The sequence below is a fragment of the Carcharhinus amblyrhynchos genome, chromosome 5 (genome assembly GCF_965287045.1).
Source record: "Carcharhinus amblyrhynchos chromosome 5, sCarAmb.v2.hapA, whole genome shotgun sequence".
NCBI classification, from domain to species: Eukaryota; Metazoa; Chordata; class Chondrichthyes; order Carcharhiniformes; family Carcharhinidae; genus Carcharhinus; species Carcharhinus amblyrhynchos.
The window spans coordinates 56,751,177-57,011,656 of NC_137328.1; the positions used below are offsets into that span (position 1 = coordinate 56,751,177).

Below are 260,480 nucleotides of genomic sequence, written 5' to 3' on the forward strand. Positions count from 1 at the left end.
CACAGGCCCCGGCACTGTGAGGTAGCAGTGCTAACCTGAATAACAGTAGATCCTGAACGATATTGACAACATGGACTTGGAAAGCATGTTTTCTCTTGTGGGTGAGTCCAGACTAGTGGCCTTTGTTTTAAAATTGGAGATTGCCCTTAGAGATAAGGAGAATCCTTTTCAGTTGGAGGGTTGTGCGACTTTGGAATTCTACTTTACAAGGTGGCAGGAGTAGAGTCATTGAACATTTTTATGGCGTAGGTACATAGATTCTTCTTAGGCAAATTCGTCAAAGGTTATCAAGATATGTTGTTACGCTGTTGCTGATATTGCTGGATTATTATACTGTTGCTGAAGTTCATAGAAATCATAGAAACCCTACAACTCAGAAGGAGGCCATTCTTCCCATCAAGTTTGCACTGGCAACAGTCACATCCAGGCCCTATGCCCACAACCCGCCACATTTACCCCGCTAATCCCTCTAATCTACACATTTAGCATGGTCAATGCACCAAACCCGCATATGTTAGGACTGTGGGAGGAAACCGGAACACCCGGAGGAAACCCATGCAGATACAGGGAGAATGTGCAAACTCCACACAGACAATGACCCAGGCAGGGAATTGAACCCAGGTCCCTGGAGTTGTGAGGCAGCAGCACTAACCATTGTACCTCCGTGCAGCCCATGCTGATATTGCTGGATTGTGCAACCTTCTGGACATCTCATTATAGAAAGAATAATTAAATCATGGTAGGGTGCACCAAGATTCATTAGGACATTACAAGAGATTGGAGGGTTATGGGTATGAGGAGATTCCCTGATCGAGTAGGATTGCCAATCCTCCAACCTTGATCTGGTGTCTCAGGAATTGAAGATCAATCTCCACCACACTGCAGTGTGTGGGCCTGGGGAATAATCATTGTGACCTTAAGGAGCTTTTTTTTGTCACTTCCTTTGAACTTTTCTCTTTACCAGATATAATAGTATTGAAGCTGAGGGGGAAATAGCTGTTTAGTTGACAGTTAAGCATCATCCAGGGGGGTAATGAGTCTCTTTGTTTTGTATTTGGCGTAGGAAGGCAGTGTGTCACAATGACAGATGTGTTGGCCAACTAATGACTGAAGCCTGGAGTCAAGTCATGCAATAAAATCTCCAGGAACACATTTAATCACAGTTGGCAAACCTCTGGTCAAGTAAAGCACTTAGACTGTTCAGAGAGGATATGGAGTAGGCAGACAGCAGAATGTACTGCACACTGGCTATGAGTGTAGACCAATCTGGCTTGGCTAGGCTGCAGTGATCCAGTTATGGCCTTCTGCCATTGGCTTTGTCAGACAGCCTCCCAGCAAATCTGGCTGGTGATTGGGTGGAAAACAGAGTAAAAGAAACGTGGCGGCAATTCATTTCAATGTTTGCCTTTTTTTGAAAATTATTACAATCATGGTACTTTTGCTTCATTTCAGATCTGGACAATTAGGGCATGGAGCTGCAATATTAGTTCCCCTCCTCCATGCTTAAAGATTTCAGTGGAGATTCTGTCACCATCTGTTGCTCTATTCTTCTTCATTTGTGTGATGGCTTTCATCACCTCCGCAGGTGTGGTTGGCCTTCCATGCTGATATCTAATGGGTGTTTTGGGATGGAGTTGAATACACTTTTGGTAACAATTGATTCTTGATTGAAAAGGTCTTCAAAATGTTACTTCCACGGGTGTTGAAGCTTCCCTTTTCTTGATCAGATCACCCCAAGGAGCTGGTCCTTAAGTAAATGGGCCATAAGTGGTCCATATGGAATAAGTACACCTACAATGCTGCTAGCAAGGAGGTTCCAGGGTGTTGGTCCAGCAACTGTGAAGGAACGGCGATATAGTTCCAAATCAAGAACTTGTAGGTGGTGATGTTACCATGCTGCTTTTGTCCTACTAGATAATAAAGAACATGAGTTTGGAAAATGCTGTGGAAGATGCCTTGAAGAGTTGCTACAATGCATCTTCCATAGGATACACACTGCTGACATTGTGCTTTGTTGGTGAAGGAATAAATACTCAATAAGATAGATGAGGTGCCAGTCAAGCAACTGCTTTGTCCTGGATGATGTCAAGCTTCTAAGTGTTGTTGGAGCTGCACTCATCAGCAGAGTATTCCATCACAGTCCTGACTTGTGCTTTATCGATGGCGGGCAGGCTTTGGGGAGTCAGGGGGTGAATTATACACCACAGACTTCCCAGCCTGTGCCGTGTTCTTGTAGCCACAGTTTTTATATGGCTTGTCCAGTTCAATTTCTGGTCAATGTTAACTCCCAGAACGTTGATGGTTCAAATGTAATGCCAAGAGGAGACGTCATGAGGAGATAGTTCAATTCTCTCTTGATGGAGATGGTTTCTTCCTGGCACTTCTGTGGCATGAATGTTGCTCACCATTCATCAGCCCTAGATAGAGCTTTATCCAAGTCTTGCTGCGTATGGACACGGGATGCCTTGATATCGGAGAATTTGCTGATGGCATTGAACACTGTGCAATCATCAGTGAACAGTCCCATTTCTGATTTTATAATAGAGGGAAGTTCAATAATGAAGCAGCTGAAGATGGTTGGGTCTCGAACATTACCCTGAGGCCTCCAGTAATGACAAAAAAATTCATTTGTGCTAGGTATGACCCCAACTGCTGGAGACTTTTCTCCCTGACTCCTACTGAATCCAGTTTTGCTTGTGTTACTTTTGATCAAATGTTGTTTTCACCTCACCCTTTTGTCTATGTTCGGACTAGGGTTGTAATGAGGTCAAGAGTTGAGCAGCGCTGGTGGAACCCAAAATGAGCAAGAGTGAGCAGGTTATTGCTGTAAGTGTCACTTGATAGCACTGTTGATAGCACTTTCCATCACTTAACTGAGCATGAGATGGACTGATGATGCAATAATTGATCGTTGCAATCCCTCACCATTCCCTTGCATTCTCTTGAGTTTTCTCCTGTTTCCCCTTGCCATGTCCTCCAATTCTCACAGTTAGGACCTTAAGACAATAAGACACAGGAGTAGACTTAGGCCGCTTGGCCCATTGAGTCTTCTCTGCCATTCAATCATGGCGGTTATTTTTCTCACCCCCGTTCTCCTGCCTTTTCCCCATATCCCCCGATAGCCTTATTATTCAAGAACCTATCTATCTCTGTCTTAAAGACACTCAATGAGCTGGCCTTCACAGCCTTCTGCGGCAAAGAGTTCCACAGATTCACCACTCTCTGGCTAAAGGAAACCCTTCTCATCTCTGTTTTAAAGGATCGTCCCTTTAGCCTGAGGTTGTGCCCTCTGGTTCTAGCTTTTCCTTCTAGTGAAAACATCCTCTCCATGTTCACTCTATCCAGGCCTCATAATATCTTGTAAGTTTCAATAAGATCCCCCCTCATTCTTCTAAACTCCAACGAGTACAGATCCAGTGTCCTCAACTGTTCCTCATACAAAAAGCTCTTTCCAAGGATCAAGGATCATTCCTGTGAACCTCCTCTGGGCCCTATCCAAGGCCAGCACATCATTCCTTAGATACAAAGCCCAAAACTTCTCACACTACCCCAAATGGAAGTTTCTCTGTGGTCATTCCCTGCTCCCTCCATTGCTGCATTCTGGCCATTTGCTGTTCCCTTTGTGGGTATGGGTGGGGGTGGGGTGGGGGGAATGGTGCTCACTTCCTCCCACTTCCCTCTCTTTGCCAATTATCCCACCATTCCCTTCCACAGCTCTCCCCTCACTGTTCCTTTTGGTTCTCCCATCCACTCAACATTGTCCCTTGTGGGGATGCGAGGAAGCAAAAAGAGAATACATGGTAATGGTAAGGGAATGTGAGGGAGAGGAAGAGAGGCAAGAGGGCTGATGAGAGGTTGTGGGGGTGTATGAGGAGAAGCAAGGAGCCATGAAAGGGAACTGGAACAATGCTGAGGGTTTTTTTGTCTTTGTCCATTTTAATGCAGAATGTCACAGACACTAACGCTGCAGCTGCATATGTATAGGAAGTGCTCACTCTAAATGCAGTCTTAAAGCAAACTATAACAAGCCACATAAATGGGATATTTGTCAGATGACCAAAACCTACCACCACGACCAAGTTTTAAGGACAGCCTTAACGGAGGAAAGTGATGTAGAGAGACAGAGAGGCATAGAGGAGATATTCCAATCCGAGACCTCTGGCCTGGACGACTGAAGGCATAGCCACCAACAGGGTGATTAAAATTGGGGATGCTGTAAAGGACAGAATTAAAGGAGGAGGTTATTCAGAAATGGAGGGCCAAAGCCAAGAAGCGACTTGAAAACAAGAATGAGAATTTTTAATTTATGATGTTGCCTGGCCAATGTAAGCCAGTGAACACAAGGGTGAACAGGACTCACTGCAAGTTAAGACATGAGCAGTGGGATATTAGATGATCTTAAATGTATGGAGGGTAGGACTAACAAGGAGCATGTTGGAAGTATCACATTTAGAGGTAACAAAGGCATAAGTAAGGTTTTTGGGAACAGATGAGCTACGACAAGTACAACATCTGACACTGTTATGGAGGTGGAACTAGGGATAAGGTTGATAGAGCTGGAGCTGGGTATAAAGGCCACAACGGAGATAGGAAAGAAACTAAAGAAAAATACATGTTCACTGTTAAGGATGAGGAAGTTTGGTTAAAAGTGGTTGATCAGGTGGTCTCCACCTTCGTGATAAAGAAATCCACAAGTTGCTCACATCTGTTGGAGGGTGAGGGGAAATTTTAGAAGACAGCTTATAGTAGAAAAGAAACCAGGAATATCTTTGCAGTGAACAATTTGAACACACAAGAGCAGGACCTGATTAATATGGATCAGCCAGACTTGACAGTTGATGTCTACCCCAGTTTTCCATCAGATTCTTTCACATCTCTGTCCCTTGGATTTATGGAAGTGGAGATGAGAGCTGTACCAGGGAACAGCCAGGGTGAAAGGAAGTAATGGCTTCATTCAAACATTTTGGATGGGATTTTCTGGCCTTGTTCACCCCAAAATCAGAAAATCCCATCCAAGGTTAATGGGCTTTTCTACCTGCTCCAATTTCCCATGGTGGGTGGGGCAGTAAAATTTAGTCCCCAACGTTTTTATTTCTTAAACCATTGCATTGTCCTGTCAGTATTGTTAACTATTTTTCAAGTCTTTTTAACTATGTTTCTTTTTAACCATTGACTGTTGCCCTGAAGAATATATTTGTATTGAAACAGTAGCAAAAGAACTTGAACAAATAAACTGGGCTGGAGGGTGCAGTGAAAACTGAAACAAAACTCTGAAGATGACGTTAGCCCCAACTCCCCCTTCATTTGAATTAAAATATTCGGTATCTGTATGAAATGCCAGTTTTATGGATCTGCTAATCTGGTAAAAAAAATGCTTTATTCTGAATAACAATGGAAAATGCTTGGAATTAATTGGAGCCTCATTTTTGGTCTAGTTTTTTTTATCATTAATTGGGAAAGTGAAGATGCACTGGACGATTCTGTTGTGATTTTAGGTAGCTAATTCATGTTCTTACAAATGCAAAATACTTCACTTAATTGTGTTCATTTAATCATTGGAATAAAGTGATCACATTGCTTCCCACACTGCAGCATTTTCTGATTAGAAATGAAGGAAAATAACACGTTATCAATGGCGATCAGCAAGCTAGCTTACAAAACATACAATACACACACCTGGTTTCAGGAAACCCTGGGCATTAAAGAGAGCAAGTTTCAGCTAACCCTATGTGACAGCCAACTGTCCTTGTCTGATGTTGCAATCTGATTGAATTTTCATCCTATGTTCCTTTGCAGTGCTGCTCTGTTACATTCATATTTTGCTCAGTTGAAAAAGTCTATTTGCTCATCATGTACTGTAGTGGTGTCTTCACAACTGTATCTACTGATCCAGCCACACACACTGATGGCCATGACATGATTTGCTTCCACATCTGGAGTCTGGGTCTTCCCTACCCTCAAGCCCTCTGCTGGTCAAGGGTTGCCCCCTTTGACCAGCAAAGTTTCTAATGGGCCCTTAAGTAAATTTATTTAATTCCATCATGCAGCCAGTTCTAGATAAGCAGTGATCCTCATTTGCTTCCAATTTGGGCAGTTATTAGCTTCTGCTTCTCCATTGCTGGTGCACCCTCAGAAGTCAGACTCTTTGGCTGCCTTGGACTGAGTATTGGTGATTGACACCTATGCCCTACCTCCATTACAAAGATGTAATGCCTCCCTCTGTCCCCTGGCAAATTTGCAATTTTGTTTTTCTGCTCATTCTGGTACCTTTAGATATTATTTACTTCTTTAGTTTTTATCTTTAGCCATTTAGTTCAGCTGCTTAAAACACCTTGCAATAGCTTCTATTGTGCACGTTGTTGAGGCTCCATAACTTTGGCCACACAGATTGAGTATCTAGGTCTGGGCAAAAAGGTGAAAGTGAAGACGAATTAGCTGTCAAAATGACAATTCAGCAAGGAAACCTGGTAATACTGGCCTGAATTCAAAATGTCTTCTCATGAGTGCCACAGCTGTAAATTTGTCAAGGCTGATCCATAACGGCAAATAAATCATTCCCAAATCATCTATAGTTTTCTGGATAGTTTCTCAGATCTTATGCATTCTTATGTCTTGATAATCTCCTCCCCAATTTAAACCAGTTCTATTAAAATACCTAATATCCAAACCAAATCAGAGTATTTGTTTCATTAATGTGTGATGGTGCTTGAATCTCTTACATGGGCCAGAAAAAGCTCTTCTGTTGAATACAGGCAAACTGTTTTGTACATATCTTATCTGCCACAGTTTAATCTTCACTGGTGCTTCATTATTTTCTTGTTTTTTGTCAATAACAGTGTACTTTACCTCCACAGGACTGTGTTCATTCGGAAAGAAACTGGCATCCAATCCAAGCACTCCAAGAAGTTCAGAACCCAAATTTGATGAAGTGGCTGCACCCAACATTAACCGATCACTTTTACTTGTTAACAATTCTGCATGTTTTCAGCATTTTTTAAATTTGAAACTTTAATGTGTCAATACACTTGGCCTTCATACACTGTGATATCAAAACTTACATTGGTTTCAACAATCATATCTGTGATTTGAGTGCAAGGACTTAAATATGCAAAAGAAAAGACAACCAATGATGGAAAACTTCATGATGCATTAGGTAAAAGAATAAGCATTAATCAAAAGAATAAAGCGCTGCAGAAAGTAACAAAATAAATTCAGTTATCATATAGATCTAGGATTGTTACCTTCTTTTTAATTGTGTTATGTTACATACAGGATCAGGGGGAAAATTGAACTACTTTATTTTCTTGTCCATAAACAGAGGGGATTTTAATTTTTGAATAGGCTGAGGCATACTTCCACAAACCCTCCCTTTATGAGGTAATTTTTTTCAAGTGACTTGCAGCAAACTCTCTTTTGGGTTAAATCAGAAATAAAATTTATTTGCACATTCAAACCTGGGGAATACTCACAACTTCATACGCCAATATAGAAGCACATAAGAAGAAGAAAGAGGCGTTTGTACAACTATGAATTACTTAAAAGAAAAACCACCACAGACATGGATATCAGTTCATGCCAGAGTCCAGTGAGGGTTCATTCACAGAGCAGCTACAGTTTCGCTAGCTGAAGTAGGAATTGCAACATTCCTTTACATGGTGGCGCAGAGAGATGAGGTTTGTATACAAAGATTTGGGGTGGAATTTTCCCATCCCGCCCTCTCCCGGAATCGTAAGAGGCAGGGGCGGATCATGCCAAAGTCCATTGACCTTGGGTGGGAATTTTTTTAGGGTGAGCCAGAAAATCCCGTCCTTGGTCTGCTTAGCAGCTGATGGCAGGAATCTTTCAATGAAACAGGGTTCGAGGAGATTTAGACTTGATACAGGCTGCTGGTGAGACTGTAGTTCTGCTTTTTTTTTGCAGGCTATTGTTTGAACATCAGTCTGAATTGTGAGTCTGGAAATGTAACATTAAAACTTTACAAATCCAGAAGCTTTGATCATATGATATTGCCCATTAATGAGTCAGTGCAGGATAACAAGCATTTTCTACGGCTTTCGTCAAAATCGAAATGGTAACTTTTGGTGCCTCTGCAGGTATAATTTTGAATTTTGTTGGCTTCCTCTTTACTATAGAATCAGGCTGGAGAGGCGGATCATCTGCCGGTCCCTGGTTTTATTAATTGTAATCTGTCCTCACAGTGAGAGATGTGAGATTTCGCAAGGATGAGGATTGAGCTTCTGTCCTGTATTTGCTGTTGGTAATTTCTGTAAGCTGTCACCAACTTGTGAACCATCTGATGCACAGCAACCATCCTTTAGTCCATCAAAATTCATTTTAAAAATAAGCAAAAAAGTAAGGTTTCATTTAACGGTTTATGATCTCTTTCACATCTAAAGGATATTACAGTTAATTAATTTTAAGGCCCATAGGAGCAGGGTACATTCCCTGTGCCAGAATAATGAGGCCAGAGGTTCACACCACCCAAGTACTAGATCATCTCTAATAAGAGGGAGTCTAACAACCTTCATTTGACGTTCATTGATAATAACATCACCAAATCCACCAGCATCATTGTCCTCTGGGTCACCAGAAATATAACTAGATCAGCCACATTAACTGTCAGGTCAGGGCTTTCTGCATGGTCTGATTTCCCAATGTCTTTTCCCCATCTACAAGGCACAAGTCAGGATTGTAATAGATTACTCTCCCCTTGCCTGGAAAAGTGCAGATCCAATAGCACTCGAGAAGCTCAGGTAAAGCAATCCACTTGATCAGTACCCCATCCAGCACCTTAAGCATTCACTACCTCCATCATCAACACAACATGGTTGCAATATGTATCATTACAAAATGGACTTGTGATAATACTGTGCCTTTAAGAAATGCATTTTAATCATGTTTCTCTGCAGTTTTTTCAAACAGGCCTTGATACTTTACTGTTGCCATAATGTCTGAGCCGAAGCAATATAATGGGCATCTTATTTATTTTTAATCTGGATTAATGCAATGTCCTGGAGTTTTATGACACTTTGGAATTGTTGGGTAGAGCATGATTGACAGATCAAGTGCAGCCTTTGGACAGTACTTTTTCGCTGCAGGAAAGATCTAAGATTTTAGTTTCATTTTGCTCAGAAGCTGTTTTGATTTGAGACAGAAGACAGTGTTTCCTGTCTCTCTCTCTCTAGAGGAAACATTCTGTTATCTGTGAGTAGCTAGCTAGAAGCTAGATGCAAACAGTGTCTCTATATCTCTCTCTAGAGGTGTGCCAAAAGTTCCAGGACTGGGAAGTCTCAGTTGTAATCCAACATTTCATGGGACAAATTCACAGCAGGTATTACAAAGCTGCAAAATCAGCATCACATGAGCATACTTGTTTTTTTGAACCAAGCGTAAAAGGGGGTGTGAGTTTAAAGGATGTCATTTAGCTTGGAACATCATAGTTAGATGTTAAAGTTTACACAATATCATGGATTTTTTTTTGTAAGTGGTAAAAGTTATGCTGACTTTTCTTATTATAGTTTGACTATGTTCTTAAATAAACTTTGTTTGATGACAGCTTCCTAGTGGGTCACTTGAATCATACCTGGAGTAAAACATTTTATGTTCACCCATGCCAAATTCAAAGTGTAAAACTTAGGATCTAGGCTGACTTCATAAGAAACCTTGGAGTTTCTGGCCTGAATCATAACACATTGAAGCAACTTGACACCACATCCCAAACTCATGCACTCGATCTCCAGGAGATCAAGGACAGCAGGTGTGTCGGATCACCACCACCACCAAATTCTTCCCCAAATTGCACACCATCCACTGAGAAATATAACGCCATTTCTTCTTCACAGCTGATATCATCACAGAACTCCTGCCCTAGCAGCACTGTGAGTTGCTTTGCCATAAGAACTACAAAAGTTCAAGGAAGTATATATATAAGAACATAAGAACATAAGAAATAGGAGCAGGAGTAGGCCATCTAGCCCTTCGAGCCTGCCCCGCCATTCAATAAGATCATGGCTGATCTGTCGTGGCTCAGTTCCACATTCCCGCCCTCTCCCCATAACCCTTAATCCCCTCTCTTATCAAAAACCCATCAACACACGTCTTAAAAATATTTAGCGAGGTAGCCTCCACCACTTCAACAGGCAGAGAATTCCAGAGATTCACCACCCTTTGAGTAAAGAAGTTCCTCCTCAACTCCGTTCTAAACCACCCCCCCCCTTTATCTTGAGGCTGTGCCCCCTAGTCCTATTATCCTTTCTGAGCGGGAAGAGTCTCTCCACCTCTATCCTATCCATCCCATTCATCATCTTATACGTCTCAATGAGATCTCCCCTCATTCTTCTAAACTCTAACAAGTACAAGCCTAGTTTATTCAGCCTCTCCTCATAGCTCAATCCCCTCAACTCCGGCATCAGCCTAGTAAACCTCCTCTGCACTCCCTCCAAGGCCAAAATATCCTTGCGTAAGTACGGCGCCCAAGACCACACACAGTACTCCAGCTGCGGCCTCACCAATGCCCTATACAGCCACAGCAAGACCTCCTTACTTTTATATTCAATCCCCCTCGCTATGAAGGCCAGCATCCCATTCGCCTTCCTGACCACCTGCTGCACCTGCAAGCTGGGTTTTTGCGACTCATGCACAAGGACCCCGAGGTCCCTCTGCACCGTTGCCTGCTGCAGTTTTTCGCCACGTAAGTAATAATCCTTCCTACCATTATTCCTACCAAAGTGGACCACCTCGCACTTGCCAACATTAAATTCCATTTGCCAGTTCCTGGCCCATTTGCCCAGCCTACCTAGATCCTTCTGTAGACTCTCCACACCCTCCGCACAATTTGCCGTTCCACCAATCTTGGTGTCATCAGCAAATTTCGACACCCTACACTCGGTTCCCTCCTCCAGATCATCTATATAAATGGTAAATAGCTGAGGCCCCAGCACCGACCCCTGAGGCACTCCACTAGTCACCATCCGCCAATCCGAATAGCACCCATTGACCCCCACTCTCTGTTTCCTATTTGACAACCAATCTATCCACGCTAACACCCTACCCCCAACTCCATGTCCCCTGACCTTCTGCAATAACCTCTTGTGAGGTACCTTGTCAAACGCCTTCTGAAAATCCAGAAAGACCACATCCACCGGCTCTCCTCTATCCACCGCCCTAGACACACCCTCATAGAACTCCAGTAAATTTGTCAGACACGACTTCCCTTTAACGAAACCGTGCTGCGTCTGCTCTATCAAGCAATTCCCCTCAAGATGCCTCGCTATTTCCTCCTTGATGACAGATTCTAACATTTTACCTACAACAGACGTTAAACTAACCGGCCTATAATTCCCTGCCTTTTGCCTGGCACCCTTCTTAAACAACGGCGTAACATTAGCCGTTTTCCAATCTTCCGGCACTTCCCCGGAATCCAGCGACGTCTGGAAAATAACCACCAAGGCATCCACTATCACCTCCACCATTTCTTTCAGAACCCTCGGATGCATTCCATCCAGTCCTGGGGACTTGTCCACAATCAGCCCCTCCAGTCTGTCGAGCACCGCCTCTCTAGTAACAGTAATGTCATTAAGACCCTCCAGTCCTACCACCTTTCCATCTCTTACACCCTGCAAATTATTCACGTCCTCCTCCGTGAAGACAGAAGCAAAAAAGTTATTCAAGACCTCAGCCATATCCCCATCCTCTACCACTAAGTCCCCCTTCTCACCCTCTAAGGGACCAACGTTCACCCTAGCCAGCCTCTTCCTTTTTATATATTTATAAAAACTCTTGCTATCCTTTTTTATATTAAGCGCTAGCCCAGCTTCATAGTTTCTCCTACCCTTCTTTATCAACTTCTTTGTCAATCTTTGTTGACATTTAAACCTCTCCCAATCCTCTTCTCGCCCACTACTCTTAGCTACTCTAAACGCCTCCGCTTTTAATTTAACACTTTCCTTCACCTCCTTTGTTATCCACGGCTTATTACCTCTCCTCCTACTGTCATTTTTAACCATCGGAATAAATTTCTGCTGAGCACCAAGAAAGATCTCCTTAAAGATCCTCCACTGCTCCTCAGCAGACCTACCTGGGCCTGAAGCCTCATTATGGTTGGCAGGGAAGAACAGTGAACGATGCTAGCAACCCTCAGGTAGCTCAGTGCAGGGGTGGGTGGGTCTGGATCGAGAAGGCAGGGAACTGGAGCCATGATCCCGTGAATCAGAGTCCAAGATGGAGCTGAGGGAATGTGGGACTGGAGATTAGGAATGTAGGGAATCACTGGGAGCTGGTGATCAGGAAACTCAGGAATTGGGCATTGGGGCATGGGGTTGGAATTAGGATCAGAATTGTTCAGGTATCACAAGGATTGGGGAGGGACTTGGATTGTGAGTAGAGGGGAGATCAGAGCCAAAGACTGGGCTAAGGACAGTGACAATGAGCAATCAGAAGGGATGATAAGGGAGGGACTGAGAAGATGATCATGCTCTTTGATGTGGGGTCAGGAAGATCTGGAACAGATTACAAAGCTAAGGAGGGTCAAACACCATGGAGAGATTTGAAAACAAGGATGAGAATTTTCAAATGAAGATATTTCACTGTGAACCAGTGTAGGTCAGAGAGCACAGGGTTGATCATGAATTGGGATTTGCTGAAAGCTCGGATGCAAGCAAAAGCATTTTGGACGATCTCAAGTTTAAGGAGGGTAGAATGTGGGGGGCCAGCCAGAAGTGTGTTGAATAGTCAAGTCTAGAATTAAGAAGACATGGATGATAGTTTCAGCAGCAAATGAACCCAGACTGGGGGAAAGTCAGGTGATGTTATAGAGCTAGGATAGGCGGTCTTAGTGATGGCATAAACGAGGTCAGAGACTTATCTCAAGATCAGGTGTGCCACAAAGGTTGTGAACAGTTGGAGTGATTACAGTCACCCATGAGAGAGATAAAGTAAACAGCCATGGAACGGAATGTGGATTGAAAGCAATGGCTTCACTCTTCCCAATATTTACAGTTATTGGAGAAAATTTCTGCTCATCCAGAACTGGATAGTGGTGAGGCAGAGCTCCCACACACATGCACTTTCCAGCAGGAATACAGAACATCAGGAGCAATGGCTGATTTTTCACTCCTTAATTCAGATGCGCTCAGGTCAAAGATTGGACTCCATACTACTTGGCCACATCAGGAGAGAAACCCCTGCCCCCACCATACAAGATCATAAGACATATGAACAGAAGTAGGCCATTCAGCCAATCAAGTCTACTTGGCCATTCAATGAGATCATGACTACTCTAACTTCATAATCCTCAACTCTGCTTTCCTGCCTTAACCTCATAACCCTTGATTCCCTCACAGATTAAAGTATCTGTCTACTTAAGTCTGCAGAGAGGCCATCAGGTTCAAAGGGGGGGGTCTTCACAGTCCGCAGAGGGTACTAGCCTCAACAATCCTTCCTACTCCCACCCCCAACACTAGTAGAAAGCCAGGGGCAACAAGAAAAGCCATTGAACTCTTAATTATTTAATTGGTCACTTGTGGGCCTCAAAAAGCCTCAGGGCAGGCAAGCCTCCCTGCCTTGGAGGAAATTGCACAACATCAGGAATGCAACAGGCGCTTCACTCCAGCCTTCCTTCTGATAATGTGCCTCGCAATCCTCTCACAGGAGCCACATTAAATACCACCTGTGACAACAATTGGAGAAGAGCTAACCAAATGCTGGTATGGGCATGAAGCCTAGCATCTGTGAAGAATGGTGATATATCAGCCAAGCCAATATTATAATTTGTCAAAGAAGAGGACATGACAAACATTTGCAAAAATGTCACCATATAGACATCTTTTATATGATAAAACCAGATGATGCTGCTTTGTGCCTTTCATAAAGTGGCATATGTTGATGTAGATTTAAAATTGTGGCCTACTGCACAGCACCTTATTTTAAGCCATTGAACAAAATAATTGGCTCATTATATTTAAATTGCATTATAATATGTGTGCTTATTGCTGATACAAAATAATGCTCCTGGCACTCCCCTTATGTTGGGACATTGGCCAATTTTTAGTTGTGGGACGGAAGTCAAAAGGAGATTTCAATTTGAAAGAAAGTGTTGCTTTAAATTTATACAGATAAATCTTATACAAGGTACACTGCAAAACCAATGTTGCTTTCTGAAAGTTAGAACTTCCTGTTTGAGTTATAATATCAGCAAATCATTCTGGAAGACATTTTGTACGTGTAACATTTTGTTATATTATTAAGTTGGTTGTAGTCAACATGCTGAAGGCACATAATATTGAGGGTATATGTTTAGTTACAATATCCACGGTTGCCATTAAATTGTGACTCTAAATAATGACACAAGTACCAGTGTGAAAGGATAAAGAAAATTGTGAATTAATGGATCTTATTGCAACGGAAGAAAATTTCAATAGTGTTGTCTTGCATTCAGTTAGCACAATCATTTTGAAAATGTAATTTAAATCTAAAAAACCGATTTTGAAAATAATTTTAAAAACAAGGAATTCTTTTTCACAGGATGTAGGTGTCATTGGCAAGGCCAGCATTTACAGCCCCTCCTTAATTGGATTTGAGAATAATGTGGAGATGCTGGCATTGGATTGGGGTGGGCACAGTAAGAAGGTTCATAACACCAGGTTAAAGTCCAACAGGTTTATTTGGTAGCACAAGCTTTTGGAGCACTGCTCCTTCATCAGGTGACTCGCCTGATGAAGGAGCAGTGCTCTGAAAGTTCGTTCTACCACATAAACATGTTGTGTTGTGAGACTTCTTACTGTGTATTTGAGAAGGTAGTAGTGAGCCACATTGTTGAATCACTGAAGTCCATGTGGTGTAGGTGCACCCACTGTGCTGTTAGGAAGGGAGTTCCAGGATTTAGAGCCAACAACAATGAAGAATATAATTTCAGGTTTGTACAGTGTGTGGCTTGGAGGGGTAATTGCAGGTCGATGGTTTTTCCATGCATCTGCTGCCCTTCTGGTTCTAGATGGTAGAGGACATGGGTTTAGAATGTGGTATTAAAGGAACTGTGTTGAGTTACTCCAGTGTATCCTGTAAATGGTACCCACTGCTGCCACTGTGCATCAATAGTGGAAAGAATAAATGTTGAAGGTATTGAGCTTCCTGGAGCGTTGTTGAAGCTGCACTCATTCCAGGAAAGTATTCTTTCATAATTCTATCATTCACCACAAACCGCAACCGTGCCCCCCCCCTCCCCCCCACCCCACCCTGCACTGGGTGCCTGTTGATACAGAGCTTGAGGCTGAAGTGCAAACAAAACTGCAACAAAAGATTTTTTAAATAACTGAAGTATGGGTGCAACCTAAAGCAACCTATGTAAACACGCTCTACGGACTCCACAACACCGTCGTATTTAACAAGATTGCTGCCATTTTACACTTAATTGACTGTTGATTGGCAGTAAGTAGGACTTCCATCTGGCCTTGGACAGATGTCCTGCCTTGGACAGCTGTCAGCCAATTGAATTGGCTGACACCCTCCAGCCCTACCAGTGGTCAGAAGAGGTACTGCAGCACCGTGCCCAAACCTAAACCCTGGAACTGCAGTTCAGAAAACTATCAGGGTCACGGGGCTGGGTGGAATAGGGGGTGTGGTTGGGGTTGGGTGGATTTTCCAGATCCCCAACAGGGGGATACGCTAAATGTGAAGGGACCCTCAATTTGAGGCACCCCACCCTTCCCATCTTCCTGCTCGAGATAGAGAAAATTCACTTTTTCTACTCGGCATCCTGATCCAACCAGCACCCACCAGCCTAAAATTTGTTCAGTATTCCAGGTGTGACTTCAAAGCAAGATTTCCCATGGTCCTTTTTTCTCTGATGTAGATTATGTTGGCTCTGTTGTATCTTGGCCTAAGTGGCCAATTATATTGTTAGTGAAAGAAAGTTAAAGGACTCTTGCTGTGTATTGTTTATGCTCATGTTGGAGTTACAGAGTACTATAGATATTAAACTGTTTGTGTTTTGGCTTCAGCTGATATTTCTGCCCAGGGTGATCTTTCATTTTTATATGCTTATGCACCTCATTGCTAACATTAAAAGTGCAGCTTTTTTTTTAAGAATCTAAGTTGGCTTATGAGTACCCTGCTCAGAATATTCAACCACTTAATTCCAATTTCATTGTGATTAAAACATGGTAACATCTGCTAGTGATCCTGACACCAAACCAGCAAAAAGGATGGTTCCTTAACGCTTTGCATATATACTGGCAGATGTAATGTAAAAATCAGGCAAAGAGAAAGTATTACTAACAGTGTCTGGCTAACAGCATTTAGAGCACAGGTGGTTTACAGAAGGTGTCACCCTATTAACTCTAAATTTGGAATTGTTTATGATTTTAAATATTTGTTTACATAATATATATAAAAAGTAACAGCTTTTTAAAAGAAAATCTTGCACTTAATATCTGCAAATACAAGCAATCTGGCATGTATATTCCTCTAACTACTAAGCAAATACATGTCAAGGGACAGTAAACTTCCTCAAAGGAGGATTGCCTCTTAAAAGCAAACAGCTGCAGATGTTAGAAATCTAAAATAAAAACAGAATACTGAGTGCGACAGCTTGATCTTGGGGTTGGACATAGCTTGGCACAACATTGAGGGCTGAAGGGCCTATACTGTGCTGTAATGTTCTATGTTCTAGAAAATGTTGGAAATATTCAGCGGGTCTGATAGCATTTGTGGAGACAGAGAAACATATGAAGATATATATGAACAAACAAATTAGGAGCAGGAGTAGGCCACTCAGCCTGTCAAGTCTGTTCCACCATTCCATAAGATCAAAATTGATTGGATTGCAACTCAACCCCACATTCTTGCCTATCTCCAATAACCTTTCACCCTCTTATTCATCGAGAATCTATTTGGCTCAGCTTTTAAAATATTCAAAGACTCTGCTTCCATGGCCTTTTCAGGAAGAGTTGTCCAAAGACTGAGCGAGAGAAATTCTCTTAATCAGTCTTAAATGAGCAAGCCCTTATTTTTAAACAGTGACCCCTCGATCTAGATTCTGACAAGAGGAAACATCCTTCCCATATCCACCCTGTTAAGACCCCACTGAATTTTAAAGGTTTTTATCAAGTCACCTCTTATCTTTCTCAATTCTATTGGATACAAATCTAATCTACCCAACTTTTCCTCAAAAGACAACCATCTGTTCCTGGTATTGGTCTAGTATACCTTCTCTGAACTGCTTTTAACGCAATTATGTTTTTCCTTAAATAAGGATTATATACAATATATTACATACAATACTTTATTGTAAACAGCGTTAACATATCAAATTAATGGGGGAGGAGCGATTTTGTAGTGCAGCAGGCCAGGAGACTTGCGCAGAGGCCAATTTGCAGGATCCCCGCTGGGCACCACAGCCTCTGCGTGTCTCCGGCAGCTGGATTTCTGGCACTGTCAGTGCCACACCAGAAATCAGCGTGAAGCTGCACAACTTATTATAATATACATTTGAACCTAATTTAAGTAACATTAGTGGGTCCGGGACCGTTATCTCTGGGCTTGCTAGCATCCCCTCCTCTTCCCCCAGCCACCGGCAGGAATGATTCACTCCAGTGGGGTTTAGTATAGCTCCCCACTTGCAGGGAGCTGGCTGGCAGCCCAACCCTGCTCTGGAGTGAAGGGGGACAAAATCAAGGCCCTCCAGATGGTCAGGTGCTGGGGGTGACCCCTGGGCATTGCCATCTTGGCAGTTCAGTCTGGGCCTCCTGGCACTGCCCAAGGTGTAAAGTGCCAATGCTCAGGCAACACCTTGGTACTGTCCACCAGGCATCTGCCAGTCCCAAGGGGGCAGAGCCTAATGGGGGTGATTAGTGGAAGTCCCGCTGCCATTCTGCATTTGGGCTGAGTGACAAAAGGAGGGAGGCCAGCAATCGGGGCTGGCCATCGGGATGGGGGGGGGATAAACAAAAAGGGTCATGGGGGACAGGGACATGAGGCAGGCTGTGGGAGGGTGGTGGTCAAGTCTGGTCCGGGCACGTTTGGGAATCCAGCAATGTAGGGTCACAGGACTGGCCAGCGGCCGGATGGCCAGCAATGCGGGGCTACTGCGCATGCACTGATCTTGGTACTGACAGATTGGCACATGCACAGTGGCCCACTCAGCGCTATGTTGCCAGCCTCTCCAGTGGGAATAGGCCCTGATCCCTGATTTTCAGCATGATTCATGGTGAGGCACTCTGCAGGGCACAGAGTGTGAGAGATTCATTCTGAAACTCTCTCTGGAAAAACAAGCGGAACTTACTCATTTTTACACAAATTTGAACTTTTTTTTTGGAAGAATCACCCCCATGGTCTTTCATCAGAATTGGGAAAAGTTAGAGATGTAACAAAATTCAAGCAAGTACAGTGAGAGGGAAAGGGTGAAGGAACAAAAGGGAAGGTGTTAAGAAAATATGATGGAAAACAGGGGTGGGGGGGAGTTTTGGGGTTGGATTTCAATCTGTCGGTGTGAGTGGATGTCTGTGACTGTGGGAGGTTAAAGAAGTAAACAATACAGGCATGTGCAAAAGCCAGAATTGACTTCCATATTTAACTGGTGCCTGCAATGTTAGTGACTATAAACCCTGTGGAACTGGCAGGTCTCTGATTAACATATGTTAAAAGGCAATTCATGGCACCTTCTACCTTTGAATCGTGTTTTCACTGCCAAGCACAGGTTTCCCGGGATGCCTGAAGCTTGCCAAGTTGAACAAGGCGAGAGCACAGCAGTGATTAACATGATTAAGCAATTGACAAGCTAGAAAGTCTTTACATACAGAGATAAAACAGTTATTTATTTACCCAGGCGAAAGGTTTCTGTTCACAGGACTTGTTTTGAATGTTTTTTCACAGTTTCGGGGTGATTTCTAATACTTTGGCGGTTGTCTGCTGTCTTGATTATTTTGGTTTTAACCTGCACCTACCAGTTGGCCCTCTCCTCTGCAGCATGGGAGCCACTTATGCAACTCAACTTCTACCTCTGAGGAGGAACAGGAAAAGCAGCACCAACAGAAGCAACATCAGCAGGAGCAGCAGCTGCATCTTCCTTCAGCCATCTGCCACTCCACAGGATGGAAGGGATGAATCGAAGCTCCAGCTTGCAGGACACTGCTCTCAACAACAGGCTACACAGGCAGAAGACGAGCTTTCTATACATGAATGAACATTGAGACTTTTGGGACTAGAAACTGCTAGAATTCAAAGTGCATGAGCAAAATGGTTTCTTTATTAAAAGAACTTCATCAGATGCTCACTTCCGCTTGCAGACTGCCTCTGCTGGTACAATTCTGTATGGTAACATCAAGTGAAAAGTGTACAACATTGCACTTTGCAAGACACTAATACATTACAAGCAACAGTTCCTCAGAAGGCTCAGACTTACATAGAAAATATTTGCTGACATTTACAATCTCATGGAATAAGTTTCCTTCCAAACAGACCAGGTGCTATCAGTGGTGGTGAAAGTTACTGGAGCCTTGCATTTCTTCATCTCTGGCTACTTCCAAGTAAATGCTGGTGACAGCTGCAGGATTTCACAAACAGCTGCCCACAAGTCCCTGGTGAGAGATGTTATGTTTGCTAGGGCTACACTCCTGTCCAGTTTGCTGATGATGAGTCCAGTCAGAATGAGAGGAGCCTTGGATTTTCTGCTCTGGCTGGATTTCCACTTGCCCAGCGAGCCTCAGCTGCACATATATGGGAAAGTACCCTCAGGCCAACCAGCAGTATTTACCAACTGAGAGGATTCCCCTCCATTATGGTAAGACTGTAACTATCTAAAGATGATCATGCATGTCTGTGCAAGATAACCAGGAAGCTACCATGATGCCTTGATCCTGCACCAATTAAGTCTTCCACAGATCTTCACATTCAAAGCAGGGTTAGAAAGTAGCTTCTTGGACACAAAGCTATCTGCGAAGAATGTGGCTGTTGATAGCTTTGGAGAGCCCCATCACTGACCAGTCGTGCTCATGTAGCTTCAGTTGTACCTTTCTGTCCAAGAGTTGCCACTCAGCAAGCCATTGGGATGTTAAAATGATGCCAGTCAGGTGCATCAACAGATCTGGGATTGCCTTTCAGTTTGTACTAGCAACGGTACCCTGAATGGCCTGCATCCTAGCTCCTTAAAAGAAGTGGCTGTACAGATAGTGGATGCATAGGGCGCCCAAAACTGCACACAGTACTCCAGCTGCGGCCTCACCAATGCCCTATACAGCTGCAGCAAGATCTCCCTACTTTTATATTCAATCCCCCTCGCTATGAAGGCCAGCATCCCATTCGCCTTCCTGACCACCTGCTGCACCTGCAAGCTGGGTTTTTGCGACTCATGCACAAGGACCCCGAGGTCCCTCTGCACCGAAAAACTGCAGCAGGCGACGGTGCAGAGGGACCTCAGCCTAGTAAACCTCCTCTGCACTCCCTCCAAGGCCAAAATATCTTTGCGCAGGTGCAGCGCCCAAAACTGCACACAGTACTCCAGCTGCGGCCTCACCAATGCCCTATACAGCTGCAGCAAGACCTCCCTACTTTTATATTCAATCCCCCTCGCTATAGGTTTACTAGGCTGATACCGGAGTTGACGGGGTTGAGCTATGAGGAGAGGCTGAATAAACTAGGCTTGTACTCGTTAGAGTTAGAAGAATGAGGGGAGATCTCATTGAGACGTATAAGATGATGAATGGGATGGATAGGATAGAGGTGGAGAGACTCTTCCCGCTCAAAAAAGACAGTAGGACTAGGGGGCACAGCCTCAAGACAAAGGGGGGGGCGGTTTAGCACGGAGTTGAGGAGGAACTTCTTTACTCAAAGGGTGGTGAATCTCTGGAATTCTCTGTCCGTTTAAGTGGTGGAGGCTGCCTCGCTAAATATTTTTAAGACGCGGGTTGATGGGTTTTTGATAAGAGAGGGGATTAAGGGTTATGGGGAGAGGGCGGGAAAGTGGAACTGAGCCACGACAGATCAGCCATGATCTTATTGAATGGCGGGGCAGGCTCGAAGGGCTAGATGGCCTACTCCTGCTCCTATTTCTTATGTTCTTATGTTCTTATGTTAATCTTCCAACATTCCTTAGATTCTGAAAAGGTCCCAGTGGGTTGGAAAACAAATGTAAGGTCACAAAGATCACTATTCAGGAAATGAGCAAGACAGAGAGGAGGAGTCTCTAGACCAGTTAATCTAACATCTGTCTTTGGAAAAATTATAAAATCCATTTTTAAGCAGGTGGTACAGGCCATTTAGAAAGTCATAATATCATCAAGTAGAATCAATTTGGTTTTATGAAAGAAAAATTGTGTTTAATGAATTTATTAGAGTTATTTGAAGATAAAATCATCAGATTAAAGGAAACCAGTAGATGTACTGTATCTAGATTTCCAAAAGGCATTCAAGAAGGTGATACATGATGAGAGCACATGGTGTTTGGGGTGACACATTAGCACGGATAAAGGATTGACTAACCAACAGAAAACAGTTAGGGTAAATGAATCTTTTTCAGGTTGGAAAATTGTAACTAGTAGAGTGCCACAGAGATCAGCATTGGAGCCTCAACTATTTACATCTATATGAATTAGATAAAGGAAAAAACTGCATTATAACCAAATTTGCTGCTGATACACAAGATAGGTAGGAAGGCAAGCTGCAAGACACATACAAATTATCTACAAAGTGACACAGAAGGTTAAGTGAATGAGTAAAAAAATTGGCAGTTGGAGGGTTGGATTTAATAGAGATGATAGGAGTGTCAAGTCATCACTTGAGAACTGGCAGGAACCCCACGTCACCGGTCAAATTAAGTGCCACACAGGCACTTGACAGTCCTGAGGCCAGCACTTCCCCTGGGATCAAGAATCCTGGGTTAGAAGTTCTGCTCACTGAGAACTATTCAATCAAAGGCCATCCGCTGTTTGGTACTCACAGTGCCATCACAGTGGCCACCCAAGGCTTTGGATATAGGAGGGACCTAGAGTAAGTGATGCCTGGAGGAGGGAACCTGCAGCAGTGGGATGTGCCCCGGGGGGGGGGGGGGGCGGGGTGGTGGAATACAAAATCAGGAGGGAGAACAGGGGTGGAGTGCCCATCATCATTGCATTGTGCCGGTGATGGGGGAAGATGGAGGATGGCCTTTCCACCCAGAGGCCAACCATACTACCTCAGTGCCCCAGTTAAAGGCCTCTTTGTATGCTTCTGACATCCCTTGGCTGGGTGCACTTCCAGCAGAAGCCATAGCTGCTAGTGGCATTGCTGGCACTGAAGGACATCCAGCCCTCCAAGTGGCTGGCAGCTCTTGGAAGCAGGCTCTTGTCCCTTAAGATATGGAAGGCCCATCAGCAGCTCATGAGCTACACAATGGGCTTAAAATCTTATCAGACTTCTCTAAATGGCGACAGTAAGATTGCTCTAGCTTTCTAGCCTATCATTGCCGCCCCAACAAAATTCACTCCATTGTGTGCAAAAACAAAAGCAAATCACAAAGGAAATGTAAATATCCCCCCTTTCTAGGTATACCAATGCCCATCACCTGTTTAACAATGTAAGTGCCATAAAACATTTGAAGTGTAATGGTCATTTAACAAAGTGATTGGAGCTTAATAATCTAATTAATCTAAACCAAAACCAATTAATAAAACAATGACTCCACACCAAGGTCTCAAAGATCACAGACACCAGTCTTTAATCAATTCAATTCACACCATGTGATCTGAAGAAATGGCTGATGGTACTGGATCCTGCAAAGAGCTCTAGCAACATTCTGGCAATAGTATTGAAAACCTGTGCTCCAGAGTTAGCTGTTCCCCCAGTTAACACTGGTAGCTACCTGCCAATTTGGAAAGTTGCCCAGATATACTCTGTCCACAAAAATCAGAACAAATCCAACCAGTCCAATTACCACCCCACCATTCTATCCTGATCATCAATTAAATGATGACAGGAGTCAGTGATGGTGCTAATAAGCGACAATTGTGTCGCGCTGATGTTTGAGTGACCAGGGCCTAGTTATTGTTCCATTGCTGCCATTGTGGGGTGCAGCCAGCTTGCCACGATGCTGCTGGTTACACGCCAGAGGAGAAGGTCTTTCTAGCCGCAGGTGAAGCTGCCCTACCGGTGACTGAAAGACCAGGAGCTGAGCCCACGTGAACTGTCCTTCCAGCCAAAGCAAGGGGTCTATGACTCTGTTCTAGGAAGGATTCCTACAGCCGCAGGGTCTCTAGAGAATTTCTATCTGTAAGACTTTCCATACAGACTGGTGCACTCGGTTGCTGATTTCTATCTGGCTTGTCCATTACTATGAGAAATACCATGTTTAAGCTAAACCATATAATATAGTGAGTGTGAAGCCAAATATTTCCCCAGGTGACACACTATCAGAGATGGGAGAAGTTATTACACCAATGAACAGATTGGGTATCAATAATCAGAGGATATTGCGCATGTCTCACATCAAAGGATAAGGCCAGGGTGGGATTGTTGTTGGTGAAGGCTCGATGAGCCAAATGGTTCCTTCTGTACTGTAGTGATTCTATGATTAAATACATATAATGTACCCAACTCCCACCAACGTGCATGTATCTGCACTGGTGCTGGATGCTGAGTACTGGCATGCCACATGTGCATCCCCTTGATATCTTGGGTGTCAAGAGGGGTTATCTTCCCGCTTGTTTTCTGATGGACAGCTCATCTAAGGGATGAAAACAAAGGGCAAGTATCACTAGTCTTATCACACAGGTTGATATCTCAATCCCTGCTTCGTTGCATTTAGACTCCTCAGTGCTGGGCATAAATGAAGTTGTGCTGATGGAGCAGAATCTCCTTCATTACCTTCACCCTCAGTGTCTCATGTTTCAACCCAACTTTCTTCAGAGATGCCAGCCTTTGTGATCTAATGACCTTCCTCCTCACTGATAACATTCAGATAGGTAGGACAGTAAGCTGTCAAGAGGACATAAAGAGTTAGCAGAAGGATGTAGATAGGTTGAATGGGCAAGAATTTGGCAGATGGAATATAATGTGAGAAAATATGAACATGTCCATTTTGATAGGAAAAATAGAAAAGTAGTATGTTATTTAAAAGGAGAGAAAGTGTGGAACTTTATGGTACAGAGGGGTCTGGGTATCCTAGTTTGCAGCTGCAGTAAGTGATTAGGTAGGCAGATGCAATATTTGTATTTAGTGCAAGCGGAATCAAGTATAACGGTAGGGAATTTATGCTACATAAATGGGAGGAAACCAGAGCATCTGGAGGAAACCCATGCAGATACATGGAGAACGTGCAGACTCCACACAGCCAGTGACCCAAGCCAGGAATCAAATCTGAGTCCCTGGTGCTGTGAGGCAGCAGTGTTAACCACTGTGCAAGAAGGCTGATTTAGGCTGATTTTTGATCAGCAAGAGCCAAAGGTTATGGGGAGCAGACAGGAAAGTGGAGTTGAGGCCATGATTAAATCAGACATGATCTTACTGAATGGCAGAGCAGACTTGAGCAGCCAAGGCTTATTCCTGCTCCTAATTAGCCTGTTCTTATGTTCTTGTGTAAACTCAAAATGCAGATTTCATAAAAATTCCATGGCTGTCAGTTTCAACTAAGTATATGGTAATTACCCTGTGAATAGACAGTGACATCATTGAGCTAAATTGAATAAGAAATTCTTTCTCCACCACACACACACACACACACACACACACACACACACAGAACAGCGGCCAACCCCATTCACACCATCGACCTTTCAAGTATGCTGAGAATTTAAAGATGGAAGAAGTCATTCTTCAGACTTCCCTCCTTTGTTTTCTCTCTTCAGACGTGCTTGGTGATAACAAGTGACAATCAGCTATGATGAATATGAGAATTTAACAGTTCTTACCGTTCAGGCGTTTAACTCCAGCCTACATTTCAATAGCCAACCCTTTGTTATGGGAAATAGTGTGAAATTATTTATCTCAGCTGAGCCTGCAACCTCACAATACTGGTTAAACTATACTTAATCATTTCTATAAGCCGGTTTTTATTGAAGCCATGTTGTTTCTATATGAAATGCAGGTAGTATTTCCTACTTAGGTGTTGTGCATTATTTGTTCCTGTGTTTCTAGAAAATGCATCTTTTACACACAAATGCATAAAATTAATTTGTTTTGTAATTTTAATATGCTTTTTTATGATAACGTACTGCATCAAATTCTTTCTTTACTCTTTGTTTTGCTCACCTGCCCCCGCTAAAAGCGCTAATTCCTGCAGAGGTACAATTTAAATACAAATCTCACCCAAATCTACTATTAAATACCTGAACATAAACTTCAGAAGCATACAGTGAAAATTCTGGCCAAGTTCTGCCCTCACTAGTCCACTGGGCCTAAGGCTATCCTGATTAAATCACAGACCAGGATTATAACTTAAACCTTCCTGACCTGTATGAGTCTGTATGGGTGATTTTACCATTTCCTTAGATTCAGGGACCGAATAACATATTTGGCACAATCCCACACTAAATCCATCACCTTTATTAAGAATTTTAAATAATACAGTTTCAACTAAATCACAGCTAACCCTCAGTAATCAATCTGAGATGACTTTAGGTCATTAGGAGTAATGTCAGATCTTCCTGCTTGGTTCACCAGGACTCTTTCCTTCAACACTTATCTTTTGTCTCTTTTCTGGAGTGCTCCATGTTGATACAATTCTTCTGTTTTATTTCTACAGCCTCTCCCCAGCACCATTTTTTCCCAAGGGCTCAGAGTCAGGACACAGTTTTTGAAAAACTCATGCACAATTATGACTGGTTAGTCGGATGCAAGATTAGCTGTTGGTTGGTTTGCATATATAGTTAGCTTCTATCGGTTTAGCCATATAAAGATTTCTTCCCATTCCACTGTGATTACCTTCTGGCTTCAGCCAGCTTGCTGTGATTATTACAATGCAAGTTGTCCCATTCTTTTCATCAATGTCACTGCCATTAACAAGTATTGATGTAATTAGCAAATATCGCACCATCAGATTTTTGTTAGTTTGCTACAGTGAGCTATGCTATTTCAATGTAAATGAGTCCATTCCATTCAGTAGTATCACTCCCATTAACAGGTATTGATATAATTCATAATTATTGCATCCATCTAGTTTCCACTGCTCTGAATTCAGCGTCATTAACCCTTTCTTTACATCTGTTTTACATTGGGCAGTTCTTCACAAGCTGAACCTGTTTCTCATATTACTGGAATCTGAAACAAAAAGAGAAAATGTTGGAAAAACTCAGCAGGTCTGACAGCATCCATGGAGAGAGAATAGAGTCAAAGTTTCGAGACTGGATGACGGCTTAATGACATTACTGTTACTAGAGAGGTGGTGCTCGACAGACTGGAGGGGCTGATTGTGGACAAGTCCCCAGGACCGGATGGAATGCATCCGAGGGTTCTGAAAGAAATGGCGGAGGTGATAGTGGATGCCTTGGTGGTTATTTTCCAGACGTCGCTGGATTCCGGGGAAGTGCCGGAAGATTGGAAAACGGCTAATGTTACGCCGTTGTTTAAGAAGGGTGCCAGGCAAAAGGCAGGGAATTATAGGCTGGTTAGTTTAACGTCTGTGGTAGGTAAAATGTTAGAATCCGTCATTAAGGAGGAAATTGCGAGGCATCTTGAAGGGAATTGCTTGATAGGGCAGACGCAACACGGTTTCATTAAAGGGAAGTCGTGTCTGACAAATTTACTGGAGTTCTATGAGGATGTGTCTAGGGCAGTGGATAGAGGAGAGCCGGTGGATGTGGTCTTTCTGGATTTTCAGAAGGCGTTTGACAAGGTACCTCACAAGAGGTTATTGCAGAAGGTCAGGGGACATGGAGTTGGGGGTAGGGTGTTAGCATGGATAGAGGATTGGTTGTCAAATAGGAAACAGAGAGTGGGGGTCAATGGGTGCTATTCGGATTGGCGGTTGGTGACTAGTGGGGTGCCCCAGGGGTCGGTGCTGGGGCCTCAGCTATTTACCATTTATATAGATGATCTGGAGGAGGGAACCGAGTGTAGGGTGTCGAAATTTGCTGATGACACCAAGATTGGGGGAAAGGCAAATTGTGCGGAGGGTGTGGAGAGTCTGCAGAAGGATCTAGATAGGCTGGGCGAATGGGCCAGGAAATGGCAAATGGAATTTAATGTTGGCAAGTGCGAGGTGGTCCACTTTGGTAGGAATAATGGTAGGAAGGACTATTACTTACGTGGCGAAAAACTGCAGCAGGCGGCGGTGCAGAGGGACCTCGGGGTCCTTGTGCATGAGTTGCAAAAACCCAGCTTGCAGGTGCAGCAGGTGGTCAGGAAGGTGAATGGGATGCTGGCCTTCATAGCGAGGGGGATTGAATATAAAAGTAGGGAGGTCTTGCTGCAGCTGTATAGGGCATTGGTGAGGCCGCAGCTGGAGTACTGTGTGCAGTTTTGGGCGCCGCACCTGCGCAAGGATATTTTGGCCTTGGAGGGAGTGCAGAGGAGGTTTACTAGGCTGATACCGGAGTTGAGGGGGTTGAGCTATGAGGAGAGGCTGAATAAACTAGGCTTGTACTCGTTAGAGTTAGAAGAATGAGGGGAGATCTCATTGAGACGTATAAGATGATGAATGGGATGGATAGGATAGAGGTGGAGAGACTCTTCCCGCTCAAAAAAGACAGTAGGACTAGGGGGCACAGCCTCAAGATAAAGGGGAGGCGGTTTAGAACGGAGTTGAGGAGGAACTTCTTCACTCAAAGGGTGGTGAATCTCTGGAATTCTCTGCCTGTTGAAGTGGTGGAGGCTGCCTCGCTAAATATTTTTAAGAAGCGGGTTGATGGGTTCTTGATAAGAGAGGGGATTAAGGGTTATGGGGAGAGGGCGGGAAAGTGGAACTGAGCCACGACAGATCATCCATGATCTTATTGAATGGCGGGGCAGGCTCGAAGGGCTAGATGGCCTACTCCTGCTCCTATTTCTTATTTTCTTATGTTCATCAGAGTTGGACAAAGGCTCATCCAGACTCGAAACATTGGCTCTATTCTTTTTCCACAGATGCTGTCAGACCTGTGGAATTTTTCCAGCATTTTCTGTTTCTGCTTCTGGATTTCTCAACTTTTTTCTCCTAGTAACAGAATAATTTTGAGAAGAGTAAATCGGGGCGGGAACATTATAAATAGCAAAAGCATAACGAAAAGTATTAAATAATCTCACAAACAACATTATGAAAGGTTAACATTATTTAAAGTTTATAGTTTACTTATTGTCACAAGTAGGCTTACATCAACACTGCAATGAAATTACTGTGAAAATCCCCCGGTCGTCATGCTCTGGTACCTGTACAGGTACACTTTGGGGCAGTCCAGTGGCACAGTGGTTAGCACTGCTGCCTCACAGCTTGAGTCACTGTCTGTGCCTGCGTAGATTTCCTCCAGGTGCTCCGCTTTCATCCCACAGTCCAAAGATGTGTTGGTTAGGTTGATTGGCCTTGCTAAATTGCCTTCTAGTATCCCGGGATGTGTAGGTGAATGGAATTAATGGGGTAAATATGTGGGGTTTAGGGAATAAATCCTAGATGGGTTTGTTGTTGGTGCAGACCTCGATGAGCTGAATGGCCTCCATTACTCTGCAGGAATTCCAGAATTCTATGATTGCGGGAGAATTTCACATGGCTAATCCACCTAACCAGCACGGCTTTCAGACTGTAGGAGGAAACCAGAGGAAACCCACACAGATACGGAGGGAGCGTGCAAACTCCAGACAGACAGTGACCGAAGCCAGGAATCGAACTCAGGCTCCTGGCACTGTGAGGCAGCAGTGCTAACCACTGTGCCACCCACATTTTCTTCTCTTTTGCTTCAGAAGTGTTATCATGAAATTAATGAAGGTTACTAACATTAGAAAAGATGACCATGGTAATAAATATGAAATCCTGAAATTTTCCCACCAAATTTTAGTGTTTTGCCCATTTCTCCCCTTCTTCTTTCTTGAAGATATTCACCATTTGCAGGATGCAATCCCATGGGTACAGGTTATCCTGCAATACTTTGCCCAAACAACTGTCATTCTACTGTGAACCTTGACAGCAAGGTTAATCAACCACACAGCCTTCACTGTTAAGTAGAATCCTGTCTTTTCCATTAGTTCCATACTTATGCATTGCCAGAAAGGATTGGTATCCAGCAATCAAACAGGAGTCTGAGCTGATATTTTTCTTCCCTAACAACTGAGGTAACTGGTGACACTCACTTCTATCCTAATCTGTGGTGACACTCATTTCTATTCTAATCTATCCATATCAATGTAGGCCCAAACCAATGATAGCAACAAAAACAATGCTGCTGGAAAATCAATGCTCAGGCATTCAACAATATTAACAACTGAGTCTTAGTCAGCCAGAGCCAATGTGATAATGCAGAGTGTCCACAGTGCCTGGTCTTCCATAATCAGCACCTGTGAAGAGATGCTTGGTCATTCGATCAGGAAACACCAAGACTGGTTTGATGAGAATGACCGGGAGGTCCAGGAGCTGATAAGCTGCAAGTGAAAATAATTTCTGAATCTGAAGCAGTAATCCAACTCGAGAGCAGAAAGCAGCTCCACAGATGACTGAACACTGAGGTCCAGTAAATAACCCATGACCTAAACAACAGATGTTGGGTGGAAGAAGTGCAGAAATCCAGTAATTAGCCAACAACCATGAACCATTCGTTAGTGCATTCAAGACCACCTACAGCCCAAGCACCCAAGGCTCCACCCCACTGCTGGCCAAGAATGGAGACATCTTCATCAAGAACAGTGAGGCAGTCAGCTTTCACTGGAAGGAAAACTTAGAAGATGTCCTTAACAGAGTCAATCTTCAACATGAGTTTCCTTGACTCCATCCTGCAGCATGCTACCTCCCACCATCTGAGCACGACCCCAACCCAGCACAAGGTAGAAAAGGCCATTTGACAACTAAAGAACAACAGAAAAAGCAGATGGAATTACTGCTGAAGTACTAAAACATGGTGGAGTAGCACTATTGGCACAAATACACGACCTTATGTGGAAGAATAAGAACATGCCGGGAGCTGCAATTGTGACCATCTTCAAAAAAGTCCAACTGCAGTAACTACAGAGAAATTTCCTTACCACTGGCCACAGGAAATGTCATCACAGAAGGCCTCCTTAATCACCTTCTCCCTGTGGCTGAAGAGCTCCTCCCAGAGTTGCAATGTGAATTCTGCCCACTAAGGGACATGATCTTCACTACGCAAAAACCACAAGGGAAATAAAGGGAACGGCACCAACCTTTGTACATGGCCATCTTTGACCTCACAAAGGCCTTCAAAACTGCCCAAAGTAGAGAAAAAGCATCCATGAAGGAGCTGAACGCCTTGAGTTTCAACGACGAGCACAAGCATTGACAACAAAAAGAACATATGGCAACCTTGCCCACCTGTGACAGAGACTGCAGGTCACAAATTGGACTCCTGAGTTACCTGAGAACTCATTTATAGTGTGGAAGCAAGTCATCCTCGAACCTGAGGGACTGTCAAAGAAGAAGACCCTAACCTCTGTTGAAATCAGCTATCTCAGAATTCAGATACTTTAATCTGTGCTAAAATTAAGTTCTAAGCTCCCTCAAGACATTAGTGTGTAAACAATAATGTATGATCTTTGTCACATATACAAAACCAGAAGGTTCAAGCTTCAGTTCCTGGATTGTGCTACACGGGCTGATCTGAACCACAGCAGCTTTATTGATATGTGGACCTTATTCCACCTTGTTTCACCAGGTACCGTAGTTGGAGGCATATCCAAACATAAAAAAACTGCAGCTCTTTTAAAAGTACCATCGTGTATTAAGTTTCCCTTGGTTAATTGGACATGCGGACCAAACCTGTGAACCTCTCCTGCTCTAAGAAAACTCAGGTCTTCCCCAAGGTGTTCTCTCAGGTGAAATTCTACCAGTCTCTCCTGTAAACAGACCAATGTCTCTTATGATAAGAAGTTTACCTTAAAATCAAGAAGTAAAATGGCATGCTCATAGTATGAAGCCCACTTGCTGTGTGGGCTGGATACCATAATCATCTTATATGAACTTCGTTAGTCTGTAAGTGAATGTTCTGGTTAACAGTTACAGAAAGTTGCAACATTCATCAACATAACAAAGATGATAAATCATGTCATGCTGTCCCTGTAACAAGCCGAGTAACATTTTTTTTTGGTCAACCATCTCACAAAATAATACCAAAAACTCTCTTCTGAAGGAGACCCCTTACCTGTCTCAGCAGGACTTATGAATTGGCCTTCAACAGCTGTCTCCCAGCTTGTTTGTATTCTCCTTAGACAGGAAGTTGAGGGCTTGACATCTGATTCCTTAACTATCCATGGGTTGGCTAGTAAAGTGGTCGATCAACCTATCCATGACCCATCCAATTTGAAAGCGTCCTGCACTCCTGCAGTTACTTAAAATTAATAAAATTAATGCAGATCAATCTGTCTGGATGGTTCACGTAGATTTAAACATCCTTACTGTCTGGTTTGAATAAACATCCATCGGCACCGTACACCCTTCTACAAGATCAAATTAAAAATGACATCAATATACACGACACATATCTTTGTTAAAATGACTGAATATTTTGAAATATAACATCTATATTTATATTTTGTTTAAATTGAGCACCTTTAGTCAACATAAAACAACAACTTTAAAATTACATGCTGTAATAATCAAACTGGAATTTGAAGAATGGGATTCTCTGCCTGATTTCCCAGCATTCATTTGTGCTTTCATATGCTGAATACTTAAAACTGCTGGCCTGAAAAGTTTTCTTTACATGCCGCTGCCAATTTTATATCGATCACTCTGATACCCTGTTTATCTTTAAGGCGAGTTTGCACTTACAGCCGACCTTTTATTGAAATTAATGATTATTCTACTAAACAAAATTGGGCTTAAGAAAACTTAATTAGAAATTCATTGAAATGTATAGCATAGAAGGAGGTGATTTGCCTTATTTGGCCTGGTTTGGCTCTTTGCACAAGATATTTAACTGGTTCCATTTGTCTGCTGTTTCCTGTACACCTGCAAATTCCACTTTTTATTTGCTTGTTTATTGATCTAAAGTAGTTTTAGGAAGTTTATTTCCTTAAAACTTTGCGATAAACAATTACAATTGCTATAATTTAGTGGGAGAGTAAAACTGAGGAAGCACCTGCTGACAAAGCCTGTTTCCATGCTATTATGGTTACTCTGTAAAAGATCTTCAGGGTCCATTGTTGTGTTCATGAAGAAGATGACTGAACCAGGGGAGGTCTGCTTTTGCAACTGATATTTTGCACGTGATGCCAACTCAAAATGAAAGAATTCCGTAACTTGATGCTCATCTGAACATCAGATTAAGTTTCCTCAAATAGGAATAGAGTTGAAATTAAAATTCTTAAAACGAGCTGAATGGACTTCATGATTACCAGTAATTAAAGGATTATGTAGATTTCTTGCTTCATTTATACTCTGGATAGTTGAAACTACATGCAACAAGTGACTTATTGGAAAGTCTGTTTTAAGATAGGCTAGTTGTGTTCAGAGGTCAGACTTTCTGTCATTACTTTCTTGATTTTCTTCCGCCCTGCAGTAGTATATATTAAGCTGATCTTTCTCTTCACTCTATCTGTAACTGCAACACTATATTTTGCATCCTCTCCTTTTCCTTTCCCCTGTGCTTTCTATGAACAGTATATTTTGTCTGTACTGCTTGCAAGAAGCAATACTTTTCACTACATCCCAATACAAGTGACAATAATAAATCAAATCACTTGAGAAAAAGATTTGAAGTGGGATGGCTGAATGAATGAGTTAGAGGGCATACATGTTCTCCAATATAGCACTGGAAATCCTGGTAGGAGTTGGGCGTTGGAGGAGTGCAAAAGTTGGGGTGGCAAAGGAGTTCACGGATCTCTCATGTTCCTCTCTTCCACAGCAACTAAGTGTTCATCATCTGATTTCATTTCCTCCCATTCCACCTACAGACCAAGGAGGGCACCAGCCAGAATACTGATGACCAATCACTCCTTTTCTCTTGGTGACTCCAGTAGGGTCTTCATTAAGATATGCTAGTACAGCACTCACTCATTTTAGACAATTTTCAGAATAAATAATAAAAATGCTGGTGAAGTCTTGACAAAGTGCCCCACAAAGTGTCCCATTCTGTTTCATAAGTCCACTTCAAACCTCTAGCAGCAAATGAACAGTAAGAAGTGATATAACATGAAGTAGCACTCAAAATCCTCTACAATAACATTTACTTTCAATTAACTGGTCACCGTTAGAAGAGGCCATCCTGTCAAGTGCTATCCAACAAAATACTGTGCAGCCTCCATAATAGCGCTAGCAGGCAATTTAGGTAGCAATCAGTACCTTGACAATCCTCGTGGTGACCGTTTCTAGTGCAAACTTTAATTCCTTCAATAGATTGTGTCTTATGCTAAACGCAAGTTCAAACCCCAATTTAAGCACCCAGCAGGCTTTTCAACACCTAAATTTTCCACGGAAAGATATCCCTAGTAAGTTTATTTTCTTTTGGACATTCTTAAATATTTCAAACTACCTTCCCTCCTTGTGAGCTACTTTTGTGTGTGTGTGTTTTAAAGTTTATTTATTAGTCACAAGGAGGCTTACATTAACAGTGCAATGAAGTTACCACGAAATTCCCTGAGTAGCTACACTCCGGCATCTGTTCAGGTCAATGCACCTAACCTGCACGTATTTCAGACTCTGGGAGGAATCTGGAGCAACCAGAAGAAACCCACACAGACACAGGGAAAATGTGCAAACTCCACACAGACAGTGACCCAAGACAGGAATTGAACCTGGGATGTTGGTACCGTGAGGCAGCAGTGCTAGCCACTGTGCCACCATGCCATGTGTTTTCGTTTGTCTGTCTGTCATGGGCGAATGTGAAGTTTATGTTTTTATGTTTTTTTTACTAATTCGGTATTAAGAACAATAAACACATTTCTTTTTCTTTTAAAACTACAAGAAAGCCTGTCTGTTTGTGTCTTTATGTGCAGATGCCGACGTTGGACTGGGGTAAACGCAGTAAGAGGTCTCACAACACCAGGTTAAAATCCAACAGTTTTATTTGGTAGCAAAAGCCACTAGCTGTCAGAGCGCTGCTCCTTCATCAGGTAAGTGGGATTTCCGTTCACAAACAGGGCATATAAAGTCACAAACTCAATTTACAAAGTAATGATTGGAATGCGAGTCTTTACAGATAATCAAGTCTTAAAGGTACAGGCAATGTGAATGGAGAGAGCATTAAGCACAGGTTAAAGCGATGTGCATTGTCTCCAGACAGGACAGTTAATGAGATTTTGGAAGTCCAGGCAAGTCATGGGGGTTACAGATGGTGTGACATGAACCCAAGATCCCAGTTGAGGCTGTTATCATGTGTGCAGAACTTGGCTATCAGTTTCTGTTCAGTGACTCTGCATTGTCATGTGTCGTGAAGGCCGTCTTGGAGAACACTTACCCGAAGATCAGAGGCCGAATGCCCGTGACCGCTGAAGTGTTCCCCAACAGGGAGAGAACACACTGCCTGGTGATCGTCGAGCAATGTTCATTCATCCATTGTTGTAGCGTCTGCATGGTCTCCCTAATGTACCATGCTTCGGGATATCCTTTCCTGCAGCGTATCAGGTAGACAATGTTGACCTAGTTGCCTGAGTATGTACCATGTACCTGGTGGATGGCGTTCTCACATGAGATGATGGCACCCATATCGATGATCCAGCAGGTCTTGCAGAGGTTGCTGTGGCAGGGTTGTGTGGTGTCACGGTCACTGTTCTCCTGAACGTTGGGTAGTTTGCGGTTGCTTGAAGGCAAGAAGTGGGGGTGTGGGGATGGCCTTGGCAAGATGTTCATCTTCATCAATGACATGTTGAAGGCTACGGAGGAGATGTAATTTCTCCGCTCCGAGGAAGTACTCTGTCTGCCGTGTCCAGTGTTTGTCTCAAAGAACAAAGAACAACACAGCACGGGAAACAGGCCCTTCGGCCCAACGAGCCCGCGCCACCAGCTTAACAATGTATTTTTCCTACACCACCGTTGACCCGTGTCCATGATTATGGTACCCTGATTGGAAACCAGATTAAGAGGAGAATAATTTAGGGACAACTTGTTACACCAATCAGCCTAATAGCACATCTTTGGGGTGCGGGAGGAAACCGGAGCACCCGGAGGAAACCCACACAACCACAGGGAGAATGCGCAAACTCCCACAGACACTGGCCCAAATCCATGTATCTGCACAGCTAGCAGTGATAGTCACTGAGCTGTTGTGGTGCCCATCTGCTGGTCCAGTTTGAAGCATACACAAACGACGTGAAGTACTAGGCCACTCTCGAAACATCCAAGAGCAGCCCACACACGACCCAACGTATGCATGCCCCTTGGTAGACAACAAGGTGAACCGACACACCTGTCTCCTAAGGAAGTAAAAAGAAGATAGAAAGAATTTGCCTTTATATAAGCCATTCACAGCTTCAGCATGATGTTATGTTGTCAATGGATTGTGTTTGGACTTAGTGACTTGTCATATTAAAAAAATGGCAGTAATTCGTACATAGCAAGACCCTGAACAAAATCGTGTGTTATGGCCAGGTGAGATGTGGCGCATCGAAATACTCGATTGATACGTCAAGTGCCATATCCTTTTCTTATGAGGCATCCTTCAGCGTCTGGAGATGTCTGTTGTGATCCTCCTCATCTGAGCAGATCCTGTGTATATGGAGGGCTTGTCCATAGGGGATGGCTTCTTTAACGTGTTTAGGATGGAAGGTGGAGAAGTGGAACATCCTGAGGTTATCCATGGGCTTGTGTGTCTTTTATAGGTACAAGACTTAAATAATTAAACACTCAGTAAATCGGTAAGAAAGTCATTTGTAAAAAACTTGTTGCAGTCAATCAAGAGCTGCAGAGGGCAGCCATTCTAACACTTTTCCAGTGGCGGATTAACTACCACTCAGACCCCTAGACTGAGCTTTAGTAAGGCCCCCTGACCTTGCCCCTGCCCCACCCTTTGTTGAATAGAATAAAGTGACGTTAAGTGACATTAGATAACTTACATCATTGTACTATGTATATTGTACTACACGTATAATATCATAAAGTTATATGAATCAATTACAGCCCTTTTATTCATTTATTTTTCAGTTTCTTTACATTTGTAATTTAAAAAGCTTCCGTGATTTTTGGTTTACAAAAGTGTCGATAACAGCATATAAATCAACAGATCGAAGCATGTCTGATTCAATGTGCATCATAAGTATGTATACATGTTATAGGATGACAATAAACTCTTTGTTGCATTTATTTTGTATTTATTTGCTTGTAGTACAAGTCTGGGGGTAAAGCTCCTCCATTTATAGGTATTTGTTATATTAATTCACCCACGGGGTATAGTTATGAAAAATTATTCACCCTTAAAAGAGTTAAACCAATTTTTTTTTGCTCTCAGGCACCCCCTCCCTTCCGGGCCCCTAGGCTTAAGCCTACTCAGCCTAATGGTTAAACCGCCACTATACTTCTCACCTGGTCGTAACACATGATTTTGTTCAGGGTCCTGCTGTGTACGAAGTTACTGCCATTTTTTTAATATAACAAGTGACTAAGTCCAAACACAATCCATTGACTACATAACATCATGCTGAAGCTGTGAATGGCTTATATAAAGGCAAATTCTTTCTATCTTCTTTTTACTTCAGAGTTCACATGCATAATAATAGAAAGGACTATGAATGAGAAAGGATTCATGGCAGCAGTGCCAAACAAAATCCTCAATAATCCAATGAATATAGTTTCCACTTAAGTCAGCATATAGGAATATATTTCATAATTTTACTGAACAAATGTATGGTATAAACAGAACACTCATTATCTAACAGGATATTTCACCTGTGTATTGACCGTAATTCACAAAGCTTTTTTCCTTGGATGATCCCAGGATGTATGTGAATTGGGACTACTCTTCAAGACTGATGGTATTAAGTTGTGCTGAATAGATGTTTATTATCTTTTAGCATTGCAACAACCAACGGATGTAGAATTAATTAATCTGTACCTATTGTTCAACGGTACAGAGGGCATTCAACAACATTTAATGATTTAGAGAGGATTTTGAAAGATCATCTTACACTGAGGTGGTACAATGGCACAATGGTTGGCACTGCTGCCTCACAGCACCAGGGATCTGTGTTCAATTCCTGGCTTGGTTCACTGTCTGTGTAGAGTTTACACATTTTCCATCTGCCTGCATGGGCTTCCTCTGGGTGCTCTGGTTTCCTCCCACAGTCCAAAGATGTGCAGGTCAGGTGGATTGGCCATGATAAATTTCCCTTAGTATCAAGGGATTAATGGGGTAAATGCATGGGGTTACGGAGATGGGGCCTGGGTGGGATTGTAGTTGGTGCAGACTCAATGGGCCAAATGACCTCCTTCTGCACTGTAGGGATTTTACACATCTAATTTTCCAAAGAATAATTGCTGATAGAAGTCTGTGACTGTAAAGTGCCTCATTTTTGTCATGTCATGCTGGCTGTTGCTATTTGCAGCTGCTCGTACCAGGAGATCTACTGCTATGGAACATCATATGCATTTGTCTTGCATCTTCCCTCACACGTCCACTGTAGATAGTCTGCAACTGCTTTGTGAAGTACATCCAAAGATGTACAGGTTAGGTGAATTGGCCATGCTAAATTGCCCCTAAGTTATGCGTATAAGGCAAGGGGTGGGCCTGTCAGAGAGTTGATGCAGACTCGATGAGCCAATGGCCTCCTTCTGCACTGTAGGGAATCTATCTATGATCATCCAACAACACCAAAGTCAATCCCTATTTCTGCTGTCTTCCACTTTTCCTGTGGAGGAGATCTCTTTCAATTTTCAACTCTGATCAAATGGCTGAAATAATGACATTTTATTTTCTGGATGTCACTTTTTAAGTGGGGAGGACTTTTTTAAGAGTCCTTTACATTCTTACAATTTCAAGCCCTTCTTTCTGGGTCCCACAGTCTGTATATGGAATTTTTAGCATACTTCCTAGCATTGACATTTCAAAAGCTTTCACAGATCTTTATTTATTGTCCAGGCTTCCAGGACACAGTGGATAGAATGTAGCATCGTATGAGTTAATTCCTTCTTAAAGCTTGGGTTTTCTTATTGTAAACACAGCCTTCATCTTCATAAAATTAATTCTGGCTATCTCAATCCTTCTTCTAATTTTGGCATTGCATCCGCCACCTCCTGTTATCCCTAGTCCTAAGAAGGCAAATTCCTCTACTTGTTCCAGTGTTACACCATTCACTTCAATTTTCACACGAGTTTCTTCTAATTTATTCTTTTTTTTTGTTTTGTCCTTTTCATGTTCATGCTTCGTCTCCATTCTAAACTTCTAGATTTTACTTGTTCTGCAATATTTTATAGGACCTCTTGTGATTCTGCAAGTAGCACTGTGTCACCAAAATGTTTGTTAGTATCTTGCCTCCAATTTTTAGCCTTGGATGTCCATCTAATTCTCTGAATATTTGTTCTGCGTACAGACTGAATAATTTTATTAACAGTATATAGCCATGCGGTATTCCTCTCTTCACTTGAAAATTGCATTGTCCTATAAGGCTGAAAGTCATAATTCATATTCAGTGTGTAAATTTGGGAAATAAAATTGAATGATACTATCCAATTCTTTATTGGTTCTCAGTGGAATAAATATTTCTTTGCATACAGCTGTTAAAATGTCAGACCCTGAAGCATGCATATTAAAGCGGGCAGATTAGACATTGGTGGTAGGAATGAATGTGGCAGATAGAACAGATAAATCCAAACACTAATTATATTGTGCTACCTGCAAATTGGTCAGAAAGCTGTGCCCAAATAGAGATTACCCAATATAAAGATGGTACTAACTCAGAATACAATGGCAGTGGATTGCATTTCAGGACCAAGATGACACCAAATTGGCATTATGGTTAGGATGTTGTTTAAAAGGACAGACAACAGAGAATGGACCCAAAACAAAATACTCCAAAACCTAGAAATCTGTAACAAAAACAAAAAATGCTACAAACAATCAGTTGGTCAGGCAGAAACTGTGGAAACAAGAGGCAAGTTAATATGTTGGATGTAGTTCCTTTTGGTAAAACTGGGAGAAAAAGCACTGACTAATGTGGCTGTGATATTTTTTCAGATAGATGGATGTAAACAGTGGCTCTCGGGGGGTCAGTGTTAGAACCATTGCACTGTTCAAATATGCATAAATGATCAAAATCAAATATATCAAAATTTGCACACAACACGAAAAGGGATGTGTACACATCTGCAAAACATCAACTGATCAGTGGAGTTGACAGGCAGCTATCAACTGAAATGTAATCACAGAAATGTCTATAATAACAGTAGTACACAGTTTTTGCCTGTCTGGAGTGCTTGTTGTTGGTGGGTGATGCCAAATGGCATTTTGATTTGATTTATGCATTAGCATACAGTGAAAAATATTGTTTCTTGCGTGCCACACAAAGCATACCCTATGTAGGAAAGGAAAGGAGAGAGTGCAGAGTGTAGCATTACAGTCATAGTTAGGGTGTAAAGAAAGATCAACTTAATTTGAGATCAATCCATTCAGAAATCTGATGGCAGCAGGGAAGAAGCTTTTCTTGAGTCGGTTGGTGCGCGTTCTCAAGATTTTTGTATCTTTTTCCCAATGGGAGGCAGAGACGTATGTTGACAATTGGATATTTTAATGCTTTATTCAACATTTAGATGCACAGAGAACCAAGCATAACAATTTTTTGCTCTTCTTTTTTAAGTGAAGGCTGGAGCAAGGAAGTTGTGCACATCTATACTTGTCTCATGAACAACACGGTGACTAGTCTATTTTGACACAATAATTCATGTTTGAAGGAAGATTTCTGGGATAGTTTGGGGTAAGTAAAATCTAGAGGATTGGATTGGAAGTTTCAATTGAAATGCTGGAGCATTATTTTTCTGAAGGATAAAGTTTTGCTAATTTTCTATTTGGTGAAAGTATTGATGCATTTAGTACCACTTATAACTCAAAAACAATTCCTGCACTAAGAATGAAGATTCATTGGATTTGAATGAAAAGGTCTTAGAAGGAACATCAAGTAAACTCAAAGAATATATCAGTGTCAACTCTATAAGTGAAGAAGAACACGGTCTGTATCTTCTCATCGGCCTGTAATGTTAATTCTGTTTCTCTCTATAGAAACACATGCACAGACAGGCGTTTCTGTAGCTGCAATTGAGAGTTCAGGATGGTGTGTTGCCTCCCTGGTGCCAGGGTCAAGGACATCTCTAAGCAATTGCACGACATTCTTAAGGGGGAGGGTGAGCAGCCAGAGGTTATTGTACATATTGGTACCAACAACATAGGTAAAAAAGGGATGAGGTTCCGAAGTGTGAACATAGAGTTAGGCAGAAGGCTAAAGTGCAGGACCTGAATGTAGTAGCTTCTGGACAACTACCGGTGCCACGTGCTAGTGAGAATAGGAATTGGAAAATTAGGCAGATGAACGTGTGGCTTGAGAGTTGGTGCAAGGGGCAGGGATTTAGATTTTTGGGTCACTGGGATCTTTTCTGGGGAAGGGGTGACCTGTTCAAGAAGGATGGGTTATGTCTGAACTGGAGAGGGACTAACATCCTGGTGAGGAGATTTGTTAGAACAACTCAGGAGGATGTAAACTAGTTTAGCAGGAGGGTGTGATCCAAGGAAGTAGGGAGACAGAAGAGAAAGTTGAGGGCAACACAGAAGTTAAAGAGAGCACGTTAAGTAGTAAAGGCAGCGTCAGTAATCCTAGTACCAGACAGATCAGGCAAAAGCAAAACAGAGAGCAAGGGAAGTCCAGATAAAACCGCATTTATTTCAATGCCAGAGCAAGGCTGATGAACCTTAGGCGTGGATGTGTACGTGGTACTGGGATATTATAGCAATTACCGAAACACGGCTAAGGGAGGGACAGGACTGGCAGCTCAATGTTCCATGGTACAGATATTATAGGAAAGATAGAACAGGATGTGAAAGAGGAGGGGGAGTTGTACTTTTGATTAGGGAAAACATCACAGCAGTACTGAGAGTGCCTATATCCAAGGATTCAGCCACTGAGTTTATATGGGTAGAAATGAGAAATAAAAAGGGAGAAATCACATTGATAGGGTTGTATTATAGGCCCCCAAATAGTTGGCAGGAAACTGAGGATCAAATATGTAAGGAGATTACAGATAGCTCCAAGAAAAATAAGATGGTCATAGTGGTGGGTTTTAACTTTCCCAACACTGACTGGGACAGCCATTGTATTAGAGATTTGGATGGAGAGAAATTTGTTGAGTGTGTTCAGGAGGAATTTCTCATTCAGTATGTGGATGGCTCGACTAGACAGGGGGCAAAACTTGATGTCCTCTTGGGAAATAAGGAAGAGCAGGTGACAGAAGTGTTAGTGAGGGATCATTTTGGGACCAGTGACCATAATTCCATTAGTTTTAAGACAACTATGGAGAATGATAGGTCTGGCCCAAAAGTTTAAATTCTAAATTAGGGCAAGGCCAATTTTGATGGTATCAGGCAGGAACTTTCACAAGTTAATTGGGGGAGTCTGTGGGAAGGCAAAGGGAATCTGGTAAGTGGGAGGCTTTCAAAAGTGTATTAACTCAGGGTTCAGGGTAAGCACATTCCTCTTAAAGTGAAAGGCAAGTCTGGCAGAAGTAGGGAACCCTAGATGACTCGAGATATTGAGGACCTACTCAAGAAGAAGGATGCACATGGCATGCATAGACAGCTGGGATCCAAGTGAATCCCTTGAAAAGTATAGCGGGTGTAGTAGTAGAGTTAAGAGAGAAATCAGGAGGGCAAAAAGGGGACACGAGATTGTTTTGGCAGATAAGGCAAAGGAGAATCCAAAGAGCTTCTACAAATACATAAAGAGCAAAAGAGTAACAAGGGAGATAGTAGGGCCTCTTAAGGATCAACAAGGTCATCTATGTGCAGATCCACAAGAGATGGGTGAGATCCTAATGAATATTCATCATCAGTATTTACTGTTGAGAAAAGCATGGATCTTAGGGAACTTGGGGAAATAAATAGTGATGTCTTGAGGAGTGTACATATTACAGAGGAGGTGGTGCTGGAAGTCTTAAAGCCCATCAAGGTAGTTAAATCCCCAGGACCTGATGAAGTGTATCCCAGGACATTGTGGGAGGCTAGGAACAAAATTGTGGGTCCCCTTGCAGAGATATTTGAATCATCGATAGTCATGGGTGAGGTGCCTGAAGATTGGAGGGTGGCAAATGTTGTGCCTTTGTTTCAAAAGGGCTGCAGGGAAAACTCTGGGAACTACAGGTCAGTGAGCCTCACATCTGTGGTGGGTAAGTTGTTGGAAGGTATTTTGAGAGACCTTATTAAGGGAGTTAAAGATTATGGGGAGCAGGCGGGAAAGTGGAACTGATCCACTTCAGATCAGCCATGATCTTATTGAATAGCGGGGCAGGCTTGAAGGGCTAGATGGGCTACTCCTACTCCTATTTCTTACGTTCTTATGAGACAGGGTCTACAGGCATTTAGAGACGAAAGGAATGATTAGGGACAGTTAACGTGGCTTTGTGAGTGGAAAATCATGTCTCACAAATTTGATTGAGTTTTTTTGAAGAGGTAACCTAGAAGATAGATGAAGGCAGTGCAGTTGATATTGTCTACATGGATTTTAGCAAGGCCTTTGACAAGGTGCCACATGGTTGGTTGTTGCATAAGATTAAATCTCATGGGATCTAGGGTATCTAAATGGATACAAAATTGGTGATTTCGTGGTTATAGAGGGTTGTTTTTCAAACTGGAGGCCTATGTCCTGCGGTGTGCGTCAGGGATCAGTGTCCACTGTTATTTATCATTTATATTAATGATTTGGATGAGAATTTAGAAGGCATGGTTAGTATGTTTGCAGATGACACCAAGATCAGTGGCGTAGTGGATGGTGAAGAAAGTTATCTTGGACTGCAACGGGATCTTGATCAATTGGGCCAATGAGCTGACGAATGGCAGATGGAGTTTAATTTAGATAAATGTGAGATGATGCATTTTGGTATATTGAACCAAGGCAGGACTTACTCAGTTAACAGAACATAGAATATTATAGCGCAGTACAGGCCCTTCGTCCTCGATGTTGCGCCGACCTGTGAAACCAATCTAAAGCCCATCTAACATACACTATTTATATGCCTATCCAATGACCATTTAAATGCCCTTAATGTTGGCGATTCCACTACTGTTGCAGGCAGGGCATTCCATGCCCTTACTACTCTGAGTAAAGAACCTACCTCTGATATTTGTCCTATATCTATCACCCCTCAATTTAAACTATGTCCCCACATGCTAGCCATCTCCATCCGAGGAAAAAGCTTTCACTGTCCACTCTTATCTAATCCTCTGATCATCTTATATGCCTCTATTAAGTCATCTCTTAACTTTCTTCTAACGAAAACAGCCTCAAGTCCCTCAGTCTTCCTTCACAAGACCTTTCCACCATACCAGGCATCATCCTGGTAAATCTCCTCTGCTTCCACATCCTTCCTAAAATGCGGTGACCAGGACCGTACGCAATACTCCAAATGCGGCTGCACCAGAATTTTGTACAAAACTGCAACATGACCTCATGGTTCCGAAACTCAAAGCCTCTAGCAATAAAGGCTAATACATGATACGCCTTCTTAACAACCCTATCAATATGGGTGCCAATTTTCAGGGATCTATGCCTATGGACACCAAGATCTCTCTGCTCATCCATACTACCAAGTATCTTACCATTAGCCCAGTACTCTGTATTCCTGTTACACCTTCCAAAGTAAATCACTTCACACTTTTCTGCATTAAGCTCCATTTGCCACTTCTCAGCCCAGCTCTGCAGCTTATCTATGTCCCTCTGTAACCTGCAACAACCTTCCACACTGTCCACAACTCCACCGACTTTATAGTGTCATCTGCAAATTTACTAACCCATGCTTCTACGCCCTCATCCAGGTCATTTATAAAAAAGACAAACAGTGATCCCAAAACAGATCCTTGTGGTACACCACTAGTAACTGAACTCCAGGATGAACATTTCCCATCAACCACCATCCTCTGTCTTCTTACACTAGCCAATTTCTGATCCAACTGCTAAATCACCCTCAATCCCATGCCTCCGTATCTTCTGCAATAGCTTACTGTGGGGAACATTATCAAACACTTTACTGAAATCCACATACACCACATCAACTGATTTATCCTCATCCACCTCTTTGGTCACCTTCTCAAAGAACTCAGTAAGGTTTGTGAGGCATGCCTACCCTTCACAAAACCATGTTGACTATCCCTAATCAAATTATTCCTTTCCAGATGATTATAAATCCAACTCTTCTAATCCTTTCCAAAACTTTGCCCACAACAGAAGTAAGGCTCACTGGTCTTCAAGAAGGGTGTCTCCCCTTCTTGAACAAGGTGACAACATTTACTATCCTCCAGTCCTCTGGCACTATTCCTGTAGTCATGATGTGGGTATGCCGGCGTTGGACTGGCGTAAACACAGTAAAAAGTCTGACAACACCAGGTTTTAGTCCAACCTATTTATTTGATAATATACTCACAAGCTTTCGGGTTTAGCCCCTTCGTCAGGTGAATGGAGAGTTCTGGCCTCAGACAGAGCATATAAAGCACAGACAGTTCAGAGATTACTGATTAGAATGCGAATCCTTACACCTAACCTGAAGTTCAAGACCTGAAGTGGCTGATAATGTGAGTGGAAGGAGCACTGATCACAGGTTAAAGAGATGTGTATTGTCTCCAGACAGTACAGTAAGTGAGGTTTTGCAAACCCAGGCAAGTCACGGGGGGTTACAGATAGTGCGACATGAACCCAAGATCCCTGTTGAGACCGTCCTCATGTGTGCGGAACTTGGCTATCAGTCTCTGTTCAGCGACTCTGCGCTGTCGTGTGTCATGAAGGCCACCTTGGAGAATGCTTACCCGAAGGTCAGAGGCTGAATGCCCGTGACCACTGAAGTGTTCGCCAACAGGAAGGGAACAGTCTTGCCTGGTGACTGTCAAGCGATGTTCATTCATCCGTTGTCGTAGCGTCTGCATGGTCTCCCCAGTGTACCATGCTTCGGGACATCCTTTCTTGCAACGTATCAGGTAGACAATGTTGGCCGAGTTGCAAGAGTATTTACCATGTACCTGGTGGATGGTATTCTCACGTGTGAACATAAGAACATAAGAAATAGGAGCAGGAGTAGGCCATCTAGCCCTTCGAGCCTGCCCCGCCATTCAATAAGATCATGGCTGATCTGTCGTGGCTCAGTTCCACTTTCCCGCCCTCTCCCCATAACCCTTAATCCCCTCTCTTATCAAAAACCCATCAACCCGCTTCTTAAAAATATTTAGCGAGGCAGCCTCCACCACTTCAACGGGCAGAGAATTCCAGAGATTCACCACCCTTTGAGTGAAGAAGTTCCTCCTCAACTCCGTTCTAAACCGCCTCCCCTTTATCTTGAGGCTGTGCCCCCTAGTCCTACTGTCTTTTTTGAGCGGGAAGAGTCTCTCCGCCTCTATCCTATCCATCCCATTCATCATCTTATACGTCTCAATGAGATCTCCCCTCATTCTTCTAAACTCTAACGAGTACAAGCCTAGTTTATTCAGCCTCTCCTCATAGCTCAATCCCCTCAACTCCGGTATCAGTCTAGTAAACCTCCTCTGCACTCCCTCCAGGGCCAAAATATCCTTGCGCAGGTGCGGCGCCCAAAACTGCACACAGTACTCCAGCTGCGGCCTCACCAATGCCCTATACAGCTGCAGCAAGACCTCCCTACTTTTATATTCAATCCCCCTCGCTATGAAGGCCAGCATCCCATTCGCCTTCCTGACCACCTGCAAGCTGGGTTTTTGCGACTCATGCACAAGGACCCCGAGGTCCCTCTGCACCGTCGCCTGCTGCAGTTTTTCGCCACGTAAGTAATAGTCCTTCCTACCAAAGTGGACCACCTCACACTTGCCAACATTAAATTCCATTTGCCATTTCCTGGCCCATTCGCCCAGCCTATCTAGATCCTTCTGCAGACTCTCCACACCCTCCGCACAATTTGGTGATGATGGTATCCATGTTGATGATCCGGCATGTCTTGCTGAGGTTGCTGTGGCAGGGTTGTGTGGTATTGTGGTCACTGTTCTCCTGAAGGCTGGGTAGTTTGCTGCGAACAATGGTCTGTTTGAGGTTGTGTGGTTGTCTGAAAGCAAGAAGTGGGGGTGTGGGGATAGCCCTGGCGAGATGTTCGTCTTCATCAATGATATGTTGAAGACTCCGGAGAAGATGTCGTAGCTTCTCCGCTCCGGGGAAGTACTGGACGACGAAGGGGCTAACCCCAAAAGCTTGTGAGTATATTATCAAATAAATAGGTTGGACTAAAACCTGGTGTTGTCAGACTTTTTACTATTCCTGTAGACAATGATGACCTAAAGATCAAAACCAAAGGCTGTCTTTTTCCTGTATGAATACTGATGAAAAATACTCATTTAGTGCCTCTCCTATCTCTTCGAACTCCACGCACAACTTCCCATACTGTCTTTGACTGGCCCTAATCTTACCCTAGCCATTCTTTTATTCCTGACATACCTATTGAAAGCTTTAGTGTTTTCCTTGATCCTACCTGCAAAAGACTTCTCATGTCCCCTCCCGGCTCTTCGTAGCTCTCTTTTTTAGGTCCTTCCTGGCTAACTTGTAACTCTTAAGCATCTTAACGGAGCCTTCACGTCTCATCTTAACATAAGTCTCCTCTTCCTCTTCACAAGCGATTCAACTTCTTTAGTAAACCACAGTTCCCTCCTTGACCACTTCCTCCCTGCCTGACAGGTACATATTTATCAAGGACACGCAGTACCCGTTCCTTGAACAAGCTCCACATTTCAATTGTGCCCATCCCTCGCAGTTTCCTTCCACATCCTATGCATCCTAAATCTCACCTAATTGCATCATAATTTCCTTTCCCCCAACTATAACTCTTGCCCTGCAGTATATACTTATCCCTTTCCACCGCTAATGTAAACATAACCGAACTGTGGTCACTATCAACAAAATGTTCACCTACCTCCAAATCTAACACCTGGCCTGGTTCATTACCCAGTACCGAATCCAAGGTGGCCTTGCTTCTTGTTGGCCTATCTACATATTGTGTCAGGAAACCCTCGTACACATTGGACAAAAACTGACCCATCTAAAGTACTCAAACTATAGCTTTTCTAGTCAATATTTGTAAAGTTAATGACCCCATAACAATTATCCTGTTACTTTCACTCCGATCCAGAATCATCTTTGCAATCCATTCCTCTACACCTCTGAAACTTTTCGGAGGCCTAAAGAAAACTCCCAACAGGTGACTTCTCCTTTCCTGTTTCTAACTTCAGCCCACACTACCTTAGTAAACAAGTCCTCGCCAAATGTCCTTTCTGCCACCATAATTCTGTCCCTGACTAACAATGCCACACCTTCCCCTTTTTTACCACTTTCCCTGATCTTACTGAAACATATAAACCTCGGAACCTGCAACAACCATTCCTGTCCCTGCTCTATCCATGTCTCCGAAACGGCCACAACATCGAAGTCCCAGGTATCAAGTTCACCCACCTTATTCCTGATGCTCCTGGCATTGCAGTAGACACACTTCAAACCACCTTCCTGCCTGCCGGTACACTCCTGCGACCTTAAAACCTTATTCATGATTTCACTGCTCTCAACCTCCTGTACACTGTAGCTACAATTCAGGTTCCCATCCCCCTGCTGAATTATTTTAAACCCTCCCGAAGAGCATTAGCAAATTTCCCCCCAGGATATTAGTTCAGGTGTAGACCATCCCATTTGTAGAGATCCCACCTACCCCAAAATGACCCCCAATTATCCAGGTATCTGAATCCCTCCCTCCTGCACCATCCCTGTAGCCAGGTGTTCAACTGCTCTCTCTCCCTATTCCTTTCCTCGCTAGTACGTGGCACGGGTAACAAACCAGAGATAACAACTCTGTTTGTTCTAGCTCTAAGCTTCCACCCTAACTCGCTGAATTTCTGCCTTACATCCCCATTCCTTTTCCTACCTATGTCTTTGGTGCCTATGTGGACCACAACTTGGGCTGGTTCCCCTCCCCCTTAAGGATCCCGAAAACACGATCTGAGACATCACGGATCCTAGCCCCTGGGAAACAACATACCAATCACGATTCTCTCTCATTCCCACAGAATCTCCTATCTGTCCCCCAAACTATGGAGTCCCCAATGACTAATGCTCTCCCCCCTTCCCTTCTGAGCAACAGGAGCACATTCTGTGCCAGAGACCTGTACCCCATTGCTTACCCCAGTAAGTCGTTCCCCCCCAACAATTTGCAAAACAGTATACTTGTTATACAGAGAAATGGCCACAAGGGATCACTGCACTGATTGCTTCTTACCCATTCTAACAGTCACCCAAGTATTCTCATTTCTAGGAGTAACTAGCTCCCTGTAGCTTTTTTCTATAACTGCCTTCCAAATGATCCAGAATTCATCCAGTTCCCTAACACGGGTTTCAAGGAGCTGGAATTGGGTGCACTTCCTGCAGGTGTACTCAGCTGGAGACACAAATGGTAGGGTGTTGGGGAGAGTTACATAACAAAGAGATCTAGGGTTACATGTTCATAGCTCCATGAAAGTGGAGTTACAGGTGGACAGAGTGGTGAAGAAGGCATTCAGCATGCTTGGTTTCATTGGTCAGAGCATTGAATACAGGAATTGAGATGTCTTGTTGAAGTTGTACAAGACATTGGTAAGGCCATGCTTGGAGTACTGTGTACAGTTCTGGTCACCCCATTATAGAAACGATATTATTAAACGAGAAAAAAAAAGAGTGCAGGAACAATTTACAAGGATGTTACTGGGACTTGATGATGAGTTATAAGAGAGGCTGGATAGACTGGGACTTTTTCCTCTGGAATGTAGAAGGCTGTGGGGTGATCTTATGGAAGTCTATAAAATAATGAGGGGCATAGATCAGCTAGATAGTCAATATCTTTTCCCAAAGGTAGGAGAGTCTAAAACTAGAGGGCATAGGTTTAAAGTGAGAGGGGAGGAATACAAAAGTGTCCAGAAGGGCATTTTTTTCCACGCAGAGGGTGGTGAGTGTCTGGGACAAGCTGCCAGAGATAGTAGTAGAGGCAGATACAATTTTTCTTTCAAAAAGCATGTAGACAGTTACATGGGTAAGATGGATATAGAGGGATATGGTCCAGATGCAAGCAATTGGGATTAGCTTAGGGGTTTAAAAGGGTGGCATGAACAAGTTGCGCCAAAGGGCCTATGTCCATGCTGTAAACCTCAATGACTCTATAGGTGCTGCCTGAGCTGCTGAGTATGTTCAGCATTTTTATTTCAATATTTTGTGCACCTCTGCCAAATCTCCGCTTAGTTTTCTCTGTTGTGAGCACAACTTCTGCTTAACCAGTCTCTCCATGTGACGAAAGCCCTTCTTCCCTGATACCACTTTAGCATATTTCTTTTGCACCCACTTGGAAAATTTGACATCCTTTTTAAAATATGATGTCTACAATTCAACACAATACTAACAGAGCTTTATAAAAGTTTAGCCTTACTTCTTTGCTTTTATTTTTAAAAAATGTTGGAAATATATTTTCCAGGTAGCATCTTGGAGAGAGCAAGAGTTAATATTTCAGGTTGCTCAACAGAGCTATTAGAAATATTATTTGTTTAAGTAAATGGGGTTGGGTGAACGGTGGAAAATTAACAGGGTGTTAAGGTAGAAAACAAGAGAGGTTAAATGACAAAAAGGTTGGTATCTGCAAGTCCAAATGGAGTGATAATAGGACAAGTAAAGAAACAAAAAAATGTGTCTAGAGGTGATGTGAATGGCAGAATGATGAACAGTTGCCATCCAAAAGCAAAACCAAGGGAAAAATAAAACCAAAACTTGCAAGGAAAAAGGATAATAAGTGAGGGCAGAGATCAGTCTGAAATTGTTGAACTCAACGTTGAAGTTAGAATGCTGTAGAACAGTGGTGCCCAAGACATTGATTACAGTCGACTGATGGATTGCAAACTAGATTTAAGTAGATTAAAATGAATAACAATGTTGCTATGTCCCATCCACAAGTAGTACTGCAGCTTTGCGTGATCTGGCTGTAGGTGGCAGCAGTGAGCATGTGGCAGAAACTGTAAGTGATACCAATTGTGCCTGGGGGAAGAAATCTCATGAAACCTGGCCCCAGTGGCTACCATGTTGTAATCTGCTCTAGCCTTAGAGATCAGGGCAGGGGAGGGAGATGGGGGGGCAGTAGACCTTGGAGGGTAAACAGACTTGACTGGAGGAGAGGGGAGACAGGGGTGGCAACCTGAGGCAGATCAAGCTACCCAGGAGATGGGGAGTTAGCAGACAGTGCCTGTCAACCTGCCTGATGTGTGGAATGAGAAATTGGAAATGCAGCAAGTGGAGAGAAGGGGTTTGTCTCAAAAGGAGAGGGGGCCAACACTTCTAATAGTAACACTTCAATGTTTCACTCCCCATTCACCCACAGTACCCCTCAACACTACCCAACCTTCTCCACCCTCTCACAGCACCCAAGCTGCAGCTGCTCAAGTTTGATAGCTACGCTGTACATTTTTAAAAACTGTTGATACCATAGCAACCGTCTGCAGTCTTTGTCAAAGGCAGCAATTCAACTTAAGCGAGAGGCTGCATTTATCCAGACACAGCAGTTGTCACAATTAAAATTATCGGATTTACTTTACCCAACTTGTTTTTTATTTCAGGGTTAGGATCTTAGATCCAAGTACCAAGACGCCTAAAATTTGCCATTTTCATAATCATATGCTCAAGTATTCTTAGTGCATTTTTGTTCTTTTTATCCACAGGCAGGCAGTATTTCGTATACAACAAAAAAGCAGAAAATTCTGGAAAATAACAGCAAACTGACAGCATCTGGAGAGAGAGAACAGAGCTAACATTGATTCAGGATGACCTTTCACCAGGCAAGATTTATACTAGTGAAGGGTTGGGGGGGGGGGGGGGGGGGGAACAGGTGGAGGAGGCTGTAATTGATAGGAATGACAAAAGGCAAAAAGACAAAAGGAATGTGAACGGTGATAAAGGCTGAGAATGGTGCTAAGAATGATCCTTAAGAGATCGGAATGTGTAAATGGCAGAACAAAAGTGCAGTGTAGGGATGTGGCAGAGGGTTGGAGGAGAAAAAGATGGAAATTGAGATGTTAGAAGTGGAAAAATAACAATAAGAATATAAAGTAATAAGAATGGATGATTAAGGTGAAAATAAGGAATGAAATAAAATAAATGGAGATGGTGCGAAAGTGGAGGAGAGAGTTCATGCTCTGAAGTTGTTGAACTCGATGTTCAGTCCAGAAGGCTGTAATCAGAAGGACCAATTGGAAGATGAGGTGCTATTGTTCCAGTTTATATTGGGTTTTGCTGTAATATTGCAAAAGGCCAAGGATGGACTTGTGGGCAGGAGAACAGGGTGGTATGTTGAAATGACAAGCAACAGGAAGGTCTGGGTCTATATTTGCAACATGTTTGAATGTCTCCGTGAGGGAGTGGGTAAACCACACTGGTGGATAATGTTAGGATGACTATCAAAGATCTCAAGTCACTAAAGTCTGCACACCCCTGCTGTAGCGTGCCTAATTGAAAGAGAAGATGCTGTTCCACAAAAACTTACATTGACCTTCAGTAGAATTGCAGGAGGCCATTGACAGAGGTCAGCATAAGAGCAGATGGTGAGAATTATAATTATAGGCAACCAAAAGTTCAGGTTCATGTCTGAAGACAAAACGCAAACGTTCTGCAAATTAGTCACCCGTTCCGCATTTCTTCTCAGTGTAGAGCAAACCATGTGGTGAGCAAAGAAGAGTATACAAAACTGAAAGAAGGGCACATAAATTGCTGCTTCACCTGGAAGGATCTTTTTGGGCCTAATATGGTGAGGAGACAGTGGCTAAAATGGTAGCTGTTGTATGTCCAATGGTTGTGTGGAAAATACAGTGGGAAAGAGGAGTGGACCAGGGTGGTTTGCAGGAATGGTTCCTCTGGAATGTTGGAAGGGGAAGGAATTGTAATGTAACACACCAGAGGCGGCAGAAATAATCCATTCAGAACAGAGATTGATTGGGTGGGTGGATAAAGAGAATCCTATTTGGTTCTCAAAGGTAGAGTAAGGGATGAAAGCAGAAGTGCTGGAAATGGGACAGATGTGGTAAAGGGTCCCGTCAACTAGGGTGAGGGTGGAGAATCCTCGGTCGTGGAAGAAGGAAGAAGTATATGAAGTGCTAGTGGTGTGAAATGTTGCTTCATAACAGATGAGATGGAGAAACTGGCAGAATTGAATCCTTACTGAAAGCAAAATGTAAGGAAGTGCCTTCATTGCTTTTGTACTTTGTTTCTCAATTAATGTAGCCAAGGACCCTACGTTTCAACAGGTGTGCTGTCAGGGTGAGATGTCTGGTAGAGGTAAAGATGGGAAAGGTCTTGGCAAACAGTGCCAAACAGCACCAGAAAGTTTTCCATAATAACATTTAGGGAATAACTAAACCTGCTATCCATCGGCTCGCTTGGCGTTAAGCACATTTCAGACCTTATCTACGAAGAAACCTGTGGTGTCCTGAAGATTTTTTTGAAGAACATCATTTGGGACTTGGTCACATACATCGAACACGCCAAACGCAAGACTGTTACTGCTATGGATGTTGTGTGCCTGAAACGCCAAGGACAAACCCTCTATGGTTTTGGTGATTGAAAACTTAAGGGAAAATATTTCAACAGGCTTCTCAACTTTCCCTGCCAACTTCATATGTGCCCATGCAACCTAACTCTCTTCCTACACCCCTTTAAAACCCAAGTTCATATGGCCTCATTATTCTTACTAAATAAAGTGTTTCACACTTCTGAGCTAATTTCATCTGCCTTATGTCTCCCCATTTTGCCTGTCTATATTCTCCTGTAGTCTGTCACTACGATCCTCATTATTTCAGAATTTTCTAACATCTGCAAACTCTGAAATTATACCCAAGTCCAAGTCATTTATATTAAAAATGGCAGGGCTTCACTGGGTACACAGTATTCTGTGTACTTCCCTCCAGTCTGATAAACTATGGTTCATCACTATTACAAAAGCAAAACACTGCAGATGCTGGAAATCTATAATAAAAACAGATAACACTGAAATACTCAGCAGGTAAAGCATCATGCATTTCAGTCTCGGGAAAAGGTGGTGGCGAGCCACCTTTTAAGTTGCTGTAGTCTGTGTGGTGTACCTACACCACAGTATTATTACAAAAGTGCCATGATTTTGATCCAGCAACAGTGAAGGAACAGTGATATAGTTCTCATTCAGGGTGCTTGCAGGTGATGTTCCGATGCATCTGCTGTCCTTGTCCTTATATGTGGCAGAGGTCATGGCTGTCAAAAGAGTCTTGGAGAACTGCTCAGTGCATCTTGCCAATGGTACACATTGTTGTCACTGTGTGTTGGTGTTTGTGGTGGAGGAGGAGGGAGTGACAGGGTGCCAATCAAGCAGGCTAGTTTTTCATGCATGTTGTCACATTCCTTCCTGACTTGCTTTGCAGATGGCAAACAGGTTTTGGGAAGTCAGATAAGCTACTTGTGGCAGAATTCCTAGCCTGTAACCTGCTCTTTTAGCCACATAAATGAATCAGAATCCTAAAGTGCAGAAGGAGCCTATTCAGCCCACCAAGTCAGCACCAGCCACAATCCAACCCAGGCCCTATTTCCATAACCCCCATGCATTTGCCCTAGCTAGTTCCCCGACACTAAGAGGCAGTTTAACATGGCCAATCTATCTAACCCACACGTCTTTGGACTATGGGAAACCCACACAGACACGGGGAGAATGTGCAAACTCCACACAGAGTGACCTGAGCCCAGAATCGAACCAGGTCCCTGGTGCTGTGAGGCAGCAGTGCTAACCACTGTGGCTGGTCCAGTTCAGTCTCTGGTCAATGGTAACCCTCATGATGTTGATAAAAGGGAAATTCAGTAAGGTTAATGGCCAGGGGAGATGATCATTGTCTGGCACTTGGGTTGCACATGTTACTTGCCAGTTACCAACTCAAGTCTGAATATGGAAATGGACTTCAATTTCTGAGGAGCCACAATGACATTTGTGCAATCATCAGTGAACTTCCTCACCTCTGACTTTATGATGGAGGAATGGACACTGATGAAGCAAGTTGAAGATGGTTGGCCTAGGACATTATCCCGAGGAATTTTTTTCAGCAATGTCCTTGGACTGAGATGATTGACCTCCAATAACCACAACCTTTTTTCTTTGTGCTAGATACAACTCTAATCAGTGCTGCCTTAATGTTAAGGGTAATCATTCTCACCTCATCTTGAGTTCTGATTTTTTTGTCAATGCTGTACCAAGGCTGCAGTAAGGTCAGCAAAGTGGCCTTGAAAGAACTTAATTGAGCATTAGTGAGCAGGTTATTGCTGTGTAAATGTCGCTCGATAGCACTGTTGACAATATCTTTCATCACTTGGCTGATGATAGAAGACAGACTGATGAACTGGTAATTGGCTGGTTTGTTTTCATCCTACTTTTTTGTGTTCAGGATATCCTTGGGCAGTCTTCCACATTGTCAGGTAGATGCCAATGTTGTAACTTCGCACCCTTGATCTTTGGAGCACAAACCAAGCCTTTACAGATCCCAGTTCTGCCTGTCCTCTGCTTCACATTTTATGCCACATAGCCATCCCAGGCATAAACTAAATTACAATACACAAGGGCAGGTACATCATGAAATACATCAACAATTACTGCCTGTCATGTTTGAAACTGAAAGAAAGGTGGAAAATTGAATTCAACATGTCTATTTTGGAATTTGTAATTGTGAAATTATCAATTGCATTATAAAGACTTAATTAATATGAAACCGGCAATCAGCCAATACCACTCACTCTGCAACAGGACAGCAAACAGTTCCACGCCATTCAGTAACTAATACAGACATCTCAGCAGTATTGCAAATAGCCCCTGCATCTTCCTGAAATATTTAAATGCACTAAATCCAGCAAATGGGTTAGGGATACAGGTAGGAAGCAAATGGAAATCTACTCACCTCCCCTTTCAATTAGGCAGATTTGCTGCAACTGCAGCAGTATGGACAATTTTGGATACCCTTCCCTTTGAGAAGGCTGGTTATGAAAAGGGGACAAAACAGATATGGTAAGAAAATACCAGTGTGGAGAGGCTAGAAAAATCAGATGCTTCCAATTAAAAAAAATGTTAAGGAAGATTTGATTGAGTGGACCAAATAAAGAGAATAAATCCATTCTATTGGTTAGTGAATGGCTAACTGAAGAGCACAAATTTAAGTTCACCAAAAGAATAAAAAGAAAGATCGGGAGAATTTTGTTTTATAGAGGAAGTGCCCAAAATTAAAGCTTTAAAGAGGTTAATAATAGATAAGTTATTGCTAAAGAAATAGAAGGGGATATGTTAAGGGCAAGGGCACTCTATGTAGGTACAAAAAGCAAAATGCTAAATTAGATGATGATAGTGTCCTCATGTTTGCTGAAGCATTAAAGATTCCTAACAAACGACAGAACGAATTCTAGTCTAGTTGAAATTTAAGTGAAAAAAATAAAAGCATTAAAATATATTTTAATTTTTCAGAGATCAATTTCACAAGTTAAACACAAGCATGTATTTTTTAATGTTTTAAAATTGTCCAAATCTGTGCTGCAAGAGCACATGGCAAAAAAATGTCTCAAACACCACATGCCTAATTATTTAAACAGTTTTTTTTCCCCCCACATACACGACGTTCTAAGTGTTGCAGATCTGCTAGACTTACTTCACGGACAGCCAGAATTCTAGCAGTAGTTACAGTTGGGTTAAATTCAATGGTCATTAGACAACAGAGGTCTACCAGCTCCTGTTGGCATTTTTGCAATCCTACAGTTACCTTTTGCTGTTGGTTGGGACATTTTATTGAGTCTCTCATTTCAGCCACTGAGAAGCCAATTAAGCTTCTCAAAATATCATTACCAAGTTCTACATCCATATAGGCAGTACCATCTGATATTCTCGCTTTAATACTCCATCGACCACCATTACTTGAAAGTTTATTTAGTAAAGTAACAATGAAGCCTTTGATTTGTATCACAGTTATTACTTCAAGTTTCTTATCTAAGAGAATATTTAAGTATGTAAATGGTGGAGAGTTCAATTCTACAGATCTACCACTGAACTTTATTCTATTTATACTGCTTTTTCTGACACAGTCCAGTTGAAAACTGCCTTCATTGCTGGAGGGACCTGAAATTGCTGCAGACATGGTACACTGGTTTTCAGATTTAGTATCATGCTTTGGTCTATTGTCAAAGGACTGGTACGGTGCTAAAGATTTACACTGTTCATATTCCAGTTCCATAGTGAAAATATTTGTATTTCTTCTTTCCACAGGATTAATGCTTGTTTTTTTCAGGGAATCATGAGATTTTTGAGCATTTGAGTTACTTAGCATGGAACGTGGCCCTGCATTTTCACCACTTCCAAGATGTTTAACTTGACTTTTTAAGCTACAGCCAGAAGAATTATCAGCAGTATTTACATTTTGCTCCTTGCTTGGACTGGATCTGCTGCTTGTTGATTCTGCAACATGGTGTGTATCACTTGTCTGAGGTTCCTCTATTAAGGATTTGAGAGATTTTGAGGACTGGATCATTGCTCCATCAGTCTCAATTTCTGCCGTCATTTCATCCTGCAGGAATAAATCATCATCCAGTTCATCCAAGGGAAACTCGTCAAAATCCTCATCGTTAAAATCTAATAATTCTCTATTTTCACTTGGAAATTCTCTAGACATTTCTGGAGTCTGGGACTCTATACTTTGCCACCTGCTATTTAAAGCACTGGTTTGAGCTGGTGTGCAATTTGGAATACTGAGTGAAGTATCAGTTTTACTACAATACCCACTTTCAGAATCCATTCTGGATTCTAAAACTAGATCATCTTCATCAAAACCAGCCAATAGCTCATCATCTGAAGGTCCCAAAAGCTGAGGTATCTCATTAATCATGTCAGCTCTATTGTGATCATTATTATTCATTCTAGTTACAACAGTGTCACATGGTTCCCCAATTAACCTCGCAAGTATTCTCACTTGGGAGTTTTCTTCAACAAGAGATTCTACTTCACCTCCTAGCACCCTCACATTTTCAGGTTTAAGCAGCAGAACTCCTAATCGGCAGGTGATATTGCCCTGCAACAACACTTTTATGCCTGGTGAAAGGTCACTATTGAGAGCAGGAATCGGCTGGTACTCCATACCTTGGAGCTCCTGGACACCATCTGTTAATTGCAGCATCAACATTCGGGTTGGTTTTATTTCCCAAGATCTTTGGGATATTTGTGTTGACGTTACGTGTTCGTTAGTGGTGTCCTTTCCCCTGATTTTTTGCAGTTGGCTGTATGCAGCTTGACTGACATCAACTAAAGAATCAATCTGTAAGCAGTAAAATCCACTAAGCTCACATTTTTGAGTTTCCGAGATTCCAAGTGGCAAAACTGGGTGCTCCAGATCTCGGAGATCAGTAAGAAGCCATTGCTCAAAAACCTGCTTGTTGATTTGGGCCTGTGTTAAAGCAGCACCTTGGTTCTCCTGTTGAATCCACTCTACACACGCTTGAAGCCAATGTGAAGGAACTTTGAGGTGCCACGTTGCTTCCAGCCAAGTTTCAATTCTTGCAGAAATCATTTTGATTCTCTAAATTTCATTTAGTGGTCTTAAATTCAATAATAAAACCTAAAAAAAACCACAAAACAAGGTATTTGCATTGTTTTAAATATTAATTGCTACATTTCAATATCCTATTTACAGCTACTTGGTCTTTAGTCTAGCATCCAACAACATCTTCCAAACCCATGACCTCTACTCCCCCAGAAGAGTAAGGGCAGCAGGCTAAGGATATAAGGTAAAGCAACTTAGGGTTAACCTAATCCACAAAAACTGTAATGATTCAAGAGTCATCAGCTCACCACCAGCTTCTCAAGGGCAATTAGGGACATTCAATAAATATGATCATAAGAGCATAAGAAATAGGAGGAATAGGCCATCTAGCCCCTCAAGCCTGCCCCACCATTCAATAAGATCATGGCTGATTTGATAATGGTTCAGTTCCACTTACCCGCCTGCTCCCCATAACCCTTAATTCCCTTGCACGTCAAAAATCTACCTGTGACTTAAACACATTTAACGAGGTCGCCTCCACTGCTTCAATGGGCAGAGAATTCCAAAGATTCACTACCCTCTGGGAGAAGAAGTTCCTCCTCAACTCTGTTCTAAATTGACCCCCCCTTATTTTGAGGCTGTGCTGTCTAGTTCTTGTTTCCATTCCAAGTGGAAATAATCTCTCTGCTTCTCCCCTGTCTAGCCCCTTCATTATCTTAAATGTCTCTATAAGATCTCTCCTCAGCCTTCTAAACTCCAATGAGAACAGGCCCAGTCTACTCGATCCCTCTTCATAAGCTAAGCCTCTCATCTCCGAAAATCAACCTGGTGAACTTTCTCTGCAAATCATGCCAGCAGCATCATCCACTTCCCAAGAACTAATAAAGAAAAACACTGCTTATATTCACCTATACAGCTGCATACCTTGCAAAAACATATAATTGGCAACAAGAAATAGAAACATGCTCAAAATTCAGCAGTCTGTACCCTGCTAAATATTACACTAATAATTGGCTATTAAGGACTTTGGGCTTCAAAAGAACAAGAGGTACTATATAAAAATACTTTTTTCCTTATGTTCCATTTGCATCATCCTTGCTTAACTATTATGGTCATATGTTCCCACGACATTGAGTTTAAGTTCTTTGGCTCCACTCAAATCATTCCTGGATAAAGTGGACATGGGGATAATGATTCCATTAGTAAGTGAAACTAGTATCCAAGGGCACAGCCTCAGAATAAATCCCTTTAGAACTGAGACAAGGAGAAATTTCTTCAGTCAGAGGATGGTGAATTTATGGAAGGCTGTGACAGCCAGGTTATTGAATATATTTAAGACAGAGATAGATAGGTTCTTAATTGGCAAGGGGATCAAAGGTTATGGGGAAAAGGCAGGAAAATGGGATTGAGAAACTTATCAGCCATGATAGAATGGTGGAGCAGACTCGATGGAACAAATAGCCCAATTCTGCTCCTCTATCTTATGGTCTTATTCCAATTTCACACATAATTTCCCCATTTAAAAATCTCGTCCTTTTAAAATAAGTTTTCAGACACCTTACCCTCCATGGAACAGTGTCTGCCCATTTTGTATTTTGGCATTTTGTTTTCTACTGATTTTCTTGTAAGGTACCTTCAGACATTTTCCATAGATGATGTTATTAGTGTCCCAATTACAAACTTTGGCCAACTTGACATCAAAACAATATTTTACAACGCAACATTCCCAACTTTAATATATCTCATGTTGTGGTTAACCACTACAGAATACTTCTGCTGTACATATTTTGCCCCACTCCCCCATTGAGTACCATTCACCCACTACTCTTGCCTATTGAGACACTTTCCCTTTTGTTAACTCATTGAGCATTAAGCATTGCCTGGATAGAAAAGAAAATCTCAAGGGTGATGACAGGAACACACATCCCTTTCTGAACTTATACAAAACAAGCAAAAACAAATATTACCAAACTACAATTCCCCTAGCATGAATTTCCCCTTCAGCTTTCTTCATATGGATGGCGTGGTGGCATAGTGGTTAGCAATGCTGCCTCACAGCAGCAGGGGCCCCAGGTCAATTCTTGGCTAGGGTCACTGTGCAGAGTCTGCTTGTTCTCCCTGTCTCTGTGTGGATTTCCTCCGGTTTCCTCCAAAAGATGTGCTGATTAGGTGCATTGGCCATTCAAAATTCTCCCTTCATATACTTGAACGAGCCCTGGAGCATGTCAACTAGGATTTTCACAGTAACTTCATTGCATGTTAATGCAAGTCTATTTGTGACACTAATAAATAAACTTTAAACACAAGCAATACTTGCTTTCAGGTAGTAAAGGTGAACTTTAACCCATGGCACCTCAGAAGTTCTTTGTTGCACTCAATTGAAAATTCTTACACTCCAGTCTAAGACCTCCCATGATCTTGTCCCACACCTGATATTACAAATTTTTCCTCGATTGGTAGCACCACCAACTGTGACCAGTGGCATTTAAAAACAGACCATTACTTGCAAAAGTTCAGATCCTGAGTACTTTTTTTGAAAGTTGATTAACTATTTCACATAGTACAAAAATATTATTTTTAAATATTTCTAAAACAGGCAGGCCTTAGCAACAAACATTATACAAAGTATTGTTAGAAAGGAATAAAAACGAAATACAGGCGTGCTAGAAATCTGAAACGTAAACAGAAAATGCTGGAATTATTGAACAGGTCGGGCAGCATCTGTGGAGAGAGAAACAAAGTTTTCAGTCTGAAACTTTCTTCTTTACAGATGTCTGACTTGTTAACTTATTCCAACATGTTCTGTTTTCACCTCTGAAAGCTTGGTTCAAACAGAATTAAGAAAATCCACTTTTTAAAAAAAAAGCGATGGTTGTTGACAACTGTATAATAAGGTGAGCATGTGAGTTATGTTTAGAACCACTGGTACCATTAATGTGTTGAAACCCATAATGTGAGCTAATCGACTAGAACTCGAATGCATTAAAGGCCCACTGAGTACAGCTTCAAGAGTTCCCAACCAACAGACACCCCTTTGCGAATTCCATCCCTCACCCAGGAACAAAGAACAATCTTCCACAAACCTTGAACGCCAAGCCCGCTAAGGGTTCACTGAAGGAAAATCTGTTGAATTTTGTTAAATGAATGTGACTATGGACTGCACTCGCTGCACCTGGTGGAAAACTAGAGGAAATTCTGATTGAAGAGTGGACCAAAAGCAGGTAGTACAGTATTTTACTCCCCTGCTTTAATGACTAAGCAGACACTAAGATGCCGCCAGTCTGTGTGAGAGAACACGATATTTTATATGACACCATCCCCGGCCGAGGAAACCGCCAGCCCGCGCGCCCTGCGCACCGCCCACACGGACAGATATCGCGATATCTCGCAGTTCTTCACCGTTTGGTCGTCGTTTAATGGTTTATTCGCCACAAATAAATTGACATAAAACAAAATCCGCTAGGAGACTACATTATCGAGGACCGGTCTCAATAATAAGCAGTTTTAAAGAATAATTGTTCAAAGAGTCCCAGCAGAAACTGTGTACATCGCATATTTTATATGATTTTTAATAAAAAAGGCGACGAGGGCGGCCGATGACGTATTTGATTGACGGGCGCCCTGACCAGTCGCCGCAGGACGTGTCTCGGGTTACGTCACCAGTCCGCGGGACGTAGCCGGCTCTGCGCCAATCAGTGACGGGTCCGGGGGAGTTGGGCGGGCCTTGCGCTCGCTGGTGTTTGTGGGTAAAGCAGTCGCTGCCACACCAGAGCGATCCATTTTGCTTTGCTTCTGTGGAAAGCTGAGCTCGGATTCTGTTCGCAGCCGTTAGCTTCGGTAAGGAAGCGGGCAGCTCGCCTATTACCGCGCTTCAATTCCCCTCCTCCTCCCCGAAAAATGATATATGTTGCGCGCTGTAGTAAGGAGGGGAAAAAAGATTAGTTTTTTAAAATAAATGGCAAGTTATTGAGAGCAGCACATTTTGTCGTTGGTGTGGAAGCTGTGGGATGGGGGGGAGGGAGGTGTGGAAGACATTTTTCTCCACTGTCCGCTAGTTTTCTCGGATATTTGGAAGGTGGCCCGATAGTGAAAGTCAGTTTTATTTTAAAAAAACAAAACGAGTTTGCCTCCTGTCCGGCCAGCGCACACAGGCGCCCGGCAGTGCGGGCCTACTTGGAGTCGCCCTGCGTGATTGTGGCCTTGTAAAACGCTGCTGCCGTTTGCCGGCTCTAGATTCTTTGTCGAGTCACGGGATAAATGGCGGCGGTTTCTATCCGCCCTGCTTCCCCTCCCCCTCAGAAAAGGAAGAGGCAATCGATCGCGAGTCTCCTGGCGTGCCGACCTCGCCGCCGCCATTTTAGGGATGGTTTGTTGTTCCGAATGGCGGCTGCGTTCCAGAAGCGCTTCGGTTCCTTACTTCTCTAGTGACGGGAGGAAGGATGGGAGAGCAACGGGGCAGCCAGGGGATGGCATGGTGGCTCGAGCCGCAGCCTTTATTAATCCCCTTATTGGGCGCATTTCGCTGTCTCATCACATCGGCCATTTTAAGGCGCTGTGTTGCAGTTTTGACGGCAGCGGGGTTACTCGGCGCATGTTCGCAGCAACATTCACCCACCCCTCCGACACAGGGCCCGGGATGATGGGAGGCGCAGTAACTCCCTGTGGCATTTTCTCGCCAGCCTCGTATTTGTTCAAGTGCCAGACTGGATGGGGCCATTAATCTGCCACTGTTGTTAACAATTGCCATCCTTGTATGTTACAGGTTCTGAGGTGTTCCCGCTCCATTTGCTTCATGGTGGCGCTCGAGTGGCCGGATTTCATCCGACACGCGCTTTTTGTTTCGCCCACGTGTTGCTTTGTATTTAACCGGGTTAAAATTCACCCCATCTCCTCTTTACTATTCGCTGTGATCAATAAATCTGATGTTTTAGAGATGTTGAAATGAAGCGCACGCTATCCAAAGAGCGGACCATAATCTTAGTAGTACCCTCTGCTAGTTGATAAAACTTAACTGAGCTCAGCATGTTGCGTATATCGTACCTTAGTGTCCAGATGATTTTGAGGTGATTTGGATGTTATGTCGAAAGAGGAATATGAGGAAAAGGATTTGTAGGCTGGTGAAGTGAGCGGGGTAGTGCAGTGGATTAGTGTGGTTTCGAGTTGAGGTTTAGCCTGCAGATCTAATTTCAAACAAAATCTAATTTCTAAATATGAAAGTAATATATATTGTCCTGCAGCTAAGGGAGTGACATTACAAGGACACGGTGGTGTCAATAGAGTGACTAACCTGTTTAATGTTTAAATAAATACCCTCAATGGAAGCAGTAAATGACGCACAAAAATGCTATTCAGTTTCCAGTTGTGATCTATCGAAACAAAAGCATCTACCATCCATTAAAAGCTGCATGCCTGTTGGAAAGTGGCTGTGCTTCCAACTTTTTTTTACAATGTTCTGGGGGTGATTTAAGATTATACAGAATATTCTATGCTCATTTCATTGCCCATAGGTAAATGTGTATGTAGTAATAGTAGTAGAAGTACTACTGCCTGCCTGCCTCCCTGAGAGGGAGCACCTGGACCCCACCCTCCCTCGTTCCCTTTCTGTCTGTCCCCCAGTAGTCAGGGTGGAAACACCATCTCCCCCCCCCCCCCCCTGCCGTGCCAAACCATAAAGGCCAGAGAGGCCCCTTGGGCAACACTCCCTACACCACCTCTCCACCGAAAAACAAGACCAGTGCAAACCTTCACTTTTGGGACGGTTGGGACAGATTTTAAATAATGACAGAAGAGTGGAGAAAAATCTATGGAAGTCTCTCCCACTACGTGACATTGCCACCTAATTTTTCAACTCTTGCAGTCATCTCATTTCTGTAGTTTAATGCCAGTTAGTGATTGGAGCTATATCCATCCTCTGAACTTGTTCTTCCACTGAGTAATTTCAGATTTTCTCACTTAATCCAAAGAAAAGCTACCACCCTGGGTAACCGCGTGGAATACTCATTCTATTCCTGCAGCAACTCGTGACCATAACAATGTTATTTCCTTCTGTCATTCTCAATTCAAACTTTATCTCATGTTTCTGAATGGATTTCCGTTTTCTCCACTTCTATCTTGATGCAACTCGCCTCAATGATGTTTGTTTTCCTTCACTGTCATTGATAAAGCCCTTTGTTGTGTACAACCCATCTCCTGCATATCTCTGGCATTCAAAGGAATTGTCCTTGGTATCAACGAATCTCCATAGTGTAGCGGTGGCCATTTGGCCCATCGAGTCTGCACCAACAATATCACCCAGGCCCTATGCCCATAATCCCATGTATTTATTCAGCTAATCCCACTGATGCTGAGGGGCAATTTAGCATGGCCATTCAATCTAACTGGTACATCTTTGGACTAGATGGAAACCCACACAGATATGGAGAACATGCAGACTCTGCATAGGCAGTTGCAAGCTGGGAATCAAACACAGGCCCGTGGCGTTGATGCAGCAGTGTTAACCACTGCCACTGTCGTGCTTGTTTTCTAAAAAGACCATTCTGCCATAACATCCTAATCTGCTTCTCGGACCTCACTGACACCGTGTCCCCTTGCTGTATCATGACAAAGTGTAACATATGACCTTGTATCCCTTCGTCCCTCCCTCAGTCTGTTTAATAGAGCATATTTGCTGCTTGCAGTGCTGTCTTCTACATGTCCACTCACATAACACCTTTGCTCAGTCCACTTGAGCTTGCCATTTTAGTTCACCTTGTTCTCAGGTTCACATTTCTCTCCTTGGCCTGCCATGTTTTAGCTCCATCCTCTGTTGCGGAACGGAACTTATCTTCCAGTTAGGCTTCTTGCAGTCTTCTAGCCTCTTCTGTTTAACAATTCTGGGTCATGAACCTTGTTTCTCCCTTTGTTTTCCCATGCGTTGGTTTAAATCTCAATTTCTACCCTATCCAAGATGTATCTTCCCTCTTTTCACATTTCTACCCTCCTTCAGTCCTGAAGAATGAATTGGACTCTAAATCTTTCTTCATACTAAATGTTTCCTGTGTTTTTTGTTTCATCTTGTCCTTCTGGACTGGTTTTAAAGTTGAACTTGAGTGAATGATGTTGGATTTGAGAATCTTCAGTGTTATCCTTTATCAGATGTTCTAACAAATGTACAGTGGCAAATTCATTTAGGCTGCTGGGGGGGTTAGTGGAGATGGTGAACCTTTAGTTTATTCATCCCATCGGTCTCAACTGTTTTTGTTTTAAAGCGGTCTAAAATTGATGCTTGGAGATTAGGTTATGCAGCTTTGAGAACATAAATGTTTTGAAGTGTTTGAGTTAATATTTTCACCATTCCCTTGTAAAAGGCTAGTCCAAAGTGAGTCTCTTCGTACTGACGTGGAGTTCAGTTTTTTTAGCAGTAGTTGATTACTGAATTGTATGAGATTATTGAATGCAATCTTATAAAATTGTCAAATTTAGTGATTATATTAGGAGGATTGACTTGGGTTTATTTAGCAAATGGGTATTTACTAATTTTGAAAATAATTTTGTCTTACAGACTAGCTGCATAAGTTTTGCATATTGTTTGCCATTCTTGACATCTAAAATGGAGACTGATCAGCAAGACATCAAATATAACAGCCCAGAGACCAACGGTAGTAGTCTTAGCCCTGGTTCTTGTATGTTTTGCTTTTTTTTGCATTTCTTGTATTATATAGTTGTCACAAGAATATTAGTATTTAGTTCTGTGCTTTGTTTCCTTAGATTATAATGTCATGAACTGTGATTTTTCCCGATGTATTTTTAATTGTTCTTTTCCTTCAGAAACAGTATTTTACAGAGCAGTCTTGAATGAAAATACTTAACTGGTTTGTCAACAAAGACTGGGAATATTATCTCCATGTTTATAGGAAAGAAAATTGGGTTGTGCAGAGCTATTTAATGGATTGGCTAGAGACCAGAGCATGGTAACAAACATTTTCCTCATTATACTCATGAGGCCATTTCATCTTCCTTTTTGGATTTGGTTTCTTACTTCATGCCATTGCTCCTGTCCGCAAGGTGTGCAAATGTATATTTCCCAGATCCATAGCCTTCCATACTGCAAATCTTCTTGTATCCTCTTAAGTTACTGCTCTGCTCCTCTAACAGGAGCAACAGAAACTGCAAGCAGCTTTTTGAGGGCCATTATCCATCAAGGTTGACTTTCCTGTACTCCAGTCCATCCTCAATCCCCATCTGCATGAATTGATTTGGCTTGTTTACTAGCTATCATTTTCAGAAATAAGTCATCCTGTATTTACATTGGTATAGGCTCATGGTCTAATATCTCTGGCATCAGCTCCATTTACTAAAGTGGTCTTGCATGTCTTTTAAATTCCAAACTTGCTGCTGGCCTTGTATCCTCCAGAACTTTCATTGTCCAAGTAGTGTTCTTGGCATCAAATCGTCCTTGGATCGCTGATCCTTCTGAAATGTAATTTTTAGCTAGATTGCCTTTGGCTAATCACCCTTTCAAAGTTTAAACATGTCTAGCCAGTGGGATGTAGCTTTGGATAAAATTCTGCAGATGTGGGTCAATGGGGTGCAACTTTGACCCATGTCTGCAGAATTTTACCCAATCACTCCCAGTTAAGACACTATCTCAATTAATTGCTTGTATATAAGAGTATGCCTTGAAGATGTAACTTGTTTTCTCTCCACAGTCAAATAACTAGTTTCTATTGTCTTTTCATTTTACACAAGTTTGAATTTTTCTGATAGCTAGAATTACATGTAAAGTATACATCGGTATTTAGTTTTTAAAGTAATCTTACCTAGTTTTAGGGAATAATTCAGTAACAGCTGTAATCAGTGAGAACAAATTGCATTTGGTTTTGGTTCTGGATATGCATTCTCCAGGTTGGATTATTGAACATTGTGATGCACAGAAGGTAAGTGGGAAAGTGAAGAATTCCATGATGCATTGCTGTAGATTTTTGTCCTAAGTTGCTTTTAACTAAATGTTACCAGATTGTGCCAACCAGGGTGCGACTGAAGGACTGAATTGCCAACTGTTATTCTAGGGAGATTATTCTGAAGCTAAGATTTAGTGTGCCAACAATATTTATAAAGCTTGATATTTTTAAAAAAAACACGCAAAACTTTCAGGCAAACGTCCTGCTGAGGACCATGATGGAGAACAAGCCTTTAAGCGGTCTCGGAATAACGACCAGTGTGTGGAACTACGGCTTCTGTTGCAGAGTAAGGTGAGAATATTTTTCTGGTTTCTATTAATGGGTAACTAGAATCAGACTTAAAATATTCTTCTTAAAATCTGAATGTCACTTTAGAATGTGCTTAAGCGTTTAATGAAGATTGCTTAGAGCTTGACTTTGATTTGTTTTTAAGAATGCTGGTGCAGTAATTGGGAAAGGTGGCAAAAACATCAAGTCATTGCGTACAGACGTGAGTATACATCTATAGTGTAGGTTAAAATTTATTTAGATCTAGCACTTTGTTTAAGTTGATAATTGTCATGCTAACTAAGTACAATTAGAGCAATGTTCTGAATGTATTGCTAGACAGTCACTGAAACTATGGACATATTTTAAGATTAGTTAATTATACTGTTCTGGGAGGACAGCCATTTGTAATGTGTAATCTTATTTCTCTACAATTATGACTGGGTTAGATTTGAGGAGATGTCAATCACTTTTTAAATTAGGATTCCGTTTTAAATTTATCATAGTTGAGTGTCTTTAAGGTGTCCATAACTGTAACAATCCTTAATTTCAGCATATCCTATTTTGTGAACTACGATATTAAATGGAGAAACATTGCAGGTGGCTAGTGTAATCCAGAGTTTCCCAGAGTAGAACTTAAATTTTTTTTAAAGATGTCCATCTGTTCTTACTTCAACAGCTATACAGATGTACGTGAAGGACAAAGACTGCTTTATGTAAAGAAGAATGCTTGATATGAAATTGGGTATAGAACAGTGTTAACTATGTTTCCATAGATGGGAGGCAATGTTTTGAGAAAATAAAGTTGAACAGAATTGTAATTTTTATATTAGCCAGCATAAATAGATGCCCTGTAGCAGTTCAGGTTAATGTTAATTTCATTCAGAAGTGATTATTTGTAGTTATTTCCCTTAAGCTGAAATATTATTTAAATTAACTACTGTTGTTTGTTCTAAAAATGTAGTTATGAAGTGCCTCCATTGTTGTATAGAGTCTTCAGAAGTCTTTACAGAGGATATATAGAGTGATGAGAATAGATTTTATAATATCATTCAATTAAAATTTACTCCTTTTCCCCCCTCTTCCCTCTCCTTGTTTTTTTGGCCATTTATCTCCGTTGCCCTTGTACTGGATCGACATGTTCCCTGCGTTGCCCATCATGACGTTGACCCATCTGCCCCTTGAACGCCCATCTGAATACCCTGGTTGGCTATGCCCATAATGTGCTCAAATGCCAATGGGCACCAATACCTGAACTTCACTGAATGCCCTTGCCCAATGCCAACAACCACGAACGCCTTTGTGACCAATGCAGTACAATGCCAGTGTATCAGTCCCAGACAGCAGTGGCCCCGAGCGGTATGTCCCAACAGTTTATGACTCACTGCCTGATTAGAACGAGGAATTGTATCTATATAACCTGAATTTGTTGTTATTAATTAGTAGTCCCTTATAGAAAGTGTACTGTTTTCAAGTTATTTTCTGTCTATTTTCCCCATTAAGTCTTTTGTGGCTGGTCTTTATTACGTGAGTTGCCCACCCAGAGCAATCCACTAATTCATTTTAATGGAAGGAGCACAGCTTCAAGTGTTGCATATTTGCTGCATTTTAAATCATTTGTTAAATCTGTCTTTCTTGCACTATCCTTGTGGCCCACCTTGCTCCCCACATTTGCCTATCATAGTCTTACAAGCTAACTTTTCGTCACCCTTCACTTTTTCATTTGTTCTGTCTCATTGTTCTTTTCCTTTTTTATTATTTTGTATTTGGTTTCCTGCAGGGGCATAGTAGTGCTGTTTCCACAACTAGTTTCTTAACCTTTCTCCAAATTTGTCAAACACCTTTTTTAATACTGTTCTCCATGATACTCACATACTTCTGCTTTTGCCTATGAGAAGGTGTGCCAAAATTGCTAATATTTCCAGGGGTTTCTCAAATTGCTGGTGGTGGGGACGAATGATTTTTTTCCACTTTTCTGCTCAGCTGTACGTCGTTTTTTCTTGCCCACTTAATCTGAGCCCTTCCAGTTACCCATTTTTCCAAAGCTGTCTTAATTTGAAATGTTAATTCGTTAAATTGCATGTTTACTAGTAAATATTTAATGGGGGTTTACTAAATACTTGCGTAAAATTTATTTTTAAATGTTATGTACTTAATGCTTTGTTTCAGAACGCTATGAATGGCTTACTCACTGATTTTTGTTTCCTTTCTCCTTAAATTGTCAATGGTTTTAAAAAAAATTTGGCAGCATATTGAGTATAAATGCGGATATTGAAACGATTGGTGATATATTATCGAAGATCATTCCAACTTTGGAAGAGGTGAGTTGTGTTCTTTTTTTAATTGGTTACGATCTACATGAAATGTGGCCTTGCTAACAATTGAGCTATGTGGTCAGCCCACAACTCAAGTTTAAATTGGATGAGATTGTTGTATAGGGAATAAGTAACGCAGTTCAAGAATTTTATGCTTCTGTTGTTCAACTTTTGACCTTACAGTATCAACACTATAAAGGAAAGGACTTTGATTGTGAACTAAGAATGTTGGTTCATCAGAGCCAGGCTGGAAGCATCATTGGTGTCAAGGGAGTAAAGATTAAGGAGCTGAGAGAGGTAAGCCCATCTTGCATTAAAATTTGGTTCTGATTGCTTAGTGAATATTTTGTAAATGGCCAGATCCATGTTTACCTGAACCTGTTGTTGTTTCCAGCATTAAATTCCTGCAAGCCCTCTGGATTCACTGAAATGCATGTTAATTCTAAAGCTGCCTGGTAAGGCAGTTAAGATTAAGGTGTTAGTCTTTTTTTTGTCTTTATCTAGCGCAACTTTTTGAGTAGACTAGAATTAACCAACCGAGCTGTATCCCTCCATACTCCAATTGTCCAACTGTCTAAATCTGTTTTTGAAGAGTAATTTTGGTATTGACATAACTATTTCCTTTTTGATGCCAGAGCACGCAGACAACTATTAAACTGTTTCAGGAATGTTGTCCTCATTCAACTGATCGAGTGGTTCTGCTTGGAGGTAAACCTGACCGAGTGGTTGAGTGCATCAAGATCATCCTGGGATTGTTGGCAGAGGTTGGTACTTATTTTCTGTCTTTGTGCATCTTGAGATTGTAATGATGGAAGATTTTGCATCCCTCAGCTAATTTCTGATATGTTAAGGCTTTATTGGCCTTACATAGATTGGTAATTGCTCATGTTTTAAGTTGAATAAAACGTTAACATCAGTGGATATCTTGAGCTATACTAGCAGGATGAGTAACATCTTTTCTTTTTGTCTCAAGTCTCCTGTCAAGGGACGTGCACAGCCATATGATCCGAATTTCTATGATGAAACCTATGATTATGGTGGATTTACAATGATGTTTGATGACAGAGGAAGGCGTCCTGTTCCCTTTCAAATGCGTGGCAGAGGTGGCCCTCATCCTCCTTCACCTGGATATGAGCGCAGGGGTCCTATGGGAATTTCAGGCAGAGGCCGTCCCATGCCCCCACCCAGAAGAGATGCTTATGATGACATGAGCCCACCAACCCGTAGGGGTCCACCACCTCTGCCTCGTGCTGGAAGAGGTGGCAGGGGCCGTATCCTGCCTCCCCCACCTCCACCTAGAGGGTGAGTTTGAAGTGTTGCCACCAAATCTGAAAAGCAACTCTTCGAGATTGTGAGCCATGTGTTTTCTTCCAGTGGTGTAAGATGTTCTATCAATTGATGGTTATTAAATGTACAACTGCCTTTGTATGACTCATTTGGGTGTATTTAGGATGCTGTTTTTAAATTGACAATTCTAGACAAATGTAGAATTGCAATCAACAAAATTGCTTCGAGTGGATTAATTTCATCAGTTGAGTGTCACCTGGACTTGTTTACTTGCACAGAACAAAAGTGGCTGAGGGCATAATTTAGATGGAATTGCTTGTCATGTTGTACTTGCAACAAATATTCAGTAAGGATAATTGGCTGGAAGTAATTTTAAATTGCTCTATTTCAGAAGTAAAATTAGTCCATAGTCTTTGCTATATTGGACAACAGGCTGTACCATCCTGACTTGCCAAAGTAGTCTGGATTTGGGGCAGTTGCTGTGTTTACAAATAGCTCCTATTTCATTGTAGTGACCGTACTCTCTATGGCAGGAACAGAATGAACGATCGCTATGATGGAATGGTAAGTTGACTATAATTTTGTTTTAAATTTTACTAACATCCCCATAATGGGGAAGGTTAGAATCTTTAATGCTAATGCAGTTATATGCAAATGGCTGTAAAATCGGTTGTTAAATTTGGGATGAGTGAAATGCCACTGAATTACTTGCACTTTTTTCCTACCTACTTCTCAAATGTTACTTTGCCTGACCGCACTTAAATAGGCTAATGCATGTGCTGCTTACACTAACCATACAATATTGTGGGGCCAATCCATCTTGGGTTTTATTTTCTTGTACCTTACAATCTGCAAGGCTTGATACTCTTTATTCATAATTATGGTTAGATTTGGAGATAATCATAATCTGATGATTCAAGATTTTCATTCCAACATATTAAGATCTGTTTTCTTGTCCTTTCCTCATCCTTGTGAGCAGGGTGCTTCTGGATATGGTAAGTTTGCTGTGTTCAACTATTGAAGTAATTACATACACAAATTTGACTAGATTCACTTAATTCATGAGTAATGCGTGTTTTTGGTTTTCAGGTAACCGTGGTGGATATGGAGATTTGGGAGGCCCAATCATTACTACACAAGTCACAATCCCCAAAGATGTAAGATTATTTTAGATTTGTTTATAAATTCTTAAATTCTGAGTATTTGGTGCAATCATTTTTAACCTGTCAACCTTGCTCAGAATTGTCTTTCGTACTCCCAGAAATGAGGATTCTGGTTGTAGATCCCCTTTTTTGCTGGGGAGTTTTTTGCATCTCCTAGGAGCTCCACAAGTTCAAAGACACAGTTGTCATGAGAATGCATTTAAGTTGGATAAAGATTTCTTCTCTGTATTTGATCTTTGGCTTGCATCATTTATCCATGTTGTTACACTAAATCCAAAATTGCAAGTCATGGCTGTGGCACTCCTTTTTAATTGGACCATTTAGTGCTGATTCAGAAATAAGTACTTGCACATTAACTACAAGCTTCAATTTCTTTTTCTTTTTTAACAGCTGGCTGGTTCTATAATTGGTAAAGGAGGTCAGAGAATTAAGCAAATCCGTCATGAATCTGGAGCATCCATCAAGATTGATGAACCCCTTGAAGGCTCTGAGGATCGTATAATCACAATTACAGGCACACAGGACCAGATCCAGAATGCACAGTATCTGCTGCAGAACAGGCAAGTAGTAATAATGGGTGTTTTAAACTGTTTCATATAGCAGCTAAATTGGCTTCCTCTTGTCTTTCCATCTGCTGGGCTGTGATTATTAAGCATCCTTGATTAAGTTTTAAATGTTCTGAAATTGATCTTTAAAAAATATTTAAACTTGTTTCACTGGCAACTAATTCCACAAATGGTATCTGCTGTTTTTAAGTGTTTGTTTAAAAATTTGCAGTTTATGAATAGTAACTGATTCTACTTGTGGAAAAACTTCTAATTCTAATGTTATTGAGAAGTATAGAAGATCAGTCAACTTGGATTGTGGTCTGGTTCTGTGTGGAAGACTAGTGATTTTGTTGTTTTTGACACTTGGATTGACAACAAATCACAGTCTGCCATATAGCGCGGATCATATCTCTCCTGAAAGTTCTATTCAATCTTTACTTTCAGTAAATTTTTTAGTTCTGCAACAGCAAACTACCATTTTCTGTTATCTTTAAGTTGAAACAATTCTGTGCTGTTTGTTGTGTGTACAAGCTTTGATTAAAATTTTAGTGCTGGGTCGAATTGATCTGCACTTGCACCTGAACATTCATTGAAAAAAATTGTTTGGTCAAATTAGTTTATTTTTTTTTACCTGGTTTCTCCCCAGTGCAGCTACAGCAGCCGCTTTGCGCTCTTAAGCTGACCCGTGCGTTCAGATACCGCAGCTCCACACGAGAAAAGGTCAGTTTGGTAGTGGGAACGTTTTTGTTTTGGTGGTGGAAAGGGTCATTTTGGGGAATTGAATTTATACACAATTGGGTGTGCAATATTGCTGATAACCTCTGAAGGCAAAGATTTCCTTTAGAAGTTCAAAATATCAAACTTTCGACCCAGCACTAGTGAATTGCTCAAATTGCATGTCTTGAAAGCACAGTATTTTATATAGATATATTAAATGGTGTTGGAAAATGTTCTGACCAAATCTTAATGACCAGAACTAATTTTGCAAACCTGTTGTAGTAAATTGAGTTTAAAATGTAAACATGCGGGTTGGAGGCTTGATTTTTTTGGGGGGGCGGGGGGGGTGGTTTACACTTAACTAGGAAGTGGTTTGGGTCAAAGTAAGTGGAGGGATTTATTGTCTTTAACTAACTTGTACTATCTATGTTTTTATAAAATTGAAACGTTTTCAAAATATTCTGTGCTTTCCCTTCACAGTGTGAGGCAGTACTCTGGGCACTTCTTGTAAAACAAAAAAGCGGAGAAGATTGAAGGAATACATCAATGCTTTTTTGTCACTGCTTTTGTTTGAAGAGCCAACATTCCTCTGCTTACATAGATCACACTGGGAGCATAGATCATATTCTGCTTTTCTTCATTTGTCATGTTTTAATTAGTAAACCTTAGCACAGCTTAGACAGTTTAAAAATTTCTGACAGTGACAGTGGATTCTGGGTTTTATGTTTTGTTCTAAATGTTTCAGTGGTTTATTGTATTTCCTGTAATATGGTAACATTAAGATGTACACTGTTTATGGACAATAGTACTGGTAGTTTAAATGTGCCAGATCCATTCAGTAAATGTGCAGAATGCAATCTTGTTTTGTAAGGAACATTTTATGGTTTTTAAAATAAACTAGGTAAACTAAACTTGTGTATTTGCTTGAGGATGACTTCTTCCTCACACTTTTGCTAGCTGAGAAGAAAAGCAGTGAGCAAAAGTTGACTCGGCAATGCAACTGGATGGATCCCTATCCCTGCTTAGCCATTTTTATTTGGAATGATAGCTAGAATTGCTTCTACTCACAAGAATTGTCTTCCACTGATGCTCTAATATTAAATGTTATCCTAGTTTGCTCAGAACTATTAAAATGTCTCCACTGAGATCCTTTAAGCATTTCACTGTAACCTATGCAAATTGCTACCACTGTATCAGATGTCTGGAGTAACTGAATAGCTGAGCCTTCAAGTGAACTAGTCCAGTGTTGTAATTGATTAAAACTGCCAGAGGTACAAAGTGGGATTTGTAACTTCTTAACTAGCTTGCAGAGAGATTGTAACAGTTACGATTAAAAGTCATTGTATGAGGGTTGCAGTTGTCCCAAGGAGCTGCCTGGATTGGATAAATGTTTTCATTTTGTTGACATGATCAGAATTGCAACCAACAATTACCATAAACAGTTGTAGTAGCCACCACACACAGCTGTCATCAAGTCGTGTTCAATAATTGACGATACTCAGCTCACCAAATGTTTCTGGTCTGCTATAAAACACAAAATAGGAGCAAGAGTAGGCCATCTAGCCCTTCGAGCCTGCCCTGCCATTCAGCAGGATCATGGCTGATCTGAAGTGGATCAGTTCCACTTTCCTGCTTTCTCCCCATAACCCTTAATTCCCTTGTCTATCAGAAACCTATCTACCCATGACTTAAATATATTCAGTGAGGTAGCCTCCACCAGTTCAATGGGCAGAGACTCACCACCGTTTGAGTGAAGAAGTTCCTCCTCAACTCCGATCTTAACCTCCCCCCCACCCCCTCCCTGAGTTTGTGCCCTTTAGTTCTGCTAGCAAGGTCTTGTGCTGAAATGGAGTGTTTATAGTGTTTGAAATGATCTGGGTTAGTTTGTTACCAAGTGCTGTCATCAGTAAGAACAATGCAGCAGCTCCATACTTATAGCTGCATTGGGATGGTATTTTCTGGTTAGTTAAAGGAAGAGAACAAGTAGTCATGATCTATTCCTAGTCGGAATTGATTCCATAAGTTTGAAATTGAAATTAGAAATTCCATGTTCTTATAACTTGAGATTACAATATAATTCACCAAACGACCAGACAGTTGGATCATTGTACCTGTGTCAGCTCTTGGGTGAAACTGATCATCTACCAATCCTGTATATTTTTCAATTCAAATCCTTTCTGTGCACTGAATTTATACCACTTGATGTATTTCAATCCATTCAACTACTGCAGTTTCCTGCCTTTGTTGAAAGGTGCTAATGATTAAATAGAAATTCACAGTTCAATGGTGGGCCACTCAGGCAGATAATCATCCACTGCGGGATTCTATCATAGTTTGAATTGTGTTTTGCTGCTACAGAATACCTGAGGCTCTGCATGTGTAAGTATTGACCAGTAATACCAGTACCAGGAAGTCTCATCACTGCATGGGTAATGTTTTGCTGGATGGTTAAACCCTTGATTTACTTGAAAGTCTAAGCCTGGATGTTACTAATTGGGGGTAACAACGTGGTTCACATTGTTCCCTCAGCATCAGGAATCCAGGTTTGATTCCCAGCTTGGGTCACTGTGTGGAGTCTGCACATTGTTGTCTGTGGGTTTCCTCAGTCTGAAAGATGTGGCTGAGTGCATTGGCAATACTAAATTCTTCTTCAGTGTACCTAAGCAGGCACTGGAGTGTGGCAACTAGAGTATTTTAACAGTATTGCAGTGTTAATGTAAGTCTATTTGTGACGAGCTTAAAGCTAATTATATATTAACTAATACTGATTTTTAACTGGCATTTGAAGTTGAACATTGGTCATCAACACATTGCAATTGAATGACTGCAGTTGAAAAAGAGCAGCATTGCTGAACAGTGTTTTGGCTCCCAACTACAGCATCTTCCCTTGTATCTAGGAACAGGTGATCTTGAGGTAATCAATATTCCTTAATATGGAAGGGAATGTTGCCTCAACTTGGTTTTTCAGAGGCTAATGGATGTTTTGTGGCCTACTTAAAAAATGCTCATCAGAAGTTTGGAATAACCAAAGTGCAAGGTGAAACAGATGTTTTTGTGTACACCATCATGAGATAAAGTCAAACAGGCTTGCATCCTCATCACTTATTTTTCATGCAACTGCAGGAGCCTCATGCTAGACTTCATAAGAGTGGAGGAACAGTGAGATCTCACACAAAACTGACTCCAATCTGGAAGATTTTCATCTGGGCTCAGGAAAATTCTACAGCTTCTGAAGTTCATACTTGAGATTTTTGTTTTCATGGGGTTTGGGTTTTTAATGCTAATCAGTGTTCGTAGCTGGTTAAAAGACATGCATCAGCTCTCCAATGCAATACTCCAGTTTCCTAAGCCCTGAGAGTTCCTGCTTTCATCACAAACTAGAGCAGTGTATTCCAGACACGCACCACCCTCTGCATAAAAGTTGTTTTCCCTCATGTCCCTTCTAATCCTGCCATTTAGCTTGAATCTATGAGCCCTGGATTTTGAAGTATCTCACAGGAAACCTGTTCCTCTTGTCTACTATCAATCACTCAATCTCATATGTCACCCATTGTTTTCCTTGGGACAAGGGAAAGTCAATGTATTCTCTCACATCTCTCTTCAGCTACAATTCTCCATCTGTGGCAACACTTAAATCTCTGCATTCCTTCCAGAGCAATTGTGTCCATGAAGGAGAACATTCCATATGCTTCATTATCTGTACTATCATGTTTAGGGACTTATGCACTTGCATGTCAAGATATCACTTAATCTACTCCTTTTGGTATATTTCCTTTTATTGTGTGTTCCTTTTTACTGTTTTGGCTTCTCTAAATGTATTATCTTACATTTGCTATTTACCTACTCATTCCAACCCAAATACTAAAATTTTAGAGCTTACTGCTATCCTCAGCTATTACACAACCAACTTTTTTTGTGATCTGCACATTTCCCCGATTTTGCCCTTCCAAGTTAATATAAACAAAGTGGGAATCTCAGCACAGAGCCTTGTAGAATACTATTTGAAACAGCTTGCTATTCACAAGGACAGCCATGAACAATTAGGCTCTTTCCTGTTACTAGGCCAACTTTGGATTCAATTTGTGACGTTACCCTGTATGCCATAAAGGATCTTGACAAATTCCTTGTAGACAGCATCCAGTACACAACCCTCATCAATTCACCTCATTTGTAAAGCAAGACTTTGCCGTAACTAGTCCTTGACTAGTTCATGCCTTTTAATTACTTTATCTGATTTCTTGGGATTTTAACAATTTTCCACCATTGAAATAAGACTAACTGGCCTATAATTGGCATTTCCTTTATCCTTTTTAAACAATGGAACCATGTTTGCATTCCTCCAGCATCTGCCCTGTGTCTAGTGAAGATTGGAAAATAATCCCTAGGTATCTGCTATTTCCTCCCTGACATCGGTCAACATTCTAGGGAACAATCCATCTGGCCCTGGTGACTCGTTCAAGATTATTAAGGATTGCAAGTTCTGTTACTGCTTCTCATTGAGAATATTATCCAATATTTCACATGGCTGTTGGATTTCTATATCTGCATAATTCATCTGTGCATATGGAGACAAAATAAAACTTTTACCATATTTTTGGCATTTCTGATAGGTCTGACTTTTTTCTAAATATCTTTTTAACATTTTTTTGAGTTTCTTAATGTTTGCTAATATTTTTGCATACCTTTGATTTCATTTTCTTTTTCCTTTTATTTCAGGCTATCTGCAGTATTGCACTTTTAACTGTCATAAGCTTTTTCTGTTTAGCCTTCCCCTATATTTTTAGAGATGACCATGGAGGTCTAGATTTGGAGGGGACATGTCTTTTTTTTGTATCTGAAGGATCTCAGTACTTCCCACTGGTTTACCATTGATTTAACTTTTAGCAGTCTTGTCCAGTCCCCCTCAACCAAATCACTTTTCAATTTTGGAGAAGTTTCTCTAGTTTAAAACTTTTACAACTGGTTTATCTGTCCTTTTCCATAATACTAAATCTAACTAAATTATGGTCATTATCTGTAATATACTTACCCACTAAATTTACTCACCTGCCCATCTTTATTTCCCTAGACTGAATCCAAAATTGTGTCTCGTTGGGTTTATTATGTATTGTTTTAAAATAAATTCCTGAGCACAGTACATGAATTCCTTAATGGATGAAATGTTTTTGTTTGGAATAATGTTGATTTGTTAGTCTTCTGACCCTTAATTACTGCTGGCTGAATAATGGTCTGCAATAAGAAACAAAGTATACTGCATCGATCACTGCTTCATATTCCTCAATGTCCCTTATATTGATTGAAACCAAGTTGCTATTGGAATAGTTAAAGTCTCCTACTATTGCTTTCTTATTCCTTCAGGCAGAAATTTGTCTACATATGTTTGGGAGTCTGTAGTGTACTCCTAGTGTGACTGCCCCTCCTTTTTTGCTAACTCATCCCATAAAGCCTAATTTGTTAACCCTTCTCACAACTGTAATTGGCCATTTAACCAATAGTACTACCCATTTCATCATCCACTCCATCCTGCTTGAAGACTATATCCAGGGAATACTGAGCTGCCAATTTTGTCCCTCCTTTAGCCAGGTTTCTGTTACAGCAATGACATTCTGCTGCAATGTGTCCACCTGGGCCCTTAGGTGTTCTGCCTTGTTCGTAATGCTCCTTGCATTGAAATAATAAGCAGCTGAACCCCATCAATTTCCTTTGGACACTTTTTAGCCCTTTTTTTTTGTCTTTGAGTCACTGACGATATCACTAACTAATGTTCTTCCTCATATTTTCTGATCCAAATTCAACACATCTGAGCATACTGTTTGATTCCTATCTCTCTGCCGTACTAATTTTAAAATCTCCCCAGTGGAATGAGGAAAAGCCCCCACGAAGAAAATGATAAAGGGGACTGAAGGTAGTAGGTGCCCTAGAGAAGGTGCAGGGGCTACTTAAAAAGGAATTAGGAGAGTGAAAAAGGGACACAAAAAGCACTGGTGGCAAAATAAAGGAAAATCCCAAGTGGTTTATAAGTTAGGGGACAGGGAGTTGGGGGTAGGGTGTTAGCGTGGATAGAGGATTGGTTGTCAAATAGGAAACAGAGAGTGGGGGTCAATGGGTGCTATTCGGATTGGCGGATGGTGACTAGTGGAGTGCCTCGGGTCGGTGCTGGGGCCTCAGCTATTTACCATTTATATAGATGATCTGGAGGAGGGAACCGAGTGTAGGGTGTCGAAATTTGCTGATGACACCAAGATTGGAGGAAAGGCAAATTGTGCGGAGGGTGTGGAGAGTCTACAGAAGGATCTAGATAGGCTGGGTGAATGGGCCAGGAAATGGCAAATGGAATTTAATGTTGGCAAGTGCGAGGTGGTCCACTTTGGTAGGAATAATGGTAGGAAGGATTGTCACTTACGTGGCAAAAAACTGCAGCAGGCGACAGTGCAGAGGGACCTCGGGGTCCTTGTGCATGAGTCGCAAAAACCCAGCTTGCAGGTGCAGCAGGTGGTCAGGAAGGCGAATGGGATGCTGGCCTTCATAGCGAGGGGGATTGAATATAAAAGTAGGGAGGTCTTGCTGCGGCTGTATAGGGCATTGGTGAGGCCGCAGCTGGAGTACTGTGTGCAGTTTTGGGCACCGTACTTACGCAAGGATATTTTGGCCTTGGAGGGAGTGCAGAGGAGGTTTACTAGGCTGATGCCGGAGTTGAGGGGGTTGAGCTATGAGGAGAGGCTGAATAAACTAGGCTTGTACTCGTTAGAGTTTAGAAGAATGAGGGGAGATCTCATTGAGACGTATAAGATGATGAATGGGATGGATAGGATAGAGGTGGAGAGACTCTTCCCGCTCAGAAAGGATAGTAGGACTAGGGGGCACAGCCTCAAGATAAAGGGGGGGGGGCGCGGTTTAGAACGGAGTTGAGGAGGAACTTCTTCACTCAAAGGGTGGTGAATCTCTGGAATTACCTCGCTAAATATTTTTAAGACGCGGGTTGATGGGTTTTTGATAAGAGAGGGGATTAAGGGTTATGGGGAGAGGGCGGGAATGTGGAACTGAGCCACAACAGATCAGCCATGATCTTATTGAATGGCGGGGCAGGCTCGAAGGGCTAGATGGCCTACTCCTGCCCCTATTTCTTACGTTCTTATGTTAAGAGTAAGAGGATAACCAGAAAAAAGTAGGGACCAAAGTGGCAACCTGCATCTGGAGCTGAAAGACCAATGGGTGAGGTATTAAATGAATATTTTGTATCTGAATTCACTATGGAAAAGGACAAATCAGATCTAGAAAGCAGAAAGAGGGACTGTGATATAATTAAACAGATTAACATTGAAAGGGAAGAGGTGTTAGTAGCTTCAGCAGAATTAAAAGTGGACAAATCCTCAGGCCCAGCTGAGATGTATCCAAGACTGCTATATGAACAAGGGAGGAGATTGCAGGGACCCCTATGCTAATTTTCAAATTCTCTCTGGCACAGGAGAGGTGCCAGAGGACTGGAGGACAGCTAATGTGGTTCCATTATTCAAGAAGGGAAGTAAAGAGAAAACAGGTAATTATAGACCAGTGAGCTTAACATCAGTGGTAGGGAAATTTTTGGAAAATTTCTGAGGAACAGAATTAATCACCACTTAGAGAAGTAAAGATTAATCAAGTATAGTCTGCATGGCTTTGTCAAGGAGAGATCATGTCTAACAAATTTGACTGAACGTTTCCAGAAGGTGACTAAGTGTAGATGAGGGCAGTGTAGTTAATGTAGTTAATGTAGTCAACATGGAGTTCAGTAAGGCTTTTGTCAAGGTCCTGCATAGGAGCTTGATCAAGAAGGTAAGAGTCCATGGAATCCACAGCAATTTGGCCGATTGGATCCAAAATTGGCTTAGTGGCAGGAGGCAGAGGTTGTTTTTGTGGCCGAAAACCTGTGTCCAGTGGTGTACCGCACGGATTAGTGCTGAGTCCCTTGCTGTTTGTACTGCACATTAATGATCTTGATGGGAATGTGGGAGATATGATCAGTAAGTTCACAAGTGAAACAAAAATTTCAATTAAATATTAATTAGAAATTGGCAAATAGCGAGGTGGAAAGCCTTGGATTACAGATTGATAGACAGACTGGTAAGATGGACAGAACAGCAGCAAATAGAATTTAATCCTGAAAAGCATGAGGTGATGCATTTTGGGAGAACTAACAAGACAAGGGAATACACAATGCATCATAGGATGCTAGGAAGTACAGAGGACTAAGGGTGCATTTCCATAGATCCTTGAAGGCAATGGGTCAGGTAGATAAGGTGGTTAAGAAGGCATATGGAATACTTGCCTTTATTAGATGATGCATAGTATGTAATAGCAGTGAGATAATGATGGAACTTTATAAAACACTCGTTAAGCCACAGCTAGCATACTGTATACAGTTCTGGTCGCCACACAATAAGAAAGATGTGACTGCACTAGAAAGGGTGCAGGGGAGATTCAACAGGACATTGCCTGGTCTGGCCTTGCAGCAGCACTGATAGCTGAAGCTCCAGCTCCAGCCTCAGTGGAGGCTTGTAATGGTGTTTGTCTGTGGCTGCACGAGTGCCATTTTAAATGGCCTTGAGAAGAAGAAGAAAAAAATTCCAACTGTCATGATGAGTGGTATGGTGGTGTCATTGTGCCAGGGAGCTGGGTTCAGTTCCTGACTTGGGTCACTGTCTGTGTGGAGTTTGCACATTCTCCCCGTGTCTGCCTAGTTTCCTTCAGGTGCTGCAGTTTCCTCCCACAGTCCAAAGACGTGCGAATTAGGTTGATTGGCTATGCTAAATTGACCCTATTGTCAGGGGGATAGGCAGGGTAAATGTGTGGGGTTGTGGGAATAGGGCTTTGATGGGATCATGGTCGATACAGCCTCAATGGGCCAAATGGCCTCCTTCTGTACTGAAAGGATTCTATGATTCACAGTTTGGGAACAGCAGCTCCAAACTCTGTAGTCTGTTTGTCTGACACTGGATCCAATTACACATTGCAGTGACAAACACACCAGAGCAGACCTGGTCAATAATATACTCCAGACAAACCAATGTGCCTTTTCTTCCAAGGGAGTCAGTCATAAATTTGGTCTAATCCATTTACATTGCAAATAAATGTGACCTAACACAGTTAATGTAACATAAATAGTGATGTCCCTTTAAGAAGCTCAACATGCAGATGAACCAGGTACTTCATGTTGTCATGTGACCAGAAGCCATACTCTCTCTGCATTTTAGTACCATGGACAACAGGATGTGTTCAGAGATTGATCTATTGCTGTACTGATTTAGGTAAAAAATAAACTCCAGCAGAGTTCCTCAAACAAATGGAATCCATATACCTTATTTGTGTTACATATTGATAGCAGAAGAATCTCACTACATGGTGTACAGGGACGATTATTCTCTTTGGCAGGGCAAAGAATGCAAGCTTGAAGACCAAGGGTAGAAACAAGGTTAAAAAGCACTCCAGAAATTCTCAAGCTACACAAAACGGTTGTAAACAAGCACAGAAAACAGAAGAAACAAACTGTTGTTACCTTTGGCTTGAGCAAGTTTGAACAAGCAAAAAGCTGCATTGTGCTACTGAAAATAAAGGCCAGTTGGAAAGGAGTTGAGGGTGCAGAGTTAAATACAGAATGAAAAATAGAAATGGCACATCAAATGCAGTGCTAAAGGCATGCAAGGAGTACATAAAATAAATTACGAAGCAAGAGAAAAAAAGAGTTCACAGCAGCCTCAACGGGCCAAATGGCCCCATTCTGCACTGTATGGATCACTGCTGGAGGCACATCGAATATTTTTATATATCAATAGTGTCTGAAAAAAACAGCTGAAGAAAGGATACTAAACCCCCCGACATGAACTGGAAGGCCACCGATGTCCTAACTTTTTAAACAAAGATTGCAGTTATGCTTTGTAGACTGAGCAGTTGCAGAACCAAACAAGCAAGCCATAAAAGTACTGATAACAATTGATAATAAGGGGTTACACAGAGTCAATACATCTGATTTATCTGAAGAGCACCTGAAAGCTCCCACAAAGATATGGAAAGTGAGAGAGGATCAACTTCGGGTCCAAGTGAATTTTGGAATTCATGCCTAGCGTTGATGTTCTGCAAGCAACAGCTGCTGGAATCAATAGACCAATTCATCAGTAGATGCCACAGCAAGGGCAATGAATGTATCTCCTCAGAGACCTAATTGTCAGAGCAAATAATGGAGTTGATAATAACTCAACACCTATCGAAGCATTCCAAAAAACCTTTTGGAAAAGAAGGAAGGTCACAGATTGATGCACTGCGAGAAGATGTCAGGAATAATGAAGCCATCGTAGCCAGGCAACAACATCTGCAAGCACTAAGTGCAGTTCACAGTATCGGCACAATAAACAGGTCACAAAAAGCAGGCAAGCTGTGTGGTCAGTCTGACTTCTCGCACCCACTGCAAAGTTGCTGTGCATTCCAAGATCTGTACAAGGCGTGTGGTACAGTGTGGACACTGGGCCCACTTATGCAAGAAATCTGGCTTCCAGAGATGCACCCTGAGGGCACAATAGGACACAAACAAACAGAAACCAAGAGCAACAGCATGGCATCAGGAGCAAGGAGAGCACCAGAGACCCATGCAAATGCAAATCCATAAACAAAGTTCATAGCAGGACAAGTCGAGAGGCAGAGTGGAACAGCCTTTGACCAGAGGACTTTCCACATTGTGAATGTGACACATTGGGCAGAATTTTCTGATTTCTTTCACATCTTTTAAATTTATTATTGTCACAAGTAGGCTTACATTAGCACTCCAATGAAGTCAATGTGAAAATCCTCTAGTCGCTGCACTTCAGTGCCTGTTTGGGTATACTGAGGGGGAATTTAGCATGGCTAATGCACCTAACCAGCACATCTTTCAGACTGTGGGAGCAAACCGGAGCACTCAGAGAAAACCCACAGCAACATGGGGAGAACATGCAAACTCCACACTGATTTGCCCAATCAGCTGAGTGCATTAATTCATGGGGAGCTCTGTCTAAATGCTTCACCAGCACTTGTCCCAAGCCCAATAAAGAGAATGGCCGTAAGGGAGGCTGCTCCACGAAATTCCGAAGGAGCCTTGACTCGAATGCTTGATGCCATGGAAGAGAGATGCCACATCCTGTACCCTCAGGAGGGAGAAAACTCTTCAGCAAAGCCACCAACCCCGCATGGGAGGCGGTGGAAGGCTTAATAAGCACCAGTTCTCTGCACAAGAGGGTGGGTGTCCAGTGCACAAAGAGGATGAAGGGCCTCCACCGTTCAGCCAGGCTAAGTCACTCTTCTCATCTGTCACCTCTCATCCACTCACACATCCACTGGGAGTCCATTCACTGCCACTTCAAGGGACATTACCCATTTTGAGGCAGGTTCAGGGCTTCAGGCCAATGAGAAATTCCATCTTAGAAGGGTGCGCTCACCACACAACTGCATCTCCTCATGTCCACGAGTGACATCAGCTCTGAACACGGCTGTTTTGAGATGCATGGCATCGGCTGCAAGCTGGACATCCACTACTGTGTGATGTGCTGACTTGTGGGTAGAGCTGCACATTCCTGAGCAGCAGCTCCCTGACGACAGCCGTTATTCCAGATGGGGGAGAGTTGGGCTGCGAGGTGACTATGTTCCAGACTCAGAGCATTTCCCACATACTTCCTCATCTCCCCTGCAGCTCCTTGTCTCATCACATCCCTGCTCCCACCACCAATTGCATATGCCAGGCAACCTTGCCATCTGACCTGGCAGACAGCCTACTTATACTGTCGCTCTCTGTTCTCTTGCAGAATAAGCTGACTCACAATAAAAAATAGAAATCACAAATAGGCAGAGGAATGGCTGAGTTAAAAATCCTCTCTCACATTGAGGAGAGAGCCATCCAGCTAGCCGGTTCTCCTGTGCTGAAGGGGAAGTGGACGCAAAAAACAACTGAGGACCCACATCACCATCATCCATCTTGCCAACCTCACAAGTATTTATCTCATATCTTTATGCTCCTGATACGCGCTCGTGCCATCTTCCTTCTCTTACAGACACCTCAGAGGTCCAGGCCATGCCTCCACCAGTCAGGCACAAGAGACCAACACAGATAGCACTCAAATGAATTCTCCGACATGGAGATTGAAGAGGCACCACAGCTTTGACCTGCACCCTCCACCAACTCAGAGGCACACAGCTGAGAGTCTTTGAGGTCACCATCTGCTGAGAACCTCACTTTTTCTGATCCACAGCAGGCAGATACAGGGATGTCCCAGGAATCCCACAGTTGGATGACTGCTGGAAGCGAGCACTTTGATGAGCCCCAGTCAGATGACATTCCTCTGGACTCGGTCATCCCTCAGTTGCTGGAGTGGTGAACATCAGGGACGGATGCCATCATCAATCCTTGGATTATAAGGAGGCGTCCCAATACCTTCTGTCTGTGAAGATGGCAGCCCTGTCAACACTGTATGATGGCTACAGTGGAGACCTTAGTACAGGGTGCGCACTCCATAGCATTCCATATGAACATAGGAATTTGGGACAGAAGTAGGCAAATCAGCCTTTTGAGTCTGTTCCTTCATTCAATCAGATTATGGCTGATCTCTCCCTGGTCTCAAATTTACCTCCTTATCTGTTCCCCACATCCCAATTTTTAAATCAGAAATATACCTATCTCCTTCTTGAAACCATTCCATGACATAGTATGATCATCCCATGGCATGGGACATGCATTCCATGGTTCAGGGCTTTTTGAGAGTCCATCAAGAGATTCAACCCACGGTTGTATGGGACAGTTGCATGGGCATATAATACCTTCCACCCTAGTGTGGGTAATTGCGGGCATTGAGAAATGCTAGCAGTAGGGGTTGGCGAGGCTTTTCAATCCCTACTGCTGCCCTCTATCCCAAGATGAAAGCCAGTGTCCATTGGACAGCCATAGGGAGGAGGAGAAGCTACTGCATAGCCAGTCAAGATAATCACAAACAACAGGAAGTAGCAAACAGCAGCCTGCCTCTACCTCTCCTGTGCATCCTGGGCAGACACCAAGGGCTTTCCAGTGTTGGTTCCTTTAAACGTTGGGGTTCTGGGTTGGAGGGTATTGTATGCCCTTATAACTGTCCCATGCAACCGTGGGTTGAATCACTTGACAGACTCTCAAAAAGCCTGTTCTTTTTGTGGCCTTGTGAAATCAATGGACCATGTTTCTAAAGCTTGTGGTAGACTGCATACCCTTTCCACTTTCTTAAAAAGCCTTTCATTACAGTTTGTTTGCACTTCAGTCCTATCTATGCTCCTGATCTATGGGTACCCAACATGGAGATAGGTGGGGAAGGAGGAGAACCTCTTCGTGAACCTCCTCCTGGGCTTGGCTAAGCTTGCAAACAACAAATCCAGACAGTGGGTAACCTGGAGCATCATCTGATCTGAGTGTCTGCCCCTCTACTGCAGCTACATTTGCAGCCAGGTGTCCCTGGAGTCCATCGACACCATCAAGGCCTCCCATTTTTGATAGGCACCGATGAATACTGGGGTATTTTATCGACTCCCTTAATTACATTTTGATTTGATGTTTCATGTTTCATTTGTGATTTGCTTCTTGGTTCAGATGGTACCCTTTAATTTGTCCCTCAGATGCACAGATCCAACACTACAACCATTACTTTGCCAAAGCCTTATTGCCTGATTCTCATTCAAACATTCACTGAAGATGTGATTCTGCATATCAAGGTTATCATGTTCGATAATGCAGTTTAAATAATTATACTCGTTGTTATGGAAATCACAGATCATTCATTAGCTTGACTGAAAGAACAGCCAATGATGATCTATGCCTTTCTCTGTAAACAGTTCTGATGTAAGGTCATCAACCTGAGATATTTGACTCTGTTTCTCTCCTCACAGATGCTGCCTGATCTGTTGAGAAGTTCCAGCATTTTCTGCTGTTAAGAATTCCAATATCCACCGGATTTTGCTTTTCCTAATAGACCAGTTCTTCATTTCACAAAACAAAATGTGACTATAGTGACACTGTGTGGCTCCAAAATAGCATCACATCTGAACAGATGTCAAAATGGCAACTAAATAAATTGAAATGGTTAAAATGGATCAGTTTTTAAAAAGATAGATTAGATTCATGCTCCACAATTGTTCAGTTGATGTAGACCAGACTTTCCATTTTGGCATTAATTGTCTTGAGTTTTCAAACACTATTTGATTTCACAATTTGATATTTTACAGTTTTCGAATTGTTACCGTTTTGGTTCAGGTTTTCTGGGAACCACATGTATTGGAATTAGAATCACTTTTTTAATTCACATCATAGAAGCTTACTCTTCCATTTGTGGGATTGTCATGAGGTGGAGATCCAAAGCTGTTCCATTTGGTGGTTTATATAAATATTGTACCTCATTCTGGATTATAGCATGCAGAAAGGGTGTGTGAATGTACATATCAATTCTATTTCAATCAACTAGGGCGGCACAGTAGCACAGTGGTTAGCTCCAGGGACTTGGGTTCAATTCTCAGCTTGGGTCACTATCTGTGGAGTTTGCACATTCTCCCCATGTCTGCTTGGGTTTCCTCCAGGTGCTCCAGTTTCCTCCCACTGTACAAAGATGTGCAGTTTAGGTTGATTTGGCCATGGTAAATTGACTGTTACTGTCAGGGGACTGGCAGGGTAAATACGTGGGTTTAGGGCCTGGGTGGGATTGTTGTTGATGAAGGCTTGATGGGCCAAATGGCCTCCTTCTGTACTATAGGGATTCTATGATTTAATTCCTATCCGTGGGACTGCAAGAGGTGGACAAGAGAAAATGGCAGATCATAAAATCATAGAATCCCTACAGTACAGAAAGAGGCCATTTGGCCCATCGAGCCTGCACTGACAGCAATCCCACCCAGGCCCTTTTCCTGTAATCCCATATATTTACTATGCCAATCCCCCTAAAACTAGGGTCAATTTAGCATGGTCAATCAACCTAACCTACATTTCTTTGGACTGTGGGAGTTCACCAGAGCACCCAGAGGAAACCCATGCAGACACGGGGAGAATGTGCAAATTCCACACAGACATTGACCCAAGCTGGGAATCGAACTTGGGTCCTTGGTGCAGTGAGGCAGCAGTTACTGTGTCACCATAATGCCAACATGAATATTTCAGCATTCATGTTTGCTGTAACTACTATTAGTTGGATGCTGTGCAATTTCTATGAAGCAAGAGCACAGCGCTTTTGCTTTTCAGAAAGAGATGCAATGCTGTCTTACACTAAATCCATGCATATAAAAAATTGTGTCTTATATGTACTTTAACTTTGGGCTTCAAAAGTTATCAGAGGCAGACGGAGTCTGCAGTTAAGGCCACAGTCAGATTAGCCATGACCTTATTAAATGGCCGAGCAGGCTCGAGGGGCTGAATGACCTACTCCTGCTCCTAATTTGTCTGTTTGTATATTCAAATTAAATATAAATATCATTTACTAAATTCACCAGAAACTAATTGGCAAAACTAATAAAACTGCCTCTTCCACCTCTGATGTGGAGATGCTGGCATTGGACTATGTCTTCCACCTCTACCAATGCTCTTGTACATTTTGAGATTTTATTTCAAATAGGTTAAATAGTAATTGCAAACAAAGTTTGAATTTTACATGAAAGCAAAATGACTTCTGACCATTTTATTATTCAGATTTGCTAAAAGGGCATTATTTTTAAATGAAAATGATCAAAACCTCAAAGAAGTTTCAAGAGTGGTTGATGTCAATTATTGACATTAGAATTTTGGACTTATTGTCAGTAATTGTAAGACTAAAGTTCAGTTGTGCTCTTGTGGACAAATCCAAACTCAACTGAGCTGAATGTTATTGTTAGAACCTGATGTTACTGATAGAACACTTTGATCTTTGCTGCTTTTAGAGTACACATTGGTGGTTGGTATGGCTTATTAGCACTGACAGTGTCAGAGTTCACAGTGCTGTTTAGTTCTGTGCAGTGTTAGCAACTCCTGGGACTGTGGTTTCACTTAGTGTCTGCTGTTCAGAGAGTTGTTAACTCTGCACTGTAGGAGAGTTTTTTATTTCAAAAATATACTTTATTCATACGTAATATGAAAAAACATTCCAGAAACATTTCAAATCATTACAAAAAACTAACTTATTTATTTTCCTTAACATCAAAATTTTCAGTCTTCAATCCAAAAACGTTTCATATGTTACAATGCAATCCAATTCTTTTCATAATAGTGTACACTGCACATTGCACTTCATAGTGCTTTAACAGTTATACACAGTTGTACAGTCTGAAGGCTTTTCCCAGTTACTAACCCCTCGGTGAAAGACCTTTCACAGTGGCCTTTCCTATTGTGCCTTGGTGGCAGATGCCCCAAGCTTGAGTGTGTCCCTCAGCAAATAGTCCTGGCCCTTGGAATGTGCTAGTCTGCAACATTCGGCGGAGAACAATTCTTTGCACTGGAAGATCAACAGGTTTTCGGCAGACTAAAGAGTGTCTTTCACTGAGTTGATGCCCTCCAGCAGCAGTTCATATTTGTCTCGATGTGCGTCCCTGGGAACAGCCTGTATAGCCCAGAGTCCTGATTCATGGAGCTGCTCAGGATGAAGCTTGGCAAATACCGTTGCATCTCTCTCAGTTAGCACTGTGTAGTGTTATACTCTGCACATTGTGGTCAGTAGTTCTGTGCGTTTGCAGCTGTCAGTAGTTTTCAGTGGTACTTTACAGTGACAGTTGCTTTTAAGACTGATGTGTGTTCATGACCTCAGCTATTTTGCAAGTGTGCGTTGTTAACAATCAGTCCCCGATACTTACAGTTGGGTGTGGACAAATTGCAGCTTCTCGGAACAATAAAAGTCTTGTTGTATCACAGTGCACCATCTTCAACAATGTGTTTTCTTGATAGCTTGTGGCACTTAAAACACAAATGCAGTTAGAAACAAATCAATTAGTTTCCAGTTGCGATAAACTACCAACTTTTCTACAAATTGCACAGAATCTACAGTACAGGCAGGACATTCAACCTGACAAAGAACAAAGAAAATTACAGCATAGGAACAGGCCCTTTAGCCCATCAAGGCTGCACCGACCATGCTGCCCAAATGAACTAAAACTCCCTACCCTTTCGGGGACCATATTTCTCTATTTCCATTCTATTCATGTATTTGTCAAGATGTCCCTTAAAATTCACTATCGTATCTGCTTCCACCACCGCCCATGGCAGCAAGTTTCAGGCACCCACCACCCTCTGTATAAAAAACTTGCCTCATACATCTCCCTTAAACCTTGCTCCTCATACCTTAAATCTATGCCCCCTGATAATTGACGATCCACTCTGTCCGTGCCCCTCATAATCTTGCAGTCTTCTAACAGGTCACCCCTCAACCTCCATCGTTCTAGTGAAAACAAACCAAGTTTCTCCAACCTCTCCTCATAACTAATGCCCTCCATACCAGATAACATCCTGCTAAATGTTTTCTGTACCCTCTCCAAAGCCTCCTCATCTTTCTGGTAATGTGACGACCAGAATTGAACATTATTTTCCAAGTGTGGCCTCGCCAAAGTTCTATAAAGCTGCAACATGACTTGCCAATTTTTAAATTCAGTGCCCTGGCCAATGAAGATAAGCATGCTGTATGCTTTCTTGACTACCTTCTCCATCTGCGTTGCCACTTTCAGTGACCTGTGTACCTAGACACGCAGATCCTTCTGCCTATATTTTTAAGGGTTCTGCCATTTACTGTATATTTCCTATCTGTATTAGACCTTCCAAAATGCATTACCTCACATTTGTTTGGATCAAACTCCATCTGCCATCTCTTCACCCAAGTCTCCAACTGATCTATATCCTGCTGTATCCTCTGATGGTCCTCATCGCTTTCCACAAATCCACCAACATGTGTCGTCCGCAAATTTACTAATCAAAACAGTTATATTTTCCTCCAAATCATTTATATATATATTACGAACAGTAATGTTTGATTGATCTAACCCTATGTTTATACTTTATACGAGCTTTCTCCCACTATAATTAGGTCATATTTCACCATCCTTCTTGATTTTTTTTTAAGTAGTAACAGCACGAGTAGGCAGTAAGTTACCATATAATAGATGCATGATTCAGGTCAAAACACCAGAACACAAATCTAAACTTGGGCAAGATTTTACAGCCTCATCCGTCCCAAAACTGTTAAATCCCACCTGAGGTCAACAGCCCTTCCAGTTGTCCACCCCTTGCCTGCTCCGATTCCCGCGGCAAGTGGGGCAGTAAAATTCTGGCATAGGTGTCAGGGGACAAAATTGGCAGAATGGATCACAAGCTGGTTAGAACCATAGAATCTACTGCACAGAGATAGGCCCTTTGTCCCAAACTGGTCCATGCTAACCAAAATGCCCAACTATGCTAACCCCATTTGCCTGCATTTGGCCCACGTCCCTCTAAACCTTTCCTAACCATGTAAATGTCCAAATGCCTTTTAAATGTTGTCAATGTCCCTGACTCAACCCTTCCTCTGGCAGCTCATTCCACACATGTGCCACCCTCTGTGTAATAAAGTTGCTCTTCGGGTTCTCATTAATTCTTTCCCCTCTTAACTTAGGGTTTTGAAATGGAAAAATATTTTAAGGTTGGAATTATGCTCTACATAGGTCACTACTGAGATTACTGTTGTTCACAATTTACATTAATGATTTTTAAAATGTATTCTTCCACAGACATTGGCTAGACTGCATTTATTGCCCATCCTTACTTGGCCTTGAGAAGGTGGTGGTAAGCCATCTTCCTGAACTGGTGTAAGTACATCCACAGTGCTGTTACGAAGGAAGTTTCAGGATTTTGACCCAGTGACAGTGAAGGAACAGCAATATATTTCCAAATCAGGATGGTGTATGGAACTTGATGGTGCTCCCATGCAATTGCTGCCCTTGTTCTTCTAGGCGGTAGTGAATGTGTCAAAGGAGCCTTGGTGAGTTGCTTTAATGCATTTTGTTGATGGCAAATGCTGCTGCCACTGGTGGTGGGGGGGGGGAATGAATGTTTAAGGTGGTGGATGGGGTGCCAATCAAGCAGGATACTTTGTCCTGGATTGTGTTGAGCTTCTTGAGTGTTGTCAGAGCAGCATTCATCCTATAAGATTATTCTATCACATTCCTGACTTGTAGATAGTGGTCAGGCTTTGTAGAGTCAGGAGTTGCGTCACTCTGCTTAGAATGTCCAATCTCTGACCTGCTTTTCGAAGCATTGCATTTGTATGACTCATCCAGTTCAGTTCCTGCTAAATGGTAAACCCTACGATGATTTTTAAATTCATTTGTGGGATGTATGCGCCACTGGCTAGGCCATCATTTCTTACCCATCCCTAATTGCCCTTGAGAAGTTCGTAGTGAGCTCCTTCTTGAATCACTGCAGTCCAATTGGTGTAGGTACTCCCACAGTGCTATTAGGGAGGAATGTTAATAGTGTGGGACTTAGTGATGATAATACCATTGAATGTCAAGAGGAAATGGTTAGATTCTCTCTTGTTGGAGATGGTCATTGCCTAGCATTTGTGTGGTGTGAATTCTACTTAGAATCTGGGGATCAGAGGTATAATTTCATCATTTGCTGTAGCTACACCATATTGAGAGGTGTATTTAATGCAAAGGAATAATGCAACAAATACAGGAAGATATTAATAAATTTGCAGAATGGTAATATATTTGAGTTTCAATGTAACATATAAATAGACTTAGCATATAAGACCACCCCATTTTTCTAGTTGCAAAATACATGCTTAGCTGCATAAGTCAAACATCTATTTTTCAGCTTATAAGTGCATGGTTTTACCTCATGTTTAGAGATATACACAACTTATAAATTGGTGCACGGAATCAAGCAGGCGATTTAAGCCATGTTGCCAAGAAGATACATGGGAGTTTAAGACACACCCACACAGAGCAGACCATGTGTCTGACAAACAAATGTGGGTCCTCCAGCTAAAAGAGTGAAGTACATAGCTGATTTCAAGCTAAAAATCGTACAATTTGTTAACCTATCAGATAACTAAGCTGCCATAAAGAAATTCAGTGTCAGTTAAAAACCAATGTGAGAAAGAAAGAAGAAGGAATCTGACCTGAAGATACTGAAGACCGAACACACCATTGAACAGGGACCAACCACTGGTCTAAACTTGAGAAACATGTATGGGCAAGGGTCCTCAAAAATCATCAGACTGGTGACTCTATCACCAAAAATGCAATGTGTTTATACACAGTTAAGTAAGCCAAATCAAATCCTGAGCCCAAAAAAGATTTCAGAGTAACAGCTGGTTGGTGTAACTGCTTTACAGAGCAGTGGGAGATCAAAATCACTGACAGACTACCAGAAGACCTCAGTTCCAGTTTCCAGCCATTCATTATCAAACAGTGGCAAAAATGTGAATACCAATTATGTCACACCAGCAACATGGATGAAATGCCCATGAACTTGATATGCCCAGCAACTGAACTGTGGAGTGGGTAGGTTAGAAAACAATTTTAGTGGAAAGCACAGAACATGAGAAGATAAGATTCCCAGTGATACTAGTCTATATGGTCAATGGAAGGAAATTAAAGCCCATGGTAATTTAGGAACTTCAAACCATGCCGAACATTGAGTTCCCTGCAGAGGATTTTAGGGCATTTTCATAACAATGGTTTGAAGCTGTGGATTGATAATGGATGGGATAGATGTTCTAGTGGCAAACAGCACAATTTACTAGTTAAGTACAGTGGGCGGCAGCTCAGCGGTTAGCAATGCTGCCTCACAGCTTCATGGACTGGAGTTCGATTCCAGCCTTGGGTGACTGTGTGGAGTTTGCATATTCTCCCTGTGAGGGGTTTCATACGTAGCTTCAGCCATTTTAAGCTCTTTGTTGTTCTTAACATTTTAGAAATTAGCTGTGAGAAAATCTATATATATTTTAAAATAAGCTGGTGTGAGTCCCCTGTCCATATGTGTATCAGGAAAGGCTGAACGTGCTAGGGCTCAAACTCTAGAAAAGAAAGGGCTGAGGATCACCCTCGAAATATAGAACTGTGGAATGTCATAGTATAGAGACAGGCCATTCAGTCTGTTGTGTCAGTTCCAGCTGCAAGAGAAGCTCAGCTAATCCCACTCCCCATGTCCTTGCCCTATGGCGCTGCAATATTTTTCTCTTAGGTGCTTAACCCTTTTGAAAGCCACTGCTGAATCTGCCTTCCCCAGAATCTCAGGTAATACATTCCAGATTCCAAAACTAATCTCTACTGGTTCTTTTGCCAGTCACCTTAAATTAGCATCCTATGGTACTTGATCTTCTGCAAACAGAAGCATTTTCTCTGAACCGTGATTTTGAACAGTTCTATCAGAAGTCCACTTATTCTTCCTTGGGGTGACAAAGAATGGATAAAGGTTTCAGTTGAAGAAATGATGCACAAATGGAAATAGGTGGTGTTGCTGATGGTTCAGTAAGTAGTCTCATAACACCAGGTTAAAGTCCAATAAGTTTATTTGGTAGTACGAGATTTTGGAGCACTGCCCCATCATCAGGTGAGTGATGAGTTTGATTTACAAACAGGGCACGTATAGACACAAACTCAATTACGAGATAATGTTTGGAATGCGAGTCTTAACAGGTAATCAAGCCTTTACAGGTGCTGGCAATGTGAGTAGAGAGAGGATTAAAGAGGTGAGAATTGTCTCCAGCCAGGACAGTTAGTGAGATTTTCAAGGCCAGACAAGTTGTGAAGGTTACAGATAGTGTGACATGAACTCAAGATCCTGGTTAAGGCTATTGTCACGTGTGTAGAACTTGGCTATGAGTTTCCGCTCAGTGATTCTGAGTTGACGTATTGTGAAGGCTGCCTTAGACTGCTTACCCGAAGATCAGAGGCTGAATGCTCATACTACCAAATAAACCTGTTGGACTTTAACCTGGTATTGTGAGACTACTTACTGTGCCTACCCCAGTCCAATGCCGGCAACTCCACATCATTGCGATGGTTATTATATATGAGGTTTAAAATTCAGCTCAGTATCAAAACGAATGCCACAGATTCAGAGTTTGGCAGGTATAGGTACAGCTTACCCAAATGCAGAGTGCACAAAAATATGTCGTCATACTTTCATGTCCGATTTATTGAGCTACTTATGACTCAAGGTACCACATTTCACTCCAAATGTTATATACCTGTGTTCACACAATCTCATGCATCACATTAATGATATGTAAAACTATTGAGGCATTACTGAAGTTGGTTATGTGTTCTAATGTATTTTGTATTTTATCTGAGGGAGTGATTAGAAGGCAGTTGTGGGCCAACAGCTTTAATTATCAACTGGCCACACGGTGAAGCCTTCCATTGTTTGCTGGAGCAGACGAGTGAAGGAGCAGAGAGAGAGCTAAGATTTTACCTGTTAAAAACCTGTTTAAAATAAGTTTAAAGCACTTTGTTCTTTGTAGAACTGTTTAAAGCATTTATTTATTGTATTTACTGCTTTAAGAATTCTGAGGGAGTGGTTAGAAGGCAGTTGTGGGCCAACAGGTTTAAATCAGTGCCAGGTTTAAAAGGAGGCCTGGTGTAGACAGCAGGCAGCGGAGTGAGGGGGAAGCAGAATGAGTTATTAGGGCTTAATATCAAAAAGGGCTTGAGGAAAAAAGGCCAGGTGAGTTCATTTGAAAAAACAAGGAAAAAAATTTTTTCAAGACTACTACAGTGAATAATGGAGGGGCATGTGATGTGTGGTTTCTGTATGATGTGGGAACTGGTGGACTCCAGGGTCCATCCCAGTGACCATGTCTGTAGTAAGTGCAGGTTGCTGGAGGAGCTCCGGCTCAAGGTGGATGAGCTGGCCTCTGAGCTACAGTCACTGAGGCTCATCAAGGGGAGAGAGGGTGCCATTGTCAATGGGGTGCAAGTGACATCCACCCCCCCTAGACTGGCTAACTCTAAGGGTCAGGGACAAGAGGGGGCTGCTGGGAGGAGGAAGGGGGGTGAGGAGCGGAGGCCTCAGCCTCTTAATCTGCATAACAGGTTTGAGGTTCTTGCTTCCAGTCTGGAAGAGGACGAGGCAGGTGAGGTTGGTGAGCAAACTGCACACGGTACAGTGATGCAGCACGACATAGGCAAAGAGAGGGGGAAAAGGAACGTAGTAGTGATTGGAGATAGTGGGGTGAAGAGTATTGACACTGTCCTTTGTCACAATGACAAAGTGCACAGAAGGGTGTGTTGTCTGCCTGGTGCTCGGGTACGGGATGTCGCAGCTGGGCTGCAGAGGAACCTGGAGTGGGAGGGTGAGAATCCGGTCGTTGTGGTTCATGTGGGTGCCGGCGACGTTAGCAAAATGCAGACTGAGGATCTGGGGAGGGAGTATGAAAAGCTTGGAATGGAATTAAAAAGTAGAACCGACAAGGTGGTCATCTCTGGGCTACTGCCTGAACCGAGTGCAGACGGGCATAAGGTTGACAGGATTAAGGAAGTGAATGGGTGGCTCAGGGATTGGTGTGGGAGGAATGGGTTTGAATTTATGGGGCATTGGCACCAGTATTGGGGTAGGTGGGACCTGTTCGGGCGGGATGGGGTTGGTCTGAACCGTGCTGGGACCAGAGTGCTGGCGAATCGAGTAAAGAGGACTGTAGACAGGGCTTTAAACTAATTGGGGGGGGGGAGGGTGCGAGGGTAGGTGATGTTACGAGGTCTAAAGCTAAGGAGAGGGTACAGGTAAGGGAAGAGGCCGAGGATGTCCCAATAATAGAGGGAGTAGGGGGCGTGAGTATGGTTGGTGGCGTTACGGCAAATAGGGTCCAGGTGAAGGCTGGGATGAAAGCACTTTATCTGAATGCATGAAGCATTCGGAGTAAAGCGGATGAGCTGGTGGCGCAGATCGACACAAATGGATATGATCTGGTGGCCATTACAGAGATGTGGCTGCAGGGTGACAGGGACTGGGAGCTGAATGTACAGGGCTATCAAGTGTTTAGGAAGGATAGGCAGGAGGGAAAAGGGGGGGGCGTAGCTCTGCTGATTAAGGATAGCATCAGGGTGGTAGCAAGGGATGATATTGGAGCCAAGGAGCAGAGGGTGGAATCGTTGTGGGTGGAGATTAGGAACAGCAAAGGGAGGAAGACGCTGGTGGGTGTTGTCTATAGGCCCCCGAATAATGATCTGGAGGTGGGGCGGGCTGTTAACGCGCAAATAAGTGCGGCATGCAAGAATGGGACGGCCGTAGTTATGGGGGATTTCAATCTGCATATTGATTGGTTGACCCATGTCGGACACGGAGGGCTCGAGGAGGAGTTCTTGGAATGCTGCCGGGATAGTTTCCTCGAACAGTGTGTGTTGGAGCCGCCGAGGGAGCGAGCTATCTTGGATCTGGTGCTATGTAATGAGGCGGGTAGAATTAGGGACCTTGCGGTGAAGGATCCTCTTGGGGAGAGTGATCATTGTATGGTGGAGTTTCTGGTGCAGATGGAGGAGGAGAAAGTGGGTTCCCGGACACGCGTACTTTGTTTGAATAGAGGGGAGTACGGTAGGATGAGAGAAGAATTGGCGAATGTGGACTGGGGGAGTGCGTTGGAGGGAGGGTCTGCTGAGGAGCAGTGGAGGATCTTTAAGGAGATCTTTCTTGGTGCTCAGCGGAAATTTATTCCGATGGTCAAAAAGGACCGTAGGAGGAGAGGTAATAAGCCGTGGATAACGAAGGAGGTGAAGGAAAGTGTTAAATTAAAAGCGGAGGCGGTTAGAGTAGCTAAGAGTAGTGGGCGAGAAGAGGATTGGGAGAGGTTTAAATGTCAACAAAGATTGACAAAGAAGTTGATAAAGAAGGGTAGGAGAAACTATGAAGCTGGGCTAGCGCTTAATATAAAAAAGGATAGCAAGAGTTTTTATAAATATATAAAAAGGAAGAGGCTGGCTAGGGTGAACGTTGGTTCTTTAGAGGATGAGAAAGGGGACCTAGTGGTAGGGGATGGGGATATGGCTAAGGTCTTGAATAACTTTTTTGTTTCTGTCTTCACAGAGGAGGACGTGAATAATTTGCCGGGTGTTAGCGATGGAAAGGTGGTAGGACTGGAGGGTCTTAATGACATTACTGTTACTAGAGAGGCGGTGCTCGACAGACTGGAGGGGCTGATTGTGGACAAGTCCCCAGGACCGGATGGAATGCATCCGAGGGTTCTGAAAGAAATGGCGGAGGTGAGAGTGGATGCCTTGGTGGTTATTTTCCAGACGTCGCTGGATTCCGGGGAAGTGTCGGATGATTGGAAAACGGCTAATGTTACGCCGTTGTTTAAGAAGGGTGCCAGGCAAAAGGCGGGGAATTATAGGCCGGTTAGTTTAACGTCTGTGGTAGATAAAATGTTAGAATCTGTCATTAAGGAGGAAATTGCAAGGCATCTTGAAGGGAATTGCTTGATAGAGCAGATGCAGCACGGTTTCATTAAAGGAAAGTCGTGTCTGACAAATTTACTGGAGTTCTATGAGGATGTGTCTAGGGCGGTGGATAGAGGAGAGCCGGTGGATGTGGTCTTTCTAGATTTTCAGAAGGCGTTTGACAAAGTACCTCACAAGAGGTTATTGCAGAAGGTCGAGGGACATGGAGTTGGGGGTAGGGTGTTAGCGTGGATAGAGGATTGGTTGTCAAATAGGAGGCAGAGAGTGGGGGTCAACGGGTGCTATTCGGATTGGCGGATGGTGACTAGTGGAGTGCCCCAGGGGTCGGTGCTGGGGCCTCAGCTTTTTACCATTTATATAGATGATCTGGAGGAGGGAACCGAGTGTAGGGTGTCGAAATTTGCTGATGACACCAAGATTGGGGGAACGGCAAATTGTGCGGAGGGTGGGGAGAGTCTGCAGAAGGATCTAGATAGGCTGGGCGAATGGGCCAGGAAATGGCAAATGGAATTTAATGTTGGCAAGTGTGAGGTGGTCCACTTTGGTAGGAAGAATGGTAGGAAGAACTATTACTTACGGGGCGAAAAACTGCAGCAGGCGACGGTGCAGAGGGACCTCGGGGTCCTTGTGCATGAGTCGCAAAAACCCAGCTTGCAGGTGCAGCAGGTGGTCAGGAAGGCGAATGGGATGCTGGCCTTCATAGCGAGGGGGATTGAATATAAAAGTAGGGAGGTCTTGCTGCAGCTGTATAGGGCATTGGTGAGGCCGCAGCTGGAGTACTGTGTGCAGTTTTGGGCGCCGCACCTGCGCAAAGATATTTTGGCCTTGGAGGGAGTGCAGAGGAGGTTTACCAGGCTGAGACCGGAGTTGAGGGGGTTGAGCTATGAGGAGAGGCTGAATAAACTAGGCTTGTACTCGTTAGAGTTTAGAAGAATGAGGGGAGATCTCATTGAGACGTATAAGATGATGAATGGGATGGATAGGATAGAGGTGGAGAGACTCTTCCCGCTCAAAAAAGACAGTAGGACTAGGGGGCACAGCCTCAAGATAAAGGGGGGGGGGGGGCGGTTTAGAACGGCGTTGAGGAGGAACTTCTTCAAAGGGTGGTGAATCTCTGGAATTCTCTGCCCGTTGAAGTGGTGGAGGCTGCCTCGCTAAATATTTTTAAGACGCGGGTTGATGGGTTTTTGATAAGAGAGGGGATTAAGGGTTATGGGGAGAGGGCGGGAAGGTGGAACTGAGCCGCGACAGATCAGCCATGATCTTATTGAATGGCGGGGCAGGCTCGAAGGGCTAGATGGCCTACTCCTGCTCCTATTTCTTATGTTCTTATGTTTTTACACAATATTTGAACGTTGAAGAATTAAAACATTAAACTGTCTGCTAGTCGATCTATAAGTGGGTATGCAGTAAGTTAATGTCGGAAACCCTTGTGATAGGAAATTAATGCATTTACCCAAAGCACAATAAAAATATAAAACATGGTACCATAACCATAGCTGACATGCATTTGCAGGGAAATTAAGGTAGTACATGAGGGAGAAAGAAACTAAAGGATATGTTGGTACAGTGTTAAATAAAGTAGGGTGACCAGAGAATCACGTGAAACTAAACATCAGAGATCAGTTGGACCAAATGGCCTGTTTCTATACTGCAACAGCATACATGTACACATGTAAATAAGTTGTAAAATGGGGGAGTATTTTAAATACCACAGTAATAAATATTAAACATGTCACCCCTCCCCCATTGTACACATTGTAAGAGGTTGTTCAGTGTACTTAGTGAGAATAATTAATTATAGACTTTAAACCTCTTAGGAACCACTTCATTTTGTGTCTATAAGTGGTGTACACAAGGTTTTCTCACAGTGGACCTCTCAACTGATTTTGAACATCGCAAAAATGCACTTTTGCAGACCAGAAGAAAATTAATGTGTTTTTCTCTGAGTGAAGACTTTAATCAATATTACTTAGATCAGACTGAATAGTTGCAATTTAAATTTCAAAGATTTCATGATTCTATCATCATCCTTACAAATTTCTTAAACCCAGGATTATGCCTTTACAATGATTTACAGGATATAGTAAAAACTCCTGCAAACTAAATTTCAAACCAATTTGCCTCACCAGCAGCATTATAAATCAGTCATGTTGCAAAAACCCAAGATATAAAGTTTGAAGTTTATTTATTTGTGCAAAATGTAGGCTTACATTAACACTACAATGAAGTTACTGTGAAAATCCCCTAGTCATCACACTCCAGTGTCTGTTCGGGTACAGAGGAAGAACTTAGCATGGCCAATGCAGTTAACCAGTTAATCTTTGGGACTGTGGGAGGAAACTAGAGCATCAGAGGAAACCCACACAGACACAGGTAGAATGTGTGGATTCCACACAGACAGTGACCCAAGCTAGGAATACGAACCCAGGTCCCTGGCGCTATTAGACAGCAGTGTTAATCACTGTGCCACCATAATATTTAGTAATGATTCTAATACAGCAATTCAGTTCAATAGACTGCAACAGGGTTACGGTGAAACTCGATACATAACTTCCATGCTTTTCCATGGGATCAAAATGAAATTTGAATGTGTGCAATTAATAACCTAGATTTTAAAATCCTGAAGCTAGAATTAATAGGATGTCTCTAATATTCATGTAGATTTTGACCAGGCACTTTAAACACTAATGCTGACCTTTTACATACATCAGTAATGATTTTTATCTCTGTTGAATTTGGACTGTTTGCCAACAGCACAATTGAACTTCAGTCACTTGATTGCTGTTTATGAAATTCAAAATCTAATACTAAAAATTCACAGAAACAGCAAGCAAAACAGGATTATAAAATGTCTGCAGGGCTCACAATTTTAATAAAAACAAAATGCTGTATAAACTCAGCAGGTCTGACAGCATGTGTGTGTGGACAGTGGAACAGAGTTAATGATTCGAGTCCAAATAATTTCTTCAGTATTGAAAAGGGGTAGAAGTGTAATGGATCAGACAGTTGGAGGAAGGCATGGAGGTGGTTGGGCAGAATACAAGGACAGGGATAGGTCAGAGCTGAGGAAAGATCAAGCTGTAATGGACACAAGACAAAGGGAACGTTAATGGTACTATTAAGGACGAAAGAAATGCTTGTAGTGGCATAAAGATAACAGAATGTGTAAATAGGAAAACAAAGGTCAGTGCTCAGTAAGAGGCGAAAAAAAAATCGAAGGTCAAGTAACAGATGGCCCTTTGGGGGAAGAGGGGTGTTTTCATTAGGAAAAACCAATGAAACAAATATCAAATATCAGATGAGGAAGGGGCACATGGTGGGGGGGGCGAGTTCAATTTAAAGTTGTTGAACCCAATGTTGAGTTCAGAAGGCTGTAACATGCCTAACAGAAGATGTGTTCTTCTAGTTAATGTTGTGCTTCGCAGGAACATTGCAACATGCCAAGAAAGTATATTTGGGCATGAGAACAAAATGCTGAGTTGAAATGGCAGGTGACAGGCAGGTTGGGGTTATGCTCGTGGGCTGAGCAAAGGTGTTCTGCAAAGCAGTCACCCAGTTTGTGTTTAGTCTCCCCAGTGTTCAGGGGACTGCATTGGAAACAGTGAATAGTAGATTCAAAGAGTTGCAAGTAAAATGCTGCTTCACCTTAAAAAGTGTTTAAGCCCATGGTGGGGAGGGATGAGGTAAAGGACAGGTGTTGTAGTGTGATTGCACGGGAAGGTGCTATGGGAAGGGAATGAAGAGTTGGGAGCGATGGAATAATAAAAGGGGTCACAGAGGGAATAGTCCATGCAAAATTTTAATATTCTTGTATCAATAAATTTAAAAGGTCTGCTCATTTTTGATCTAACATATAAAACTAAGCTGCTGTTTGCAATTCCCATACAAGGTAAGTGAAATTTTAAAAAACTGGAAACATACAGGCATTATGTCAGCAGCAATTTTATTATTTGCCACAGGCTTGCTCAAATTTAACATGTGAAATTCACATTTCCAGTACAAAATTAAAATGAAAAATTTTATCTTCAAAGCAATCATGAGAGTATCCATCATCTTCCCCAATTTCCATTTTGGTCTGTCCACTAAACACATAGTGCAAAGAAGTAAGGTCCAAATGGGGCAACCTCCCCATCAAGACTAGTTGCGAATCAAGCAATGAGGTTTTAGGACCAGCCCCGCAGCAACTTCCATTCAAAAACATACTAAGAGTGCATTTTTAATTGCTGATTTACAAAAAAAGACTGGGTATGTAACTGAGCATTTATAAAACTATGGGTTAGTGAATAACTAGAGTATTGCTTTCAGTTCTGGCCATCACACTTCAGGAAGGATGGGAGAGAAAATCCTTAAAATGGTAAAGAATTTAAATGGTACAATGTTACTAGAATGGAGGAGGATTTCAGTTACAAGGTGAGGTTGGGAATGTTGGAGATGTTCTTGAAGCAAGGGAGATTTGATAGAGGTGTACAAAGTTATAACAAGTTTGGAAAAGGCAGACAAAGAAAACCTCTATTAGCTGATGGTACATGGACTGGAAGGATGCAGAATTAAGGTTTGGGAAAGAGATATGGTGAGAACGTGAGGAAGTTTTTTTTAAAACACTGAGTGGTAAGGATCTGGAACCTAATGCCTACGAGGATGGTGGAAGCAGAGAAGATTGTTGATTTCTAGATGAAGTTGGATGGACACCTGAAGGAAATAAACTTGCTGGGTTATGGGTTAGAATGGGGGAAAAGGGACTGATTAAATTGCTCTGCAGAGATCTAGCATGGACTTTATTGGGCTTAATAGCCTCCTTCTGAGCTCAAATAACTATCTGCAATTGTGAAATGGTTTACTATGTAGATTTCAAATGCACCCCTCATTTTGAAGGTACAGAAGGAAGCTACCTTGGATGTGTAACCTACCCCCAGGTGGAAGCCAGTGTTGCTCTATTTAGCTACAAGCAAAATTACTAGACACTGAAGACATCCATCCGTTTCCTTTGGCTTCATTCTGATGGAAAATAACTGGATCTTAATTCTGCACTTGTCAATATGGAGCTGCTATTAGGACCTCAGAATGGATAGAATTAATTTGAATCTCTAAGTGCATTTGCTCACTACAATATTTTGTAAAAGGCTACTATTTTAATTTGCCATTTCAGAGGTGTGAACCATGATAGGGGCCTGCAATTTAGTACAAGTGAGCTCCGTAATCGTATTCCTGAAATAAGTTGTGTGCCTTTGCTTTATAGAAACCACAAAAAATATTTAACTAGTAGTAGATGCAGCGAACACGATGGATGGGAATATCTGCCATGTCCTTTCGATGATCTTTTGCATAATCCCACAGGTAGTAATCAATCAAAACAGAATTGATGTGTGTATTTGTGCATCCTTTCTGTGCCTCAAGTTCCAGAATGTGTTGCAATATTAACTCAACGCACCAAATTGAGCAACCTCGAATCTCCACTTCCTCACAACTCCCTGACTGGAAGAGGATACCTAGGATAGGAATTAACAAGGCAACTTTAACCGCAATAAAAATGGTAACAAATTCATAACTGTAAAATATCAGATTGTGAAACTCACTTTAATTTTTTTGGACAAGTGTTTAGCAAACAGAACAGTTAATAGTAAAATGGAATGTTCTAGTTATCAACTGAAATGAACAATTGTAGGTCATGGATCAATCTTTTGCAAAACTGTCTTATATTTTAATCAACTCAATTGTTATTTGCTATTTCGCAGTTATATGGGGCATAATTTTCTAGATATAGAATATTTTCAGCTGTTAAGACCACTGTTGATCGATAAACCAGCCATGATAGCCCCAATGTATTCTCTATAACTGTATCGAATAATATCTATATTTATTTAATGTATGATATTAATATGTCCTGTCTACCCAACACCTTCTGGTCACTAAAAGGCAGAATGTTGGCAGTGATTGCATAAAGGGTAGAAACTGATTTTTCACCTTTGGAATTTGTTTAACTTAGAATGATGGGATGAAAATATCTTCTCTCTGCTGGTAATGAGTCTTTTGCAATAGGAGTTTTGGCAACCTCTTCATTAATATGCAGGGACCTCCAGCACAGAACTGTCCAGGCTCAATCTTACCTCATGAGCCTGAAGAAGCCACATATAGGAAATGAATTCAATCCAAAAGTAGATGACGTTTGGGCTGAGATAAGTTCTTGGGGCAGAGCTTTATTCAAAAGGAGGGCACAGTGATAGGGATATGAGAAAAGACAGAGGAAGCCATTTAATCAGCTAATTATGCAACCCTGAGGATGATCGGAGAACAGTTTCCAGGAGCTGCACTTACAATGGCAAACCTCTGCCAAGGGGATGTCCTTGCCATTTGTACCATCAGATGGCATTTTGTTCATGTCATTAAAACTATCTACTGCATAGCCACGTTCCCAAAGTAGCTGAGGTTCTGATAGCTTGAGTCCCAAGCTGTATCAAAACTAGACTGCCAACTGCCCTTTGACAAGGTAAATTGGCTTCCCACCGCTGCCCAACATGTTGCTGTCACTTCACAGAACATTAAAAAGAGCTGAACCTACAAAACTGGAATGTGGCCCTTGCATCTGCTTAGTTAAAATATTATTCTTCTAGAGCAGCCAGTGATTTGTGCCTTGGTAATCTAATTTCTTTTTCTGCAGGATTACATCCTCAGTGAAGATTAGAATCAATGTGATTGAAGAGGGAGCAGGAAAATAATAATGCTTTGGAAGCATAACAGTTGTGATGTTGAACAGTATTTCTCTTTTTATTCTTTCATGGGATATGGATGTCACTGGCTAGGCCAGCATTTGTTGCCTGGCCTTAACGCCAGAGAAGGTGGTGATAAGCTACTTCTTCAGATTGCTGCAGTCCATGTGATGTAGATACACCCACAGTCAAAGAAATGTGATCCAGGATTTTGATCTAGCAACAGTGAAGGAACGGGAATATAGTTTTAAGTAAGCTGGTGTGTAGCTTGAAGGGAACTTACTGGTGGTAATGTTTCCATGTATTGAAAAACTCTGCTGCCAGGTGGAAGTCACAAGTTTGGAAGGTAATACAGAAGGAGTCTTGGTAGTTGCTGCAGTGTATCTTGTAGGACATATTGCTGCTGCTGTACAACAGTGGTGGAGGGAGTGAAGGTTTAGGTTGGTTGATAAAGTGTCAATTAAACAGCTGCTTTGTCCTGAATGGTGTCAGGCTTCTCAAGTTTTGTCGGAGATGCACTCTTCCACTACATTTCTGACTAGTCCTTGAAATTGAGACTAGCATTGTGGAATCAGGTCATGAGTTACTTACCTCAGAATTCCAGTCTATTGACTTGCTCTTGCATTTATCTGGCTAGTCCAGTTTGGTTTCTGGTCAATGGTGACCCGTAGGACACTGATAGTGGGGATTTCAGCAACGGTAATGCTACTGATTTCAAGGAGAGATTGTCATTGCTTGGCACATGTTTTATGAATGTCACTTGTCATTTATCAGCCCAAGCCTGAGTATTGTCCTGGTCTTGTTGCATTTGGACTGCCTTAGTATTTGCTGAGTTGTAAATGGAAGCAAACAGCTGCAAATATTCCCACTTCTGATCTTATGATAAAGGGAAGGTCAGTGAAACAGCTGGGCTGTGGACATTATGCTGAGGAATTCCTGGTACTGTGTCCTGGGACTAAGATGATTGTCTAGGTACCAATTGAACCAGTGGAGAGTTTTCTGCTGGATACCCCATTGACCTCACTTTAACCAGGGATCCTTAATGCCACACATGGCATTTATGTCTCCCTTTATGTCAAGGGAAGCCACTCTCGTCTCCCCTCTGAAATTCAGTTCCTTTGCCCATATTTGACCCAAGGAGCTGAGCAACCCTGGCAGATCGTTGCTGAGTAAATGGTACCTAACAGCACTGTCATTACCTTCCATCACTTTGCTGATGTTGAGAGGCGATTAATCAAACAGTCAATAGCTAGATAGGATTTGTCCTGCTTCTTGTGCACAGGACATACTTCCATATGTATGCTTAAATATTTATTACCTGTGTGGAAATTAGAACTGACCAAGTTAATTAAGGAATTTGGTGCAGTTAAGTTGATGTAAGCTTTTTTTTAAAAAAACTCTACCCCCATACATAGAGCTTCCATTTAACTTAAATCTCTCCTTTGCCATGAGTGACAGGAGAATACTAAAGGATCTCTGGTGCCGATCTCCTACAGCCTTGAGTAAGTTATCTTTATAGCTATGCTGCCACTGCTGCTTTCCTGTTCCTTAGCAATAATGACCTAGTTCAATATTTACAAGTCAGTGGAAACAATATTTTTTATTGTAAACTAATACATGCGACAATAATAAATCAAATCAAACCAAGCTGCCTTCAATCCACCATCATACTAACTCAACTTCTCCAGAGAAAAGAAGATATAAATACAACACAGGGATGGAAAGTTCTTTCAAGATGCACTTACATAAACCACTAGTACTGAATCAAATTGATACTGCAGTCAAGATTTCATTTTTTCTTACATCTTAACTGACAAGTAATCTACAGCTTCTCTCTCTTGCTCAAATCTGCGGAATTGCATTCCTCTATTCCAATCAGCAGCTTCTAGCCTCCAATGAAATGCTTCTTCAATCACCTGTGCCAAATGCATTTTGACTGTAGCTAGAGACAGATATGTGACAGTAACTCTCTGCTGTGTCGGTACGAAACTGATTACAAACCTTGTTGAAGTTTTTCCATGAGTTTTTCTGAGTATTTCATGGCTCCAAGATAGACAAGGGCCTGAGGGATTCTGTAGTCGGCAAACATAGTGAGACTGGTCATGTCATGAAAGACACCATCCCCTTTTCCTTCCAATAGGCCCCAGATATCCGCTATAAGGATTTGTGCCCTTTTGTAAAAAGCAACTTTCTTGCCCTAAATAAGAAAAAGAAATAATTGTGAAGATTTTAAATGTCCAATATTTATAGTGATATTTCAAGTCCATCATATATGAACTGGAGAAATTTGAAAATTCTGTTCTTTATAATTGGTGACAGCATATGCTATAATACTATTCTACTTTCTATCCCATCACAATGGAAAAAATGCATCTACACTGAACTATAAAACTCTTAATTCTGTGCTGTGACTAGAGGCTAACATGACCATAGGACAGTTTACTAATGACAAGACAATCACAGCATCAAGTTGTGACAAAAAAGTAAGAAAGATAAAATGTGATGTTGTTTTGGAGGAGAGGGAATGTGAGTGAGGTGTACTGTCATGTATTTTAAGTTCTGAACAAAGACACTGTAGTCTCTAATTAACAAGCTCTGAAATATAAAGGAATCAAACTGAAAAAAATTGGTGTGGAATGTTTTATATTCTGTTACCTCAGTGAAAATTGAGGAAGATCGTCAATAAAAGAAAAGCATTTGTAAAAGTAAAAAGGAAGCAATATTCTTATCCCTTAGATGGTCATATGCAACATCTACAAAAGTCATCTTGATGAACCATTGGGCTACACTTGTGCTGAAACCAATCTGACATTTAGTACGACAAAGCTTTGCTTTTATCTTTAGGTATCGGTACCAATAATTAAACACCATTCTATGGGCTCAATGGGAATAAAAAGTCATCTAGTTTAGAAAAATCAGAAATCAATGCTCTTAGAAGTTAGGCAGGCCGACTTCCAGATTGGTTATGTGGAAATCTAAACACAGCAAGAAAATCTTCAAATGCTTGTTTTTTGGTGAATGGGAAGCAAAATAAATGATGCAGCAATAAAGATATAATGCACTTAAAATGCATTTTTAAAGGATTGGTTTTTAGTACTAAACAAGAAGTTACTTTGGAAACTGGGCATTTTTATTACTGTTAATTTCAGTATTGAGCATAGTCAGTATAGGTCAACTAGAGGACTTTTTCGCCCCCACACTGCAATTTGTTATGATTTGGAATGCATGGACGAGTGATAGAAGCATTTTCAATACTTTCAAAAAGAAAACAGAAGAAAAAAAGAATGCGCTAGGCTAAAGGGGAAGAGGGGGAAAATGGGACTAGTTAACCTGACCAAAGAGCCAGCACCGCCTGATGAGCTGACTGGCCTCTTGTGCTGTAAAATTGTGATTCTGTGTCAAAGAACAAACAAAGCAAATTTCCAGGCGCCACCTGTTCCTAGATAAGGCTTTCAGTAAGCTACTTTCCTGCTCTGTGTAACAATCTGCTCAGGACTAGAAGGCTAGAAAGTGGTGGACTGCAGACACCAGGCAGACAAGTCACAAATACAAGTTGACAGCAGATGGCTTCCGGCAGAGGAGAAGCTATTGGCTGCATCCCAGGTGAGAGAGAGCCTGAGATTCCTTGGTCTCACTTGCCATGCCCAGCTGGCATTCCGCTGCTAGAACTAGCTAAGAAGCTGAAAGGGATTTGGGAGCTACGAAATTAGGATGTCTGGTCACCATGGAGTGGAAATGAATATTTAATTTACAAGAACTGATTGAGTTACATGTGGTGCTGCTATATAAAACTGGTCTCTCCAGCCAAAACCTCAAATAGTGCGAAGAAATCTGCATACTGGGAAAGAACAAGGGGACAGAGTTGTGCCCAGAGTGGATCCTTTGGTACAGAAAGCATAAGCTTTGAAGGGAGGTAAATGCAAGGGACCTTAAAAATGCATAACACTCTGAGGAGCAAAGTTAAATTCAAATTTTTGTATCAAAACATGGTTAAACAGACAAAACACTAGTTGACTACTTATGCCAGGAAGCATCACTTTGCCAATACCAATGGTCTTCTAGTAGGATAATGGGAGAGAAAAAATTGAGATTATTCAACAGTGATTGTTTGCAGGGCATATCAGTTCTTCTGTCAATGTCTGCTTTAATTACAGTAATATTTTGTGAATTCAGAGAAGTTTCATAGTAACCCCAATAGTAATTGTAACTCCAAGTAATAACTCCAACCCCCACACACACATCCTGTGCATTCAACAGCTATTGACCTTAAATCCTTACGAGCTTCCTATTAAAGTAGCATCATGTGAGATCTGGAGGCTTTTGTGTATTTGCACTACTTGTGTTCTCATTTGCTATTACAAAGAACATTTCTGCTTTAAAACTGCAACCTTGACTCTGATCCCTTTATTCTGAATTAAAGAAATGTTGCCACTTCCAAAAGGGGAAAACAAAACCCCAAGGTGACTAACCACTAATTAGGATATCAAGTATGGTGGTTATTTTCCAGATGTCGCTGGATTCCGGGAAAGTGCCGGAAGATTGGAAAGCGGCTAATGTTACGCTGTTGTTTAAGAAGGGTGCCAGGCAAAAGGCAGGGAATTATAGGCCGGTTAGTTTAACATCTGTTGTAGGTAAAATGTTAGAATCCATCATCAAGGAGGAAATAGCAAGGCATCTTGAGAGGAATTGCTTGATAGAGCAGACGCATAAGAACATAAGAAATAGGAGCAGGAGTAGGCCAACTAGCCCTTCAAGCCTGCCCCGCCATTCAATAAGATCATGGCTGATCTGTCGCGGCTCAGTTCCACATTCCCGCCCTCTCCCCATAACCCTTAATCCCCTCTCTTATCAAAAACCCATCAACCCGCATCTCAAAAATATTTAGCGAGGTAGCCTCCACCACTTCAACAGGCAGAGAATTCCAGAGATTCACCACCCTTTGAGTGAAGAAGTTCCTCCTCAACTCCGTTCTAAACCGCCCCCCCCTTTATCTTGAGGCTGTGCCCCCTAGTCCTACTATCCTTTCTGAGCAGGAAGAGTCTCTCCACCTCTATCCCATCCATCCCATTCATCATCTTATACATCTCAATGAGATCTCCCCTCATTCTTCTAAACTCTAACGAGTACAAGCCTAGTTTATTCAGCCTCTCCTCATAGCTCAACCCCCTCAACTTCGGCATCAGCCTAGTAAACCTCCTCTGCACTCCCTCCAAGGCCAAAATATCCTTGCGTAAGTACGGCGCCCAAAACTGCACACAGTACTCCAGCTGCGGCCTCACCAATGCCCTATACAGCCGCAGCAAGACCTCCCTACTTTTATATTCAATCCCCCTCGCTATGAAGGCCAGCATCCCATTCGCCTTCCTGACCACCTGCTGCACCTGCAAGCTGGGTTTTTGCGACTCATGCACAAGGACCCCAAGGTCCCTCTGCACCGTCGCCTGCTGCAGTTTTTCTCCACGTAAGTAATAATCCTTCCTACCATTATTAAGTCGTGTCTGACAAATTTACTGGAGTTCTATGAGGATGTGTCTAGGGTGGTGGATAGAGGAGAGTCGGTGGATGTGGTCTTTCTGGATTTTCAGAAGGCGTTTGACAAGGTACCTCACAGGAGGTTATTGCAGAAGGTCAGGGGACAGGGAGTTGGGGGTAGGGTGTTAGCGTGGATAGAGGATTGGTTGTCAAATAGGAGGCAGAGAGTGGGGGTCAATGGGTGCTATTTGGATTGGCGGATGGTGACTAGTGGAGTGCCTCAGGGGTCAGTGCTGGGGCCTCAGCTATTTACCATTTATATAGATGATCTGGAGGAGGGAACTGAGTGTAGGGTGTCGAAATTTGCTGATGACACCAAGATTGGAGGAAAGGCAAATTGTGCGGAGGGTGTGGAGAGTCTACAGAAAGATCTAGATAGGCTGGGTGAATGGGCCAGGAAATGGCAAATGGAATTTAATGTTGGCAAGTGTGAGGTGGTCCACTTTGGTAGGAATAATGGTAGGAAGGATTATCACTTACGTGGCAAAAAACTGCAGCAGGCGACGGTGCAGAGGGACCTTGGGGTCCTTGTGCATGAGTCGCAAAAACCCAGCTTGCAGGTGATCAGGAAGGCGAATGGGATGCTGGCCTTCATAGCGAGGGGGATTGAATATAAAAGTAGGGAGGTCTTGCTGCGGCTGTATAGGGCATTGGTGAGGCCGCAGCTGGAGTACTGTGTGCAGTTTTGGGTGCCGTACTTACGCAAGGATATTTTGGCCTTGGAGGGAGTGCAGAGGAGGTTTACTAGGCTGATGCCGGAGTTGAGGGGGTTGAGCTATGAGGAGAGGCTGAATAAACTAGGCTTGTACTCACTGGAGTTTAGAAGAATGAGGGGAGATCTCATTGAGATGTATAAGATGATGAATGGGATGGATAGGATAGAGGTGGAGAGACTCTTCCCGCTCAAAGGATAATAGGACTAGGGGGCACAGCCTCAAGATAAAGGGGGGGGCGGTTTAGAACAGAGTTGAGGAGGAACTTCTTCACTCAAAGGGTGGTGAATCTCTGGAATTCTCTGCCCGTTGAAGTGGTGGAGGCTGCCTCGCTAAATATTTTTAAGACGCGGGTTGATGGGTTTTTGATAAGAGAGGGGATTAAGGGTTATGGGGAGAGGGCGGAACTGTGGAACTGAGCCACGACAGATCAGCCACGATCTTATTGAATGGCGGGGCAGGCTCGAAGGGCTAGATGGCCTACTCCTGCTCCTATTTCTTATGTTATTTCATTTTACCTGTTAAGGACAAATATAACTGCAGAACATCAGAAGAGGCAATCTTCAAGTTAACTACAGCTCTACTTTATGCATGCTACAATCTCACCATTCGCAGGTGATTTGCACCTTTTTCAGCCATAGCGTACAATCAATGGAACACAAATCTAGCCCATCTAACTGACAGTGTGGATCAAATCACTTATTGTGTGAAAATCAAGTTACTTCACAGCAAAAAACGTTGCTATGTCTTGTCCTCTGGCCCAATCCACTTGTGTTGCAAATGGACACTACCAACATGCACCAGGTTTCTGCAAATGGAATTGGTCTTCCCGCAAACTGCTGAGAGATTTATTTTTAATTCCTTGTGCTCAGCAATAAAGAACAGAACTGCAGGAAATAATTTATGGAAGCATAGTGGAAAGTTTCCTACATTTAAAATTTCACAATTCCAAACATAGCAAATGTTCTCATATACTTATAATGCCAAAACTATATAGTAACCAGAAAAAAAATAAGTGCATCTCCAACTCATATCGATCAAAAAAGGGTCTTGACCACAGCAGAGTTACCTGAAATGTAGTTTCATCCCTATATGAAGGAAAATTTTCCACGACAAGCTGTAGCAGTTTCTGAGCACTATTTTCACTTTTTTTGATGCAATTAAGGAACGAACCATCAAACTTCTCTAGCAATATGTTTCCAGCCTCTTTAAGTACTCTGAGACGTTCTTCAATCAGAGGCATTGGAACATCTGTGTCAGAACGTAGCACATATTTCAGCTGATCCAAGGTTATATTAGCAAAATATGATGCAGTGGTAATGGGAATACCTTAACAGGAAGAAAGAAAGAATATCAGCAATATTAACATAATCACTCCTCCTAGTAGGAAAACTTGAGATCTGAACAAGGCAGATCAACAGGGAACTGCATTGTTTTGTACAATTATCAAAGTCACACATGACATTCAACGTGTTAAAGATAAGTGATCTCTCCTCATCCTTCTTAATGCGTCTGTAGTCTCTAACATTGTGGACTACATCACCCTCCTCCACTGTCATACAGCAGAGTTGCGCTGCTCCATTCTCACCAATGTATCACCTGCAGTGTTTTTTCTCTTCTGATATTACTACCTCTGATCTATTGCCAGTTTGCTATTCTGATCTACATGTTTGTCCTTGGTGGTGGAGACAGGTTCAGACAAGGCTTTCAAAAAATAAATCAGATAGGCATTTGAAGGGAAAAAGGTGCAGGGTTACAGGGAAAGGGCAGGGAGTGGAACTAGCACAAGCCTGATGAACCAAATGGTCTCCCTCTATGACTGGAGGCAGTGAAAATCAGCCAGTGTTATGGTGGAAAATATGTCTGTGTGGTCACAAGTAAAAACTTAGGTTTAACAAAGACGTTTTCTCTATTTTCTTTAGGTGTCCCCATTCCCACCCCTGGATAAAACAGACCACAGACACTCAACAACTCTGCCCATACATGAAGACAACATTTGGATCAGGAATCAGAGATGCTGGTACTCGTGAAAACACATTTTAGATAAGGTGCAATCAAGTGGCAATTACTTAGCAATAACGTGCTCAGTGACACTAAGTTTGGGTTCCACTAGGACCACTCAGCTCCTGACCTCATTATAGAGAGTCTAACGATCTCCCCTTCACATTCAATGACAATATCATTGCTGAATTCTCAACTATCAACATCCTGGGGTTGACCAGAAACTGAACTGGACCAGTCATATAAATACTGTGGCTACAAGAGCAGGTCAAAGGCTAGGAATCCTGCGTAAGTAACTCATATCTTGACTCCCCAAAGCCTGTCTATCATCTACAAGGCACAAATCAGGAGTGTGATAGAATTATTTCCAATTGTCTGGACGAATACAGTCAAGAAGCTCAACACCATCTAGGACAACATAAGAACATAAGAAATAGGAGCAGGAGTAGGTCATCTAGCCCTTCGAGCCTGCCCCGCCATTCAAGAAGATCATGGCTGATCTGTCGTGGCTCAGTTCCACATTCCCGCCCTCTCCCCATAACCCTTAATCCCCTCGCTTATCAAAAACACACACAGACTCACACTTCATCCACAAAAATTCACTCCCTCCACCACCAATACACAGTGCAAGCAGTGGATACTGTTGATAATAGGCATTAAAGGAACTCAACAAGGCTGTTTAGATAGCACCTTCCAACTCACGGCCTCTATCTGGAAGGACAAGGGCAACAGATGCATGGGAACACCACTACAAGTTTCCCTTCAAACCACACACTTGACTTGGGAATATATTGCCACACTGGGTCAAATTCCTGCAACTCTTTCTCTAACAGCTGTGGACATACCAACACCACATGGTCTCTAGCAGTTCAAGAAGGCAGCTCACCATCACCTTCTCGAGGATAATTAGGGATGAGCAATGTCCACATCCCTTGAATTAATACAAAAGTAATCATATTTGAGTGGAAAAAGAAGTTCAATTTCTTATTCCTGTTAAAGATAATCAAGTCACCATCACATTGTTTATGGAATGTTGCTGTGTACAAATTAGCTGTTCTGACTTCTGCAATGCAATGTGCTTACCCTTCATTCGTATTTTAATGACTGTGAAGAGTTTTGAGATGCACTCACATTGTGAAAAATCATAGAATCATATAGTGAAGAAGGCGGCCATTCAGCCCATCAAATCTACATTGACCATAATCTCAACCAGGCCCTTTCTCCTTTACCCCACGTATTTATCCTGCTATTCCCCCTGACACTATGGGGCAATTTACCATGGCCAATCATCCTAACCCACACACTTTTGGATTGCGGGAGGAAGCCAGAGCACCTGAAAGAAACCCACACAGACACAAGAAGAAAGTGCAAACTCCACACAGTCAGCTGAGGCTGTAACTGAACCCAAGTCCTGGCACTGTGAGGCAGCAGAGCTAACCACCGTGCCACCATTCCGCCCAAAGATCTATGCACATTCATTTCTTTACAGGAAAATGAACTACTAACTGCTTGTACATATTTAATTTCTCCAACTTGACTCGGGTCAATTTCTTTAACATCACATCTGAAAAATAATGGTCTCCGAACTTAGCACAAATGGAATTTAAGACCTGCCACAAAGATAAAAGAATAAAATCCAACTGGGAACTAACCTTCATCCAGTGCTCTGTTAATAGCAGCACAAAGTGACCAAAAGCCACTATGCAGTTTGCCTTTGTACTTCACCAAACACTTGTGATCTTCATTTTCAGACCAAAAGGAAAAGTTGAGGGTATCTGTAACAAATACCCAGTTGATAGAGGCTTCATTCATTGTTTGGGGGTTCAAGTCATGGAGCAATTTCCATCCTGTTGCATCAAGTTCCTTTGAATTTCTTTTTTCAAACAACATTTCAGCAACCTTTTGAACTCCTTCTTTTAAAATAGAGACATCTTTGCTGTTCTCAGATATAAATTTGCCAGCTTCCTTCGGCAGCAATGGTGCATCCATATTTTTTTCCTTCTATTAAATCTTGAGGGGGGGGGTTAAAAGAATAAATTGAAAATATCTTTACTGTATCCCAAAATAAATACGGCAGCAGATTGAGGATTCCTTATAGATCATACCTACACACTTAAATAGATGGTGCAGCAATTTATTTCTAAGTAATATTTTGACATTTAAATTGAGTTTTATCATATTAAGTAAGCAGCTCATTACTGAGTGCAGCTAATCACAGTGTGAATTTTGGAATTTGGTTCGTGAGGGAATTCTATTCAATAAGCAAAGAGGGAAACAGGTAAATGATTGAGAGTAAAACTCACCAACCAATCTTTCAAAACTCGTAATTTATTAGTAATTGTAATGTTTCATTATTAGTAAGGTTTATTGGAAATAGTAAAGTTCTTGGATTAGTAGTATATATTAATTATAAAATCATAAAATATTGACATAATAAAGATGGCAGGGCAGGTGATGTATTGCAATTGTAGAATGTGGGCATTCCTGGAACCAGTGTGATCTAGGGCTAACACACTTGTAACATGATTATTTTAAAATTTTGTCACAGGAATCGGGCTTCAGTAGCTAAGCCAGCATTTTTATTGCCTATCCTTAGTTGCCCTAGAGAAAGCGCTGGTGAACTGCCTTTTTGAAACATCTGTAGTCCATCAGAGTAGGTTCACCCAAGTACTATTAGTACATGCACAGTGAGTTTAAGGAGATCCAGGATCTTGGCCTAGCAACATTGAAGGAACAGTAATTTAGTCCCATGTCATGATGTTGTGTGGTTTGAAGGGTAACTTGCAGGTGTGGATGTCCCCATGTGTCAATTGCCTTGTTCTTTGTAGGTGACAGAAATTGCAGGTTTGAAAGACGTGGTTTAGAGAATCTTGATGAGTTCTTGTTGGGCATTTTGTAGATAATACACACTACTGCCATTGTACTCTGATGGTGGAGTGAGTGAATGTTTGTGGTTGGAGTGCCAATCCAGTGGGCTGTTTTGGCCGAGATGGTATAAATTTTTTTTGAGTGTTAATGAATCTGCACTTATTCAGGCAAGTGGAGAGCATGCCATCAACTCTTTACTTGTGCCGTGTAGATGATGGACAGGTTTTGGGGAGTCAGGGTGTGAATTTTTATCTGCAGAATTCCCAGCCTTAGCCAAACTGCTCTAATAGCCACAGAATGCATGTGAATGGTTCAGTTCAGTTTATGGTCAATGGTAACCTCCCAGGATATCGATAGTGGGGGATTCAACTATGTTAATACCATTGAGTGTCAAGGAGAGATTGTTGGATTTTCACATGTTAGAGATGGTCATTGTTGGTACTTGTGCAGCTTCAATGTTAGTTGCCAGAAGATATCATCCAGATCTTGCTGCATTAGGACAAGGACTGCTTCAATATCTGAGAGTCATGAATTGTGCAATTATCAGTGAACATCCCCACTTCTGACATTATGATGGAAAGAGCTGACGAAGCAGCTGAATGTTGTGCTGAGGATTAGCACACAGAATGCCTGCAGTATGTGCTGGAATGGAGATGATTGATCTCCAACAACCACAACCATCTTCCTTCGTGCTAAATATGACTCCAATTAGAGGAGAGTTTTCCCACTGATTCCCATCATAGAGAATGGGAATGCTTGTGGAGCTTCTTCCTCCAGTGAGTTGTTTAATTGTCCACTACCATTTATGGATGTGGTAGGATTGTGGACCTTAGATCCGATCTGTGGCATCACTTAGCTCTATCACTCGCTGCTTCCACAGTTCGGAATGCAAGTAGTCCCGAGTTGGAGCTTTACCTGGCTGGGACCTCATTTTTTGGATATGTCAGCTGCTGATACTGTGATGCCCTCCTGCGCTTTTCATTGAACTAGGGTCGAACCTCTGACTTGATGGTAATGGTAGAGTGGGGGATAAACTGAGGTTACATATTGTGGTTGAGTTCAATCTGCTGCTGCTGATTGCACACAACACCTCACAGATGCCCAGATTGACCAGATCTAGCAACTCAATATCTATTTCATTTAGCAGGGCAATAGTGTCACATTACACAATGGAGGGTACCCTCAATGTGAAGATGGAACTTCATCTCCACAAGAACTGTGCAGTGATCACTCATACTAATACTGTCATGGACAGATGCAACTGTGAAAGGTAGAATGGCGAGGATGAGGTCAAGTAGCTTTTTCTCTCATCATTTACACAGGCCCAAACTAGCAGCTATGTTCTATAGAACTCAGCCAGCTTTATTGGTTACAGTGTCACTGCGCCATTGTTGAAGTCCCTCACCCAGAGTACATTCTGCACCCTTCCACCCTCAGTGCTTCCTTCAAATAGTGTTCAATGTGGAGCAATACTGATTCATTAGTGGTGGTGGCCATTTTCATGTGATCAGCTATTATCTCAGGTGTGGTAATTGATGTCTGGGGCCTACTGTCACACTTGCAATCAGCCTTGAAGTGGAGCTTTGGGCATCCTACAGGTTTCTTGCTTCAGCTACACGACCATACAAAAAACCTTGGGTATGCAACCATCTTTCATCCTGCCAACGTGCACAAGCCAACAAAGGTCACTTCTGTTTGAGGAGTGCTAACACTCTTGGGAACTCTGCCTTTGTAAGGACTGCCTAATTTCCAATTTAAGCCTGCCAAAATGCAGCGTAGGCAGTGATGGTGATAATTTTGCTGTAAATGATATCAATATAGCAAATTGCTCCAAATGAAATTCTTTAAAATGAGAATCTATTACATTGAATGGTACTGCAATTGTGTTTTGGAAATTGTTAAAACTTTTACATTATTTCACTGATTTAAAAGGAGAAGGAAAGGCCTTTGACGACATTAGTCATTAAGTATTCCCCCATTCCACTTAAGTACACATTAAGCATAGGATTGACTTAGGAAACTAAAATATATTATACAAACTCACTCAAAAGGTTTCCATGCTAGAAAAAGTGCTGTGCGTGCCTACTAGGCCATTATTATTAACAGGGGGCATTCTGGAGCTTACGCAAATTAATTATCTTAATAATAATACAAACAGTAAATGCTGGATGAACTCAGCAGGGTCTGGCTGCATCTGTGGACAGAGAAGCACAGTTAATGTTTCAAGTCCATTGACCCTTCTACAGAATTACCATAATGACATTCAAAAAAGTGTCTTGGCATGCTAGTTGAAGAGACATGTAGCCTACAAAGCACAAGATTTGACTGAAAAGTCAATAAATTCATCATAAGTATTAAGGTTCAAATCAAGATTGTTTGAGAGTTGTCGTAGATAGAAGTGTGACTTCAGTTTATTTAAACTGATGGTAAAACTATGAAATAACAAAAGGCACAATTTAAAATTAGTGAAACATAATTCTTAAAGCACGTTACCCTTTAAACAAGTATTAACTTACATGGAAAATCAAAGTTCAAGAAGTGATAGAACCTCAAACTCTCCGACAGCAGCAAGATACCAAGAATGAAACTAGGATCTGGAAGCACACAAGCCAGAGTCTTCCATCACAAAAAGAAACCCTTAGCTCTCTGCATTAGCCATCAAGCATCTATCAATTCTAATCTCATTTGCCAGCACTAAATTCAAGGCCCTGTATGCTATGGTATTTCAAGCGTCCATTTAAGTGTTTCCTAAATGTTGTGAGGGTTCCTATGGGCTTCTTACTCGCTAGTTATTTGCCTAATTGCTCCACACTAACTGCAACACTATATTTTGCACCCTCTCCTCCACTATGTATTCTATGAATGATATGCTTTGTATATCACAAGAAACAATATTTTTCACTGCATCTCAATACATGCGACAACAATTAATCAAATCACATGGCCCCTTTGTGCTCAGGTACAAATCCAATCCCAGTACACACCACACTACAGCCTCTCTCCTCTTCCTATAAGGGGAGTCCAGCTTCGCCCACAGGCTAAACTAAAGCTGCCAGCCAGCCAACTTACTTATGGATGGCTCAGACCGAAAGTCGCTGGATTTAACAGGCCTCTGTCTCCTTTACAACCGCCAAACACTTGGGTCACCAACCCGACACGACAAAAGGATTCGCTACGTTGGCGTTAGCAGACGAAAAAACGCGCATTTGGCACCAATCCAAAGCGATAGAGCGAAGGAAACTTACGCGCATGCCGAAAAACAGCAGTCCCACAATCCGCCGCGGTATGCGCATGCGCAACGGTCCATCCCGATCTCTCCCTGTCCCACCGGTGCCTCCATCTTTGTGAGGTCCAGACCAGCCGGAAATGATGTTGCTAGGACACAGTTATAAACATAGAGTAACTGCGAGTTGCCGACTTGGCAACCGAACGGACCCCCCATCTGCATTAAATATGTAGACATCGCCTTAGATAAAAGGAACCAAGAGGGAGGCAGGTATAAGAAAGGTAGGAGGTACGGAGCATACTTGTATTGGAGGCAGTTACAGCACACGTTCACTAGATTGGTGTCTGGGATGAGAGGGTTGTCCCATGATGGGAAACTGAATTCATTGGGTTTATGTTCTCTGGAATGGCAAAGAACGAGATGTGACCTCACTGAAACGTTCAAGATTTTGAAGAGGCGCGACAGGATTGTTGACCTTTAGTCACCAGAGATGCGTAGGTTAGGTGGATTGGCCATGGTAAATGGCGTTACAGGGATAGTGCAGAGGCTAGGCCTGGATAAAGATGCTCTTTGGGAGAATTGATGCAGATTCAGTGGGCCGAATGGCCTCCTGCTGCATTGCAGGGATTCCATGATTGGGATCCTTGGCTGGGGAAGATATTACAGGGAGGTTGGGGGCACACTTTCAGCAAAGGAAGTGGATCATTTAGGATGGAGATGAGAAATTACTTCAAAGGGTTCTGCTCTTCAGAGTTCTGTACCCAGAGAGTTGTAGATGACCCATTGTTGAATCTATTTGAAGCAGAGATGGACTGATTTTTGTTATCTCGGAATCAAGGAATATGGGGATTGGGTGGAAAAATGGAGTGAAACCATTTTGATCATGACGAGTGGAGTAGACTTGATAGGCCACATGGTATGCTCCTTCTCCTATTTTTTAAAATTCCGCTGTTCTTAATGATGCAACAGCAGAGGGAAAATAAGTGAAAGAAGAGGAGAGGCCACTAAAATGGCGCAGACACTGAGGCAAAGAGCTGCCAAAGCTTAGCCAGTAAAGCAGTGTTTCAGTTTGGCAGTATGTGATGAACAGGGCAGCAGAAGCTGCAATCTGAGTGACTGCAACCCTTAGGCTAGAACTCAGGGTCAGTGTTAAAAGAAAACACATCTCATTGTCTCTAGTTTATCAATTGAATTTGCTGCTTGAAACTTCCTATTTCTCTGCTCTTGTACTTATTGCATCTGCTTGAACCAGCTCCCTACCCTTAGCTCTTGCAAGTTTATTTTTCAACACAGTTAAATCTTTTGGCTTGTAACTGTGGAAACCAAAGAGCAGCTGAATTATGCAGTTTCTGTATAATTTACAGAAGCGACACTGCTCAGTTTCAGTTAAAAAGCAGCCTGCCCCTTCCCTTTATCCTATTCTAAGGGAACCTTCTCTATGTCTCCCGGCAACTGCAGCATCTGGCCAGCCAGTGAATCAGACTCTAAACTTTCCAGTTAAGAATGTTTCATGATATTGACAGACAGAATTGTTACCAGGAATTCTTTTGCACTCTTAAACCATTTCTTGTAGTGGGATTGGTAATAATCTCTTGTGTTCATAGCCACGTTTTCCGTTTTGTTTCCAGCTGCTGTAAGGGTTTGAGTTCAGATAGTTTAGTAGATTGCAAGGCACAGTCTCTTCTATATTTCTCTTGTGACTGTGGTGTCTTAACTGTACATGGGCTTAGTAGCTCCAACCTCTACATAAAAACTCAGACATGTACAAACATGCAAAGTGGTAGCAGAAATATGCCATTTGGCCACTTGAGAGCCTGCTCTGACATTCAGTAAGATCATGGCTGATCTGTTTGTGTTTTGAGTTCTATATTCCCATCTACCCTGATAACCTTTGATTTCCTTACTGAACAACAGTCTGCCTAACTCTGCCTTAAAAATATTCAGTGACCCCCTTCCATTGCCTTCTGAAGCAGAGTTCCAAGGTCTCACAGCCCTCTGAGAAAAGAATTCTCCTCATCTCTGTCCTCTTAAGAGCAACCCCTAATTTTAAAAGTGTCCCCTTGTTCTGGAGTCACCCACAAGAGGAAACATCCTTTCCACATCAAACTTATCAAGACCATTCAAAATCTTGTACACTTCAATCAAGTCACCCCTCACTCTCATAAACTCCAGTTGAAACAAGCCCAGCCTGTCTAAACTATCTTTATAAGACAACCCACTCATTCCAGGTATCAATCTAGTGAACCGCCTCCGAGATATTTACCTCCTTCCTTAAATAAGGAGACCAAAACTGCATATAGTATTCAAGATGTGGGCTTATTAATACCCTGTATAACTGAAACATACAATCCTTCCTTTTATGTTAAATTCCTCTCATAATAAGGATAACATTCCATTAGCCTTCTTGATTACATGCTGTATCTGCATACTAATCTTGTGACTAATACACTGGAACACCTAGATCCCTCTGTAACTTGGATTTGTGCAATTGCTCTTTGTTTAAGTAACACTCTGCTTTTTTAATTCCTCCTGTCAAAGTAAACAACTTCACATTTTCTTGCATTATACTTCAGATTTTTGTCCTCTCGCTCAGCCTATTTGTATCTATCTGCAAACTCCTTGTGTCTCTTCGCAAGGTACTCTCTTACCTTTGTGTCATCTGCAAATTTAGCTACCATGCCTTCTCCTTATTAACCTTTAAGTTATTCTCTACTGTTCTTATTACTCTAACCAATCATCCGACCTGCCGATGACATTTGTGCAGCTACATGCTTTTCCCTTAAGTTTGATGGTTTCCTTAACTTCTTTAGTTAACCACAGATGGTGGGTCATCCCTTTAGAATTTTTTCTTTTCATAGAATATACCTATTCTGAGTATTCTGGAATATCCCCTAGCCCAGTCATGGGCAGTCTAGACTAGTGAGTGGCCCTCCTTCATATCAGTAGGCCGTAAGATTGAAATGTCTTGTGGGCCACACTCAGAACTCTGATAGAGCATGTTGCCCACCACTGCCCCAGTTACTTCAGTTAGCTCAGCTTTCATGTCCAGATAGTTGCTCTTATTTGAGTCTAAAATACTAATCTTAGACCCACTCCCTTTCATTCCTGTTGTAAAATTCAATCATATTGTGGTTGCTGCTTTCTATGGGTACCTTTACCTTGAGACCATTAATAAATCCTGTCATATTACACAATATCATGTCTAATATAACCTGCTCTCTCATTGGTTCCAGGAAGTGCTACTCTAAGAAACTATCTTGAAAGCTTTCTATGAACTCCTCATCCAGGCTGCAACTGCCAATCTGACTTTTCTAGTTTATATGTCACCCGTGATTATTGCTGTCCTTTTATTGCAAGCATCTGATTTTTATATTGTATACTTTATATGGTTACTGATGGGGGCCTGTAGACCATCCCTACTAATGACTTCTTACCCTATTCCTCATCTACACTCAAATCGATTTTACATTCTGACCTCCTAAACTAAGGTAATCTCTAATTATTGCACAAATGCCATCCTTTATTACCATTGCTACCTCTCTGTCTTTACCAAGCTTCCTAGTTTGCTTGAATATATACCCTTAAATATTTAGAATCCAAACCTTGTCATCCTGCAGTGATGTTTCTCAATGGCTATCAGCTCATATTTATTTATTTCAATGTGTGCTATCAATTCATTTGTTATGAATAAGAACATAAAAACGAGGAGTAGGGGAAGGTGATTTAGCCCCTCAAACTTGCTGCGTCATTCAATACAATCATAGCTGATCTTGTCTTGGCCTTGACTCCACTTTTCTGCTCGTTCTCCATTATCCTTCAACCTATTACTAATTAAAAATCTGAATATCGCCCAATTTAGTCCATGTCCAGGCATCACCATTACACTCTAGAGGTAGAGTCAACATAGGGCAGCATGGTAGCACAGTGATTAGCACTGCTGCTTCACAGCACCAGGGACCCAGGTTCGATTCCTGGCTTGGGTCACTGTGTGGAGTTTGCATGTTCTCCCCATGTCCACGTGGGTTTCCTCCAGGTGCTCTGGTTTCCTTCCACATTCTGAAAGATGTGCTGGTTAGGTGCATTGATCTGAACAGGCGCCAGACTGTGGCGACTAGAGGAATTTCACAGCAATTTCATTGCAGTGTTAATGTAAGCCTTACTTGTGACTAATAAATAAACTTTAGTGAATTCCACAGATTCACCACCCTTTGCAAGAAGTCATTTCTCCTCACCTCTGTTTTAAATCTGCTACTCATCTAAAACGATGGCCTCTTTCCGTGCTGTAAAACTCTATGACTGCATGACCTTATCAAATGCCTTCTGGAAGTCCAGATATATTAGATCTGCAGGATTCCCATTATCCACTTTGCTTGTTATATCTTTGAAGAGCTCGAGCAACAGGTTGACTGTAATGGATTGCATTTTGACTTTCCAAATTTCTGTTGTTACTTCATTAATAATAGATTCTAACAATGTCTCAACAACAGATGCTAAGCTAACTAGTCTATAGTTTCCTGCTTTCTGCCTCACTCTCTTTTTGTATAAGGATGTTAGATTAGCATTCTTCCAATCCACTAGAAGCTTTCCCACATCTAGGAAATTTTGGAATATTATAACCAGTGGACCCAGTATCTCCAGTGCCACTTCCCTTAACACCCAAGGATGAAGGCCATCACAGCCTGGAGACTTGCCTGCCTTTAGTCCCAAAAGTTTGCTCAGCACTTATTCCCTATTGATGACAATTGTTCAAAGTTCTTCTCTTTCTATGACTTCTACATTACCTGTTACTATTGGGATGGTACTGGTGTCCTCTGCGGTGAAAACTGAGGAAAAATACTGATTTAGTGTCTCTACCATTTCTGTGTTCCCCACTATTAACTCCCCAATCTTATCAAGATTCAAAATTCACTTTAGCTACTCTCTTCCCTTTTATATACTTACAGAAAATTTTGCTTTTTTTGTATACTTGTGTTAATTTTCTTTCATAATTTATCTTTTCTCTTTTAATAATTCTTTTAATAACCCTTTGTCGATCTTTAAAAGTTGCCCAATTTTCCAGCCCACCTGAGGGTTGGAGTATCTGGGAGCAGGAAAAAGCTTGCTTGAAATTGACACAAACATGCACATGCACGCACTCAAACATGCACGTGCATGCACACACGCAAATGCGCACGCTGCACGCACAAACTCGAGCATGCACACAGACTTGCACACACACATATACAATCTCACACAAGCACACACACAAACTCATACACTGATGGCGAGGCTGGGAGAATCCTAAAGTGGGTTATTGCTGCTGCTAAACGTGCTAGTCCCCTCCCCCACAATTTTCCAACCTTGCATACCCCATCATGATCTGTGCCTCTGTGCCTGGGGAGTGGGGGGAATCAGAAAATTGCCCACATTATCTTTAATTTCAACTTCCAGTTTCCTCCTTCCCAACCATTTTTATTCCCATTTGTTTCCCCTCTCCTAGTTCCGTACTGCTCATGTACATCAAATTCACTGTATTTCCCATCTCATCCACCAGATATAACGACCCCTTGAGGAGTTTTAGGTTTTTAAAATGCAACCTTTGTTTTCCTTCATAGGGGAATTAACAGTTTATCACAAATTCATCAAGTTGAAATTCTAACTATTTTTCTTTCAAGTGTACGCACAATGGAACACGGAAAAAAGATGATCTCCAAAAATGGCTGTACAACAGTTAAAGATTAGTTTTATGCACTGAACATTTTAATGTTTTTAAATATGGAAGAGATTGCAGTCAAAGTCGCTGTACGGATTCGACCTCTGCTTCCAAAAGAAATCCTCCATAACCATCAAGTTTGTGTTCGAGTTGTTCCCAACGCTCAGCAAGTTGTAATTGGGAAAGATCGTGCTTTTACATTTGATTTTGTATTTGGACAAAAATCATCCCAAGGAGATGTGTATTCTGCCTGTGTAAAGCCATTAGTGATATCAGCAATTGAAGGTTATAATGCCACTGTCTTTGCTTATGGACAAACAGGATCGGGAAAAACATATACAATTGGTGGAGGACATGTAGGTAAGGCTTTTTTTAAAGGCCTTTTTTAAGGTTTTCTTAATCTCCTCTGCTTTGAAACTGTTACTGTACATTGATTTTAAATCACATTCATGTGAAATAGCTATAACTATTGAGACAATACATTAATACAACACCACTTTGATGTTAACGCTCCCTTGAGTGAGAATGATCATTGCAATAACAGTGTAATATGTCTGAATGCCAAATATGCCAAGTTTCCAACATTTTCTGTGCAGCCTTTACCAGTCATCTATCATGAGATCCCCTTAGGGGCTGGGAGAGTCACCATGAACTGCTCTGTATACAAATGGAATAGGTTTACCCTATCTCCACTGGTATACAGATCTAGAATTAGGAGGTATAGCCTAAAATTACAGCCAGGGCTTTCAGGAATTAATAAAATAAAAACAAAATACTGTGGATGTTGGAATCTGAAGCAAAACAGAAAATGCTGGAAAATCTCAGCAGCTCTGGCAGTATCTATGGAGTGGGTATGCCGGCGTTGGACTGGTGTAAACACAGTAAAAAGTCTGACAACACCAGGTTTTAGTCCAACCTATTTATTTGATAATTGCTTGCGAGTATATTATCAAATAAATAGGTTGGACTACAACCTGGTGTTGTCAGACTTTTTACAGTATCTATGGAGACAGACTTGAACCAACGTTTCAAGTTTGGATTACTCTTCATCAAGAATGAAATCAGGAAATAGAATGAAGGGGAAATTGTTTTTTTTCCTAATATATTGGAGTTTTTTGGGGGAAAATATCAAACAAGTTGGAAAGAAGGGACACTGTTAATGTGTATTTGGATTCTCAAAAAAAAAACAAGGTGCTCCATCAAAGGATAATGCACAAAATAAGAACTTATGGTGTGGGGGTGATATATTAGCATGGATAGAGGTTTGGTTAACTAATTGGAATGAGAGAGTAGAGATAAATGGGTAATTTTGAGATTGGCAAGCTTAACTTGTGAAGTGACACAGAGATAAGTGCCAGGGCTTCAACTATTTATATTCTATGTCAAGCATAGGATGAAGGGATCAAATATATGTTAACTAAAATTGACGGTGACAGCAGGATAGATAGGAAAAGCATTATCAAGAGCCTACTAAAGGATATAGATAGGTTAAGTGCGTGAGCAAAAAATTGGCAGATGAAGTGGGAAAATGTGAATTTTTCAATTTTTGGCAGGAAGAATGAAAAGGCAAGATACTACTTAAATGGAGAGAGGATACAGAATTTAGTGCTACAGAGGGACATGGATGTCCTGGTACATGAATCACAAAATGTTAATATACAGGTACAGAAAGTGATTAGGAAGGCAAATGGAATGTTGATATTGATGAATGATGAATGTTGATGAATATACAGGTAGGGAAATTTTATTGCAGCTATACAGGACTTGGTGAGACCTCAGGAATGATTCTCCAGCCCCATGTGCTTATGCATAGGTTGCGGGGGGGAGGGCCAGACATTCATGGGAGAGGGGCCACATTATGTTCAATGCCAGGGAGAATCCCCTTTAGGAATTTTCCCACTCCCATGTCCTCATTTAAAATGGGGCAGGACTCTCCAATCTTGTTTATATACCTGCCCCACTCCCAGCGAGAATGGAGAATTTGGCACTCAACCAAACTCCATTCACTGCAGCAACACTAGAGAATCCCAACAAGGATGAGGTTCGAGGTTTTCGGTTCTGGTTTGAAACCAGATTTTCCTTCCTCCAGGGATTCTTTAACCATTGGAGGCAGTGGGAACCCAGTGCCAATCACTACTGGTTTCTAAAAATGGAAACCAATCGTGATGTCCTGGCACCAATTCACTAGCTGCTTCTGTCAAGACACTAGGATAAAGTCTATCTGGATCTGGGAATCAATTATCCCACAACCCACCCACTTAACCTATCTACATCGATACCCTAGTGATTTAATTTCCTGACTTACAGCTATTTCTGGGATGTTACTTGTGTCCACTATAGTGAAGACTTCAGTTGGTTTGGGTCTTGGACCCACAGTGTTGACATTATCCAGCACCATGTTCTAACTGGACCTACGTGGCATCCACCATTCCAGCTAATCTGGAACCAAATTTAACAGTGATGTTCATAACTTGAGTCCTGATTTTGATTCTTTGATGGAAAATTTTTGAAAACCTCAAGTCTTCAAAAGTATTACCAGTTAATACAATACAAACTACAAAAGTAAATGGGGTAAAATTATTAAGAGTTCGATCATGGTATCTGATTTTGATTGAATCCAATGATAGTTTTGTAATTGGCATTTGCAGGGATTATGGTTTAGAAAATTTCAGACACACAAGTTATGATTTTCCAGTGTGGCAAATCACAAGCTGCACACACACAATTTCCCATGATGTCCAGCTGCAAACATCATGGAATCCTTTCTATAATTTATATTTTTGTAACAGTGACTTCAAGGTAAATGTCCATTTGTTCCATGAATGTATTGCATCAACCTGTTAGCCCTCACCCATATAGCCCTAGATTTTCTAAATTTATTTATTAGTGTCACAATTAGACTTGCATTAACACTAATGAAGTTATTATGAAAATCCCCTAGTTGCCACACTTTGGCACCTGTTCCGGTACGTTGAGGGAGAATTTAGCATGGCCAGTATACCTAACCTGAACATCTTTCAGACTGTGGGAGGAAACTGGAACACCTGGAGTAAACCCTTGCAGACACTGGGATAACATACAGAGTGACCCAAGATGGGAATTGAACCTGGGTCCCTGGCATTGTGAAGCAGCAGTGCCAACTGTTGTGCCACTATGCTGTCCTCACCTACATAAACTCTAGTTGCTGCACTATAAAAGCTTTGTATAGTTCAGAGAAACAGATTTGGACAGGAAATGCGGTTTGCTGATTAATTAGATTTATTATCCTAGAAATACAAAAGATTTATAAGAATATTTTTATGATCTAAAGCTTCATTTTCTGATGAGTTGAAAGGCATCATTCCACGTGCCATTCACGAGATCTTCCGAAGTATCAATGAACATCGCAATATAGACTTTCATGTGAAAGTATCCTACATTGAAGTGTATAAAGAAGAACTGAGGGACCTTTTGGAGTTACAGAGCACCAGCAAAGACATTCATATCAGAGAAGATGAAAAAGGAAACACAGGTAATCCTGTCACTTGGTTAAAATAAACCTAATAAATTGAGTCATTTTATCAATGTACTTCTTTCTCGTTTTATTTATAAATTATTTTCCCTCACTCACTGCTTGCACAATAAGTATTCTAAGTTGATTTCATAATGTTTAAGATTCATTTGAGGTTGCTTGTTTAATATTAAGTTTGTTGCTTCTTTAACAGATATGTCACTTTTATACTAATTTATTTCCTGAGTTAGTGATTTTTATCTTTTTATGTTGGCCCATCAGTGTTCATTGTGATCTAATTGGGGCTAGTTGGCCTCTATGGTTAATGCAATACTGCACATCTATCTCTGTGTTTGCCCCTTCTACTTGCATATGATTTAAACTGTGATTTCTATTCAGCAGCTGCCACTTTCTAAGCAAGCAGGACTTTTAGACCCTGTATTGTGCATAGATTTTGTGCACTAGTCCTTCATTTTGATGAGGATTTGGAAGAAGAAATGGAACGATTAATCAAAATAACTTGTAATGTGGAGACTCGTTCAGTTGGTAAATCAGTATGCCTGATTCCTGTGATTTGCTGCACATAGTTGGAAAATCAAGAGCACAGCTAGTCAGATAAACTTACTTCCATGTTAATATACTTTGTGTTCTTGATGCTAAGGATAAAATCTTGTAAGTTTCAGTTATGATGCTATGAGTAAATATTGGATTAAAAAATGATTTAAACAATCATAATTACAAAATTGTTGAATCAAAAACGCAACTTCTAAGTTTGCAAACGATGCCAAATTTGGGGATGGGTGGGGCATTGAGGGGGACTGCAACATATTACAAGAGGACCTGAATACTTTTGTAGAATGGGCCAATAATTGGCAAATAAAGTTCACCACAGATAAATGTGAGTTAGTACATTTTAGTAGGAAGAGGCCATATTACATGGAAGGCGCAGTTCTGTGTGGGTTAGAAGAATAAAGGCCTGTGCAAATACACCAATCATTCAAAGTTATACCACAGGTTAGCAAGGCCATAACAAAAACAATTCAGGCCTTGGGTTTTCTAGGAAGACAGAATTAAAATATGGGGACATTATGCTAAACTTGTTTTGAGCCTTGGTTAAAATAAGCATACTGGTCACTATATTATAAAAATGTTATAGAAACACTGGAGAGGGTGTAGAGAAAATTTACGTAGGTGATGATAAAAATGCATGGGTATACTTATCAGGGAAGCATTACCGGGCTAGATCTCTTCCCTTTTGGGGGAAAAAAAGACTAGGAGGTGAACAAATTGGAGCTTCAAAATTATAAAAGGTTCTGATAGATTCAATACAGAGAGATTATCTCCCCTTGTGGAAAGAACATAACTCGAGGCCATCAATATAAGATGGTCACCAAGAAATGCAACAGTGAATTCAAAATAAATTTATCTAAAGGGTAAGAATGTGGAACTCTATATCACAGAGAATAGTTTAAGTGACTAGTATAAAAGCATTTAACGGGTAACTAGATAAGCATATCATAGAATCCCTACAGTGCAGAAACAGGCCATTCAGCCTATCAAGCCTGCACCGACAACAATCACACCCAGGCCCTATCCCCATAAACCCACATATTTACCCTGCTAAACACCCTCTAACACAAAGGGGCAATTTAACATGGCCAATAAACCTAACCTAACACCCATCTTTGGACCATATAAGGGAGAAGGAACTAAATAATTATGGTAGATTTTGATGAAAAAAGGTGGGAGAGGCTCAAGTCAAGATAAACACTGGCATGGAATGATTGGGCCTGTTTTTGTGCTGTAAACATCCTATGATGTTCTTATTTGATGCAAAGCAGAAATTAAACTCGGGAGCTTCTTGTTAAATGCTTTGCCATCAAGTGCATTAACTCAATGGTCCACTGGGTGGCTCCGTATAAACTGCAGCAGTTCAAGGAAGCAGCTCACCACCACTTTCTCAAGGACAACTGAAGATGGGCAGTAAATGCTGCCATAGCCACTAAACCCACATCCCATGAAAGAAAAAAGTATAAAGTAATATTCAGCTAATTGTACCATCCTTCTCATCACATTGTACTATTTATCAAAAGATTAGTTAACATAACAAAAATCTCTTTTCCTTGTTTGTTTTAGTGATTGTTGGGGCCAAGGAGTGTGAAATTGAGACACCAGATGAAATGTTGAGTCTCTTGGAAGCTGGCAATGCGGCCCGTCACACAGGTACCACACAGATGAATGAGCATTCCAGCCGATCACATGCCATTTTCACAATGTACCTCAATCAAAAGCAACCTAAAAATGGACAGCCATCAAATGCTGATGAGGAGCACATTATAAAAGAATCAGAGAGGTCATTTCAACTGATTTCTTCCAAATTTTGCTTTGTTGATCTAGCTGGCTCAGAAAGGGTTACCAAAACAGGGAACACAGGTGAACGATTTAAGGAATCCATTCAAATAAACAGTGGTCTCCTGGCACTTGGGAATGTGATCAGTGCTCTTGGAGACCCAAAGAGAAAAAGTATACACATCCCCTACAGGGATACCAAGATAACTCGTTTGTTGAAGGATTCTCTTGGAGGGAATGCAAAAACTGTAATGATTGCATGCATTAGCCCTTCATCATCGAATTTTGATGAATCACTCAACACTCTGAAATATGCCAATAGAGCCAGGGACATAAGAAACAAACCAATTGTAAATTATGACCCAGACTGGGATCGGATAGATGAAATGGAATTACAAATCAAAACACTTCGGGAGGCACTGCAGAATCAACAATCAAGCCTACTGACCCGTGCCAGTCAGGTTTCACAAGAATCATTGTGTCAGGACAAAAAACGAATTCATTCTCTGGAAGAGCAGGTCGCCCATCTACAAATGGAAAGCTATCACTATAAACACTGCATAGATGAAGCCTTACACTTCTTCTTGGAATTTAGAGATGCAAACAGTTTGAAGGAAGGCCAGTGGCAAAAGATGAAGGAATGGTTCAACATGGTAGAGGAACTACAAAATGAATTGCCTGACCTGTTTGGCACTGAGAATGGATTTGGAGGTGGAGGACAAGATTCCCATCACATTACAATATTTCAATTGAAAAGGGAGTTGAAGAAATGCCAGGTACAATGCAACATACTTAATGGTTATTAAAAAGTATCCCATAATGAAGGCTGAAGTCTTATAATTGTTACAGTGCGATAACCAGGCCAAAACAGATGGTACTTGCTCCACAGTGCTAAGAAAAATTAGGGAGGATATTTTCAAGCATGGAAATTATTTTAAGCAAGTCACATGATACTAGATAGATGCTAGTAGATTGCCTAGACCAATATGGCTCAAATAAGGTGACTAAATTGGCAACTTCACACACATTGATCTAACTTCAACCCTGTGTAAATAGTGGACTAATCAGACTAAAATTGAGTATTGGTTGTAACATAACCTAGTAAACAATAGTCAACGTAAATTCAGAATGAGAATGTCCTGCCTGAGTAACTTCCTTGGTCTCTTGAGGAGGCAACATTCCCAATGGATTTTGGCAAACCTTATAATATGTTGTACCTAGGGCTCCAAAGTCAAATTTGACAAAGTTCTGAATGAAAGGTCAAGCTTAAAGCGTGCATTTTCAGGGAAATTATTGACACAGATACAACATTTGCTGAAGTTCATATATTATTGAGATACATAAGAGACATTCATAAATTCAAGGTTGTGTAGAAAAGGTTGAAGTTGAGGCCTACTGTCAGAAATATAGCCATGAGGAAAGAATGTGCCTTTCAAGGGGAATTCAAGAGGTGATTTCATAGAAGTAAATGATAGTTGATGGTATGGAGAAAATAAATTGTGAGAAGAGGGCAAGAAAATCACAAGATCAGATAGCAGAAGTCAAACTCAAAACTGATGTCAGGAAGTTGGTCTTCACCGTCTTATGATTTATGTAGAGTGATCACTTTAAACAAGAATATGAATTCCCACTGGTCAGAATTACATAATAAGATTTCAAGTATTATTACTTTTACTGTAACAAACCAACTAAAAACAACATTGACTAATTGTTACCTATAAAGGAACTAGTACTCTAAACTATAGAAAAGTTAACTCTAAATGCTTTAAAGCAACATATATTTCAAACTGCATGCAGAGACATTATAACATAATCCCCACAGAATTAAGATCTTTATATAAAATAGTCTACAGCTATTTCTAGCTTCCAGTAGGTTCAGGTCTCCCTGTTTCACTGAGTTGTAACATTGATTTTACATTGAAAGGCACTGCTTAACTCTTTGGAGAATTTAAAAACCAATTAGCAGCGGGTAAGGCCCACTCCAGTGATTTTGCCTCCCGGGTTGCCAAGGCAAATCTTTCAGAGTCTTTAGATTGCCATAGGATGCATCCCTTCAACAGGGATGTCAACTATGATTAAATGTATCAAAGTTTCATCACATGCTCCCGCCACTTGTCCGCCAACACATCCATCATTCCTGTAACACACAGCCTTCTACACCAAATGGAAAGCAAAAAGACTCATTACCCACTGAGTGATGCTTCACTGTCAGCCAAACAGTCCCCTGCCCCATATTTTTATTTCGGTAAAGGAAAATATTCAAAGAAAACTTTCAAATAACAATATTTCTCTATTCCTGAAGACTCCAGCCCAATCCTGGAGGATTGGCAAACTTACTTTTCAACGAGAAGCTTTACTTCCTCATGAACTTTCCTTAGCTAGTACTTGGCAAACAACTCACAGCCCCCTTCTCTCTGACCACATCTGCTGTTCCTTTTGCCTCTCTTGTGAGACCTCCCTCACTCTCCCTTTCTGGCCAAAAAAAATCTCAAGAGACAGAATGTATGTCCACAGTTAGTCCAACTGCTCTTGCCTTTGTTCTCAGGTGTAAAATGCAACATGTACATTTCAGTTGTCCTGGGACCATCCCTGCCCCCATGATAATTAAACCATACTGGCTTCTTGTCTTGCAGAAATCGCAGCAGATCATGTGACTCTTTTCATTCCTCCACTGTGCATTGAATTAAAGAGACAGTCCCAAAACATAATCATTTTATAAAACCCTGTATTTATAAGAACAGTGATAAACATTAGTAATGCTTAATTACTGGAGCTTAAAACCTTGAAATGGTATAATAGCAAATTGGTTGCTGTACTAAAGGGTTGGGTCAACAACGCAATGCAGGAATATCTGAAGTACACACATTTGTAGGCATTATAAATCAAAGTTATTTTTTCAAAGTCTTTTCAACTGGTAGGAAAAAAAAATTTTAATTGTCTTCCTCAGGGGCTAGCTGATGCAAAATTTAAATTGGTATTTTCAAGCTTGAGTGTGCAACCGAATGCATAATTTGCTGCTCATGAATTTCAAAATGGCTGATGGTCACAGGTTGATATCTAGCGCATAAAAGATGCTGTTCCCGTCCTGTTCTACAGGAACACCCAGCAACAGATTCTGTCAAACAACAGCTGAACAACTCTACAATGCCTACAACCACTGTGCCCACTTTTTATCCCCATGGCTGCATGCTACATTTCTCACAGTTTGTTCTCACAAGTTACATTATTCACCATCATTTACTCTTTTACTGTGCTGTAACTTCTTACCTGACTGCTTTCCCCTTCCACGGTCATTCCCTGCCCCAGGACACCTGATGTCTCCTGTAGCCAAATTCCCTAATGGCTTTTAGTAATGACTGAAAAGTGAACTCTTGGGAGGAATACAAGATGGTGGCCAGTATCCTTTAACTGTATCCAGCAAGGAGACAAAATAGGGTAAAATATTACTGATGAATAAATGTAAGGATATAGGGGAGAATTTAACTCCTGGCATATATTGGCTAGAAAGCATAAGTAATTTAATAGGCAGTCCCTTCCTTCTATTCCCTAAAAGGCTATCCCTGTGCAGTACATTTGCTGGAGTAAGTCAGCCAGCTTTTGAATACCAAGTTGGCTGCAAATCAGAAGGCCAATGGTTGGAAGAACCTAGGTAGCATAAAATGTTGGTAGAACTTGGATGAACTGTTACAAAACAAATGTAATGGCGGTAAAAAGAAACTAAGGTTCTGTCTCAATGATTATATAGCAGCTTCTGAACGCAACTTGAAGAGAAAAAGAAAGAAACAAGCTAGCAAAAAAACCCCCAAAAACACATAGAACAAGATGAAGATAGTGGTTATGATCTGCAGTTGTTGAACTCAATATTGAATCCAGAAGGTTGAGTGCTGAGACGAAAGGTGAGGTGATGCTCCTTGAGCTTGTGTTGAATTTCATTAGAATACTGTAGCAGGCCATGGACAGGAAGTTTTTTTCCCTCATAAAAGCAAAATATTGCACATGTTGCAAGTCTGAAATAAAAGCTAAAGATGTTGGAAATACTCAGTAGGTCATTCTAAGCTGATCTTTCGTCAGAACAGAGCTTTTTAAATTTATTTTCCCAATGATCTTAAATCTGCCCCCTGGATCTCGATCCTTCCACTGATGGGGACATTTTCTTTCTATCTATTTTGTTCAGTCCCCTCATGATTTTGAATACCTCTATCAAATGTCTTCCCAAACATATCCTTTCCAAGGAGAACCGCCACAGCTGCTCAACATGGATATATGAAAGGGAAATCATGTTTGATAAAGTTATTGGAGTTTTTGAGCACATAACTAGCTGCATTGATAAGGGTGAACTGGGGATGTGATGTATTTGGATGTTTAGAAAGCTATTAATAAACTCCCACATAAGAGGTTAGAGTGCAAAGTGGAATTGGGAGTAATATATTTGCACAGATTAAGAATTGGTTAGCAGACAGGAAACAGTAGGAATAAACTGGTCTTTTTTGAACAGACAGGCAGTGACAACTGCAGGGATCAGTGCTTGGGGCTCCAGCTATTCAAAATATATATTAATGGTTTAGATGAGGGAATCAAATGAAATATTTCCAAGTTTGATGATGACACAAAACTTGGTGAGATTTTGAATGGTAGAGCATGTTAGGCTTCAAGGCGATTTAGAAAGGTTAAGAGAGTGGGCAAATACATGGCAGATGCAGTCTAAGGTGGATAATTCTGAAGTTATCCTCTTCAGTTGAAAAAACAGAATGGGAATGTATTAGATAAACAGTGATAGATTGGGAAATGTTGATTTAAGTAGCAACCTTGGTGACCTTTGTATACCAATCTCTGAAAGCAAGCATGCAGGTGCAATAAGCAGTTAGGAAGGCAAATGGTATTCTGGCCTTTATTGCAGGAGGATTTGAATATAGGAGCAAGGATATCTTGCTGTGCAGTGCCTTGGTGAGACCACACCTGGAGTATTGTGTGCTGTTTTGGTCTCCTTGCCTAAGATAGGATATACTTGCCATAGAGGGAATGCACTGAAGGTTCACCAGACTGATTCCTGGGATGGCAGGATTGTTGTATGAGGAGAGATTGGGTTGACTAGGCCTGTATTCACTGGAGTTTAAAAGAATGAGAAGGGATCTCACTGAAATGTACAGAAATCTGACAATGCTGGACAGACTGGATGTAAGGATGATGTTTATATGGCTTGGGGACCTAAACAAGGGGTCACAGTCTTAAGATATGGGATTGACCATTTAGAACTGAGATGAGGAGAAACTTCTTCACTCAGGAGGGTGGTGAACCTATGGAGTCCTCTAACACAGAAGGCTGCGGAGGCCTAGTCACTAAATATTTTTAAGAAGGAAATAGATTGATTTCTAGACTTTAAATGTCTCAAGGGGCATGGGGAGAGCACAGAAGTATGGTGTTGAGGATCAGCGGTGTCATATTGAATGTGGAACTGGCTCAAAGGGCTGAATGACTTACTGTTGCTCCTACTTTCTATGTTCCAATCTATCCATTAAACTTAAGTTCCTCATCTTTGGAGCCACTCTCATGAATCTTTCCTGCACTCCCTCTAATGACTCCATATTGTTCCTGAAGTGTGGTGCCCAGAATTGGAAGGATGTGCCAGTTAAGCTTTAATCACTGTTTTATAAAGGTTCATCATATCTTCCTTGCTGTTGTACCCTATCCCTTTTTTGATGAACCCAAGATCCTATATTCTTAATCTCCCACTATTAAGCTGCCTCTTGGGTACCAGATGCTGACACAGCAGGGGACCTGGATGGCACCAGTAAAATTGCTGTTTGATGTGAACATTAATAATTAATCGCTCAATAATCTTGGTTGACACCCTGCTGCTGATGCATGGGTTGCCAATATCAGACACAGCATGTCCTTGGGAAATGCTGGTGCTTGGTCCTCATCGATGGGGAGCATGAATGATTCTTGTTGGCGAGACCTCTCACCAACAAGGGGGGAAGCTTCCATGTGGAATGTGTTAATGTCATGGTAATCATGACATTAATATTTAAATAGGCTTCATGCCCAGAAACAGGGCCAGGAAGATAGCATTTTGGCCACTTCCTGGCTCGTTACGTTGATCAACTGGCAAAGGTGTGTGTGTGTGTGTGTGTGTGTGTGTGTGTGTGTGTGTGTGTGTGTGTGTGTGTGTGTGTGTGTGTGTGTGTGTGTGTGTGTGTGTGTGTGTGTGTGTGATGGTGTCATGTCAATGGTTAACATGTCAATGTGTGGTGTCAGAATGATAAGATGAAGGGCTCCCATTATATAGTTTAACCAAGTAGTTTTATTAGTGGCCACTTGTTTCCCATCTTTCTCATCTAACTTCCTGTTTGCAATGAAGTAGTACTTTGGGTGGAATTGACCCCTCCCCAACCGGTTGCAGGATTCATGGTGACAGCATGGAAGATATGGTAAGATGAAAATATCAGTTTCCCAATATCAGGAAGATCTTCGTCTCCCAAATTTCACGATGAGTCAACTTTCCCACTGAAAATTGTTGGAGCCCTATTTTGCATTTCATGCACCTGGTTGCATCCGGTGAGGAATTCTTGAGATTTACTGGCCAGTCAACACTGCCATCACCACTTCACAGGACCACAGGAAATGATGTGTGCAAATCATAAGTGAGTGATGATGTGTGTATGCAGTGAGTAAAAAACTAAATTACCCTAGCAGACCAAATGAGATCATTTATCCATTTCCTTTACTGCAGGCTACAACTCCTTTTGGGAGTACATCCCAGGCGGCTGTGTTCAAACAAGGGGTCCTCCTGCTGCCATCACTTAAAGAGTTCATCTTGCCTTTCCTTGATGGCCTTGAGGAGATTCTGCAATGGGGGTGCTGCTGAAGCATGGGGGCAGATTTTACTGCCTCCTCATAGACATTTTCTGCCTTCTAGAGTCCTGGCATGAAGAATGATGGTTGTCTGGGTGCCTTTTAAATATGGTGCCTGGGCATGATGGTGGGGCACTCGACTGCTCGCTCTGCCATGAGACTTGGCAGGAACCTTGCAGCTACATAATTAATGATCAGAGCAGCACATGACACTCCTGCTTCGCTCACTCCAACCTCCTATCCTCACTGCAGAACTTAGTCCCAAAGTGGAAAATTCCAGCCATTTTAATGAGTTATTTACTTCATCTGTCATTTAAGTGATACTTTCCTTGCAACCTCAAAAGTTAAATTAATTTCATAAATAAGTCACTGATTGTCAACTGAAAAATAACGTTGATTAAGTATTTTTGTCACAGTTTGGTCCATACAAAATAGAAAAAAATGTTAATTAATAAGGCTTTTCCACACATGTAAGAGATGGAAATTGTTTTCATAATTTTTTTTGCTTTCATGTAATTTTTCACATCAATTTTCCATTTGCCAAATAATAATTGGTGTCTATTAGCATCACTGTGCATCTTTCATTGTGCTATGGGTGAAATTTGCAGTGAATTATTTTTACTGATTATTTATCTTCCTCAGGATGCCCTGGCCACAGATGAGGAATTATTCAGTCAAAAAGCAGCTGAGCTGAAGGATGCAGTAGAGCAAATACAAGCACTGGAACAAGAAAAGGAAGAGTATTTGTCAGATTTAACAGAATTTCAGGAAAGATGTCACATTCAAGTAAGTTTTATTTTGTTATATGGAAGCACAATTTTGCAAATACTGGAAATCAGGAATAAAATCTTAAACATGAAAACGCTGATCTGGCAGCATTTGTTGAAAAAGAAACCAAATTCACATTTCAGGTTGAAAGATCTTTCTGTTCTGATGAAAGGTCTTTGACTTGAAATGTTAACTTCATTTCCCCTTTCCACAATTACTACCAGACATACTGAGTTTTCTGAGTTTAATGCTGTACTGCTTTATGAAACTATTACATCAATTAATCAATTATTTTCAGCATGCCTAAATAATTTCTACTTTAGGCAAAATAACGGTTGGTGCATTAAACAGTTTGATAAGTCAAAAGTTTGATCGTTGGACCTTAAATCAGAAGGCCAATTGATTTTTACTTTGGCTTCACCTGGAAAACAAGTTAGCCAGCATCTACAAAGTTGTGAGACAACAAACCAAAATTGGACTGGGGAAGGAATGTCCCCTGATTAAGTATGTCAACCACATGTAGATTTGACAGCAATGGTGAATTTATTAAATAGACAAAGTTATTGATTAATAAAACATGTGATTTCCCTTGGCCTTGTGTTCCTTCTCTTTTCAAATACTTTATAACTCTAGCAATAAAACTTTCCCTCAAAGTCTAAATACCAGTTGAATGTGGGCTTTCAACTTTGATTTATCAGTTTAACTCCAAAACTAAAATGTTGAATTCTATCAGCTACCATCTGATTCATTCTACCTCCCCATTTGTGATGGTGTCATTTAACTTCATGCAAGAATTTAATGATGTAAACACACCCTGAACTGGGGAACATAAAAACCAATATGAAGTTCCATTTGTCACGATCTTAGATGATAACATTGGATAAGTCAGATCCCAAAGTGAATTCTGGCTTGATAAATCTAACTTTTATTTTAAGAAACTATGGAGGTAGATTACTGAATAAATTCACAGAAGTCTGCTGATGAACTTTTAACACAAAGAATAAGACATTTATTAAACAGGAAAAATGAATTCTATTACACCAGAGAAATAGTTGAAAGATTGCAATACAAACATACAAAAATGATTCAAATGTTCACTATTCCTTCACCCCAGCTATATCTTTACAGAAGCATACTTTACCAAATATGTCTTATACTCTAATATTCACAGTTAGTATCCAGTTCAAGCAAACAATGGTCAGACACAACATATTCCAAAGTAAGTGATAGGTGCAACCAAAGCAGACTCTATGGATTTCTGAACAACCCACCCAGAAACTTGTCACACTGTGAGTCACTGTGAAACTCTGCCTTATTCACAATGGTTTCTCTGTGTTTGAATAACTCATCTTGGAAATTTCTCCAAATATTGCTCATACTCAGATGGTTTAACCAGGATCTGACTCCAGGATTTCAATCTCGCCTTCTGAAATTCCTTTCCCTTGGATCTCCAAGTACACTTGCACTTTGCCGTCCAAGCACATTTTCAGATCTTTAGCCGTGCCAAGCAAAACACTGCTGCTCCAGATGGTACCTGTGCCTTTACAGCCTGCACCATGAAGTCACCAACCTTCAGTTGTCCTCCTGCATCTTTACAGTTTGCCTTGAGCTACCTTTCCTTCAAATCCACTTCCCACAGTTCTCTCTCTTTACTTTGGAGTGAATATCTCTGCTTCTTTTTCTCAGCAGATAGATTTTTAGATTCTAAAAATGTCAAAAAACACAGGGAGAGGTCTGGAGTGTGATGTTGAGATAGAGGATCAGCCATGATCCAGAGCAGGCTCGAAGAGCTGAATGGCCTATTCTCTTTCCTATTTTCTATGTTTCTGCATAATTTTGTTTAACAGGATTGATTTCTAATTTCTGTCCTTGTCTTCTAGGATCTGTTTCTGTCCCAGTACCTCATTTGGCACTTTCTTCTTGATTTGGAACAACATCACCTGACCCCCAGTTTTGTGCTGTTTCACTTTTTTTTTCTCTGTGGATGTGTGCAAAACTAATTCCTGGCTGAAGAGCATAAAAACTACACATGTGCAGCCCTTTCCCAGTCAGTGCATGTATAAAATCAACAAATTGCATGTGCGACTCTCTTCCAGAGACAGGAACTTGGAAAAAGACTCGGGGAGAGGGGAGGGCAGCAACCTTACCGGCTTGTCAGGCTGGTCGATGAAGAGATGAACTGGTAAGATCACACAAGAGGCAAAACATTGGGTTGATGCCTAGTTTCTTGCCTCTCATGATCTTATCGGCTCTGGATTTCCAGTATAATTAACCTCATATGCAGGAAGGGCACAAGGCTGATTATAATATTTAAATCAATTTAAATACTGATTTAGAAATTATTATCCCAGGATGCAATTGTCTGTACTTAATTGCCTTAAGGGCCTCACAAGCGAAGATCATGTATGGTTTCTATCAATGGAGACTTGACTAGGTTCATAGCTTCTTGAAAGGGGAGTCACAGGCGGACAGAGTGGTGAAGAAGGCATTCGGCATGCTTGGTTTCATTGGTCAGAACATTAAATACAGAAGTTGGGATGTCTTGTTGAAGTTATACAAGACATTGGTAAGGCCACACTTGGAGTGCTGTGTACAGTTCTGGTCACCCTATTTTAGAAAGGATATTATTAAACTAGAAAGAGTGCAGAAAAGGTTCACTAAGATGTTACCAGGAATTGATTGTTTGAGTTATAAGGGGAGGCTGGATAGATTGGGACATTTTTCTCTGGAGTGTAGGAGGCTTAGAGGTGATCTTATATAGGTCTATAAAATAATGAGGGGTATAGATCAGCTAGATAGTCAGTATCTTTTCCCAAGAGAAGGGAATCTAAAACTTGAGGACATAGGTTTAAGGGGAGAGGGGAGAAATATAAAAGAGTCCAGAGGGAATTGAGTGTCTGGAACAAGCTACCAGAGGTAGTAATAGAGACGGATTTAATGTTGTCTTTTAAAAAACATTTTGACAGTTACACAGGTAAGATGGGGATAGAGGGATTTGGGCCAAACGAGGGCAATTGGGACTAGTTTGGGAATGAAACAAAGAGGTGGCATGGAGAAGTTGGGCCGAAGAGCCTTCTTCCATGCTGTAAACCTCTATGATTCTATGACTCCAACAAATCTACTCCCTGCCTATCCATTGAAATGAATATTCCACGTTTTTTAAATGATCTGATGACATTTGGTGCATTAATAGCATCCCATGATTTGATACCCACACAAAACATCAAACAGTGCAGCATGCATATTTCCATTCAAGATTAACATGATTCCTGGTAACGCACACATCCAAAGGCTGAACTGAAGACATCAGACCCCATGCTATAACTGCAATGTGGGTTTTATTTCTGTGCAGGGACATCTTGGTTTCACTAGTTATAGAATCATAAAATCATAAAAACCCTACAGTGCAGAAAGAGGCCATCTGGCCCATCAAGTCTGCACTGACCACAATCCCACCCAGGCCCTACCCCCATATCCCTACACATTTATCTGCTAATCCCTCTAACCTACGCATCTCAGAACACTAAGGGGCAATTTTAACATGGCCAATCAATCAATCAGCACATTTTTGGCTATCTGAGGTTTGAACACATCCTACAATAATGTGCTGCATTTTTTACGAAGGGCACTGGGATGCCTATTCCAGACATTATCAGTTGATAATTTCACTCCATTTTCATCCATCCGATCATTGTCATGAACATACAAAAAAACTCTTGCAGGTAATTCAATGCTTAGCATGGTTTTATGTTTGAAAATTTACTATGGGCTTTAATTGTGTTCTGTGGGTCATGCAGGCGAATACCGTTGTGAATCGTGGCCAGGATTCTCTCAAAAGAATTCTGAGTTCTCAACGTGTGGGAAAACAGGAATAATTCTCGCCGTTTTTTTAGTCTATTTATCAGTGATTCTCTGACATTCTGTGCATCACAGAGTGGCCTAGCATAATTCTCTCAGAAAGCTAGTGAGCAGATGCTGTTCCCACCTGAAAGGCCAGCAGCATAGCACTAAGCAGGCCAATGTGCATGCACCGAACTGTCAGCACGGAGATTAACACGTGCAGTGACCCTCCAGGTCATTGGCCAGCCCTGCGTTCGCCCGCCGTTGGCCTTCTGACCTCCTCCATCCCATGTTTACTGGCTTTCCAGACAGACCTCTGTTGGTCAGCCCCAATTGCCCTTGCTCCCTCCATCGCCCAGTGATCGCAATAGCAGAGTGCGTCTCCTTCCCTCTCTGGCTCTGGCCCCTTGGCACTGTCTGGTGGGAAGTGCCAAGGTGCCTGTGGGCAGTGCCAGTTTGCCCTTTGCCAGTCTGGCACTGCCCAAGGGGCACCCTCCCTTTGTCCCCGACCTCCTGGGGAAGACTCAATGGCCTCTCTTCCCTCCAACGGGGTTTACAGCTGTTCCCTGATAGTGGGGAACAGTTGTAAAACCCGCTGGAGGGAGCCACTCCTTGTAGGGGGGGAAGGGCAGTGGTGAGTAGAGATGCTAGCAGGCCCAGAGAATTCTGTCCTAGGCCTGCTAATCACATGGCAATGTCACTTTCCACGACATTTCCACATGATAATCAGCTCCGCATCAATTTCCTACTTAAGTAGTGCAGCAGGCTGGGAGAATTGTCCTCTTTGTCTTTTTGTGTCCTGTTTTCATTAGAACTGGTTTTGAAATCTTTTCACTCTAGAACTTGACTGCTGGGCATATCAAAGTTCATGTGAATACTTATGTTCTTTTCTCTGTCTGATGATGAATTGCTTGATCTAGTAATTTTGGCATTGAGGTCTTTTGGTAGTCCTTGAGAGATCTTAGTATTCTGCCACAACAGTAGAATGTTTCATTCCATATAACAGCCACACCAACTAGTTGTTTGCCTGAAATATTTGGTGATAATGTACTCATCCCAATGCTATTTGAAAGATCAATTCAATGCATGCTTCTCCAAGTCAGGCCACTGACTGACTCCTGTTCCAACGGTATTTTTGGCCTTGGGCATCTTCTTCAGATTCTTTCTTCTTCCATTTTCATACCAGTTTTTTGCTGCAGTAATAGTTATTTGACAAATTTTAGCTTGAAAGCAGCTTCATACTTCATTCAAACACAGAAAATACTGGAAAATCTCAGTCAAGACACGTTGGCTGTATTCTCTCCAGCAGAAGCTGTCAGATCCACTGAGAATTTCCAGCATTTTCTGTTTTTGTTTCAGATTTCAGCATCCGCAGTATTTTGTTTTTATCATACTTCATTCATTTTGCCGGAGGACCCATTTCTGTTCGTCACTCAGCGTGACGTGTGGTCTGCTCTATCTGGCATGTTTTACACTCCTGTGCATCTTCTTCTCAGCACAGCCCTTTATTGCTTGCTTGATCCCCAGGCACCAAATTACATACAAGGTAAATGTAGCTAAAAAAGATTCATACAGTAAGTATATTTGTCTTGTAGATTTATATCCACAATCCACAGTACTTCAACCTAATAACTATGTCAGTCACGCAGATTTTCCAATTCATATTTGCCACTCGTCATAACCGTAATTTTTTCCTGAAATGATCATCTGTCTAGCATTGTATTTCCAAGTTAAGCATTGAGAAGCGTATTGGGACAGGTAAATCCTAAGAAAGATAACAAATGCTAAGTAATTGTACAATGTAATGGACATTATAACTACATAATTGTAATTATACAATGCAACATTTATAACGGACTTAGCTGGTGGAATAAAAACAGAAAATGTTGGAAATAGTCAGTTTCTGTGGAGAGAGAAACAGAGTTAGCGGGCTAGATATTCCTGCCAACTTTGGGACCTGGTTAGCTCAGTTGGCAAGACAATGGATCAGATTGGTGCGAACAGCATGGGGTTCAATCCCCATTCCAGCTGGGATGGATTTTGAACCTACATCCTTGCCTTGCCATGATGGAGGTTGTGGCAGAGTGACTTGGACTTGAGGAGAAATAATCATTTAGTGGATTAAATATTTTTTTCATCTTGACACCTGTTCTTACCTGCACCTTACATTGACATATTTTGGCTCGAATTTTCTAGCTGTTCACACACGCCACTGCTGCAAATGAACAAAAGAACATAAGAACATAAGAAATAGGAGCAGGAGTAGGCCAACTAGCCCTTCGAGCCTGCCCCGCCATTCAATAAGATCATGGCTGATCTGTCTTGGCTCAGTTCCACATTCCCGCCCTCTCCCCATAACCCTTAATCCCCTCTCTTATCAAAAATGAGGATGGAGAATTTGACGCTCAGACTAACGCCATTCTGTGAAGCGGGACCAGAGAATCCTGCTGACATGAACGGCTGGAAAATTCTAGTCTTTAATTCTGAGTTTGGGAAAATAGTTCCTGTGAGTTGGCCACTGGTGATTTTGCAGCTGAATCTTGCATCCTTGTCTCTGATGATTGAACTTTAAATAGTTTCTCACGAGAAAAGGAAAGGAAGAAATGCATCGCATTTATATAGCAGTTTTCTCACCAACTGTACATTTGAAAACACTTCACAGTCAATTAATTGGCAAATGGAAATCAGGTCATTGATTCATACAATGAGAGAAATAAAACTTAGAAATAAGGAAAATCAATGAAAATAATGAGAAAACGTGCAACTTGTGATATCTGAATCTCCTGGTCAATAATCAGATTCAGGCCTGTTGACGATGGCTCTTGCAATTTATGGTCTGTGTCCCACATCATTTGATCTGGAAGCTGAGAGAAATAAGAATATAGAATATAGAACATAGATAAACTACAGCACAAACAGGCCTTTCGGCCCACAAGTTGTGCTGATGATATCCATACCTACTAGGCTTACTTATAACCCTCAATTCTATAAAGTTCCATGTACTCATCCAGAAGTCTCTTGAAAAACCCTATCAAATTTGCCTCCACCACCACCGACGGCAGCCGATTCCACTCACCCACCACCCCCTGAGTGAAAAACTTACCCATGATATCTCCTCTGTTCCTACTCCCCAGCACCTTAAACCTGTGTCCTCTCATAGCAACCATTCCAGCCCTTGGAAAAAGCCTCTGAGAATCCACCCGATCTATACCTCTCAACATCTTATACACTTCTATCAGGTCACTTCTCATCCTTCGTCTCTGTAAGGAGAAAAGACTGAGCTCCCTCAACCTATCCTCATAAGGCATGCCACCCAATCCAGGCAACATCCTTGTAAATCTCCTCTGCACCCTTTCAATAGCTTCCACATCCTTCCTGTAATGAGGCGACCAGATTTGAGTCAAATTCAGTGATTTGAGAAAATCTTTTTTCTAAAATCTAGGAGAAAATAATTAGAAAATTTGGATTAATTTTGGTTTTTATTGTTTTAGTTTTAATTCTGCATTTTACAGAATGACAAATTGGTTGAACAGCAACTTCTTATGGATCAACTCCAGGAAGAATTACAGCTCCTTAAAACTGACAAGGCTTCAAATCATAGCAGAGGTTCGGAGGGAATAGATTTGGATGTGACCACAGCAAGAAGACCTCACAGTGTGCCATTATCCAATATCCATCTTAAGTCTTTCAATGTAATACAATCCAGCCAAACTACTCCCAGTGCCGACTCCAGAAAGGTATGTGTTTATAAACAGAAAATGATAAATCTTACATATGATCTGATTATATTTAGGCAAAATAAAGATAGAAAGAGTCTGCATAATTTTCTACTCTTGCTGCGAAAAATTAATTCACGACCACCAGTCGCCCATTATATGTCATGTCCAACTTTCCTTTCCATTCACTTCATTGGAGCAAAGAATTGGGTAGTTTGTCTCGCTGTATCTCACTTGTGCCAGTTAGCACAATATTTAAATGGGGAATGGGCGAAAATGGGTTGGCAGCTACCCACATTTTTCTTGTGGAACATGCAGGAGCACTCTAGCTCCTGATGGTTCCACAAAAATTAGTTTAAATTTGTCCTTTTCTGTTGTACTGCATAGTAAAGTGGGGTGACCCATTGTGACACACATTTCACCCTGCTCACATCAAAATTTGCATTAGGAGTTATATGACAATCAGGACTCCAATTTGCATATTAATAGGGCCAATTTATCTTCCTGCACGTGGACAGTCTCTAGGTCATCCAATATCCTCCTGGTCTTTTTGAGGAATGCAGCTTTGAACACTGATGTAAACAAAGTGATCGACCATTTTTAGGCCTCTGTCACCCTGCTTCCTTCAGGCAACCCAAATTAAAATATACCTTGATTTTAGCATTTGTAAGTGTTTTTCAATCTTTTTTTCCAAATGTGCTGGGCGTAATTTTCCTAGCCCACTGTGCTGCTCAGGCCGGGAAATGTCAGTGGGAGGGAAAAGACTGGACCTTCTGCATCCATTTTTTTTGGACGTAATTAGCCTGATGCCGGGGAACAGTGCGAGGCTGAATACAATATTCAACTGCCAATTTCAATCTATTTAGCGAGCCTGGGACAATATTATCCAGACTCGCTTAAGTTTCTGATCCTGCTGGGGCTGATGTATGAACCCCATCAAGGTATAATGGCCTCACTAGTGAAACCAGAGGCCAGGGAGCAGTGGGACGCACCCTTTGGGCACATGCGTACTAGTCCCTTATGCAGTCTGATGCCTGCCCCCCACTACCGGCATAAATTCCCTAATGGCTTCTGTGGTGCAGAGTGCAGGAAATTCATTCAACTAAGCTTGCCCAAAAACAGGTGAGGAAAATTCCTGTTTTCCCACCTGTTGGGCACTGAGTTTTACTTTGGGAAAATCGCATCCTGCTAAGTCTTCAATAGTTCTTTGCACTTTTTCTGTCTCTGTATGTAGTTTATTTTTGTTTTAATAGGAGAGGAGTCCTCACAGTGCATCCGGTTTAGACAAGTGATTTGTCTGACATTAGAAGGGATTGAAATAAGCATTGCTTTGTAAAATTTATTGTACTGCAGTGAGTGCTTCAAAAGTCTCATGATTTCCACTTCTGGCCAATTCAGGTTCCTCCTCACAGGTGCATCTGTGTCTTTTTTAGATCAGTTCTTCTGACGTTCTCAGCACTTCTTGCCTAAAAATTATAACTTTGTAGTGGATAATACTAATAATATCTACTACAGTGGATACACTACTACTAAAAGTACTGTAGTAAATATGAAAAGTAAGATATCAAGGAAAAGACCAAGTATCTCACTGAACCCAGCAAATAAAATGTTAGAGTGCATAACGAATGGAATGCACAATTCCAACACATACCTGAACAAGGATATTTGAGACCAATAGAATATTAGCTGTCTCACTTGGTTGCAAGCAAGTCCTAAGTGGGTTGAAGAGGAAGGGAGGTGGTTTGATTGCAATGATGTTAAGATTGCAGGCCAGTGATAGTAGTACGTTGAAATCAGGAGAAGAGCTTCTTCTTCCCTGGTTCTACATAATAAAAGATTAATTTTCTTCTAAATCTGCAGTTTTTTTTTCACAACCTGTAACTATCAGTTGTAGAACTGCTGATTAGGCTGCCCTTGAATACTAAAAATTACTATGAGCCTTTTCAAGCACATGATGAAACCAGTCTTAACAAATTTGACAAACAGTTCTTGTAATGGGTTCTGGAACCTTATATGACTATGCCACTTTAAGAAGACCCTGGTGAATTTAGCAGTTGTCTAATTGTTATGTCTAATCATGAATATTACAATGTTGAAATTATCCCCCAGAATCCAAGTCTGCTGGACTGATACAGGTACTTTTACAAGCTTTAGTGAGAAAATACTGTTGTTCCGTACAATCAGTATGCGTTTTGCCAGCTTAAATTTTTAAGCTTCTGTGAATTTATTAGATAAAACTCCTAAAACTAACTTTCATTAAGATATATGGCCTTTTTTAGTATAGTATTGTCTGTTCATTAACATCAACCTATGCACCAATTGTGCAATAATAAGCTTTCTATTAAGGACCTATCACATAGATAACTCTAAAGGCACCTTGGGCAGTAGCATCTGCTATATATGAGACATCAGAACCTGTGAAGATATGTAACTGAGGACACTTGCTATTGCTGGACAGGTGCATACAAGCCCCCCTTCATACGCTCTTGATAGGGTGGTGGCAAGTTTTCGGACACGCAGTCAGATGTTAGTGGGATATCTTGAAGAGCATGATGAGGTTCTTCGTCATAAATTAACTGATGATAGTGATGATGATGAAGAAGAAGAAAGAAAGAAAGAAATCACAAAGGCACAGGTTTCCAGGTAAGAAAAGTATGAGTTAGTAACTACTCAGTTAAGAAATTCCAACTTTTTTTTTGTACATGGTTTTAGTTTGACTAAGAATCTGGTTTTAGCTCCAGAAAAATCTAGAGAGTGTGACCACATGCTCCCCCTTAAAGCTATTTGTTAGAAAACATATCTTTTGGTGTTCACAAATACCAAATTGTGTTCTATTTTGACAGGTGGATTCGTTTCAGTCTTGGAAACTATGATGGCTATTACCTTTTGACAAAATTTACGTTAAGTTGTGTGTTTAAATTTCTGGTGCAAAAAGTAAATCTAGAGCACAGTGACAAGAAGCTGAATGGCATTCTTGAATGTAACAGTTGATCTACTTTTAGTTTGGTAAGAGAAATGGTAATTAATGACAAGGAAATGAGAAAAAGATCAACAGGTTTAGTGAAAACCTCAGAATAAACAGGGGGAAATATCAAATCAGATGTAAATCAAAAAGAACATTCCTTACTGTCTCTCTTTGATTGCCCTTGTCATCGAACAAATTAAATACAGATGTATTTCAATATATCTGTGTGTGGAAATCATCCTTTCTGCAGTCGGTTTGTGTGAGAGCAGAGAATCTAGTGGGACCCCAACAAGTCAGTAATCTGCTGGCCTGAATTCATGTTACAATTCTCCCTGTGGCAGGTCAGTTTTCCTGCTGGCTGGAGGCATGAGTGCTATTTGCATGTCACGAATGCTTATTAAAACAGATGCCAGCCAGCCTCTCGTCAAACCTTCCAATCTTGCGTCATGCAATGTGAAATTAAGTCAGCCTAAGACCTGATTGGCGTGTACAAGGCAGTCCTCCGTTTGCAAAAGACTTCGAAATAGGTGCAACAACTTTCTACCATAGTGCTACACTACCCCTGATGCACTGTTTATCATTCTGCTGGGGCAGAATGGTCCCTGCCATCCACTTCCGTACCAAGCTGGTCTTCATGGACAGCACCATGCTGGACCCATGAACCCTCTTCTATCAGTTCAGAATTGCTTCTGGGGTTAGGGAGTACAAGGTCTCCTTCCTCCAGTTCCACACCCCAGTGTCTACCTGCACAGCACTGTGCTGCAGCACTCATGCAGCCACCGCAACAAAGGTCCGAAGTTCAACTGGGGGTGGACTATGCAGTGAAGTGAGGTGAATGTGATCTGATAAAGACAAGGGAGGAGCAATGTGGAAGGAGGACTGTGCATGGTGGGAGGGAAGGATGAGCGCTAATGATGGCAGGCAGAGGGGCAAGGAGGTGGATGAAGAAGACAAACAATGGAAGGCAGAGGGAAGAACAGGGTTTAAAGGGAAACCACATTGTTTACTGGAAGGAGATGCATGAACACTGCAGAAGTGGTGGGTAGAGGTCCAGTTGGGAAATGGGCGCCTTGGATTTGATGGGTTTGTGGGGGAGAGTGGTTGAATCTGTGTTGTTGACCTCCTGTCCCTGGTGTGGGGAGGACAGGAGTGCTGGAGAGTGTGATACGAGTGTGCTGGTATTTAAATATGATGCTGGGACCTTTAAACACGCCAGCTGACAGCAAGCAGACAAATCAGGTGCTGGTCTGCCAGGTGACTCAGAGGGGAAGTCGCCCGTGGATAATTAAAAAGATTCCAAGTACTGAATCTGGTGCAGGATCCCATCATTCCCCTCGCTAAATATATTTAAGACGCGGGTAGATAGGTTTTTGGTAGGCAAGGGGATTAAGGGTTATGGGGAGAAAGCGGGAAAGTGGAACTGAGCCACTTCAGATCAGCCATGATCTTATTGCATGGCGGGGCAAGCTCGAGGGGCTAGATGGCCTACTCCTGCTCCTGTTTCTTATGTTCTTATTCTGGCCAGTGAGAAAGATGCCGCCAGAATCACCCACCACCGCTCAGTTTCTAAATGGGAGAACTCCACCATGTGCGTTCACAGTATAGATGTTAAAACAAAATAATGCCAATTTAAGTAATAAATCAGCTGTGATCAAGACAATAAAATATTTTTCAAATCTGAAACAATTTATTGACAGCGCACAGCACCGAACAATTTACTAGATCAGACATTCAAGGACCAGTAAAGGCACATGCTCTTTTTGTATCTTACAAATAATCTAGCGTGCAATGTATCTAATTATTTACATATTGCTCATTATATTAAAATGTTCACGTGATTAAATTTTGCTTGTGAATATTTGTAACTACTTTCTGTCATATTAGGCTTTCAATAAATCAGACTTGGACTCAAAAACAAGCCCGTATGATTAACGACTCAAAGTTATTTAAAAAAAAAGTCTTCCATTTGGACAATCCAGGACAAGGTGACAACAAGACAGAATTGGATTCAGAGAAAGGTACATTTGTAGTTTGAAAGTAATAAGTGCCAAAAATAACAAGAACTTTTCTTCAATCCTAGTGAAGATTGGCAGTTTCTCAACTGGAAAACATTAAACAGACTCTAATCAGGGATACAATAGGTTAGGTGGTATAACAGTAGTATAAAAAAAAATTATTTTGTTTCTTTAGATTTTTTCTTTTCATTATCCTGACCACAAGAACAAGCAAACAGAAAGTGGGGATAATGGGATTGTACGCTGATTGACAGGATGTGATGAGTTAAATTACTTAAGGATCTGTAGTCAATTTTTCACTATATCCATCAATGACTTGCATGAAGGAACAGAGAGTTGTAAATTGAAATAGTGAATGTTATGTTATGTTGATGGGAGCAGGAAGTAACTAAGGACCTTTACAGATGAAGTGAATGGGCAAAACTGTAGCAGATCTTAAAAATTAAGCCTTTGAGGAATCAAAACTAAAGGTAGAGAAAATTTGGAATTTGCCCTCCTCAGCATTCCAGTTGTGGAAATTGGGGCAGTTGAAATTTTCAAGACTGAGATTCAGAGATTTTTATTAAATCAGGTTATCTAGGATTATGGCTGTCAAAAATGAATAAATAGAGTTGAGGTACATTTCATCCATGATTTAACTAAAGGTTGGGATAGACTTAAGGGACTGAATTGCCAAATAATTTCTGTATTTTGGAAACTAGACTAAAAACAGCGTACCCCGTATTTATGCCAATGTTATGCTTCAGTTGTCCACAATGAGATTTGCAAAAGCAATGCATTTGGACTCTTTTTTAGGTTTTCTTTTTGCAAAAGTTTCTTCCTCTGTTGTGGGAGGGTGCTATCACTGCATGTTCACACCATTAACCTAACTCTGCTAGTTCTGTTTAAGAGTTTTGTATAATTTATTGTATAATTTATTTTCTTCCCTTTTGTGTAGTTACACAACAGAATTCCTCCTCTGAAGCTGACCGCTTACGTCAGAGCCAAGTATTAAACATGAAAAAATTGAAGTCTGCAGACATGGATGTGGCTCATTCCAAGCAGAAAATAAGGGAGCTAGCTATCAACATTCGTATGAAGGAGGAACTCATCAAAGAGCTGGTTAAAACAGGTTAAAAGTGTTAAAATATACTGAATATAGTTTGGCAAAACACCAATTTATTTGCCCTACTGTTGAAAAAAAAATTAGAGATCTCGAGGGCAACATGACAGCTCAGAGACTATCTCTGTTGCTGTGCGGACACATGGATTTGGGCCTGTGTCTGTGGGAGTTTGCACGTTCTCCCCGTGGTTGCGTGGGTTTCCTCCGGGTGCTCCGGTTTCCTCCCACATCCCCAAAGATGTGCTTTTAGGCTGATTGATTGGGTACTAAATTGTCCCTAAATTGGACCTCCCTGATCCTCGCACATTAGGCGTAGACTAAAATCACGAATAGGACACTGAGACAGTGGGACGGCGGCGCGGGCTCGTTGGGCCGAAGGGCCTGTTTCCCGTGCTGTGTTGTTCTTTGTTCTTTGTTCTAGATAGTTTTGGCTATCTGTTAATTGCCCCATTTTGATGCTGAAATAACTAATAGTTAATTGTCAATTTTTAAACCCTGTACTTTTATTCGAATCAGGCTTAGAATACTCCAAAGGATGAATTGAAGAGCATTTACAGATTTTCCCTCTATAGCTTTGTGTGAGCCATGGGAGCTCCCTTGTTGCTCCATACAATATAAAAGGCTCACCCTATAACTTCAGAAACCTTCTGGTGCTAAAGTAACTTTAACCCCACAATGTTGGAGCTAATATTTTGAAGCCAATGGGCTTAAATGTCCGCATGATCTTCAAAGTGTCAAATTGCTTTTCAACTGCATTTCTAATGCAGAGTATGAATGTTTTGACAATATGGAACAAAATTGCACCAGTCAATGGGATTGAAAACTAAAGTTTTAAATTTGATGTTCATTGTCCCATCATCAAGAAGTATATGATGCCAAGACCACATAGACTTTTATCTGTGAAGTGTTTTGGAGAAAAACTTTAATTTTAAAAAATACAGAATTCCTTCAATATTGACAGCTTATTATCCAATATAATTATATTCGCTTAGACAATGCATTCTATAGCATGAGCAGTTAGTGGTTCAGCAGATGTTACGCAAGTGTAAGGAAATGGTCTGAGATGGTAGAGATTTGTAGTCAGAAGCTCATCTTGTGATTGGATATGATGCCAGTGTTGTGACTGGTCTGGTTCAGCATCAAACAGTTGCCAGAGTGAGGGATGGAGTTTGTCATAGGATCCAAAGACAATGGGGGGGGGGGTGCACGATCTTACCATTTCGCCCCGCTGGCTGATGAGTGGGATGAGCCGAGAACTCAGGTTCGTGTCTGCTTCCTTGCCTCTCTTGTGCCCAAAAAGGGCATGAAATTGATTGTAGTATGTAAATATATTTTAAAACTTACTTTAATAGAATTAACGAGCCCGGAATGGAATCATCCATGCACACTTGCCCCTGTGGCCTCACCGATGGAGGTTTTCACTGGCGAGGATCACTTATGGTCCCCATCAACAACGACCAGATGTGATAGCCTCGCTGGTAGAACCAGGGGCCACTGAGACCCCCTGAGAGTTGGGGTGATGGGTGCCCTTTGGGCAGTGATAGCTTGGCACTGCCAGCCTGGCAGTCTAGACAGTGCAGTTTATAGTATGAGCAGTTAGGGTGGAGATTGGTCTGGGGAAGGGGGTGATCGACCGTGAACCCTCTGGGGAGGGGGGTTTCAGACATGAAGGCTGGCTATAACTAAGAGAGGCAGAGGCAGGTTTATGTGCTCTCAGAGCATTTCTCTCAGAAATCTGCATATGCTCAATTGTGCATTCTGCTGCTACCAGCTGGCTTTCTGGTGGTTTAAGCCCACCCACTTCCCCTGCTGTCAGAAAACAAGTTTAGCAAGTTTTTTTGACAAAGGCCGGTAAGATACGATTTTTAAGTCATCCAAAAAAAAAGCATGGATTTCTTCTGTTTTCAAGCTTGTTCAGGAGTTAGATTTGGTAAACTCGCCCCCAATGGCTTTAGTTTTCCCACTTTTTGTTAGAGGAGATTTCTCAGCCAGTAGTGGATATCAGAGCAGTAGTGTGACACTTTAGAAATAGTGAGAGAGATGACAGTGAGGTAGAAGTGGTTGTTGTGAACATACATGCAGAAACTGACACTGTATGTCACTGAAGGAAAAGTGCCAAGGATAGATCATTGGGTGACGCCAGAGTGATGGTGCAGGAGTGATAAAATAACGAATTGAAGGTGGTTTTTCTGACCACTACTAAATAAATAAGAATGAAACAGTGAGTGCTAAACCTAGCTGAACTAATTAATGGAAGCCATCTAATGTCATTACCTTGTAAGCCATTTAAAGGATCAGATGTAAACTAATCTCACAATTATGTCAATCCTTGTTGCTAAGCTTAACATCAATTTATAATGAGCAAGTTAGTGTTGAATTACTGTGACGTAGCTGAACTGCCTTCATTACTTATTGTCAGTTAACTACATCTGTTAAAAGGTTACATCATTAATATCTGAGACTTAATTCTATCAGCCTGCAAATCTTTCCAATATACCTGCTGGCAAACCGTAAGAGTAGAAACTTTTCCTGGTCAACCATACTGCAGAAGTTAATGGCAAACCATTGAAATACTTTGCCACTCATTGTCATGGGCTGATTTAAATCCATGGTCACCACTGCCCTTTTAGGACACGATATCCAAAAGAGGAGGAAGAAATCTTGATAATTTGAACAGAATGTTTAAACGAATAAAGATTAATTCTTGCCGTTATTGTCTGAATGCCCCTTTGATGGTACAGAACATAGGGTTAATTCAAACAGTAGTTTATGCATTTCCTAATATAGACTCAATATTATAAATGTTAATATACTCCAAACTGCCTAATGCTATTGAGACTGTTTGATAAGCCAAATGTAAGCATTATTTCTTCCATGGGCATAGACTAGGTGGTGATCTTCAACAGTTCTTTGACTAACAATCAAAGAGATATAATTATGGATTAATGGGGTGCCTTTTTTCCTATAAAATATTCCTTTCAAGGTTTATTAGAATGCTCATTCCATTGTTTCTGCAAGTACCTGAACTTAATTATTGTTGTTGTCAGTGGAAACTTTCTTCCATCTGTGTAAGATGATAGACATGCAACCAAGCGAATCCACTGGGGATGGGGGAATCTTCATATGCTACACTTTAGCGACAGGCTGAAGTGACCAGTCTGTGAGAGGCAGATTCTGCCATACACGTCAGATGTGAAGTAGTTACCAGGTGTCGTTGTGTTTTGTTTGCGTTGAAGCCACCTGTTGCCAAGCCGCTATCATCGTTGTGAGGCAGGCTGGTTTACTGATGATGCTGCCCACTCCCTCTGTCATCAACTAGTGTCTCCTAGGTACACAAATTAATGTTTTGGGCCTTCATGGCATCCTCAAGGCAGAGCATGGGCATCGTACTGATCCCCTGGTGCCAGCAAACAGAAAATCCTTGGATGAACAAATGTCATCCATCCAGTGAATGTGCCTAATTCAGTGAAGTCATCTCTGTTTGATGAATGCAAGCATACTTGGGAGGTTTGTCTTTTGAGAGGACTGCTGCAGATGTGATTTTCTGCTTCTATGCAATGTCCAGAAAGGGCCAAAGATAGCAAAGATGAAAGTCACTGAGCTTCCTTTCAAGACAACTGTTTCACAGCTACACAACAAGATAATGAGAACCAAGGTGTTGGCTTATGGTTTGCACTCTAAGGTTATCTGATGTTGTTCCATCCACATTTAATGAGTTTGTCAAAGGTAGGTAGTTATTTTCCCTGTGCAAGTCTGCTTCAAGAAACAGATTGTCTCTCACCATGGACCCAAGGAAGCAGAATTTGCTAACCACTTCCAGAGGGGTATTATTAAGAATGATCTTGACACTTAGGGCACGATTTTACCATTTTGATTCTAAGCGCTGAATTTGGGTGCAATTCAAATCCAATTTGGAAAACTGCTCTCAGGCAGTTAGCCTGAAAAATAAATCACAGGACTGAATTGCGCTGTGCTGGGGGGGGGGGGGGGGGGGGGGTGTTTTTCGGACCTGAAACACTGCAGCTCCGATTGGCGCAATGAAAGAAAAAATTGAAAAACGCGCCCCTGTCACATCGCTCCCGGACCGCAAAAAGTAGATAAACCGGCCCAGCAGTGGGAAATGGGAGCAATGCCCCCACAGACATCGCCCCACCTCCACAATGTAACTGTCTTCCTTATCCACTTACCCAGACCAATCACAACCCTCTGCCCCTCTTCCGCCGCCGCCCCCTCCCCAGCCTACAGAGTGGCAGTGGACTCCCTGGCCCCTCACTGCACCAGAGAATGATCTGCCCACCCCACCCCCGCACCACCACCTCCACCACCAGAGAATGATGCTAAAGGGGGAAATGCTGGTAAAGTTAGGTGGGCCGCACCCGTTTTGGGCGCGGTTCGGATCATGGCCATTTTTGAGCCTTGGTAAAGTGGGCATCTGTGTGAACGCAGGCACAGATTGCACTAATTGTCTCATGTACAACTTTACCAATTTTTCATGCCCAAAAACGGGTCCATATTTCATATTCCATAATCTCTTGTGTTATGGGTATTTGAGACGTATTTTGAGACGTACATTGAGACGTATAAGATGATGAATGGGATGGATAGGATAGAGGTGGAAAGACTCTTCCCGCTCAAAAAAGACAGTAGGACTAGGGGGCACAGCCTCAAGATAAAGGGGGGGCGGTTCAGAACGGAGTTGAGGAGGAACTTCTTCACTCAAAGGGTGGTGAATCTCTGGAATTCTCTGCCCGTTGAAGTGGTGGAGGCTGCCTCGCTAAATATTTTTAAGAAGCGGGTTGATGGGTTTTTGATAAGAGAGGGGATTAAGGGTTATGGGGAGAGGGCGGGAAAGTGGAACTGAGCCACGACAGATCAGCCATGATCTTATTGAATGGCGGGGCAGGCTCGAAGGGCCAGATGGCCTACTCCTGCTCCTATTTCTTATGTTCTTATGTTCTTATGGGTATCATCTTAATATACACCAGGACAAATGAGAATGACTACATAACAGTTAGCTTTTCAACACATGGGTGCCTTAATTGGGAGGCACAAAAAAGTATGATAAAATCTGAGGTGGAATTTTTCTCCCCCTCCGTGGCGTGTCTCACCGGGGCGGGATTGTATGGTTCCACTTTGTTAACGGGGTGTTGTACCCCTCACTGCCAGAAAACCCAGGGTAGGGTTGCGTCGTTGATGCAACAGTATGGAGTAATCGGCAGCATGAGTACAGTGCTGGTTTATTTTTTGAGATGACTTGACGTAATGCTCATTATTTTAAAGAGTTGTCCAGATTTGCCTTTATTGTTGTTATTGTCATATTTATTACCGATGACTTTATTTTACCCCTATCTGTTTCTTTCAGGTCAGGATGCCCAAGCTGTAAACAGACAGTATTACCAAAAGATCACACTCTTAGAACAAGAAGCTGAGCAGGCCAAGACTGAGTTGTCAGAAGCTCAGAAACAACTACAGGAACTGGAGAATAAGGAACTCCGGGATGCTGCAGAGAAAGCAAAGCTACAAAGAGAATTTCGAAAGAAAATGGAAACAGCCAAAGATAAAATGCAGGTTAGATATTTATACAATAGATTAAAGTAAATCATGTTCAAAACACATTCAGTAAATAAATTAAATAATAGTTTCAGAATAAGTGTTTCCAAACAATGTTGGTTGTTATAATTTAGGCCCACTTCTGATATTTTTTCTCTTGCGTCCAGTATAAATATAATTTTATGATTGAGGCATCAGGTTGCAGGGTAAGTAATTAATCTTTTGTCCCAGGTACATGCTGGAGTACAGAACCTCATCACACATGTCTGTTCTCTCAAACTGACAACTAAATTCAGTAGCCCCTGAAAATGAGCTTGGGGATTGCAATGTGTGCTCAATCCACACATGTTATTTGCAGCGCTGGCACCATGTCAGCTTCATGCTGCCTTCACATTTGAATGGTCTCTGCATTCAGCCAGCATTTGCTGTGCTGTTCACATCAGCAGAGGATCAATGTTATGAATTTTCAACCTTACTTGAAACTAGCCAGCACTACTTAAAGCTAACTTTCAACTCTTAAAGAGAAGATCATTCATTGTGGTTGGAACTGGAAACCATGCTTGAAGAGGATCTAACCTGGAAAAGAGTGGGGACTCACAGCATGTGAGAGTGGGTTCCAAACCTTTTGGATGCTGCATTGGCAGTCTTCATGGAGGAGGTTGCAAAGAAGAGAGAGCCTGAACCATGGGAGAGAAGAAGACCCTCCAGAAACATGGTTGAAAGGCTGTGAGAGCAGGTAGCCATGGAGGTTAATGCTAGGTGCCAAGCCCCAAGGACCTGACTGCCATGACACAGGACGTCCCCTGACCTCACAAGTAAACAAGAGTTATGAACACATGTCAAATCCTGCACCAGTAGCTTCAACCTCAACACTGCCCAATTAGTCAGTTACCAATAATATCTATCAATTGGGCCTCTTACCTAATATCCACATGCTTCACTTCGCCCTCACACTCTAGGCACTTCTTCACATCGCATCCACCTTTCATGGCTTGTGCACACTGTCAGCTATTTAACTATGACAATCACATCACTGAAACCTATTGCACAACACTGACTGACGCACTTCCCTTTCTCCTTGTAGGCAAAAGTGGTGTAATAACTTGAAGTAGCCAGGAGCTAACCAGAGGGGGATAGGTGCGCTCCTGCACATGTTCTGTATCAAATGAAGGACATGTTTCTTGCCGTATAGGGCAATGTCTGATTTTTGCAGTAGAAACTTAGACTGCTGCCATGCAGGCTCATGTGGCTGCCATCATGGTTATGGATAAGAGTGTACAATGGGCTTTGGCACAGTGTCACACCAGTCCAGGAATCTATCTTCCTACAGGTTACTAGGATTACTGAGATGTTGTCTCAGCAGAGCATCACTGGCTCCATGGAGGATGAACAGTCCTTTCCCAGGAAGTAGAATTCTTTCTCTGATCCCTAGCACTCATTGACAATCAGCCAACCTGCAGAGACTGCTATGACCCACATTACATGGATGCAGATTACAGCTAGGCATTCTAGGCCCAGAAATACACATAGTAGTCCTCGAACGCCATCTGCAGTCTCCTTCACTGAAAGTCTTTCACCTGCCATGCTACAGCCACTCAGGCAGTACTGTGGTGCTTTGGTTAAAGCTTTTATTTTTATACCAAGTGAACACTGTAATGATCAGTGTTAGAAGGAAGTTAAGATGTGGGACTACTGGTAAATGGGGCTCTGGAGTTGCAGTTAGTGGTATCACACTTATGAGTTCTTCCCAGAAAGCCTGGGCAGAAAGTAGCAATTTAGATTCCTTCTCCTCATCCTTCTCAACTCTCACTCATATCTGTCAGCGGCAAGAGGTGTCCCCCACGATGGCAAGTTGTAGCAGATTAATATGAACCATGATTCCACTCTGCTGGTATTAAAAGATTTGAGACTTATTATTATTGGGACTGGTGGAGTTAATTTTGACCATTGTCAGGAATTGTTTTGGGCATTGAATGAGATTTGGGGAAGGGAAGGTTCACAGGAGCTTCTTTCACCTTAACCCATAACCGAGAAAGGACAATGAGATGACATCATTAGCTGGAATTCCATTTTACTCCATTTCTGCTGTCCCAGAATATTGTACACCTGCATGGAATAGGCATACATTAATGTGCAGACTTAATCCTGGAAGTAATGTTAATAATAATTTGAAAGGCTAAATCACAAAGTAATTAGCTTATGTTAAGATACCAACTTGACTTTGGATTGATATGCTTTGCTAATTGAAAAGAAAGTCTGGCAGTAACAAGTATATTTCTGCCTATGGTGAAAAAAGTAATTGAAGTACATTGATCCTGTTCCCTTTAGACCCTACAGAAGAAACAGCAGGAAACAAAAAAGTTGTTTTCTTTATCAGCGCAGAGTGAGAAACGCTTGGTCCAGTTAAGTCAGAATGTGGAAAACATGAAACAGCAGCAGCAGCTGCTTCAGAAAAAACTGCATGAAGAAAGTGAGAAAAAACGAAAGTTGGAAAATGAGATTCAAAGAGATCAACAACTAATCAAAGTAAGAACATTTCATAATAAAATTAACAATTAGAAAGATTTATTTAAGTGATATGCTAATTAAATTTCAGGTGGATGTAAAGATTTACTGTTTCTTAATATATCCCATAGTTTTCTTAACTTGGGTGTTTGAATTTGACCTGTCCAAACTTTTAGTTGTAAAAATCTCTCTCATATGAGGGATTTTTAACCTGATAAGTTGGTTGAGTTTGCTAAGGGGTGGCAGGTCACAATGTGGAATTGTAGATTGGTCAAGAAGCAGACAAGAAACCATTGAGTTCCAGCTTTAACCTGAGCACAAACTGCACTGCATGAGGAGCATGTTGCTGGAAGAGCCACGAACCAGAGAACACAAATTGTTGGTGGAAGAGCCAGTGACATAAGGCAGAAAACCTTTTTGTTAAGTAGCAAGTGGTTTGGATCCGGAATCCATAGCAGATTCGATCATGGCTTTCAAAAATGAATTTTATAATTACCTGAAGAGTAAAGATTTGTTGGGCTACAGGGAAAAGGACTAGTTGAGATGCTTTTGCAGAGAATTGGCACAAGTACAATGGACTGAATAGACTCCTGCTGTACTATAACCATGAACAATTTTAAAAAGTGAAGTCTGTGCCATAACAACAAAACTACCAATTGATGATTTTTTTTATGGTGGATTGACAAGCAATCACTTTGGAATTCCAGCCAATATCTGCTATTAAAATTTTGTGATAAAGTCAGAATTTTTTAGATCTTGCAGTTGTATTTCTATCCATTGCCATGAAATGAAAAGATAACTAGAAAAGTTCTAACTGTATTATCTTCTGAAACAAAGTTAAAATTTCATGATAAGTATGTTGCATTTCTCCAGGAGCTGGAACTAAAGCGAGAGCAACAGCAGAAAGTTCTGAAAAGGAAAGTGGGAGAAATTACCCATCTGAAGAAAACAAAGTGTTCCCCTGTCATCTCACAGGAACAGCAAGTATGCTTTATAAAGCTCTAAACTGTTTGCTATGTGTATTATTCTTCTCAACGATATTTTTATCATCCCATTTCAAAAGAAAATTACATCAAATTGTAGGTTGGCATGATGGCATAGTGGTTAGCACTGCTGCCTCACAGTGCCAGGGACCCGGGTTTGATTCCAACTGCAGGTCACTGTCTGTGTGGGGTCTGCATGTTCTCCCCCATCTGAGTGGGTTTCTTCCCAGGTGCTCTGGTTTCCTCCCACTGTCCAAAGATGTGCGGGTTAGGTTGATTAGACCATGCTAAATTGACCCTAGTGTCAGGGTTAGCAGGGTAAATGAGGGCTTCAGGAATAGGGGCTGGGTGGGATTGTGGTCAGTACAGACTTGTTGGGCCGAATGGCCTTCTTTTGTACTGTCGGGAATCTGTGATACAGAATAGCCTGTTAATTTACCATGACCCAATTACTACCTGGTTAATACCTCAGTGGCTACTCACTGAGGGACAGTTCTATCACCATCAGCACCTACCAGTGGTTCAGCCAAAGAGCTATTACTATATGAGGTTGAGTTTCACACACAAACATACAGTTAGCAGATTTGTATTGTTAAAGATAGTGAAATTGATTGCCATAATCCTTGCTTGAACTAGTTTCCTATGAGGTTTACATCTGTTTATTAAACACGCTCCTTTTTCAATTATTTTTAAACAATTAATTTTAGTCTATTGAAGAATATGAGGTAGGTACAGTACATAGAGTGAATGATAATTCATGGGCACCTATGGACGGGATTTTCTTGCCGTGCTCATCCTGAAACCAGAAAATCCTGCCCGTGGTCAACCGACCTTTCCTTGGTCAGCCCTTGTCCCCTATGATTCCCGTGGCAGGCAGAATGGGAAAAATCACCCCATGGTGTTTACCTAGTTCAGGATGGACACATAACAGACCTGGCCCCAACTCCAAATCTGCAGTAAAAATAGAAAGTGCTGGAAATACTCAGCAGCTCTGTCAGCATCTGTGGAGAGAAAAACAGAGTTAATATTTTGAATTAGATATGACTGTTCTTCAGAACTGATACCTATCTAATACTACCTCCTTATCACTTTTTAACCCTTCAAATGCCTGACTTTTTTTTTCACCCTGTCCTGTGTAGCACCTTTTTTAAGTAAAGACCAATGCAAAATATTAATTTACTTCTCCAGTTATGCATCCTATCTCAAGTCTAAATCCCCTTTTTGGTTCCCATTCTTCCTTTTACTATTTGTATCCTTATAGAACACTTTAGCATTCCTTTTATGTTAGCTGCCAGTCTCTTTTCATATCCTCTCTTTGCTTCTCTTATTTGTTTTTTCACTTTCTCTCTGAACCTTCTGTATTCAATTTGGTTGTTGATTGTATTATCCACCTGATATCTGTCATAAGCATACCTTTACTTCTTCATCTTAATCTGTATCTCTTTCATAATCCAGAGATCTGGATTTCTTCATCCTTCCTTTCCCATTTCATGGGAATATACTTTGACTGTAACTGAATTATCTCCTCTTTAAAGGTAGCCATTGTTCAGTGATCATTTTATACACTAATTTTTGATCCAAATTTATCTGACCTAGATCTATCCTTACCTCAGTGAAGTAGGTTTTTCCCAAGTTAATTGTTCTAATTCTGGATTTTTTGTTGTCCTTTTCCATAGCTAATCTAAACTTTATGATACAATGATTACTGTTGCCTAAATGTTCTCCTGCTGGCACTTGATCTTCTTGGCCCACCTCATTTCCAAAAATCAGGTTATGTTGTGCCTCCTTTCTTTTGAACTGGAAACAAACTGCTGTACAGAATTTTCCAGACAGGAGGAATTACACTATCATTTACACTACCAGTATCCCTGGCTATCCTGGATAATTAAAGTTTCCGATTATAACTATTCTACAATTCTCACACCTCAGTATACTGAGCCATGTACAGTAATTGCACCTTTTTTGTGCTAGACAATTCTGTCCTCGACCCTTATGGAACAGCCTTTCTATCCAGCACTGCAATATTTTCCTTTATCAAACTCCCACCCCTCCCTTTTTTTTTGCTTTATCTTTCCTGAACACTTTTATATTCAGGATTATTTAATACCCAATTCTGTCCCTCTTTGAGTCACTGTTATAGCCGCAATATCATATTTCCACATGGCAGTCTGTGTATTTACATACACGCACAGTAACCTTGATTTGGTCTTTATTACTGTCTCTCTTACTCTGAAGTCAGTTAATAATATACTATTTGCTACTGTGATGCAATCTATCTCTCCCAGTATTCTGTGCTCCTTGGTATTCCTCTCAGATATTGGCTGGAATTCTCCAACCGTTCATGCTGGTAGGATTCTTTGGTCCTGCTGGCAGCGCACCCCTTGCTACAGACTTCCTAGCAGTGTGGGGTCAACACAATGGGAATTCCCATTGACGCCAGTGTGACCAGAGGACCTCGCTGGCACTGAATGACATGCATGCTCTGCTACCAAAAAAAACACTAAGGGGAGTACAGAGAATCTCCTGGTTTCCACACCCCTGCCAGTTATGGTAAACTCTCCTCAATAGCACAAATAAATTCTTTATCAATAGAATAAATAAATGAGGGCTGATACTAAATATTTTCAATACTTTATTAAGATTTACTTTATGTGCAAATTTCTGAGCTCTTCAACCTTTCTACTCCCCTCCTCACTTTTTGTTTTGAAACATTAAGAATAGGAGTAGGCCATTCAGCCCCTTGAGCCTGCTCCCACATTCAATTAGATCATGACTTATTTTATCTTAACTTTCTTTGGTCCCACATTCCTCAGTACTCTGACCTAACAAAATTCTACCAGTCTTCACCTTGAACTTTTAAACTGATCTAAGCTCAAAAGCTTTTTTGGATGGAGAGTTTCAGATTTCCACTACACTCTGTGTGAAGAATTGCCTCTTGACATCACCTCTGAACAAGCCAGCTCTAATTTTATGGTTATGCTCCCATCATAATTCATATCTCCATAACTAATTCCATTTCTGATGGCTTCACATTTTTGCACACTCCATCCTGCTGTTTTTCAGATTTAAAATTGAATGGCTATTGCTTTTAAATTACATTTTATATGACACACATATGATAAACATAATGGGGCAAGTGGTCCGGGAGAAATCAGTGGAGGCCATTTCATGGGCTTCTGGCATGACCACCGTGCATCTCTCACCCAAAGATTCGCAGTGTCATCAGCTTGGAAAGTAGTTCACTCCAACAGGGTTTACAGCTGCTTCCTACAAACGGAAAGCAGGGGGCCGACTCCACTGGAAGGTACAGATGTCACTGAGTCCCCCCAGGAGGTCAGGAGTGAGGAGGGGGGGTGTCGCTTGGGCATTGTCAGCCTACGATCCAGGCACAGCGCAAAGGGCAACTTGGCTGTGCCCACCAGGCATTGGGCAGTGCCAAGGGGGTGGGGCCAGAGGCTGACAGGGCCTTTTGGGGAGTGATCAGTGGGAGTGGGGTAACCCAGTGCTACTCTGCACTTGGGATTGCAGGCAGGAGGAGGGAGGATGACGATTAGACTGGCCATTTGGGTGAAGGTGGGAGTTGGCGTTTGGGTCTGTGGGGATTCAGGAGATTGGGGCTGTCCAAGGGGGTGGCTACCATAGGGCTAGACCAGAGAGGTCTGGGAGGCCAGCAATCATGGGGTCAGGAGGCTCTGCGGGGTCAGCGATGCAAGTTTATGGGGCTGGCCTGCTTTCAGAAGGTTGGCAATGCAGGGCTACTGTGCATGCGCCAATCTCTGTGCTGACAGATCAGCACATGCGCAGTGGCCTGCTCAGCGCTATGCTGCCAGTCTGTTAGGCTGGAAGAGGCCTCATCTCCGGATTTTCAGAGTGAAACTCGCTAGGGCACAGTGTTAAGAGTTTTATTCTGAAAATCATGCTAAAAGAAAATCAGTGGGAGTTACTCCCGTTTTCACGTGAATTGGGGACTCAGAATTCTTGTGGGAGAATCCTGGCCAAAATATCTATGAAATACTTTGGCTTAATGCTTCCTAATTGTTTAAGACATTTTATGAAGCAAGATTTTGAGTTTCCACCATTAATTCTGCATCATACAGGAAATCTACACCATTTAGAATGGCTGAGATGTGACATGAATTATCATTTCTCTTCCATTAATTCAATTTTTTTTCATGTTTTCAAAAGCCAATACAAAACAATTGTTGTACTACTTACAGACTGGGAAACCACATGAGCTTCATGCAGTCTCGAATGCAAGCATGTGGTGAGCTTTAAATGATAGAATATAAAATTGCAAATCCTTGAAATCTAAAACAAAACCAAATAATTGGAAATGTATGTCAGGTCAGTCAGCATTTGAAAGAGAAATCCAATTTAATATTTCAGGTGTAGCCTTTCATCATAGTCTATATAGAAACTGTTTTCCCTTTCAAATGTTAAATGACCTGCTGCGTATTCCACTATTCTCTTCTTCTTAAAGTTTACTTCTTAGTCTCAAGTATGCAATATTTTATATCTCTCTCGCAGAGTCAACATACCTTCTGCTGTGCAAAAAGCATACCACCACAATATACGTATGCAAAGGTAAAATTGGTAGAGGACCATAGGCACTCTTCCCTTTGAGAGGGAGAGCTGACTGGTGGTGATTTAACCTGAGAATCACCATAGCTCAGGTGTGAGTAAGGTTGAGAAGGTGTGCCTTCATGAACAACTATGCGTGTGTGCGCGTGCAAGTGTATTAGGAATGACCAATAAATATTGGCCTTGCCAGCAATGGCCACATCCCATGCACAAATATAAAAACGGAGATGATAACCTTTTAAATCATTATCCTGTACCTTTGTACTTGGATGTTTGTTGCTTCCTGTATAAATTTGAATCTATTTTTAGAGAATTGATGAACAACGCAAATGGTTGGATGAGGAGGTGGAGAAGGTTCTGCAGCAAAGACAAGCTCTAGCTGAGTTGGAAGAGGATTTACGGAAAAGAGAAGTTATTGTAGACAAGAAAGAGGCACTATTACAGGAAAAAAGCCAATTGGAAATCAAACGGTTACGTTCCAGTCAGGTAAGAACATACCTCTCAATTTATTTCACTTTAATTTGGATATCACAACATTAAACTGCTCTGCTGAGAAAAACATGCAAGATTTCCCAGGCAGTGGACTCAGCTAATATGAATGTTCTACAGAAAACTCCCATCCCAAGTACAATATTACAGGTAGATGGAGAATGGATAAAACTTCAAGAGAGCTGCTTGGAAGTGGACAAGAGTGGTAAAGAAACCAATAAACTCTGATTTTCTTTCCCTACCTCTTTCCCCAGTTAGCTTACGTTTATCAACACCCATAACTTAACTGAGATCAAAAGCACAGTTATGTGGAGGATTGAGTAATGTTATACCAGTACTAAGAAACAGCAATTTTTTGTCTAAACCTGTGTCACCATGCCACTTTGCTTAATTATTTCTTCATCTTAGTCACACCAGCACAAGTACAGATCGGTGCATAAATTCTGAAGATACAGTCTGTCATTCTCTTCTGTGTCACAAGCTATGCTGCAGACTACCCACAGAGCCAACATACAACAAAATCAGTTGATTTGGAGAGAACGTATAATTTTCTGCTCACATATCACTTTTAAGCCATGTTCAGTGTAGTATGACAGGATTTTTAAAGGCAAATTTGAGTAATAACCACCGCTGAACAACCAATCTGATCTCGGAATGTAATTTTATATTTGAGAACTGTTGTTAAATGTGTCCATCATGATTAATTGCATGATTTTTAAAAAGCATTTTTAACAATTAAAAAGTATAAATGTTTGTTCATGATTCTACCTTAACCTCATATATATGTTCCAATATTTCTTTCATTCTGTTATTTTGTTTAGAAGTGATTTCATTATAAGTTCTTTTCATTTCCTGCTTGGCTGTCTAAGAATTCTTTAATGTGATTGGCTGCTTGGACAGTTTGATGACACCACAGCAGCTCAATGCTGGGAATCTACATTAAACAACATTATGATCAATTGCACACCAAGAAAGCTAAATTTCTTGCCACAGAGATCACTAGGTCTTTCAGCGTAGCTTTCTTTGAGGTCTGTGTCAAGAACCTTGCATTGCCACTGACTGCAAAACCCAGGCCAAAATCATTGAAGATTAATTCATTAATCCATTAATGTTCCTTAATGGATAATGTTGATGGTTGTGATACACCTGCTGAACTTCTAATTAAACAACCAGTTTTGGATTAACTTTGAAATTATTATATTGAAAATCCACAGCTTTGAAATATAATTAAAGGGTAAAAACCACATAAAATTAATTTGCCATTTGCATTAATTGGAGTTCAAGCATCTCCTGGTTATAACACTATAAAAGTCAATACTGATTATTTCTTTTCAGGCCTTGAACAAAGATATTTTAAATCTATCCACTCGTTTAAACACAATAGAAAAGGAATTATCAGAGAAAAACACACAACTTCAGAACAGTACTACAGAAGAAAGAGAAACCATTTCAGAGGAGATACAAGTACTTCAACAGGAACGAGCTCAGTTGCTGAAAAGAAGGCATTGTCTGGATGAGAAATTAGAGCTTGGAAGTGTTCTGTCCCCTGAGGTATAATCATTATATTTGTATATTTTTTGTGATAAAACTTGTTTATTACATACATCTAAAATAATATATGTTTGGATATAGATTAAAGTTGGTTATGTAGCACAGAGCTTCAACTAATGTAGAAGAATACAGCTTTGTGTTTTTTAAAAATTTCACATGAATTGATCTCCCATCACATTACACTCAGGAAATTAACAATAAGCATAGTTTTCAGTTGAAGCAGTGTTAGAGAACAGGCAATAAAAAACAGGATGCAATCCTCATTTTAAAGTCACCCGTCTGTCTTTATTGTCATATTGCCATTATAACTTTCTACGTTAGCATGAATAATAGAAACTCTATGTAAACATGTCATGCTATAATTACGCCCTCCTGCCACTGCAATTTTACAACTGTATCTTTCAATTGTGGATATAAGATCTTTTAGTGGAAAAATTGATAGGAAATGTGTAGAACAGTAAAACTTTTAACATAGATAGAGGGTGGGATTTTCCAGCCCTTCCCACCAGCAGGATCTTCTGGTCCCTGGTCCTGCTGAAAGTGATGTCCCATGGCGGGTTCCCCAGCAGCAGTATGGGCGAGCCATGCAAAATGGCATGGACGTCGGTGGGATTGGATGTCCCAAGGTGAATTACCTCTGCCACTTGAAAACACACCGTGAGGGGGCTGGAAAATCCCATTCTTCCAGCTATTTTTGCACATACTGTAACATATTTCTGTCTGAAATTGTGAACCTGTAGTGAGAGAAATGGTCTTAGTACTGAAAAGAAGAGTAGTGGAGAGAGCAAAACAGCAAGTAACCTTAATCAGATCATACAAAAGTATTACTGGGCATAGTTATATTTTTATCTTTGCAATTGAGTTGATAACAATATAGTTCTTGCACTGGCATGTATGCACCTTTTCACTAAATATAGATTATTCTGATCACCTGTCGATTATTTTCAATAGCTTGCTGTTTAAAAAGAAGTCTCAATAATTTTAATCCTCTTTTTCAAACATAAATCAAAGGCATGGGGAACTTTTACTTTATTGGTAGTTGCAGTACTGCCAAATGAAAGCCCCACATCAAAGAAGAATACACCCATAACAAATAACGTATACTGGAAGATTAACATCAAGGCTGTAGCCTCAGAGTTTACTAATGAATCTTAAATATACAGCCCACTCATCATGTAGGGTTGCCAACCCTCCAGGATTGTCCTTGAGTCACCAGGAATTGAAGATCACACTGCTGTGTGTAACCCTGAAGAAAAATCACTGGGACATCAAAAAATATTGGGGGCAATTCTCTGCAGCGCTTTTGTAGCATAGCAGGTCAGGAGACTTGAGCAGAAACCATTTTGCGTGGTCCACGGTACGGCAGTTAGATTTTTGACACATAATCTATTCAAATTTTAATTTAAATGTCATTAGCAGGCCTGGGATTGAAGTCTCTGCCCTCCCCCCGCAAGCGAATTTCACTCCAGCAGTTTAATATAGCTCCCCTCTTACTGGGAGATGGTGGCCTGACCCAGCTAGAGTGAAAGGAGTGGCGGGGGGGGGAGCGATCGAGGTCCCCAAAGAGTTGGGGAGGGGTTGCTGCCTAGGCACTGCCATGTAGGCAGTGCCAGTCTGGGCTCCTTGGCACTGCCCAAAGGGCAAAGTGCCAATGCCCAGGGGCATCTTGGCACTACACACTGGGAATCGAGTAGTGCCAAGGAGATGGGGCCTAATGGGGGCGGGCCTCGGGGGGCTATTGGTGAAGGGTCCCGCTGCTCAGCCATATGAGCGGGCTACATATAGGGGGATATAGTAGGCCTTACTTAACATTGTAGGCCTGGGAATACGTTTTGCCTCAGGGATGTTAGTCTTTGCCTGTTTAATAATGAATTTTTTTGTCTCGACAGGCATTTAAGTCCAGCGAGGGGCATGCATGCGGCAGGTTGTAGTGGGCTGCTCTTGGACGTTGCTTCGGGAGTTGCCTATTGCTTCATGTCGTTGGTGTGCTTAGACTGGACCATCTCGAGGGCAACATGACAGCTCAGGGACTGTCTCTGTTGCTGTGCGGACGCATGGGTTTGGGCCTGTGTCTGTGGGAGTTTGCGCGTTCTCCCCGTGGTTGCGTGGGTTTCCTCCGGGTGCTCCGGTTTCCTCCCACATCCCCCGAGGATGTGCTTTTGGGCTGATTGATTGGGTACTAAATTGTCCCTAAATTGGACCTCCCTGATCCTCGCACGTTAGGTGTAGACTAAAATCATGAATAGGTCACTGAGACAGGGGGACGGCGGCGCGGGCTCGTTGGGCCGAAGGGCCTGTTTCCCGTGCTGTGTTGTTCTTTGTTCTTTGTACTCTGCATTTGGGCTGAGTGACAGAGGGAGGGAGGCCAGCAATCGGGGCTGGCCATCAGGTTGGGGAGGGTGCCCGGTGGTCAGTCTGCTCAAGCGGGATTGGGACTGTGGAGGGGTGGGGGGCATCCGGAGATCGGGGGTTCGGGGAGCATCGAGGCAGGCTGGTGGGGATGGGGCGGGTGAAAGCTGGCCTGGGCATGTTCAGAGGGCCACCAATCAGGGGAGGGTCACATAGCCAGCATTCTGGGGTCATAGGGCTGACCAGCGATCAGGATGCTAGCAGGGCAGGGTTACCGTGCATGCGCCGATCTTGGCACTGACACACCAGTGCATGCGCAATGGCCTGCTCAGAGCTATGCTGTCAGCCTCTTCAGCGGGAATAGATCCAGCCCCCTGATTTTTCAGCGTGAATTTTGCTCATGCACTCTACAGTGCTCAGAGTGTGGGAAATTCACTTTAAAGCTCCCGCTGGGAAAACCAGCAGAGTTTACTCCAGTTTTTACACAAATTTGACACAAATTTTTTTGGGGGAGAATTGTCCCCTTTTTTTGTAATTCTCTTTGGTCATTTCTCCTTACCAGGCTAAGAAAAGGTGGTTTAGTTGACAGTTGAACATCATGTAATTGGATAATAAATCTTTTTGCTTCCAGTTGGCATAGGAAGGAAGTGTGTTTTGAGGATAGATGTGTAGGACAACGAGGGCTGGCACATGGGGTAAATCAAGTGATGGAACCTTCAGGATTATATTTAACTGCAGTTGGCAACCCTATCATCATGTCCTGTTAATTAGGCATGTTTCTGAAACTAACATGATCATTTTGAAACTATTTGTTGCACTTTTTCTATATAGTAATATAACAATGTAAATAAAAAGTAGAGGAAATCGACAGTGACCAAATTACTGTAATTTGAATGCATCATTTTGAATATAGTCAGCATTTTTACCTTACAAAAGTGAACTCTTCATCAAGCTACATTTTTGAAGCATCTACCTTTTGAAGTATGAACCTTTTGAACTTTCTAAGCTTAATATGAAAGGCATTTGGTGTAATGAGAAAGATATTCTATAGTAGAATGAAGAAAATGAAGCTCCCGTGAATTAGAGCCCTGCACTTTACATGTGTACAAAATTACTTTGTTGTTGTATTCTGTGCAAGACACAGTGAATGGTATAGGTCAGGTATGTCTGTCTGGCTTTGCATCACCTTCAGTGACATAAAATTGTAAAATTTGTAGATGAATTGAAATTAAATCATTTTAGCACATAAAAGATTAAATTGATTAATCAAAAATAAGTTAGCTAAATTATAGAACCCTACAACGTAGTAAACCACTTTGCTCACTGTGCCTGCTCTTAGAAAGAGCCATCCAATTATTTCCACTGCTCTGCCCTTTCCTCAAAGCATTCCAATTTCTCTTCAAGTGTATAACCAATTCCCTCCTGAAAGTTACTATCCATTTTAATGATCAAGGTATCCAGTAGGGATGAAGCACATTCAACATGTAATCCCATCTGTTTTATTTCTCAGGAGGAACGAATACTTTTTCAATTGGAGGAAGGTATTGAAGCTCTGGATGCTGCCATAGAGTATAAAAATGAAACCATTCATTGTCGCCAACATTCATTGAGGGGCTCAGATGGTAGTCTTGCCCAAAATGACGCAAATGTAATGTTTAAGCTAGGAGCTTTATCAGCCGCTGAGACGAGAGTCCTTCTCTGCAGATATTTTAATAAGGTAAAGCTCTACTTTCCATACATAAGTTCCAAAAACCTATGTATATAATGCAATTTGTTAATTCATAAACAGCATTTTAATTGTGATAATTTGTATTCCATTATGAAAATGTACATTAAAATGGGTTATGAAAAGTAGTTTGAAGCCAATGCATTATTTTGTATTTTAATTCATCCTGACAAGAATCTTTAATTTAACAAGATTATATCTTTATCAAAATAAAAATAATTTTTCTGAATTTTGGTAGCTTTTCAAATGAGTAGTTATAATACACGTGTAGTACATCCCTCACTTCTGTAATGTCAGTTATAATAACAAATCAGAGATGAGATTTACTGGCCAGCATTAAAGCTGCACACATTGACACTGCCTGCAAAGGTTTCTGCAACCTGATCCTGATTTTTTCCAGTCATGACTTCCGAGGACAGGGCATGCCCCCTTTTCATGATATTAGCTGTTGTATTCAGATACGTTTTATTTCTCTATACAACAATAATTACTGCGCCTTGACTTTTAGCCCCTGCTAGGACCGAGATCCAAGGCAGACAGGGGCTAAAAATAACCCTGCCAGCCAGTGTGCTAGGTTCCATCCTGCCTCAGGGCCTTTTTTATGAAGGCAGGCTGGGGAAGCAGCGGGGTACCCATCTGCTTGTGACCAGTAGCCAACATGACTCATTAAGGGTCACTTAAGGCCAATTAGTGGAGGCTGACCGTGGCTTTCCACTCTCCCTCCAGCTTCCTGCAGAAAGCAGGGAGCAGTTTAGCTGCTGAAGGTGGCCTCCTGGCAGCAGACCAGCAAACAAACACTCCAGCTAGACTTAAAGGCACATTAGGCCTGAGTGTTGTGGCAACCACAGACTGCTCAGCAGAGGGGGGCCCACTACCACCTCTCTCTCCTTCCCTTGGCCTGTCTGCAGATCCTTTTTTTTAATTAAAAACATTAGAGAGAGTGAGCCTCTGTTTTTGAAATATCCGCTCCCTTACTAATCTGTCATCACAGTCTGTTGCTCTATTCAAGCTGGAAGGCCTACGTGCCATCTTTACTTGGACATGAGCTAACCCATTAATTGACTCCACTGGGTCAAATCACAATGTGTGACTGCTTCCGACCCAGTCGATTTCTGACTGACGTTTCAGTTTGCCAGAGTTTCAGAAACCCACTTGAAAAATCCTGCTCTGCATTTCATTTAATATGCAGAGCCTTAAGAGATTACTGAAACATGTGATATAACACTATAATGCAAATTTTTCCACTTTTTAGTTTAGTTTATTTATTAGTGTCACAATTAGGCTTATGTTAACACAGCAATGAAGTTACTGTGAAAATCCACTAGTCACTACACCCTGGCATCTTTTCAAGTACACTGAGGGAGAATTTAGCATGGCCAGTGCACCTAACCAGCATGTCTTTTGAATTGTGGGAGGAAACCGGAGCACCCGGAGGAAACCCATGCAGATATAGGGAGAACGTCCGGACTCCACACAGATAGTGAGCCAAGGCGGGAATCGAACCCAGGTCCCTGGCACTGTGAGGCAGCACTGCTAACCACTGTGCCACCATGCCACCCTTGCACCATGTTACAGTGCAAGAAAAAAAAACAGAAAAATGCCACAAAAATAAGTTCTCAAAAGTACAAAACTTAATATTTTTCCTCTGGCAAAACAGAAAATGCCTGCTAAAAGAAATTGAAGTCCTGAGACCTTTGGTAGATTGTATTTGTTCTTTGGTGACATTGATCTCCAAGACAAGATATGAACCACTGTCAGTATCCATTAAGCTTTTAACATGGATGGTCCTGCTAATGTTTGTTTATATTTTAATTTGGTAGGTAATCAGCCTTCGTGAGACTGAACGAAACTTGCAGGTTCAATGTGCAGAAATGTCTGTGAAGGTAACTGAGCAGGAGAGTGTGGTCCATGAATTAGAATCTGCAGTGGAGCGTTTATCAATGGAGATAGATAGACGACTGACAATGCAACAGAAGGAACATGAACAGAAAATGCAGTTGGTGTTACAATACTTTAAAGGTATTTTGGTCTATGCTGTTCAAATGTTGTCACGGTACTTGCACCGTATATACAGGTATGTAAGTAGGCAACGTGTAATTATGCTGATAGTTCACACATTTCCAGGCATGGTGATACAAGTTTCATCATTATAGTCAATTTCCTGTAGTGTTGCACACCACAGGCTGAATTTAAAGAAGTTTGGAGGAGTGGGCTGAGAGTGAGTCGGACACCAGCAGATTGGAAGGGAGGGAAGGCAGGTGAGGTGGTGTTCCCATCGCCTTCCTACCACCATAGCATTTTGCCAATACCAGGGAAGATGGGAGAATGGCCTTCCTGCCCAGAGGCTAAATGTGATACTCAAGTGCTAATTAAGGGCTTTTTCCCAATGTCAGTGTAGGGTAGGCACTCTCACATGTGGAGATATCGCCTGGTAAAAGCTGGGGGTCACTCTTTGAGCTAACACCTATGGCCCATGACAAGACCACCAAGAGGTAATGTCCGCCCCTGCAGCCACATCACCTGCCCTCACCAACTACTACTAATCCCCCTCCCCTCTGATGGTGCCTGACCAACCTGCCCAGTGATCACAACCCTGCTTATAGAACATAGAACACTACAGCACAAACAGGCCCTTCAGCCCACAAGTTGCACCAATCACATCTATGCCTACCAAGCCATAGAACTATCTGTAACTCCCAATCCCATTAGATCCCATATACTCATCCAGAAGTCTTTTAAAAGACCCCACTGAGTTCGCCTCAACCACCACCGATAGCAGCCGATTCCACTCACTCGCCACCCTCTGAGTAAAAAACTTACCCCTAACATCTCCTCTGTACTTGCTTCCCAGCACCTTAAACCTGTGTCCTCTCATAGCAACCATTTCAGCCCTGGGAAATAGCCTCCGAGAATCCACCCTACCTATTCCTCTCAACATTTTATAAACCTTTATCAGGTCACCTCTCAACCTTCGTCTCTCCAGGGAGAAGAGACCTAGCTCCCTCAACCTATCTTCATAAGGCATGCCTCTCAATCCAGGCAACATCCTTGTAAATCTCCTCTGCACCCTCTCAATAGCTTCCATTATCTTGTTCTGAGGTGGCAACAAAGATGCATGCAGAACCAACAATGGCCAACACCCTCTTTGATGCTCCTGGGATTGTTGGCCATCCTACTGACTGACAGCTCTTGGAGGTGGGGTCTCATTCCTTAAAGGAATGGAAGCCCAAGGGCAGTTCATTAGCTGCCTGATTGCCACAGAATTCACACAGGGTCTACAAATATGATCAGGGCAGGACTGCCACCAGCTTCCCAACCTGTTGCCAGGGCCACCATAAAAGCCAGCCCAGTTATCTCAATGTGGTCTCTCTCTTTTCTGTCTCTGCCATGTTTATGTAGATACTTCTTGAACTGTCTTTTTTTTCTTTTCACTGTTTTGTCCACTTAATACTGTTTTGTTGTCCTCTTCTGTGTCTGTCTTGGTCTTTTTTCTCCTTTGCTTTGTTTCAGATGGGAAGTTGTTTGGCAGGTGATGGAGCCTCCAATGGCAGCAGGTTGAATTTAGGGTGGGGGCTATGCAGGTAAATGTGGTTCTCTTCCCACTCCTTCCACTCCTCTGATTATTTGTGTTTCCCCTACTCTTCCACTTTCTACAAACTTCTTTCCTCTCATCAAAATTCTCTCTTCCCCAATAAGCTACATGCTTGACCCTTGTATACCTTCTGTATTTAGAGCTGACACCTTCCTAAAACTTCAGTCCCTCAATTCCACATGTTGTCCTCATCCAAGTGAAAGTAGGAAGATGTCAGAGACCCCGTCATCCTGTTTTTCTGCTCTCTTGTCCCCCCAGTTACCATTTAACTTCACATGTTAGTTACAGAGTGGTTTTGTTTGCATTCCAAATTATTTTGCCAAAGAATAATATGAGAATGCTTTCTCTACATCTTAGTATTTTTATCTAGCTCCCACCTCTATCCTCTTCCCCCTTCTCTCTTGTATCCTCCCCAATCCCCATCTCGTAAGTGTTAGAAATGAGAATTTCCATTTTACAGCTGTATGCCATTAGCATTGTCCATTTATATCAATACTTCAAAATTCAGCTGTGAGAAACTAGCGTAACTGATGATTTTCTCCCTGCTTTCTTTTTAATTGTTCGCTGGATGTTGCCAATTATTGCCAATCACAGGTTGCTCTGAAAGGGTGGTGATGGCCTTTTTTATGAACTACTCCTGTCCATATGATAAAGTTGCTACCACAGTGCAGTTGAGTAGCATGTTCCAGGAATTTCATTAAGTGACTGTGAAGGATCAGCATTATATGGTCAAGTAAGGATTGTGTGTGACTTTCAGTAGAAATGATGAAGTTGTCTATTTCTTCCCAGTCTGCAGACTTGTACTCCATTTCAACAAAAACATCAAGGAAATTTTTGCCTTAGCTTCCTTGACACAGTGACAAAAGAAAATTTTTTTCAACTGAAGGTAGCTGAAAAAAATTTTCAAATCCATGTAAGCCCATCTCTCTCAAGTCACAAAGTGTTAGTTCAGAAATAGCCCAGTTTTTTATAACCCCTATCTCAGACGCCATAGCCCACAAGGGATTATAGGCATCTCTCTTTGTTAGAGAAAGACAAGGAGGGGCACCACTCCACTCCAAGCAAGGGGCAAAGCACAGAGGCAACCCTCCATGAACTACCACAACTGGAAAAGTGATTGAACTTACACAATCAGCATCATTTTGCACCACACTCTAGCCATTTAAATTTGTACCATTAAAACTAGTAAAGTACTATGAACTCAAGGCCAGCTGAAACCTGGTTGAGACAATGGCCAGAATTTTACTGCACCGTCTGCCATGGGAATCGGAGTGGGTGAGGGGCAGACAATGGGAAAGTCCTTTGACCTGGGGTGAGATTTTACCGTTTCGGGATGAGCAGGGCCGTAAAATCCTGCCCAATATGTTAAAAATGCAGAAAGATCAAGCAATACACAACTAGGAGGCCTCAAACCTTTCCCTGCGGGGGTTAGCTGATCTAATCTAAGCAGTCAGTAGAAATTCTACAATTGATTTCAACAGATTGGGAAGGGAAAAGTTGGACTCAGTTCTTGATTCTTATTACTATCTAATAACTCCCACTGCAAATGTGGATGTTGTAGGGACAAGAAAGGCATCATTTGCTGCCTATGTCACCTCATCCTCTCCAACCAAATGTTAAAAAGCCTTAAGCTGGTCTTTCTGTTGTACTTGTGATGGGTGATCAAAAGATGCGTCAGAAGAGGAATTTGAGAATGGACTTTGTGGGGGAATGGAAAGAAAATCAAAACCAGTAAATGGTGGAAGCCGGAATGGAATTTATTTTATTTATCAGGCCCTACCCAAGTGTCCTTCACTTTTGGAGTGATATGTGTCATTTCAACAGCCCAGTCAGCAGTTTATGGTGAGCCTTGCAGATGTTCTCTTTTGCTGTCTTTCATAGGCCTCATTTGAAAAGTTCTCAGCCTTATAATTTGGTATGGTTTCTGAGCCTTTCTGCTCATGTAGACTTGGGGCCAGCTTCACCACTCTTCTACAGATGGAGCAGCAAAATGGAATCTCCAGCCTTAAGATGGGAACAATCTTATATATTTTCCAGGTTTTACTTTGGTTCTCCAGGTGTATTATGAAACGGATGTTATAATTTTGGATTTTTAATCCCACTGTTTCTTTCTATTTCAGTGTCTTACAATAATATCACTGACAAGCCCCTTGTTTCCTATGAACTAGACTCTGCCTCTACTTGCCAATGTCCAGGGACTTCTCCCACAAAGGAATCATTTGATAGCAATTAAGAGTGAGAACCCGAGCTGGTATATCACCATCCAGCATGTTTCTCATTAGTTGCACACACCAAAATTATCGTCAAAATGTATTGAATTTGGCTAATATCTCACACATTCTGATATCACTTGTAAGTCTGCACCATCTGCTCCACCTGAGCTCATCCTATTAATGAAATTGACTTTCTGCTCCCTCGACTCTATTTTCACCAAACTGCTGACCACTCCCTGGCTTTGATGTTAACTAATGTTAATTGTTCGCACTCAAGTTCTGTCATGCTCCCCTTCCATTCTGTCATCATTAACTCTCTTCTCAAGCCACACACTCTCAACCAATCTGTTCTGGCAAACTGTTGACTCATCACCAACCTACCGTTCCTGTCCGAAGTCCTTGAACATACTGGCACATCCCAAATCAGTACTCCTCTTCACACAACTTGATGTTTGAATCACTCCAATCAAGTTTCCAGCCCTGTCAAAGCACTGAAACAGCCCCTATCAAAATCACATATGACTGCGACCATGATAAACTATCCCTTATCCTTATCAACTTATCTGCAGCTTTGCAGACACCATCTATTCTAATGCCTCTGATCCCTGATCCATCTTCCAGGTGGGTTAGACTGCTCTTTTCTAGTTCCTTTCTTCCCTGTCAAGTTGTGGCCAGAGAATCACCTACAGTGGCATCTCTTCCAACTCCTACACCATTACCCGAGTCCCCCAAGGATCTATCCTCAGCCCCTCATATTTCTTTCTTACTTGCTGCTCCTGAGCAATATCATCTAAGAATGCAACATCAAGTTCCAAATATAAACTGACAATACTTCTTTCACCACCACCTTTGCAAACTTCTACACAGATTTTTGATGTGTTTTACTTTTTTTCTCTCAATTAGTGCTGATTGGACAGAATTTTCCTTTCCTTTAATACTGGAAAAAACAATTGTCTTCAGGCCCTGTGCAAACTCTTTCCTAGCCACCAACTTCACCCTTGTCCCTGACAATTGTTTGAGGGTAAAACAGACCAGATGCATCTTTACATTAAATTTGACCCCAAGATGAGTTTCTGACCACATTCTTGCTCTATTGATAGGACCACTGACTCTTACATAGGTAATGTTACCCACTCACTCCCTGCCTCATCTGAAACCCTCGTCTATGCCTTCATATTGCCCAGACTCATCTGCTCCATTACTTTTCTGGCTGGTCGTCCATCCTGCACCTGGCACAAACTTCAGCTCATCCAAGAGTTTGCCCATATCCTAACTCGCATCCAAATCATATTGTCCATCACCCTGTGGTCACTAACCACATTGGATCCCACTCCTGCAACAGCTCAGATTAGAAATTCTCATCCTTATTTTTAAATCTTTACAAAAACTTTCGCCTCCCTATCCTTGTCCAACCGTATAGTTCTGCTCAAATGGTGCTGCTATAAGTGCAAATCCCCTATTTTAATTTATCACCTTTGGCTGCTGTACTTCAGTTGTCTAGCTCTTGAACTTCCTCGCTTAACTATTGCCTATCAATCATTTTCTCCTCATTTAAGACACTCCTTAAAACCTACCTTACTGACCAAGCTTTTGGTGAATTTGTGCTAATATCTACTTACATGTCCAGTCAAATTTTGTTTGATAACACTCTTTTGAAGCACATTACTACATTAAGGATGTTATATAATTGCAAGTTATTATGGTTTATGATGGAATATCATTTGAAGTACATTTTGTGAATATAAAAACAGTTAAAAAATAAAACACTGATTCTCTGTTGTTTCAGACAAAAGTGGTGAGGGATTTTCAGATAGTATGAAGGCGTATGAGTCAAAAATTCAACAACTGGAGAAGGACCTGTACTTCTATAAAAAAACAAGCAGAGAACTGAAGAAAAAACTGCGGGAGTTGGTTGAACCTCTAAACCAGAACCAGCAAGTGGCAACTTCAAGAAGTACTTAATTGCTTTTTGATCCATGCTTTCAGTTCTTTTTCTTGGAAACTATTTATTTTTCTTGTTTTCCCCTAAATCTCCCTTTTCTGCACATTTACATGTCATGATTTCAATGGGTCAAAAGGCCTCCTCTGTTTCATAATAACCCCATGGTTCTAGTTGCTGGAGGTTAGTGTAAATTGCCAAAGTATGTCTCGCTCCCTGATGTTTATCTATCAGTGACAGTAATTAGACTTTAAACAGTATCTCTCCACAATGAGATAGCAGAAATCAAAAGCTTACTATATAGACAAACTGGAATTCCAGTGTACTACATCACAGCCATCTCTTGGCTTTTGATTTTAAAGAAAATTAAACTTTATCTCAAAATATTGGCAATCTGATTTCAACTGGCCCATTCCACAGCAATGGGCCAAATGGCCTCCTGCTGTGCCATAAATCTTTCCTATATTTCTACGTAACCAATCCATGTGGACATTTTTATCTACATGAGTAGTAGTTCGTAATTCCATGTCTGCCCTTTTTCCCCACATCCATTTGTTCCCTTTTCTACAACCATTGAGGTATTGTACTCTTAAATTTTGAAATAATTTGAACTTCAATAACAAAGTCTAGTAATCCATTACCTCGCAGTTTCTGAGAGTCTCTGCTTTAATTGTCCTACATTTATTTTTATATTTGCGTCCCATCATTATAGACCCTTCAATCACTAGAAACTGTTTGATTCTTTCTACTATATTGCATATCATCATAATTTTATTGGATAAACTACACTTATATCCCCGAGAGTTTAGAAGAATGAAAGGGCATCTCATTGAAAGTATAAAATTCTTAAGGAGCTAGATGCAGTAGATGCTGGAATAATGTTTTGCCCTGGCTGAGAATCTAAATGTCATGATGTGGATATGCCGGCGATGGACTGGGGTAAACACAGTAAAAAGTCTGACAACACCAGGTTTCAGTCCAACCGATTTATTTGATAGTAAACTCACTAGCTTTCGGGTTAGCCCCTTCATCCGGTGAATGGAGAGTTCTGGCCTCAGAACAGAGGCCAGAACTCTCCATTCACCTGGCGAAGGGGCTAACCCGAAAGCTAGTGAGTTTACTATCAAATAAATCAGTTGGACTGAAACCTCGTGTTGTCAGACTTTTTACTGTGAGAATCTAAAATCAGGGGTCATAGTTTCAGAATAAGGAGTTGGTCCTTTAGGACTGAGATGAGAGAAATGTCTTTGCTGAAAGGGTTGTGCACTTTGGGAATCCCATTTTTCTTGTCAGTCTGCAGACCAAGAAGAACTGCAACTATGATGCCCATGATTGGGAATGAATGTTGTGTTCACAGGCCTTTAAAACAACACCATTTTTTCCAAAGGCTTAGCACTATTATGTTCTGAAAGAACTTAACTCTGGTCCCAGAATCACACAGTCCTTCCACTAACTGCAGGAGCAAAAAGATGATTAAAAGTTCCTCGACCGAAGGTTGAATTTGTTCCCTTTGTTCAAGAGATGCTCCCAGGTCACTTGCTATTAAGTATGCAGAGGTGACCACATCAAGCTTTGGCAAAATATTAATGCAGAGTGAGACTCCAGTGGGTTTTAGCAGCAAGCCTGATGCTATAGATACTTGCAATGGCCTGAGTAACTTTTATACTTCTTCAGAACCCTCCCAATTGCAGGATATTGTGCTTTATATGGCACTGCATAGAAGGTGGCATCTGAGTGTGGTTGCCAGCCGAAACAGTTTGACTATGTTTAAGCAATTAATATCTACTATTATTGCAATCTCTGTCATACCCACCTGGCAATAGCTTTGAGAATTGTTTTTATTGGGTTTGATGAGAAGAAACAACTGCAGAGCTGCAGCATCAGCTGTATGGATTTTTTGTTTTAAATGTTCACTGAGATGAAAGAATGAATATTTAAACTGGTAGATGGAGGATTATTAAGCAGCTGCTTTATCCTGGATGATTTTGAGCTTCTTGAGTGTTGGATTTGTACTCATCCAGGCAAGTGAATGGTATTTTTTCACACGCCTGATTTGTGCTTTGTAGAAGCGTATGCTGGAAGTGAGTTGCTCAGTCTTTGATCTGCTATTTTAGCCACAGTATTTACATGGCTGATCTAAATAAGTTTCACGTAATGCTTACCATCAGGATGTTAATGTTGGGTGACTTAGCGACAATAATTTTGCTGAATGACAAGGTGGAGAATTGGCTGAGATTAGATCCTTGTTGGAGCTGGTTATTGCTTGGCATTTGTGTGGCTTGGAAGTTACTTGCAACGTAGCAAACCGAGTCTGAACACTGTTTCATTTGCCTTCATCCTCTTTACTTCAGTCTTGGTAAAAATAGTTAATGGATTGAGGCTCTCAGAATTTTTTGACATTTCCTATTATTTCACTTCACATTTTCACTTGCATTCAAAGTTCAAATACTACAGTACAGTGCTTCTAGACTTGGTGTGGTCATGTGACCCCTTTAAGGGGGTAGTCTGTTGAGAACTATGTGATTAGGCCAGAACCTGTGGAGAGGCCAAGTCAATTGGTAGCAAGAGCACGGGCACTGAGATGGGAGGAACCTCTCTTGGAGCCAGGGAGTAGAGAGTAAACACATACTGTAGTTCTGTCAGACCCTTGTGTGTAAGTATATATTGTTAATAAATCAATTATTGTTTGAAGTCATAACAAGTCGCTTTCAAAATTACTACACTTGACCTGCCCTGCACTCAGATCTGTGAGGTAATAATGAAAATAACCTGACCAAGTAATTTGGATGCTATTAATACGTTATTCAGATAGATTTAACATCTGTTCTTTAGCCATGACTTGCACCAGAAGTGGAAAATTAGCCTTAATGTTAATATTCTGTTGGTCAACAAAGGATGTTATAAGAGAATGTAATATTTAAAAATTAATTTGATTTCAGATAATGGTATTGGTGATCCAGTATTAAGCCAAACAGGAACAGATGCTTATACAAAGGAACAAAAATGGGCTTCAAGACCATCTAAAAGTATTGAAGAAGGAAACAACAATTCTCCAGCCACATCTGGAGCACACACAAAACAGAAACTATGGGAAGAAATTTCTGAAATGCCACCAGACACTACAAGAAAGACCCAAGAGCAAGAGTTCAGTTCAGAAGTGGTAGATGAACCACAGCCAGCAAATTCGTATGCTCCTTTGACAAAGCTTTCACAGATAGTTGAAAAGCCATCACCACTTCATATTATTACTCCTGTAAGATTATCCCGCAAAGAATTGCGGCAGATTACTGCAACGCAGGTGTCCATGAGGCGCTCAAGTTTCAGTAGCAGTGTAAACTCTGTCCCCACAGATTCAATTGAAATACCCAGAAAATCTCTGGACTTAAATATGTAGCACAAAATTTGCTGATTTTTGAACCTTGCACTGTCTTGTACTGGGATTATACAAGCTCATTCTTAGCTTGGCTTGGGAAATCCACTTAAAAGTGTGAGTTTTCTCCATTAAGCAGGATTGTAGCAAGGGGAACATGTTACTTATTCCAAGTATCCATGTAATGGATTCTGAACAATTGTTCTACATTCCCCCAGTGCATTTTTCTAGCTGACTGGATTGAGTTGATCAGCTCTCTAATGTCTAACAGCACAAAAAAAAAGTTATGTAGTTTTGCTTCTAACATTTTTCCATAGCATTATCAGAAGACTGCAGAATGTTAGCTACATTTGTATCTGAATGAAGACTAGAATACACAGCTAACAGTCAAATTAATAATACATGTGGAAGAGGTACTACGTAAAGCACATTAGGAGTAAAAGGACAACTAATGAATGGTTAAAGCACTTACTGAACTAACTCATTCCATCACTAGGGCCATTTAGTTCTGCCTCAGTAACAGTGCCTGATTCTTCTCCTCAATTCATCTGCTACTGAAACCATGCCTTCGTTACATCTAAACTTGATTATTCCAATGCTTGGCCAGTCTCCCATATTCTAGCATCTATAAAGTTCAGATCATCCAGAACTCAGCAGCCTCTGTCCTAACTTGCCCCACACACACACACCTATTATCCTGTGCTTGTTGATCTATATTGGCTAAGAATGCCTTGATTTAAAATTCTGATCCTGGTTTTCAAAATCCCCCCATGGTCTAACCCCTCCATATTCCTGTAATATCCTCGAGCACACGACATTAAAGATACCTGTGCTCCTGTAATTCTGATCAGTTGAGCATTCCCAATTTTAATTGCTTTATCTTTGGTGACCATGCCATCAGCTGGCAAGGCCTTAAGCTTTGAAATTCCCCCTTAAGCCTCTCCTCCTGTCTATCTGTTTCTTTCTTAAACTTACCTCTGCTCTAAGATTGCTTGAAACATGCTTAATTTGCAAAATAAATAGCACTCCAATGCAGTTTTCATAATGTTGTTTTGAAAATTAGAGCTTAATTAACTTCAAATGTGCAGAATTTCTTTTGCACAACCATCAAAGATAATGCCTATATATCTGCAGTAACTAGTGAAAGGGTTAATGCATTTCACAAGTTCTGATTGACTGGTCACTCCACAATCTATCTCATGTTCTAAAAATGCAAGTACTAAAAGTAAATTTATTAATTATGTCTACTTGGCACAATTGGTAGTATGTTTATATGCCTTGTGGGTGGGTCATATTTGCTTGCACTGCTTGGCTGGTAAACCAATGGGATGTATTATCCACCCATTGTAGAAAGTGAGCAATTTTAATTTCCATTCAATAAACAATCTCTACAATGAGTGTGCAAATAGCCCTGTTAATTTGCTACACAAGCAATAAAAACAAAATATACTTCCAAAAGGCAGTGCATTCGAGTTGAGCCTATAGTTAAGGCTGTTACTGTCGCATAGTACTGTTTGTTATCGGTGATGCAAACTTTGGATGAGGAATTAAAATGAAACCTCATCTGCATGATCATTGATGTTCTAAAGGTCTTGTTTAAAAATTAAAAATGGGCAAGGGAGTTTTGTCCTTCCTTTACAGACACCAATTAAATGACTTGACTGGCCACTTATCTTATTTGATTTTTGGAGAAATTGGTTGACATCTAAGTAATTCATATCCTGTGAATTGCATTGTATAATTGTGCCTTTTTCATTTGATTTTAGCTGGGTTATCTCCCCCAGTTTCATTGTCTGACAAAGCTGTATTGTACGCATAATAAGTTATATGGCAGGAACAGAATGGTGTATCTTGATTAGATTATGATCTTTTATGTTTGGATTCAAATCCAATACAAACATGAGAGATGAATGTATTCTGTTTGCTGGACCGGGTGGATTGGGTTTGAGTGAAATTATTTCAATTCCAGTATGGGTCTACAGCATATGACCACCCTAAATTTAATGTAATTGGCAGTTTCACTCAGCTATCGACAGTGGGGGGAAAAGGATACACAATTGCAGTAATAACACTGTTCTGAGGTTAGTGCTAAGGCACCTCATTGGAACAGAGCAGAGGGAACTTTGATCTCCATTGATAGTGCTATACCTGACCCCTGGGAGTACTTGATGGTAGCGTAATGATCCATTTCCTGGTATCAACATTCTTCACCTTAAACACAGAACATAAAAGAAAAGGATGTGCAGTAATCTCATTCGTGTATTTTTACTGCAAAGTTATTTGTAATGAGGAAGTTAAGTTGATCCTAACTGAGGAATTACACACGTAAGTGACAAATGTAAAATTAAAAAATAAAACTGCACTTAAAGAAAATAATTATTGGGTGTTCAAGTGTTCCCGATCCAATATGGATGCTGTTATTTACCAGAAGTGCAGTGAATATAATATCCATTTTATGTTGGTGTTTCAAATGTGCTACATTTCTGTCTCTATGGTGTCATGGTCTAAATGTTCTTCAGTGTTCTACATGCTTTCATCTTTGTACTTTAATGAGGATGTTCTAGTATTCCAGTTCAATGCTTTTTTTTGTTGAAGCACATGATGGCGTGTATAAAGCAAATATGATTGCACAAGTTAATTTTAAGAGATTTTTGTATTTGTATAAAAATAAAAAATGTAAGATTATCTCCTTGAATTGAATCAATATTTTAAGAAAATGGTTCAGTACCAGGACCATTTTAAAATATTAACCATTGAGGTTGAAGACATCTTAATAAACAAAAAAGGAGTCAGTAATGTGAATACTAATATTTTTTCTTAAAGGTTTGATTTTCAAAATGAGTACTGATGGTGAAATTCTTTTAACACACTTTCAGAGCTGCTTTGTGCTAAACTAACTTAGTGGCCAAATAAATTCAAAATTAAATCTAGATGTTATTTTTGTTCCCTTCATTTTACATTGAACGTAATGTTTTGGAGAGTTATTAGCTGAACATTCTAATTGTCCCAAAGTATGAATAACGGTTCTGTAGCTTTTTTCCTCATCACTAACATCATTGTACTGTTTCTGTATGAAAAGATAAGCAAATCACTGTCACAGTATAAAATTCATTTACAGCATTCCTATTCAAAGATTTACAGAATTATGTGATAATCCATTTGGCACTGTCACTTACTGACATTCTCTAAATAATTCAATGCACTTTACATATCATATCTAAGTGTACCCACAGAACGATGGGAAGTTACACTTGGGCATTTCACCCTAACTTTAAACTTCACAAGTCCTCAATCTTTATCTTCAGGCAAAGCAGACATTTATTCTGCTATTAACGCCTACTCAGGATCATTTTTGTTTATTACTACTACCATTACTACTCCCTTTGCCTTTTGCTCCATGACCTCCTTGGTATTTAATCTCTCCCAATCTTTAACCTATCCCTGATCTTCCCTTTTGTTCTAATTCACCCTTCCCACTTTTTTTTTTACGAGCATAAAACTTTTCTACCTCACTTCAATTCCAAAGAAGTAATACTGGACTCAAATCACTAATATTATGAACATAAGAAATAGGAGCAGAAATAGGCATTTGACTCTGCAAGCCTGCTGTGCTATTCAATAAGTTTGTGCCTGATCTGTTTGTGTCTTGAATTCCATGTTCCCATCTACCCCTGATAATCTTTGATTCTCTTGGCTAACAAGAATCTATGTGCTTCCACCCAAGAAATATTCAATGACCCTACCTCCACCATCAGAGACAGGGCTCCAAAGTTGCACAATCTAAGAGAGGAAAAAAATCTTCTCATCACTGTCCTAAAAGGGTGATCCTTCATTTTAAAACATTGCTCTTAATTCTGGATTCACCCACAAGAGGAAACATCCTTTCCATGCTCACCTCTTTGAGACCATTCAGATACTTGTATGCTTCAAGTCACCCTTCTTCTAAACTCCAGTGGAAACAAGCTCAGTCTGTCCAACCTTTCCTCATATAACAACCCACCAATTCCATGTTTCAATCTTGTAATCCTTCTTGGAATTGTCTCCACGCATTTACATCTTTAAATAATAAGATCAAAACTGCACAAAGTATTTAAGATGTGATCTCTGATCTCCCGATGCCCTGTATAACTGAATTAAGTCTCACAACACGAGGTTAAAGTCCAACAAGTTTATTTGGAACGCTGCTCCTTCATCAGGTGAATGATAACTGTATAACTGAAGTATAAAATTCTTTTTATGTTCAATTCCACTAATAATAAATGATAGCATTTCATTAGTGTTCTTAATAATTTACTGAAACTGCATGCTAACCTTTTGTGATTCAAGCATTAGCGGAAACCCTCTGCACCTTGGAATTGTGCAGCCATTCTCAATTTAAATAATACTTTAAAAAAATTCTACCTGCCAAAGTGAACAACTTCACATTTTCCCACATTATACTCCATTTGCCAGGTTTTTACACATTCACTCAACCTAACTACATCTGTCTACAGCCTCCTTCTGTCCTCCTCACAACATACGTTCCTACCAATCTTTGTATCATCTGCAAATTTAGTGACGAAGCCTCCCTTCATCTAAGTCATTGATTAATTATAAAAAGCTAAGGCCCCTGCAGCTCTCCACTCATCACATCCTGCCAAATCAGTAAAAAAAAACCATTTATGCATACTCTCTGTTTTTGGCCAGCAAACGAATCTATAGTCCCATATACCACAATAACCTTTGATATGCTACTTTATCAAATGCCTTCTGGAACTCCAAATAAAATGAGTCTAGAGGCTCCGCTTTATCCATGGCATATGTTACCCCTTCAAAGAACTGCAATAAATTGGTTAAACATGATTTCCCTTTCACAAAATCTTGCTAAGTCTTCTTGATTACCTCGAGTTGTTCAAAATGTCCAACTTAATACAAATAACCACTTAAATGATTGATTCTAACACCTTTCCCATGACAGACATCAAGATAATAACTGGCTTGTAGTTTCCTGTTATAAAAGCAATTTGCTGCAGATACTGCACTCTGAAACAAAAACTGAAAATGCTGAAAAATCTCAGCAGGTCTGACAGCATTTGTGAAGAGAGAACAGTCAATGTTTAGATCCTGGATGACCCTTTGTTAGAGCTCATCCAGACTTGAAATATTATACCTGTTCTTTCTTCATAGGTGCTGCCAGACTTGCTGAGATTTTTTTCTAGTTTCCTGCTTCCTGTCTCTTTTCTTGAATGGGGAGAAGGGGGTGGGGTGGGGGGAAGGGGGTGGGGGGGGGGGTGGATTACAGGGTTACATTTGCTACGTTCCGGTTTGATGGAACTTTCCAGATCTGGAAAATTAACATCAATGCTTCTACAACCTCATTTGTCATCTAGTCCATCAGGTCTCAAAAGACTTGTCAGCCCACAATTCCATTAATTTATTCAGTACTCCTTCCCAAAGTGATTGTAATTTCACCAAGTTCCTCATGCCCTTTCACCTCCTGATTTGCAGCTATTACTGGAATGTTTTTGTACCTTCTACAATGAACACAAAAGCACAATATTTCTTCATCTGCCATTTCCTTATAATCTGCTATTAACTCCTCATTGTCACTCTCTGGAGGACCGACACCTACCTCACTCTTTTCCTTTTCAAATACCTGTACAAATTTTTATCATCCATTTCACATTTCTAGCTAACTTCCTCTCACACTCCAATTTCTTTCTACTGATTAACCTTTCAATCATTCTCTGCCATTCGATTAACTCACAATTACTTGTTAAATACAAACAGTATGAAATATGCAGAAAGGGATTTAAGCTTCCTTCAGCTCACCAAACTCACATCATTGCATTAGGGTCGCATTCCAGTGTTTCTCTCCCCATAGATACTGTCTGACCTACTGAATTTTTTCTGCACTTTCTCTTTTTATTTCCTGCATCAATTTGCTTGTCAACAAATTCATCAATTGCTTTGTCCCTAACATCAAAATAATCTGCTTCTCGTTTATGGCTTTTTACCAATCTCACTTTATAATCCCACTATGTCAAGATCCATGACTTATTGAGAAAACTCAGGCATGGCCTGTCTTCCCTTCAAATGACCATAATCCAAAAAACCTATCCTCAATCCATCAACTCTCACCATTTTTCCTTTCCTATCTAACGTTCTTATCTCAGTTCTGTGCCTTTTACTCCCAAAGCTCCATTTTCAAATCCCATCTATGCTTCTCACAGCACAAACGCCAAAGACATGAAGACACTCTTTGATGTATTAGTATTGTTCAGTTGGCAGTACCATTCTCTTCCAACAGAGGCAGTCACTCCACCTCAAAGAAGGTCTTCTCTTTTCTCCCAGCATTGTCAATTCTGGAGTCGCTGTGTGTAATTGTATTGTTTAATTTAAACAGCAATTGATTTCCAATTATTGAAACTAATTTTTTTACCATGGCTTTCTTTCTGATTAGTCAGAAAAAATGGAAACTTGGACCAGATTTTTGCTCCTAAGGTGGGTGCACTGAGCCAGAAAATTTCACAGCTCGCTCCACCTGCATCAGGAAAAGGTGTGCCGAATGACAGAATTTTCATTCCAGAGTAGGATGAGAGATAGAGTTGAACTCACTGCCCTGGGGATGCAGATCAGAGATGGTCGAGGGGGCTGCCAACTGTCGAGGCAGGCTATTTAAAAAGCTCCCCTTTGTTCTCTTGAGATCTTATCCCAGTTGTTAAACATTAGGCCCCTCACTCTCACACACATCACCCCCCCACACCCAATGCCAACCCATACCATTCACCCAGTCCCAAATGATACCTCAACCATTTTATGCCGATTCATGCCCCCGAGACTCCTTACAGCCATTACGCCAACTCATGTCCTCAACTCCCCCCACAATAGTCTTTCATATTCTCCATGTCAACTAGTGCTCCCTCTCATCCCATAGCTCCTTATAGCTCCTATACCAACTTAGTACCAAACCATGTCCCTACCCACACCTGGCTCCTATCCTACTAGTGCCAATCCCTAATCCCCCAACCATCCACATGGTCCTTTATAGCTCTTACCCCAGCTTAGTGTCAATTCATGTCAACCCATGACCTCCAATCACCACCCTTTACCCTTAACAAACCCCCATGCCAACTGACCCAAAATGCTGTGTAGGCAGACCCCAGGAGCCATGTTGAGATTGAATAAAGTTCTAAATATCTATTGCAGACCTCATTACATAAAAAATTATAATTCATGAAAGTCAATTCAATCCATTTAAATCCCCACGTGTGCTTAATCCCTTATTAAAAACAAACGCGCATTTATAGCCCAACATTAAAAGCAGCTAATCCTCCTCCAGGGAGGCATGAGTCATAGCATTATAGACTATCCCTTGTCACCTAGCAGTTATGCATGCAAAGTGTGTTATGGCCCAAACATCTGTGAGATGATGGCTTTCTCACCATTAAAGCATTGTGGTAGTTCCTTAGACAGCAGGTCTGCATGATGTACAACTGCCAGTAGGCCCATAACAGCCACATTGCGAGGGAATGAAATCCCTTCAAGCTATGGAAAATCTCTGAGTTTAAAGAGGTCATATATGTACATGGCACCCTGATCATGAGGAATCCATCTTGGGTGGCACAGTGGTTAGTACAGCTGCCTCACAGCGCCAGGGACCCAGGTTCAATTCCGGTCTCAAGTCACTGGAGTTTGCACATCCTCCCAGTGTCTATGTAAGTTTCCTTCGAGTGCTTCAGTTTCCTCCCATATTCGAAAGATGTGTGGGTTAGGTTGATTGTCTGTGTTAAATCGACCCTAGTGTCAGTGGATTAGCAGGGTAAGTATGTGGGGTTATGGGGAATAGGGCCTGGGTGGGATTGTGGTTGGTGCAGACTCAATGGATCAAATGGTTACTCCTGCACTGTAGGGATTTTATGAATCCTGCAATCCTGTCGTACCCCAAAGTTTGTTAGCCCTATCTTTTTCAAGCAATAGGGAATAATATATAAGCATTCCTCAGAGCACATTGATCTCAGCAGCCTTTCTAATACAGAAGTGTACAGAAGATTGTGATGTATGAGTGATATGACCTGTGGCAATCTGGAAATCTTCATTGGTATAAAAATTAAGTGATAAAGTTGTGCTTTGACATTTGGTCCTTCCATAAACAGACTGTGATGATCTTGGTAAAACACATTTGCTGCTCTTGGGTCATGTGAATATAGGTCTAGTGCCCTCAAAAGATCCTAGATACAAAGGGCTTTATGCTGAGAGGCTTCCTTGCATTCCTGTCCCTCCCTCCTCCAGCAGCTGTGCTGCTCTGACCCCATTTCCACTTTTGTGTAAAGAAGACAGTGAGCAATGCACTGCACTTCTCCTGGTGACTCCAGTAAAGTCTCCAATAATAACACTGCATTGACTGTTTTCAGGTCAAGTCCACAAAGAATTTCCCAAAAACGTTTTGTTGAAGTGTCCCAGAAAGTCCTCCAATGTGTTTCAAAAGCCTCAGTGTTATTGGATGATCTCAATCAGCAAGTGAACAGTGAAAGCACGTCTTTACATGGGGTCTCAATCCTTGCTTTTTTTTTACTGTTTCTAGAATAAAAGCAGAAAATTCTGGAAATTCTCAGCAGATCTGGCAGCACCTGTGCAGAGAAAAGCAGAGTTAACTTTCGAGACTTTCCGTCTCTTCAGAAGTTAAAGTGGGTTTCCTTAATCATGGTTTTCCTACCCAAAGTGGTTGACAAGGTTCAACCGTGTCTGACCCATCTCCCACGCCACTGTTTTACATAAGAACATGAGAAATAGGAGCAGGAGTAGGCCATCTAGCCCTTCGAGCCTGCCCCGCCATTCAATAAGATCATGGCTGATCTGTCGTGGCTCAGTTCCACATTCCCGCCCTCTCCCCATAACCCTTAATCCCCTCTCTTATCAAAAACCCATCAACCCGCGTCTTAAAAATATTTACCGAGGTAGCCTCCACCACTTCAACGGGCAGAGAATTCCAGAGATTCACCACCCTTTGAGTGAAGAAGTTCCTCCTCAACTCCGTTCTAAACCGCCCCCCCTTTATCTTGAGGCTGTGCCCCCTAGTCCTATTATCCTTTCTGAGCAGGAAGAGTCTCTCCACCTCTATCCTATCCATCCCATTCATCATCTTATACGTCTTTTCACCCCCTCCCCTACCTCACAGAACCAGGATAGAGTTCCCCTTGTTCTCACTTTTCACCGCACCAGCCACAGCGTTCAAAGAATCATCCTCTGCCATTTCCACCAAGTGGATTATGCCACTACTCAACACATCTTCCCCTCACTCCCCTGTCAACATTCCACAGGTACACCCTGGTCCACTCCTCTATTGCACCCACCACCTCACCCACTGCCTATGGAACCTTCACATGCAATCATAGAAGGTGCAATACCTGTTGCTTTACCTCCTCCTGGCTCATAATCCTGGAGCCAGAACACTCTTTTCATGTGTGTAGCTCCTTTAATCTGGTCTATTGCATTCACTGCTCTCGATGCTGCCCACTCTGTATTGGAGTGAACAAATGCAGACCAGCTGACTGCTTTGCAGAACACCTTAGGTCCTTCTGCAAGCAGGAGCCAGACCTCCCTATTGCTTGCCATTTCAACACACTATCTTGCTTTCTTGTCCACATCTGTCCTTGGCCTGTTGCAATGTTCCAGTGAAGCACAATGCAAACTGGAAGAACAGGATCTCATCTTCCAATCAAGCATTTTATAGCCTTCCCGACTTAACCTTGAGTTCAACAACTTTAGAACATCAACTCTATCCTCCGCTTCCATTCCCTTTATTTCATTTCTTTTTACTTAATTAAGCCATTACTATATATTCTAGTATATATCTAAATTATAATGTCTTCCAATGTCCACTTGCTAATCTCACTTTCCATCTTATCACCCCCCACTCCTGCCCAACTTGGACCATCTGTCACACTCCTCAGGTTGTCCTTTAACATTCTGCATCTTTCTTCTGCCATTTACACATGCTTAATGGATGCTATTAGCACCATTCTCAGCCTTTATCATCACCATTTATATTTCCTTCGTCCACTTGTCTACGACATCTTCGTCAGTTACACAGACATGCCCTTGCAGCGTAAATCTTGCCCTATTTTGTCTTTAAACCTGACAACGGGTCATCCAGACTCGATATATTAACTCTATTCTCTCTCCACCGGCTGAGATTTTACAGCATTTTCTGTTTTTGTTTCAGATTCTAGCGCCCGCAGTAATTCACTTTCATTTTTAGAAGTTAACCAACATCAGCCAGCACAGCAGCAGGATCCAGCCGGCCTGTCCACCGTGCTTTAGCAGTCCGGGACGATCGCACTGCAGCCAGACCATGGAGCTGAGTAACCAGAATAACTCCCAGCCGCTAAAGTACCAACAGCGGAGCTGGACACACGACCCAGCCCCGCCCCGCCCAGCACCCTCCCGGCCCACCATGCAGTCTGACCGGGCCCCCGATGCAGTAAGAAATCTCACAATACTCGCGCATGCTGGCCTGACCACTCAGTGCGTCCCACACAGCCCCTCCCCTCCGGCCTGGCCCCGCCCAGCTCAGCCCACTCCCAGCTCGGGCCTGCCCCACTCCTCTGACCTGGCCCCGCCCTGCCCGGACTAGCCCCGCCCATTCCGAGTTTGGCCCCGTCCCACTCCGCATGTGTGCGCGCGCACGCACACACACACACACCTCCCCTGCCCCCGCCCACTCCGAACCTGGCCCCGCCCCGCCGGTGTGTGTTAGTGTGAACAGGGAGCTAACGGCAACATTTCCAGTTTGTGCTCAGTGCGCGCGGGCTTGGGAAAGCGCGCTCCCTAACTCACCCCCAACTCCCCCCCCGTGCGCGCTCCAGACGGCAGTGCAGTCAGGGCGGTTGGGGGAGTCTGTTTGCCCAAGGCCGTTCCGAGCTCCGTGTCTCCGTCCCGGTGAAGCTCTCCCAGTCTCCGTCATGGCGGCAGCTGTGGGCTCGGTCTCGCTCCCGTCCACCGCCTCTCGCTTCGCTCTTCTCCGGGTGGAGGGCGACTCGTCCGACTCCGAGTGGGAGTCCGGGCGGAATCAGAGCAGCGCCGGCCTGGGGAAGAATCAGCGGGCCGAGGCCGCCAAGAAAAACAACAACAGCGGCCAGGCCGTGGCCGGCAACACCGAGAAAAAGAAACAGAAAAGGAAGAAGAAAAAAGAGCAGCAGCAGAGCGAAGCCAATGAGGTAAGAAAATACATTTCCCTTTATATAAAACAGTTACCTCAGTTTAAAAAAAAATCCCTGCCAACCTTTCATCTTTTTTCACAGGGTAGTGGGTAGCACTTGCTGTCTCACAGCATCAGGGACTTGGGTTCGATTCCCAGTTTGGGTCACTGTAAAGTCTGCACGTTCTCCCCTTATTTGCTTGGGTTTCCTCCCGCAGTCGGAAAGATATACTGGTTAGGTGCATTGGCCATATTAAATTCTTCCTCAGTGTACCTGAACAGGTGCTGCCGGAGTGTGGTGACTAGGGCATTTTCACTGTAATTTCATTGCAGTGTCACTGTAAGCCTATTTGTGACACTAATAAATAAACCTTTGTGGGACTCAAAAATCTTCTGTTAAGTAGCGGAACAAAAGAACTGCTGTATTGGGCATTTTTGATCAGACTTTTAAGTTGTGTAAATTGATTATTATGGGCAAGCCTTCTTTAAAAAAGATAAATTTGGACTTGTAACTTTGTGAAAACCAAGGAGTGGGCGAATTGGTAAAGAAAGCTCTTGTGTTCAAACATGTGGAGGCGTTCACTTCAAATAAAGAAACTGCTTTTTGAGTTGTGTGGTGTCCCTTTAACAACAACTTGTTTAATTAATGCATTAAATTTAGTAAAAGATCCAAAGCAGCTTTATAAAACAAAACAAAACATGACAGCCACATAAGGACATATTAGGGCAGATGTCAAGAAAGACTTTAAGGAACATCTTAAAGCAGGAAAGTGGAAGGGTTCAGGGAGAGTATTCCAAAGCTTGGGCCCAGGCAAGGCCAAATATCATAAAATCCCTGCAGTGCAAAAGGAGGCTACTCTGCCCATTGAGTCTGCCCTAATTCTCCAGAAGAGTACTTTGCCCAGCCCCACTACCCCATGCTCTATCCCTGTTACTCCATGCCCAGTCCTTGTAGCCCTGTGTGTTCTGCCATGGTTAATCCACCTAACTGTACACATCTTTGGACACCAAGGGGCAATGTACCATGGCCATTCCACCTGACCTGCACATCTTTGGACTGTGGGAGAAAACCAGTGCAGACACTGGGGGATCATTTGGTGCAACGCAGATACCTCTGAAGGTTATTGGGAGGGAGGAAATGATAGAGACAGGGCAAGACCATGGAAGGATCTAACATCAAGGATGGGAATTTTGAAATTGCGATGTAGTCGACAATGTAGGTTAACAACACGAGGTGATTGTGGTACAGCACTTGGTGCAAAGACAGCAAATCTTTGGATAATTCAGGTTTATGGAGAGTACAATATGGGAGGCTGGTGACGTGTGTTTTAGAATAGTCTAGCCTAAAGGTAATAGGTATGAATGAGGGTTTCAGAAGCAAGTGAGTTGAGAAAGGTAAGGACAGTGGTGGACTGTACAGAATGCAAATACTCTTGGCAGTTTTAGTGATGATGTGCATATGTCACAAACTCATCTCATATGTTAGGATTGAGGACAGTTTACTTCATTATGATACAGTTCTTGTGATCAGGGCTGTGGTCTTGCTGGGAAATTGAATTTATGGCCTAGACTGAAGATAATGAATTTCCTCTTGTCAATATTTCCTTGTAGGAAATTTCTATTCATCCAGTATGAGGTGTTAGATCAGCAGTGTAAAAGCTTAGCGACGGGAAGAATCGAGAGAAGTTGTGGTGAAGTGGAGCTAGCTGGGTGTCATGAGTGTGCATGTGGAAACTATGTTTTCAGAAAATGCTGTCAAGGGGTAGCATGTGGATGAGAAATAGGAGGGAGCTAAGGCAAATTCCTTGGGAACATCAGAGGTAATGACCCACTAGGGTGAAGAAGTATCATTGCAGATGACTGTCTGGCTCCAATTAAAAAAGAAAGGAATCAAACTGCACAATAGTGGAATGACATTGGAGGAAGATAGTATGGTAAACCATGTTAAAGGCTGCAGACAGGTTGAGAAGAACAAATGCCAAAAGACAGTACCAGACCAGGCTAGAGTCTTTGGCTAGACACACAGACCTCCAGCGACTATGGCAAGGTTTGCAAGACATAACAGACTTATTCCCACAAAACTCATCTTCAAATTCCGTGGCTTTGTCCTTGGCTCCCCCCTCGGCAACTAGATCCTGAACTTCCTAACTCTCAGACCATAATCAGTGAGGATAGGCAACAGCACCTCCTCCGTGATCATTCTCAGCACCAGTGTCCCACAAGGCTGTGTTATAGCCCTCTACTACTTATATTTCTATGACTGTATGGCCAAATACCCCTCCAATTCAATTTAAGTTTGCTGACGGCATCATTGTAGTGGGACAGATCTCAAACAATGACATGACACAATACAGGAATGAGATAGAGAATCTGGTGAACTGATGCAGTGACAATAATCTGTCCCTCAATGTCAATAAAATGAGGGAGATTGTCATTGACTTCAGGAAACGTAGAGGAGAACATGTCCCTGCCTACGTCAATGGAAACGAAGTAGAAAGGGTCACGAACATCAAGTTTTTAGGTATCCAGATCACCAACAACTTGTCCTGGTTCCTCCATGCCGACGCTATAAGAAAGCTCACCCATGCCTCTACTTTCTCCAAGGACTAAGAAAATTTGGCACGTCAGCTACGACTCTCTCCAACTTTTACAGATGCACCATAGAAAACATTCTTGTTGCATTGCAGCTTTATATGGTTCCTGCACTGCCCAAGACTGCAAGAAACGCCAAAAGGTCGTGAATGTAGCCTAGTCCATCACGCAAACCAGCATCCCATCCATTGACTCTGCCTACACTTCTTTGGCAAAGCAGCCAGCGTAATTAAGGACCTTACGCACCCTGGACATTCTTCTTCCACGTTCTTCCTTCAGGAAAAAAAATACAAAAGTCTGAGGTCACATACCAACCAACTGAAGAACTGCTTCTTTTCTGCTGCCATCAGATTTTTGAATGGACTTACCTTGCTGATCTTTCTGTGCATCCTAGCTATGACTGTAACACTACATTCTGCACTGCCTCGTTTCCTTCTCTACGAATGGTATGCTTTGTAGAGCACACGAGAAACAATACTTTTCACTGTATGCTAATACATGTGACAAAATCAAGGACAAGGAGAGATAGTTTATCTTTTTCACAAGCACATAGATTGTCAGTCTGTGATTTTAATATCCATTTTGATACTCTGTTTTGACCTTGAATCTGTTGCTGGGGTCGACTGACCCAACTCAATCCTGCCCCAATCACCTCAGAGCAAAAATTGGGTTTTTTAGTGGAAGCAGGTCTGTCAAGTCGGGAAATTTCTGCCCACCTCAGTAGTGAAAATCCAGCTCAAAAAGTCTAAAGACTGTTGCTAATAAGAACATAAGAACATAAGAAATAGGAGCAGGAGTAGGCCATCCAGCCCTTCGAGCCTGCTCCGCCATTCAATAAGATCATGGCTGATCTGTCGCTGCTCAGTTCCACTTTCCCGCCCTCTCCCCATAACCCTTAATCCCCTCTCCTATCAAAAACCCATCAACCCGCGTCTTAAAAATATTTAGCGAGGCAGCCTCCACCACTTCAACGGGCAGAGAATTCCAGAGATTCACCACCCTTTGAGTGAAGAAGTTCCTCCTCAACTCCGTTCTAAACCGCTCCCCTTTTATCTTGAGGCTGTGCCCCCTAGTCCTATTGTCTTTTTTGAGCGGGAAGAGTCTTTCCACCTCTATCCTATCCATCCCATTCATCATCTTATACGTCTCAATGAGATCTCCTCTCATTCTTCTAAACTCCAACGAGTACAAGCCCAGTTTATTCAGCCTCTCCTCATAGCTCAACCCCCTCAACTCCGGTATCAGCCTAGTAAACCTCCTCTGCACTCCCTCCAAGGCCAAAATATCTTTGCGCAGGTGCGGCGCCCAAAAATGCACACAGTACTCCAGTTGCGGCCTCACCAATGCCCTATACAGCTGCAGCAAGACCTCCCTACTTTTATATTCAATCCCCTTCGCTATGAAGGCCAGCATCATGTCTGGATTAAACTTTTCATGTAGGCTACAGAAAGCAATCTTATAAGAAGCCACCCTACATTTGTTTCTTACTCTTGTGATGCACGAACCCTGCGGTCAGAGTCTTACCAGGATAGGAAAATCAGCTGCCAGAAATTTAAAAAGCTTGAAATAAGATGAAGATATTTCACTGCATTAGACTTCAGAAACATTCAGAATCTTTTCTATGGTTCTGATTACCTTGCCGTTTAGACAAAACACTTCCAAATAAAAACAGTGAAGAAAAAATGTTCTTGCTTCACTTTGAAAAATGGCTAACTAAACAAAATCTAACATCCTTCCCCTCTGGTATGGTAAAGGCCTGTTTCCATACGTGTGACAGAATGAAAATGTTCATATTCACTTACAAGTTCAAAAGATTCTCTGTAAAATTGCAGATGCTGAAGGGTGTAGGTTTGTGACTCTTGCAAACCTTCCCTGATAATGAACACTATCCATTATCACATCCTGATTGGTCACCTGGTAGTCCAGAACTAGAATATTGCTGAAAAGAAGAACGTTTTGCTGAAGCTTTTCATCTTGCACTCACCAGGACAAATGCAAAAATGCCAAATTTTAACTGATCACAACAGTTTACACCACAGGTAAAAAGGGGCATTGATTGGTTGGCAGGGTTCTCAATGCTTTCTCCATGGCAATACTTTGGCCAGTCAAATTTGATTTGTCTAGCTTGCGATGCCCACACCTAATAATAAAAAAAGAAAAAGTTGACCATTCCTCGTTAAAACAGCATGAGGCACCAGATCAAAACCCTCATAAATGTAAAATGAATGTAACTGCATTCTTCTGAGACTTGCAATATGCTGTGATTGTTAAAAACGGAACTTGCCAGCTAATCCCTCATTGGTGAAAAATCCAGCTTGTTCCTTTCTGGTTACTCTGTAGACCTTTGACATATCTATAACGTCTGCTTCCTCCCATCAAACTATTGTATTCTCCAACATCTTTGCAGATTTTAGTCTTTCCTGTCTTTCTTTAATGGCAACAAAATTTTAGATTTGGCTTGGTATGTGTTAAATGGTTCTGATTACTAATCCCAGGACCAGAATTTGTGCATGAGGGAATGTGAACTCCAACCTACATCAACCTGCCGTTGACTACCCTGGGGGTGAGTCAGCATCATGGCAGTCAAGCCTATTTGTCAAGGTTCCCAAAATATCCTAGTTGTTGATGAGCAAGCCTGATTAGCTTGATGACTGATTATGAAATTCTATCGTTAGGAATAACAGCTGCTAGAATACATTTCTTCAAGGCCAGGTATGAGCATTTGCACTTACATAACCAGGGTTAAATATCCAGCATGATTTGACTGCAGAAAAGCAAGCATCTCTATCTGCAGCTGGTGGATCCACTGTTTGGTAGAGCATGGTGTGTGTAAGTCTATGGTAAGGATGGTGGAAACATGCTCATGTTTCTTTATACACAAGAGAGTTGTGGAACATGAGTGAGGAGCTCCTGGCAGCTGATGCCAACTTAGTGGTGTCAAATCTGAAGCTGTCTAATGACAAAAAAAAATTGTTGATTCATGCATGGGGATGGGGGAATGGCACTGGCAGCAATTAGTAGATAAGTGGAGTTTTTAAGTAATATTATGGTAACTCAATGCTAATCCAACATCTGAACTAGCTATGTCTACAATACTCCAGGGGCTAGTTGGTTGACCAATTTTACCTGGAACATATTGAAAAGAATTTCAGTCCCTAGTGATAAGTTCACTAATTGGCACCTGAGGCTTGAGCTTATCACTAGGGACTGAAATTCCTTTCAACATGATCCAAGTAAAATTGCAGATGTGCCATAATGGCTATAGTGATTCTAAAGGTGGCTTCAGCTGGATGGCAAAGACCAGTCAATTTTGTATTGTTCTGTTTAAAGCACTGCCAGCATTCACATCTGGATATCATCACTCCTAAACTCTTTCACTTGGGTAGATTTGATCTGCCTCTTTGGTGGAAAAACTGTCAACTTCATAATGAATTCATAATGAATTTCTGAAAAGCTGCTTTTGGAGACTGATGTTGGGCTTGTGCTTGCCAGTTGATCAAAATGCATCTGAAAAATGTAATATGTAAAATTTCCTTGCTCTTGATACGTTGCAATGACAACAGATACAGAAAGTTCAAACACCTTTTACTTTATTTAAATAAAGTTTTTAAATTTCAAGCTGAGTTTTTATTAGCACTTTTATATAGCACTCTTGTCAAGCATGTAAGTTTTTTTTGGTTTAGTTATACTTCTGAATATTTTGAGATTTAATTACTTGCATAAATTATTTACCTTATCCTTGTATTCATTGCATAGGTGCAAATCCGTCGAGGAACTGTTTGCTAGTTCAGGTCATGTCAGCAAGCCTGTTTTAAAAGTGCTCACAAAACTTGATTAATCTTCCATATTTGGTTGACTTTTCTCTCCCTACTGCTTGTAGCAATGCTCTTGCCCAATTCCAGGCTATCTGTCTTCTGTTCACTGCCTCATCAGCTGAAGCAAAGTTTGGAGTCATACCTAACGTGAGGGTTGTGGTTGTTGGAGGTCAAACATCTCAGCCTCAGGACATCATTGTGGGGAGTTCCTCGCAGTGTCCTCGGCACAGCCACCTTTATCAGTGATCTCCTCGCCATAAAATCAGAAGTGGGGTTGTTTGCAGATGATTCTTCAGCACCTTTCATGACTCCTCAGATACTGATGTAGTTGATGTCCTTATGTTGTCCAACAAGACCTGCACAACATTTAGGCTTAGGCTGATGAATGACCAATAATATTATGCTATGCTTGTGCAAGGAAATGACCATATCCAACATGAGAGAATCAGCGTTCATTGGTATTAACTCTGCTGAATTCTCCATTATCAACAAACTGGGAATTATCATTAACCAGTAACTGAACAGGATTAGCCATTATAAATACCATGGCTACAAGAACAAGTCAGAAACTGGGAATCTTATAGAGAGTAACTCATCTGCTGACTCTTCAGAGCCTGTCCACCATCTACAAGGCACAAGTTAGGAGAATGTGAAATAATTCTTATTTGCCCTGATAAATGCAGATCCAACACCACTTATGAAGCTCAACATTATTGTGATAATACTGTGCTAGTCTGATATATTTCTTTAATAAAACATTGCCTCTTAAAGTTGTCTATAGGAGTCGATTTGCCTGGGAAAATGTGCAGCGCTTGATAATTGATTTTAGCTAGGAGTATGTTAGTTTATAGAGTTATTGGACCTTTTGTTTATTTAGGTTCTCCTGGAATTTTAGACTATGTTGACAGTCATGTGAGTTTTGATTAGGTTGATTGGGGCAGAGTCATGTGATTAACAGGAGGACCCAAGCTTGAAGAAAAGACCAGTTTTAATTTTAAAATAGCCGTTGTTGCCTGGACCTGCTAGAAGAGAAGTCTCTCTCGACTTTCTGAAAGCTCCAGGACTGATAACCTAAGTCAAAAGCAAGTGTGCCTGAGTTTTGTTAATTATAAAGAAAGGTTTAAGTCTGTGAGGGGAAATTTTGCTTGATTAGAACTAATAGTGATGAAGTAGCAGTTAAGAATTGTATCTTATGTTTAAGTATCGTTCAGTTGTTAAAAGTTAAGAACATAAGAAATAGGAGCAGGAGTAGGCCATCTGGCCCTTCGAGCCTGCCCCGCCATTCAGTAAGATCATGGCTGATCTGTCGTGGCTCAGTTCCACATTCCTGCCCTCTCCCCATAACCCTTAATCCCCTCTCTTATCAAAAACCCTTCAACCCGCGTCTTAAAAATATTTAGCGAGGCAGCGTCCACCACCTCAACGGGCAGAGAATTCCAGAGATTCACCACCCTTTGAGTGAAGAAGTTCCTCCTCAACTCCATTCTAAACCACCCCCCCTTTATCTTGAGGCTGTGCCCCCTAGTCCTACTGTCCTTTCTGAGCCTCTCCACCTCTATCCTATCCATCCCATTCATCTTATACGTCTCAATGAGATCTCCCCTCATTCTTCTAAACTCTAACAAGTACGAGCCTAGTCTCTCCAGCCTCTCCTCATAGCTCAACCCCCTCAACTCCGACATCAGCCTAGTAAACCTCCTCTGCACTCCCTCCAAGGCCAAAATATCCTTGCGTAAGTACGGCGCCCAAAACTGCACACAGTACTCCAGCTGCGGTCTCACCAATGCCCTATACAGCCGCAGCAAGACCTCCCTACTTTTATATTCAATCCCCCTCGCTATGAAGGCCAGCATCCCATTTGTCTTCCTGACCACCTGCTGCACCTGCAAGCTGGGTTTTTGCGACTCATGCACAAGGACCCCAAGGTCCCTCTGCACTGTCGCCTGCTGCAGTTTTTCTCCACATAAGTAATAATCCTTCCTACCATTATTCCTACCAAAGTGGACCACCTCGCACTTGCCAACATTAAATTCCATTTGCCAGTTCCTGGCCCATTCGCCCAGCCTATCTAGATTCTTCTGCAGACTCTCCACACCCTCCACGCAATTTGCCATTCCACCAATCTTGGTGTCATCAGCAAATTTCGACACCATACACTCGGTTCCCTCCTCCAGATCATCTATATAAATGGTAAATAGCTGAGGCCCCAGCACCGACCCCTGAGGCACTCCTGTTATAGTTAATGTGTTGTTAAATTTTTGTTTTGATAAAAGCTCCCTAGTATGTCAGTAGAGTCCCATCTGGCATGAAACAGCTTATCCTTAATGCCAAAATAGAAAATTGTTGGGGTCTAATCTGGCTTCATGATATACCTTGGGGTTTCTGACCTGGATCCCTAATACTATCCGCTACCTTAAACATTCACTCCCTCCCACCCCAAAACAAACTGTTAAAATGTGTACCACCTACAAGATGCACTGCAGCAACGCACCAAGTCTCTTTTGACAGCATTTCCAAACCTGTGACCTCCAACACTTGAAAGGAAAAGGGCAGCTGATGCATGGGAACACCATCACCTCCCAAGCCACACACCATCCTGATTTGGAACTACATTGCTATTCCTTCACTGCTGCTGCTGGGTCATTGTAGGATCAGGAATAGACCATTCAGCCCATTTGAGCCTATTCTGCCATTTAATGAGATCATGGCTGATCTGTGGCCTAAGACCATATACCTATCTTTGGCCCATGTCCTTTAATATCTTTGCTTCACAAAAATTTATCTATCTCATATTTAAAGATGATAACTAATCTAGCATCAACTGCCTTTAGTGGAAGAGAGTTCCAAACCCCTACACCCTTTGTGAGCAGAAGTGCTTCCTAGCATCTTTCCTAATAATGTGTTCTCATTCTTGAATCTCCAACCAGTGGAAATGTTTTACCTTTATCTACTCTGTTCTTTTCTGTTAGCATCTTGAAGATGTTGATCAGATCACCCCATAACCTTTTAAGTTCTAGAGAAAATGGGTCTAATTTGTATAATCTCTCGTAACTAAAATCCTGAAGTCCAATCTGGAATTCCTTCTTTTACAGCGCTGTAAGTATTCTTACACTGCATGCACTGCAGTGGTGCAAGAAGGTTGCTTGCCACCACTTTCTTGAGGGCAATTAGTGATGGGTAATAAATGCTGGCCTAGCCATGATTCCCACATCCCGTGGACAAATAGAAGAGGGCAGATTGATAATATTGAAAACTTTACTGCAGGGGAGAAATTCCCAACTTTATATTTAGAAGGTCAGGGCATTCTCACCCCTTGGTGCCCTCATCCTCCCAGTGCACTGTTTTCCGCCCCCCTCCCAGTACATTGTCCCCACCCAAAATCCACCTCATAAGGTACTTCAGTGTCAGAGTAAAATAGTATAGAATTATAATTTTTCAATTTGTATTTGCACTTGTTAACATTTTGTCATTCTGCAGAATGTTAATTGGTGTGTTGAAGAAAAATACATATTTGTAATGAATATAATTTCCCAGGCAAGTAATTACTGCATTCCTATACTTGTGTTGTTGGAGCAGGGGTGGCGCAGTGGTTAACACTGCAGCCTCACAGCGCCAGGGACCCAGATTCAATTCCAGCCTTGAGTCACTGTCTGTATGAGTTTACACAGTCTCCCCATGTCTGTGTACGTTTCCTCTGGGTGCTTTCTTCCCACAGTCCAAAGATATGCGGATTAGGTTGATTGGCCATGCTAAATTGACCTTTAGTGTCAGGGGGATTAGCAGGGTAAATAAGGGTTCCAGGAATAGGGCCTGGATAGGATTGTGGTCTGTAGAGTCGATGGGCCTCCTTCTGTACTGTAGGGATTCTATGATTTAGAGGAGCAACTATTTCCTGAGTGCCACACTTCTCCATAGTGTTAGAGAATGAAAATACTAGTTATAATTGTTGAATGATGTGCATGTGTAAAGCCGTTATGATGTATAGATGCTCACCTATGATATGGTGCATAGAGTCACGCAGTATTAGACTATGAGAACATTCTCGTAACAGTAGCAGCACAGTGTATGCCATTAACTGGGATCTCTGCATAGTTAAAGATTAACAAATGTTTAAACATACAAGACCTCATCGTTAAGACACCAAAAAAATCAACAGCACAATGGCTGTTTTGAATCACCTGTCACAAAATACTTCCTCCCTTAAAGTTAAAGTTTTAAAAGTTAAAGTTTATTTTATAAGTCACAAGTAGTCTTACATTAATAATGCAATGAAGTTACTGTGAAAATTCCTGAGTCGCCACACTCCAGCGCCCGTTCAGGTACATTGAGGGAAAATTTAGCATGGCCAATCCACCTAACCAGCACATCTTTCAAACTGTGGGAGGAAACCGGAGCACCTGGAGGAAACCCATGCAGACACGGAGAGAATGTGTAGTCTCCATACAGACAGCGACCGAAGCCAGGAATTGAACCCAGGTCTCTGGTGCTATGAGGCAGCAGTGCTAATCACTGTGTAACCCTCATTCCCAAAAATGGTGTGGTGATTTTAATAAATTGTCTTTTTTTTAATCATCAGCGTGCATAAGTATTCACTGAACTGACAGGTATATCCTTTTCAAATTATTGAGCTGTTATAATGGGGAGGGCCTTTAATTATCCTAATAGTGTTCCTACAGTGTAAAGACTAGAGAGGATGAGTTTATAATGTGTATTCAGGATAATTTTTTAAAGCAGTAAGGTTTCAATCTGCCAAGGAAGGAGGCATTGCTGAATCTGATTCTGGGGAATGAGTTGGATCAGGTGTCAAGAAAGGAACATTTAGGGGACAGTGATGTTATATCATAAGATTCAGCTTAGCAATGGAAAAGGCAATGAAAAAAATAATTAACTTGCGGGAGGGCCAATTTTAATGAGTTGTGAACAGATCAAAGACTTAAATTGGAATGAAAAATTGGCATGCACATAATTGTTATGGAACAATGAGCTGCCTTCGAAGACGATAAATTGGTTACCAAGTCAAATTACATTTCAACAAGGCAGAAAGGCAAAATGAACAAAGCCAGAATTCCTGCTTAATGAAAGAAGTAATATGAAGCAAAACAAAAAGGGTGCATATGACAGGTGTCAGGGAGATAATACAAGTGAGAACCAGACTAAATATAAAATAGAGGGGACGTGAAAAAAAGAAATGCAAAGCAAATAGAAACTAGAGACTGATAGCTATTAATAAAGAGAATCTAAAAGTGTTCAGTGTTCACTTCAAAACCAAATAGGAAGTAGGAAACCGGTTGCTCGTCTTTTTATTTAGTACCACAGGTATATACAGAATGCAATATTATGTATGGTGCCCCTTCCCTAACCAACACCCAGTGTCCTGCAGTTTTCCTTGAAATATATTTAAGCTACTTAATCAGTCAATATCCTTCACCTGTGCACCCTTATCCTTGCTAAATAATTAACATTCTATAAGCATATCAGTCATGAAAAGATGATAAAAGAAGGTGTGGAACCCTTTTGGGGACCAAAGAGAGGCTGAGGCACTGAATAAATTCTTTGTATATGGCTTTACCAATGAGGAAGATGCTGCCAAAGCCACAGTAAAATATAAAGCAGTTGAAATGCTGGGTGGGCTAAAAATTGATGAAGAGAAGGTAATAGATAAATTGACTGTGCTTAAAGTTACAAAGTTACTGGGACTGAATCAGATGCATCTGAGTATACTGAGGGAAATAAGGGTGGGAATTGCGGGGGGGGGGCATCATCATCCATTTGTCCTCAGCTACAGGATGACACCAGAGGAGTGGAGAATTGCACCCTTTTTCAAAAAAGGTGCTTAGGTGTAAGAGGCTCAGAGAACAGATAATAAATTTTGAATAACAGACTCTGAATACAGTGGTTTCAGGATAATTCATTGAGCAACTAAAGTTGAGTTAACATAAGTATTCTGTTTAGATGGTTCTTGTCTTCCCTGACTTGTGACCGCGGACAGCTTATGAAGCTTATTCTCTCCCAATGTCTTCCTAAAATCTGTGCAACACCCTTCAAATCTATGCGTTTTGAACTTTTTATAATCGGAGCCATTTCCACATGTTCTGATGTTGCCACTGTACTTTGAGCTTGTAATTTCACCTGTTAATACTTACAGCAGTTCATCAATTGTGGTCACAATCTGAATAGGATATCCTGAACAGCTAAACAACCAATCATTAGCTTTTTCCCATATGATCCTTTGCGTCCATTTATTTATAGCCTCAGTCCTCTGATCACACCAGATAATGTAGTTTGGACATCTGTTCTCGACTTCTCTTTTTGTTCATGTTTTAAGTTCAACCATCAATCTGTTATTATGTAATTACAACTGAACTTGAATCACAATATTTCCTCTAAAACTAACCCTTCTGATACAAAGTATATAATGTGTAAAGTATAAAAAAATTAACATCTTTTTCATAGGATAAGCCCAACAGGCCAAGTTTAATCTCTGATATGAAAGTTTTTTAAAACGATAAGCCTGGGACAAAGTTAAGTCATTTGGAAAAGTGTGGATTAATTTAACAAGCTCCACACACTTGCAGAATATATGAATGTGGTTTTTTTTTGATGATGTAACAAAGAGGGTTGATGAAGTTAATGTAATAGATGATATATATGAACTTCTAAAAGGCACTGAATACAGTGCCACACAACACGTTCGTCAGGAAAGTTGAAGCCTGTGAAATAAAAAGGAAGGATGGGTTGAAGTTAGCTGGCTGATGGGAAAGAGTAATAAGTAAACAATTTTTTCAAGCTGGTGGAAGATGTACACTGGGATATCTCACGGATTGGTCCTAGACCATTGCTTTCCTTGGTTTATGTCAATAACCTAGACTTAACTGTAAAAAGTGCAATTTCAAAATTTGCAGAAGACACAAAACTTTAATGTATTGTGAACTGTAAAGAGGGTAGTGATAGACTTCAAGAGGATACAGGCTGGAGCAGTGGATGGAGAGATGGCAAATTAAAATTAATGCAGAAGTATGGTCTGAAACAGTTTGGTAAGAAGAATGAGGAACAGCAGCACAAAATAAAGGCTATAATTCTAATGGGATGCAGAAATAGATGCACCTGGAGATATGTGTGCATTAATCATTGAATGTGGCAGAGTAGGTTCACAAAGTAGTTAAAGGGGCAAATGGAATTCTGGGCTTTATAAATAAAGCAAGGATGTTTTTTTTGTAAAACATTAGTTCAGTCTCAATTGGAATAAGAAATAAGAACATAAGAAGTAGAAGCAGGAGTAGGCCATCTAGCCCTTCGAGCCTGCCCCACCATTCAATAAGATCATGGCTGATCTGTCATGGCTCAGTTCCACATTCCCGCCCTCTCCCCATAACCCTTAATCCCCTCTCTTATCAAAAACCCATCAACCCGCGTCTTAAAAATATTTAGCGAGGCAGCCTCCACCACTTCAACGGGCAGAGAATTCCAGAGATTCACCACCCTTTGAGTAAAGAAGTTCCTCCTCAACTCCGTTCTAAACCGCCCCCCCCTTTATCTTGAGGCTGTGCCCCCTAGTCCTACTGTCTTTTTTGAGCAGGAAGAGTCTCTCCACCTCTATCCTATCCATCCCATTCATCATCTTATACGTCTCAATGAGATCTCCCCTCATTCTTCTAAACTCCAACGAGTACAAGCCTAGTTTATTCAGCCTCTCCTCATAGCTCAACCCCCTCAACTCCGGCATCAGCCTAGTAAACCTCCTCTGCACTCCCTCCAAGGCCAAAATATCTTTGCGCAGGTGCGGCGCCCAAAACTGCACACAGTACTCCAGCTGCGGCCTCACCAATGCCCTATACAGCTGCAGCAAGACCTCCCTACTTTTATATTCAATCCCCCTCGCTATGAAGGCCAGCATTCCATTCGCCTTCCTGACCACCTGCTGCACCTGCAAGCTGGGTTTTTGCGACTCATGCACAAGGACCCCGAGGTCCCTCTGCACCGTCGCCTGCTGCAGTTTTTCGCCACGTAAGTAATAGTCCTTCCTACCATTCTTCCTACCAAAGTGGACCACCTCACACTTGCCAACATTAAATTCCATTTGCCATTTCCTGGCCCATTCGCCCAGCCTATCTAGATCCTTCTGCAGACTCTCCACACCCTCCGCACAATTTGCCGTTCCCCCAATCTTGGTGTCATCAGCAAAATTCGACACCCTACACTCGGTTCCCTCCTCCAGATCATCTATATAAATGGTAAAAAGCTGAGGCCCCAGCACCGACCCCTGGGGCACTCCACTAGTCACCATCCGCCAATCCGAATAGCACCCGTTGACCCCCACTCTCTGCCTCCTATTTGACAACCAATCCTCTATCCACGCTAACACCCTACCCCCAACTCCATGTCCCTCGACCTTCTGCAATAACCTCTTGTGAGGTACTTTGTCAAACGCCTTCTGAAAATCCAGAAAGATCACATCCACCGGCTCTCCTCTATCCACCGCCCTAGACACATCCTCATAGAACTCCAGTAAATTTGTCAGACACGACTTCCCTTTAATGAAACCATGCTGCGTCCGCTCTATCAAGCAATTGCCTTCAAGATGCCTTGCAATTTCCTCCTTAATGACGGATTCTAACATTTTACACTGTGATCAATCCTGAGCACCATGTTTTAGAGAGGGTGCAGAAAAAAATTTGAGTGCTTCCTGTGATGTGTGACTTCAGTTACGTGATAGATTGCAGAAGCTGAATTGTTACTCTAAGATAAGGTTGAAAAGAGATTTGATAGCACTGTTCAGTCAGGAAGAATCTAGCTAGAGTAGATCGAGAAATTGTTCCTAATGGCAGCAAAGTCAGGAACCGGAAGACACTGATTTAAGGTTTTTGGCAAAAAAATCAAGAGCAATATGAGAAAAATCCTTGTAACGCAAATTGGATAGGATTGAGAATGCTTGATTGGATCGCCAAAAGTTGGAGGATGTTATGATTTATAATGGGGTATTATGAATATGGTATGAAAGTGCTGGAGGAAGTTTGTCATTTAGAGGGTGCTGATTTGATGCAAGACAAAAATGATTTTTTACTGGGGCCAGTATCGTGTATATTGTTTATGTAGGTAGAAATCAAATTTCAGGTAGCTTTCATAGACTAATGTTGAACTGGTATTAAGCTCCATTCAAGTTTATCAATGTACCTTAAAGTTAAACAAGTCCCTGAAATTGGATTATTTAAAACAGCTAAAACTAAATTCTATTTCTTGACTAGTATTGTATCCTCTGTTGCAACAATTACCCAAATTTGAAATCAAAGAATCAGCTTTTGAAATTTATACAATCCTATTGCTTTAAGCCTAGGCTTAAAATAGTGTGATTGTGAAAATGATAATTTGTTTAATTAAAATGTAAGAATTTGATTGTGTTTTTTTTTCATCCACCTCCTCTCCTGCACAACTGGAAATTACTGTATGGAATTTCATGAATTTGCGAAGGCACTGAATTTAACCAATGACTAACTCATTCAAATATGGCTTTGATCCCTTCTAATAAAGTGACTGAAAAGACAAACCAGAACAATTGCAAAATGATTGTCATCAAATGGTTTGTCGTCAGAATCAATCTTGACTTTAGTCTAGTACAAAAATATACATTTTGATTTATTTCTTATTTCTTTTTTCTTTTTAAAGCTAAGAAATCTAGCCTTTGGAAAAAATATTTCAAAATCCTGTTCTATTGCTACTCCCAGCGTGAATACTGGATCTTTGCAGTCGGAGCAATTCCTGAACAGCCAGAATTTGCCAGTGGCAGAGGGTGAGAAGTGGGAACAGTGGAGAGAAAAGGACGAACAGGTAAGAATTGTTGATGGTAATCAAATACCAGTAATGCTTACAATATTCTGAAATTGAATGCCTTAGTATTGTTGTAACCATCAGTAATTAACTGTAGTCATTTACAATAAATCTTTTCATATTATTTTTCTTAACATTGCTGTTGGTATCTACCCAGCAATGTGGAAAATTGCCCAGGTATGTCCTGTACACAAGAAACCGGACAAATTCAACCCAACTAATTACTGCCCCATCAGTCTACTTTAGATCATCAGTAAAGTGAAGGAAGTGGTCATCATTAGTGCTATTAAGCAGCACTTTACTCAGTAATAACTTGCTTATGAACACTCAATTTGGGTTCCACAGGGTCACTCAGCTCCTGACCTCATCATGGCTTTGGTTCAAACATGGACAAAAGAGCTGAACACCAGAGGAGAAAGCGGGCTGCCCTTGACATTAAGGCAGCACTTGACTGAGTGTGTCATCGAGGAGTCCTAGCAAAATGGAATTAATGGGAATCGGGAGGAAAATCCTCTAGTGGTTGGAGTCGTACCTGGCACAGTGGAAGATGGTTGTGATGATTGAAGGTCAATCATTTCAGCTCCAGGACATCATTACTGGAGTTCCTCAGGATAGTGCCTTGGACCCAACCATCTTCAACTGCTTCATCAATGACCTTCCAGCATAAGGTCAAAAGTGGGGATGTTCGTTGTTCAGCACCATTTGTGAGTCTTCAGATACTGAAGCAGTCTACGTCCAAATGTAGCAAGATCGGGACAATAACCAGGCGTAGGCTGACAAGTGGCAAGGGACGTTTGCACCATGCAAGTACCAGGCAATGACCATCTCTAACAAAGGATTTAACCATCTTTCCTTGGCATTCAGCGACATTACCATAGCTGAATCTCCCACTATAAATATCCTGGTAGTTATCATTAACCAGAAACTGAACTAGGCTAGCGTTATAAATATTGTGACTACCAGAGGCAATCAAAGGCTAGGAATCCTCGATCCACCATCTACAAGGGACAAATCAAGAGTGTACTGTCCAGTTGCGTGGATGAGTGCAGCACCAACAACACAAGAAGCTCAACACCGTCCAGGACAAAGCAACTGCTTAATTGCTACCCCTTCCACAAATATTCATCTCTCCACCACCGGCGAACAGTGGCAGCACTGTGTTCCATCTACAAGATGCACTGCAGGAACTCACCAAGGTTCCTTAGACAGTACCTTCCAAAACCACGATCAGAAACTGAACTGGACCAGCCATATAAATACTGTGGCTACCAGAGCAGTTCAAAGGCTAGGGATTCCTGCAGCGAGTAACTTGCCTCTAGACTCCCCAAAGCCTAGCCACCATCTACAAAGCACAAGCCTACTACCAATACCATCTAGAAGGACAAGAGCAGCAGATACCTAGGAACCCCACCACCTGGAGGTTCCTCAGCATCCTGACTTGGAAATATATCATCGTTCCTTCAATGTTGTTGGATCAAAATACTGGAACTCTCTCCCCAAAAGCACTGTTGGTGTACCTACACTTCAAGGACTGCAGCAGTTCAAGAAAGCAGCTCACCACCACCTTCTGAAGGGCAACTGTTGGCCTTGCTAGTGATGCCCACATCCTGTAAATGAAAAGAAAATGCCCAGTACTAAAAGATTATAGACTGCTATTGACCAGGTATTGAGCATTTTGAAAACATTTAGTAATTTAAGACTGCAGAGACCTTTTAATACAGATTAATGTTGTAACTGGTGTATTTCTGGAACTAATGAAGTTTCACTAAACCTTGTGTGTTTTTTATTGTTTTGTAAATAGCTGACAAGTGAATTATATGAAGCAGATCTCCAAAAAGCTTTACTGATTAGCAAGTTGGAATATGAGGAACACAAGAATGTACGTAAATATCTGACATCTGAAAAATAAGTTCATTATTTTACAAAAATTGTCACAGCATGAGATACTATGAGTGAATTGAGATAGATACACTTCAATCAGGGTGTTGCATGAAAAATATCTTGCATGGCTACAGATGCCTCTTATTTTATCTGCAATGCAAGTAGCAGCACTTCTGAAACATAAAAAGTTACCAGTAATGTCTCTGATTAATTTCATTTTTTCTGGATGATGCCTGGTTTGTTTTAGAAGAAATCCAAATGTAAGCATGTGCATCTATGTTCTGACTCACTTTTGTCTTGTCTTCCATCCCAGTTTATCCTGTCAGATAAGTTTTTCTTTCACGTTGTAATCATTATTAACTTCAGCACTTTGTAGCATTCAGATGACTTTTACACTTGTATACACTGCAGGAAGAAATAAAGTATATACAAAGGGATTTAATTTTCACAATCAATCAGTTTGTTAACCATGAATCACTTTAGGAATAAATGTTGCCTTTTTGTGCACCTGATTATGAAATATAAAAATAATATGCAAGAAAACACATTCTGATTGATATAAAGTTTCCTCACTCATCAGCATGTACACCTGAAGCAAAAGGTCTGTTTTTATTTTTGCTCTTGAATCATTTGTGTTTTGCTGTGTGTTCTGAGTAGTTGAAGAGCTGCTTATTCCTTACATTACTAGTTTGTACATCTCAACTTTTATATAACTTTTAAGAATCAATACATTTTGAATACAATGAACAAAGTCATCTGGGCATGTTAGTTTAGCTTAAGGAATATAAAAACAAACACAGGCCATTCAGCACCTTGAGCCTGGCTCCTCTATTTAGTTGCATCAGATCTGATCTGTACTCAACATCCTTCAAGGTCAGAACATTCTTCCTGAATGTAGTACAGAAAATTGAACACTAATTCAGCTGAAGGCTGACCAAATTCAAACAAAGCATCACATTTTCATTTTTGTATTCCAGTTTCCTTGGGATAAGTGCCATCATCCTATTAGCCTTTTTGATCTTCTACTTTGTACCTGTTGGCATTTAGTAATTTCTATACATGAGCAGTTAAACTCCTTTGCTGCTCTGCAGTTCTTACTCCAGAATTAAGAAAATATTCCAATTTGTCTTTCTCAGATCAAAAGTAGATTACTCCAGTCTTCTGCATATTGATCTCCACCTGCCATAGTTTTGCCCACTTTGTTGTCAGTGCATGTCCTTTTGTATTTCCCTGCTGTTATCCACACAATATATTCTGCACCCTAATAGTAATATTACAGACAAAATTGGGTAGGCAACTCAATTGTTTTGTTCAGATAATTGATATATGTCATGGAAAACTCAGGCTTCAATATCATTCAGTAGCATCACTTGTTATGTGTCTCTTGTCAGCTTCTTTCCTTTTATCTCTGTTCTGTCTTTTTTCTTTCAACTCTAGTCACGAGGTTGCCTCCAATTTCATATGTTTTTATTTTTGCGAATAATGACTTGTGTAATACTTTGTCAAATGTCTTTTGAGAGTTTGTATAGGAGACACCTATAAACACTCCATTTTCCAGCATGCTAGCCACTTCTTTAAAACAACGATCAGTTAATTAGTACAATGTGATCTATGCGTTACAGATTCAAGTTGATCTTTTTGTTTTAATCAACTTTTATGATTCCTGTGGAGGAAACATAACCAAGATAAGTTTATCAAAGCACCCTCAAAAGATAAAAGTTACTACCAAGATATCATTTTTATAACATTTACATTAACATTCCCCTTCATGATCTAGCCACGTAGTTGTATGCTGCTTCTTCACACAGTGTAGGTCAAAAGTATTTTTAATAACAGCCTTTTGAATTTTGTGGATATGGTTATCATCAAAAAGGCATATTTCTACAAATACGCTCCCTCTGGTCAAGACAGTTTTTTCTTTGACTGTTCCAGAATTCTTTCTGATCTACCAACCCAGAATACCCCGTTCATGATCTGGTCCTCTGATATAAACTGCCAGCCCTTTCGTGTGCCTGAATTATTTGTACCACTCTTTAAGATTAAGTCCCTTTTAACTTGCATGAACATCACTTCCCCAATTGATTCTGGAATTCTATTTTCCTTTTTAACTGCTAAACAGAAAACTAATCTTTGCGAGGAGCTTTGCTGGCTTCTGGCATCTCTTGCTCGCTGTCTTTGTTTTCCCTTTGTGTCTGCATCTATGTGTTGATTGCCTTAACCCTCCAGCTCTTCTGCTTGTGGCCCTCCTTTGTTCTTTATGGCAAATGATTCTTTGCCTTCTCTGTGACTGGCCACACAACCTTTTGTATCTTAACTTACATCCTGTTGGCACTGTTTTGAGGTCTGAGGTCAAAGGTCACCAGGTCGTATAGATCAGTATTTCTTCTTATCTCATGAAATTACAATTTTTCCCTTTACAATTGACACAAACTTTTAAAAGTCCTTCAAACGTTCCTAAAAGCAATTGTGTAGGTATTAAAGAAATTACAAATGTTCCTTCCTATACTGCTTCTGGATCAGATTTTGACATGACTCATATTTGTCCAAGTACCCACACGTTCTCCCCATTGATACTATCAGTTGTGGGAAATTACTAGAAGTTAAATTGACAGGGCTATAAGGCACCAGGTTCTCCATCACTTCTAAAATGAAAGAGTGATGTTTACCAATCCAATTGCACAATTTCCTCATTCTCCTTTATTCTCGTCTTTCTAATTGTAATGCAAGACCATAACTGATCATAGCATTGCTTTAGTTTTGAATCTAAGTGGCATTAATGTTAAACTTTCATAATTTTAAATTCAAAACCACTTTTCTAATTTTTTGCAGTGTAATGCTAATAACACTTCTCTCAAAACAAAAGGACCAAGTAGAAAAGAAAAAAGAAAACACCTTCAGGGAAAAGATAAACCAGCCACAGTTTCTTTAAAAGATTTTCAAACTGATGGAAGCACAGGTAGTATTGGGGTTATGTTGGTATTAAATTTCATTTTGAAATGTGCGCTCGCTCTTGTTTTTTTAAAAAAAGAACTTTTCTCCATTCTTAAAAATTGCAGCCATCTTCTAAATTAGATGAAACATTACAGGATAAAAACAGATCTTTTGCCACACTATGCTATAAGCCAGCTGGTCTAATCCCACCTCCTTACTTGATTCCCACAGACTCTAAAACAAAATTGGGCAGAGCAGGTGACTTGGAGTTTGGGATAGTCAAGTCTGGAGGACCAAAAGCATGGATGAGGGTTTCAGTAATAGATGGGCTGAGATGAGAAATATTATAGAAGTGTAAGTAGGCAGTTTTTGTGATGGAGAGAATATAGAGTCAGAAACTCTGTTTGAAGCTAAATGGAATGGTGAGGTTGCAAAATGTGTGTTTTAGGTTGAGGTGGAGTCCAGGAAAGGAGATGAAATTGATGGTGAGGAAATGGAATTTGCAGTGGATGTTATAGGCTTTGTGTCGTCCTCATTTGGAGAGCCCCAAGTCAGATCATCAGGTGCCAACCTCACAATTGATGTTATGGTGGATAATTTTGATGACAAAAATTGAAGCTCCATTAACTGTGTTTCAATATTTAAATGTGTTTTTAAAACTCCCTTGTCAAATTTCTCTTTGTGCAAAGCTGTACCAGCATTCATTAAAGCTGACCACATGATGAGCCTTGGAATCCAGCCAGCTAAAGTAGGTTTCTGAAAAGTGACTACTGTTGCAAGTTTAATAAATGCTTGTGTTTTCAATTAGCTGATCCTGCAGTCTTCCCATTGCATTCATAGGTTTGTGAGGATAGTCATCAACTAATTCAATTTTATTTCTGTGTTCTTGGTAAAACTTTCTTTTGGCATTTGAATTATAATGAAATAAACAGAAATATTTTACGAAGTGATGAACTTGAGTAGTGCTTTGGGGTATCCTAATATGTTGGATTAGGAGAGAAGGAGGAGTTCCTCTGGGGCCAATAAAAGCAGCTTTGTGTACTGTTCAGCTGATCCCTTTATTCCAAAGGGACTGTGAAGGGAGTCTTAATTTAGTTTCTGATGAATCTTGCTATAAATTGTTTTCCTTTTCAATCAAGTGCTTTGCAAATGGTCGCCTACTTTATCACCCCATTTCACAGAGCCCTTGTGATGTACAAGAGGTTCCAAAATCCTTCAGTGAAAAGAAATTTGTGTCCCATGTGCACTCCCCTCTTCAAAAAGAGTTTTTTAATGCAGTTGATGATGTAAAAAGCTGATAAACTTTGAGTTTTAATGCGAGGTTTGATCATATCATAAGAAATTCCTTGTGTATCTTCATGTTTCACTACAGTTAGTTTGCTGGAAGTGTCTTGGCAACTTTATTTCATGCATAAACCAGTTTTCCACTGCACTTCTGGAAGCAACACCAAGAGAGTGTGCGCAGACCTGAGTTCAAATGCTTAACTTCTCAGCCATAGTGTTAGCAGCTTCCCATAAGGGAAAACTGCCAGCCTCACCTCCGGGTTGGGAATGCGAGCCAGGTTCAAGATGAACAAATCTTTACTATAAAAGGTCAATAATCAGGTTGTTTTTAGATGAGACAAGGGTATAGTGAATCATTGCTTTGTTTTGGAAGAAGTGAAATACAAGTTGATCCGTTTTATGCAAACATTAAATAATGAAATTAATTTATTTCTCAATTTAAGGCAGCTGCAGGCAGGAACATTGAATCCTAATAAGGCAAAATAAAATGTACAAAAAGCTGCAAAATAATGGGCAATAAAGTTATTTTTAAAGCCACATTAAAGCATTTTAACAAGCACTAGTTATCTATCCCCTGACATCTCAGGGCCAAAGGACTCATGAGAACTTCAATGTAGGGACAAAAAAGCTGGAGAATTCAGGCAAAAAATCTTTTCAACTTTTTTTAATGGAATTGGGAAGGGGGCAGTTACTTGCGATTGGTTTATTTCTCTATCAGCGCAGATGCTAGGCCCACGTTTAGTTTAGTGCAAAACTAAACTTGAGCTGTTCAAAGTTACAGATTAACAGGAAATAATTTTTAAGGGATCTGCTTAAATTGGGAAATATTTAAAGATCTGTAGGATGAAATTAAGAGGGGGCATTGTAGCTGAAAGTCACCCACTTCTCCTTTCTTACTCCCCTCTCTGACCTTCCCTAAAAAAAGTTCAGTCCACTCTAACTTGCCTGAGGTTTGCTGGGAGCAGAGTTCAGAATCAATCTGAGGGAAATGTTAAACATCGTCAATGGAGAAAATGCATATTTCAGATGTCAAGGACCGAAGATAGGAATTAAAAAATATATCACCACCAGCCTGGCATTTCTTTCTCTGCTTTTTCAAAATGGCCAGTTGCTGGGCTGATAAAATGGCTGCAGTTGGTCACATGCTGGCTTCAGGAGGTTTCTGAACAGTCTGAAAGTGGACAAAAACTAACACCTCACACCTCCTGAAGTGTAATGCCACTTGCTCGTATAAACTTTCAAGCCAAGCAAGCACAATGGCTTAGCAAATGAAATGTCTACCCCAGCCAGCTATGGTCAAAAGCAGCTGTTTGTGACTCCCAATCTCCAATGTGGTGTTAATGACCTGTCAGTTCTCTGCTCCAAAACACATTACTTTTCAACCAAGGCCATGACAGTCAAACCAAAAGCTCTCTGTCTCATGATTGAGCTTGAGCTGTTTGAATTCCTTTAATTAATAAACTGTTGGATCTTATCTGATCACTGTTTGACCTCTAAAGTGAAACAGGACTCCAGGCAGCTGTCTACCATTTACCATCTCAAGTGGCAGCAGAAAGAGCCCATGCGCAAGCTTAGAATTGCCTGGTCCTCATCTACACTGTGAATACTAGAACATTGGAACTTGCACCTTTAAGACTAATTCAACCTTATTTACCTTCTCCCGTTGTGAAAGTCCTCACTTCTGGAAGACTCGTCTCCCTGCAACAGTCAGTCAACTAACCTGCAAAGTCACACACCATTACACTTTTGATTTTAGGACTCTGGACTAACATAAAATTCTCACTTGTATTTTTATCATGGTCTTACCTGTATACCTTTCTTTCCCCTATCTCTCTTAATTGTGAGTGCAAGAAGGATGGATGTTGCAAAACCCACTTCATATTGTGTATGAGAGAGAAATAAACTAACCTTCTTGTCTTGAGTTTGCTGTGCGAGTTATCTCTAAGAGGATTAGATCACTCCAAATTTAAGGGGTAGGGAAAATATAAAGTGGGAAATTCAAAAATCAAAAACATCTTTCTGTTTATGGGTGGGTAGCGATAGGAGAAATCAGGGCTGTTTAATCCCCTGCCTGTTTGTAACATGGGCAGTACTTGTTAGTGAGCAATAGCTGGCATTCTTTTTGCATTTCCTTGATAACCTCCATTTCCTAGAGGTGATCTTGCCAATGCCTTGTATAACTGTAGCAAAACTTCCACACTGTTATATTCCATTGTTATGTTATGATTTCCTGATTTAGTTAATATATACCTATTTACCCTCATTTAATATCTGTATTTTCTCTTTTATAGCCTGGAAACTATTCCACTCATTAAAAGCATGTTTGTTAGGCCAATTTGTTTTAATTTTACTGCTGGTATTTGCTTTTTATGGGTAGCACACTGTGCAGATACTTGGGCTGCTTCATAGATAAGAGAAGCTAGATAAATGCACAAGGGTGAAAGAACCTAATGATACTTAGATAAAGAAGGCGGGAAGAGGCTTGCATGGAGCATAAATAACAACATGGATTTGTGGGGCTGAATGCACTGTTTCTGTGCTGGAAATACACTGGTACAGGAAGAACACATTGTACTGATTTACAAATCAACCAACTGAAGGAAAGGTGGTAAATGATAAGTTAAATATGTCTTGTATATGACTGCTGTAATCCTGCATCCTAAAGTGCAGTGTTATCAAGACGAATAGAAAATATTATTTCCACTTGATGTAGTGATCCAGATAGAAACTGCCTGTCAGTATAACCATTATTATAATTGTTGGGCAACCCTGAATTGCAAATGTATAACTTCTGAATCAAGAGGCAATTTGTTTTTTTTGTTTTGAAAGCTTATTAAAACTAATTCTGGCAGATGTTTGAAAATACAGCATATTCACCTTTGCATTCTGTAAAAAATCAATTTTGCAGGAATAAATATGGGACTTAAAAACATGCTGATGTATAGTTTGTGCCACCCTCAGTCACAAATTTGTTAGCCAGAATTTAGTGCATGAAATGTGTTGCCTTGTTTACTTACCATTCACCATATTAACTTTCATTTTCTATTTCTTTAGATCCGACAAACAAAAAACCTGAGGTATGCAGCTTTGTTTGTGCTTCTTTTAACGACAAAAACAAAGGTTCTTTTTATAATTTTATCTTTTATGATGCCTGGAATATGAAATATAATTTTAAAATACATTTAAAGGAAGTGGTAGACAAATTTAAGGTAATTAACAAAGGAGATGAATCCTTTTGTACACAGGGAGTAATGATCTGGAATGCAGCAAAAAGGGAATTGGATGCATTTGAAAAGGAAGAACATCACAGAGCAATGGGAAAAGGGCAAGGCAGTGAAACTAATTGGATAGCTCTCTGAAATATTCAACTCCAAGATGTTGGGCTGAGAGATTTTCAAAATTGACATGAATTCAATGAAATGAGTTTTATAGCAAATTGGTTAGGGATGAGCATGTCTTCAACGTGCCTTTCATGTTAGCCTTGGGCTGACTGCTGTATTCTTTTCCCAGGAGCCAAAATCCTTGCATGCAACAGCAGAAGAGGATAGCTTCTTCAATAAACTAGAAGAAGATGCAAGTAAAATACTGCTGATGGAGAAGAGAAAACAGTTATCAAGTTCAAATGGATTGGAGATCACTACACAAGATAGTCAAGTATGTATTTGCTAAAATGTCTTTATGGTTTCCTTGGTATTCATTTGTTGAAGCACAGTTGTGAAATTTAGTTGCCTACCACATTTTTAAGGCTGTTGGATAGATACTTTCTCATTCTTATACAATTAATAGTGAAAATAAACTCCTCGAGTGATTCATTTCTGAGAAAAAAGATTTCTATTCAGTAGCCATGTCTAAGGCTGTAACCCTCTAATAGCTTTTTAAACAGTCAATTAAACTGTAAATTCAACCCTCTGCAGAAATAATTGTAGCTTTTGAAACTGCAACTAAGCATTCATTCATAATAGCCTTTGGTGAAATGTCAACAAAGACTTCTATTGAAAATGTATGTTTTTCTAACTTACACCAGGTGGCCTGTCAATCCAAACAGTCTGGAAGCAGCATTTTTAGTAGCTCTCACTAACAGCTTCAGCTTTTTGCTTTTTCCTGTTTAAAGAATGCAGTATTTTTTAAAAAAAACTTCAGGTCATGACACTGAAGAAGACTATATCTATCTTTCAATAGCATTTACATCTACTCCATCAAATTGTGACTTCCATTTAGCAAGTTAAAGCCCTTGCAACAGTGAAAATAGGATCTGTTTGAGTATCAAGTACAAACAACCAGTTTGAGTTTTCCCTCCTCTGCCAGGACAAATTGGATCTGTTGGAAATATGGCACAATGTCCGCATCTGGGTTCCACCTACAGTTTTTAAAGGACTATACCAGACCCACAGAAGTAATTCCTTGAAGTGACTCGATACAGCAAACAGTTGGAGAAAACTAGCTACTACCATGGTACCAATAATATGTAATTGCTGCAGAAATGGCTAACAGCTATGCTAGATGTCCCGATGGAACTTCTGAGTGTTAAGTTGATTGTCAATGAATATGCTGTTAGCTGGCAGCAAACTACAATCAGAGTAATTTGTGAAATTACTAAATTTTCTACTGCCCTGTTCATACAGTACTCAAATTTCAGTTCCTCCCCATGCCCAGCCTTATGGTTCTCTTTAAAGTTTCTGCAGAGTTCCAGTTGATGTTTTGTTAAAATTTTGCAGTTGAACCATGTGGATAATTCCAATTTTTTTCTTGCAAATTTATGACTGAATTAATCAATTGGTAATGGTCCATTTTATCCAGTTGTTTTGAATGTTGTTTTTAATATAAGGCTTGTAAACATTATGCAGGATTGAGCTGCATTTTAAAAATAGTTGATCTGGCTCTGTGTAATATATACATTCGCAGAATGAAATAGCCATGTATTGGTAATGCATCATGTAAGTAATTATTAATCTCTAAAAAGACTTGGGCCCAGAAATTACATCTGGAATATTAATGATTAACACCTTTATCTGAACAAAGTATTTTTATGGAGATATTAATCCATTTACTTTAAATACATCGACACCTCAACTAAAATGGATGAAATGCAGGTAAATGTATATGACTTCACTCTAGTATCCCATAACGTAATTTCTTGAATCTATATTGGGTGATTAATGGAGAGCTGAATATTAATATGGAATAAGGAAACTTTTAATGTAATCGAGATGTACTGATTTTTCTTTTTCTGCAAATCAACAGGAAGCTATTTCCAATAATGCAAGAACTGAACAATTAAAAGATAAACTGGAAAAGAAAGATATGAAAATTCTTCAGTTGAAACAAACTGTTGTGCAGTGGGAAGTAAGTTTTTAACTTTTGCTGTTGTATTTATGAACAAGAATCTTATTAGCGTCTTACTGATATTTTCCAGCTTCCCTCCTAAATAGGCGAAATATAAAGAAGTAAAGGCTAGAAATGCTCAGCTTTTGAAGATGCTTCAAGAAGGTGAAAGTAAGTATTTTTATATAGATTGATATTTGTAAACTATGCAGGTTGACCTGTGTACAGAAAAAGTGCAGTAATAGGCTATTCAGCCTTCAGACTTGCTCTGTTGCTCACTTAGATGAGGCTTGCCCAGTCTTTTCGGGGAGGGGGAGTGTGATGCACATTTTACTCGGGCCGATTACCCAATTTTGGAAAGTTGTTGTGCCAAACTTTATTACAGATGAATTAAAAAAAAAATGAGTTAGAGTAAAAACTACTTAGCAAAAAAAACCTGTTTAATAAATAAAGGTGAGTAGTTGAGTGCAATAGGGTGAATGTGATTCTAGCTAACACTTAGTCGTGAGGTGCTCACGTACTGTTACTCACCTAGTGCAAGAATGGGTGAGAATGCATGATTTGTGTGGTGGGTGATGGTGAATGAAAACCCTGAGCCTGGGAGCGAGCAAAGTGGATACACTTTGCTCCCACACAATTTTCTCTCTCTCCTCTCTCCCCATCAGACTCCTCTCACTCTCTTCCCTCATAGTTTCTCATCTCTCTCCCCACTCTCGCACCCACACACCCTTTTCTCTCTCCCTCTCCCTCTCACACTTCATCCTCCTTTCTCTCCATTCTCCCCACACCCTTGGAGCTTCCCCCACATTGCCTCTGTCCACACCTTCTGTTCGCCTTGCACCTTCTGCCCATTTCATGCTTGCCAGCTATACCTGCACCCATTGACCTCTTCCCCATGGCTGATCTGTACCTTGGCTTCATTTACCTCTTTTTACCTCTCTTTGCTCCATATTCCTTGATCCCCTTATCACCAAAAGATCTATCTCTTTTTTAAAGCTCCAACTGTCCCAACATCTGCAGCCATTTGGCACACTGAGTTTGTATTCTAGTATCTCCAATGACTGGTGTGATACAGGTTGTTTTCCAATCTAAAACATTCAGTGCTGACATTGAGTAATTTCAATTTTGTTCATGTTGAGCCTGATTTTTTTGCTGCATCAGGGTATCTGTAACTTGGATTTATCCTTGTACTTTTAAGTCTTTATGAGCTAAATTGTTGAAATAACAACCCAAGCAAGGAAAACAGGCATCTGGGTCTGAATGAACAAGCAATGAAAAGTCAGTCTTTAACCAGTAAGATAAAAGGATTGTGAAAAGAACATGAAACATTGAGGAAAAGAGTGAAGCAGAGTGGGTGAATTCAAAGTCAAATCAGGACGAGAAATAGGAGGGAAAGGAAGGTTGGATTAAGACTTGAGACCATGGAAAAGTTTAAAATAATTACAAATGTAACTTCTCCAAAATTAATTCCACTTGGAGGAATGAGGCTCCACTGTTGTCATTGTTAATTTTCAGTCCCAGAGAGGTTGATTGGGAGAAATTAAAACTTATCATGTCATTGAAGAGAGATATGGGGCTGAAGTTTTCCTTTTCAGGTGGGAATTGTAAATTGGGACAATTTCTGATATTGCAATCCCATCTCCTGTGTGGCCTTTTCACCCCTGAGAATCAGCACCTGGCCTCAAAGCAGACTGGGGCTCAGCTCCTTTTTCTTGGACATGTAATGGGAGGCTCCCTAAATCATGCTCCGCTAACCCTTCACACCCATATCTGTTCATGTGCCACCATCCATGATGTACAGAACTCTTGAGCTCTCTCAATAATTTTGGGTAGTCTTTAAGATGTTAATGAAGTTCCAAAATAAATATTTATTGAAAAGCCACTTCAAAAAACATCCACTTCTTAAGTGGTCATAAAACTGGCAAGATCAATAAACTCTTGACAGCTGTGTCATAACCCCTGCTGAGCTGAATCCATAAATGGGATTGAGAACTCAGCCACACATGCGTTAAGAGATGCTATTGAAAGACTGTATCAACACCCCCTGATGAGGTAAATCCATTAGTGGAGTTTGAAACTCAACCAAGCATTCATGATGGAAATCCATTGACAGCTGTTTAAAAAAATTCCTTCAGAGTTTAATACATCAAAACCGTTGAAAACAGGAAGACCTCAGCCATCTGTTCAAGCTTAAAAACAGGAGAATAGATATGTGACTATCATTCAGTTAATGGATTAGATCATGGGACAAATGGCAGTCAAATCTGATTATTAATGCTGTTCAAGAGATCACATCATCAATTGGATATTGTATTTTAATGATGTGAACACTTTTCCGCTTTGACTTTGTTCTTGCCTTGCAAGAGCAGAGTTCACGACTCCTTTGAGCTGCCATGAACAAAGTTAACTATCAAAACAGGCCCAACTCATCAAAAATAGTGAGGGGTCTCTAAAATCCCTAACTGGCAATGGAGCCATCCAACAGGAGTGTGGAATGCAAGTCGTGATCTGCCCCCTTTCCCATGCCAATCAAAATAGCCAGAGATTGAGGGCGGGTCCTCGGCTTGTGGAACCTACATGCCTCCATTTCTGCTTGCCTGATGGCAGGGTGGGAAATTCAGCCGGTAGATTTGAAATTGATAGGACTTACTTTCTGCAGTGAGTTCAGTTAACGTTTACTGTGAAATACGACTTCACTGTATTCAATACATTGCAGTGGTGTGGCAGATAGTAACTTTCAAAAATCATCAATCAGTATGTGGTTCAACTTGGACAATAATGTTTCAGTGTTTGTTATTAACTGTGCATGTACCACTTACCTGAAGTTGCTGTGCTGTTTGCACAAAAATAATGGCAGTCACCATTAGCCTTTTATTGCTCTTTTAACAACAAAAGCTGGTCCATCATAACCATTTCAGAGATATTGCAAAGCTACTTTTCAGTCAACTTGTCCTTTCCCACCCTTAGCCCCCCAACAAGCTAAACATACCGCAATCTCAGAAATGATTAAAAAGCCAAAAACAGTAGAAGAATCCAGATGGAGAATGAGTTCTTCAGCTGTTGGGAAAATTGAGTTCTAATCATGGTCCAGACTTGGGTATTCGCCATTCTCCAGTACAAATAATGGATCACGTTATTTGTGCAATGCAAAGCACCTTTGAGTTATTTTGGTTATAAAATGGCATACTTTAAAGACTATTTATTCCCACTGTACAATATTCCAATAAAGTGCAAGTTATTTCAAGTTGAAAATTAACTGAGAATTCTTGTTTACTGATCAATAGAATGAAGTTTTTAATGTATTTCCTGTGTTAATTGGAGTCGTCAACGTATTTTATGGCTGATCACAGTTGCAACTGAGGTCATTGGTATGAAGTGTAGACCAATGAGAAGCCCATCGTTAAGCCATTCAGTTTAGGGTGACTGTCAGTTTGTTTTCAATTCATTAAGTGAATAACTCATAACTTAAGGGATGGACAGCTAGGTGTATTCAGTTTGTCAAAATCATACAATGTGAATGTGTATGTTAAATTCTATCCTAAATCTTGAAAATGTTAGAATCACGACAGACTTTGAACACCAAGGAATTTGTTTGATATCTTGATCAGGATCTAGTCTACATCATTTAACAAAGAACCATCACCTTAACTCATCAGTGTCCTTTTTTATCCACCTGTTTAACTTTTTCATTATTTTCCCCTTATGCCGAAAGGTCATCACCACTTTATTCTTATCTGACAAGTTGCTATATGAGTTGTTCTCCCAAAGCATTGGACAAGATAAGTGCAGTCTTCAGGTGAAATAGAGTTGGGGGATAGGAGATAATTAGACCAGAGCACATAATCATCAATCAGTCCCCATTTTAAAGTAGTCAGTTTTATCCTTATTTTGATATTTGTTCTGATAGTTCAAAAGCAAATCTTCTGGCAGAATTGGTTAGAGCTTAGGAATTAGCTGTGCAATACAATTTATTGTATTGAAGTAGATCAGATCTGAGACTTGTTGTGTTTAATTAAAGGGACATTACTTGAAGATGTTTTCAAGTAGACCAAACCAATAGAATTGTATGTTTCATAATATGCTCCTTCTCCCTCACCATCTTTTTTTCTCCTCTGTTTTCAAGTTGTTCTGTTTTTTTTGTACGTTGCCAGTATCTTGATTTGTGCTGGCTTTCTTTAGCTATTTCTTCAGTTCATTGCTCTGATCTCCTCTTGTGAGCTGTTCTTTCTTTTTGCACAGTCCAGTATGGGATCCTTTCCATGCAAGCTTTTCGGAGTACTTTTTGCATATGTTTTCCTCTTAAGGCTGCTGCTTTTAACCCTCTGCTTAAAATGTTTATTTAAACCACACATTCAAGGACTTGTGATTTCATTTTCCCATCAGATATTACATGTAACATAAGGATAGTTGTGCATTAACTTAGCAAGAGGGGGTAATTTTAACCAAAGTCTGCCATTGGCATATTGCCATAATCCGGTGCAATGCACAATTGTTTTTTCCTCAGTGGAAAGTAAACGTGCCGCGTGCCTAATAGGCAGCTGAACTGATCACAATTTTTTAGTGGGTGAGCCAGATACAATTTATTCCTGTAGTTTGTGTAATGTATAATATTTGTGACAATTAAGGCAGTATGTCAGAGTGTCTCTAGGGTATTTCCTAAATATCAGATATTCAAACGTTTTGATATTCTGCACTGTAGTGCGTGTTACAATTGTTTTACTTTATATTTCAGTGAAAGATAAAGCAGACATACTTTTACAAGTTGATGAACTCTTAACCATCAAGGATGAATTAACTTCACAGGTAATAGCAGTAATTAAAAATTATTGAACATTAGTGTTAACTGCAGTTTATAGATCATCTGCCTAACACAAGGAAATATAGAAAAGTAGCCTGAGTTAACTAAATGTTGCTCCAGGAGTATCATTTTATCTCATTGGGTTGAGATTAAAACTATGATGTTGGAGTGGGGAGTTTTATTTAAATAAGGAATATCATATAGGAAACTGCATTTGGCCTCTGACCTCCGAAGGTAAGTAGTGGAAACTCACCACTGATCAACCTGAGAAGTGCAAGTGTGTGGATGCCACCAGTCAGATTTAACCAGCATTAAAGAAAAATCAGATTTGGCTTTGATATACCATAAAACAAATGGATCAGGGATTCTCAACCTCAGGTCTGCAGTAAGATTTTGAGGGGTCCCCCAACGGTTTTCCCTCTCCACTCCTCTGATCCCCAAAAATTATAGGATCTGGGACACAGTGTTACTTTCTATCCCCAAGTCACGAGTCGACGCTGGTACAGTATTTGTTTTGTCATTGGCCCGCAGAGCATATGAAGAGCCTGAAATGCCACGCCACTCAGGAGCTCATGGTCATCAGTCCAGTATCATGATGCCAGAGACAGTGCATCCAGTCTCAGCTAGCTATTCCCACTTGGATCATTAATAACAGAAAAGAAGGGAAGTGAGAGCTGGCCCAGCAGTCACTGACTTGATTTTTGTCATTCTTAACGGCTCCAGTGACCATCTACCCAATTCTAACAATGCCAACAAGCACAAGTGAGCCCAGATGAATAATGAGCTTGAAGTACATCTGTGCCCGTTTTAAATCATCTCCACCTTTTGACAATTATTGTTGAACACCAGCAACAATTTAGTAAAACAAAGATAATATTTAATTCTAGAATACATTTTTGTATGGTAAAATACTTGTGTAGCAAGGGATTCATTTTGTAACATGGAAGGGAAGGGAAAAGGATGAGTGGCTGAAAAGGACGGTTATACAAGGGTCACTTGAGAGTAGAAATTGGTTATAAAACAAGTAATGAAAGTGACTACAACATTTTTGAGTGAGAAGAAAAACAAACCAAGATAGTACAAATCAACAATGTTAGGCTCAGCAGTCAAAAAGTGCTGTTTGCTCAGGTGTCCCAGTGGGTGAGCTGTTGTCATTTACATACTGATAACATTGGTGTTATATGTTTGCTTTTTCAAAGTATCATTCTTTGTCTAGGTTACTGGGCTACATGCAGCTCTGGAACAAGAAAAATCTAAGGTCAAACTACTACAAGCAGAGTTAACAAAATTTCAGGTAAAATACTTACCAAAGTGTTCTGTCTTTTAACATTGCTGTTAGATAACTATTAACCATTTGAATCATTTTGTGTTTTATCGCCTATTGCTTAACAAACCTCTACTTGACATTGTTAATGCCTTCTAATTCTTAAAGTCAATTGGATGCAATGAATTGTGGTACTCTGTTCTCCCCTTCTGGATTAGTTGTTCTGCCTCTGAAAAGGTAAACATGCTGATTGATAGGTCATGTTGCAGCTATAGGCAATCTTATACCATGGAAGAGACAGAACCAAGAAGGAGCAAATACTAAACAGAAGACTCATGACCGCTGCATTAATTCCTTAAAGCCTTGTTACAGCCTACGAAAAACACTTCAATGTAAAGACAAAGCCTCTCCAGGGAGGTGGTTACTGATCTCTTGTTGCATTCTAAATGATGAGTTTGGGAATCATCTTCAGTCAGTGCTGCTAACATCAGGGGAACAGCAATACTCTGTTTTTATATCAATTGTTTTCAGGCTAAAACATGGGACAGCATAGTTGCTGATCAGTCTGCAGACATGTAGAGTAAGTGCATTATGGAAAGTTTGGTATGCGTTCTTCTGTTTTGAACAAAACCTATAATCCTAAAGGTAGCAACTTACATACACGCTGAGGTATAATTAATGACAAAATGTCCCATCAGCCCAATCAGAAATATCATGATCATAACTTGAAGGAGTTTTCTTTCCTTTAATATGCAGATGTTACTCGTTTTTTTCACTGATATAGTATTGTTCATTTTAATGCATACATTGCCTCAGAATACCTGTTATTATTATGTCCAGCCAATCTTACTTTAGCAAACTCATGCATGAGAAAGAGAGAGAAACTCGGTGGCTGAGTGTTAGAAGAATAGAGTTTATAACTGTGGATTATAAACTCCGTGCACGACCATGTTGATTTTGGAATTCTTTTTGTTATTCAGCAGGCTTTTTTGTGCTGAGTGTTCTCGGTGTCTGGAGCATTCTGATGTTCTTTAGAAATTTGTTCGAACGTATTAGTGTGGTGTGCATATTATGTAGTATGATTGTTGATTAACATATTGATGTAGGAGGAACTCGGAAATTCACCCAAAATCCTTCCAAATAGCGCTCATTTCAAATCTGAATATGATTATGTAAATTTGATTATCTTGTAAATTTATAATCAGGAGAGAAAAGAATTACTGAAATTACTGATATTAATCAGTGTTTCTTCCCCATTGTATCTCTGTTGCACATCAACAGTTGATGACTAGCACCTGCTGCATAAAACAGTTGAAATGCAAAGCAAATTGTAGCTTTTGTTCATTAGTATAAAACGTGTTTTAACTTTTATTGAATTACATAAAGGAGAATGTTGTTGCTTCTTTTAAAAACACTCATTAGAATTTCTTCTAAATTACTAAGTAATGCAGTAGGACAGGTTAATTCTTCAAATGTTCCACAGAAAACATTGACTAAATGTACTTATTTTCTCTCTCTCTTGAAATCTGCAGGGAGGCAAGAAAGGGAAGAAAATGTCTGAATCTGACCACTGAAGGTCGCAGCATTTACATACTGTGAAGCCCAGGGCAAAAAAAAACATTAAAAAAACCTTCCTTCAGGGTGCCATCGTAGAAGTTTCTAGTTTTTTCATAACCATTGGATTTTACAATTGATTTATTTTGCAGTTGTTTAAAACTTCGTGAAAGCTCTTCTCACCTCACACCATAGAGGGGGGGAAGGTGGGGGCTGGTATCTTTAAGTTTCCTTTTGATGAAACAGTAATGGTATCAATAGCTGAATGATGTTTTTGGTGCTTAACTGCTGCTGTAGTGCTCCTGACGTTTAAAGTAATGAATTTTCTTGTTTTTCAAAAAATTAATTTTGATTTGTGATTAGACTTGTACTTTAGACAGAGTTCCCTGCTATTTAATAAGTGAGAAAATTGTTTACACTATCTCTATCAACTATATGTGACTGCTGAGTGTCCAATTTGACAAGTAGATTGAAACTAAAAATGTGCAAAATGATGTGAGGTTAGAGTGTGGTGCAGTACTGTTTTTTTTTAACCTCATGAGAGCCATTTTAGACAAGTAAAAGAATGGCTGAGAGTGGGAGATGAGAGGGAAATAAATAATTTCTAGCAAAATTAATTTGTGTGGTTTCAATACGCTTCCATTCACTACTCCATAGTGTAAAAGGAATGAAAAATGCTGGTCATCCTATAAAGGGAGAAGTTGAGCAATATTTTCAGAATAATGTAGGAAGGGTTCAACATTGTGGTCCTTACTACATTTGATCCTAGTGTTAAATGAAAAAATTATCCAGGTTCCCAACAATCCTTATCTTGCTTAAGAGCATGTACAAAATGAAAGGGCATTTTTAAGTGACCCAGGCTTTATTTTCGAAATACAAAATAGTTCCCATTTTGGTGATCAGTATTGAAGCGTGTTAAAATGCCAAACTTTTAATACCAATAAATTAAAATTTAATTCACCCAATCTTGACATATTTTATACTCGTGTGCATGAATGTGTGTGCTTGTGCATATATTAGGAATGGACCTGGCCCGCACCCTGTGAAAGAATTTTTTAAAACATGCACATTTGTTTCAAACATTTTCACTCAGCTGACACCAATACTGGGTCTTGATCAGATTTTCTAGCCCTGTGGTTGCCTTTTAGATAGGTTATCTTAGTCAAACCCAATTTTGTCTATTCGTGCTGAGGCAGAACAACAATTTATTTCCCCTGGTGTTCACAATCATAGGCAGCTCTCGAATAGATTGAAGCCTGACCTGAACACATTGAACGTTTAATATCTAAAATACTTGATCAAGTTTATGATCAAAGCCATTCAGTAGTTTAAATTTTTATTCCCACGAAACTCATCTCCAAATTCCGAGGCCTGGGCCTCGGCATCTCCCTCTGCGTCTGGATCCTGAAGTTCCTAACTCTCAGACCACAATCGGTAAGGATAGGCAACAGCACCTCCTCCACAATCATCCTGAACACCTTTGTCCCACAAGGCTGTGTTCTCAGCCCTCTACTATACTCCTCATACATCTATGACTGTGGGGCCATATTCCCCTTCAATTCGATTTTCAAGTTTGTTGACAACACCGCTGTAATGGATCAGATCTCAAACAATGATGAGATAGAGAATCTGGTGAATTGATGCGGCAGCAATAATTTCTCCCTCAATGTCAACAAAACAAAGAAGATTGTCATCAATTTCGGGAAGCGTAAATGAGAATGTGCCCCTATTTACGTCAACGAGGATGAAGTAGAAAGGGTCAACAGCTTCAAGTGTTTGTGTCCAGATCACCAACAACCTGTTCTGGTCCCCCCATGCCGACATTAGTTAAAGTCCACCAATGCCTCTACTTTCTCAGAAGACTAAGGAAATTTGGCATGTCAGCTTTGACTCTCACCAATTTTTACAGATGCACCATAGAAAGCATTCTTTCTTGTATCACAGCTTGGTATGGCTCCTGTTCTGCCCAAGACTGCAAGAAATTACAAAAGGCCGTGACAACCATCATGCAAACCAGCCTCCCATCCATTGACCCAGTCTACACTTCTTGCTGCCTCAGCAAAGCAGCCAGCATAATTAAGGATCCCATACACTCTGGACATTCTCTCCTCCACCTTCTTGCATCAGAAAAGAGATACAAAAGTCTGAGGTCACATACCAACTGACGCAAGAACAGCTTCTTCTCTACTGTTGTCAGACTTTTGAATTGACTTACCTTGTATTAAGTTGATCTTTCTCTACACTCTAGCTATGACTGTAACACCACATTCTGCAAACTCTTGCTTCCTTCTCTATGAATGGTATGTTTTACCTGTATAGCACGCTTGAAGCAATACTTTTCACTGCTAATACGTGACAATAATAAATCAAAAATCAAACACTGCGCAGAATGTATGTTTCATAAATCATGTGCTGATGCCATATGGAAATACTGATAATTAAATGAGGAAGTGGTTGAAGACTGATGTTTCTCTCCTAGGAACTATTGACATATGCTTGCTCAACATATGCAAAGCAATTGGTATTCATCCCCCCCCCCCCCCCCCCCCCAACCCCACATTGCTGATACTACAATTTGTTCCCTCCTTGTATTTCTTTCTCTTTCAGGTCTACCATTATCAACCCCTCAAACGACCCATGTTTGACCATATTTTGTCCTTACAAACTGCCATCCCAGCTTCACATTTCCTTCCCTCTTAAATCCTGTAACATGGTGTTGCCTGTTAATTCTCCTCTTGTATCTCCATATTTAAACACCACCAATATGGTTTTTGCTCCACAATAAGTGCTGAAATAGCCCTAATCAAAGTGACAAATGAAGTTTTATATGACTGTGTGCCTCCATCCCTCCTTGCTCATCTTGCCTTGTACTTCACAACAATGTAGCTTTGACATGGTTAATTACACTATTCCCACCTGTCTAGCTAGGTGGGCTTTCCCTCATTCTTGCCTACCTAGTCATAACCAGGGAATCATCTGTAATGGCTTCTCTTGTTGTTCATGCACTGTTGCCTCTGGAGTCCCCGAAGATCTATCCTTGGTTCCCTCCTGTTTTTGCCAGCATCATCTCAAAATGTCATCCCATATATCTAACTCCCTCATCCTTTGAAACAACCTAATGAACTTTTTCTATACCATATCTTTCCTAAATGTGCCCAAAATCAGATGCAATACCTCAGTCGAGTCCAAATGTTCTTCATAACTTCCTTGCTTCTCTCCTGTGTGTCTCTGAAGAATCCCATGAGCTTTATTAACCAGTTCACAGTCGACTGTGTTAATGATTTGTGCACGTGTACTCCCAGGTCTCTCAATCCCTGGAACACCTTTAGAATTGTATGTAGTTTCTCCTTATTCTTCCTACTAAAATGCAATTTTTTTATACTTCTCTGGATTAAATTTCATGTACCACTTATCTGCTTATTCCACCTGCCTATCCATGTTCCTTAGGGATCTGTCATAATCATCCTTAAGTTAACAATGCCTCCCAAATTTTTTTGGTAAATTTTGAAATTGTGCCCTGTACACCCAAATCTAGGTTATTGCATGGCAATGTCTCTGCCAATCAATCAGTACCCTTTATCCTGAAGTATAAATTGTTTTCAGGCTTTGCACTAGCAAGTGACTGTAATTGATATGTATCAAGAAAAGGGCCGAGTATCAATCTCTGGAGAACTCTACTGTGCCCCCTTCAGCCTAAAGTACAACCATTCACCACTTTCATATCAATAACTATATAATGCTTCTTCAAAACTGCAGAGAGGTAAAAGTGTGGTGTTTTTTATGCTGTTGGAGAAAGGGGTGGAGCAAAGGAATAGGTTAGTGGGCAGGAGAGGTTAAATGACAAAGATGTCATGGAACACAAGACAAATGGAGTGGTAATGATAGTCTTAAAGCAGCCTTGTCCAAATGTCAGCCTGCAGGTTGGATTCTGGCCCCAAGAGAGAAAATCTGTGAACACCAGTGATGGTGAGTTTTCGACAGAAGAACCTTCTTTTGGTGGGAGGACGAGTGCCAAGTCCTTAAGGGTGGACCAGAATACCAGGTGGCAGTGCCAGGTCCCCCAGCTGCTGGATTGGGGAGTGAGATGGTACAGGGCATAGGGAGGGAAATGGAGAAGAGATTGGCATATGTGGCAGAGAATGGGGATTGAGGGAGTGAAGGATTGGGTATCTGAATGCATTGGAGTGAGGGATTGAATTGTGCATGTGGGAGTAAGGGGGAGAGAGGAATGTGTGGGGAATTTAGGGGTTGAGCATGTCTGTGCACTCACCCACTCAAGCACACATCAGCACATACACCTACTTTTGGTGGGTGAGTAAGTAAGCACTTGACACTAGGAATGAGCCTGTACACACACACACACACACACACACACACACCCTTCACGTTCTGGTCATTTTTATGGATTACTCTTTTTAACAAGAATTTGTTCTGATTTCTTTATTTTTGTTTAACAATTGTTTCCCAACATCCAACATTTTTTTAAAATTTGTTTTAATTATAAACTATATATATTTCCTCCTTGAAACCATTTAATGATTCTGCCATGCTATGGGCAGCAAGTTCCACAAATTCACCACCATCTGCAAGAAGTAGTTCCTCCTCAGTTTTAAATCTATTGCTTCTCCACCTATATATCTGTGGCCTCTTGTTGTAGATTGCCCCATGAGAGGAAACATTTGGTCTACATTTACTCCATCAATCTCTTAAAATTTTATATACCTCAATCAGATCCCCTGTCATTCTTCTAAACTCCAGCGAGTATAAGCCCAAACTGTTAATCTATCCTCATACATCAAACCTTTCATTTCCTGGAATGAATCTGGTGGACCTCCTCTGAATGCTTCCAGTGCCACACTTCCACTGCTCAAATGAGACCAAAACTGGACTCAAAACGCCAGATAAAAGCTATAAGGCAGCAGTGCTACCCTAATGCACATTAGAACGTTTGATTACATTAAAGATGCTATATGTGTTTTCTCTTGTTGACCAGCCACCACCAGAAGCTAAAGATTGAACTTGTTGGCATGAACATTAAAACTCAAGACCTTAGCCAGATCTCCCATTTCTTCTCTGACAGCAGATGCTGTTGATAGAAGGTGGTGTACCCAGCACTGTGGAGATGGAGGATCTAAAGACTTGGTGCTTGAGATAGAAATCCTGTGTCAGAATGCAGTCTACAGCAGGTCTGCAACTTGAGTTTCCACTTTCCTTTTCCTTTCCTCACTCTGCAGGGGTGAGGAATTTCTGACATTTGGTGGATTGTCACCTCTAAAATCTGCCATTTCAAATATATGTTCCGACTTCAGAGACTAATGCGGGGCTTTAAAAAATTGTAACTTTGCTGCTAGCCAGTGAGAGCAGGATTGACTGAAGAGTTATTATGGGAGAAAGAGAGGATGAATTTGTTTCCAACTCTGTTCCATAACTGTTCCCAAAATCCCAAATGTGGTTGTCTTCCCGTGCCAGACTCGACACAGCACACACCTAAGACATGCTGTGTTGCTCACACTGTGATTAAAACAGTGACCATGGGAGATGCCCCCCCCACTTTCCCCCATTTCTCCCCCATTCCTTTCCTCCCTGTCCCTCCTTTTCCTTCCTCTCCATTCCCCTCCCTCAAGTCATCTCCTCATTCTCCTCTGCCTCCCATCCCATCTCCCCTCACTCATCTGTGCTCCTTCCTAACCCCACTCCTCCCTAGTTCAGTATGTTCTGTCCCTTCATAACGAGGTGACTGGAAGGTCAACATGCCAACTAGATCAGGTATTTTCAATTTAGCATCCGTTACAGGTAAAATAATACCTCTGAGACTGTTAGTGAGTCAAACTACAGTAGCTTTTATTTCAAAACTCTGGTGTTTATTCCATAGTTTTGGGAGAACTGGTTCCTTACAATGGACTACGAGACTTCTCATAGAATGCAAACACAAGTGGGCATTTATGCATTGAGCTCCAGCAATAATCATGATTCAAAGTTCCAATTCCTGCCAGATCTCCAGGTCTTCCTTTTTGGTCGTGATGCAGCCCCAGATTTAACCACGATTCACAATCCAACTGGCAGCTGCAGTCATGACACAGTCTTCAATCCAGTCACGATTCAAAACCCTTCTGCAGCAGTACTGGCATCCCTGTCTTTGAAGTTACTTGTGTGATTGTGGCTGTCCCAGCGGGAGTCTTCCTGTTAAAAGCTGGTATCGCCATCTGCCATCAGCAGCTGTCAAAAGCCGGTATCGTAAACTACCATCTGTGTAACAATGTCCAGCTAACACAAATAGGTAAGATTTTCAAAGTCTACAAAATAACAGCCACATTAAACTATCTGTCTTTATAAAAATGAGAGTTAAAGCACGTAATACATGAACAAATAACTTATATTACTCCCAAGAGCAGTAGAGGCTTGAGAAGATCAGTAACGTAGGGTTATGTTTGTGAGCGAGGGGGATTGAATATAAAAGTAGGGAGGTCTTGCTGCAGCTGTATAGGGCATTGGTGAGGCCGCAGCTGGAGTACTGTGTGCAGTTTTGGGCGCCGCACCTGCGCAAAGATATTTTGGCCTTGGAGGGAGTGCAGAGGAGGTTTACTCGGCTGATACCGGAGTTGAGGGGGTTGAGCTATGAGGAGAGGCTGAATAAACTAGGCTTGTACTCATTAGAGTTTAGAAGAATGAGGGGAGATCTCATTGAGACGTATAAGATGATGAATGGGATGGATAGGATAGAGATGGAGAGACTCTTCCCGCTCAAAAAAGACAGTAGGACTAGGGGGCACAGCCTCAAGATAAAAGGGGGGCGGTTTAGAACGGAGTTGAGGAGGAACTTCTTCACTCAAAGGGTGGTGAATCTCTGGAATTCTCTGCCCGTTGAAGTGGTGGAGGCTGCCTCGCTAAATATTTTTAAGACGCTGGTTGATGGGTTTTTGATAAGAGAGGGGATTCAGGGTTATGGGGAGAGGGCGGGAAAGTGGAACTGAGCCGCGACAGATCAGCCATGATCTTATTGAATGGCGGGGCAGGCTCGAAGGGCTAGATGGCCTACTCCTGCTCCTATTTCTTATGTTCTTATGACATATTCTAGGTACAAAATCCATTAACCCTTTCCCTTCTTCAGCGCCCAAAATTGAAACCAACTGCATTCATCTCAATATTTTTCCAATCCATCCATTTGAAGTGGCTGAGAAGCATTTGCATTTACCATTGATGATCAATGCTATAGTTTTCCAGCCCCTCATATTGTAAGGACTTTACCACTTTGCACTATAATGTACATGATTCTTTATTACAAAAAATCTCAGAACTTGACCAAAATTTCATTGACCACTCATCCCTGACTCTGGAGCCACTTTGCTGGTTTAACAATGCTTCCCTCTCCTGCTACCAAATTCTGCTTTAGCCATTCATACATCATCTGGTGTATTTCTTTCTTGATGCTTTCTTGTGACTTGTATTAATATTATTTTTGTTATTTAATTATCCCTTATGCACCACCTAATCACTTCTGTGGATTTTCTTCCTCAGCCCCTTTTCCCTTGTCTGTGGCTTCTAATAATTTGCTTGTCTGTAATATCTTCTAGTTCTGATAAAAGGACATGGACTAAAAACATCAACCTGTCCTTTACTGTTTCTCTACAGAGGCTGGCAGACCTGAATGTTGCTGGTATTTCCTGGTTTTATTTCAGATTTCCAGCATCTTAATGTTTTGCTGCTAGATTTTTGTGCCACTGAACTATTGACCTGCCTACTCCAAGTCGCAGATACAATGTGCATAGAACTAGTTAACATTTATAAGGACTTCGTTCAACTCTGTTGCATGTTTATCCATTCTCATTCAACACTCAAGAAAACTTGAGTCTTAGATAAAGTTGCCACAGTCCCAGATGACCAAAGGCTGCTCTCTCCCTCAAAGAGGAGAACTGACTGGTGATTTAACCTGAGGATCACACATCTCAGGACAAGGTTCAGAAGGCAGGACCTTCATGAATAACTTGAACAGGTATGAGAATTGACCCCATGCTGTTGGTATTGCTCCTCATCACAAACCAGCTGTCCAGCCATCTGAGCCAACCAACCCATGTCCTTAGTGCTAAAGTGATACTGAACATAACTTATACGCCAAGAATCTCTGATATTCATTAAAGTTAATTGATTATTTAACCATTTAAAAACTGGGTCAGGAATTGTTGGCATTTTAAATCCTAGACAATTGATTTATTATATGTTAGTAGAGGTGGGAAAAGTTAAAGATGAAAATATTTTTCTCAAAGGTAATGTATAAAGTAACACAGTAAGCAGTGCTGCCATATATTGGTCAATAATGGTATTGCTAAGAATGGTCCAGAACTTTGGCATGAAGCTCATCTGTGTGACTGCAATATGTGCCAAGTTTAATGCCATTGCAGGAAAGTTTGCATTAAATTTTTAAAAATCCAACTGATCTGTTACCTATTGCTCTCCATAAGATTATCAATTAGAGTTCAATAAAGATGCCTCATTTACAGTTACAAACAGGTATAGAATCAACTAAAACTGAAAAAAGTACTTACAAAAATACTTGCATTTATATATGACCTCTCATAACCTTAAGTTTCCCAAAAGTGCTTTACACCCAATGAAATCCCTTTAAAGTGCAGTCACTGTAATAATGTAGAGAATTTAGCAGCTAGTTTGTGTATGACAGATTCCTGAAACGGTAATATGATGTCTAGATGATCTGTTTTTAATGACAGTGATTGAAGGATAAATGTTGGCCAAGAAACCAACAGTATCACCTCTTCCCTTCAAAATACTGCCTTTGGATATTTTATATCCACCGAAGTGGGAAGATATCTATATCTATCTTCCAACCAGCTCACCATCTCAACTTTGACATTGCACAAATGATGTGGAGATGCAGGTGTTGGACTGGGGTAAGCACAGTAAGAAGTTTCACAACACCAGGTTAAAGTCCAACAGGTTTATTTGGTAGCAAAAGCCACAAGCTTTTGGAATGCTGGCTGCACCTTTGCCAGGTGAGTGGGAATTCTTTTGCTACCAAACTTCTTTGTTCTTATTGCAAAGAAATTGTAGTGGATATTTATTGCTTAACTGAGATTGTGATTTTAAATTTTTACTCATCGCTGTCCCTTCCTAATTCACACTGGTATACTCACCCCTCTCAGTTCATACTGACACCTTTCTTGTCCCTGACATTCTTCTCAGCCGAGGGCTCAATTTCTGCCCCACCACCAAAATAAACCCCATCAGTCTTGCAGCAGACACAGAGGAATTCATCAGGCGAATGAGTCCGCGGGAGTTCTTCCACAAACCCCAAGAGGCCAACAGCGAACACAATGAGAAAGCCAATGAACCAGAACAGCCGACAGGGATCCACAGTGCAGCAACTGAAGAAGAAAGAGTCCAATTAGACTCCTCCAGAAGGCCGCTGCCCTCGACTGGACATGTATGTGCAAGCCGTCAGGAGGTGCGTCAACATCAGATTCATCAACCGCCCTCTCAAGACAGCCCCAAACAACAACGCAACGCCATCCACGCTCTCAAGACCAACTGCAACATTGTCATCAAACCAGCAGACAAAGGACGGGTTATCATCATACTGAACAGAACGGATTACTGCCAAGAAGTGTACCAACAACTGAACAACGAGGAACATTACAGACAGTTACCCACAGATCCAACCAAAGAACACACCTGTCAACTCAACAGACTGATCAAGACCATTGATCTGGATCTTCAGAACACCCTCCGTGCTCCTATTCCACGTAACCCCCTCGTTGGAGATCTCTACTGCCTCCCGAAGATACACAAGGCAAACACACCCGGCTGTCCCATCGTATCGGGCAATAGGACCCTGTGTGAGAACCTCTCCGGCTACGTCGGGGGCATCCTGAAGCCCATTGTACAAAGAACCCCCAGCTTTTGTCGCGACACTACGGACTTCCTACAGAAGCTCAGCACACATGGAACAGTTGAACCAGGACCACTCCTTGTCACAATGGATGTCTCAGCGCTCTACACCAACATCCCCTACGACAATGGCATTGCTGCAACTGCCTCAGTACTCAACGCCAACAACTGCCAGTCTCCAGATGCAATTTTACAACTCATCCGCTTCATCCTGGACCACAATGTCTTCACCTTCAACAACTAGTTCTTCATCCAGATGAATGGAACAGCCATGGGGACCAAATTCGCACCTCAATATGCCAACGTCTTCATGCACAGGTTCGAACAAGACCTCTTCACTGCACAGGACCTTCATCTGATGCTATTCACTACATTGATGACATTTTTTTCCTTTGGACTCATGATGAACAATCACTGAAACAACTGTGTGATGACATCAAAAAGTTCCATCCCACCATCAGACTCACCATGGACTACCCTCCAGAATCGATTGCATTCTTGGACACACGCATCTCCATCAAGGACAGTCACCTCAGCACTTCACTGTACCTACCACAAGCCCATGGATAACCTCACAATGCTCCACTTCTCCAGCTTCCACCCTAAACACGTTAAAGAAGCCATTCCCTACGGACAAGCCCTCCGTATTCACAGGATCTGCTCACATGAGGAGGATCGCAACAGACACCTCCAGACACTGAAAGATGCCCTCATAAGAACAGGATATGGCGCTTGACTCATCGATCAACAGTTCTGATGTGCCACAGCGAAAAACCGCCCTGACCTCCTCAGAAGACAAACACGGGACATGGCAGACAGAGTACGCTTTGTCGTCCAGTACTTCCCTGGAGCGGAGAAGCTACGACATTTTCTTCGGATCCTTCAGCATGTCATTGATGAAGACAAATATCTTGCCCAGGCCATCCCCACACCCCCACTTCTTGCCTTCAAACAACCGCACAACCTCAAACAGATCTTTGCCCACAGCAAACTACCCAGCCTTCAGGAGAACAGTGACCACGACACCACACAACCCTGCCACAGCAACCTCTGCAAGGTGTGCCAGATCATCAACACAGATGCCATCATCTCACGAGAGAACACCATTCACCAAGTACATGGTGCATACTCTTGCAACTCGACCAACGTTGTCTACCTGATACGCTGCAGGAAAAGATGTCCCGAGGCTTGGTACATTGGGGAGACTATGGAGATGCTACGACAACGGATGAATGAACACTGCTCGATAATCACCAGGCAAGAGTGTTCTCTTCCTGTTGGGGAACACTCCAGGGGTCATGGGCATTCGGCCTCTGATCTTTGAATAAGCATTCCCCAAGGTGGCCTTCACGACACACAGCAGCGCAGAGTTGCTGCGGAGAGACTGATAGCCAAGTTCCATACACATGAGGACAGCCTCAACCGGGATCTTGGGTTCATGTCTATCTGTAACCTGAATGACTTGCCTGGACTTCCAAAATCTCACTAACTGTTCTGGCTGGAGACAATACACATCTCTTTAAACTGTGTTTAATGCTTTCTCCATTCACAGTGTCTGTTCCTTTAAGACTTGATTACCTGTAAAGACTCGCATTTCAACCATTATTTTGTAAATTGAATTTGTGTCTTTACATGCCCTGTTTGTAAACAGAACTCCCACTCGCCTGACAAAGGAGCAGCAAGTGCTCCGAAAGCTAGTGACTTTTGCTACCACATAAACCTATTGGACTTTAACCTGGTGTTGTGAGACTTCTTACTGTGTTTACCCCAGTCCAACGCTGGTATCTCCATATCATTCTTCTTGTTCCCATCTACTGTTCAGTTCACAGATCCAGAAGCAAGGGAAGTCCAACATCACCAGTTGAATCTACCTGACCATGAGGAACAAAACTTTCAAAAACACATCTTTAAAAAAGGGTTCTCCTTCATAATTCATTGTACTCTAAGGAAAAATTGTGTTGTCTCAGTGAACTTAATTTAGAATAGAATTTTAGAGCACAGAAGGAGGCCATTCAGCCCATCGTGTCTGCACCGACTCCCAAAAGAGTTACCTAGCTCTTCCGATTCTCCAGCCTTGTGTTCATAGCGCTCTAAATTCATCATTTTCAAATATATATCCAGTTCTCTTTTGAAACCTCCTATGGAATCTGCTCCACCGCTCTCCTAGGCAGCACATTTCAAATCCCAGTAACTCTCTGAGTAAGGAGATTTCTCCTCATCTCACTCCCATTCCCTTGCTGACCATCTTGAATTTGTGACCCCTAGTCACTGGCATAGTAACCACATTTGGAATATTGTGTTCAGTTCTGGGCACCTTATTTAAGGAAGGATATTAAAGTCCTAGAAAGAATGCAAAAGAGATTTACTGGAATGATGTCAGGAATGAGGAATTTTAGATACAAGGAATGATTAGAGAAATTAGACTTGTACTCCTTGGAAACAGAATATCCTTCTTTACCCTGTCAAAATTGTTCATAATTTTGAACATCTCAATTAGGTCACCTCGTAAATCTTCTCTGCTCCAAGGAGTATGAGTCTAATTTCTCTAATTATTTCTTGTATCTAAAATTCCTCATTCCTGGTATCATTCTAGTAAATCTCTTTTCCATTCTTTCTAGGGCTTTAACATCCTTCCTTAAATAAGATGCTGGGAACTGAACACAATATTCCAAATGTGGTCTGACTAATGATTTGTGGAAATGTCACACCACTTCCTTGCTTTTACACCCTATGTCTCTTTTTAAAACCCAAGGATCCAATAAGTCTTAATAACTGTTTCAACTTGCCTGACCACTTCCAGAGAATTTTGCACTTCAGCCTCGAGTTTCCACTGCTTCTGTACTTCCCTCAAAGTTGTATAATTGAGCCTGTATTGTCTCCCACTGTTTCTTCTATCAGAAATGCATTATCTTACACTTCACTGCATTGAAATTCATCTGCCAGGAGTCTATCCATTTGGCCAATTTGTCAATTTCCCTCTGAATTTGCTCAGCATCATCCCCACAATTCACTATTCCCTCTACTTACTTTCATCTGCAAATTGAAAGATTTTCCCCTCAACACCCTTCTCTAAATCATTTATATAAATCAGAATCCTACAGTGCAAAAGGAGGCCATTTAGCCCATCACACTGGCACCAAAAATATTCCCAGCCTGGCTCCATTCCCATAACTCCATATATTTATTCTGCTACTATGGATCAATTTAGCATGGCCAATCAACCTAATCCGCACATCTTTGGAGTGTGGGAGCAAACCAGAGTACCTGGAGGAAACCCATACAGATAAAGGGAGAATATGCAAACTCCAAACAGACAGTGACCCAAACTGGGAATTGAATCCAGGTCTCTGGTGCTATGAGGCAGCAGTGCTAGAGACTATGCCACCGTGTCACCCACCAGAAAAGGCAAGGGTCCCAACACTGATCCCAGGAGAACACCACTTTCAACTTGTTACCAGCCTGAGAAATGCCCATCAATGTCTACCCTCTGTTTCTTATCTCTGAACCAACTTTTAATCCATGTGGTCCAGGACCCGTCGACCCCAAACGTTTCTAATTTGCTAACCAACTAGCCATGTGGCACCATAACAAACGCTTTCTGAAAGTCCAAATATAAAACATCCATGGCACTACCCTCATCTACTGCCTGTGTCACCTCACCAAAGAACTCTACTCAATTTATCAGACAAGACCTGCCCTTGACAAAACCTCTTGACTATTATTTACAGCGAACTGTATATTTATCTTATCCTGTATTGTAGCCTCCATCAGTTTTGCCACTAATGATGTCAAGCTGACAGGTCTGTGGTTTCTGGGTCATCCTCTGCCTCTTTCTTAAATAACAGCATCACATTTGCAATCCTCCAGTCCCCTGGGACTAATCCTGTGTTCAGAGAAACCTGGAAATTTCTGTCAATGGCTCTGCAGTTTGTTCCCTTATGTCTCTCAGCAATCTAGGGTGCATCTCATCTGGGCCTGCCGATCTCTCTACCTGGAGTGCTGCCAACTTTTGTAGCACTCTTCTTTATCTATCACTGTACTGCTCAGTTGCTCAACACCCACATTTTCAATTGGTCCATTGTCACCACCTTCTAATTTGGTAAAGACAGAAGCAAAATACTAATTTAGTGCCTCTGCTATACCCTCCGCTCTAGTGAGCAGTCTGTCCCTGATGGGCCCCACCCTATTCTTCACTAATCCTTTACCATTAATACTTCTGAGAACATTTTATTATTTTTTCCAGCACAGACTGCTGTCCTTTCCACATGTTTCCTCTTAGTCTTTATTCCAGCCTTAGCTTCCCTCCTTCATTTGAGATACTTTTTCTGATTTCTATTGCTTTTATTATTCTGTCCGGCATGCTTCCTATGCCTCTTTTTCCTTCTTTATCTTCTCATTAATATCCTTAATCATCCAAGGTACTCTACATTTGGATGCCTCGTATTTATTTTTCATGGGAATGGATCTAGCAAGCACATGATACATCTTTCCTTTGAAAGTCTTCCATTTTTCATCCACTGTTTTATCCAGCAAAATGCATTTCCTATCAACCTACTCTAATTCACCTCCTAGACTCCGAAAATTTGCTCTTCTCCAGCTGAGATCTTAATACGTGACTGATTCTTGTCCTTTTTCAACATAATGTATTATGATCATATTTCTCAACTGCTCCCCCACCCTGACGTTCTCCATCTGACCTGCCTCATTTTCTAGGATCAGATCCAGCACAGCTTCACCCCTCTTAGGACGAAAGTTCTGCTGTACATACTGCAGCAATTTTTCCACTTCCATGCCCCACACTTTAGTCTTTTCCCAGTCTGTCTTAAGGGAATTGAAATCCCCAACTACCACAACCTTTCTTGTCCTGCAGGTATCCATAATCTGCCTACAAATGTTCCCTTCTATTTCTTTCCCACTATTTGGAGATCTATAATAAATACAAAACAAGGTCACTGCTCCCTTCCTATTTCTCATCTCCAGCCATATAGATTCTAATTCAAAAACTGCATCTCCTTCAAGGGCTCTGATATGAAAATTGACAAATACTGCTACACTTCCTCTCTTTTTACCCACCCTGTTTTCTACTAAAAGCCTTATAAACTGAAATGTTAAGCATCCAGTCCTGTTCTGGCTTGAGCCACATTTCTGTCAATGCTACTATGTCATATTCCCCAGAGCAATTTCTATTTCCAGTTCCTCAGTTGTGTTCACTATACCCTGTGCATTTACATGCATACAATTTAACCATGTCCTTATCTGTTTCTTGATTTATGAGGTGACCATTTTTTTGCTCACTGTGAACAGTCAAGCTTTCCCTCACTTCCTTTTCCCGTTCCCCATTTTCTCTCTTTTGCTCTCATTCATACTTCCAAAACTATGCCCATTAGCCAACCTATACCCCCCGCCCCCCCGCCTTACAAGTTTAAATCCACCTCCTCTACACTATTTACTCTCTTCGCCAGGACATTGGTTTACAATATGATATCAAGAACACATTAGTTAAAGGGCTTCTTAAAGGGAACAACTGTTTATTTCTGCCAGCCCTTTATAAATAGACTATGTCCAAACATTGCACCTTTTTCAATCAAATAAAAGTTTGGAGCATAGCCATTCCCTGGTTAATTCTCCATGGTAATGCCTTGACCAATCAGACTGCACTTGCTTGGTTTGAATTTTAAAAAAGCTTGGTAGTTAACTGTTCTCTAGTGCATTCTACATGGCAACACTTCGACCAATCAAAGTCCACTCGCCAAGCAATCAACACCCTCCTCATGGAGAATGAATTGTTGTTCCCTTCGAGATTTTCAATTATTGTGATTCTGTCCTGATGGGTGCAAGACGAAAACCATGTCTTTTTTATTCAGCAATACAAAAGTTTACAAACTGAAACAAGAAATCTTCTCTCCAAATAAAAATTAAATCCATGTTTTGTTGACTGCTATATATTGCAGATTACAAATATTGACTGGACTTGATATTCCTGTTAAGAATTCATCTCCCAAAAAGGATACAGCATGAAGAACAACCATTTTCACACCTTTAGTTTATAAACTTTTGTATTGTTGAAAAAAGAGACATGGTTTTATTTTGCATTCATCAGGACAGATCACAAGAAATTCACGGGAAAATCTGTTGAGTGAGGGGTATAAGCTCAAATAGAACTGGCCTAATTATCAGTTCTTTGATGCCTTGTATGTCCCTGTCCATAGTTTGTACATACAGAATAATTAACCCACCCTTCTGGCAACTCTGACCTTTGTAAAATTTAGAGTGTTTTTTTTACAATTGACCTAAGGAGAGCAGGATTGAAATTGTTTCATTCTACAGGAAAAATTTATAATTTAAGTTTATTACAACAGTCTTTAGACTGCAAAAAATCTGCTCCTTTTCTGTGAAGTGCAACAAGACATGTAAGTGCAATATAAATACAAATTTTTGAAGAAAGCACTGTATATAAAGTACCTTGGGAAATTTGAGTGAACTGATTGTCTTACTAATGCAAATAAGGACTATAATTAAGTTTCACACTTTGACAAAGCCAGTAAGGATGGCTTGTTGCTTGTTAAGACATTGATCAGTCACATCTGGAGTAATGTTTGCAAACCTCGTTGCCTAATCAATGTAAAGATAATATTGCCCTGGGGAGTACAAAACTGAGCAACAATTTCAAGAACTTTAATGGCAAAGACAGATTGTACCTGTTTTCTTTGACAAAATAAGACTTTGAGGTGATCTATATTAAAGAGAATAAATTGAGCTAAATTCTTTTATCGCTGTGCTGAAGGGTTCAAATACTTGATTAAAAAAAAGGAGATTGAATGGGAGATGAGGTGGACATTTTTCTGTCAAAATTTTAGGAATTGTCAAATAAGTTAAAATGGACACTCATTAAATCAGCATAATTGTGTTCAAAACATTTAATGGAGATTGACTGGTAATTTTTAAAAAAGTAAAAGATTAGAATTAATGAGCTTTCCTACTGTTAATAGTTCCTATATTCACACTTGTGTATTTATTTTTACTATTACAACTGATTTATTTTTAAAAGGTTGTTTGTGATAAATGAGTATTTTCAAAAGGGGAACTAACTTTTATTGACTTATGCCCAAGGGTGCAAGGAACGAGTTTCAATCGACCTGTCTTTAACCTGGCAGTTTTCAGTGAACTTGTCATTGCTACTGCATACTTACTCCAGTCCATCATTGTAACCATACAACTTGAAAAGGCTATATAGCACAGAAACAAGCCACTCAGCCCAATGAATCCATGTCAGCATTTATGCACTATTTAAGCTTCCTTCCATCTTTCCTTATGTAAAACTATCATCATATCTTTTATTCCATTGTCACTCATATGTTTGTCCAGCTTCCCCTTAAATGCATCTACATTATTCACTTCAACCATTCCTTGTGGCAATGTGTTTCATATTCTCACCACTTTGCTGGGTAAAGAAATTTCTTCTGAATTCCCTCATGGATTTCTTGGCCACTATTTTGTACTGATGACCTTTAGTTGTGCTCATCCCCACAGGTGGAAATATTCTATATCCATTCTATCAAAACATTTCATAATATTAGAAACATAGAGACATAGAAGATAGGAGCAGGAGGAGGCCATTTGGCCCTTCGAGCCTGCTGCACCATTCATTATGATCATGGCTGATCCTGCTTTTTCCCCATAACCTTTGATCCCATTTGTCTCAAGTGCTATATCCAGCCGCCTCTTGAAAACATTCAATGTTTTGGCATCAACCACCTGTGGTAATGAATTCCACAGGCTCACCATTCTGTGGGAGAAGAAATGTCTCCTCACCTCCGTCCTAAATGGTCTACCCTGAATCCTCAGACTGTGACCCCTGGTTCTGGACTCCCCACTATTGGGAATATCTACCCTGTCTTGTCCTGTTAGAACTTTATATGTCTCTATGAGATCTCCCCTCATTCGTCTAAACTCCAGCGAAAACAATCCTAACTTAATCAATCTCTCCTAGTCAATCTCTCCTGCACTCCCTCAAGAGCAAGAACATCCTTCCTCAGAAAAGGAGACTAAAACTGCACACAGTACTCTAGGTGTGGTCTCACCAAGGACCTGCAAATTGCAGCAACACATCTCTGCTCCTGTTCTCAAAACCTCTCACAGTGAAGGCCAACGTGCCATTTGCCTTCTTTACCATCTGCTGCATCTGCAAGCTTATCTTCAGTGACTAATGCACAAGGACACCCATGTCCCACTGCACACTTCCCTTTCCCAATTTACAGCCACTCAGGTAGTAATCTGCCTTCTTGTTTTTGCTTCTAAAGTGAATAAACCCCACATTTATCCAAATTATACTACATCTGCCATTGATTAGCCCACTCACCCAACCTGTCCAGATCATTCGGAAGGATCTCTGCATCCACGCCACAGTTCACCTCCCCGCCCAACTTGGTATCATCTGCAAACTTTGAGATGTTACATTTTGTTCCCTCATCCAAGTCATTATTATATATTGTAAATAGCTGGCGTCCCAACACTGATCCCTTTGGCACCTCACTAGTTACTGCCTGCCAATTTGAAAAGCACCCATTAATTCCTTTGCTTTGTTTTCTCTCTGCCAACCAGTTTTCTATCCATTTCAACACATCCCCTCCAGTCCCATGTGCTTTAATCTTGCACGATAATCCCTTGTGTGGGACTTTGTCAAATGCTTTCTGAAAGTTCAAATATACCACATTACTGGTTCCCCCTTGTCAATTCTACTGGTTACATCTTCAAAGAATTCCAACAGATTTGTCAAGCATGATTTCCTCTTCATAAATCCATGCTGACTCTGCCTGACCCTGCCACTGCTTTCTAAATGCTCTGCTATAAAGTCCTTAATAATGGATTTGAGAATTTTCCCACTACCGATGTTAAGCTAACTGGTCTATAATTCCCTGTTTTCTCTCTACCTCCCTTTTTGAATATTGGAGTGACATTAGCTATCCTCCAATCTGCAGGCACTGTTCCAGAGTCTATAGAATCCTAGAAGATGACCACCAATGCATCCACTATTCCTAGAACCACTTCCTTAAGTACTCTGAGATGTAGATTATCAGGCCCTGGGGACTTAACTGCCTTCAATGCGATCAGTTTTCCCAGCACCATTACGCTACTAACATTGATCTCCTTCAGTTCTTCCCTTTCACTAAATCTTGCATTTGATTTGTGTCTTTTTTGAAGACAGAACCAAAGTATGTATTCAGTTGCTTGGCCATTTCTTTGTCCCCTATTGTACATTCCCTCATTTCTGTTTGTAGGGGACCTATAATTGTCTTCACCAACTTCTTTCTCTTCACATATCCATAGAAATTTAGTGTCAGTCTTTATGTTCCCTGCAAGCTTGCCTTCATGCTGTATTTTTCCCTTAATCAATCCCTTGTTTCTTCTTTGCTGAATCCTAAACTGTTCCCAATCCTCAGACCTATTATTTTTCTTGACCAATCTGTATGCTTCTTCCTTAGATTGGATACTCTCTCTAATTTCCTTTGTAAGCCATGGATTGGCCCGCTTACTGATTTTGCTTTTGTACCAGACAGAAATAAACAGTTGCTGCAGTTCCTCCATGTTCTTCTTGAATGTTTGCCATTGCCTATCCACTGTCATCCCTTTAAGTAACTCTTCCCAATCTATCAAGGCCAACTCACACCTCATATCCTCATAGTTTCCTTTATTAAGATTCAGCACCCTTGTCTCCGAATTAACTACTTCGCTCTCCATCTTGATAAAAAATTCTATCATGTTATGCTCACTCATCCCCAAGGGGTTTCGTACAGCTGGATTGGCAATGATTCTCTTCTCATTACACAGTACCCAGTCTAAGATGGCCTGTTCTCTAGTTGTTCCTTCACATATTGGTCAAGAAAACCATCCCGTATCCACTCCAGGAATTCCTCCTCTATGTGCAGATTAAAATCACCCATTGTCACCAATATTCCCTTATATGCATCTCTAATTTCATGTTTAATGCCAATCCCAACATCACCACTGCAGTTTGGGGATCTGTATATGACACCCACTAATGTTTTTTGCCCCTTGGTATTCCGCAACTCTACCCATACAGACTCCATGTTGTTAGAGCTAATATCCTTTCTCACTACTTTATTAATTTCCTCTTTAACCAGCAATGCCACTCCACCACCTTTCCCTTTACACCTGTCCCTCCTCAATATTGAATACCCTGGGACATTCAATTCCCACTCCTGGTCACCCTGCAGCCATGTCTCCGTAATCCCAATTATATCATACTCGATTACATCTATCTGCGTGATTAGTTCATCCACTTTATTGCAAATGCTCTGTGCATTAAGGCACAGAGCTTTTAAGCTTATCTTTTTAACAGTATTTACCTTGCTCCCAATATTTTTTTCTGTAGCCCTGTTTGAACTTTGTCCTTGGTTTCTCTGCCTATCACTTTTCTTATTCCCTTTTCTACATTTTGTTTTTGTTTTTGCTCCCTCCTTCTCTGACTCCTTACATAGATTCCCATCCCCCTGCATATTAGTTCAAACCCTCCACAACTGCTCTAGCAAACAGTCCCCCTAGGACATCAGTCCCAGTCCTGCCTAGGTGTAACCTGCCCAATTTGTACAGGTCCCACATTGCCTAGAACCGTTCCAATGCCCCTGGTGACCTCTTTGTATTTATTCTTTGAACCCTCTCCAATGGTTCTAAATTCTTCTTATAATGTGGCGGACAGAAATGCTTGCAGTACTTTAGATATGTTCTTACCAAGATTCAATACAAGTTTAGTATAACTTCACTATATTTCAATTCTATCCCTTTAGAAATCAAGCCTAGTGTGCATGATTTATTGTTTTATGGCCTTACTAACCCATGTTGCAACTTCAGTGATTTTTTTTATTCTTTCATGGGGTGTGGGTGTTTGTGGCAGGGCCAGCATTTGTTGCCACTTCTAATTATCCTTGAAATGAAGACTGGCATCTGTTTTGCTGGGGACAACTACAGGAGGCTGATGTGGATCATCCACTTCTGGTTGAAGATTGTTGAAAATCCTTCAGCCTTGTCTTTTGCATGGATGTGCTGAGCTTCCCCATCATTGAGAATGGTGGTATTCATGGAACCCTCTCAAAATCCTGTAGTGAGTTTTGAACTTATGCCCACAGAGTCTGTGACTCTGAATTACTAGTCCAGTGACATTATCACTACGCCCCTCCAAGATCCCTTTGCTCTGATCCAGACATGCTGTCTTCCAAGAAATATGTGAATTCCCATTCTTCTTGTTAAAATGTAGTACTTGGCCCCCCCGCACTGTCGAAGGGGCAAGGAGGCAATATCCAGGGGGCACCTTGGTACTGCCCACTGGGCATTGGGGGAGATGGGCCTGTGGGGGGAGTCAGGGCTGTGGGGGGTGGAGGGGGGGGTGCAGGGGGGCGGGGTATCGGGACTGCCAGTGGTGGGCGGTGATATCAGGAGATCGGGACTGCAAGGCAAAGGGCTGGGGGGGGGCACGGAGGTCGAGGCTGGCCAGGACATGTCCTGGTGAGCGGGGAGGGGATCACACAGCCAGTGAATAGGGTCATGGAGCTGGCAAGCAATTGAACTGGCCAGCAGTGGGGCTACCGAGCATGCGCCGATCTCAACGCTGACAGATCGGTGCAATGGATTACTCAGCACTATGCTGCCAGCCTCTGCAGCAGGAAAAGGCCCCACTCACAAATTGTCATTGTGAATCTCACTAGCGCACTGTGTGATGATCAGAGTGTGGGAGATTCATTCTGAAAATCCCACTGAAAAGAAACCCACGGGATTTACTCTTGCTTTTACGTGAGTTCAACACTTAGAATTTTTTTTGGGAGAATCCCACCTAACATGTATTTGCATCACATTCACATTGTTAAATATAAAAAATTCCCAGAGACATAGAAATTCCACAACATCAATAAATATTTGAAAAAGCATGGTGGATTTATACAGAAATATCCAGGTTGAAGAAAGAATATAAGATGCATAATCATAGATCATGATGCTATTTTAGCAGTAACAGGAACCTGTTGGTGACCAACAAATTAGAGCTGGAAATCTTCAGTTTTACTCTGCAAGTTGGACGAACAGTATTGTAAAAATAATAATAAAATTAAACCATTGGAAATTCCTTGAGGTCATAAATGCCACGTTTCATAAATGTCACACAGCAAGGCAGCTGTGTTGGAATGATAGTCATTAAACCAATGGAATAAATTATCTGCTTAGTCATAATTAAGCTGATGGAAAGGACCCTGGGTAAAAGATATTCTAAAACAGTTAACTCTAACATGGGCAACACACTTTAATGTTTCTAAAAAAATAAGTTAGTACCAGAGTTAGGTCTCCCAGTCATTTATCACTCGACCAGAGTTACAGTGGACAAGCTGAAAAGAATCATTGTGTAAATTCCACCCCTCAATGTTTAAACAGCAAGCATATTGCCAATTTATCCCCTTTTAACACATACAAAACAGCAATCAGCAAAGCCAATAGAATGTCAAGCTACACGGCACGATGGCACAGTGGATGGCACTACTACTTCATGGCTCCAGGCACCCGAGTTCAATTCCAATCTTGGTTGACTGTCTGTGTGGAGTTTGCCTGTACTGCCTTAAAATTGATTTTGTCACTACGTTTTGTTAAATGGCCCTGTCAAGATTGTGGAAGATGTCAGGCAATCTATGAATTAAGGAAAGCCTTTCACATTTCCAGCAGCACTGGTTCTTCGGGTGAAATGTTTGATGAACATAGTTACCTGCTGGAATTATCCCTTCACCAGCTAAGAAAAGAACAATGAAAAAAGTGCTGGAAGCACTGGCCAATTAATCACCTTCAGAAAATTCTTATCTCCTGAGGTGATCTTGACAGAAATTTGATTAATTTAATTCATAAATTTAATTAAGCTGATTCTGAAACTATTTACCTCAGACTGATGGAATGTCTTCTCAAACAGGAGTTTAATTCGGACAAATGTGAGGTAATGCATTTTGGAAGGTCTAATACAGATAGGAAATATACAGTAAATGGCAGAACCCTTAAGAGTATTGATAAGCAAAGGGATCTGGGTGTATAGGTACACAAGTCACTGAAAGTGGCAATGCAGGTGAAAAAGGTAGTCAAGAAGGCATGCGGCATGCTTGCCTTCATCGGCCTGGGTATGAGTTTAAATATCGGCAAGTCATGTTGCAGCTTTATAGAACCTTAGGCTGCACTTGGAATATAATGTTTATTTCTGGTTGCCACGCTACCAGAAGGATATGGAGGCTTTGGAGAGGGTACAAAAAAGGTTTACCAGGAAGTTGCCTGGTATGGAGGGTGTTGGCTATGAGGATAGGTTGGAAAAACTTAGTTTGTTCTCATTGGAGCGACGGAGATTGAGGGGAGACCTGATAGAAATCTACAATATTATGAGAGGCATGGGCAGAGTGGATAGTCAGAAGCTTTTTCCCAGGGTGGAAGAGTCAATTACTTGGGGGCATAGGTTTAAGGTGCGAGGGGCAAGGTTTAAAGGAGATGTTTCGAGGAAGTGACAAAGATGATTGATGAGGCTAGGGCAGTGGATGTTGTCTACATGGACTTCAGTAAGGCCTTTAACAAAGTCCTTCGTGGCAAACTGTGCAGAATGTGAAGTTGCATGGGATCAGAGGTGAGCTGGCAAAGTGGATACAAAATTGGCTCAGTCAAAGATGACAGAGGGTAGCTGTGGAATGAAGGGCTGTGACAAGTGGTGTTCCTCGGGAATCAGTGCTGGGACCTTTGCTGTTTGTAATATATATAAATGATTTGGAGGAAAATGTAACTGGATTGATTAGTAAGTTTGCAGATGAGACAAACATTGGTGGATTTGTGGATGGCAATGAGGACCATCAGAGGATACAGCAGGATATAAATCAGTTGGAGACTTAGGTGGAGAGATGAAGATGGAGTTTAGCCCAGACAAATGTGAGGTAATGCATTTTGGAAGGTCTAATACAGATAGGAAATTTACAGCAAACGGTAGAACCCTTAAGAGTATCAAGAGTATTGATAGGCAAAGGGATCTGGGTGTACAGGTACACAGGTCACTGGAAGTGGCAATGCAGATGGAGAAGGTAGTAAAGGAGGTATATGGCATGCTTGCCTTCATTGGCCGGGGCATTGAGTTTAAAAATTGGCAAGTCATTTGATATGACATGCAGGCTTGGAGGGCCGAATTTTTCTGTTCCTATGCTGTGATTTTCTTTGTTCTTTGTACGAGGCAGATTTTTTACACAGAGAGTGGTGGGTGCCTGGAACTTGTTGCCGGGCAAGGTAGTGGAAGCGGATACAGTAATGATTTTTAAGGGGCATCTTGACAAGTACATGAATAGGATGGGAATAGAGGGATATGGTCTCCAGAAGGTTAGGGGGTTTTAGTTAAGTGGAGCAGCATGGTCGGTGCAGGCTTGGAGGGCCGAAGGGCCTGTTCCTGTGCTCTAATTTTCTTTGTTCTTTGTTGTTTGTTCTAGCAAGGCTGTATTCCGAAGAATGAAAAGGATGCATTTTTTATACTGACATTTTATTTAGCTGCAATTTTACCTGAACCGCAAAGACATGGAAGCAAGACAAATGTCATTGATAGGAATGATTCTGACTATGACCACAACCATTAAGAATTTAGGTGCTACTCTAGACCCAGAGGAGATTATTATGAAAAGTCTGAGAAAGAAGATTATTTAAAAGGAACTTTACCAACTGGTCATTGCCTGTTAACTCTCACAAATTGATTTCAACCTGGACCAGAAAAAGCTGGAAATAGCAAGTACTTCATGATCACTGGAAAAAACAATCAGCGTTTTATACTCTTTCTGAAAAATAAAGTGTAATTGGATAAAGCGAGAAAGGGAGATTGGAGACAATGAGGGAGCCCACACCATCCCTGCTTTCATTGATCTGCTGCTGAAACCATGCATCTCTTGGCTTGTTATTCAGTGCTCTCCTCACCTTCCAATTTACAGCCTCTGATTCAAAACTCTTGCTATATCCTAACACAAGTTCTGCTCAACAAGTTGCATTTATATAGCACCCTTAACATAGTAAAGCATTTCTAAATACTTTACAGGAGCAAAGTTGGAAAAATATTGACACCGCGCCAAATGAGATCTTAAAACTTTGGCCTTACTTAAATTAAGAGTGAGATTGAGGAAATGAATTCCAGAGCAGAGGGCATGAGCTGAAGGCACAGTTACAGAGGTAGAACAAATAACTGGACAATGCAGAAAGGTTGGCAGAAAGCAGAGCAGGAGGTTGCAGGGCTGGTAGATGTAACAGATATAGAAAGCAGCAAACCATGGAGAAATTTGTTATCATGCCCCCATCCTCAGAGACCCACGTAGGCTCCAGGCATCCCAAAGCCTCAAATCTAAAATTTTAATTATGTTTATATTTTCTGTGATTGCATAGGGTGGCATGTTAGCACAGTGGTTAGCATTGCTGTCTCACAATGCCAAGGACCTGGGTTCGATTTCCAGCTTGGATCACTGTCTTTGTGGAGTTTGCACGTTCTCCCTGTGTCTGTGTGCATTTCCTTTGGGTGCTCTGGTTTCCACATACAGTCTAAAAGAGGTGCTGGGTCGGTGCATTGACCTGAACAGGTGCCAGAGTGTGGTGACTAGGCGATTTTCACAGTAACTTAATTGCAGTATTAATGTAAACCTTACTTGTGACTAATAAATAAACTTTTTTTTGCACCCCTCCTTATCTCTTAAACCCTCCAGCATTACAGACATTAAAGGGTGTGAACAGCCATCATCCCCGTTCCAAAGTAAAGCCAGTCAGTGTGCCTTAATGATTACCATCCGGTGCCTCTGATATTCATCATTATGAAATGCCTCAAAACATTAGTCATGACACAAATAAATGCAGGCCTCCCAGACTGCCTGGATCCACTACAGTTCGCCTATTGCCACAACAGGTCCACAGCAGATACCATCTCCCTGACCCTGCATTCAACCCTGGAACACATGGATGACAAAAACACTTATGTCAGACTCCTATTTATTGACTGCAGCTCAGCCTTCAACACCATTACTCCTATAAAACTCATCTCCAAGCACCATGGCCTGGGCCTCGCCTCCTCCCTCTGCGACTGGATCCTAGATTTCCTAACCCATAGACCTCAATTAGTAAGGATAGGCAACAACACCTCCTCCACGATCATCCTCAACCTTGGTGCCCTACAAGGCTGTGTCCTCAACCCCTTACTTTACTCTTTATACATCTATGACTATGTGGCCAAATTCCCCTCCAACTTGATTTTTAAGTTTGCTGATGATACCACCATAGTGGGTTGAACTCAAACAATGATGAACCGGAGCGCAGGAAAGAAATAGAGAATCTGGTGAACTGGCGCAACGACAATAATCTCTTCCACAATCTCAACAAAATGAAGGAGACAATGTGACATCAGTGTACCTTTAAAAATCTTTTTAAAATGATATTCTCTGCAGTTTGTAAGCTGACCTTTGGGTTTCATTGTGGCATCGGCTATCTGTTAAACATCCTTTTATTGCTGCTTCAATGGCTTAAATGGGGTTTGTTTATTTTTACTCTGGGCCTTAGGTACTTTCTGGGATCTTTTATGACCCTGCATTGTGAGGGGGAAGATTGATTGACAAGTCAAAGTCAGGTTGTTGCTCCCCAGAAAAATCTAAGGATTAATTTTCGGTTTTGGTTTAGAAGTGAGTGGACAGCAACAGAAAAGCAGTGTTCCTCTCTCTCTCCCTCGAATTGGAAATTCTTGTGTTAGCTGGAAGAAAGGCTTTCTGGACTTCCTGGAGTAGAAAATCTTCTGTTGGCTGCCTAGAGTCTCTCTCTCTTCCTGGTGTTTGGGGAATTTGTTCTGATTTCAATCTGGTCTATGTGTATATTAAGAGCGCTGCTAGAACTTACAAGACTGGGAAGTCAGAGTTTCAATTCTCCACCCAAAGGACTAAGTTCCAGCATCATGTGAGCATTTGTATTTGCTGTGTTAAACCTGTGGCACAGGTTTTGTTTATGGGATTTGTTTGGTTGGAATGGTGTTTATCTGTAAAGGGTTATACAACATCATGATTGTGTTTTTTGTTTGTAATTGGTAGAAGTTACTGGTAATTTTCTTTCTATACATGTTTACTGTATACTTAAATAAACTTTGTTTGAAAAAAGCTCCTTTGAAGTGAAGCATCTCATCCTCGGCCCAGCCAAATTCAAAGTGCAAAACTTATGATCCAGTTGAGCTTCATAAAACACTTTGGAGTTTCTGACCTGGATTATAACAATAGTCACTGACTTCAGGAAGTGTAGTGGAGGGCATACCCCTGTCTACATCAACGGGGATGAAGTGGAAATGGTCAAGAGCTTCAAGTTTCTAAGGATCCAGATCACCATCAACCTGTGTTGGTCCCCCCATGCCAACATCACAGTTAAGAAGGCCCACCAACATCTCTACTTCCTCAGGAGACTAAGGAAATTTGGCAAATCCACTGTGGCTCTCACCAACTTTTACAGGTGCACCATAGAAAGCATCCTTTCTTTTTGTATCACAGATTGGTATGACTCCTGCTCTGACCAAGACTGCAAGAAACTAGAAAGGGTTGTGATCAAAGCCCAGTCCATCATGCAAACCAGCCTCCTGTCCATTGACTCTGTCTACACTTCCCACTGCCTCGGCAAAGCAGCCAGCACAACAAGGACCCCACGCATCGGGAAAAAGATACAAAAATCTGAGGACACGTACCAACTGATTCAAGAACAGCTTCTTCCCTGCTGCCATTACAAACTTTTGAATGGATCTACTTTGTATTAAGTTGATCTTTCTCTACACCCTAGCTATGATTGTAACACTACATTTACACCTCCTTTCCTTCTCTATGAACAGTATGCTTTGTCTGTATAGTGCACAAGAAACAATATTTTTCACTTTATATTAATACACATGATAATAATAAATTAAACCAAATAAAATTGTGTAAATTAGACCCTAAAGAAACTCGGAGAGCTCTTGCTGCTTTTTGTTTTAATCAGCCATGTTGTTGAGGCTTTTATTGCAACTTTTATCACTTTTGCATCATCAAAAGTGTGACATGTGGGCACAGTGATCATAGAATTCCTACAGTTAGAAGAAGGCCATTCAGCCCATTGAGTCTACACCGACCACAATCCCACATAGATCCTATTCCCGTAACACCACATATTTACTGTGCATAGGTTCAATTTAACATGGCCAATCAACCTAACCCACACATTGGTCCTGGCCTGAGACAATTCACACCTCTTTAACTTGTGCTTAGCCTTCTCTCCACTCACATTGTCCACACCGGTTAAAGACTTGATTACTTGTTAAGACTCGTATTCCAATCATTATCTTGTAATTGAGTTTGTGTCTATATATGCCCTGTTTGTGAACACAACTCCAACTCACCTAATGAAGGGGCAGCGCTCTGAAAGCTGGTGCTACCAAATAAACCTGTTAGACTTTAATTTGGTGTTGTGAGACTTCTTACTGAGGATGATTGTGGAGGAGATGCTGTTGCCTATCCTTACCGACTCTAGTCTGTAGGTGAGGAAGTCTAGAATCAAATTGCAGACAGAGGAACTGAGCTGCAGACCACAACGTTTGAAGTTTGCCATCTGTTACGAATTGAATGTAGATTCCATCAACTTTTTCATCAAATTCCCCAGAAAGCATGGCAGCAGACAGATCACAGGGGTCATACAACACACCCTTGCGTCATCTCACATGTTATGTCAAAGATGTCAGTGTATTCGCCACAGTCAGTGACACTGGCTGTCATCCCTTCAGGAAGCAGGACCATCAGGGCATCTAAGATTTTCCATGTGATCTCTCTTTTTAATATATCAAAAGACACCATCAAGTCAACAAAGCCACAGTAGCATCCCATGTGCTGCTGTCCATTTTTCATGTATTTGCCGAAGGTTGAAGATCGTGTTGCAAGTGTCTCTGCCTCTCCTGAACCCCTTTGACTTTCTGTCAGTCTACGTTCTGCTTTGTGGCCTACCCACCTATTGTGTAGAATCTTTGCTTGCACCTTACCAGCTATCACAATTGTATGAATTCTCTGCGGTTGTCACCCACAAAATTTTTTTTTCATTTGTACTGGTGAACATTGTGACATCCTTGAACATCTGAGAAAGGTTTGTTGATCCATATTTTGTTTTATCATTGTGTGAATTTGATGGCTATCTGCATGGGTTCACCCAGATTTGTAAATTCTTCCTGGGATCCTGTCTGAACCTGGAACTTTCTTTGAGGGTCAAGATCCGATGTTTAAGTCAACCTCTAGAACAGAGGATTTGCTGTCCAAGGCGGCACAGTAGCACAGTGGTTAGCACTGCTTCTTCACAGCTCCAGGGTCCTGGGTTTGATTCCCGGCTCGGGTCGCTGTCTGTGTGGAGTTTGCACATTCTCTTTGTGTCTGCGTGGGTTTCCTCTGGGTACTCCGGTTTCCTCCCACAGTCCAAAGATGTGGGGGTTAGGCTGATTGGCCATGCTAAGAAATTGCCCCTTAATGTCTAGTGATGTGTAAGTTAGAGGGATTAGTGGATATAATGTGTGGGGATATGGGGTAGGACCTGGGTGGGATTGTGTTCGGAACAGACTTGATGGGCCGAAGGGCCTCTTTCTGCACTGTAGGGTTCTATGATTCTATGTTTTCACACTTGGATCAGTCTGAAAGATTGTCTATAGCTAACCCATCTACAGTGATATCTAAGCAGACTCCTAAAGTGCTTACTCCAGCACTGTTTGATAACTTTGTCCATCATAGAGATCCCCTTCAGCACTGAGAATAGGTAAGTAGCTATGTGAGGGAGGACCATAGACAGTCTTCAGGGTTTTATAAAAATTCCTCATATTGTGGTGTCGAACATTGACTTGAAACTCTGTCTTTCTTGGCCCTCAAAGCATCTTGCATTCTAAACTCAGTATGAAACCACAGTCAGCTAATTTTCTGCTGAAGAATAGAATAACTCTGGAGACTATTAGGTTTGGCCCTACCAAACTTGAGCCTTAAAGTTGAACATAAATGTCCGTATGACGCAAACAAAAAGAGCTTCAAACTAAATGAGCTTATTTGTGCTTTGAATTCCCTTCACAAATCACAAGTGGGATGTGGAAATTGTGATAGAAGCGTGTGTAACGAAAGGATACCTTAGCAAGATAAGAACGGTGCATGTAAATCACATGATCCAAGCATGGGATGAATCGTAACAAGAGTATGATCCACTTGATCATGATCTCATGCTTCTTTGAGTTGTTAAGACTTCAGCGTCTGAAGCACCAGTTTCCAATCAGGCTTTTTTTTTAGCAGTGAAACAGTGAACGAAAACCAAACAGTTCAAAATGTGATTCCATTCCAAGACTTGTCAGATCAGCGAAGCTTTGTAAACCAATGACTAAAATTGAGCTTTGACAAAAGGCCACCTGTACTCGAAATGTGAGCTGTTTTCTCTGCTTAGATGCTGCCAGACTTGCTGAGATTTTCCAATATATTCTCTTTTGGTGACTAAACTTGATTTGTGGATGTTGTTTAAAAAATAAGTTGTAATTATACTAAGTGTCTATATCCATATTTTCCATTTGCAGCTCAATGTTCAAGTACAATTAATGAAGCAGGAAAGTTTATTTACTTTGAAACATACCAACTTTTGGTAGGTTAGGTTGTGAAATGCATAAACACATATAAAGTTCATTCAATAAAGAAATTGAAATAAGACTGGTTGAAGTAAGAACTTGAAACAATAAATTCATGTCTTGCATATATTTATTGGGAATAGGGAGCGCAAAATATTACTTGTAAGTGGCATGTTTTAATAGTGATAAACCGGTTTTACACTTGTCACCTACTGAATGTATAGAAAAGCATACAGTTTGTTAAAGTAAATAAACATGACTGTTCTCCAAAAAGAGTGGAGGCCTATGATGCATGGATACAGTGTGTAGAGTTATAGCTCCAATCCTATCCCCCATCATTTCCAGCATGTCTATCACATAACGAACTAACACATTGACT

General features: G+C 41.3%; 5 protein-coding genes across 15 annotated transcripts; 3 read left to right on the top strand and 2 right to left on the bottom strand.

Annotated features, from left to right (window-relative positions):
* Positions 1–23,674: 23,674 nt before the first annotated feature.
* Positions 23,675–61,310, bottom strand: rmi1 (RMI1, RecQ mediated genome instability 1, homolog (S. cerevisiae)). 2 transcript variants are annotated; one of them, XR_013886706.1, is made up of 5 exons: positions 60,875–61,310; positions 56,673–57,866; positions 55,176–55,251; positions 31,236–31,421; positions 23,675–23,689 (listed from the first exon to the last, which is right to left on the bottom strand). XR_013886706.1 is itself a non-coding variant. In XM_080189679.1 (2 exons), the coding sequence occupies exon 2, from the start codon at positions 57,816–57,818 to the stop codon at positions 55,842–55,844; it is 1,977 nt and encodes a 658-aa protein (XP_080045805.1). In that variant the 5' UTR covers positions 57,819–57,866; positions 60,875–61,310; the 3' UTR covers positions 55,737–55,841. The 2 variants fall into 2 exon arrangements, 1 of the variants encoding a protein (XP_080045805.1); XM_080189679.1 differs by lacking the exons at positions 23,675–23,689; positions 31,236–31,421; positions 55,176–55,251 and having other exon boundaries at positions 55,737–57,866.
* A 203-nt stretch (positions 61,311–61,513) lies between these two features.
* hnrnpk (heterogeneous nuclear ribonucleoprotein K) lies at positions 61,514–73,938 on the top strand. 7 transcript variants are annotated; one of them, XM_080188836.1, is made up of 15 exons: positions 61,514–61,628; positions 65,332–65,452; positions 66,924–67,021; positions 67,164–67,220; positions 68,313–68,356; positions 69,246–69,318; positions 69,496–69,609; positions 69,948–70,076; positions 70,286–70,614; positions 71,112–71,163; positions 71,579–71,594; positions 71,689–71,756; positions 72,153–72,322; positions 72,957–73,030; positions 73,508–73,938. In XM_080188836.1, the coding sequence occupies exons 2-14, from the start codon at positions 65,380–65,382 to the stop codon at positions 72,985–72,987; spliced, it is 1,254 nt and encodes a 417-aa protein (XP_080044962.1). In that variant the 5' UTR covers positions 61,514–61,628; positions 65,332–65,379; the 3' UTR covers positions 72,988–73,030; positions 73,508–73,938. The 7 variants fall into 7 exon arrangements, with proteins under 7 accessions (XP_080044962.1, XP_080044960.1, XP_080044961.1 ...); XM_080188834.1 differs by having other exon boundaries at positions 69,246–69,317; positions 69,486–69,609; XM_080188835.1 differs by having other exon boundaries at positions 69,246–69,317; positions 69,486–69,609; positions 72,962–73,030.
* A 26,646-nt stretch (positions 73,939–100,584) lies between these two features.
* qng1 (Q-nucleotide N-glycosylase 1) lies at positions 100,585–119,496 on the bottom strand. 3 transcript variants are annotated; one of them, XM_080188842.1, is made up of 6 exons: positions 119,310–119,496; positions 118,757–118,834; positions 115,025–115,382; positions 112,441–112,700; positions 107,128–107,323; positions 100,585–103,908 (listed from the first exon to the last, which is right to left on the bottom strand). In XM_080188842.1, exons 3-6 carry the CDS (start codon positions 115,359–115,361, stop codon positions 103,679–103,681), a joined length of 1,023 nt encoding a protein of 340 aa, XP_080044968.1. In that variant the 5' UTR covers positions 115,362–115,382; positions 118,757–118,834; positions 119,310–119,496; the 3' UTR covers positions 100,585–103,678. The 3 variants fall into 3 exon arrangements, with proteins under 3 accessions (XP_080044968.1, XP_080044969.1, XP_080044970.1); XM_080188843.1 differs by lacking the exon at positions 118,757–118,834; XM_080188844.1 differs by lacking the exons at positions 118,757–118,834; positions 119,310–119,496 and adding an exon at positions 118,285–118,487.
* Positions 119,497–119,621: 125 nt separating this feature from the next.
* LOC145343053 (kinesin-like protein KIF27) lies at positions 119,622–185,788 on the top strand. Of its 2 annotated transcripts, none has more exons than XM_080188846.1 (18): positions 119,622–119,754; positions 125,121–125,518; positions 128,469–128,669; positions 130,785–131,773; positions 138,492–138,635; positions 145,970–146,194; positions 148,632–148,816; positions 151,023–151,156; positions 152,091–152,264; positions 157,618–157,823; positions 160,134–160,331; positions 161,184–161,294; positions 166,184–166,360; positions 167,699–167,914; positions 171,774–171,980; positions 173,810–174,008; positions 179,581–179,748; positions 182,673–185,788. In XM_080188846.1, exons 2-18 carry the CDS (start codon positions 125,209–125,211, stop codon positions 183,125–183,127), a joined length of 4,299 nt encoding a protein of 1,432 aa, XP_080044972.1. In that variant the 5' UTR covers positions 119,622–119,754; positions 125,121–125,208; the 3' UTR covers positions 183,128–185,788. The 2 variants fall into 2 exon arrangements, with proteins under 2 accessions (XP_080044972.1, XP_080044971.1); XM_080188845.1 differs by having other exon boundaries at positions 119,622–119,747.
* Positions 185,789–193,823: 8,035 nt separating this feature from the next.
* gkap1 (G kinase anchoring protein 1) lies at positions 193,824–231,928 on the top strand. Its single transcript, XM_080188847.1, has 11 exons — positions 193,824–194,301; positions 210,350–210,511; positions 212,313–212,390; positions 215,222–215,348; positions 219,662–219,684; positions 220,118–220,261; positions 221,849–221,950; positions 222,037–222,100; positions 226,662–226,732; positions 227,944–228,021; positions 229,524–231,928. The coding sequence occupies exons 1-11, from the start codon at positions 194,047–194,049 to the stop codon at positions 229,563–229,565; spliced, it is 1,146 nt and encodes a 381-aa protein (XP_080044973.1). The 5' UTR covers positions 193,824–194,046; the 3' UTR covers positions 229,566–231,928.
* The last annotated feature ends 28,552 nt before the right edge of the window (positions 231,929–260,480 follow it).

Excerpts from the sequence above, each read along its gene's own strand:
- rmi1 (XM_080189679.1), bottom strand. The coding sequence starts at position 57,818 with ATGATTTCTGCAAGAATTGAAACTTGGCTGGAAGCAACGTGGCACCTC.
- hnrnpk (XM_080188834.1), top strand. The coding sequence starts at position 65,380 with ATGGAGACTGATCAGCAAGACATCAAATATAACAGCCCAGAGACCAAC. Across the intron at positions 70,615-71,111 it reads CCCCCACCTCCACCTAGAGG|TGACCGTACTCTCTATGGCA; the intron begins GTGAGTTTGAAG and ends ATTTCATTGTAG. Across the intron at positions 71,757-72,152 it reads AAGTCACAATCCCCAAAGAT|CTGGCTGGTTCTATAATTGG; the intron begins GTAAGATTATTT and ends CTTTTTTAACAG.
- qng1 (XM_080188843.1), bottom strand. The coding sequence starts at position 115,361 with ATGGATGCACCATTGCTGCCGAAGGAAGCTGGCAAATTTATATCTGAG. Across the intron at positions 107,324-112,440 it reads GGGATGAAACTACATTTCAG|GGCAAGAAAGTTGCTTTTTA; the intron begins GTAACTCTGCTG and ends TTTCTTATTTAG. Across the intron at positions 103,909-107,127 it reads CATGGAAAAACTTCAACAAG|GTATCCTCTTCCAGTCAGGG; the intron begins GTTTGTAATCAG and ends TTCCTATCCTAG.
- LOC145343053 (XM_080188846.1), top strand. The coding sequence starts at position 125,209 with ATGTTTTTAAATATGGAAGAGATTGCAGTCAAAGTCGCTGTACGGATT. Across the intron at positions 128,670-130,784 it reads AGATGAAAAAGGAAACACAG|TGATTGTTGGGGCCAAGGAG; the intron begins GTAATCCTGTCA and ends TGTTTGTTTTAG. Across the intron at positions 148,817-151,022 it reads ACAAAGGCACAGGTTTCCAG|GCTTTCAATAAATCAGACTT; the intron begins GTAAGAAAAGTA and ends CTGTCATATTAG.
- gkap1 (XM_080188847.1), top strand. The coding sequence starts at position 194,047 with ATGGCGGCAGCTGTGGGCTCGGTCTCGCTCCCGTCCACCGCCTCTCGC. Across the intron at positions 194,302-210,349 it reads AGCAGAGCGAAGCCAATGAG|CTAAGAAATCTAGCCTTTGG; the intron begins GTAAGAAAATAC and ends TTCTTTTTAAAG. Across the intron at positions 226,733-227,943 it reads AGGATGAATTAACTTCACAG|GTTACTGGGCTACATGCAGC; the intron begins GTAATAGCAGTA and ends TTCTTTGTCTAG.